Genomic DNA, 279,688 nt, shown 5'->3' with positions numbered 1-279,688 from the left:
GCAGATTCACAGCATTTCATTAGTGTTTTCTCCCAAAAATGCAAGCACAAGTACATATTTGTTACATATGACCGTGTTTGTAACTGAAGGTTATCATCATTGCTATCCATCAACAGCAGCATTTTACGTTTCAATATTCAAAGACATGCGTGTTCAGGGTTTTGAGGTGTGGCGGCACCATTTGATGAAAAAGCCCAGAAGCCAGAATGTTAAGACCAAGTCTGTCGAATCTAGATATGTAAACATATGAGACTTCACGCAGGGACAAGGGCATGAGGGCAGAGATCTATCACATAGATGACACCACGGGTTTGTCTCTAAGCTTTCCTGTTGTTGCATACATAAATTAACCCAAACCAATCATGGATCAGTCAATTATGCTGTGGGCGGTGATTAGTGTTTCAACACAAGCCTTTTGGAGGAGGGATTATCAGCCTGTCAGCCAGACTCTAACCTTCACCTCTACAAGGTGAATGTATTCACTTGAGCAAAAGGTGGAAACTCTCTGAAGACCAACACATTTAGACTAGAACTCTTATTCATTTACTTTCCCATTGTTAATGTAATCCCATAACATTAGGATCACATTTTGAGGTGACATCTCGTGTCAGAGGCGACTGTGTGATTATATTATTATCAAACCATTTGCCTTATTTTACTATCTGTTTCCTTACATATACGTTATATCTGCCACAAAGGTCATGAGATTAGTCACGTCCGTGTGTGTGTGTGCTGCTTGTCTTTGAGTTTGGATGAAGCGTGTTCTATAACTCCTTGTCTAGACGAGGGTTAGCCAATTGTGTGTTGTACTTTAGTGGGCGTTGTACACGCACCTGGAAGAGATCCGCACCCTACTGAGGGCAACTTTCCACTTAGTCGGGATCTTCATGTGTTTAAGTTCTTATGCGTTCATCTGTCTGTTTTCCTCCTATTTCCTATTGAAAATATGAAAAGCGGAAATATGGCTTCTATAATTTCAGAGTAGATATATCTGTTTAAAAACCAAGTCGGGCCTTTAATAAGACCTGCTTTTGCGGAAATTGTGTCATTTCTGCCATTTGGTGACAGTGTAGATTTGACGCCCTTCCTTGTTTCTTAGCTTTGCTTTATTGAAGTGGCCTTAAAGTGGAGGTTATGCACACACAGTACAGTAATGATTGCCTTTGTATCATTGGTGTCGTAGCTTCCTATTGATTATAATATGGGTTAGTTCTGTGGCAGATGGTGCAACAAAACCAATTCATGCACCAATACAACAAACTATCATATCACGCATTGCCCTCTTTTTATCCCCCATCTGACCCTATTTCTCCTTTCTTACAGTTGTCTAATGCCGTTTATCTTTCTTAATTTACTGTATCTGTTCTTTGATCGTCTTGCTCATTCAACCTCATCCACTAACTGATGCAAGGCGAGGTAACTCATGAGGGAATTAACAGGTGGAATGTATGCTCTTTATCTCAAGCACCTCTGTGATGCATCATGTCCTTCGCTCTCCGCTAACAATAAGTTCATATAATTAACTTTCAAAGACATTGTTGAACCAATGCTGCACTGTAGAGGAGAAGGGGAGCTAAGCGCCTTTCCCCCATAACTCTAGGGGATTAAGGTAATGACACAGAAAGACAGGAGTAGACAGGTGGCCTGCGAGAAGTCTCCTCCTATTTCATAGAGTAATGAAATTGAATTATAAACCTCTACTAATCTCTTTCACAAATGTTCAGGAGATATTTCTTCCACCTGCGGCTGTGCCAGAGCCTACCAATCCTCACAAGTTATAAAGTCTGATTTACATTTCATCTTACAGACCTTTTACTGACACCAGTACTGCGTGCCCTGCAGCACATAAGGTGGTCTCTGCTACAGTATGTCATACATGGTAATCCCACAATTTTCAAGCTTTTACAAATACAAATACTCTCCCTTTGTGGTTTATCGGTCCTTACAGTACATTGCAGTGACAGCATGATTGAATCCTTGAGCGACAGGCTATTGTAATGGTAAATTCATATAGAGCTATAGAGCTTTTCTAGTCTTATGACTCATTCATTCGCCCATTCACACCCATCAGAACTAACTGACATTCCATAAGACACACAGGAGGCATAGACTCTCTGGGTTGTTGTTAAGTGTCCGGACCAAGGACAAAGACAAGAACTATCGCAGTGGGAATCAAACCCGCCTTCCACTGGGCTCACACCTCACACAGAAGAGCTCAACTGTAAAGAGATCTGGAAGTGGGAATCACACTTTTATTCTGAGTCGTCATTTCCCCAGTAACTCTAACCATCCCCGGTAGATTTGTAATAAGCAATGAGATTGTGAAACGATGGTTAACCTTCCTGCAGCGGCACCTGGTCTGTGATGTCCTGGAAAGGTAATTCACCAACCGCCTAACCTGATCTGATAGTTTCAAAAAACTTCTTAGTGGTGATTTATGATAATCGGAGAATACCTGGCAGCTAGTAAGCTGGAATATCATTGTAATATTCATTTCTGTTAGCCATGTAAACTGTAGAGTGGAAATATTGTTTTCTTTGGAACCTGCGTGTAAAAGTCGTTGCGCAAAACCGTTGAACACAAAGCTGCACGTTGTGCAGCGCACAGTGTGTACTTTTGCCTCTACATGTATCTACAGGCAAGTGACTGTCAAGCTGCATGATTCTCCAAATTTAGATCAAAGCAATGCCAGTCAAGGAGGAGCGCTGATAACTGTTGACGTGGAGAGAGACAGGAGAGCACACAAGCCTGTGGATGCTAGCTGCATTATTTCGTATGGAGGAGCCCCTCAGCATGTTTAAACTCATTCAGCGAGACAGCTGTGGGCATCTCCAGCCTGCCGGTGCCCGTGTCTCTCCTAGGCTCTCCGAGCCGGCCCAATTCATCATCCTTCAACAACTCTGCTCTAATTGGGCCGCATCCCCACCTGCTGTCACTCACCACCTCCTCCACATTGAGCCGGATAAGATACAGATGTACCTGGTCCGGCAGCGCTGTCGCAGCACACCAGCCTCTGCATTTGAATTGCATATGTGGGCAGCTGATCCCCAGCAGCCGCACTGAGCCGATCCCAGGCGCTGCCCTTTTTCTCCCTGCCTGTCTCTCTCCACGGTGGTAATGATGTGGCCTATCAGTTTGACTGGGGACGTAGTAACAATGTTGTGGAGCGGCTGCAGGTATATGGCAAAGACGTTAAACATTCCTCCTCCTCCTCCTCCTTTTCGGGAAGCACGTCTCTAAAAGTTATGCACGGCCTAATTTCATAAACTCTCCTGTCTCATCTGAATGGAGCTTGCCACTTCAGATAAGAATTGCAGATACCCTTTGGCTGCCAAGCAGAGCCCGGAAGACGTCTAATGAGCCTTTGAGATTTCCTCGGTAAACCTGCCATAAAATGCCCAGCGTGCATGGAGACGCCGCTTCAATTTGTCTGAGAGGATTGCATGGCTTCAAGTTTCAACATAATAGACAAGACAGCAAGCGAAAGTCTCATTTGCTCAATTGAATTTATTAATAAATAAAGGATTACGGTTGTTCAAACGGAAGATTGGGTTAAGATTTGCAGGGGCTGGGCTTTGTCTAGTTGGGCTAACCAAAAAGAAAGATTTGCATGTGTTCACTGTGCTCCCTTTCTTGCTTCTGCATTCTTTATACTTTAAGTCCTTAGTCAAACATTGCAAATATACTTGTCCAACCCCATTAGCGGCTGACAGAAGCAAGGGGGGTACATTTAGTAAAGGCCATGTGACACTGGCTGGTTATGGTATCCTGCTCAAGGTTAACAAGAAAACTGATAAGGAAACAAACATTTTCTCTCAGAAATTATGTTTGTGTGTTCCTAATGTGTTTTCCCAATTCCGTTTTTTCTTGTGCAGTGTATGATAAAACGGAATTGGCCTAAGTTTAAGCTAAAATAAACAGCATTTCCATCAACTTAACATTGAAAATAAAAAAAATGACTGGAAACGGCAAATGTGAAAACTCAAAAGACAGGCGTATTGATAAGTATCACAGTGCCATGCAAATAGACAAAGCGAAGTAAACTCGGCCTTGATGTGTGCGGCTTAAACATCCAGTAAATGTAAATGTCAATATGAAAAATGTAAGTATCTGTGTGCAGGGATGCGACAGGCCTTCCTCAAACTAAATCATGGAACAAATTTTCCACAGCTTGAGGTTTGATTGCCGCTTTTCTCCAGAGACTTGCCACAAAGTACCAGGAACCAGCTTTTAACATTCATACCACTGCAGTGGATAGAAAGACACCTCAATTAGCACTTCATGTAAATGATTCATTCGGTTGTCTGTCAAAATTTGTGGGACATTTGAATGTGAACCTCAACAAAATAACGTTGGCTAATATTAGGGAAAGATCATTGGCCTGTTAAATAAAGCTCCTCTGGAAGAACTGCAGTGAAAAGGCTCAAACATCCCTCCAGTATTGAGTCGGCCGTATGCCGCTGCCATATCCTGTCTTGTAACTTTTGAGACAGGGAGGTTTGAAATGTCAATTTTATTGTTTCAGGCTTCATAAACATGAATACTTCCTGGAACAAAATGATGGTGTAAGTGATCTAACCATAATGGGGCGTCAGCTGAACAGACAAAACAAAGGATGTTGACTTTGCTTGTAGAAAAGGGAGCAATCATTGGAGTTTCTTTGTATTGATGCAGAGCGCTCTGCAAGCACTGGGTGAATGATGGATCAAACAGAGAACTAAGAGCCTTTGGGTCCGTCCCAATAATCACGCATTGTGGTTCCAACAAGTCAAGTCTGCTTACTAGCACCATGTATTTATGTTAATTATAATTTTACATTAAAAACAAATACATAAATTCAATTAGGAGCAACTTATTAACTTAACAAAGCAAAAGAGATATTCTGTTAAGGTGTAAAAAAAAAGAATATATATCTATATATATATATATATAGATATATATTAGGGGTGTAACGTCCACTGAATAGATTAATCGATTTATATTCCTGCGATCCAACTGAATCGATCTGTGCTCCGCAAATCGGTTGAAATGGTACATAATCGATTGTATCGATACTTGGAAACTGCACATTAGATTTAAGCACAAAAACGGTGTGGATGTGTGTTTGTTTGTTTTGTAGCACTTTAGACACGTTAAACGTTACTCGATTCAGTCTGCCTGTCTGTGACGTCATCAGTACGCAGCGGCAGCCGCGCGAAACTCGGAACAACAACAAAACACAGCGTGGAGAAGACGACTGCGAGCGAGACCTTTACAAACCAACTTATCAATCCACCGTGTGGAAACATTTTGGCTTTTGCAAACGCCGAGGTGTTCTAAATAAGTCGGTTGCTGTTTGTAGAATATGTAGAAGCCAAATAAAAAACCACGGAAACACGACGAATCTTTCCGGCCATCTACTAAGGCGCCGTGGGATTAAACAACGCCGACAGTCAGGACCTCTAGCAGCGTCACCGCTGCAGCAGCAGCAGGTAACTCCAGCTCTGCAGACACCTCAGGCCTCGCCAGCACCAAACTCAACATCACAGTAACAATTGCCAAGTTTAGCTGTAAAGACATGCGACACTACAATGTGGTTGAAAATCCGGGGTTCTGTGAATTGTGTAATTATTGTGTAATGTTTACATTGAAAATGTTTGCACTTAAATAAAATAATAATAATAATAAATAATAAAAGGTTAATACATTTGCCATTAATTGTTGTTTGCTTGTTTATAATATCCATAATTAATTTCAACCTGATTTCCTTACAAGAAACAACACGGATCTTGGAAACTTTGCCTGCACTGTCCAGTAAAGTTACTGAATCGATTTCAAGTCACTGAATCGAATCGTTCTAAATTAACCCAGATCGTCCATGAATCGAATCAGCAACCATGAATCGTGATTCGAATCGTTGTTAAAATGAATCGTTACACCCCTGATATATATATATATATATATATATATATATATATATATATATATATATATATTATACTGCTTTTGCGTGACAAACATTTTCAGAAAATATTTCTGTTCTGTGACATTCGCTGTGCATTTAACCACAGTGTTTACTATGTTTACAACCTAATTTAATTCAATGTGAATCTTAAAAAAAGAACAAACAAAGAAGGATTTTCAAACATTCAGTAATTGACAACCATCTGCTGAGGTCTTGCCTGAACTGCTGGGTGTTTGGATGTGACTAAAGCAGATGTTTAAACGTTAACATATTTCCAAGCAAGAAAATGACCTCAGAATTAAATCGGTACCACAATGAAAATAGTTTTTAGATTTTGAATGATATTTCTTCTGCATTGGTCTAGTTTAAATCTTATGATTAAACTTCCCAATGCTTCATTATTTATTGTTGCCCTTTCCACATCACCAAATATGTTTCAGGATTTGATGACCTTAGAAATGCAGTTATTACTGCACTTTTCATTAACATGATCAATGGAATCTGTTAATTGCAGTGTTGGTTCTTTGGTGCTTAAGTCCTCGTCTATGAACATCAAACGGGCCATAATTGTACATTACCATACCTGTAACGTGTACATCAGGAACAATGGCAGACTGAGTCTAAACACATCATTATCTTAATTATTGTTTTTAATTTAAAGTCTGCTTCTAATTGTTAGTTGGCAAACCAGCGTGAAGTGCATTACTGTGAGCACCAGCTCGACATATAGGCAATCTTCTCAAAATATGCTTTCAGGAGTGACGCTGTGGGATGAGTGTACGTGGTGATACATTCGGTTTTATAATGGTCCGACAGTCTATGGATACTTCTTTAGCGTTGATGTCAATGTCATTGCAGGTTCAATCTATGCAACTTATGTGGAAAAAGTATTTCCTCATCTCATTTTGCAATGCCACCCCATATAAAAAATGTTCATGTTATTAGGGAACCCAATACAGTAATCATCCTATATTAGAATTTCTCACAACAAATGTAACTGTGCTTTTAATTGATGGCGTCTAGAGATAGTAGCAGTAAACTCATTTGGCCGGTGGGGTAAACACATTCAGTAAACACAACGGACGCACTATAGGAAAAACAATGAGTCATCTAGAGATGATCTGTTACTATTCCTCCCCTACACACGCTAACATAGGGGGGGAAACGGCTCTGAAAGGTTTGAGTTATTATGCGTAGCAAAAATGGGTAGAGGTCACTCATCACTCAAAAATTAGACCCTGGAAGAAACTCTTCTATTTGAAGTGCTGGTCACTTTGAGGGCCAGTGTTGCATGTGCGGAGATATGCTAATGAAGACATGCTTTGATTGGGCCACCCACGCCTGTGACTCTAGCTGACAAAGGTGCACAAGGCTGCATCCGCCAGCCTCATTAAAGCCCTGTCCAATTACAGAATAGTAATTGATAGTCTGCTTTGTGCGTTTCTGCCCTCTCTCCTTGTCTCAAAAGTATGCCGGAGGTCAATTTAAAATGCATCAAAGCTGTAACATGGCTAAGTCCCCACTGACAGTTGCTGGCCTTCCTTGGCTTTTTTGTTAAGCTCATGCAAGCACCTGTGTACTAAGTGTTGTCCCTGTTTTCCAGTTTATCACTTCCGCTCACAAATCACGATGCTCTGGATGTTGCAAGTAGGAAATATGGAGGTCTTGTTCTTCACTGAAAGCAGGTAAGCCATTACAGTTATGCTCCTACACAGTTGCAGAACAAATGCATTTTTTCTGTTTTCCTAGGAAAGAATGCAATGAATCAATCTTTAAATTCTCTCACAATAAACAAGATAAGCCCTTAGTATGAGATAGTTGCGTGACCATAGTTTTTTATGTCTTGTTCTCTGTACGCATGGGACCTGTAGGAGCGGCTCTGTGTCAGTCAACCATGCTGAGATCATACTTTTAAGCAAATATTTCCAACCCCAGCCACCCCTCTGCCGATCTTGTTGTTTCAAACTGGGAGAAATGATTTGTTGTTTTCTCTTAGATGAGACAGCGTGGCATGGGATTCTGAACTCTCCGGCGCATATAGAGGGAAATAAACATCAAGGCGTGCCTGTCATAGCCACCGAAAACCAGGATGTCGAAACCACACCGGAACAAACAAAACAAACGCTTGAGATCTCCATATTTAGTTGTGTTTGAGCACGAGAGGCGGCAACTTCCAACCAACTCACATACCGACAGGGACTGAGTTCAACCGATTCTATCCCAGTAAAAGGTCTAATTTGTCTCTCAATCAGATCCTCCTTGCTGCACTGGCCGGACCCGATCTGTATTGCCCACCAGGTTGGCTCCGCTACTGCCCCATTATGAATACAGACACTGGCTTGTGTGGTCTCATTATTAAATAAGTAAGGGGATGGAGGAGACAGACAAACATTTTTAAGCCTCGTTGGAGAAGACGCCATGGCCATTAGAGGCTAAGCATTAACAACGGAAAGAGACAACATAAACCAGAGGAGGGGGCTGGGCGAGGGGGTAAGGGGGGGAATAAGCTGGCCGAGAAAAAAGAGCTGTAATTACGGGTCATATTGCCACCTTGTTATTAGATTATGTGTTGTTAGTGTTGCATGTTATTGCATGCAATATCTGGCTGTGAAATTAGCTCAATCGAAGGAACAAAGCCATCCATACACCCACAGGTAATTTTGCGAAGGCCTTATGTAGCTTTCTATCATGGTTCTTCAGCATTTTCTGCTATATGTATTGTATTGTAATCCATGTATCAAACCAAAGTAATGATATGTGAGTTGAAAATGATGCCAGGTCTTCATGTTAGCCTCGGTGGTAGGACTGAATGCATTAAATGCAAAATGAATTGTCCCTTTATTGATGCCATTCATTACAATGATGAAAGCTCTGGGTAATTATCAATTTTGTTTAAGCACATCTGAGAGCTTTGTGTGGCACACTAATGGACGCCACCGGTGAAGCCAGTCATTCAGATTTGTGTCAACGAGTCATTAAGTCGCCTTTGAGGGAAGTCAGCAATCTGATCCATCATGACAATAATGAGACAAAGATGAACTCATCAATTCACTCTCCCAAGCACTGCACATGGCTCATGCATAGCAGTCACTGTCTGCTCTGCACTCTACTTGCTACCGTCTTTGACCCTCTTTGTAACATCTTCACGTTGGGCTTTTTCTGTCACCTTCTTTTCAAGGTAAACTTCATCATCCAAACCACTTTGCTGGGATGGCCCTCTCCATTTCATGATTCTTTTTCGCCCCGCCCTTGCAGAGCAAACAAATGGATGCATCTCCAGCCAACGTGGCACCAAAGCTGATCGCCTTTTAGAGCAGCATACTACTTGTGTCGGACCTTATTTACAACCATTTGCATTTTAATTTATTTATTTTGCTTCACAAAGTTCTAACAAATAATTAATAATCAATACATGTCAATAAATTAGCTTTTTATGTTCTTGGTGGTTCATTTTGCACTTATTTTGGTGCCGTACTTCTCAATCTGATAAGTGTAGGGCACTAGAGGAAAGAGAGTAGTTTCATAAAGTAAATTTGTTTTTCTGTGTTCATCTTCAACTCAAGGGATTTCCTGTATCTAATGTGAAATAAGCTGCCTTAAATTGCTTTGTTTTGACACAAAATGTATTTGTACTATCAGACAGTTCTTGATTCTGTGTATCCCACCAACCTCAAACGCAATCTTTATTGTTAATTTACCCTCTAAGAGCAGCGTTTCTTTTCACCTCAGGCAGTTCCTACAGTTTCACTCAATCAGCAGTTCATCATGAAGCTGGCTGATCATAACCAGGACTTAATGATTCATGAATAGAAAAACTAATGGAGTACTTTACATGTTGTAATCAAATGAAGTTGTTATGGTGGAACTAGCTGCTTACTGGTGATTTTGATCAAAGAGGGATATGATCTGATGCATAAGATGCAGAGATGGCATCAAGCTTTTTTGCATTAGCGTGTCTTTCAAAAAGGTGCATGCTGATACACATTCACTTTCAGGACCCAAAGTCAGAAAACCGATACGGTCTTTCAAAAAGAGAGGCAGTTTGCAAACAGATTTTTTTGAAAGCACCAAAGGTTGTGACATTGTAATGCTTTAGTAACCCTCTTTGACACTCAAGGTGCATTATGGCATTAAATGGACTGCACTTGCTAAAAAAAAAAGCAATGTTAGCACGCAGTGAATTAATCTTATTCCAGAGTAAAAAAAGCACCATTTGCACAACCAAAATAATTTTAACTCCATATATCAACACTCATTGGCTTGCCTACTTATTTAGATTGAAAAGGTTGCTACAACAACCTCTGCTGTCTTGTTATATACTGCCCGCCTCTGAAAACAGTTTTTTTTGCAAATTTGTTCTAACATTATTTCACTCTCTCTTTCTCACTGCTACATGCTTCTCTGCTACATCTCTTAGCCTTGGACACACAGAGGTGGGTGTGAGGTCATTTTCATTTTTTGGAAGGTCAAGACTGGGGCTGCAACTAACGATTATTTTCATAATCAATTAATCAATCTATTATTTTTTCCGATTAATCGGATAAAAAACAGCATTGATTGTCATTTTAACTTTCCACCCTTTATTGTAAAACAGACCTGCAAATTCACATTGAAAAAAGACTTCAGAAAGTCCACAAACAGGATACTCAGAACTTGTTCTTCTACACTGATGAACAGACGCACATACTCAAACACTGACACTCAGATACACTCCCAACACACCTCATGTTCATTTGAAGCTTATTTATTAAATTATTACCGTATACACCACATCTAAATACAGCAAAAAAAATAGCCACGTGCTACCTGCTGTTATTAGGCTGCTGCTGGAGGCTCCTCTTTCTTTTCATTTTTTTTTTGCACTGCACACATCTCCGGAACTCATTGAGTGACGTAATAATCGTGCAACACGAAGAATCGATAATGAAATTCGTTGCCAACACTTTTAATAATCGATTTCATTGATTCATTGTTGCAGCCCTAGTCAAGACACATTTCTTCCTCTGCGTTGTCATCAAATAACTTCACACTTTCAAAATTAAGCTGTCAAGAAATAACATTTACATTTCACGTTTTGTGCTATTCTTTCTTTGATGATCACAATCCTGTTGCAATGGCTGTCTGGCTGTTTTGTTATTGCTGAAACTGCCGGGGTCAGTCAGTCAGTCAGTCAGTCAGTCATGAGTCTTTAACTCAAATGAACACTACTAGTATGTATTATGTCAAAGGTACGTAATTTAAAAACATCCAATGTCACCTAAACCATTCATGAATACACTGCATCCACCCATGTATAATCCCCCCTTTCATGCTGCATCCTTTTCTATGTGATTTAAAAAAAAGAAAATAAAAGCTTTTAAGGCATCGAGCAAAATGGTGAAAAGATTATGGACTGGGAGGGCCAATAGGTGAATGTTTTCTTACTAAGAAATGTGAGCTTTTCAAAAAATCTAAAAAGCTGTCCAAGTCTTTGTAAACGCCAGCGTGCCCTCAGTCAAACTCTGTTCTGCTCTCACAGCACAATCAATGTAAACGGCAAATTTAATGAAAAGAATATCTATGTCCATACTTTTTGGGGGGAAGACTTTAGACATTTGAGATCCACTGCTCTGTAAAGACAAAGTTGTTGTGAATAATGTAAAAACAGTTCGCTTAGTGTTTAAAGAAGAGTGGGATGCATGCTTTCTTGTTTTTTTTTTTGCCCGGTAAATTAAAATGCTGCTCCACTTCTTAGGTCTCATAAGATTAGAGAGACTGCATGTTCTAGTCTGACGTTTTATCCTTCCCATTGCATGTACGATGAGAGCTTAACTTCCTGAGGGTTTCCACTTTAGCCAAGATCAATAGCCAAGTGCTCCTTGGCCAAAAGTGACTTGGTTGTCAGGGCTTTGACAGTGCGGCCCACCCGAGCAGAAAATAAAAGAACTGTGCTCCTCTTCCTCGACTCCATTTTCAAGTGTAAGGTCGTTTATACAGGTCCGTTTTGTGGTTCAAGTAGATGACTGGAGAGAACCAATTGAAATTGTTGAAACAGCTCCTGGTTTATTATCAAGAGGCCCAGAATTTGAGATTATAGGTGATTACACTCATCCATCCCCTTTTCCAAAAAAAAAAAAAAGAGAAATCTGTTTAATCCCCCTCTCTGGTGGAGCTTCGTGAGGCCGCTGTGGGATGGTTGGCATCCATCACGGGCCTAAAAAAAGCCCAGAACATACGGAACCAGGAGGAGCCCTGGCCCCGGCTTGCAGGGAAGAAGGCCAGTTGGCCGGCGAACAAGAGGTGCTGGGTCTGATCGGGCAGAGGGAGACGCCACTTGGCCGCAGATCACAGCGGTCAGTGGGGACATGGTTGGCCCGCCGGCCAGCGTGGGGAGCTCTCATGGAAAATGGGAGGGGGGGGGAGTTCAGTGCTGACCTTAGACTATAAGCTGCAGTCAGAGCACAGCAGTCTGAGGGCTTTGACCAGCGGCTCCCAGGGCTGCATGTTGGCTGCTCTCTGATTTATTGGGAGGGTCATTCACAGATTATTTCAAACCCGTTACGTTTTTAATGTAAAATCATGTTTCCCGCGGATTCAATTAAAAAAATTAAATGTTTTTTCACTTTAGTGGGGAGCCTTTAAAGAAGTTTCAGAAGGACTGAAAGTTTCTGATTTTGTTGTTTGTTCGATTATGAAACCACTTGGATCCAAGTATGGACATTTTTAAGGGAGCCTGCTGAGCATATTCCATTTAGAGTTTGACTTGAAAGATCATATTGATCACCTAGAGAGTTTTGTCCTCATTAAATGCTTCCACTTAGGTCAAGTTCACTTGCTTTGGAGTAATTCAATTTAGTGCTGAGCTATTCACAACTAACAAGGCATTTCATTGAATGATGGAACTATCTTTGTGTTCACAACAGATATGCGCTTGGATAACTGGCAAAGAAAAACATAATACGGCCAATGCTACATGTTTGCGAAACCTTTTCTTGGGTGTCCTGGATGCTGTCTGGATTTCATGAAATCACATAAAAGCGAATCCTTTTAGGCGTATCCTTTTGGTGCAAAACACAGATTTTATGGCCAATCAGTGACCTGTAGCACGAAACAGAGAGGCAGCTGTTGTCCAATTGTGGCTCCTAACGACGTTGGTGTGGATACAGCAAGAGCATCAGTTATGTCAGAATTGAGGAGTATTTCAGAAGAGCAAAGGCAATGAAGGCTATTCTTGGTGTAAATGATGTTTAGCTTGATCTCCTAACTAGCTTCTTGAGAGCCTGCCCAACAGATGGTTCAGCTAATCACCTGCAGGCATTTGTTAAGTTTAACCATTTTTTGAGTGCCTGACTTGCCATTTTCTAAACGGTTTCTCAGACTTTTCTGTTTAGGAAACCACCAAGTTGCTCTCTTGCTCACACACCAAACGAAATAAAATCTTGGTGCGGCAACAAAATATCCCGAGCAGCATTTGTGTATGACATCCTTCTCATTCTTTTGTTAAAGGCCTAAAGATGAACAACTGTTCAGTAATTCACATTTTTTTTTTCTTTTTTATTGCATTAATAATCCAGCAAGCATTCAGAATAATAGTGTTAGATTTAAACCTCAAGCAGCAAAAGAGCATAATTGATACAACTGCATAAAAACACTATTTTGGGTTTTAAACCTTGATTGTGATTTAACTGGTGAGGTCACAACTACAGTCCTGTGTAATCCTCACCCAAAGAATTTCTAACAAACACTGGAATAACAAAGAAATAGGTTATAGGTTATATTGCCATGTGGCAGACAGCAAATTCGACAGCAAATGTTCTCAATAAGACAGCAACAGTGAATCCATTTGGGTTGGCTAATATTGCACCAGATCTAGAAGAACGTGCAGTCTCCCGACCGACCTCTACCACGTCCATCCTCGTTTTAATGCTTTTGTTATTCAGGACGACGGCAGGTGATCAAGAAACAAAGGTGACCGACAACAGTCCCTTTGTACCTCACCGTCTCAACAGACACATTTCGGCGTAATGCCTTTCTCACCGGTCAATGTGAAAGCCAGGTAAGAACTACTGCTGCACAATGAGGGTCAGACCACACTGCCGGTAGGAGGACCAAAAACCCGAGCTCATGATTCATTCATTACGTCGTTAAGAGTTTCCAGAGTGTCAACAGCTTGTCTTTGAAGTGATAATCTTAACATTGAGGGTGTCCTTGAATTTCTTCTCTCCATTAAAATGGTTAATGGAAAATGATTTATATAATCCAGCAAGGAGGAGTTCCCTGCCTACTGTTAGTTAAACCATGTCTAATAAATCTTTGGGGAAAAGACAGAAAATATGGGAAGCTCTAAGAAAGCTTTGGGCATTTCTCTCCCAGTTTGCATATTATATGGGTGTATGTGCAATTAATAGTTTTACACTGTTGTAGAATTGTCATTGAGGGCTATTCAGTACGAAGCTGCATTATACAGTAAAGTTTTGTGTTTTCTGTGTATACATGACAGCCCACAGATTGTGGATGTAGGATAACAGAAAATAAAAGAACTGTGACTGTATACAGCAGTTCTGTACAATGACATTGACTTCTTTTTTCTTTTTTTTAGTTTGATAGCATTTTCTTTTCAATTTGGTTGAAAGAATGAAACCCTTAAAAAACACTGTTGAGACCACCACATCCAAAAAGAATCCAGAACTGCTCAAATTCAGCTGGCATATTAAAAAAGCAAAAATGAAACAAGTCATGTTAACAAAATATTATCGTTAATTTCAGAACAAAATGTTAACAGTCAAAATAAGATGAATGTAACGCCAACATCCAGCTTAAAATCTGCCACATCAAGGAAATCCTTTAATAGCAGTACGATTCATTTCAACTATTCACCTTAAAACACTGATATAATTCGCTGTTATTCATTTTATGATTAAAGGCAGCCGGGAGCTGTGGTGACGATCCCCCACAGAAAGCGTAATCCAAGCTCATTTTAAGCTTATGTTCTAAGAGGGGACTTTAAACACAAGCATATGGTGACGGCTTTATATCATACTTAGTGATCCCAGTGGGGGTCTAATCAATAAAGAACATGATCTTTAGATGTATTATGTTTTTGAGGGAAATACAGTTAAAAAATCAAATAAAATCCTTTTTACAAAAGGAAGAGTGATCCCTGCCATCCCAGCTTTGAAATGTTGGAAACGTAGCAAATCAACCAACTGTCATGCTGTAGCTTTTATTCATTTTGTTGCACAATGATGAAGCAATTCATAGGCTGGTTTGTGCTCAGATCTAAAGTGTGCCCGAAATGAAATATATGTATTTTTAAGGAAAAAATAGGGATCGTTTGTTGTCCCACAGGAGGAGGGGTATGTTTAGTTTTGCTGGAGGTAGGAGTTGATTCAGAGAGGGAGATAAGCTCAGCTCTTCATAACTGGGCCATTTAGTCCCCAGCCACCCAGCCTCTCTGCCTTTGGCAAACACATCATTTTATTGTGACCCCAGCCGGCAGCAAAACAGTCAGCCTATAAGCCATCAGTAATGAAAAGCGCTAATTCCAGACTGGTGAGCACAAACGGAGACACCCGCTTCATGTTCATGCGCTGTGCTTCTCCGTTGCACTCCATATCAACCGGTTCATCCATTCACAGCAGTCAGACCCCCCCTCCTTGCTGTTAGCAAAGAGCATCCTTAATTTACTTGACAAGCACCGCGGACCCTCAAGGTTCGCCTCAACTAAAACAATTAAATAGCTCCCACTGTCTTCACAAAATGGGTTAGAAATGCAACAAAATAATTCGCTTGATAAAGTTTTGAATGTCTTCAGCGGTTGTTACATAAGAAACATGTCATCGTCATATCGCATGTGACAGTTTGATAAATTGCTCTGCAGCTCATTCTAGTGAGACATTCTGTCTTTTGTCTCTAGCCCAAAACTAGAGATTAAACAAACTGAATCCATAATTCCCGAATTCAGTGATCTCACTTGTTTTAAAAGGTATGGTGCACCCCCTGGAGACGTTGCATGAAATAAACAAAGTGTGTATTCTCAGCTGGGTGCATTTGCCAGCGGGGCCTCACGACCCACGTCTGGGTTATTTCAACAGCTGTTTCTATGGGCCTAGGGAAGGAAGCGTGTCAAGTAGGATGCCTTCTGCTGTCACAAGCTCTTTTTAAAATATGGTAATGCAATCAACATAACACACACATCGGCCCTTGTGACAAGGATCTGGCAGTACCCAACTGTTTCCACTTGTGCGGTGGTCTGAAAGTGTGTACCTGTTTCTCACTACCGCACAGCAGGAGGTGTCAGAGGGCCGGATACTTTACTGAGGTCCCTGAGGCCACAAGGGGTTAACTTGTGATGTCTTGGTAGCTCTAGCGTTAGGAAATATTGATCAGGCATTCTGAATTAAAGGGAGAGCAAATCGAATATTCACTTTGACATAAGTGGACACACAGATGGTGTCAACAAACACACACTCCTGATCTTCTATCGCAATGCATTCCTTTGAATTATAGTGTATAATGTTTTAGATATTTCATGATTATGGTGTTTAATTTATGTTGACCATGAGAGTAAAAAAACTGATATTGGTCGCAGCCGGCTGAGAAAATAGACATACATTGATTTGGCAAATTCAAGAGGACAGCCACGTTGAAGAAGATTTTAGTAGTAGTACTATGATCAATATGTATATACATATACATGCATATACACGTACATATATACATGCATATACATACATATATACATGCATATACACATACATATATACATGCATATACACATACATATATACATGCATATACACATACATACATACATACATGCATATACACATACATACATACATGCATATACACATACATATACACATACACATATAACAAATGGAATACACCTACTCCCATTCTAACCTCTTTGTACAATATTTAAGTTGGATTCAGAATTAAATGTTATGCTGATGAACTTGAGGCGTAGCCACAAGCAAAGTCATGTCATCTAAATTTAAAGGTTGAGTGACAAGGTACTTGACACAATCTCGTCCCCGTGGGCTGTGAAACAGATTACCTGAGGGCAAGACAAGTGGCTATAACAGTTGCCGGCAGACTAAATGAAACCATTTCGGTCTAACTTGAAGAGTATAGCAGTGCAGGAATACTGCTTTCAGTTGTATGATCAGTTGAGATTTTGTTTTTGAGCTGCTGACAGAGAGACATCAGCTACAATGTCCTCAGTAGTTACATTGTGACCAGGGCTGTAGTGGAGGGTAAACGCCGTTTACGCACCTCTAGAATTTGGAAATAGCGTTTACGCACCTATAAATAGCGTTTACGCACCTATAAGTGGCGTTTACGCACCTATACGTGGCGTTTACGCACCTCAAAGTTCCCTGCGCCTTGTATTCTTCCGTTGGAATAATCCGAAATAAACTTGGTGTAATTTTAAAACAGCTAAGACTACGTTTCCTATTGTTGAACATATAAACGGCGTAGTCTGAATCATGTTCATCTGCGCTGTATTACGGTCTGTGAACATCCAATCAGTGCCTTGCGGCTGCAGCAGCGATACCAATCAGGATCCAGGAGGCACATACACGCTGTGGATCAGCCCAGCGGTCCCCAAGCTTTTTTACCTCACGGACCGGTTTCATGTCAGACAATATTTCGCGGACCGGTCGAGAAGGTCCGACGGGGGGGGGGGGGGGGGGTGTAGTAGTCGCGCGCTGGTCGTGCACGGCAAAAGAAAAACGCCTGCTGACGCGTAGATTAGAAAACAAGTCAGTTCTCAATGTGAAAACAAAACATGCTGTATAGGCTATTTATGATGACATAGGTAGTACATGAGTGTTCCTTTAACTTATGTTGTCAGTGTAATTGACAGGCTGCTTAACTGGTTAACTCTTAAATTCAACATATTTTTTCAGGCAGTGAGAGGACAGGCAATGATGCAGAGAGCACAGGGAGAGGAGAAACACCAGGTCCAATAGAGAGAGGAGAAGCACAGAGGAGCCATGAACCCCAGAACACGCGTGTTCTGGGGTTCATGGCTCCTCTGTGCAAGGCAGGACCTGACGTGGAGGACAAGGAGGCCCTCTGGGCACTACTGTAAAAAGGAGACTCCATATGTAGATAGTTCTTAATCTGCAATTGTGTTGTTATGTTGTGTTGACATACTTTTCTTTACTGTTTTCTTAAATTTAATGAACTCCAAACTACTAACACATGTATTCATTGTCATTGATTGTATATGACTTTTACTGATAACATAATGCAATATAGCCAGGACAGCCTTACAGAGTCGCAACGCTTTGTGTTGCGTTGCTTTGCATTGCGTCGAGGTCTGTATGATCACAAAATTCAGAGTTTACCCACCTCTAATTTTACCACTACAGCACTGATTGTGACTGACGTGTATACACTATGTATGAACGTTGTACTGCTACGAACACAAATTCGTTCGCTGAATCACTATAAGTAAGAAGAATAGATTACCCTCCCTCATGGCAAGGTGTTCTTTATGTTAATAGCATAAACACTCAATACACATTAGCCACAGACAGATCCAGCGCTGCAACCCACGGCCGTCACTTGTTTTAATGGCGTCGTTACTGTGACATGTGTAAATACGCAACATTACCTCTAATGAGAACAGAGAGTGGGCGTCCGTGTTGTCAGTCTCACCATGGCCGTCCTGATCAGCTCCAGACTGCATGGCATGTTCACAAAGAAGCAGACACCATGTCACCAGTAACATCAAGGCTTCATTGAACACTGTCTGACTATCAGCGCTGGGATGAGAGCTATATTCATCAGCCTGCCGGTAATTAATGTCTGCATGAATGAATGCGAGAAGGAGACACACCCGGGAGTCATAATGCACACCTAGACGTGCAAATGCTGCCACCGCTCAAAGATAAGATGATTAGTTCATCCTTTTCTGCCGCTGTTGAAATTACAACCAGTCGAACGTTTGGCAAAACAAAAAAAAGATAGTCATTAGTCATTCTGATAGTGGTTGCAAGGAGGTTTTTAGAAAGGCATTACGTCATTTAAAAAAGCTCCAGAATGTTGCCTTCACGCAGGGTTGATGGAAACAAAAATGTACCATGGTTTGTCCCTGACTTGTGGCTCTTTGATTGTAACAGATTGGCAAGGAAGGGGGCTATTTGAAACTGGGTCTCTGGAACACCGGCTTTGAGGTTAGGGTTAAATGGGATTGCTCCCTTTGAAACATTTTGATGACCTACCACAGCTGAGTCTGCAGGTTGTCCTGCTTGCTTTGAAGCGTATTATGTGGCTGAGATTGAGCAGAACTTGGGGCTTATCGCAGGCACACGCACACTTTCTCACACACACATGCTGCAGTTTAGGCAACTGTAGAGGGTGGAGAAACTACTTTAACCAAATGAAGTCCTTATGGGGTGGAGGTTTCTGGGAAAGACGTTTGACATTGTTATTTAAATAATAGACAAAACATAGTTAAGAGTCATTAAATAGGACTTCCTCAATCTATTCCATTCACAGCCCTGCCGCAGCATACAAATAGTGGCTTTCCATCTCCCTTTGCATCTGTCCATCCATTTATCTAAATTACAGAGACATATTGAAAATCATGTCTATTTTGTGAATTTCAGCATTCACATAGGAATTGCACATTATTTATTTGTTTGAACTGTAATCAAACATGTGTGCATTATTCAAAGAATAATAGCATCCAAATTTACAGGGATATTTGCAATTTTTTCACCAAATTAATGTAATTTGCCAAAGATGTCTGACCACTTCTCCTATCCTTATATGATTCAATCGAGACACAGAAACCAAACGCAAGTTGTTTTTGGAGTTTCACCAGTGATTTTCCAAGATGTCCATCAGGGTCAAACGCCTGTAAATCTCTTAACAAGGACAAGTAAGCATTAAGTGCCTGGTAGACATTCTGCAGGTTTTTTTTCCCATTTCATTCATTTATCACTAGATTTGTTGTCTTTTGTGAGTAAAGCTTGACCCATGGCACCCTGGCACTTGTCTGAGCCAGCCTCCTGAGGAAACCCATTTTGGCCGCTTATACCCGTGACCTAGTATTTCAGTCGTAACCCATCCTTCATGACCATCGGTGAGGGTAGGAATGGAGATTGACCGGTAGATCAAGAGCTTTGCCTTCCGGCTCAACTCTCTTTTCGTCACAACTGTGCGGTAAAGCGAGTGCAATACCACCCCCGTTGCTCCGATTCTCCAGCCAAACTCTTCCTCCATCTTCCCCTCTCCCGTGAACAAGACCCCGAGGTACGTGAACTCCTTTGCTTGGGTGTAAGGACACATTCCCTACCGGGAGTAGGCAATCGATCGGTTTCCTGCTGAGAACCATGGGCTCAGATTTAGAGGTGCTGATCCTCACCCCAACCGCTTCACACTGCCAGCGCTGCGAACTGCTCCAGTGAGAGCTGAAGGTCAGACAGAAGATGGCATCAGGACCACATCATCTGCAAAAAACAACAACAACGAGATCGCAGCACCCCAAACCCCAAACCTTGCCCCCCAGACCACGCCTCCATATCCTGTCCATTAATACCACAAACAGTATTGGTGACAGGACGCAGCCCTGGCGAAGGCCGACCCCCACTGGAAACGACTCTGACTTACTGCCGAGGACCCGAACACAGCTCTTGCTTTGGGCGTACAGGCATTGGATGTGTGTACTCCCGGAGCACCTCCCACAATGAATTATAATCTTGCTACTTTATTAAAATGAACACAAAAAACTAGGTTCTCCCTCTATTTCTCGATCTTCCGAGCTCTTTGTCTCTATCTATCCATCACAGCCTTAATAAATCGAATGATTGACCAATTGTCCAAGTCATGTGCTTTTATGAACTAATGTGGTGATAAACACAAGCACAGCAAACAAAACTATACCAACCAAGAACACATCACCTCTACCCCCGTTTTTTAGCTGTTTAGTGCCACATGAGCTCCATCTATGATCAAAGTCTTTATCGGTCAAATGTGTCCTGGCCATTATAAAGCTGTGTGCATGTCAATGGGTCCCATGCTGTTCCACAGCACATATACATATTGTATTCTGGCAGAGCAATAAACAACATCAACCACAGTGACTTCTTTTAATATCAGTCTCCCTTTGATTCTTGGCAGTTGCATTTGGGGTATGATTGAGATTAGATCTTACACAGTGTAAGTGTTAGATGATGCTGTATAAAGAGGGCGATGCCCCTGACATTTGAAAGCGCTTCCTTTGACTGTGTTCGTGCAATCATTTTTGAGAAGGCTCGTTAAGTTTGCACTTACCGCACTTACTGTCTTTATTCTTTTTTGCTTGTGTCTGGATATCAACAACTCGCCCAACTACCTTTTTAAACATTTAGTTTCAGCTTTCTTTTTCCTTCACTCTACCCTGACCTTTGTGTTTATGCTCAAAATCTCATCTGCCTACCGGTATTCACGATTGGCCTAAAGAACATAGACAGCCCGATGCATTCTGATACACTCTTCTACGCGGTCACATAGGCGAACAGACATGCAGCACCTTTATTTTCCCTCTCTGTCTCGCAGAGGTCGTCCGTCTATTTCTGCCCCGGCTTGTTGCTACCTTAGCGGTGGCAAGGTGGTAATGGAGGGCTGACTGAGGCCTGTCACTTCATGCTCTTTCACCCCGGAGACTGTGAGTGGGAAAGTAATGGCCAAGCCTGCCAGATGTAGCAGTCACTTTTAATCAAGTGCAAGGCTGTCACTCTGCCTGTATTGATCCCTGTGAAATCCCCAGGCAGCCTGCAATCGGTCCGGTTTTTACACCAAAACAACTTTCCTCTCGCCTCTCAAACAAGTCCCAATGTGGTGGCATCTTGGCCAAGTTAATCATAATCCAGTTCCGACGTAAAAAAAAAAAAAAAAAGCAACCACAGAAAACAAGATCGGACAGGGTCATTGCCCCCCCCCCCCCCCATTTACTGCGTGTTACTCACACACCATCTCCTCGAGCAAGTCGTTATTTCATGTGAAACATATCACGTAACTCGCGCGTCCGTGCCTTTGTGTCTGTGGCTCTCACTACATCGGTGCGTTCACGCACGGCTTTGTGTTTTTCAAGACAACATGCCTATTAGCGTTACAGGCTCAAAGCATCGGGGTGCTTGAGTAAATCCTCCATCGTCACACTGTTCAGATGCAAGGTTTGCTTAAAACGTTGCCACGGTTAAGTAGCTGCTGTGAAGTCGCGCTTGTCTCGTTGTCACCTCATTCAACGGAAGTGCGTGCTATCGCGAGAACGGGTGAAAGTCAGATTTTGGAACCTGACTCTCCTTTTTTTTCTCCCAAAGATCTGTTGCAAGGCTCTGGTTTTATTGTTCATTTGCTGAGGCCACCGGGTCTGACTATTACTGGGTCATAACTCGGCAGGATGATGAGACTGCATTCTAATGTGGATCCATCACCAATGGGGATGGGAGGGAGGTGGCAGGAAGGAGAGTGGGAGGACTCATGGGGAGATGGGAATAAAGTGTCATGAGCACACACACATTAACACACACACACACACACACAAAGCACTTGTATGCCAACACACACAAGCTCCTTTGTACTGCTAATGTAATTTTGGTTTGTGTAAAATAAGACATCAGATCTGTATTATGGTCACATCTTTTATACCATGACACAAGGGAAGTCCAGAGTACAGCGGAGGCCCTTTTGCAGGATGTCACTTGCTCTTCCTGTTCATCACCAAAACTCTGTGAGAGGATCATGGCAGTGTGGAAGAGAGAGGAGGGAGAGGAGCTGAAGAATAATCTGCTCCCCCAACCAGACGCAGGGTTGACTCCGTTTGGTAAAGCTCACTGACAGATGCTTAGAGTAAGAGTAAAAGGAAAGGTGTTCGGCAGTGACATGTGAAATAGAGGGCATACTGCCGAGCCCCCTGCATTGCAGATGTACTCCACTGCGCCACATGAGGAACAAGGCAGCGATGTGGAGGAACATCTTTTGAGAGAACTTGGTGAAGCAGGATATTGTTTGTTTTTCTTGTGATTTTTCTTAGAATACTAATTAACAATAGTGACTGAATGAATATGCAGATTATAATGCAGTAAAACTCTGCAGTGACAGGAATAAATGGTTTAAGTCAAATGTCATAATATGATATGAGAAGAAATCAACGGATATACAAAGTATCTGTGGGAGTACAAGTATGCATATTCTTCTTGCTGTCATTTCTATTGAAATGGAGTTGCAAAGGGTAAAAGACAGATAAGACATTTTGTTATTCCAAGTGTGTACCTGATGCATCTACAAGAGTTATTTTTTTCTTCTTTTTTCCCCTTTTTCTTTACTTTATCAGAAAATCTGGTATGTATAGAGCATCACAGGAAATTACCATCATCTGCACAGCTCCCGTATAATGCCAGCCATCACGGGTGACTTTTGGGAGAATGAAGGGGGAGGGTCCTTGGGAACCTCAGTAACAACCCCTGCTTTCGTACAACACAGTGGGGCAGAATCCTTCAGAGGCACTGTTAAAGCAGCAGCACCACACACCCTGGGTAACATAGCTGTCAGATTTGTCACTTTCAAATGACATACCTATTAGAAGCTAATAAAACCCCCCGAGCTAAGTTGAGCCAGCCGGCACATATCTTGGCTACAATTCAGCAGAGGGATGAGATGTTCGGGTAGAAGAGAGAAGGATGTTTCTGTGCTTTTGTGTAAGCTTTTGTTTGTCCGTTCGGCCCCTGTCAAGTTAGACAATGCAGTTCCCCGAGAGTCTAATCGATGCTGCAAATGTCAAAGAGCGGCTGTGGTTGCACGGGGCCGAAACCTGGCTCTCAGCGTGGCGTTGTTATCTGCTGGACAAAGACTCAGACAGCTGACGCCCGGTTCCTGGGGTAAGAGCCAACATCTACAGAGCCTTTATCTTAGTCGTCTCATCCACTCGATGGCAATGATCCACCCTAATCTGCGAGGCTTTGTTTATCAGAAAATCACTGTGCTAGCTGCTCCTCGGTGTGAGGCCTATGTATGATAACAGGCGAGGGTTTGTCAACAAGTGGGAGGTATGTTAGCATGTTGTTTGGCAAGTATCAGATTCACAGTTTTAGAACTTGTAATTACAGCTCTGAATCAATTACTTCCATTTTAGTGGTTATTATGTTTGCTATGTGAGCCCTTTATTGTATTGATTTGTTTACATGTGTGCTGGAATGCTCTCACACAAACACACGGAAAGGGATTCATTGCAATGCAGGGAGCATCTACAGTGGAGATTGTAGTGTTAAGAGAGAGCCGCCCCATCTCCACCTCCCAGGTACCATTATTCCACAGATGCACAGTAAAATCCTCAGCAACAAACCCACATGCGCACAAACAACCAGGCTACCTTAATTGGCCTTACTCTCACTAGAGAGTTGTATTTTTTTTTTTAAACGCATTGTATATTGAAGACCAAATCTGCTTCTCCTTCACTGGCCTGACGTAGCTTTAAATATATCAAAGCAGATTTTATCTCTGCAATAAAAGCGGATCACAGTATCCCAGTACTCGGTCTTTCCCAAAGCAAATGAAATTTCAGTGGTCTTCAAATCATAACGGACAACATAAATTCAATCGATCAATACATTGATTAGCAATTACACAATGGCGGCAGACTAGGGCATAAAATGTTTCATATACTAGACAACGAGGATACCACGTGAGCTGACCATCCATGACTCAAACATACAGTTCTTTAATTATAACAGTCTTTGTCTCTGACACTTTCGACCTGAGGAGGCTGCAGGGGGGGGGGGGGGGGGGGGTGTATGTGATTACCTCTTTACATCTCTGTCGATACCTCAGTCGTGCAGTAATGTCAAGAACCCACTAACGACTGGGGCGACTGCGTGTCAGTGGTAGAACGGGTCGTCTTTTAACCACGGGATCGGTAGTCAGCTCCGCCAGTCTACGCCCCTGTGTCCTTGTGCAGGACAGCCAAAAGTCACAAGTTACTCCCAATAGCTAAATGATTACATTTAGTCGGACAACTAGAGAAGCGCCGTACAAGTAGTTAATTCACTATTTTATCATTCACTAACCCGCCAGTTGAGTTAGTCCGGAAGCTAGAACAAGTAAAGCGAAGTTATTTGTAAAATACGATATCACAACTTCGCAGTAAAGGCCATATGACACCTTCTGTCCTTAGACTATCTGACTTTGAATTGAAAAGAGTTAGTTGCTATGCGTCAACTCACGCTGAAATACATAGTGAACACAGTCAAGCAATATATAGAGATAACTCCATTAAAAGATAACATGATGTGTTGAAAAAAACACACTACGTGTGTAATCAAACTGAATCGGGACGGACTATTTCTAATGGTAACATTAGACACAAGGTAAAAATACAGATTGGGTTAATTGGGCTTTTTTTATTAAATACAAAAATGAATTAGTGAATGACAAAATATTTTAGAATATTTAAGATTAAGCTGTAGTTCTTAAAATCTATGAACTGAACCACAAAAATAGGATTTCACACAACATGAAACTCGTAGGTGTTTCACTGTCAAATCGACCTTGTAGAGTTCAGCAACCTCACCTCAGGATTATCAAATAAATAAAGTCCATTCTCCTCTATGGCAGACTTTTTTGCAGCAAGGAGGAAAACAACCGTTCCATTGCTATCCATCTCTTTCTGTACTGGAGGGGCACTAGGTGATAAATTCAACTCTTAGCGAAGCCCATTGGCCAAACACCAAGTACATGTTGTCCCAGAGCTTTTATAGTGTTTATTGTTCCGTTTTCAGTGACGTGTACAGTTTCTGATACCTGCCCTTAATCACTCGAGAGTTACATTATCATCCGTCACCTCTACACTTCAGGCTGGCTGATTGCCTGAGCGTCCTTTAAGTCTATTCACACAAAGCATCCAAGACCCTAAATCATCCGTAGGCCTACGTTTCCCGCTCTTCTGGCACATGGACAGGACTCCCAAACAGTTAACATCCAGGACGATTGACAATGACGCGACAAGTGACACAAGAGACACACAACTTAAATAAACTAGGGAGGTGCAGGTGATTGGACACAGGTGGAAACTATCAGACGATCACAGGGGATGACAGGACAAGGCAGGAAGTGAAGTTACCCGGTTACTCTAGAAGCAACCAACATCTGCCTCAAGTCTTCGAGAATAAACAATCGTCCACGTCCACACTGCATTAACTTCCCAGGAGACCCCTGCCAACCTGTCAGTGTGTTTACATGATGGTATAATTCGAATCTTCGAGTCGGCCTATGCCATCTTTCGGGGGAAGGTGCTATTATCCCAATACGTGAATAAATCAAATCATTGGCCGAAAGCATGTCATATCCAATACGATAGGTGGCGCTGTTTTCATTACAACTAGTTGTGATACAGCCATTTCCGCTTGACCTCTGCACCACTACCAACAACAACAACATCAACATTACACGAAAGATGGCGAACGGAGAGCAAGGTGAAGCTACATCCCTCTACTATTTTTGCATGATGTTAATAGGAGTACAGCGAATGCGAATGGCGCTATTGGCTGATTTGATAACGGAGAGAAGACGCCGTCGCCGAAGGTACATGGAGAATTTAATTCTGACCAACAATATATTGTTGAACTCTTCCATTGTACCGCAAAGGTCTCGAAGAGCACTCTGGATGAAGAGCAGAAACAAAGGCTTCTGGGAGAGAGATGTTTCGACCGTATTTGATGACAAAGACTGGAAAGCGAAGTTTCGCATGACTTGAGGATCTTTCCACAAGTTGTGTGGAATTATGGAAGGAGTCATGAAGCACGCGGAGGTGACTGTTCGAGCACCAATACCGCTGTCCTCCAAGGCGTAGTGGACGACATGTGTCGGTAAGTTTGGGCAAAATACATTACGTTTGTCTGCACTGTGCAACGTGTAAGCTTACTAACTGATATGTTCAATTCACCGCAACCTCAGGCCTGCGTGTGCGTGTTTGTGTGTGTATCCTGTGTCGCATACATATATTCACGTGTGTGTTACAGTGTGTCGTGTGTGCCATTAAAACCTGACAAATTGTTCTCTTTAAGCTTCTGGAGCATCAACTGTAAGATGCCTGGGTGTGCTCATGACGCTAACGTGCTGAGGCAATCGACGTTCAGCCAGGCACACCGGTTACCAAAAGTAAGTCGTACTCTGAAGACATATTAATGTATGGATAAAATCAATAAGATCAATAAATGAGTTAAGCTACTGAAAGTTATTCATGCAAAAACTAGTGGAGCTACCACCAAGCTATTGAGATTTCTAGGTATGTTACAAGCTTAAAGCAGTATGATGTTTTATAGAGGCTTTATTATGTTTTTAAGTATATTATGTTTTATTTATGCTGGGCCATTTAGTAAGCAAGTCCAACACTGGTAACCATTTCTGTTTCTCCTCCCAGGAACCAAGATAAATCGATGACGTCTCAATCGGTAACTTCCTGTTGGGAGATCCAGCGTATCCTCTCATGGACTGGATCGTGAAAGGCTACCCCCATTCCCCAGAGCAAGAGTCCTTCAAGGTCTACTTAAGCTCTACAAGGACCACGGTGGAGATTGCGTTTGGGAGACTGAAGTCACGCTGGAGAGTTTTGATGAAGCGTAGTGACTTCTACTTTACATTCACCCCTAAAGTGATTGCTACCAGTTGTGCATTGCACAATTTCTGTGAGAATGAGAAGGAAGTTGTGAATCCCAACTGGTCAGTGGAAGCGGCTACACAGCCAGGTGGTCGTGCCAACAGTCACGCAGACGTGAGTGCAAACTTCCCCCCGCGCAGACCATACCTTTAGACGTCTTCATTACATAATTGCCAGTTTGTCATAGGTTTGTAAATACAATTCTTGTACAGTTCATGTGTGTTTCATTCCACAAATAAAGAAACTCACAGAAGTTTTAGTTAAGTGTTTTATTTATAAGAAATATTAAGAAAAGTAAAACAAGGTATAAAAGCACACAAGTATAAAAGGTAAAACTTTGAATGTCACAAAAAAACAAATATTTATATATATAAATTCTGATATATATATATATATATATACACACACACACACACACACACACACACACACTGAGGTAGAGTGTAGAAATTGTGCTATATGAACGGTAAGGTGCTTTTCAGGCGGTAGTGCAAATAAGTAAGGCATCCATAACCATAATACGCATATTGCGGTGGTTGATGTTGTGGTGGTGGTGGTGTGGTGGTGAGAATGTGTTTGGTTGAGATTGAATGTTATCCATTTTCTGCATCAGCTTCTCAATCATACTGTCAGTGCGGAGGATGCTGGCGATCAACCGTTCCTCCCGGGCCTCACTTCTTGCCATGTCCTCCTTCCATTGTTGAGTCATGACTTGCATCTGGTTTACCAACACATCGACGTCTCTCATTCGCCTTGTTTGCTGGGTCCTTGTTCCTTTAAGAAATGGCAGGTATAAAGTCAGTTGTATCCCTACCGATGTGGTAGTAACCATCTTGACATCAGCTGTTTGTTAGACTACACAGGATGAGTGAAAGCATGGCATGAAGATTCTTTGTGATGCCCATATGTTGATGCAGTTATAATATTGCAGAACTTACCAGGTAGATCATCTGTAATTGTAGCACGCAGTGGAGTAGTGGAAGGTGGTGGAGTGCAAGCTAGAGTCGACCTAACTGAGGAGGTAGCACGCAGTGGAGTAGAAGGTAGTGGAGTTGACTTAGGTGAGGAGGTTCCAGATCAGCCTCCGAGCAGCGTCTCTTCCGGGTCCATTGTAGTATCTATAAGATGGTACAGCACAAATAATAATAAAACCTTATTTATATAGCACCTTTCATGCAAAACAATGCAGCTCAAAGTGCTTTACAGCAAATACGTGCGTATCTACGTGCGCAATAACGTGCACAAAGAAATTACATGCACATAAAAATAGACAAAGAAACATAAAAACTCAACTATAGTGCAAAAACAAATGTAGTAAGTACAGTTTATGTAATGTACACTTTATTACGTTTGTAACTAGCTTTCATTCTAAATTGAATTCCTTGCAAGTTAGTGGGAAGGTCTACACGTTTCTCAAAGACTAAGGGCTGAGGGCTAGCTAGCAAGTGGCACCCATGTTAGCTTCGAAAGTTACGGTTATCAAGTGGGACCCAGGTTAGCCTTACGTGTGATTGTACATTGTTTTCATCGTCGATTTAATTCCTCGCAAGTTATGGGAAGGTACACATGTTTCAACACATATTAGCACTGCTAACACATCTCACAAACAGCATCAGCTAGCATCTAGCACTTGTTTTAGTGTGATGCAACTGAAATTAACTTACCCATGGTAGTTGGCAACTGAGCACCCAAATCTACGCCGTTGTGCTCTACTAGGGACTCTTGTGTTGTCCATAGCGTTGTTTGTTTGTTTTCTGCCGGCCAGGCTCCCAGGAGTCTCTTTCGACTTCCGGGTCACGACCTGGGAGGGAGGAGGGCGGCGGGATCTCAAGCATGCGCAAAGACGCAAAGTCCAGTTCCTTATCCGATTCACTGTTACATGCCGCAATAGTCGAACTATCAACTGGATCGGATCGAGTTATCCAGGGGTGTTAATCAGATCGTAGTCGGACCGCACATAGTCGGACAAAGGTGTTTACATGAAACGGATAATTCAATTTCAGTCCGACTAAGCCAGTTATTCGAATCCATGTAACCACGCTGTGTGACACACACTCTGACTGCCCCACCCGTCCACCACATGAATAATGCATCATCAGAGTCGGCAGTGAGCTAATGAGTCAATTGCATAGAGACTAGAGAGACACCCGTGCGCTGTGATGGTTAAACCGGGCGGTCCCTTCGCTCGGGTTGTACGCAGCACCAGATGTCCAAGGTGCAGGTTGAAGAATTACGGGTCATCCCTCTAGCCCCGTCTCTGCAGTGTCTCCACTTAAAGAGGCAAGACCATGCGGTTTGGCTCATGTGGTTATGCGTTTGTGTGTGTGTGTGTGTGTGTGTGTGTGTGTGTGTGTGTGTGTGTGTGTGTGTGTGTGTGTGTGTGTGTGTGTGTGTGTGTGTGTACCTGATCAAGGATGGAGAACCATTGACATGCACATTCTGCCAAAAGGTTGGGATCATTTAACATTGACACTTTCTCTCTGCATAGGGGAGTATGGGGGCGGGGGAGGGACTAAAATACAATCCCTAAGCATGCAAAGCAGGGGGGGATACATGTATACAACATGCTTATGCAAGCAGATTTAAATTATTGTTCATGCATGTATGTGCAAACAATTGCTGTACTGTGAATTTAGGATCATCTTAACGTTACGCTTTAGTGAAGAGCTTTTTTTTCTTCATATTTGATGAATGTATCCCTTCACTTTGCATAAAACATCAGCTGCTTTTCACATCCCAAACATGTCCAAAGGAAGCACATCGGCTACTCCAGTTCTTGGGCTTGGGACATAAAGCTCAACTATTTTTCCCTTCCACTACAATTTGAAGAGCAATATCAACAATCTGTGATCACGTGATGAGCAGGCCAACGGAATAAAGTGAAGTGCAGTGTAAAGTAAGGGGATTTAAAGTGTGACCAAAGCTTCCCGAGGCGATGCTACGGAAGTCACAAAGCTCCAGTAACAATTACAGCCAATTCCCTCTCCATGTCCACTCAGCCACTTCAACAGTCTCTTAGAGTAGAGAGAACTTCTTCCAATGTCATAGTGAAACAGTTTAAAGAGCTAGATTTCATTAATAATCCTTTCAAAGAGAAGTGTCTGCCTTCGCAGTTTAACTGTGATCCTACTGACAGTCGGGGCGGACTCTGAGGCCAAGTTATAATTAGAGTTTCTTAAGCTAGCAAATAATGTTGCAAGACACTGTTTAACATGTTTGAACTTAGTAAAGTATTGTTGGCTTTCTGTGGAGAGATTTCATTACAATATAATACATGCTTCATTGGTTATTCAGTTCTTTCTCCCTCAGTGTTTAATAATTTTTATTAACAAAGAGACAACGTTGGAACACAAACAGGAAACGAACCTGAGAAGACTGTCTAAGAATCTATGTCCAGTGCGTGTGCAGGTTTACATGTTTCCCCATATTTTTCCACTCTTAATAAATCCAATTACACTGTAAAACCATCAGATGATGGCACGGACGTGGCTTTGGGACGAAGCACAATGACCACTCTGTCGGACGGGGAAATCCACACCAGCAATTATTGAAGAATCTTGCCTGTAAATATGCTCTGCGCCAAGCTGTCTGGCTCCTCCTGACAGATCTTCATTAGCATTAGGTGACAGGAAGATCTGCATGTTGATTTACCAACTGCTTCATCTATCTCACTCTTAGCATTTGCATTGTCTGATTCACAATTCCATTCACATTTAGATGAGCCCTGACGGATCGTAAATATCCCATGATAGATAACGCTAGCAAAATTAGTATAATCAAGCACAGGCCTTGGTTATCCATGGGGAAAAAACAAGTGTGCGCCAACCAAGATCTTCTTTTGTACCCTTTAAAATGCCAAAGTGGCACAAATGAATTTAGGACGTTGTAGAGGTTTAAAACATCCCACATAAGGGCTCACTTTTTGAGGAGATAGGTCTTTGAGATTTACTACCGGTCATGATTTCATTATCCAGCAGTCATTCAAGACTTCTTAACGTGGCCTTAATCCGTCCGTTTACTTTGATTTTTGTAAATGGAGTTCTTGACATTCCGCCACCCTTCCCTCTGAACGAAATCAATTGTAGTTAACATCATGTGATTCATGGACCCACAGTAGAACTTCATCACAGAGGTACTTAATTACCTGGAGCTTTCCATTTGTACTCAAAAGACAAAGCAGCACAGAGGATTTGTCAAAGTATTGCTAATTAATTATCACCGATTTCCAATGCTGCTCTTGACATAAGCAATCTCCTAATGCAGGTTTCCAAAGGACTTTTTCCAAACATGCACCGCGTTTGCCATCCGATATTCAGAATGGTTATACCGGCAAATGCATGCTGGAAAAAAGTTAAATTGTATATAATGAAGGGATAACTCACGGCAGCATTTCTTCTCCTCGACTACGATGTGAACATAACATTTCTACCCGACTGTAAGCTGGCAAAGGACAAAAATTGTTGTTTTTTATTCTTGTTTGATTTCAACTCCCACACTTGTATGGGTATATTTGTATGTGTATGTTGGCCTGTAGAAACGGGAAAAGACTTCCATCAAAGTTTGAAAAGCCAACGCAATAGAAAATACTGTGTTTGCACACTGATTGTGATTCAGTTCAGGTCAAATTACGATTTTGGTATGCACAGTAGAGCTTTGTGACATTCTCACTGTATAAGCTTCAATGAAGGCACAGCATTGAACAAGAATCCTTGAATAAGAAATCACCTTTATGGCCCAAATACGAGACTGTAGATACCTTCATATCAAATATAGTCCTTATTGATACATTACTTGTGTTGGTGTTTTTGTGGGATTATTTTGAAAACGAAAAATTGTATCACCAGACATATCAATTTTGAAGGTCAGTGGAGCAAGGATCATCTGGTATGTTTTTAGGAACACAAATCCGATAGAGGCTGTACCTCTGCTCTGCTGGACCTCGTCACTCGTACGAATATTACTTTTGCTCCAGTGCTGACAAGTGCCGAGCTTCGATTCAACAGTCATCCAACCTTTTCTGGTTACAAGTGCCACTGGAGAACGAATCGTTGCTTTATTTAGCTTCACCTCATTCACATTACCAGCTGGGTTGGTCTCCATCACGCCACGGCTCTCTCTCACCCACAGCTGATGGTTCAAAGCTGATATCTGATGTTCCAACACATTTTTGGGGCTGTCATAAAAGCCAGCGTAGACAACGCATTTTCAAAGTATGGAAGGAATGTCGATTAATGTCCAGATGTTTGTGATGAAACACCGCAAATAATTATCATTAACTATATTTATAATAGAAAATATATATACACACACACACACACACAGTATAAGATATTGCGGAGAACAAAAAACTTCTTCTATTCTAATTGGTATAGACCTCATCATTTCATTTTCATCATTCGCCCGGGTACTTCACAATGGTTTTGTTGCACTCTCGCCACTGAGGCAAGATGCTTATGTTGGGAAGCGAAGGACAAATTACTGAAGAGGGACATTATCTCTACAGATCATGAAACCAACTGCAGAAATGTTTATTAAACATGTTTAAAACAATGTTGGAAATACTGCTCACAGCAATTATCTTTTAATCACAGTCCAAACCAAATACTTAAAACTTAAAACTTAGCCGGTTATGTTCTGCATTAATTCAGTTTAACATATGAAATATTAACAAATGCTGCTTCAGTTTCTGTTGTAATACTTACCGCCAACACAGGTTTGTAAATTGAATCATTTTTGCTTATTATATTTCATTCATGCATTTTAAAATCAAAGTCTGGGTTGTGTATCTAACAAAACAAGTGTAATTCCTGTCCAAACAATCAGAGACAAAGCAGCTTTTGTAGTGATGCGTCACCACATTATCCATAAAAATAAAGTAATATGTTGATCAAAAGAGTAATCTTTTAGATATGTTTTGAAATATGTAAAACACACTACCTGTTTTTTTTTTTTAAAGAGTTTTTTTTTTTTAAAGGCTCAGAATCGCACTAAAATACACAAATAGAATATTTATTCCCTGAGTGAAATGATGTTCACTATTCCAACGGATAAAAAGGATTTGCTTTCGGTTTTCAGTCCCTGTCTGATTGAAACACGTTCACACTTAATACAGCCGACATGTTTATAATGTTCGAGATGTTGGAGCTCGAGTCTCAACTCGCTGACAGAGAGTTAGGGAAGGTTTTATTTTAAGGGTACTGTTAAAGCTGAACAATGGATTAGTGAATCATGCTGAACAAAGCAATTCAATTTCATTGAACCTTTTCATGACCTTATAAAATGTAATTGATTATTGAATATATTGCATTCTAAACATTTAGTGAATTGTGCATTTGCCAGTTGAACAACATTGCACTTAATCCTGCATAAAAGACTCTTGTAATAAACAGATTGCATTGTCATTTCAAGGACCCCTTCTAGGGAATTAATGTCAAATATCAGTTCCTCTGCAAGAAGTAATTACATCTTACTTTACAGTCTCAATATTTATACATAAAAGCATTGTAGTCCAATATAAATAACATTATGTGTTTCCATCCATTGACCTCGGAAAAGGAAGAACAGTCTTCACATTTGTCAGCACAAAGACTCCAAAACTGGGTGCAAAAGCATTGGTCACATTGGAACAACAATAACAGCAGCATGTGGAACTAAGGTTTTTAGTTAGCACGGCCAATGGACAAACAAAACGTTGGTATTAACAGAAAGTCACATTTATCAACATTTTTTTTTTTTAAATGAGTCAGTGTTTAATTAAGACTCTGGAAAGCAAAAAAATATAACAAACAGAAAATCTCCGAAGGATTTATTTGCTAATGCAATACACATGTTTGAAAGACAAAGTGCATGAGCTTTTTCTTTCTTTATCAGTTTTATTTGCATAATTTTGTTTCCCGTTTATTCAACTCCAATTATACTAAACCATGGAAATCATTTGTGGAAAGAAAGTAATGTTTTAGTTGTGGACCTTATTTATATGTAATTACTAAACAAACAATATGCCTTGCTCATAACTTGTAAAAACATAACATACATTGATGAAATTTTGCATTACAATTGAATGCCTCCAGTAAAAAACAGCAATGTCGAAATCTGTATTTGCCCCCGAGAGGTGATTTGACTGGCCAAAAAAAAAAAATAGACCTTCCTCACCCAGAACTCGTAGGGGAATCCGATGCATCCAACATACTCACTTCACCGCAAGATGAGCACCACATACTTTTCACTTGGATACTCAAGATACCTCACAGACCAGTTTATAAACATCTAGAATTACGTCAACCTACCTGACGTCACAAATGATTTATTATCAGCAAAGTTAGAAATAAATAAAACAACCCACGGGCTTGAATTAGGCTTTGCCTAATGGAATGGATTTAGGCGTTGCAGATGTAACCATGCAAAAGAATGAAAGGCCGCATACATATACATCACCTAGCAGGGTTCTTCCTGGTCGTGCATTAATGTGAGGTGGGAGCAGAAAACCCACGTGGGATGGCCCTAATCAAGGTCCGACCTGCACTTGTGATCCAGTCTGCGCCTCATCTGTACAGTCAATTTGCAGAGCCTGTGTTTGGATAGGGCACAATCCGCGAACCAAGCAAACAGGACTGGTCTTTCCCTCCATATACGCAGCCAGGCCACACCGGGTGAAGCCGTTTTGATATCTCATCCTCCTCACATTGTTGGTGAGCGAGGCCATATGCTGCCAACTCATTGGCCTGATTGGCATGGAAGGCAGACAAAGTCTTTTGGGGAGGAATGAGGAGTTCCTGCACATGCACACTTGGCTCGTGAACAAGGTGTGGAGCCTACCCACATTCTTTGCTGAGGCTTTAGCGAGAAGAAAGGCCGTTTTGGCAGACGGACTCTTTGACTAAGGCTTCCCCTATAGGGTTCAAAAGGGAGCGCACAAAGCCCTGCTAGCACTCAAAACTTGGCTTCAGTACAAACCCCCACAAAGGAGCTCAAAAGGCTTCTAATACCAAGTCCCCTTTAGAAAACAGATAAGTATACGAGAACAGTTTGGTATCACGCTCTACAATGTGGGCCACGACGGTGCCCACATGTACCTCGGAGGTAGAGGCTGATCTATTACCATCCAGCAGAGAGTGCAGTCAGCAGCAAAATGATTATCAAACCCGTAGGAGGAGGTCCAGCTATTTACGGGCCAAAGACATAAAGTCTGTGTCTTGGTGAAAGGTGGCTACCGGTGTGCGAGAGCAGCTTTTGGCTTGTGGGCAAATACAACAGTTCTGAGACAACAAGCACTTGTAATACTGTATAGGAAATCATCCCTGGCCAGCAACAGCGTCACTTTGTCAGTCTCTAATGCAATCAGAAAGCACTACGGCCTCTTACAGCCCATTACAAGCATAGATCCATTTGTCTGGTTAGCAAGAAATACAACTCCACCTTCACAACGTGTCACTCTTAATCAGATTTTTTTTTAAATCGGACCGAGAAGCTGAGTAGTTATTCATTATTTTGAGGCGCAATCGAAATCTCATTCACCACTCACGTTCTCATCGAGCATTCAGAAATATATCTGGTATTTTTATTCCAGTCAAATACAGTTTGCATACACAAATCTAACTAACTTTAAACATAACACGTTCGAAGCATCCATGATGGAAGACGGAAAGTCCACCATGAAGCAAGCTTACGAGCCCCGGAGGGGTTTTATTGCATGTCGTCATCTCTGGTCACAAAAGATCATTATAAACTCCTGACCACAGTGACGGCAGAAGATTCAAAGTGTAAAGCGTTTCGTGCTAAAGTAACATGTAGTCTGGGACAGCGTGCACATGAATAACTCAAATTCTAAGATTAAAATTGTTTCTTGTGTAACCACATTATCTCCACGATGACATCACAGACTTTTGTGCAAAGGTTCACACCTGCAGAGCCCCAGATGCATTTTGCAGAGAGTTATGTTTGTGTGTTGGAATATTGGGCCTCTCCAAAGCCACGATTCAATTCAATTTATTTACATTAATTTTTTTTTCATCTCAGACTGGTATGCAATTGTTAGACTATAAAGTGTTGATCTTTTGAAACTGAACACAATCTATGGTTAGATGCCCTGGAAACTTTATTTAGCCAATTCAATGTCCTCCTAAAAAGGGAAAGCTGAATGGAGTAATGTGTCATGTAACCACAATATATAGAAAATGCCAAAACTAATTTCACCAGTCGGAAAAAAAACTTAACAAAAAAAATAATTAACAACAACTTCAGTTTGGTGAGAAGTTTCACCTCGTGGCACTGGTGACCAGACACTTTACTGCCGGCAGTTACAATGACGAGGGCGAGGTATTGCCACATTGCCACAGGCTGTGGTGTCCACCAGTAAAACCCGCTGTGTTGATTGTTTGGTGTGCACAATTGGGATGCAATGAAATAATGTATTATTAAATAGTAATGTCAAGTACTGCATTGGTGCCATGGTATAAGGATGTGGGAAAACACTGAAGTAGGTTAGGAATGTGTGACAACCCTGAGAAATAATAAATCATGAATAAAAGTAGAATACACAGAAGTGCATTTCTCTGTACTATTGATCTTTTTGAAGAATCATTCACACCTTTTCACCGTGACAATTGTTTTCATTTCACTCTACAGCAGCATTCAGCTGCTCCCCGAAGCACGCACACAGGGTCGATGTAAACCCTCAACAGATGAACCCAAAAGCTATTATAACGAACCCCTTAAACACCATCAGATTCAAGGATGATTTAACGTCAGTATACGAAAGACGTCAGTGAGGCTGCTCCAGCATCTTCAACACAGGCGGAGACTCACCTGTCAAACCCAGTCTGCTGTACATGCCTTTTCATATACAACATGCATACGTGAGAAAAACGATATTCATAATCTTAGACTTTTTTACATCCACTTTATCACAGCTGTATGGATATGTTGTCATTTGTTGTTGTTGTTACCATTTAACTCTGTTTGTTAATGTTTTGTACAATAACGACAAATTACTTTTGTGCTTGTTAAATAAACATGATTGTTTCATGAATACTTGTGAAATGTATCATCAAACAGTGAACTAAGAGCATGCAAGTGTGGTTTTGTTTTCTATTCACAATTAGAAAAGATCAGAACGTATAACTCCAATAGACCTACTCCAAAACCTTCAAGGGTTACCTGTTGCTTTCAGAATGCATTTCTAAATCTGCTTTCTGGTTCACAAAGTACTTTCTGGTCCGGCTCCTGAATACATCTGAGACGGGCTGTCAGTTTAGAAGCCAAGCAGATCGGTGCGATTAAGGGGAAGAATCTCCTCCACACGTCTCCTGTGCATAGAACACAGTCTGTATATGTCTGTCGCGTAGCTATTCCTCAGATTATTAGCATGTTTTTGCGGTTTTATTAATGTTTTTAGTGTTTTAGGAGGGAACAGTTCAGTGTTGGTTGTGGTGGACGATTGTAACTCGGTGGACGAGGGAATAATTGATGTAAAAAAAATAATAAAATTGACGAACCACAAGCTCACGACAAACTCAAAGACCTAAAAGTTCACCGTTAACCACAAGTCAAACCATGACAAGTTAATGTGTTATATTGCAGATGTATGCAAGCCCCCCATGTCACAAACAATGACATTTTTCATGCATATCATTACAAACTAGTGACAACATGCAAATTAAAAACTTACTGCATTCATTTTTTTAATCAGACCAGTGAACCTGAAGAGCAAAGTGACATGGGTTTGAATGGCAGTTTGTTATTGCACATATCTAACAAGGGATAACTTGCTCTGACTCACGTACCATGAAGCTGCATGACTTTAAATACTACAGCAACTACTTGGGTCACAATCTTTTACCATGTCTCTCCAAGGTCTAAATGCTTTCAGCTTATTTTCCGCACCAACTCTTCACCGAGATGAGGGTTTTATTATTCATTTTCTCTGCATTTTAAAAAGAAGAAACCGCGATACACGCGTGGCGTAACCTTTTACGAAACCGGCAGAGGTGACAAGTCTGTCCTGGAGCAGCAAGGGAGATTTCTCAAGTTGGCTGCAAGCATTCGCCACATTACAACGCTATAATGTATGCTAAGCTACGTCTTTATGAAGGCGGTATTAATGGGTGGGGTCGGTGTAACTGCCTTAAACAAGGGATTAGCCTGTCGCTGATGAGCCGGGGCCCTGTGATGGGATTATTTACATTGCTCTGGTGGCAGGGCGCAGGTGTCATTAGAAATACAAATCCCCTAATAAATTTCTGAAACGGGGGGAGTTTCTGAAGCACAGGGTGGATTGCAGAGAGCGTCTGGGACAATGCTTTCGTCAGCTGCAGTCTCAAATATTTTGCAACGCTAATCTGGTTGTATAATAAAGTTTAGCGTGAAAAAGTTTGTCTTCACTCCGTCACCAGAGTGTTCCTTGGCTGAATGGAAAAGTGAAATTAACAGTGTTCTAATCAGGGGAGATAATAGGCGAGGTACCTGAGTTACAAACACTCGCTGGGTAAATACGGTAATCCGATCAAAGGACCCCAAGTTCATTTCCTGTCCTTATAATTCCCTGCTTTTAGCCAGGGGCTGGTTTAGTGTCACCTCCCTTGGTGAAATGCATATATTAACATTCCTTTAATCCTTAACAGAGGGCTGATTATAACACTCTACAGAATACATTTGTCCTTTACTCAAGATGGAACATTATTGCATTAACTAATTATTTTCTGTCCATCCCGTAATTAGTTATAATTGGGCAACCTTTCACGAGAGGAGCATATTGGTTGCATTATTAGCTCATACTACAACAAGGTATTAACCTGTTGCCCCTGCTCTCCCCTGATGCTTTCATTACTCTGATTAACATCAACATCACTCTTGTTTTTCATTTGAACATTATGAACAAAAATACAGAGAAATTACTGTACGGCTTCACTTCAAGTCAAGTTAGGTGCGATATATAGTCTTAGCATATTTTCCTGCAAATGTGTTTTTTTCTTCGTACAAATGTTTGACCAGCTTTAACGTGAGTTGCAGCCAGAACAGGATTGGGTAGAAGACTTGGTGACAAGCAAGTCCCTCATGTGTAAGATACACGGCTTCTTGTTGACATTAAGTGCTCTTAAGGAAATCATGGCTTAGTCATGTGAGTAACTAAACGGTTATGCAATGCAGAATAGTGTCGAGAGGATAACATTTATTTTATTTTATCTTTTCAAAGCAGATTTAGTCCGCCAAAAAAAATCCAGCAACAAATCAGGGCTCTTGTTGTTCTTTTTGTGCTGCATTTCTTCACTATTCTCAGGACGAATGAGGCTCATAACTCAGAAAAGCACAGTGTGAAAATAAATACACTTCACAGGGGTGAATGGTACCTCATGTACGGTAGAAAATAGAAGGTGGGAAATCGGGGCTTTCGGCAGGTAATTTAGCACCTTGTATACAATTTCAAACTTCACTGTGAGAATAGCTCAGATGTCATGAGGGGTTTTCTCTGTGCAGCTCATGTTTTATTAACTTCAACATCGCAGCTTTGGGACCTTTTTTTGTTATTTGCGCCAGTTGATTTAGATCAAGAGCAAATAGAATGAACCTGTTAAGAGTCTTGATTATCAGACTGTGCTGCATATTCAGAGTATATAAATGTATTTTTTCCTTTTCGTGCTACATATCAACTGAATTATCCACAGAAGCTTGGATTAATCAAAGGTCCACTGAGCTCTACTGCAAATGGGGTGTTTAATTAAGCTCTACTGTGATAAGTGGGACAAAGTGCTAATTAATCAAAACTGGCAGAGGGTCTTGTACAGCCCATGGAAATAATGTGTGGTACAAGTTGGTTTGTATTGTTGAATTGTCAATGACTGTGTTCCGTTTTTTAGTTAACAGTGATTTGATTTACCTGGTAAACATTTTGCGAGCTGTTAATGGCTATTAAAAAGTTAAGTAAAAGATCATTTTGTATAACTTGGAAGACACTTTTATGGATCATATGATTACTGAGATATTAGCAATATGATGGATGGACGATTCATAACTATCATTATGTAGCTGACTAATTAGGATAGAATCTAAATTAAAATGGCAGATCCACAGTGCCGCCCTGCTATGCGCGCAGTCAAAGGAATGCCCACTTTGTGACAAACACAGACTTCAGACTCATTTTCAAATATCTTTGGTCATTCATGTGTCAATCACAGTAAAAGTAGCAAAGCAAAGTGTGCAGTGCGTTGTTAAAGGGATGTTCCTGCAGGAGAAACCCAGCACTCTTAGATGCAGCACTCTTGAAGTTGACAAAGTTTATCAGCAGTCGCGTTACGTCTTCACAGCTTTTTTCAGTTTAACAAAAAGATGTTTGTTCTAATTGTGTTTTATATAATCAGGCCCTTTAGTTCTCTGGCGATGTTAAGTTATGCTAATTATCCCAAGATATTGATTTTTGTTTAGCCTCCATTTTCTGTGTGCAGAAAAGCATTGTTCTATGAATGCATTATGTTGTGTGAAACACTGTTGTCTCGACTAAATGCACTCTACTATTTTTTTAACAAACAATTGTGTACAGCTGGATCAAAGGTCCACCCGGTGGCGGAAAGGCTCTTAGATCCTTCACTGACTAAATTAGGCAATGTCAAAAAGGAGAAAATCTTCTCTCTGGCTTTAGGTAATCTCTCTCTCTCTCTCTCAATTACAATATATGTCTTGAAATATGTTTTCTGGTGATTTAAAGAATGAATGAATTGAGTAATTACTTCAGAAAGTGTGTATTTTAGACACGGTTGTTAATTGTAGATGTTTAGATGGAAGCAGCATAGCAGCTAGCTTAGCCTAGCAGCTAGCTTAACATGCTTGTTCGTGCTTTAAATGGTCCGTTTGCTACTCACCCCCCTTCTGTTTGACACGTGGAGTAATTCCACTGCATAGTTCTCCGCTGTATGTCGCACCACTGTTTGTTTCATTTCCAATGCAAAAAGCTCTCTCCATCTTGATGTAATTGACTGCAGCTAGCGGCCGTTTTGTTTCCGCGGTGAACTTCCGGTTCACCTCCGGGACCGGAAGTAAACAAACAAACGTTAACTACGTTAAAATATTTGGTTGCATTAATCTAAGCCACATTAATCGCATAGATTAATGCATTAATGTTGACAGCCCTTATTTCTAGTTATACATTCATTATGTTTACATGCATGCGCACAAAAAAACTGATAATATGAATGTCCATTGTCTTTGTTTAAATACTGCCGGTTGAGGAAAAATATCCGGTATTCAAATATTAATAAAAAAAAATATGTATTTATTGTTATTCTCCAATTGAAATTTTATGTTTTTGAAATAGCCTGACAAGCAAAATCAAGCAGTTTGTTTTTTTCCCATCGTCTGTGGCTCTAGCGGTGGTTGTGGTGTGTTTTGAGTATAGTTATACCAATATGGTACTCCAGGCCGCCTTCAAAGTGTTGAGATTGTTCTTTGGAAGGGTGCAGATGGGCCTAGTGCAGAGAAATACACACCGGTGGGAATTGCTTTTAATTTTGAAGGTTGATGTTGAGATTTTTTTTTTTAATCCAAATCGTGACACGCCTACACAGTACACAGTAATTATGGCAGTCAGATATATTTAGTGCAATACAAAGTATTTGAATGCAATATAAAAAGGCATTAGATAGAAAACCTCTAAACTGTATTTAAAGCAGAGTAGGAATTTACTTAATTATGTTCCATCAAAGCAAATCTTGGATGGTGGATATGCTGTCTATAATAACAAATATTTTGACAAATAGTTAGCCGTCGGCTTACTAGTCAAGGACATAAGATCATAGTCAGGATGTATAAATATTCCTGTGTGGTGCCTTCCATGTATAAAGCAATTAGGTTTTAAAATCTTAAATTTTACGATAATACAGCAGATGGTGTTAATGACATCAGCAGACAGGTGTTTGGAAGTGAGCTTTACTTTTGACCACACTTTTTTGTGGAGGCAATTCTCCACTAAGATTACAGAGTACCGGCCTTGAGCTCATGGGGTGTATATGTTTTTTTACTTTTTAAAGAAACACTGCTCTGTATTTAAGATAAGTATGACTAATAACATGAACGTTCTGTGTCCGTTGTCTGTAGATTAATTACAGAGGACAGACAGTGCTCTCTACCTTGTAGACTAGTGGTAATGTGAGAGTTCTGGTTTTTAATACCTGCACCCGAATGGCTCGTTAGGATCCACACCTCCAAATCCACAAAAATGAGTGATTTAAATGCTTTGAGCCATCGTGCAACCATAATGCATCATATGAAGACAGTTGTCTGGACTAAGGCGAGGACAGCGATGGGGGAGACTTCTAATTTTGCAATGAGGTTTGCAGGGTGAGCTGCAAGTGTTGATGCATGGGTCCTTTGCTGAAGAAACGGTGTTACCTGTGACATATAAATTATACATTAGACACAATGCCCCACTGGAAATAAAACTTAAAGGAAATATATATGTTGTAATGAATACTGATTTGCTCATGACGGAGATTAACATTTAAAAAAAAAAAAAAGATGTACAACACAAGAATGGACAGCTAATGCAGCTTTTACCCACTTCATATTTAATCTAAGTGCCTTTAAATTTGCAGCTCTGAGCTAATGCCTTTCATCATCTCCTCTCGGCACACATCACTTGGTGGCCTTTTTTGCTCCTCTCCCGTGGGAGGAATGGTAAAGGCCCGAGGAACGAGCAGCGCTGTGCTTACCGAGCGATACGTTCAATGGAATCCCCCTCAAGGAATATTCCACCAAAGCGTTGCATGTTTTTTTTAACATAGAAAAATCCTTACTATTGGCTCTAATGATGACTTTAAAATAGTTTAGCTTATTAGCCTATAAAAGGACTTTCTTTGCAATTCAGAGACAACAGCTTGTACAGTTGGATACCTGCACCGTGTGGCTGTAGCAACTAAAAATAAATTCACCAAAGGAAATGTCTGGTGCACAACACACAGTTTCAGAAGGAGACCCAGTATTATCAAGCAAACTGTAAGCTATGATTCATCTCAGCATATCCTAACGATATTTATAAACAGATTCCTCAATATTCAAATCAGCAGATTTGGTAATGTTACACTTCATTAAGGTCAAAAGGAAGAATTTGATGAAATCAAATGAATGATAATACGATTTCTGTAAAATCTAAAAGGAGTCACAGAGAGACAGCATGTGTTTTCAGTAGTCCTTTAAGTTTTACGTTACTCAGTATGCAACTGTACAAGAGGCCCATTTTCAAAGAGAGGAGACAGGGACAGTCGAAGTCTCATAAATGTGTCCAATCCCTCCTCTGCTATTCCCTCTTCCTTGATACTGTATTTGAGCAGGCAGTTTCCATAGAAACGTAACTTTATTATCCAACTACCCTTTACTACCTTGTGGGAAATATCTTTGTCCACTTACATTCTAATTATGTTTGAATGAATACTAAGCTGGCTCTTGAATAACTACAAGGTATACAAGGACAGCAATATCAGAACTTCTCATGAAACTACAAATGAAAACAGGTGTACAATGTATTTGCGTGTGCATATTTAGTCTTTATCTTCTACTCCCTCGTGAGTTTGTCATTTCGATGTACCCTATCCCACTCACCTTATTAGATCAACATCATTTTTTTTCACCACTTAGTAGAGAATGAAATTGCAGTCGTGGTGCAACTATTTGTCACCTGTAGCGAGATATGTGAAAATTGTGAGAAAACAACATTAAGATACTACCATGAACCGCAACGGCTTAGTTTGTCATTTCCGTAGCATGATCAAATTGTCAAAATCAACGGCTATACAGGGAATTGCTATCCGTCTCTAATAGGATGTCCCCCAAAGGACAAAACACATTGTTGGAAAGCAAACCCGCAACACAAATGCGCTCAAATCAGGAAATGCTGCAATAATCACAACACAAACAAGTGTGGAGAAAGATTAAGCAACAGGGGGGGGTTGGAGAGATTAATACAATTTGACCGAGCAGCAGCAGAATAATTTACCAGATGTATGTGAACGTCCCAAGAGGGCAGTAGAAAGCTTACTTCGGAAATTTGACTTCTGCTGCAATGTTCTCCCTTGGCCACACCGTTAAACTATTTACCCATCTACTTGCTGCAGCGATGTGAATGTGATAACATTTCATTCCTTCAGACCAAGAATGTATCCGTGCAAGGAAATGTGCGGAGTATCTCTGTAATGCATTCACGGCAGATGTGTGTTAAAGTCGAAATACCTCCATTGGAAACTGATGGCTCAGCGAGAGACAGGCTAGGTTTTGATCAAAGAGCAGCAGCTGACATCTCAACATATGCTGGATGAATTATTAAAAATACAAGTGACCTCTTGTGAAAAAATAAATTGCTGCTCCTCCTGCATCCGCATATGCAATATGTCAGCTCTGGAGGCAAAGTGGAGGTTATTTTTTATTAGCTTAAATCAGAAAGGCAGCCTGTCACTCTGAGCAGATGTGCCATGGAAGGCTGAAGCTTGGCTCTACATCTGTAAAGAGGCGCTACCCTTCACTTACCGAGGGGAGGGGAGCTCTTCAATGTCGAATAGAGGATCAAACACATCTACATTCACTAAGTTCAAATGATTAAAACAGAATTGGTAGAATGATGGCTCAATTAATGAGTGGTAACTTTAATAAAAGCAGTCCTGATGAAATTAATTGAAAAGATATACGTGTTCTTAAATTTGTCTGGCTTGAATAAACACAACAAAGTGAACTGATCGAGTTTGCACTGGGATTGTTTATTGTTTTCAGACATGCAGTGGGAAATAAATCAATCATAAGCCACACCGACTGACTAATTACACTTTTCAGATTTCAGATTTGATGTGAACTTGGTAGAATGTTATCAGTGTTTCAGATTGAGTGACCACACTGCAGCAACATTAATCAATAAAACTGAATCGCTCCATTTGTTTGCTCAATCACTTATATTGTGCTCCAGGTCATATCACCAAAAAAAACCCAACCATGCAGGCTAGCGGAGTTACACAAGGGAATGGTTCAATACCTTGGGAAGTGATGACCACAAATGGGAGAATAACAAATCACTGAGGGCTTACAGGCATGGTCTTTATTTTACACATTGATCAGTGGTGAAAAATAAGTAAGAATAATAAAATGAATATTTCTCAAATGTAGCTTGTCTTTTGTCAACTCATTCCTGAATTTCTTAAAGCATGTCAACACCACGAGCTAATATTATTGCACTCTAAATCACTTTAAGAGCTCATTCATCAATGTGATTATGAATTGATCAAATTCCATTTAAAATCATTGAAATTACGAGTTACACTTAGAATACAGCGGCATCAATTGTCTCAGCTGAGCTTATGTGTAAAAGCCACAAGTGATACACGTTTAATAGGCGTCCAAAACATGTATGTCGCATCTGTTGAAATATCGGTGTGCTCTTTGTTAGGTTTATTGTTGTCGTTAAAGTCATTTTCATTCCTAAAACCATTTTTTGGACTCCACGAATGGTTTAAAATTTTAAATGCAAGTGAGCTGTGGTTTAGAAAATACTCACGCCGTGTTCTGCATACCTGCTGGGGTGCTTGCTCCTCACAGTGACGTGCACAATGAAAGCACAAATCAGCAAACATTTTCCCATTCTAATTATTTCGGAGCAGTGGGTAGTCACAGCCCTGCGCCATGGGACCAACCCCTGTTATCAAGCCAGTTTCTTGGCAGGAGCATTCTCAGCACATGTCTTTAAAGGTAGGAAGATACAGTTTGAATGGAACACGCATACTCACGATTCTCTTGCTGTGAGGCGACAAGAGAGTCCCCATGCTGCCAAAACCAGGTATATTTATTCATGTACTCAACCCAGCGAGTGTGACTTGATGTGGAGTGTCTCGGTAATAAAGTTTAAAAGGGGAAAGGCTGTTTTTCGACCAAAGCCACAGAAAGCAAGAGAGAAGAGTAGGCTGAGGGTTTCCTCATGCATCCACAACAATTAGCCAGTGAGAGGATCCATTGGAACAACTTGGCAAACAGGAAATCAATTAGGGGGTGTGGTTTGCGTAGGTATGGAGATTTGCGGTCGTGGCTCTTAGGCGATCCCTGAGCTGGTGATTTATGGAGTTTCTTGTGACAGCTGAGCTGAACTTTATTTATATTATTTGAAAACACCGGGAGTCTCTATGGTTTGACTGGGCAGCTGAACTGGTACACCAGTCTGTGTGGTTTGTCCATGTTAAGACTTTTGGATTCACACTGTGACTGCACTGGGTTTTGTTGAAGGAATAGCTCTCTATTCGGCTTTATTTTGACGACGGACCCCTAGAGAGGAGCCTGCCTCACGAGGCAGACTGAACACAAATTCTTTAAAGAGACCAGTATCGGCTCGTATTGAGATGTTACACGCTGCATTCTTGGTAACACTTCCCAGTGAATTGAGAGGCCGGGCTCGCAAATTATTGACAGCAAAAGCACTTATCCCGGGAATGCTTTGGTCATATTGCTTGCAAACAATAAAATGCATAGTGTTGGCGGTATTATCGACGTTGGACTAGGATAATATCACGTTGAGGTCCAGGCTCTGCCTTTCAGGGTCGGGCGTTCGGTGCAGCAGTCTTTTTTTGAGGATAAAACAACCAATAGTTTTCTTCATTTTGAATTATCAGGGTGCTTTAAGATTCTGACATCACTCAAGGACAACAAGTCACCGATGGGGGCGTGCTATATTGCGAGTGTGTGAACTATTGCCACATCCCAGCGATGTGGGTGTGACAGTGCTGGTGAAGATGTTCACTGACAAAAAGACCCAGACACATCTGTTTCGAATGGAAAACAACCGCCAATTTTTTGCTGTCCAGATGTTTCAGGATCCTTCGAGATACACCAAAAAAAAAAAAAAGAAACCAAGCCTGAATTCTTTAAAACATTTGCTGCTATAGGTTCTGCATAAAGGAAAAGTGCTTTCTCTTTGACGGGAGTAATTTCATCAGAGCAGCAAGTCAAGTTAGAGCCGTTTAGTCATGTTGATCAAGACACAAGTTTGACATGACACTTTCAATCAATGTCTGCATTGATGCAGTGTGACAACACCAGTAGCAGACCTGCGGCACAGGCTCAGAAGTCTACCAGACTATAATTTATGCTAAGTGGAACTATTACCATATGTCTGCAGTAAGAGCAATCTGAGCCTGCTCACCGAGGGAATTGATTGGCCTTCTGTTAATCAGCGGTTGTTTTTGAGGTTGTGTCAGATGGCACAGATTCTGGCTTCATGCTGGACAAGTCTGAAGAACTTAAAGATGGCTTCATGAGTCGCAGATCAAAAGGAAGCAGCTGGTTCGGGGTGTGCAGGATCACCCACACCCAGTCTCTCTGGATCTTGCGAAACTGCGAAAAAGATTCCCGACAATACTTGGAGAGAACCTGCCAGAAGCGCACCTGTCTTGGTGGACTCCTCTTAGACTCAGGCAGTACAGGCCTACGGAGATGTGAGTTTAAGTGGGTGCAATTTGTGGCCTTGACTGCCATTAGTCTTGAATGCATCCGAAGCCTCCATCACAAATGATCCGACTTAACTCGTCAGATCCCCTTTCACGGGTTGTGAAACCGGTGGGACAATTGTTCACTTCTGCAGCCTCTCGTTGGGGTCCTGTGTGGGGGGAGGGCACTTCAACAACTAGACATGCCATAAATTGCGAGGAGAAAAGGTCTGACAGACGAACAGATGGGTTCAGTATATTACTCTCTCTCTCTCTCTCCCTCTTTCTCTGCCCGTCCACCTTTAGCTGATGAAGTGAGGTGAGAAGCAAGAGGAGAGGTGAAGGGAAATGATCTGTGTCAATGCATTAGACCAAATTGCTCCTTCACCTCAACATACAAATGAGGCCCATTGGCGTGAGCAATGTCAGAGCAATTAGAAATCCTGTGTTTAGAGGTTAGATCTCTTCCTGCATCTGGTCTCTCCTGAGTGCATAACCCCCGCGGCAGAGGCAAAGGCACAAGGCAATCTTAAGCGTAATTGATGTTAGCAACCTTATTAAACCAAAGGACTGAAAACAAACAAATAACTTTGCATGGTCTAGAATACAAATAGTTTGAAACAGAACCGGAGCAGCAGAAGAAGAAAATAGAATTTTTTGTTTCATGGGGGGATGTAGTTGTGCGCTCTCTTCGCTGGTGGGTGAAATTGCGAGGAGTGGACAATTGTAAATGTGGGAAGAATGTCAAGAGGGACGAGCGCACGTTATTAGGAGAGAATCCGGTATATCTTCAAAATAAACATTTTTCTAGAAAAAAAAGTCAAATGCCAAATATATATATTCTTACCAAATGGCCCACGAACCGCTCGTGGTTGGGGACCTCTGTATTAAAGCATGCAAGTAATGTGTGCACTTTCATAGTCATTGCCATTCCATTAAAATCCAGTTGTTTAAGGTGCTGAATGCAAAATGTATACATTTGCCGCCCCCCGCCAAAGAAAACACCATAATTGGTTTCAGGCAATTATACAGCAATAAAAATATGGTATGAATATCATATTTCCTTTATGCCAAGAACTCCTGCGACATGCTTTGCATTGGTCTTTTAAGTCCTTCACTTTTTCCAGTTAAAAGTCTCCCTGAACTTGCACAATGTTTTTTTTGACCCGGACTGCTTCACATCGACGCAAAAACGTACATTCACATCTGGGGGCCAACTCGACCAAAGATAGCCTCCTGAATTCAGCCACTGAGTCTTTTCAGCGGAACAGAGTAGTTAATTGCCTTGCTCAAGGGCATTAACTGGTGAGAAAGGGAGAGCGATACATGTTCATTCTCCCCTCCAAGGTGTTGGTGATGTCAGGGGTTTAAACCAATAACCTTCAAATTACAGACCTACTTCTACATCCTTTAGGCTACAGCTGGTTTCACAAATCTCAGCGCAATCATCGGGTCATGAAGACGCACGCGTCTCGCAGAATTTTGAAAAGGAATCCAGAATGCATACTTTCTCTATTTTGTCAGATAATTCAAGAAGGCTATGAGGCAGTGAATTTAATCTGCCTGTCACAGAGAGCAGTTTTGCTGATAGCTTTTGACAAGGGCAACGTCTTATCTGTAGCTGAGGAAAAGGGTCATCGTCAGTGTTAATGGATTGTAACAAACAGGAGGTGGTAAAATAATGGGTTTTATCTGGCAACAGGTTGAAGATGATCTACCTTTTTTTGAGCTGACTAAACAGCGTCTGGGGAAAAAAAACATTAACATAAGCATGGAATACATTTTCCCTATTTTTGATACTTGAGTGGTAGAACAGGTTTGATTAACCAAAATGGCTCACCTTTCAGGGCACAGGGGCTGCCAAAGTTGAGTTTTTCTTTCATCAGATAGCTAAAAAACAAGGCTATTTAAAATTTCTGGAAAAAGTTTTGCAAAAAATGTAAGTTTTTTTGAAAAGTTGCTGATGTTTCCCCATCTTAAAAAATGATGAACCTTTTAAGTTTGGTCCACATGGGCAGAAAAACCTGGAAAAATATTGTCTCCAGCCAGAACTGCCGCCTCGTGGGGAGGCATAAATGTGAAAAGAAATGGGATTTCTTACAGAATGCCCCACATATTTCCTTACAGACAGAGAATGTGGCAGAGCCTAAACTTCAAGGAAAACATTGCAAGCATCGTGTCAAGAAAAATAAACTCGGTCACTCGCTGTAAAATAGAAGCATGCAGACTATTCTCAAAAGAAAAAGGAAAAATGTGTAATGTAGCCGGTTATGTGAAAATGAAACTAGGTGTAAACGAAAAAGGGTAAATATCTGGAGGTGTCCAGAACAACATGGTGTGTCATTGCTCAGCACTTGCTTATGACGGATTCATAGTCGAGTGATGAGGAGAATCCAGCGGCGCTGCAGAATCTCACATACAGCACGCACTGTGTCTTCACACTATCAGCAAACACGTCAGTTTTCCTCAGCACTTTATCAGAGCACCTTGACAGTGAATCAGAAGTCTCTTTGTAGAATTTTGCCTTCCACAAAGGGGTCTTTCATTGTGATTCATAATTTCTATAGAGAACTGTCATAACCACTAAGTTCAACTACTACAATGACGCTTGGCGTTACGTAAGTAATGAAACATTGAAAAAAATCTGTGGGCTGTCATGTTAGTTGCAGTGTGGCTCAACGTTACAGCGAAAGCCCCTCTACTGGGTATAGAATATTTTATTTGAATAATCCACGCTTTTTGTATAATTATGACATCCTTCCAAATATTAGGTACACGTGATCTTCCCATTGAGCCTCTGCAAGCTCTAAATTTATTTATCTCTCATTAACACGGCAGATTGATATAATCACATTCTCTTCTTGATATTCAGTTTACTGCCGTGTATATATGCATGTCATTGGGTAATGTAATAAGAGTCCTTGGATTCAATTAACTGAGAGAATAACTCAAATTTCGTAACTTAATATTGTCTGTGTGCTCCAGCACGGCGGGATCCCTACTTTTCAACATAAGTGCTTTTCTTTGAGCACAGGCCAAATGAGCATGTTATTAAAGTTGTCGGTTTAATGACTGAACCAGGCAATGACGTAATATGCTCAAATTCACTTGTGGCATGCATAATGATAATTTCTAAATTACATCCCGTATTGCCATCATTTAACACAAGATTCCTGGTGCCAAAGATCATCTATTGGCATTTATTTGTGACTTTGTCAAGTTAAAATGTATTGTTTAATGCAATTGCAGTGTATGTCAGTCAGCACTAATGAATACTGGTTTTAGGAAGTGAAATGAAACTCCAGGATTGTTTATTCTTTTGGGTGACATTTACCTAAATGCCACGTACCTTCCATGAGATATGTGGTATGTAAATGTAATTTCATTATCCCTGCACAATTGTCAGGAAAATATCACTAAACAGGACGCTGTTATTTAAGAGGTTGTTCCCTTGCCATTGTTGAGCTGACCACAAATAGACATTTTGTTTAAGGAAGCTTTTTTTTATTTTTTTATTTGATTTATTGGTTGGTTTAACATAAATTGGTTTATGTGAAATATCTTTAGGGAGCAAAAGAGGCAAATTTAGAGAGAAAAAGGAAACAATAAAAGATGTTTTTAATATTGTTCTTGTGAACCCTCATATGGACCCACTGGACCCATTTGTTTAAATTAGAAACCAACAAAACAACCTTCAAATATAACAAACGTAAGATGTTACAATCGGCGCTCTGGGTTTTATTTATGTTAAGGATTGATCAACTTACACTAACATTATTTTTACAAAATATTCACATTTGACTCTCAGCTGATGAGCTGTGCTTCACCAACCCGACAGCCTAATATTTTTTATTTTGCTCCAACCTCTAGCCAACCGAATAATGCGTGGTTAAATGAAGTAATCATTTTTACTGGAGACATCACTCACAGGAAGATAGCAGGTAGGTATATCACTTCCCACCATATGGTCATGGCTGTCAAGCGCGGGCCAATCAGAAAGCCACAATTTGCTACAGAGTTCCATGTTGTGATTAAATAGTTCCAAGGACGGCTCCGGCACACAGGAAGACCCTTTGACCACGCTGATACTCATCTCCGGCTGCAGATTGGAAGTGGTGGTGGCACAGCTATGTGACTCTCTCTGTCTGGATTTGTTATGTTATTCTTTCCCATTTTCCCCTACAGGCTCACTGTGAAACCGACTTGTTATTTTGGTCTCATGAATATAGAAAAGTTCAACTTGACCCTCAACTCTGTTCAAATCATAAAAAGTACAGAAAGGACTGAGGTATGAATATATTTTTCAAAATGGTAAATCACAGAGAAGTGGGCTGTGAATAATGAAGTCCCAAAAAATGTAGACTAGGATACAAGCACTAGATGTCTATGATGTAACTGAAATGGATTAAATCTGCCACTATTTCTTACAATGAGAATCTATTCTTTTCATTCAAATCGGATTGGTAGAAACTCATTTTTTGAAGGAACAGAAGATAATGGAGATAATGCTTCTAGATGTTGACCTTTATAACCCTGCATGATGCATTTAATAAATAATGCAATGAACAATTCTGCATTTTCTACTTGTCGAGTTGAGATCTTACTAAACTAAAGTATTTTGACAGTTTTAAAAGGAGTGTCACACCCACACCCAGCATTGTCTTAGTTAAATACACTTTTTCATACTGTAAACAGTGCTACAAAGCTGTAAGCTGTACCCGGTTTCAAGAATATCCAAATGGAGGTTTCAGTGACAATGAAGAATACCAAATGCATGACTTTTTAATGCTGTGCAGTCGGCATACACAGCGGTTGCATTATTCATTATACAATATAGTTGAAAGAAAAAAGGATGACAAAAGTGTCACAAGCAACCAGATCAGATGTAGGGTGTATTTTGACTCGCATTATCTGGCAGTAAAGCTCATTCTATCTTACATTATGGAGGTGAAGTGGCTGATATTTATGTCATATAATAATCCTCTACAATGTCTTATTGTGGTTCAGGACCCGTCCCTCACACCCTCACTACAAGGCTCCCACCAGCTTGTCGCCGGGGTCCCCCGACGCCGCTCCAGCCACCATCTAACCCTGACCCACGGCATTTCCCCTAATAAAACTACTTTGAACGTCTCGTTGTGCTCGGTGTTCTGCTCTTGGATCCATTGTTTGCAACATGATTACTTTCAATCAGCCTCACTGGGCTTCCCCGCGGTAGCGGACGGCACTGCGCTGGCATATTTAACCCCACAGGGCTGTTACGACCCAGTGAGGTGCAGTTTCAATCATTTGGCCTCAACAACGAAATGGGAATTGTACACAGTTTGAAAGAACATTATTTTGGATTATTATAACTTGTCTCGCCTTGTTTTGTGAGAGAAAATGTCCTTTAAGGCAAGAGGGTCCAGTCTCGTTGCCATGGAAACACTGGGTACCTTAAGCGGTGAGGGAAGGAACCTATTCAGATTTTTCACAAACAATGCTAGTAGTAATACCACAATGTAGAAATGCTCCACGTTTAAGTTGAATAAAAGTATTTGTTTCTTTAAAAGCACCAAAAGAAAAAGCACTTACTCTTAAATGAAACGTCCCATTGTGCAGCTTACGTGCAAAGACCAAAATGGAAGAAGCATAATATTCTGAAATGAAGTAATAGAAAATGGAAATACTCATGTTCAAACCCCTTCAAATTGTTCTGAAGTGCAATACTTTCCACCACTTGATACCGTGGATCCCCTACCTTCAGATTCGGATGATTGATAATTATTTCATGCAAATGTTCTTATTTGCAACATGCATTGAGTATTATGATAAATAGCTGCACTTGTGTCCTATTATAGGTGACACCAGCATTGTATTGTACCAGTGATGAATACCGGACCCGTCTCCTGTCATCACCACCCACACTTACTGATTCTGTGCATTAGAAAGAGTTGTGTGCGCCACAGGGCTCTACTCAGCAGCCTGGATTGGTTCTTTCATTGACCTTTTCACCTGAGACTATTTGATGCTTGGATTTGTGATTTTACCCTCAAGCTTTGAAAACAAAAGAAACTACTCGGTGACCTCGTGGGTGCTTCATTTGGGTGCAGGTACGTTTAAAATTATAAAAATGCAAATGACATCCATATTTTCTAGCAGCTGGTGTCTTTATGCCAACATATAAATGCTGTGAGGTCAGTCACAGGAGGGATTTATTGCACAGCAAATGATAATCATTGAGCTTGTGGCAGCTTTACATTATCAGAGCGTATAAAATATGACAGACTGAAAAACACAGGGTGGTATTATCATTCAGTGAAATCCAAGGGTAAGATAAGTGATGGATACTAAACTGTACCCACAGCGTCTGCCTGTGTCTCCACCCCCCCCTCAAAACCTATTTACTGGATTTTGCAGATAAATGAGAAACCCGCCTCTGACACTAAAATAACTGATTAAAGCGTTTATTGTAATCGTCGGTGTGATTTTTTTAACCTCTGTAAAGACCTTGCTGAGTGTTTTAATTCAGATAAATAGCATTAGTCCGATACAGCTTAAAAAAAAAAAAATCAGACCCATGCATATTACTGGAAATCAGTTGCAAGATGATAGGTGCCGGGAGGGAATATAGGGTTACAGTATATCCGTGAACCTTGGCTGTTTAATAGGCTGCATATAGGATTATCGCTCGCCTCGACAGCTGTTCATTTCCAAAACATATGTCAAGGCTTAAGCCGGAAGTAAACACTACCAGTTATCAGTTTAGGAACAGGCTCCATATTTACAGCCCCTAGGCAGCGGAATGTCAGTTACACAGGCCTTTTCGACGACGGCCCATCACTCCGCCACAGCACGGCATTGTTTCGTGGGTACGTTTCGTGAACAATCGTTTTTGTATTTTAGGAAACAAACCTGGTTCAAACAAAACATAGTGTGTGTGTGTCTTGAGGTGACATATAGACTCCAACCGGCTATACTCAAACACAAGCTCCTGTTGCACTTCAAGTCTTTCTGAACCCTAAAAGTCAGTTTCAGATTTCTCACCACAGGACTCACTTTGGTTTCATTAAAAAAGATGTGTTGTGTTTGTTCTTTAAAAAAAGATTCGATCCCCTTCAATGTTTTTCGCACCGAGAAGGTAAATGTTTTAGTTGAACTTTGATCAATCAATGTCTGGCTTTTCAAAACCATGCTAGTTCTTTTCATGATACAGAAACACTGTTTGCAAGCACCGGATGTACAGTATCTTAACTCTGGTAAAGCCGGCTCCAACATGACAACATACAGTAAACCATCACGCATGACAGTGGATACCACAAAAAACATACAGTATCTGTGTTCGGGGTAAAGCTCATGAAAGCATTAAAATGGGGTTTAATGAGATGTCACTATGAGCAAAATGAATTGGGTTCTATTATAAATCTCCCAGAGGCAGAGGTTCCTTGACTTTGCGAACAGTACAAGTTCAAGCAACAATATGAGGGGCAAAAAGCAACTACAAGAATGTAACAGGTAATATCCACTCCAAAACTAAGATTAATGGAAGCAATTTACCAACCTATTTTTCAACTTTACCATTTTCTTTTTAAGGTTGATGGAACTTAATATTCCATTTATACCACCATACTACCTTCTCTAGCGTTCAGGGGACGGCAACAGAATTCTCTCATTTGAAATTCTTTAATTCTCTAATCTCTTACATCCATGGTGAGTAGCTATAATGAGTAAAGATCAGTTTAAGGATGTTTTCTTTTTCAGACAATTGCAAGGTCTTAATGTCAGCACTTTGTCATTATAAACACACATTGTGCATCTGATTTTGGCCATTAAAAGGACACTGCGTCTATTATTGGAAATATTAGTATTTACAGTGGCAGAGCTCAATACATCTGAGATCACTTTACAGCACATGTTGTGCTATGGGAAAAGTAACTTGTTTCTTTTCCACCATTTTTTCTGTTGTTTCACTTTCTTTTTTTTTATACCCGTTCTGCATGCGACACTGACAAAGGTAATGACGAACTCAAATGGACTGTCTAAAGTAATAAACAACTCGAATGGATTCGAGGAATTAAAATGCACTGTTCATGTTCATATCATGGCTTTTAAAAAAAGAAACATCTCTCCACAGGTGTCAGAGGAGATTAAAGTATAGGCGCTGATATTCGGTGTCGGTGCAGCCATAGCCCTACGCGGATTATTCCTCTTTGCCCTGGAGCTCCATTGTTGTTCATACGCCATTAATAATGCATCAAAAAGCCACGTTGTTGCATCGGGTCACATGTTCCTTTATTACACTGAACATGGCCAAAGTTTGGAGTCGCGGGTGCCAGAAATACTTGAGGACCAGCTGTTTATTCATCTGCCACCGAAATAACAAACTATTCCAAAGCGAGATTTTAGGAAGCAAAGGGCTGAGACACACTGTGAAGCTGAAGGTTGGAACTCATTGTCGATAGATGAATGCCTTTTTTGAATTTTATCAACATCATCCTTCAACGCAGTTTCTGTTCAGACATAGCAATTTAACAATTTTATAACAATATATAACAATTTTGGTGCATTTTTCCCATTTTAATAAAAAAACAAAAAAACACTAATATGTCAAAAAGCTGTCAGACTGAAAAGTGGTGGAGAAAAAAAATTGTTGGAATGACTCAAGACGCCCATTGGGAGCTATAAGTCAGGTCAATTTCAATTCTGAGAAACAAGTGGAAGAACTTGGAGTCGTAATATGATCCCTGTAGACACTGAGAAGATTAAGAAACTCAATAACAGCAGTATGATCATGCAAAAAAATGCTTTTGTCCAATAAAGCTGACATCGGATCACTGCTCACACAGAAAGCACAGTTTTCAGCTTCTTGTTGGTGGAATCAGTTTGTTGCCATTTTCCTTGTTTCAAACTGTCTGCAACTACATGTTTATGTCAGATTCTGCGAGCCATCGAGGCCACCTAACTTCACTAATGGTATTTCATTTCTGCCATGGGTATCATGAGTTTGAATGGTGTAACTTTGTACTGAATATACTGACTGATAAATACATACAGTATTCTCACTTTTTTATTCTGTGTCTGAGTTATACTGTATGTCTTCTCTTTGGCAACGCCTTAAGACACGCTGGTCTTGTTTTAGAGCAAACAGCCGCCAGATGAAGGAGCTTTGGGGCAACAATTACTAATTTAAGAGAGGGGAACTTCAATGCCATGAAAACAATGCTCAATATTTCAGTCTTAAAATAGTAAAAAAGGTCTTTGACAGCATCAATGTATTTTATGCACGGTGTGGCAGAAGTAAGTCATAACCTGAACTTTGGGGGGCGGCGAAAGGTGTGTGTGTGTGCGGGGGGTGTTTGGTCTAATATATCTGGTCTAATATTTATACATTCTGCAGGTTTTTCTTTGTGCTAGGTCAAGAATCCAACATGTCCATTTGGGGTTTTTTTCTGCTTTATTGAATAGTCATAGCTTGAGGAGGGACATGAGAGACAGGTTAAAGACGTGCAGCGAAGGAATCGAAACCGAGATAGTAGCGGTGAGGACTCACAACGTGCACACTCCACCAGGTGTGCAAACAGGGCCTCCTGCTTCATTCACTGTTAAGCGTCTTTACTTTGGGCATCTCAGCAAAAAGAGTGATACTGATGAGACAGAAGACGGCAATACGCTTAGAATCCTCCTGAAGTAAATTGGTGGTTGGAATTCTACCAAGAGCTTCAGAGCAGTTTTTAAACCTCAGGTTTGTTTCTCCTAATTAGAATAAAAAAAACAGCCTATACAGCAAACAAACATACGCCAGGTGAAGTGTCTCTAGCTTTGAAAGTCAACTATATGTACGTGTGGTACGAATGGTTTCAGTCCATTTAGATGTGCCGCCGGCAATCTTCTCCGTTGAATTGTTGGAAGACCGGAAGATCGCTATAGATCTAAATGGTGAGTGGACTTGTGATCCTCTTACAAGTCTTCCAACAAATCAAAGAGATTTTAACACTATATGTCATTCACCCAATTACTCATTCATACACTGATGGCAGGCACCTATGGAAGGGAAACCATCAATCACAGCTAGATGATTTTGTTGATTTTTGTTAAAACAGGAATTAACCATTGGTCCGTAATCCTTTATCTGCTAAGTAGCCTGATCAGCTACACTGGGATCGATTGCTTTGGTCTTCACCTGCAGAGTCTGGGAATTTGCGGGTTGTCCTCATTCTAGTAAACACGTTTACTGAGGAAACACCATTAAAACCACTCTTGTGATTATTTCACCCCATTGCAGGTATGTTAATGTTGTTCTACAGCTGTGAAATGATTGGAATGATTCCCTGTTGAGTCCAAGGTGAAGTTTTGTTGTGTGCTCATACAGAGCAGGGTTAAGCCGCACATGTGGCGTTAGCTTGTTAGCTAATGGTTCGACCTGTAATGTCACCCAGTGAGCAGCTGTTTAAGGAATTCACCTGTGAATAACGCATTTATGTAAAGATGCGGATTGTTCTATTAAGGTCCAGGTTGTAAATGTATGTAACGTTAATAGATTGTAGTAAATACGTTTACTGAGGAAAACCCCATGAAATTACTCTTGTGATTATAACGCCACTAGCGCCTCTGCGCGGACCCATTTATTATTGCTGTAGCTATTATTATTGTTGAGTAAGGGAATTTTCTGCCTTGTTAAAAATGGAAAGCTAAATTTTTTCCATCCAAAAAATATGGTGCTGCTACTCAATACCAGGTGCCGCTTAGAGCCAATCAGCTATGAAGCTATAGCTGGATGATTACAGAAGTCCATGGAAGTGTGGAATTGGACAAATTGGAGAGCGTATTCACACGGCTCGGTGCTCCTTATAGTGTCGGGCTAAAATTGAACTACTTCGAGGCTAATTGCATAACAACTTTGAGTGCCTGCACCCAAGAGTTATTCAGAGATTCGAATGTTACTTTGAACAAAGACACATAATGACAATCAATTCCAGAACAAAACCCAGGATGCTTTCTGATCCAAGCGAAGTGAGGGGAGCATGGCTGAGAACATTCACTAGCCCTTTTAATATGTTCTGTTCATCAAATGAAATCCCTTCATTAAGAACTATTGTTTGTAAAGTATAACCCTTTCCAACATTTTCAAATCAATTCTATATATTGTTATAGGTTAAGAGGCACAGAATGAATTATAACACATTTATACGACCATTTTACTGGAAATACCCAAGATACTACTCAACAGTAGCTGATTTGTATTAAAAAAATAGAACAGTTCCGTAATTATTTGATTTAAGGTAACTTAATTGGAAAAATATAACTTTCCCTTAGATGCCAAAATAATGAGGAATACAGTGGAAGATTTTTCAGGAAGTTCTTAAGGAAAACGTCACCTTTGTTGAATGTATCTGTGAATTTTTTGTATCTTTAATTTGATATAAGAGCTCAACAGAACAACTGATAAGTGCTTTAGTGTGGTCATTTACCCAAATCAACAAATGGCTGTACCTACAGCTTGAATGATGGTAAACCTGCACATACTCAGAGCTGCCAATAATTGTGGTTACCGGTAGTTAAAAGATGCAAAATGATTGGCCATTTAATGCATGTATGCAAGCTATTATCATCTTAAATCTGACATTTTGTAAATTGCCCTGCAGTGAAAAGTATGTTATCCTGAACTTGGCTCTGAAAGGGTTAAATATGTATTTGATAAATAATTCAAAGGTTAAAGAGTGTGTACGTAGTTAGGTATGCATGCAAAAAACATTCAAAATATGCAAGATATACTGCTTGTTGCCAAGCAATACCAATTTCATGCCTTACAGCGGTTACGGCATTCAGAGAAACAGGGCTGCGTTTTTAGTCACATTAATGAGAATGGGACTTTCATAATATACTGCATTTTAATTTCTATTCTCTGTTCTGCATGTTTGCTTTATGTTAAAGTGAATGTGCAGCAGGTAATATGATTCACTTGGTGTTTTCCCCCCCAAAACCCCAATGGACATTTTAATTTGACCAGCATATGCGCCCTTGTACTTTACACCCCGCCCACCAAAAGGTTTGCAGTCCTACCTCATCACTGAGTGGCATTTATATAATATTTGCCTTCTGTGCTCGTATATTATTAAGGCATAGCTCCCTAAAGACTACTTCAGTCACATGGTTTCTATGGTAACCACCATTGTACCAATACCTTTTATGAGTTCCGTGGACATCAGCCCCTATAATTACTTTCAGAGAACAAATCCTCATTTCAAATACATCAAGCTGTATTTCTATTCATTATAAGGAAGGAAAAGGGTGCACAGATTCAAAGGGGTAAGTATCACGAAACACAGAATGCCCAGTGGTAATGTTCAAAAAAAAAATGGCAAAATAAAAGTGAGATCAGGAGTGATGCAACTAGAAAGAAACTTCTCTGGACAACAAGCGCCGAGCTTTAAACTGCCCTTCAGATGGTCAATATCACATGAAGGACGATCGCAATAATGGAGCAGAGATGATGTCGGTCCTGTGCGACAGCAGTCTGAAGGAGACTGCAAAGTCTGCTCCGGTTCAGTTTATAGACTTTCTCCATCCTATAAGGGTCTGCTGCGCTCGAGGGAACGTATTTCCTCTTCCTAGTCACACAGAGCACTACCCAGAAAACCAAACCGATGCCCGTGATACATTCCATCGGCCCTTGTTCCATATTTAAAACACATTATTTTGACAATATCAATAACATGGATTGTTATTTACTAAGATACTCGCTGGCCTGGTTGGATGAATCTGTTGCAATCTGTCTTATTGAACAAAATACAGAATAAATGAAAGTAAGAAAAAATGTAGATGTATGATTCAGCTCATAAGTATTGCTTGTGTCTGAACCTGAATGCACTATTTACTCTGTTTGAGAAACAGTTGCTGAAATGTGTAGTACCCAACTGCTTTATAAATAAATAAATATTTGCATATTTTAAGAATTAAAGCTGGATTTGTGACTTGTTTTTAAAGTATAATGTCTTCAGTTAGAACAAGCCTGGATGGGATTTATGGACAATTGCGTAATCAAAAGCCTAACTGCTTAATATAGATCATGTATAACCTCATTATTCTCCGTTTTATTATAGTTGCCCACCCCCCCCCCCCACACGCACACTTTCCACCACATCATTCCATAAAGCACAAATGCCAAATTGAAATTGTGTGAGGTGGGCTAGAACATTTTTACAGAAATGTAAATACATAAAGGCTATTGTCGTGAAAGGCAAATCAAACATTACATCTAAAATAAGACAATAACATCTTCAGCCAACTGTGTAAACTTAATTAAAGGCCCAAATGGCAAAGACCTGATCAACTTCAGCCTCGGCTGTGACAGGACTGTGTTGCATGTCTTTGTTGAGAACAGCAGAGGTTACGGCGCTCCGTGTGTTTACCGTATGTTAGCCAGCAAAGATCTGCTGATTTGGGGGGGGGGTGACTCTAATGACTACTTGGTTGTGTGCTTTTGACTGGATCTAAACTCCACACAGAAATCTCCTCATGGACAATCGCAATACTGGCGGCACCGCGCGTATGCAGCGATGCCAATCACACCCTCACAGCACATTTTTAATTAGCATTCACATTACTGTTGCCCTCCGTGGCGACTTCCTGGTGTAACGATATCATGTTTGACTTCCTTCGTAGATTCAGCCACAATGAGAGAAAGTCTACAATAAGCATCCTTTAATTAACAGACTCCAATTTAGTCTAAACTGTTGACATTTGCGTGTGTTCTCATGTTTACTTGCTGTGAACGCTCATGAAGTTGGGTGAAATGAGAATGAGCCTGTCCCTCCTCCGGCAGGTGTCGTGGAAAAACGCCGCAGCTGTACCTGCAGCTGGGCCTCGGTGGTTGTAATGAGCGCAGACAACCCTCTCCCTGCGTCCTCTGATGTTCTCATCACGCAGGAAGTCCATCACTAACCATCATTGCTACTTACGCTGTCTGAACACATCCGCAGCATGTAAAACCCGACACAGGAGGATAAAGCAGGAGGCATAAACTCGTAGCTGCGAGGCGAAGGCAGGATGAATATTCAATACTAGCCGTGGCTGCTTTGTTTTGTAGAAATGTCTTATAGGGGGGCGGGGGGTTCTTTTCTGCTCCTCTTTAGGCATTTAAGGCCCCCGCTCACACATACAGAATCTCCTCAGTCTCTGCAATTCGCTGTTTGTCCAGTTATGTTTTCAAAGCCACAAATGGACTGCATGTGAATGACAAGAGGCAACGACCTTTATGTGCCGACCTTTACGTGCCGTCCGTTAGTGACGACCCGCAGGAGAAAAACCTTTTATTTCCTTCTGGTTTCAACTTTTTAAATCACAAACTAATTTACTAATTTTTTTTTTTTCCTTTGAGTATTCCGGTTTTTCCATTTTTCCCAGCGTGTTGAAGTCTGTGTGTCGGCACTGTTTTGGTCTGTAGTGGCAGGCGATAATAAGCAACAATCACAGTTGAACACAATAATTGGCTTTAGTCCTCCGTCCTGGACTTGTACAGCTACAGAGTCAGGAACTAGGACAGATGCCTGCAGACCCTTCACAACCTGGAGACAACCTTCACCAGCTCCTCCTCTCCTGTAGACGCCACAGAGGCAATCTCCCCAATGAGCAATTAACCAGTTATGCAGCATATATATTAACATATATCTAGTATAGCTATCAAATGTTTACACATTCTTGTTTATTTCCAAAAAGTATGAGGTGAGAAAAAAACTTTAAAATTCCAATAAACAATAAATCAATTTTGATTTCTCATCAATATTTTTTTAGTTTTCTAAATTATTGGCCGTATTATCCTATTGTTTGAGATCAGATGGTAAATGATTTTGTCCGTGGATTTTTTTAAATACATATTTATTGTGAGTTGATTTTCTAATAATTTGACTTGAGCTTTTTATTGCAGGGTTTTACATATGAAAGTACCAGGATTGTGTAATACGGACTCAACAATTGAGGACAAACTAGAAAGTTGTCATTGTTTACCATTTTCTTCTCTGGTACACGCGTAGGGGGGCAGAGAAGACTACAAAAGTAAGATGAAACATCTAAAATCAGTATCACGATGTGAGGGCTCCCCCCTTAGGGGATGATAAATAGTCTGCACATCGGTCCGACCTGTTACCTGGATTTTTAAGGAGCCCGGCCCATCTGCATGCACAAGTGGACACTTAACTGGCATATGATTACGGACCAAGGAGATGGCAACCTTGCCTGGGAGTGCGTATGCTCGGATGATGTGAGACTTGTGAAAGTCAAACAGCTACTTATGAGTTAAAGGTGCATGCCAGCTGACATGATAAATCTGGTTGGTTGGCCCGAGGGCGCCAAAGACTGTTGATGGGGGAAGCTGGAGGTCTGTGATTACTCCCCGAAGCATGCAGCGCTCTGCAGGATGAGCTACCTCCACATGACTCGGACATCCGCGGTGACCTCCAGACAATGGTCGTGCATTAGGACGGGCTCAGAGAGGCCGAGAGACGGAAGGAGGGAGAAGCGCTAAGGCGAGGAGATCAGTCAGAAATGCAGGCAGCTCTGTGCTAAATCCACCTCTGCGCATGTAATCAATTACTGTACTTTTTCCCGTTCTAGCTGTACTTCAAGGGTAGACTTTGAGCCAGGCAGCTAATAACGGTGCTACGGTACTCTTATCGAGTATTAATAACTCAAACGAGGAGGTGGAGGCATACAAGTACTGTGGATTGGGTGTCACTAGATGAGTAAATGGCAAATGTCCCATCACATCCCTTCATCCCAAACAAGGTGAAGAGTAGAAGTGATGTTGCTTGCTGATGGTATAAAACAATGAAGACATCGCAGGCATTCAAAGGGTCTAACAGCTAAATATCGTCTGCCCAATCGGTTTCTGCTACTGTAGGAAATGAACCACGCGCTGGGGCTTATTAAATGTACCATACACAGTTATGCTGGTACATTTCTGGAGCGTTTACGGTTCTGTACATTCAGCAGCTGGCTTCCAGGGAAGTCAAAGATACTACAATGAGGGAGAGTGGAAAGAAAAACATTCCCTTCAGATCTCCACCAACCAACATCCTGGTCAGAGACATTAGTGTTTAGTGCAAGATGCCACAGCCTTCATCTACTTGATCAGCCCTCACAAAGTGAGGAGGAGGAGGAGGGCAGTGCACCTCCAGCCTCAAGGCCAAAAAGAAATCAGCTCGTTGCAGCCAAAGTTTTAATTTCCTTATTATCGAATCCTTTTTTGTAGTGTGTAGGAATATGGGCACTTATGATGTTGATGTATTATTGTTTTTGTCAATGACAACATCTCTTCTTATAGTGAATAAAAGGTTATTGTGCAAAATATATTAAATATTTAAAAGAAAATGTAACTATTCTTTAGGTCTTTACATGTATTAAAGTATTTATTTTTTCAGCACTCTGTCTACATGAACAAATTCCATCCATTAATGATGTGCAAGAGATGTGGCTGAAAGCTCCGGAAGAAATGTAATGATTTGAGATGGATTGGACCTTGAGTTCAGAACTTCTTTGTCAAACTTCTACTTTCGATCTTAATAAAGAATCTCCGAGCTCAACAAATCTTCCTTCCTTTTTAACACCTTTCTAACCTGTCTGTAAATAATTTATGGAAGTGCATGAACTGTTTTTTTCCTTTGTAAAACTGTCATTTGATTCCATTTGATAAACTTTATATATACTCAACTTACATCAACAGGCTTTTAGTCTTGCTTTCACTAAACATGCAGCAGACAACGATCATTTGTAATTTTCTTTGACAATGATGTGTTTATGTCCACATCTAATAATCTTCAGTAAAGTCTCTGATGTTGGGAAAAGGTGAAAATAGATGCAAAAACATTAATTTAAACTGTATTATACAAATACAATATTAAGATTTAAAATGATGAGGTGGATTATTTTCCTGCAGCAAATTCAAATAGAGTTGTGTGTTGATTGTGGCTTCTTCTAATGAAAAGAAGAAAATGGCCGTATTAAAATTATTTTAAAAAGCCCTTCTTTTAATTAAGGTTTTAAGAACATAAAGGTCTAGTTATATAGTCCATAGTAGTCCAGTCTGTGGAGGGAAATCATGATAATTAATACGTGAAGAATGGGTCAATTGTGCCCAACTGCTCATAAGCAGAGAGATAATGAAGGTTTGCGCCCCATTCATCTCATTTATTTATAAAGGTTTTAAAAGAAGCATGGCCTACTTTAAACTAATTTGCTCAACAACTTTACCAATGTCATTTCAAATAAAATATGGTTTTAATCAAAATGTTGGGGGTGTAGATTGCTTCTCAGACCACATAGTGAAGGTGCTACTTGGACAAGATACTACCAATAAATTTCATATGAATAGAAAAAGTGACATTCATAGAGCTCTACCTGCTATAGGAGCTCTTTGTTTCTGCGGATGCTTTTAATCACAGCTCTGGAGAATCTTTTAACAGATGTTACAGGAATGATCCGGTTTCATGCTAAAAGCAGATTCATGAAGCAAAAAATCCATAGAGAAGTGCAAACCTTAAAGAGTTCCGAATTCTTTTTACAATTGTTATAATATTTAGCATTTAAGAAGTTCACTTCACTGACCTTTTAATTATGCATAGCTTCGCCAGATGGCCTATTAATAGCAAATCAAAGCACTGAGAAGAATGTACCACCCGTTATAGTTGTGTGTATATATAGCGCATTGCTCGATTTGTTTACCATCTGAAGGTCAATCAAGTAGCGTGAATGTTGAGATTTCCCAAATCAAAGAGGCAGAAAACAAAAAGGCAAACAACAAAATGGGAGCAGCAGGCTGAGGCAAATCCAAGAACAAAACTGAGAAAGAACAAACCGGCTCGAGAAACGTAACAGAAAAAGCAGCCAGGGACTTCGGTCTGAAACCGAAAGAAGGAAAGCACTCAGACTAACAAGGGACCAATTAACTAATGGAACACAGCTGTGGCAAAAAACGGGCAGGAAGTGAACCAACACATTACGCGTTAGGAGACATGATGCAGGAAAGTAGGACTTTAAACTGTGGGCCACGCACACACAAATCAGATAAGACGGCCCAGACGCTGCACAGGTGTAGTGTCCAACCAGTTACATTCAAAGAAAATTGTTTTTTCTTTACCAGTTGAAATACGTTAAAGTATAAGTGTCGTCACAGAAAACAAAGGCTAGCTACTGCCGCTGTTAAATCTAAATTAATTCAATATTTGTAACTAAGTCAATAAATCTCAGATTTAAAACAACCATTTGCAAGCTTGAGATGTAAATCAGAACGTCTAATATTAAGTTACATACAAAACAGAAATGGTTGAACATCTGTGCCAAGCGCTTTAGACAGAGATAATTTCATCAAGTTAAGTGGACATCTAGTGTTCAAAATACGAGGTGTAATTTATTTGAAAATAACTTTGTGCTAAAGCCAACGGCTTAAAAAGAGCAGAGAGGAGTTTTTTACCCCAGCCACGGGCGCATGCCGGTGGGCCCCAACAAACTAACACTACTAACACTATATTAGGGTGGGACGTACCGGTGTACCTCATAGTTTTTTCAAATTTTGTGGTGTTCAACTGGACCAAATTACTCTGTTGTTTTGAAATTAACGACACATAAGTAGGCATAGATGGATTACATGGTGTAATATACCCATTGGGCCATAAGAGCGACTAAGTAAAGGATCTGAATACTTCTTTGAACACTGTAAATAATGTCAATCTTTGATCTAGTTTAGTAACACAACAGGGACCATTCTAGGTGGTGATAGATCAGGTGAAAGGTCAAACGAGGTATGATCCAACTTCAGTTGTTTGTTCGCCTCGAGCGTTTCCGCTTGGATTCTGCAGAAGGAGAAGACATTGCTTCATCAGCCGACAACATCGTTAATCCATCTCTGCCTTTGTTTGATGCTCTGCCTCGATTGCATCACCGTACCTCAAGAGACTACATTCAAGATTCAACTTTACTTGTTAAAGACAGACCCATTAAAAAAGGGCTTCTCGGCTCCAAAGCAACATCCATCTTATTTCTTTTCTACTTAAATCTTAATCGAAGGCTGTGCTTTTCCCTTCAGTTTTCGCCTTTTCCTTTGGTGTTAATTATTGCAAAAGTCCAGTTTGAATCAGCGTATAGCCAATAGTTAGCCATTAGCACCAGTTCAGTCTTCCGTCGGTGCCCCTTCACAGGAGCCGTGCTGCTGGAGTGTTTAATTCTCCGCTGTGTGCTGCTCGCCTCCTACTGTTCTACCTTTTGTTTCCAGGAAATTATTGGCGTCATTTAGCATACAGTTGTTTACTTTTATCACTGGAGATCCAGATGTGTCCTCCGCAGGGGATTGAGATTGCAGCTAGCGATAGCTGCATGTCATAATCCAACTAATGCTGTAAAATCATTTGTGTACCCGCTCTCCGTGCTGGTATTATCTCACTATGGAGGCTTTTGTTCAAAATGAATGACATGAGATTCGCAGACAGATTGCTCATTCACCACACTGTGTGCGTCGCCATGTTAGATCTCAGATAAACTCCATTGTACTGTTATCACTGCATTGCCTGTATACGAGATGTGGGCTCGCGGTGTTGGGGCCATTGTGCATTCCTATTGTCACAGCCCAACAGGTGTACTGAAGACATCCCAGCAGAAGATGTTTTCACACGTAATTGGACCCGCTGTTCACTTTCACACATTGCGTCAGCCGTGACACATTGCTTCATGTTTCAATAAGATCATCCAGACCAAATCGCAGACATTACGCATGTATTTAAATTGATAACAAATTGTTGCCCCTCCGACAGTTAGTAATCGATGCCGGTTTACATATTTGTAATATATATATATATATATATATATATATATATATATATATATATATTTATTACACTATTTATAGTGATTAGTCTTATTTCCAATAACACATCAGGTCCAAACCATTAACTTCTGATTTATTAATGAACATTTCATCAATATTCCTAAAATAAATAAATTGAGGTTGTATTTCATTACATAGACAGGAATGATTAATTTATTTTGCCAATTTTGTACTACCTGGGTGGTTGTAATTAGGCTGCTGTCTCACACTAGCAGTAAATTAGTGTATTTGTTTTGAAAGGTCAGTTTGAGTAAATGGATGTGAAAAAAACTTTCTTTACTTTTGCCTGACAGGATAATTCAAAATGCATTCCTTTGCTTTTTCCCTTTTTTAGATTTGTTGTCGTTTATTTTGCACTTGCTGAGGAACAGACTTCAGGATAACATTAGTCACTGGTTGTTTATCATGTCGCTGTGTGCATACAAAATATCCTTAATCTTCTCTTCTACGTCACTGCTGTCCAATTCTAAAACTATAATTCTAGAAAATGAAGTGTTATGGAAACAAATTCAGGACTAATCGTAGATATTCAGGTAGATATTCACATCACACATCATTGGGCGATTGGTCAGGATGCTACGACTAACACATAACACACACAACTTGAACGTACAAGAACGTGTGTGTGTGCGTGCGCGCGCACCACCAGCCGACCGGGACAAGCAAAGTTTCCAGTACTGAGCAGAATTGTGCCCATAATAAGTCCACAGAATAATAGCAGCGTAATAAGTGAAGCATATCTTCTGTCCTACATAGAGAATGTTCCAAGCTTCTGAGGCCTGCGGCTAATCACTGCCCTTTACCTGTTGTCATCCATCTACAGCAGTCAATTGGTCTGCTTCTGCAGGGTGCAGAGGTAATTACGATTTGGCTATGACTTGGTTTTTGCCTCCATTGTTTGACTCCACATGTGTGCGGCTGTTGGGACCCTGAAGCTCAAAGCTCGTTCAGAAAGGTTCCACTTTGACTACAGCCCTCAACGTTCCCCCCAGAGAGATCCTTTACCGGCTAAATAAAGCTCAGTCGAGATGACTTCAGATCAGCACAGTGGAAAACTTCCCTTGCTTTATTTGTTGAAATACCATTTTAATATTTTCTTTCACTGCTTCCGTTCCATCTATGGGTGATTGAAAAAGTTGCAAAGCAAGAAGAAACGTTTCACAATATTGCTGTCTAGATAATTTTCACAGATATGCCTCTCTTCAAACTTTGAATTGTATTAATATTTAATCGCATTATAAATTGGATGAGGAATACAATTATGTAAGTAAATACACCTGTCCCATGAAGCAAGAAATTGAGAAAATCCCCCAGCAAGTAGCTTTACACTCATGGTGTGATTTGGGAAATGAGTGAATAAACTCGGTGAAGATTTGTAGGGCTGTAATCCAAATTCCTATTCATCTAGTTTTTCAGTATTTCAAAGGACCTCTCTGGAAACGATGCATCCCTCAAACTCCTGTTTGTATTCACATGTTTCATGTCAGCCATGGACACAATGAATAAAATTGCTTTATTTTATATAATGTTTTCTTATTGGAGATGAACAGCTGGACTTACTGATAAATAATAGTGTAAAATGTGTTCAATTTTACTATAAGAATACTTTCATAGTGAGGTGTGGATCAGTGTGAGCTTTAATGCGAGTCTTCCAAATTGAAAACCCATTTTTCCCTAAAATGGGACTGCATAATCTGTCGTTTTTCAAAGAGAGAAGGAGATTTAGAGAAGGAGGCATTACTCATTTCTAAAATTGGAAACTTCAATCTCAAAATAAAGAAAGCAGGCGAAAATGATGTGATGAAGTTAAATTGGCCAATTAACAATAAATACTGCAAACGAACCTGAACTGAAGATGCATATTTTGACAAGCATCAAAAGGCCGATACCACTGCTGCTTCACCGGGCATCACACAGTATTTCTACACTTTCTGCAGTTGTACATCAGCACGGTGTGTCAGGCCTTCACCGGGGTCGGACGAAGAACCGGGTGACTCCTGGGAAACGGAGCACCGGGTAAACTTCCTGTGCAGACTTCCTTCCCATAATCACTGAAGCCCGATCTCCAAAGAAGACGGATGAGGGCTGTCTGATCTTTCGTAAAGACCACGTCCGGATCCACGACCGCCTCTTCATCATGACCAAATCCTAGACCTTGCTTCCCCCTCCTCTGAAATGACAGACTGAGCCGGGAGGAGGATAATCAAATAACGCGTGATTATAAGTCACATTTGACCCGTACAAGTCCAGCTGCTGTACTCAAAAGTTAGTTTAATCCACACGGGCGCAGAAGAGGTGTGTGAGCAAAAATAAATAAATAAAAAATGTGATGACGAGTAAAAATGAATTCCTGCACAGTTTTTTAAATATTTTTGGGATCTGTATCGGCTGTAAAGACTCGTTCCACTGAGTTTCTGACCGTCTCCCTTCATTTGGCAAGAGACCGTTAATGAATGCGGATGAGCACGTGGGAAACGTGTGGGTTTCCATCACAGCCCCCTTTCCGAGTGACAGAAGCCCGACGAGGCTTCGGAGACTGGCTTATGACTTAAGGAAAGCAAACAAGGAACAGCTTTTTTCCAGATGTCCAATGCAGACTAGAGCGGAATGGACTATGCAAGTTTGTAAAAAGCAGTGTCACTTTGAGCAAACCCACTATTGTTTATTTGAATGAAATAAGGAAAAATAAAACTCACAGGATCCCGCCTGGTTTGTTGGATTTGTAATGGGCGTCGTTGTTGGTCACAGCGCTCAGTCTGTGTTTGCAGATGTGACAAATACAAGGGAGAAAAAAATGCACATCAAAGCTACCAGGGTGGAAGCAAGAAGAGGATAGAGCAAATGTTTATTTTGTGATTTCTCCTGGCTGGCTAAGGCTGCTACCATCAACCTCTGCTCTAATCTGTAAGTATCTGGTATGCACTCCAAACTAAATGGCTGTTTATTCTACTCCGCGGCGGTGGAAGCCCCGGCCGCTGAATGCTTTCGAGGGAACGAGGGTCCCAGGATGCTCAACCATGCTGCTGATACAACACTTTTCCCTGAAAGACCCGCCACTTGATTTACCCAAGCAAAATGTCACGGTAATTGTGAAGATTTATATCAATGGAAAAAAAGAGCTGACTGGGTCCCACAGCTATCAGATCTGACAGACTTAATATGTGTTGCCTGCCACGCTGAAGGGTTGCAGGTTGACCAATTTTACCAGGAATGCTCCACCTCAGAACGTATTGACTTCTATAAATCGGGAGTGAGGTGGAACTTTTAGGGCGGGAAATAGTTTTTTTAATAATCTAGATTCACAACAAAATATCTATTAGCTTTTGCATTGGTAGGAGGGGAAAAAATGGTTTGTATAAAAAAGGGTGAACACAGGTGAGCTTGGATTATCCATCGCTCCCGGTCACATGACGTCCAAAGTACAAATTAAACAGGTGTCGTGTGTCTGAAAATAAATAACGGGTGGCATTCTGCAAAGATACTGTGAGCTACACGACGCAGTGTCCGAAAAGAACAACGTTGGTTAACACTTTACAAGAAAGTAGGAAAAATACAGAGGCGGTTCCATGTCGCTCCTTAAAAAAAAACACATATTACGTTACAGGTCATGTAGCTGACGCTTTTATCCAAAAGCAACTTTTAACCCATGGCCTTTGCATTCCTGCCCAGAGAGCAATTAGGGGTTAGGTGTCTTGCTCAGGGACACTTTGACAGGGGACATGGAGAAGCCGGGAATCAAACCACCTACCTTGTGGTTCCCGGCGGTTAGGGTTAGGCACACCCGCTCTACTCCATACGCTAATAACGTTAGCTAATACTAACTAAACCATCTGATTACATAAAGTCACTATGATTGTTTTTTGTATTGCGTAGCACTCCGATGTCCTTACTAAGAAAACGTTTACTTCCTGTATCTTAAATGCCGTTGTTGAATGTCACAGGAAGTACTGTGGAAGAGTTTGGGTCGACGCAACCATGATTAAGTGATGATCTAAAATCCAGAATTTTTTTAAAGAAAATGTTTAACTGGTTTGAGCAGCAGAGAAAGTAATTTACAAAAAGCAGCGGGGCATCATGATGTAGTGTGCCAGCCCCATATGCTGGGTCTGTGTCCTGCCCTTGAACATAATCAAATGTCATTTTCACAATCGCAGTCTCCCAGTCTTCTCTGTCTAACATTTTCACACTATTCCGATGGCAAAACAGTGCATTTGACTGCACTGTGAACCAACCCTTCAGAACGACGCGTTAACATCACCAAAAAGCGGTTTGATTACAAGTCGTGGTTCGCCAGAAGCTGAAGAACATGAACCTAAACCAACCAAACAACGTATCGCGGTTAACCAAAGGCAAAAATAACTGCAGGTGGGATCACACCTTCCCTCAGTCACGGCGGCATTTTCAAACACGATCAATGGCACAGCCCACGATTGGAGGCTGATCCATAGGAAGCAGAAGGTTGCGCCTCCTCCATTGTTGAGTGACATGAGTTGTTGTAGTTATTTGTTAAAATAAATGTAGCAGCTAGCTTGTAGCAGCAGAGGTCCGTCGCCCACATCAGGATCTTGTCTTCTGGGAGCAGCGGCACCACCAGACTACGACTTCACCTGCAGTGACGCTTTCAAAGACACGTTGTGGCCACTAGTTCGGATACCGATTTACATTTGTGGAAAGTGTTTGCAATTTTCACAAATTATAAGTGAGTACGTTTGATCTTTAAGCTTTTGTGAGTGGGGGGGTAGATGAATACATTTTTATTTAAACCCATTAACATGTGCATAATATTGGTATAATATGTGCAAATATTATTCTCTTGGGCACGTTATAAAACGCTGGAGGGAATCAATTTTTCTTCATCTATGTGGTCAAATCTAGTTATGCTGCTATTCAGTCATCTCAGCTTGTGTTTACTGTTTGTTGAGTGCCGACTGACTAAGAAACAAAAGCAGCATGTGGAGATTTCGCTCTTTTTTACACTAGCAAATGTCCTCCAAGCAGGAATATTTTGAATCTCAATATTTCATGCAAGTGTACTCTGTAATTTATCCAACAGGTTTGTCTCTCAGTCTGAATCCTTCCCACCGTTGAAATGTGAGCAGGCAAGAGGGAGAGACATCTGCCTCCCTTTTAATGGCTATGGCAAATGTTTCTGTAATTCCACTCCACCTGAAAACTTCCCTCCCCTTCAACACACTTCACAGCACTGGAATGAAGTGGGGACTCTTTGCCTTCAGAACGTTAGTATCTTCACCAACAAAGAGGATCTGACAGACTGCCTCCTGCAGACTTCTGCATCATGGAGGCAAGCCGGACATCCAGCAGTCAACAGATTCTGTGTAAAGATGTGAGTAGTTTTTTTTTTCCCCTTCCGTTTAATTTATTGAACTTTTGCAAAAAATATGATTTGAAATTAATTCTAACATTTAGTGTCTATGAATTTTGGGCAGAATTTTAGGTCATTACAGTTTCTCCTGTTTAACTGTTAAGGCTCAGTAAATTAATTGTAAGTGGCAGCAGTGGTGGTTTAAAAGTCGAGAGGAGGATCCTGCGATGTGAGTGATGTGATGGGAGCTTGAAGTCAAATAAAAAAAGAAGCTGCTTCTTGATCTTCTCTTATCCGGTCTCACCTGAACCTTCGCAGGTGCTTTATAGCTAGAATATCCTTCCTTCTCATATATGAAAAGAAAAGGCAAAGAGGCAAATATTCCAACTAATACTTATAACTCTCTGGAGACTGATGATCATACTCAGAATAGTTTTCACAGGCATTTTCAATGCTTATAACAGCATACCCCAGTGTGATGAACCACAGCCTCGGCTTGTTGGTTATGTAGGCTACATGTATTTCTTTTTTCTCTCGAGTGAGGGCTTCCCCCCGGTGTGATAACAGCAGGGGGCTCTCGGCCCTCTTCCTCACAAAGCCAGAGAGGAATTGACTGTCTGATTGTGAACTCTTAAAACACTAGTCGGCAACTGCTGTGCTCTCAGACTGCTCTGTCTCCATCCGTGCCTTTATTTCTGTCTGTGTGCCCGTCTGTTTGTCTCAATTTCACATTCTTGTGCTGAGTATTCAGGATTCAAGCCAGGCACACAGAGGTTTGTCCTCTGGTTAGGTTCCCACTGCTTATGCAACCTGCCACAGGAGAGAAGAGGATTTCAGCCACTTTTTTTTTTTTCAGTCACTAAAAAAAAAAAAAAAAAAAAAGGTACAATAAAAGGAATTTCTGGCGCTCAGCTTGTTGGATCTGATTGGGATTTCACCTTTAGTTTGTCTCTTAAATGTAAAATATTGAATAAAATAAAATACTGAATTGCAAAGGTTTAGTTTCCATTTTCAGGAAGCTATCATAAGATCCTCTGTCCTTCACCAAACACATACATACATACATACATACATGAGTTTAACATGATAAAGGGTAATTAAAGGCAATCTGAAAAAATTTTCACAACTATTTTGGATAATTATTTTAACGGTAAAGAAGAAAGAAAGAAAGACAAACTCCTATTATTTTCAAATATTTCACACATTATTTTGACCCGTTAAAAGTTATGCTCAAATCTACTGAAACGGTCTGGGCCACAATATGAAACCAAAGTTGCTTTAACAACCTTTTAAAACGACACAGAGATAAGCAACACCAATTTTGCTAATTGGTTCAGTTTTTTATTTTATTTTACACCACTCATCTTTTCTGTTGTCCTCTGAGACTTGCAGAAAGGCACCAGTGTGAACGAGGAGCTTTCATTTCTGCCTACTGCAGCTCCGGGGAAACAAAAGCCTGTCTTTATTAATTTGTGGCCTTGAGCCTTGGGAGTTTACTACAGCAGGCAGGGTACTCATTTGAGGAAAAGTTTAATAAACGTAAGCTTTTTGTGGCACCTGTCTTGTCCTTCCCTGCACTTTGCATGAGAACGATTATATTTCTGTCATAAGCCTCATTTGTGGTCAGGAATTTGAAAGACAGAATAAATCGAAGGGAATATCTTCTATCTATCTGTATCACATGCAGCACTGATAATAATGAGAGCATGAAGAGGAAATTCAAACTCAAAAATGATAAATTAAAACACTTTAATCAACGTTCTTATTGTGAGTTTGATTATAGGATTGATGTCACTCTCATATACCTTTGATAAATATTGTTAAGTGGGGGAAAATATTTCTTTTTCTGAATGCATTGTAAAGCCACATTCATTTTTTCACCTTAATGCATGACACATAGTTTGCATTGTTGTTAATCTCTCAGTTAAATCTTCGGTATGAACAATTGTGTTGAAAAATATACTTTTCCTTGATGAAATCTCTCTCGCTCGCTCTCTCTCCGCAGTGCCATGTGATTTAGTGGCCTACCTTTACAACGCCTTTGCATGTGTTATAATTGTATAGTAGTGTAAATGTCCCAAAATGCTTGACTGTCGTTGCAGTATATTGCAGTTTTTTGGGCCATTCAGACAGCATACATATTTAATTTATATATCCACCATTTCATAATATCTGATCAATATCTTTTGCAGGTTGAGATGGAAAAAGAGAAGAAAGCCAAACACCGCACTTACCAGCGAGTGGCTCTGGTTCTGGCTCTGGTCTTTCTGGTTTTGGCTCTCTCTGTTTTCAGCCTGAGATATCTGTGGAGCTCCAGACCTGGGAAGGTAAGACTAAAATCCCACCTCGTCGTTTGCCAGTCATCCGCTGTCTGTGATAAATGTGGCCCTGGCATGGAAGCCGCATCAGCAAATCCTACAGGTTCGTTCAAGGAAAGAAGGAATTACGCAAGTAAGGAAGCGGACAGCCCCACAAAGAGCCGTCTCTGAAGCCTCTATCGTATTGTGTCAGATTAAAAGATGTGTGGGCTACGGGAAAAAACAGCAGTGTTTTGGCCGTCAAATCTTTAATTTCATGAATTCTTGTATCAAACCACGTTTTTACTGCACCATTCATCTACTTTCTGCTTCTTCTCACAATGACGGATGCTGATAACTCAATGCTGACCCTAATTGCTGTCGACCACAGGAACTGAAACCTCCAGGCGATGTAATCGGGATAAACACTTGTCCTGGACATTCATCTTGTGAAATCCAATTCAATCACGCTTGATGGAGAATTTTTTCACTCGACTCCTTTCCCGCCCAATTTTCCCCAAAGGGGCCAAAAACAAGCTAATATAACCAAGCTGTGGGGGGAAAAAGGCATCTATAATTTCACAACTTTAAATCAGAATCTGTATACGTCGCAAATAAGAGTAAATGACTAAAGACACACCTCTTCAGACTCTACCTCGACTAAAAGACTAACAAATTGTAACACTTAAATTGTACTTGTAACGCCACTTATCTATCGGAAATTGTAAATTGGCTTATTTGGAGGAAATTGTACTTTGTTTGTATCCCTAAGGTTGAATGCACTTATTGTAAATTACATCTAATGTAATGTAAATGGCAGAGTAATAGGTTTCAAACCTGTATGCTCAACTCTGCTTTGTGTGTACTGTTAATTCCATGGAGGTGCAAGTCTCTGTAAATACCACAGTATATCAAGCAGTAATAAAAAAAAAACTGTCCCTATTATCTTCTTTGTGCTTCCATTAAGATACACATTCTCAGTATTGCCAGTCTCTTCTACACTCAGGTTCACCAAGGCTCATCTGTACTTCCTATGTAGACGGCATTGTCCGTGTTCGCTCCTTTCAACATGGATATGAATCACCTTTGAGCCGTCCCCTTTGTCCTCGTTAAATATTTCATGCCGGAGGTAGAGCAGTCATTATTTCACCTTTAATAAGCTGTGATCATTCTCACGTGGCGCAAAACGTGTCGATGGAAGAGGTTGCCCAGGTGATGAATATCAAAACTGCAGACCCCGGCTTTTGCTTTAATGGGGTCTTGTGGGGGAGGATCATTCTCTGGCCTCCCCATCACGGAGTGAGATGGAGCCACTTCAAAAAAGGAGAATCACCTTTAAGTCAAATGGGGAAGCGAGCTCCCTAACACGTAGCGGAACAGTAATCCTCAGCAATGTATCCTGAGAAAAGCTATCTGGAGACTGCTCCGAGGGTAGAGAGATGAATTGGTTCATTGATGGACTGATGGGTGGAGGGGCGCTCCTGCATCAACGTGGCAGCTTGATTGCTGAACTAGTATTGGGTGCAGTGCAGCAGGACACTTCACTAAGCAGCCGAAGCTCAGCAGCATCTGAAAAAATGTATCGACTCTGGGCAGCAGAAAAAAAAGGTTTCTTTTAGGAAATGGTTGAATGGGGGGGTACTTCATTATTTGACCACAAAGATGAACATTTGGGGGATAACTCAAATTCAAACGTGAATAATAGTAAAGTGCTTCCATCCTTTATGTTTAAAGTGCTTAAACATATGGAATATATTAGAACTAATAAAGGTCATACCTATGTTACCATGGTTATAAAGATTATAAATATCCTAGCTCGATGCTGCAAAGAAACGTGCTTTAATCACCTGTTCCTTAACTAGCATCATGTATGACAGACACTGCGACTGACTTGAATATTCGCAAAACATCACAAATCAATATTTCTGTATATAAAAAAATGTCATCAGATAAGTACGTGCAATTAAAAGTAATTTGAAGTGACAATCAAGCTGAAAATATCAACCAATTCTACAACAGAGCGATTTTTACGGTCCTTCAGCTCATTGGTTTTTAGGGACAATTTTACCGTTCTGCCTCTCATAAGCATCGTTTCCAGCTGCAGCAGGCAGCTGTTTCCATTAATGGAATACACTCATTGTACACTATCTGCTGTCAATAAGAGGCTGACGGACAAAGTTAGCTGGTCCTTTTATCAGCCAGAGAGCTTGATGCTTCCTTGAGGAGTTGGTCTAGAAGGAGTGCAAATTGGATGCATCCTCAAATTGATGTTGCCATAGAAGCCTAATAAGATGACAATCTTTACGGTTTCTACAGCCTTTTCTCCCCATAAAGTTGTCATTAATGCAAGTTTAATTAGTCGATGATCCCACATTATAGTGAGCACAGGATATAAGTGGTAACCATTGGAAAAATTGTATGAGAATAAAGTTTTTAGAGAAAGTTTCCTATGTGTTGCCTGCTCAGTTTGAAATGTGTTCTTCATCCATCTGTTTTGACAGATTCTGAACATGATGAACCTGAGACCGTCAGAGGTGCAAACATCCTTTTTCACAGTTCATAAATGAAGGAGGCATTGAAGCGCACTATGAAGTACGCAATGTTACTTAAAAAGGTTGATCAGTTTGCTACTTTACTTCCAGGTCAAAACCAATAGCTTTTTGGATAACAAGAAAGGGAAACCAATGCTGACTTGGATTTAATTACCCAAAACATTGATTACAAAATGTATTCTGCTGCTAAAAATCGGTTCTCTCAAAACGTGGATTGCATATTGACAAACGCTTAAATTACTTTTGTTCCCAGTCAACAGTTCAACTCGTGTAGATGCGCTAAACAATTACTACCAGCCATCACTCAAAACACAAATTGCATAGTATGTGTCTCACAGTACACAGATCTCTGAGCTCAGCATTTCTAATTAAAAGTTTAAACCGCGGCACGACTGCAGGCACGAATGAGTCTCATCTTCTCACAGTTTACAGGAGCAACATGACCTCATGAACCCGGCTTTTTATAAATGACCACAATTAGCTCATTTGCTCTAAGCATTGTACTTCAATGTGACACGATAACGGCTTGGGATCCTCTTTTAATTACCTGAAAACATGTGTTTTTACACAGGCCTGGGGAAGATAGTTTGCCATCACTTTCTCCGCCTACACGTGTGTGCCTGTGTGTGTCTGTGTGTGCATGAGAGGGCGTGGTTGTGCTTGTGCGCATGCCTCAGTGTGCATAGTGGGTCTAGGTTAGGTGCGTCTGCATTCTCTTTCGGCTTACGGCAAATGTTCTGTTTACTATGTGCTCGTTATTGTTCTGGGCCACAAGTCTCACTGGGGGATTTTGCCTCCTCGTAAATTAATCCTCCGTTATTACCGGTTCACTTCGGCAACTCCGTGACAATGGAACGTAGCTGCTGAATCCAAGAGAACAGAGAGAATAGTTTGCCTTGAAGAAATTACTTTTTTTTTTAAATCGCAGGGAACAACCTCTGGACGTTGATGCCGGCTGTCTGTCCGTCCGTCCGTCCGTCCGTCTGCATTGCGCTGAATCCGAAATTCAAATGATATTATTTGATTTGACATATTTGGCGCAATTGTTAATTCATGGACCACTTGAAATGGGATTATCTGCAAAGCAGCAGCCGGGCAACAGAACCTATAAACATTTCTAAACCATCTCTTTCCTGTAGAATATTGAAGAGCTCACAGGTGTTGTGTGCCTGTATGGAAAAACTGCCTGTGAAATACATGAATGTCAGACTTGGGGAAAGTGCTCCATTTTTCAAGCTGAAATTGCATTGCTCACCTTGATGCCTTTCCCTCTGCGGGTCCAAGGTAGCCGCCGAGTTGTCGCTCCTGATGGTCTCTTAAATGTCTCCCAGTCAGCAGCGGCCTCTTTTAATGAACACCGCTGCGCCTGCTGGTTTGAGCTGGTCACAGGTGTACGGCTTTTCAAGGCCGACCGCACCTTTGTTTATTTATTGCCCGTGTGCCCAAACGTACCCTTGGTGTCCAGATGTCAACATGCAACAGGGGAGAGAGAGATTTGATCATGATACGATTCTATTGTCCTTTTTTTTTTTTCGTCCCCAAGAACCAGACAAGTCTAACCTCCTTACACCGTTTGTTCAGACTCCTCTGGAGGAGTTGTTATTCTGAACAGCTGCTTTGGTGAGACATTTTGGGGGGTTTGGTGGCCTAATCAGTGCGTTTTCTGCCTTTTCTTACACGTCAAGCTTGTTCAGTTATTCATTAGCTGGCCAAGTATCCGCTTGAGTTTCTCTCCGGCTATTATATCATAGGTGCTCTTCTAAAATGATGCACTATGCCATCAAGTAGGGGAGAGATCAGGAGGAGGGAGAGGAACAAAAGAGAGTTGTTTTAAAATGTTGCCAGTGGAATGAGACGGAAAGGCTTCATGACTGTGGCACATCGCCTTCTTTTGGGATGGTGACTGCTACTGAGATCGTGTCAGTGCTGCAAAGCCCACTGAGAGTTATTTATTGTGCCATACAGCACTTTAGAGCGTGTAATTTTCCTTTTTTAGAAGCTAGAATAATGTGGGTGTAGAGAGGATCAGCATCTTAATTGCCTGTACTTAATTTTGCCAATCCACCAGCAGCTCTTGTGCAGCATGTTGAATGTACAGTGCGGTGGGTACACGTACACACACACACACACCTTTGCGAGTGCCAAGAAGACTGCTTTGTTGTACAATTTAGAATGGGATTGAGCTCCCACTTCTACTCCAACTCGCCCGGTAAGCCACACTGCTCACAGGCTCGGGGTGCTTTCACAGACGCATTGCCGAGGCAGAGAGGGGAGCAGCGGACTGGAAATACTTGTATTTCCTCTCTACGTGCATTTGAAGTTGCACATCAGATAGTTGGCTTTTATGTTGGTGTACAGTATACTCTGATGGAGAAATCTCTGTTCTCCATAAAGAATCGGTTATGTGAGAGCTTGTCACTGTTTCAGGGGTTGCATTGACTTTTTGAGAGTTTCCACCATTAGATAGAAGAGGCGTCTAAATCATCCCTTCAGGTCTGCACTCGGTGCTCAGTCCAACACTTCATGCTAAATAACCATAGCTGATTAGTTGTAACGGCGCTGAAAATTGGAATCTTCGGTAGTAACGACATTCATCCAAACCTGCAGGGCCCTTTAAACCATCTTTTTTTTTGGTGAAATCCACGGAAAACAGCAAAAGAAAAATAAACCACTTTTAAAAAAAGGGTGAAGTGTTTACCCAGGAAATGAGCAAAGTTAGAAAGACCGCTTAGGTTTTAATGAATCACATTAGTTACATGGATTCCTAACATCTGGAATGAATACCTAAGAATAAAAACAGATTAACATACATACTTGATAAACGCAGCATTCGGCTGAATGTGCCCATGGTAACACTTCAATGTCTCGTGACAGTTTAAAAAAAATAAAAGACGTCTTCCTATCAGAAGACATTAAAATAGGACTTTATGTTACATTTGTCATTGGGCAAATAGATACAGACGAAACCGAATGAAACGTTGCTCAACAGCATCACCAGTGGTCAGAAACTCTGCAAGGCATCTTCGCATTTCACATTTGCACGTGAGCAGTGTGGAAAATGTAATATTTTTGTAATTTACACTTGCATTGAGAAGTTATTGTAGAAGGTATCTATTGTATTATTATTATCACTATTATGCGTAATTATTGTCTTATTAAAAAACGTCTGCTGTGAAGATACATTTCTCTCAGTCATTCGGAAACTATAAAAAAAACAGTTTCCATTTAGAAGGACTAGAGATTCAGATCAGCTAGATTTAAGTTGGACAGAGCCAATGACAAAAATGTTTTTTCAAGCAAATATGTCAATCAATATTGTCAAGACCAGCAAGTAGGGCCGTGGCCATTACGGGGAAAAAAGAATTAACTAAATTTGATTTACAAAATAATTTAATTTTGACATAAAAGAGATTGCTGCAGAGCGATAACATTTGGACATTTTCCTTTATACAGGATATCAGGAGAAAATATGTCAAATGTATCAAATATCTATCAATGTTCAGATATTAGAACTTTAAGACGGGTGTAAAAACATATTTATCAGTAAGAATTCATTTTGATATTAATATGTAGTGTATGACAGCATTGTTTTCAATTAAATCTTGCAAAATTTCACCCAGGCTATTATTTTTTTCCTGCCAGACAACTAATGAGCCCCACATTATCTCAGCGAGAGACAAAAGCCCGGAGGACACGGGGTACTCCGAGGGGGGTCTTAGACCCCTTGTATAACGGTTTAGAAGAAAGCTGCGCTTCAGTGCTCACCCGCAGCACAAAAAACCCAAACAACCCTCATCGTCCTCCTGCGTTTAACAAAAATGGAACCTTTCCATTTCTTCCGTTCACGTTGCAGCGACCGACGCCAGTCAACGGGTCAGTCCTGCTGCCACGGGGAATAGCAGGAAAAGGATCTTGACGAGCTTCATCCCCCGTCAGATGACAAGGTGAAGTACTTTTTTGTGGGAAAATGACACAGCAGCAACTGTCATCCATCCTACTTGTGATGAGTGCCGGATAACTACACGTCCACCACACAGAGTGAAAAAGAAAAAATCACTGTAGTTTGTATTTTCAGAGGTTTCAAAAAACGAGGCGTTTTTTAAACATAAACTGGGGATCTAACAAAACCCCCCCAAAAAACCCCCCCCATGTCAAACAGAGACACAATGGAGACGAAGTTGAACTAACAAAATGGACACAGCTCAGGGTTGGTGACAGTATTGCAGTGTTAATTTTGTTGACGAAAACGAAATATTTGTCATATTTAACGACCCTTTTTCCATGACTAAGACGTGACGAAAACTATCTTAAAAAATAAAAACTATGACTAAATCCATTCTAACTTTCGTTAACGAGACGAAAATGTGGGTGGTTGACGAAGTCACAATACTTTTCCCTCCTAAATTTGCACGCAGCTAACAGACAACAGACAGGCAAAGTACGGCGGTTATTAACGCGTCATGATGACGTCATCCACGAACCCAGAACGCGCGCTCGCAGCGGTGGTTCTTGTGCACCGACTACGGACCGCGACGACTATTTTACCCTTCGGCGAGTTTGAATGCGGCTTCCTTAGTTTAGCTCAGCTGTCTCGGTTTAGCTGACTGTTAGCATGCGGAAGCTGCGCTGCTTCACAGAAACATGAAGACCCGTTTAACAGGTCGGGGCTGTTAACACGTCTAACGTAATAAACTCATTGCAGGTTCTGAAGCCTCACGCATTTCAACTATAGTTCACACGCCACATTGTGAGAAGACGGTGTTAAACAGTCTCGGCAACCGTACGTTCGTTACTAAGCAACATAAAGGCGCGCACACACGTGACAGGTGGATCCCTTTGATATAACTGCGCAGTGCAGGTGAAGGAAAACCCGCAGGACACAAGAGAGAAGAACTGGTCATGAAACCAACAAATAAACAAAAAGACAAAGAAAGAAAAGACTGAAAGAATAAAAAGTGGGGGTCCAGTTTAGAATGGCTGGTTTATGATGCAGCCAAGAAAATAATGTATTGCACAGATTGTAGGACGTTAAGGGGTCTCTTTTGTTGGGACAGTGGAAACAATAACGGACCATGAAGTTTCCGATGTCAAAAGCATTGCAAGTAAACAGACAAAGACAACAAAGTGTTGCGTTTAGATCCCTGGTCCTCATGAAGTTGTTACACCTTTGCCAATTTGTTAAATTGCCTTGCAAATAAATGCTTTGCTATTTGTTAAAATCCAAATCCTTTCATGTAATGATTTTTCACATGTCATTTATATCAGCTCACACAAACACCATTTGTTCTTGGCCCGGCTCCTCCGTCAAATTTTACAACCCATTGTGGCCCGCGAGTCAAAAAGTTTGCCGATCCCTGCTATAGACCTGTCCTAGGAAGGACATCTAATGGACAACCAAGTACTGCAAGCTAGACTATTATGCAGTTGTAGACACAACAAAGAGTTTAATATGGCTATTAAATGTGACTAAAACTAATTACATTTTAGTCTAGTTTTCGTCGACGAAAACTAGACTAAAACTAAGAAGGATTAAAATGACTAAATGTGACTAAAACTAATATGCATTTTTCGTCTAAAGACTAAGACTAAATCAAAAATAACTGCCAAAATTAACACTGCAGTACTGCCAACAATGATGGTGCATTAGTATCATTGACAAATCATCTTTCTCATGTATGAACCGCAAACAAAGTAAGAGAACTCAAATCTAAATGCCGATTCGGACTTGCCAATCAAGTCTGTGATTTACTACTTGTCTAGCGCCATTTCTAAATTTTTCAAAAGAAAATCCATTTGTGAATCTGTAGCTGTGCTCCAGATTTACTTGTATATTATGATTTGTGCAGAAGCAAACAGTTGGACATTGTTCAACAAAACGGCGGTCCGACCGGCAAACGGCACAGTCGACGGAGGGGGGTTGCGCCAATTATAGATGTGTATAACATGAATATAGGAGGCCAATAAATGTTTATATTTACAACTAAAGCAGATCCAACACATTGAGAGAAAACCTGATCACATTCCTCATTCTGCGAAAAGAAGAAAAAAATTGTCTGCTCTTTTCATGTTCTACTTCAACCATGTGGCAACTCTACTGAAATACATTCATTTTCTCCTTCAAAGTGCTTAATTAGCATGTATTTCATTAGTGGCTGACCGTGACGGACCATGTAGGTTTGTAATAACAAAAGGAAAAAAAAGGGTGAAGTAGTGATGCTCTGGTTTGTTTTTAATAGGATGAGAAAGTAGACAGACCCAGACCACTGGCAGCATAATGTGTTGTGTTCTCCCATTGGGTTGTTAAAGTATTTTTCAGTGTTATTAGAAAGAGCAGCACTGACATGCAACTCGCACAGGGGCCATGGCAACGGACCAAAGCTCCTCATCAGTACCAATGGTCCCGGTGTAATAGCCTTGTGTCTCTGCATAGCACCATCACTCCGTCTTTTGTGGTGTCTTCCAGGCAGAAGTGCGGCGTAAACAATGTTTGAACAATTACGAGCCTGTGTGTCTCCCTCGAAGCTCTGTTAGAAATTGTTCACGAGTTACCTTGTTACAGGCATGTCGTGCTCGTTATGTGCGTCATGAGACAAAAGGCGTGGCGGCACGTCGTGCTTGTTATGGCAAAAGAGGTGCTGGCGCTCTTGTTGCGGCGGTTTCGACTTTGATAATCACAATTAAACTGTGGGAACTTTGTCATGGCATTTTTTAAATGAGTATCAAGATCGTTTTTTTATCGCCCACACATTATTTTGTATATCTTGGCCCGCAAATAACTACACTACACACACTATTGTTACATCGCATGGCAACTATTGTCTATTGTTATCGGTTGGTAAATTAGCAGTGAATGTAAAATGTGTCACTTTACTGATACTGAGTAAAGCAGAGAAAGTATTTTTAGCCTTTTCAACCAACAGAAGTTCAGCCTTCATTGAATTCACTAAAATCCTACTTGAACTTTTCTTTTAGTGGCTCGAAAACTTTCCGGTTGCGCTTAATGCCTTTCATCTGGCCAAATTATTGCCTTGCGTCTAAATGATCCAAATTGCAGCCTTACAGCTCACACAAGCTGCTTCCTAAATGCCACTTAGCTGCTGGATCCCAGAGTGTGCTCTTGTTGATTTATGAGGAGGTAGAATGGCTGAAAAATCAGCAGAGCGACACGGCGATGTATCCGCTGGAGGTCGTTCACCTCGTGACTGCCTGGCCGTACTTCAGAGGCCTCGCAGTCACTGCTCGCAGTCCTTTGTCTGTTGAAGTCTGCAGAGATAACAATAAGCAACCGGATCTCATTCGGCTCTCCCGACAAGCGAATAGATGGCAGAAAACAGTCAAAGTCCAGGTGTTTGTGTCATTTCACCTCGAGCAATCCTTTGCTGCTTTCCACCGTTTTTTGAGATACTGTGAGAAAGCTGCATCTTGAGGTTATTAAGAGACGTTGCATCATTGTATTGTTACCTAAAAAAGGTGGTTTCACACAATGTTTAAAGGCCTTGTGAAGTCCCAATGTTCCTCCTTAAACTTGGCAGGGGAAAAAAAAAAGATATACCATGGCCATTTTAGAGGCCAATTCTTCTACATGTTTTTGAGGTGAAGTAAAAAGCCACCATTTCCTCCTTCTTGTGTACCTGGGGTTTGGCTAAAACTTGTTAAGTACAAGTTGGACAGATCTCGGCGGTGCACAAAATGTTGGAAGCAGATCAAACAATCGGTTAAATGTCTGTTAGAGCTTTTCATTTTCATCCCGGGGTTGATGCAACATTTGCAAGTTTGTGGACTGCAAAAAAAGAAAAAAAAGAAGAAAGGAAATATTTACTCTTTAAGCAAAAAGTCTGGGGAAACATATTCCCCAAGCTGCTGTTTAAAGGAAATACAGTCCCTTGTTGTTTCACTTTGATTTTTATTGAGACCATAGAAGCACACATCGAACAACAATATGTCCCAGCGAGTGAGTTCGTTTCACAATAGTGTGTTGACCAAAAACACTGAATAGCTCCCGAAGTTCCCCCCCTGCACTCCTCCCTCCTGAACGCGGCTCTATTACAGGCACAGTAGCACGAATCAAGGTGATTTATTGCCAGAGAGAGCTCAAGTTGTTTAAAACGACCGGTGCGATTAGTCATGTATGCTTCAGAGCTGAAAACGGGTGCGCGTTGCTTCTGTAAATTAACAGCAGCTGCAGACTGTACTCGACCAAAGCGAGGTGGTCAAACGTGGTAAGCGGCCGAGCCGCCGAGGGACGGGCAGAGAAAGTAGGTCATTACATCCCTTTCAGCTACGAGTAGGTAGAAGAGAACAGACGGCTACGTTACACATTCAGAGGCTTGCTGAGGAATCGATTACCGCCATGGAAAATGAAACAGTGGAGGTATGATCGTCTGTGAGCTCTGCCAAAATTCCACTCGAGTTACTGCAGAAATCTGCTCCATATATTCCCAAAGCTTCAGATATCTTCATGCTCAATTATTCAGACGGAAAGGTGCTTCTGGAAGAACTTTGTTTTTCTGTAACTCATTATTTTTGCTTGCCTCCACTTTTTTAACCAGGAATCGAGATGCAGAAATCCCTTTTATAGTGAACCTCTAGCTTCACATTGAAGCGTTTTTTTGGGGGGTATTTTTCTTTATCTGAGGCTTTTTAGAATAGGTGGAATAGCCAATGATTTCTATATATAAAGCTACAAGTAAAAAGGGCTGGTAATGTTGTGTGTACACACACACACACACACACACACACACACACACACACACACACACACACACACACACACACACACACACACCTCTTAAGGTTTGGTGGTCTCTATATTATTATTTTTCAGGATGAGAACTTTTCCCACTGCTTCCAGTCCAAGCATAGTAAGATAATTGTCCTTCATATTTAACACAGAGTAGATCTATGACACCTGGATATCCGGTCTGCAAGAAAGCAAAATAGTATTATTTCCCAAAATGTATTTATTCCTTGCTTCTATTCAGTCTTCAGACTACTGACCGTCTGTATAGCTGCTGTATATCTGTAAATAGCTCAAATAGAAGAATTCATACGTCTTAGTCATTCTTAACCAGACTGACTGCAATCTGCGATACCCGACACCCATCAGATACCGATCCGATTAAGGGCAGAAGACTCAAATCCATTACCCTGTGAGGCTCAAGCATTTTCACCTCCACTATGCCTACATAAACAGCCTTTTCTGAGAGTGGGTTGTTGATAGACTTACAGTAATATGGTTTCCTGTCTGCTACATATTTAGGGCAAAATCCACTCTCGGATGCTCTCAGTTTGCAATGTTTAATGCACTTTGGATGGGTTTTTTTGTGATGAAATGTCATAATTCCCTTTTTGGTAAATGTGCTTTCTTTTAAAGTGTGGCTGCTTACCAATTTCGTATTTTACAGTAGATTTGTGTGTTTATTGCAGGCCAGTGCAAAAAAACTAACCCTAACCCTTTAAACTCCACCGTATCTGAATTGCATCGTACAGTCTGTGTGTTTACCAAAATGTCGGCTGAAATTAACGACATAAACCATGAAGCAACAAAATTGGCTAAGATGGAACATACACAGGAGATACATAAGCAGCAGCAGTTTGTTTTAACAGTGTTAATGTGCTTTAGGAAGATGGCTCCAATAAGATCTTGCAACTTGACATGTTCTAGCTTATTCTTGGAAAGGCTTATGACCTTTGCATTTTCCATAGCTGGCCTTTGGAGTTTGGCAGCTGTAAAACATTTTAACTTGAAATTGATGCTAATAGCAATCGCTTGGGTGATTTCCCAAAAGCACTTTAACCCCGATGCCAACATAGTTTTAGCTTTCAATTTAATGCTACATAGGCAACGCCACATACTCTTTGTGATTTTTGTATCGCTTCCAAAAACATTAAGACACCACAAAATGGCACTAGCTCAAGAATTCAACATCATTAGCAGCAAGATAAAAAATAAATTATTTTTGATGCCAGGGTAGTGGATACTAAATGTTCATGGTTTTTGGAGGCTTGATTTAGAACATCCACTGCAGTTTCTTGATGCTGAAAATATCTTTCCTACAGACATTTACCTCCAAAACCACGCAAAAGGCCGGTGCTAATTATGATTCAGTGCTTTGTCGAATGCCGAATATATTTAGATCTAGAGTCTGACTCTGCGTCCTCCCAGTACACAGACTGGACCCATGCATGCAGCTTCTGCAAAGGTTGGGACTATGCTTTGCTTCATATTAAACGGCTTCCACTACATTTGACTTCCAAAAAGCCTGACATGGTGGTTGCAGTTAATAAAAAGAATCACATTTGTGGGAACAACAGGAGGCAAAGTGGTGTAAGATTTCTAATGGATTTCAGTGGAAAATTACAGTCCAGATGGAAAACATTTAGGGTTGTCAATAGGTTAAAAATTAACTAATTATTCGCACATTTTGAAATTCATTCATCTCGATTAATGGCGATTAATGATTGTTGTTGTTGTTACAATGTTGTTAATGGGGAATTTTCATTTTCTTCTAAAGACTAAATCTTAAGAGTAATGAGTAATCACTTTAGAAAGTATTTTAGACACTGTTGTTTGATTGTCAATCTTATTTTAAAACACAAAATTCCACACATTTGATCATTTTGGAGGCAGAATACCACCAGGTGGAAAATGTTGAACTAGCGACTCTACCTGCTGTCCTCGTGCACTTTGCTCTCAACTCTCCATTTATTGGCTGTGTTTGAAGTGCCAACAATCTCCCCACATTAAGCCAGAACGTTTTCAAACCACAGTCTTTTAGGGACACAGTGGTGGTCCTCTGCAGACTGTGTGCCGCGCAGCGCAACGTTGGATGTTGAGCTGAAAGTAGGCTAGCAGCTAGCTTAACATAGTAGTGCTTTAAGTTGTCAGTTTGCTACTCACCCCCCTTCTGTTTGACATGTGGAGTAATTCCACTGCATAGTTCTCCGCTGTATGTCGCACCACTGTTTGTTTTACTTCCAATGCAAAAAGCTCTTTCCATCTTGATGTAACTGACTGCAGCTAGCGGCCATTTTTGTTTCCGCGGTCAACTTCCGGTTTACCTCGGAAGTAAACAAACAAACTTTAATGACGTTAAAATATTTTTTTTGCATTATCTAGACAAATGAATTAGAGATTAATGCATTAATGTTGACACCCCTAAAAATAATAAGATACGATACACAAAACTGAAAAGGTATAGCGCACGCTTTAAAAACTACGGGGGCATTAAACCAGCTTCGGCTGACAACTATTCCTTCTGTAGAAAATCGTTAAAATGTTGTGCTGCTTTCTGCCGTTGTAGCTGTTCCGTTCTGTGAAGAGTAAACAGGCTTTTTTCTTCCTATTTACAGCAAATATATTTCAATAGATCCCCATGTAAATATAGTAATTGACAGGGATCAGATAAACTGGCTGTATGTACAGCCGCACGCTCTATTTCCACAGTTTGCAACATGTTGCATTGTGTTGTACTCTGCTCGCTGTCAGCTGGACTTCAGTGAGATTGATGTTGTGCGATGCCAGTGGGCTCATTTTACCTTGTGCCAACTAAGTTGATAACGCATTACTGACTGACCAGTATTTCCTAAATTAGGTTCTCTGAGCTGGCGCCCGGCCAGAACCAGCTGCCTGTTTTCAGGAGGCATCAACGGACTGCGGTCTGCGTGTGTCTGGCATCCGGAGACCATTCCTACTTCATTTATCCCAATTCTCCAGGCCTTGGGAGTTGACAGGCTTGGTTAATCAGTGTCCACAAGCATAATCCCCATGATCTCAGACGCGACACAGATCAGATCTCTCCCCCCCTCTGTTTTTCTCTCTCCGTCTGATTTGAACAGATTTCAAATTTAAAATCTGTTACAATCACCTTGTGAGAGAGAACACATCCACAAATAGGACCACGCAGCGTTTGACAGGGAATATGGAGAACATGTGTTCATGTGTGTGAAGGCCATCTGCACCACTGCTGGTGGGCGGTACATTTATACCCGCTGCATATTATATCATGTATTCCCCCTAGGAACCTGTTCATGCTCTTCTCTCCGCTCAATGTGCCCTTTGTTTTCATTACCTGACGTTTTCTTGTGTTTCTGATAAAACATAATAATGTGTGTTCCCGCGCATGCGTGTCTCTTCGAATGCCGTTATTCCAAGAGAGGATTAACTACAGTAGCAGTAACGGTTTGCTTTTCTCTTGTTAAAAAAGGTTACACTCCTGCAATTTTCAATGTGCCCAACAGAGATGTTCCATTTTTTACTATGAAACACTCTTAACAACATGGCCAGAGCGAAGGCAGAAAAGTACTCGAGAATAATTAGCTGTTCTCAAGTGACTGCCCGCGTGAAGAGACTTCAGCACTGAAAATAAGTCTGTTGCCGGCTGGTTGACAAAGAGGAGCCACTAGTAGACTCAAAGGAAAACGAGGGGAGAAGGCACAAAGCTGATGATTTATTTTAACCCCACAGATGAGCGTCTTTGCAGGTGTTTTCGTTTCTGTGATTTATTTATAAGTCACTGGACACTGGCTAGATGCCCCTGCAAAATATTGATCGATGAGACTTCACGGGTGTAAATCCTGGATAATAAGCCACAAATAAAAGCTGTATAATAGCCAGTAAAACAAATGTCTGAAACCTTCTCGAGTTTGACATTAAACAAAGAATGCAACTTCTGACACGCTGCATCAGTGTCTAGAGACATCAAACTGTGACTCAGCGCCCAGACAGCACGAGTTTCGGCAGTTTCGTTGATAGTGCAACTCAGGAATCTCCCTATAAACCACGATGAGAAATGTCAGCCTCCTCCGATAAAATATGGCTAAGTGGTCCGTTCTCTGCCAATTTAAAGAAGCCCTCGAGCCAGTTAAAGGCCCGCAGTCTGTGATCAAATGTGATCTAGAGTATAGGCCTGATAATTTGAGTAAAGTGTTCATTCCCATCCAAATGGGTGTAGCAGCATGGTCAAAGTTGCAGAGTAACTAAGAGTGGAGGAAAAAACAGTGGAGGAGCAAAGTTACAAATCACAGAGTATTTGACCTTTGCAATAAAATAGTAATTCGTATTTTGTAGCTGTATACATTTGTTATTTCAAGCAAAGATCTATGTATTTTTAACGTACATTTAATGTAAATTATACATTATGAAAGCAGAGACAGTGTTCTAATTACATTTTCTTTAAAGCATCCATGCAAATAATAAGCCAAGAGTATTTTACTTAAAATGAATGACATTTGAAGAGGGTGCTAACAGAGAGCCTTGTTTCAGAGTGAGGGTTTTTCTTTCTATAATACCTACCAAAATAAACTATACTGTAGATGAACACGGTGGCCCACGATACGAATTCAGTCTGAAGGTGTTTTAAAACCAGCAAGGACTTCAAAGAGAACTAAAACCAAAAGGACACGATGTTCTCCGTTGGGACTGTATAAGCTGCTGCCCGCTTCGATCCATCACAGGGCTTCCTATGGCTCCCGGGAGACCGTTGCACTGTGCAGCCCCCCGCCCCCCACCCACCTCCACCGACCCGCTGTGAGTGACAGGCCTCCAGTTCCGCTTGAGTGGAGCCTCCATCTCCTAACCCCCAAGGACACCTAAGAGGACATATTGTCATCAAGTCATCTCTCTCATTTCCGCGGCCACCTCCTTTATATATGCACATATCCGCACACACAAACACACACACACAGAACAAACTGTGACCCGCTCGCCCGAAACTACGTCTGCGTGACCTTTGCTCAATGTCCTCGGGTGCCACGTCAGAACCCGTTCACACAAACAGCCCTGGCTGTTCCTGCCGCTTCTCATTCACGCCCTTCGCCGCGAGTCTGAGACCGTCGAGGTGGAGGTTGGTAAGAACCACTTCAGACAGGAACCTTGAGCAGTGGAAATAAACAAGGCATTGTCTGGTGAGCCTTCCACGCCGATTGCCGCACAGTCCCGAGCTTGGAGATCTTTTGCTCGTACTACAGAACATTCCCGAGGCGTCTTGTGATGAGAGCGATATCGGCTGCGGTTCCGGAGGGATCACGGAGCGAGGCTGTTTTCAAAATAAATTAAGAGCTTGTTTCACTGCAGTCAACGTGCGATTCAGCACAGCGCCTGATTGTCTGCTATGCAACCTTTAAGTGTTCAAATACATTGCTCAGTTCTGTAAAACAACAGCATCTGAAGACATCATTGTGTTGTTGCTGCACATAAACAGTTATAAACACCACTCTTGTTCTTGGGTTGTTTTTGCGCTTTGACGTGCTCTTAGAAGTGTATATTCTAAGAGCTGTGCAGCCTTTTTTTTTAAATGACTAAATTCATTAAGAGCAGAGATGTTACACATAAGGAGTCTTTTTTTAAGGATTTCATGGGACTTACTATAATCGGTTTGTCCAACTATACACCCCACCCCCCAAAAAAAGTATTTCTAGCTTTCTTGCCCTAATAAAATAAGTTGCACACATACAATTTATTTGATCTCTTAAAAATAACATTTATTTATGAGGAAATGCTCTTGTTAGAGTTATTATTTTTCAAAGTTAGCTAGCAAATAGTGAAAGAATTAGTCTAAGACCACTTTTCTTTGGCACTCAGCGTATCATTGCCTCCCTCGTAAAGGGAGTGAAGTTCTGTTTTCTGGGACATCAGATTGGATTGAGCCTGCATGCAGACTTTGAGTTCAAACTGCATCCTTGTTCTTCTTGCATACTGCAGCTTTAATGTCAAAGCGGTCTCGAGAGTTTGAAAATTATATAAAGTTTTTTTTTTTACACGGCGGCCTTTTAGAGTCTTTGTACAGAGTGTATAACTTAAATTGGAGCCTCCCTGATGTGCTGGCCTTTTTTCTGCCTGTTCACTGTCATGTGGGAAGCTAATTAACTTTCACACAATTCCTTAAAGGTTGTGCAGCCAAGTGACGGTTTGTGAATTTGCTATTTCGAAATGGTACAAGATAAGCAAATTATGTGGAAGCCGTCTTTAAATCTCCCACTGCATATATTTAAACACAAAAACTAAGTAATAGGAAACCGCAGAAAAACAAATTATAACGATTAACGTCATTACAGTGAGGCATTGTAGTTTGGTGCATTCCAAAATGTTCCACTTATTGCAGCATACTGTAAGTGGCACTGCAAGTTTCCCAATGTACTGAAGCAAATAGAAGGATCAAAATACGCTCTACAGAGGCAATTTATTTCTATTTTCAGAATGCCAATTAAGGTGCACAGCAGCAGCTTTGGATATTAAACCGGTTGAAGTCGAACCGTTGTAATACATTATCTATTTCAACCCGGGTGCAGTGGGGAGATTCTCACCGTTGGATTTTCATCAAAAGCGATAGCCTGCTGAAAATGTAATTCACTGTTTTAGTACAAATCAATAAGACCCCAGAATCTATTCCCCCATTCCACCTTTATGTTAATATAAAATAAATGCTCAAATATAACTTTAATTTGCCACAAAGACATTCAGACTGTTACATAGTACCAATTTTTATCTATAACTGCTCAATTGACACTTACATTTCAAGTCTCTCTTAATTTAGCTTCTCCTGACTATTTTAAGTTCTACTTTTTTGGAGCCAAGGCTACAGTGAGCCATGCGAATGGGAATTTATGGGCTAGTGCCATTCTAAAAGTAATCTACTATTAAGAATTATATCCCATTTGATTATTATTACTCTGTTCATCCACCAGAAACCAAAAAAGGCGAATTCATTGCTGTGATCCAGTGTATTCAAACGCCCTGCATAGAAGCAAGCAGACACAAAACACGTGACAGGGTGAAAAGTGAAAGCTGGTAATGTTTCAGAGCGTTAGAGGACATTCAGATGTTTCTACTGAGGGATATAAATCTTGATGGACTCCCATTCAAGTGTATTCATTAATCGCGCGTCTCATTGGCGAGCCGCTGATTTGCCGCTGAGACAGATGAAGATGAACTCGGCAATATATTTCTCATCATAACACAACACTCGCATAAATATTAATGGCATATTTTCAGCTGGTGGGCATGAATCATCGCTCCGACAGGGAATTTTAAGAGCTCGTCCATGCGTTTCCAAGAACAGTACATAAGCAAGCCGTTTTTAAGGCAACAGTGAGGAGGAGGCTTCCACTGCACTAGAGATTTAGAAGGTCTTTATTTTACTTCACGCTCCTTCCATCAATATATCCGATTATTTAACTGCATAGCTCATCAACAAAAACGTTCCATTGCGCAAGTGACAGTTGTGAGTGATGGATATAGCCGTTTAGGAGTTAGATGCTGACGTTTTCAGACGGACCTTTGTGTAATATGGAGGCGTTAAAGAAAATATCCACCCACTGATACTTTAAAGATGACTATTGATGGTTCCCTGGTAATCACAATCGTCACCAGACAAACTTGTTGCCAGTTGCATTGTGTGAAAGTGGCCAAACATGTTTTACTTTCTGTTTGACTGTTTTTATATCAGAAACCAGTAAGTGCTCCATTGCTAATCTAAGGATTTCTTCGGTTTGTCCAGTTTTTAACCATAGACAGCCATTGATACATACATCAGTCATTGTGCGGTTCTTTTTCTGTGATTTCAGGTGTACAACCACCATTACAAAGCCGTGTTGGATGGAGTAGAGCGAGACAGCATCATGGAGATTGACCCAGGTCAGCGTGTTGAGATTTTCAGAACGGGAAGCGGCAGCGAGGAGGTACTTGAAGTGCACGACTTCAAGAACGTAAGTCTTTTGTTGAATACTTCTCGGCGCAGTGAGAATTGTGATTTTCACATTCTGCCCTTTTCAAAGAGACACCTACCAACATTTGTCCTTTGTCAAAATCATATTTTCCCAAACAATATTTTCTTCCCTTTTGTCGCCCATTGAAAACGGGTACGACAAAATGTTTTGAGAAGATAATGGAAGTGATACTCAGAAAGATGTACTCGAGGGTCTGAAAGATCCCTGACTCGACTGTGTTAAAGTGCATTCACACAAACACAAGGAACGGTTTTCTTGCTGCTAATTGTACACAGTAACTTCTTGGCACTACAGACACACACACACCATTAAAAAGCCCATCTCTACTGGTTTATCACACCTTCAACTGCAATTTTGTATCCAGCAGCTTTCATCGACTTACCTTTCATTCCTAGAACCTTTCTCGGGTGTGCAGGAGGTTACACACGCTGCATCTCGGCAGCAGGCGGTTTGACTCGTTAATGAATTCTCACCCCCACTATTTACTGTGAAGCGTTGCAGGACGCTAGTCTTCCCAAACAAAGACCTGCATTGAATTATTGCTTTGGTTACACTGGTCTGTGCATCTGAAATAGCAATACTGCGCCTTTAACCTCTGCAATCAATCTCCATTTGTTTTTGCCTCCCTCACCAAGTACCTGTGTGCGTCTCTCACAATTCCCCCCCTCCCCAGCAATCTCTCACTCACATAAAGCCATGTGCATGTTGCTTGTTCCACTTCCTGTTAGTAAAGTACAGCCTCCAGGGAGATTTGTTGGACTCCACCATGGAAGACTCCGAAGCAAGCGACTGAGCAGAGCAATTCAAACCGTAGTGATTTGTTTTTACAAAAGGGAAGGAAACTTACACAAGAAAACAATTGGTTGTACTAAGAGGCAGCTTGTGTGCGGATGTTGGAATATATTTTTTTTATATGTAGAAAAAAAATAATTTGATACACAGACCAAAGCCACCTCTGAAACAACCCCCATCAAGCCAGAGGGCCGCGTGAGGAAGGGAAAATGTGGACTTTGACTTGGAAATTCCACTCGCTTTTTCCCAGAGCAATATCGCATTCATTTCAACAGGAGAGAAATACAGAGACAATCAGCAGGGACATTTTCACAATACCATTTTTTATAAGACAAATATTCTTGACATGTGAGCAAAAGCACATCAAGGTAAATTGGACTTGCACTGCCTTTGTGTTACAGCTTAAAATTAGAGTAGAAACATTGACATATTGGGTTATTTTTAGTGTTTTGCACAATCACACTTTAAAAATGGCTGTTTTGGACTCCAGCACAAAATTTCACCAGAGGGCTCTCAAGTTAAAAACTTTCCTCTTTACAGTAAACAACGGCCATGAAACCATCGTCTCTGCTGGTGAACCGGACTGCATGTTTTCTGATATTTACATTGAGATTTGATCTCGCCGACTTATTTTAAACTTGTGTGCCCCTCACCGGTGCGATGTCACGAAGCCATATCTTCAGATAGACGTATATTCAATGACGTTTCTCTCATGCCACCAGGTGATGCTAATCACCTGAAACTTGACCAATTGAATGAAATGTAAATCAAACCGCATGATGCTACCCAGCGAATACAAACGTTTCAATCCAATAGGGATGAACAAAAAACAGTTTTATCTCAGTACTGCAAGTGTTGCTGGCTTCCGCTTGCCAACAGAACTACATCAGTTGTCCGCTTCAACACACGTAACACAACCATCATCAGCTCACATATTGCCAGCTACACAGCAGATTGAATTATGGTGAATCCAGGCTACAGCAGTTATCAGTCATCTTGTTTTACTGGCCTACCTTCAGAGGACGTCTTGCCTGAAGCTGGAACCAACATCCGTAAATCCACACAGATGTTGGAAGAAACAGCTGGCGAACGCAGCCAGCAGAAGTAGAATTCATCTCAATGACATGGATTTAGTAGAATGAGTTACATTCAGCTTGCGTACAATTTATATGTCCAAAAAACATGAAGCACCTTGTAACTTAAAATGATATGCGACCTCCAATGACTTAAGCTTACTTAAATGTACTTAAATGTATAGCTCAACATAAACTGCACAGACACGAGTAGTCAGCTAACATGACGTGAACTAACAAGACTGTCAACCAGTCGTAAGGAAGTTGCGGTTTCTCCATTTAAATTACGATCCAAGACATGTAGACAGTTTTGACAGACTTTGTTTGAGTGCAGGCGATCAAATATTAAGCACACTTGATATCACTGTCAGTGATTAACAGCCAACCGTCCTGCTGGCTAAACACTGGTCAGCTGCATCGCAGCTCCCTAAATAGATTAACTGGATAATTGGACAGTTCCATTCTGCAACAGCAAGAGGGGGTTGTCAGGAGCCTTCACGTTGGAACTTCAGAAGAGGAATGTCTTCACCCCCCTGCAATTAGCTATGGACCAGCATAGTATATAACACAGTTTGGGGAGCAGTTGTTCTTGTTCAGTAGAGTCCTTGTGATGTTGGTTTAAACCAGTACCTGGAAATTAGGTTGTTGTTAGACTTCAGGGTAATTATGTTGCATTTATTTCATTATTGATTTTTCTGGTCACCCATCTTATGTTTTGGGTGAATAAAATCTCCATTTTTCCTACTTTACCCACTCCCCCATCTTTATGCGTTTCCTGGTCCTTCACGCATGTGTCAATTAAAACCCGTGGACCTTACTCAAGTATTATAACAAGAACACTTTGCTGGCTAATGGGTGTATACACGCCTCTTGGGATTGTCAGGAAATAGGTTACTAGGCAGTAGAGAGTGGCTTGAAGTGTGACTCAAGTGACCGGGACGAGTCTGAGGACAATTCAAGAGCATGTAGAGGAATGGCAATGCAGCTGTATGTGGGCGTGAATGTCACTCATATCACCCTGTTGTTTCAACATAGTCATTGTAAATAGCTTGTGACATTTATGCATTTTCAAAAGTATGCTGTAACATTTGTGCCAATAAAACAAACATATTGTGTCCATTACTCTCTCCCAAGATAGCTTTGGGCCAATGGAGATTCTAATTTCATTATCATATTATCATAAGTCAGGTTTAGCCTGGTAAGCTAATTTCCACTCTGCTACTGCTCATTTTCTGAAGGCTATTAAGATCATTTATTTGAAACGCGGAATATAAATATCATAAATGTCAAGCTGAAGCCAAATGCAATTTAAAAAAAAAAAAGATCCCTCAATTTTACAAGTGTATAAGTAGCATTAAAATTATGCTTATCAAACAGGTCTAAAGTATTTTGGATGAAAGGTTTTAGAATTCATGTATTTTTAAGGATTAGAAATGGTTGTTGGCTTATGCTTGACGGGGGTTGCAATTAGGAGGGCCCTTAGGGAAATGTTCTCCTGTGCAAGGGTTCTTTTGCCCCCCAAAAGTCCCCAAATTTAAACCACAACCATTAGGATTTTCAGTTAGATTTTTAAAGATGAACAGAGGTCCCCTTAAATACAGAAATATGTTGATAATATCAAGACACAAACTAATCAAATACCTGCTACACACTTTATTCCCAGGAGCTGCATGATGCATGCATGCATGTTCTCCATTCTCATGAATAGATAAGCATCTTGCAGATTTTATCCTTGTGAGTTTAAATTACATTACTTTTGCATTTCTCATCCCTATGTTAATGTGTCTGTCTTCATTTTGTGATTGACCAACCGCAGTAATCGCATCTAATCACAACCCCGCCATCTCCTCTTTTGCTGCAGCTCGCCAAAACAGAAGATGCAAATTAAACAGAGACTCATCACAATAAAGCCTGACATAAACATTATGCTTTTGTGCATGACACCATTATTGCCCCATCCTTTTCCCACCGCACAAACAAATGTACACGTGGTAAATTATGACAGACATCACCATGTACCATGTCGCATGGGTCAGGTATCCGGCTCTCAGATTGACAGCCTCACAGAAACATTAGAAAAAGCCCCCACATGGTCAAGTTAACCGACTCAAAGGGAGATGTCATAGCAATCACTGCGGTACCGTAATAAAATTTAGATTGAATCAATCATTAGCATACAGTTCTTACAATTTACAATTTTCAGTTGATACAATTGAAAAGCAGCCGCAGCAGATGTACATCCTGCCGCCTGTTTTAATGCAGTTTGCTGAAAGGGCAGTTCTAGCCTGCAGAAAATAAATTGGATACAATCTGAGCTACTCAGACTCTTTCAGACTTATTCCATCTGAATATCTTAGATTAACAAAGAATGGCAGCGAGAGAGAAGCGCCAGATCTTTCTTGCCTATTGAGGCTCTATGTGTCAGTATGAATAGAGCTACAGTCCACATGGCGGAGGATCATCAGTGGAGCTGAAGAGAGTTACTCCACTTGACTGCACAGATTAAGAGTGTGACGGGGACCTATGACTGACTAATTTAATGGGGTCACTCTCTGCAGAAAAAACACTTCATTCTCAACAATGTCCCCGTGCTCTCCTGTGCGATATATATATATATACATATATATATATATATATATATATATACCGTCATGTGCTTCATACACGGAGGAACACCCCAGCCTCTTTCCTGCCATTCAGTCCTAAATCCAGCACTGAAAGGAAAAAGACGAAAAAAAGAGCACAAAACACACCTTTCCTCACTCATTAGGTCGCAACTTCTTTCACTTTTTGCAGAGCTTTGATTATCAGCAAAAAAAAGAGCATTTGAAAACGACCGTCGGAGCGCTTGAGGGTTATCCACATCCCAGCGAGCGAATGAATGATACATCTCTGAAATTTGTAAGTATATATCCCTTCATTTCTTTTTTTCTCAAAGGGAATCACTGGGATCCGATTTGCCGAACATCAGAGGTGCTACATCAAGACCCAAACCAGGCAACTACCCGCAGAGGTGGAGGAAGAGGAGGCTGAGGAGGCAGAGCAACTGGTACCCCACCCCCCATCTGTCAGTAGTCCTGCAGAGGCTGTCATGCATATTGTAGAGAGATAACCAGAGTAGAGCTCTGTGAGAAGTACACAAATCCTCTGTGTGTCCATCTCATCCTGTCTCCCCCCCCGCCCCCCCTCTGAAGAATAAACTGTGGTCTGTGGTGCCTGTGAAACCGTCAGAAAGCAACCCGCAAAACCCAAAGCATCTTTGTGGCTCATATCAAATGGTGTTTGCTGTCAATCTTGAGCCAATATAAATGTTTAATTATCTCCTCCAAAGGCACTGCCCAAATAGCCTGGAGGGGTGAGGGGCACAAGAGAGGGCTTGAGTGAGAGGTAACCCATTAAAATGTTTTTTACTTGGTAAAATTCACGAGGCGTCCTCACCAATACTGATTCCTTTTTTTTTCTTGGTTCTTCTAGTTGTATGTGAACTTCACCAAAAGGAATGGAAGGAATTCAATCAATCAAATTTCCCAATTTTCAGTGTTAGTGCAATTCACTGAGTGGGCCCTGTGTTCAAAGAGAAAACCCATCTCTCAAATGTCTCTACTGCTCGCATGCCCTCATTTACATTTCACATTGTAGCTTGGAGGAACTAGTTGGCAAATATCCGACGCTCCTCGCTCACTGCTTCAATTTAAAACAGAATAAGCCAATTGGCGGTCCAAGCATAACCCAGGCTCAGTTTTATCTTTGAGAAACCCCAAAAATCCCTCTCACCTCCATATTGTCTGATCCACGTTAACAGATGCTAATTACCCAAGCGGCGTCCTATGTCCATGCAATGAGTGTCTTCTTGCACTGTGAAGCCTAACTGGCTCAATTCACGGTTTTAACGTGGAACATCTAAGGCCCAAAGTCATTAAGGCTCATATCGCTAGTTACGGCAGCCATTTTGACCGACGTGAGGATAATACGGTTTACCTCAAAAGAAAGAGAGAAACAAACGTATTTCCCAAAAATGTCAAACTAATCCACTCAATACATTGAAATATCGTACATTATCTCTCTGTAGCAATATTTGCAGTAGAATACAGTAATGTTCAACATTACTGAAATACCGCTACAGAGGATGGAACGCTGAGAATCCTCCATTTGGGGCTGACACAGTAGGCAGCTAGCCTGCTGTGCGTGTTAGCTCATCTGAATACTATTTATTGGTAAAAGACGTGATAAGTGTGTCCCATTGAGTGACAGCCGGCTACTAATGTTTGTAGCCTACGTCAAGGGTGAAAGGTGCTCTGCACTGTAACATACATACATACATGAAATTGGACCACTTAAACTGCTGTGAAGCGCTCATGGAGAGCATTGGGGTTTAGAGTCTTGCTCGAGGGCACTCTGACCTTCGGACAGGAGCTGGGGATTGAATCGCGAACCCCACAACCTGCTGCGTCCACTGAGCAACAGTCGGTACTCTAATACGTGTACTGTAACTGAGTGTTTGTAACGCCCCGCTGCCCATTATACGGTGAGCAACTCCTTCGGGAGAACGCACCAACGTGTGACCCTGGAGAAGATCAGCACCAGGTCCTCCTCAGGAGGTGGAACAGGTGAAGCTCAAAGGGGTTAAAGCACAAACAGTTCCTGGCTTAACCCGGCGGCTGGCTTTTAGGAAATGGGGCTCAGAGTGGCTGCGGCAGGCTTTAGAGCCGAGGTGAAAGACAATGGAGAAAAAATTGCGGCAAAACTGCAAGCGGCTGATAAGGAAATGCAGCCCCTGCGAGACAAAACCAGGTGACGAACATGAATTGTTTGCCAGGATTTTTCCCCTCCCTTTTCAATTTGACTCCTCTGTGAAATATCTGAGGGAGTAATCCCCAAGCTTCATCCCGGTTCCCTCCGTCGGACACGGAAATCGCCATCCACCTCCCTCACATCCCTCAGTATTGTCAAGCGATGCTATTTGGTACATTAAAAAGCCACTTAATATGGATGACCAAAGCTCGCCCAGCAACACAAAACCTCCCACTCAGACAACAACCGCACGGAAAAACAGAAAAACACAGATTTCACAGAATAAGTCCTGCCAGCACGCAGTGTGCTCTGTTTTGTCTTAGATTTGTCTGCATGAAGATGTGAGCTCAAGTTGTGGAACATTGGAACAGTCCTGCCTTCAGTTTCCTTCATTTGATGACACAAGTCCTGGTTCCGAAATTCATCCACGTGGCTTTTGACGACTCATAGGACTTATTGGTAAATGGAAAAGCAATTGCTAACATGCTAGCCACGGGAACATGCTAGAACATGCCCAGAAATATAAATAAAACATCTGTACACACATATTCTATATGTTCTAAATAAAAGATTGTGCAAATCAAAGAATATTGAATGACAGTGTACATGTACGGTTTAAGATGTCGGCATACTGTTGAACTTATTGACGGCCGCTGATCATTTGTAAACTATCCGAGGATCCGCTTCTTCTCCCTCAGATACAGTTTAATAAGACTGGACAGTGCCACACATCTAATTAACATACTTTCTTTATTTTATTTTATTTTACTCTCGTTTCTGTTCCTACAAAGGTCGACACTGTCAAGACAGTTTGCTATTTGTCAGCGCCGCAAATTTGCATGTCAAAGCTCACTAAAGTTCAACTGATGAAAATGCAAATTTCTTTTGCAAATCAACTTTTAATTCTATTGAGATGAACAGATTTATTTCTGTGTACTTTTGCTTTCACAAGTTACTGTGGCATTTAGTGACCTTAACCGTCATCCTACTAACATATTTAACAAACAAGGACTACTCACAGGGAGAATAAACTGTTCTGAAAATAAAAATAGAAATAAACACAAGCACATGAGGAGAAGGTTGTGTGCTGCACCTTCAAATCTGCAATTGGCCGCTTTTAAATGAGACCCCCAGGACCCCAACAGATTGTTATATTTAAATGATGTGAAAAGCATAAATCCAACAAGAAAAAGATAATTATTATATGAAGCCATTTAAAACAAATTGATGGACAACGCCATAAAAAAGTGCTGTGATGAAATAAAGCACATATGAGCGAATGGCGGTCCTGTGGGGTCGCTGGTGCAAACTAAAATTCACCACGTGGTAATCTGCTTGTTGTTTTATGTACAATGTGAGAAAGCTTCAGGGTATCATGAGATCTTTTGTTGATCTCTGGCAAACATTGCTTCATTTTAAACACTGTGTCATGCATCGAAAGATCCCCCCACCGCCCCCCTCCCCTCGGGACACAGTGGCAGGAGAGGGTAAATTCATTAACCGCAACACGACTGGAGTATAATTAAGTTGTGCACCTCAGACGGGAAGCATACAACCACCATGGAGCAGGCCGCACAAAACAAATTACCATCATTCCCAAAATCCAATACTCGCTAAAAAGTTGCCTGTGTCCTAATAGTATATAATTCCTCAATAGCAAAGGGGAGAAACCCCTCAAAAGTGTGTTTCAACTAGAGAACTGCAATCAGGTTGTCTTTGTGCTTGTCAACTGGCATTTAGAAATCCCCGCCCCACGCTAAAACGCTGACCTTTGCCACCTCCCCCAGGCCCTCTCCTGCAAGTTATCCGAGTGGTTTCTCAAATGGGAAGTCAAAGTCGTGTTGTGAGCCCCGTGTCGTGACCTCCATTCACTTTCCCGGAGAAGACTCACTTGGCTTCAGTGGTTAAGAGGTCCAATTAGAGAGCGCTGTTTGTCTTTCCTGAGTTGGATGTAAATTTCTGCTACCCCACGTTCTCAAAGCCATCCTTAGTCCGCCGCTTCAGTCTCCCTGCACAAAAAAAAAAACGAAATCGTCGATGTGTCAGAATGTGCTGAGGGTTTTCGGGGGGTGACTGCGGGTCACCAACTGTGTTGCTCGATGACAACCAAGACGAAGCGTGGGGAAAAAATAAACTGTAATTCAAGCGAGAGTGACAGGGGTGAACGTGAGTGAGTGGGCTCTATCCAATATTAATTATTCTTGCTTCAGCTTTAGCCCCGAGATTCTACGTGAAGCTTAACTAATGTGCAATTAAGCTTTAGACTGAGAAAATCACCTTGTAAAAACATTTGTCAAGTGAACTGTTTTTCTGTTCTGGGTTGCTAATTAACAAGGGAATGTGAAGAGGGGTTTGTTTGTGTGTGTGTGTTTGTGTGTCTGTTTGTGTGTATTTACATCAACATGGAGAAAATAAATATCTGCACTGTTAAGGGAGAACCAAACACCCTTCATACGTCTCTATTAGACACCACTGACATGTAGTGCCTATCATTAAGCAATAATAGTTTACTTTACAGCTCATGAACTGCAGTATCAACAAATTAAGTCCACTGATAGCGCTCGGTGCCAAGCGAAGCATTGTGGGGGAGGGGGCAAGGAATGGGGGGGGGGGGCAATGCAAGGTTTTATTGTGTCTGTCACATTAAACGATATTGCAGCCACACTCCGAGTAATGAAGACCACTTCTAAAGTCATTTAAAAGTCAGATCATCACTGTCTGTGAATTCCAATGACGCATAATAGAAAGAGCACGCCGCAGGCTGGAGGAGAGGGTGAGGGAGGAAGAGGAGGGAGTCAGGGCAGTGGGAGTAGGGAGTCAGGGAGCTGCCGCCCCCTCTGCATGTCTGGAGAAAAGTGATGGATAAAAAACGATGAGGATGGAGCTGCTGGGTGGCTCAAGGGAGGAGAGTGTAAATGTAAGGCTGCACATTTTGTGGGGCCTGGACATTTTTTGCAGGCTCTAACATGCTGTATTATAATATATACGTGTGTGTGTGTGTGTGTGTGTGTGTTGTTGTTCTCACAGGTGGATGAGACAGAGGCCACGGATATGAAGGTGGAAGACTCCCAAGTGTGGGTTCCTGCTGAGGAGGCCATCGTTAACCCGGCCTTCCTCTTTGACTCCAAGATCTGGGAGATTTGCCAGGAGCTGCCCATCCACTGGATCCATCGCTCCCCTCTGAGCGGTGAGAGCAGGGGGCATCTCTGCCTCTAAACGCAGACTATTAACACGCTCACCGGAGGGCATCCCCACAGGCCGTGCGCAGCTCCACAGGGGTGGGGGAGCGTGTTTTTTTCCCATCCAATCTACTCTCTGCGTGTTTGGAACGTTGAGAAAGTGGTCAGTTGGAAGCATTCGGATCCGTTTCGCCGTGGATGTCCTCCGCGTTTGAGACACGGCAGAAGTTTAGTGTTGGTCGCAATCTGCAACGTCACCTCTAGATGCCACCAAAAGGGGAAAAGAGTGTGTTTTTCTTTACAGTGAAGAACGCCTTGCAGGCTATTTTAATGTACAACATAAACTACATTTTAACATTGTTTTCTCTTCATATGAGTACAATCTGTCAGTGTAGATGGAGTACAGTACCAAACACAGAAAAAAAACAGGATAAGAGCTGGAAAGTGACTGAAGAGAGAACAAACAACACCTTAAATGTACCTTCAGTACATATTTAGTACCTTATTTTGGTTACCGTGTAGAGGAGCATCAAATATATATATTTGTTATGGATCCAATATTCATACTACCATGGATTCAAGGGAACATGCCAACAGAATGATATATGAAGGCAAGCGTAATACAACTTTTAAGTATCCTCAGAGACCAAATAACTGAACAAATTGAAGTACAACATTTTGTTATTGGTTGTGTATGTGTGTACTTTGACGTGTGCGCTGGGACTTATAAAAGGTTGTTTAAACTATGGTAGACCATTTCTGTTACTTATGCTGAGAAGAGGGAAGATTATACAATATTCTCCTATAATATTTCTTCTCTTTGCTGCGCATAGTTCATTGAATTTTCATTACGCTGTTCTGTACTGTGGCTTATATTTTCTGTGAACAAAATAATGACTGAATCTCAAAAGAAGGTGCAATGAAAGGTTGCCGCTTTGAAAGGATCACCTTGTCCACAAAAGACGGAAATTCAAAACAGTGTCATAGTATATATATATGTTTTTTTTATGCAGCTAGATACATTTAATAAATAAAATCGACGTGTAGAGTCGCAAAAAAAATTGGAATACTCAAATGAAGTACAGGTATCTCAAAGCTGTACTCAAGTACATGTTAAGTTACATTCCATCACTGCTGGTGGTCTTTGCTTTTTAGCGACTGCCTCAAAGGGACGTTGAGGCTCCACTAATTAGTACCTGTAAAAAGTCCTCGGTGTGCGAGTATCGCAACAGCAACGCCGCCGTTGTTTGACGGAAGCATAAAAGGCTTCCAGCGTTCCCCTGGATGTCAGGCTAGAAAGAGAGAAGCATAAAACGTCTCCTCTGTTTGCCTCTCAGATGCTGAAGTGGGAAACGTGGACGCGCCCGACGCAGAGGTCACAGGTCAGCGGTTTGCCCGCGACGTCCTGGACCACCTTGCTGTCAACGACTACGTAAGTCGGCTCGTCGCGCGGGGGGCCACACCGCGAGACAGAGCGGAGCCCCTTCAATCAGCTCCACTCCACTTTCTGCATATGAATCGCTCACTAATTGATGTTAAAACTGACTTTGTGCACCACAGGGCACAGCAATTGCTCTATATATCTGTTTAAGTAAAGCCAGTTCAATGAAGACTCCCTTAATGTCTCTCCATTAATTGAGAGGAACATCCAGCCTTTCAAAGGCAGAAACTTGTGCCTTACAGCTGCCGTTACTTCCTCCTCTCCCTTCCTCTTTTCTGAGGCACTACAAAGCCGCACTCTCAAGGTCACTCGTAGCTTCGCAGATAAGTTGCATTTATTAATAATGCTTTAATTATCAAAGCGTGTAAGATGACTGGGAAAGCCAAGTGGCGTGTTTTGCTGGGCTGCATGAAAACCACTCGGTGGCGTAACCGTTCATCAGCCCTGGCTCAGTAGATTACACCCGAAAAATGGCGCACTCTTTTTCACGAAAAGAAATAGCAGTTGCACGCTGAATATAACAGGTGCAAAGATACCCGACACCTTCGACACTTAATGGTGAATGGCCACTGAGGCTAAATTCAAGGATAATGGATCGGATTCTGTCTCCTCTTCAGAGCTGCGACAAATGGTGAGAGACGCGCAGAGAAATGAGACGTCCTATAATGTTGACATTCATCTTAGAAAACACTTCCCGCTGAACCCCTCACCCCCCCCCCGAGCCTTTCCCGACGCTCTCCCTCGTCGTCCGCGGCGATGAGATGCAGCGCTGTGCAATTACGACATACCGAGGGATGAAAAGCTGGGCTCTGCTTTTGAAAACGCTCTGGCGCTATTAGCTGTTAGCGACGCGTGCCACTGCAGTCCAATCCGGCAGCACATCCAGGCTCCGTTTGTGGGTCCAGGGACAACAAAGGTCTCTGTGGCCAAGCAGAGGGCCGGCCGTACTCTGTAATTGGGAGTCTGAACTCATTCCAGGGTGCCGGTGTGTGCGTTAGCCTAACCTGTCATTTTTTTGTTTTTGTTTTTGCTTTGTCCAGAACTCATGTAAATGTGCACAGTTAGAGAAAAAAAACAAGCACGCACACACACACACACACACACACACACACACACTGCTCACACTCCATGCAGGTCCTTTCAGCTATCAAACTCTTTGTAAAGCGAAATCACAGTTTTGAGTCCCTGCGACGGACGTTGACAGATATATGAAGCTGACCTTTGCTGCGGCCGCCATGTCAGAGTGCAGTGTGTATCAGAGGGGGACCTTGAAATCTCAAACTGAATAACTACCATGTGACAAGGCTGAATGGACGGTACCACTGTCCTTGACCCGTAAAGCAAGGAAGGGATTCCAATACGAATTGACCTCAAACACGTACGTGTGTAAACATACTTGGCGTTTGTTTCTGCCTGCAATGGGGGTGTTTGTGTGTGTGTGTGTGTGTGTGTGTGTGTGTGTGTGTGTGTGTGTGTGTGTGTGTGTGTGTGTGTGTATGTGTGACCATATTCAGAGCGATGCTACATGGCTTTTCATGCGTAAAACAGAGGTGCAAAAAGCTGAAGGAATTTAAAACCACGAAAGCTGTTTGTGCCTCCAGAGAAATCCTTACAGTGAGGCTAAAGCCCATTATCACTGTGGTTCAGTGTTTACTCATTTATACATTTTTATACACGACTATCTCCGTATTCAATTACCTCCAATTCTATCGTCATTCCACCTCACTGCAGAGATAAGAATCTGTGATCAGGGACAAGTGCCGAGGCGTTTCTATATTTTGTCACTGTCCTGTGCCTCGACATAAAAAAACACCTTTTGGAATACAAAGCAGGCTATGAAACAGAAATGTTATCTCTGCTGTTTTGATCCCAGAATGAATGGCGGGGAGCTCGGCTACGAGATTTAATACCACACGTGCTCCAAGCTCATGAAGAGCGGTGATCAGCGTGTGTGAAATAACACCAACAAGTGTGGAGATTAGGGGAGCCGCGCTTTGATTCATTACATCTTATTGACTGACTGACGCAGTTTTCTACTCTGCAAGACTCATTCTATCCAGCCCTCATATTATGCACAGAGGTGCCTCCGCGTGTGTGTGTGTTAGTGTGTGTGTGTGTGTTTGCATGTGTATACCGGAGTGTGTGATGAAATCAGATGCAGCAAGGGGGTAATGGCTTTTACTCTTCATTAATGCCGCTTGTGTTTGAGTGACTGCCTCAGATTTCCCAAGGTGAACCATTCTCTTCACCGCAGCATCCCGCTAGAGATGAAAACTCAAAGCCGCAGTGATTAATATGTACCCTCCGTTTTCAAAGGATAGCTCTGATTAATTGTCTTTAAGGTACAGTGCTGCCTATTGGTTGTTTGTTTTGATAATCAGCGCTTCATTTGATTAAAATATTTTCTTCGCCGAGCTGCAGATTTTTCCCAGAAATCCCAATTTGGGCTCCGCGGAGCAGATGGGATTAGCATTGGTCCAGTGACAGCTTTCGTGTTGTTTCCATCAACAGATTGTTGCCTGGAAGCCGACGACCCAAAAACTTGACTGTAACAATAAATCATTAAAAGCCCACCTGCGCTTGTCAGAGCAATAAATCAGACCTGGCTAGAGACGTCCTCTGCAGCAGCACATCCATGTGTTTCAAGTATGTGTCACGAGCGTATGGTGTCACAGCCCGGCTCCACGGCCGAGACAAAAACAAAAACCAGGAAACAAATGAGCTGGCAGTTAATAGAGCAGTTTTTATTATCCACTTTTATTTGCTCGAACACCAGCGGGGCCGAGGCTGCCAAACAAAGACACCCTTCTGGTAGAGACATCTCCCCCCCTCCTCCCCTTTGCCTCTCCGGCTCAGGTGTGGCTCATCCGGCAGAGGAAGGACGCTCCGATCCGCAACAGATCGCATAGCAGGAACACAAAGGGAGGCTCCTCACAGCCGGCAGGATGCCTTTCTTTCATGAATCATGCTTATTTTCTTATTTCTTGTTACGTGACTTCAATTAGGGAAACAAACGTCTCTGTGTAATACTAAAAACTAATTCCCACACTTAATAGCAGCGGGGCCAAAGGGACGTGTGCTCCTGGGGGTCCTGTCCTTTTAAACAATTTCCCACACATTTTTTATTCCCACCAGTGGATGTTTCTTGTTCTGCACTGCTGCATGTAGCGAGCGGAGTCACTGGAAGCACTTGCAAAAGAATTATGCCAGTTTGTTCTGAATGTGAAGCCATCGACTCCCGGATCGGAGCAGTTTAACAAGACAGCGCCGGATTGTCTCCGAGGATTCATTTAGTAAAAGAGATTGAAATGTGGTCAAATGCGCACTGAGGGCAGTTGCTGCCTCAACTTGCACGGTGAGTTAAGTGGCACTTCTCCGAACCCCATTTGGAGTTGCTCTTGATCAAAGGCATGGCACTCAGCCCCCTACGAGTCTACGGGGGCACGAACCAACCAGCACAATGGAAAAATCCAAGGGCCATTAATTCTACCCAATTTACCTTTCGTTTGGGTTTCATTTGGCCCCTCTATAAATTCAGAGGCAGCCAGCAAGAGCAAATGAAAGAATCCTTGTTAGGCGATCATTACTCTGCTAATTGCTTTAGGAATGTGCCATGCACTTAAAGTCAAGGTCAGGGGGAGGGCGCCAAGACGTGGGGAGCTGTAATTTGAATGCTCTATTGGAGGAGGGGCTGCCATTTTGGTGCATAGAGTGGGCATCAGGTCGAGGGAGTTAGGAGGTCAGAGATGAAGGAAGTAGTGTAATTATGCTACCAACGTTAAAGTCCCTTTGATTGAGGAGCGCGGCGGTACGGAGGCTGTGAATGCTGGATTCAGAGATGGGGCGTGGTTAAGTCGTTATAATAAAAAGGTCAAGGGTGTTATATCAGGTTTGAATCACGCTTGCTCCCTCTCTGCTATATTCGTCTCTTTGTCACAGTAATCAAGCATGACACAACTTTGGATTTTCACAGACAATAACTCTGATCTTTTCACTCTTTGTTTGTTTCACGTGTAAACTACTGACCGGTAGGCTCGTCAATTCACGCCATCTTTTTTTCTCTTCTCTGTTGGGCTTTTCGTTAGGTCGCAGCGCCGCCAAGTCTTCTTCTTCTTCTTCCTCTTTATCCTCGTCCTCTTCCTTCTTGCCCCGGGAGGACTGGCATTTGAGGCCTGTGTGATTGTAACCCTTCCCACTGCGGTGTCTTCTGCAGAGAGAAGTCGGGATCGAGCTGGACAACCGCCTGGATGACAACGGATACTGCTGCCAGCACTGTCGCCGTGGTTACCGCTACTGCCGCCGCTACCACGAGCCCCTGGGTGGCTTCAACCAGTGGCCTTACTACTACCAAGGAGGCCGGGTCATCTGTCAGATTGTCATGCCATGCAACTGGTGGATCGCCCGCATGCTGGGGAGGGTCTGAGGAGGCGGCGTGCCGTCCTTGTTTTGTTAAATGGGGTTTTAACCGTTTACGTGAGACGTGCAAATTCTGCTTTTATATCCCAATCTGTTCGTTGGCTCACTAAGTATTAATCGCTTTAAAGCGTTCTTAAAAGGCATTGCTCGTTTACAGCTGCCTTATTTTCTCTGCTTATCTAACCATTTATTGTCCTTGCCATTTGATTCTGTTGAATGGGCGCAATTAGAGGACGTCACCAGAAACTATGCTGCTCCAAAGGGGGTGGAGGGGTTACTTCAGCAGTGTCTGTCTTGACCGTGTCATGCATTAATGTCTTACCTGACAGGGTAAAAATATTTTTCGTCTTCCTCGCAGTAGCAAATTATCTGCAAAAATCAAAGTGGTGGAAATGTTTTGTTTAGGATTTTTGGTGATATTCTTTAGTGCTTGAGTGGATAAAAACCCTTCTTCACATGCAATTAGAACACTACATGTATTTTATTTGAGGAAATGCCAAATAAGGGAAAGAAAAAAATCATTATATATATATATATTTCTTCCTGGCTTTATGTGTTTTAAGATCATGTTGAACTAAAGAGTTACAGTATAATTGAAGATGCAAGGGCCTCAGTTGTCTTTTGTGATTTAGTTACTGTTGTCTCATGCTCCATTGTTTCCCATCTTGTTGCAATCCACAAAATGCTTTAAATAGTCCTTCTGTTCAAACAGTTTCATCTTTGCTGAGGCAATTTTAATCTGCAACACCACATCTCAATCTGTCGAGCTGCAATAACTCCTCTGCAAGTAGCAGATAAGCAAGCGAGATAGACTTTTGCAATTGATGTTCTGTCATCAGAATAACAAGGTGCATTAATGCCCGAGAGTATTCAAGCAATGTGAGGTATTCAAAAGTCGAACAGGGAGACAGCTATGGAGCGATCATGTTGTCATGGTTTGCTTTGAAGCCTACTGTATGTTATGTCTCTTGCCAATTTTTTTTCCAATTAAAATCGCAATGTATGAATAATCTGAGTTGTCCTATCATCAAACACTGGATTTAAAAACTGATGAAGTGTTGGTTTTACGACTCATGGAATCAATACAAGAGGCAGACCTTCTCCATTCTCCATTAGTCCCATTGCTTGTTTGCGAAAGTATTTAGCTTCCAATTGACAGGAAAAAAACGTGTACGCTTTTATTGTTCCTCTCATAACCTTAGCCTCTCATGTGTATCTGATGCATACTAATGCATTGTTTACATTAATATAAAAGCACCTCGCCTGTTAAATAAAGCTGGATGTTAACTCATGTTTGCTCAGTGAGATAATAATGTCAGTGGCATTAATAATATTTTTCCAAGCGGAATGGATTTAGTGAAAAAGAGGGCAATACATTACATTACTACATGTAAATGGTTTGTGAATATGTTCATAAATGGAGTTCAGAATGCAACCGTGTTGTTATTTTGAAATCAATAATGTCAATAGCCAAGGGCAATGTGGCAAACAAAGCAATTCTGCCGTGAGTTAACAAATGTCATAATTGCAAACATACTTCTAAAAAACAGACAAGTGTACAACAAAGCCCCAAAGGCATTTCCGAAAAGTTCATATAATCAGTGATCATATTATTCATTTCTTACTCAGTCCCCGTTATCTCAGCAAATAGCCCAAGTTAGAACGGATGCACACACCATGCCGGTTGCTGTTGTAGAGCTTTGGTGTGAAATAGTGTGTAAAGTGTTATTATTTCATAAGATGCTGTACCTCCCGAGGGGTCCGGGGACTTTGAGGACTCTTTTGTATAGTCATAAGAGCAAAGTGCCATGGAAGCCCTGAGAGTCAATCTGAAAAGCGACTGCTCACCCTGACTGGAGAGGATGATACAGATATTACAGCCGGCTCCCTGAGAGCCGCTCGCGCCCGACGAGACAAAAGCCCAATAATAACCATGAGGGTCAAACTTCAAAGTACAAACGGCTCACAATTAAAAATCGTGGGTGAGACCCAGAAAGGATGCTAGAATGGTGGTGACCGTGCAGTTGCACGTAGATTGGAGCAAATTTTAGATCATGGTCCAGTTCAACATCCAGACGCGCATTCCGCATCTTGGTATGCATTTGACAAATCTCAAGCGGTCTCTGAAAGCATCTTAAGAAAACTAGTTGAATGTCATACAAAGGAAAAAAAAAAAAAACAGATTTTGAAGCTGTTAACATTATGTTCATGGTTTCCTTTTTAAACGAAATGACGGCAATAAAAGTAAATTTAAAAACAAGACAATATGCAATTGGTTTTGTAGAAAAGGAAAAGAAAACAGAAAAATGCAAACGATTCAACTACTCCAAATCCAATTCTTTGGTTGATAGCAAAGGTCTTTTTAGTAAAAATGAATGTTAACTTGCATTCCGTCTGGGTTCGACGCAGCTCAAAACTGTCCCCTTTAGATACAAAGCAAATCCGTGCCCCTATGACAGTGAACTCATTGCCTGTAGACCAGAATGAAAGAATTTATCATTTCAAATGCACAGTTTTTCTCATGCATTTCATACACTGTCTAGGAATACCCCCCTCCAGCACCTGTTTATCACTGTTTTGATGGGGCGAGGAAACAAGATTGACTATTCTGCAGGAAAATACACAGATAGCAGGTGTCTTCCAGGTTGGCACAGTTCAAAGGATTTTTCCCACCTGGCCTGAGGATTGGCCGCTATCATGGAGACTCACAAGTGAATTAATTCCTTTTGTTACTAATCAAAAATGCAGTGAAACTTTACTCACCGCTGCTTATTTTCACTTAATCCCTCGTTCATTTAGATCAATGAGTTGCTATTCCGGGGCGGAGGAGAGTGAAAACCAATGTATGCGGAGTGTCTGTATTTCGATTAGTTACCCGAAGGAATAGCGCTCACATTGTCCCGCTCTGCTGAGGACGCGTGTGTTACCAGTGCCACCTTGTGTAGAGAGACGTGTACTGCAGCAGCAAACAGGAGCTTCTTTTTCTCGTTTTAACCTTTTATATATAGATATATCTATAGATATATGGATATACTTCTCTGAGAAACCCCTCCCCTCTGAAAATTGGTCTCTTTAACTTAACCATGGCCGTAAATTAGCAGACTGCATATGGCTGCAACGGCCATGAGACTGCGGCCGACTCCTGTTTCTCTGAAATGTTGCAGTCAGTGTGGTGACCCGATGGTTAAATAAGCTCTCCTTGTACTGCTCCTGCTACAGGCTGGAGGCACAATAATGTCAGCCGTCATCCTTCAACTGCTCCCACTGTGAGAGGCAGCATGGCACAGCAGTAAACACTAGCGCTGTGTCAGGGGCTGCAGGCGACACAGAAATAGTCGTCTTCCTCTCCCAGGACCCGGCTCTCGCTCCATCTTCGGGGTCTCTGACTTATTAACCAAAGGAATCGCAGAGACGCCACTGTTGCATTCATTCAATGTGTTAGTAATCCACAAAAGGACCTGCTTACTACGCGACAGCCGATCAATGATGTTTAAATGGAACGCAGGGTCATTGGTTTGCTTTGGTCGGATTCATTTCAGACCACAGTTCCACCTGTAAAGGGCTCTGGGAGATGTTTTCCGCGGAGAAGCAGGTTTTAATGGTGGTTGAGACTGAACTTCTGGCTTTGAGTGAATTGTGTGTGTGTGTGTGTGTCTGTCCATGTTAACCCTATGGCAAGATTGGATTGTGTGGCACACAGCTGTGCATGTGGGTGTAGACAGAGCTAGGCACAGTAGGCAAGCCCTGCTGCCAAACAGCTTCCTCAACACCAGCATCCACCCACCCGCTCGTCCCCGACCCTGAACACACACACACATTCGATTCCAAGCCTCTGCACCCCCTCACACCGAAACACACGCACACACACACACACACACACACACACACGCCACTTCTCACAGTCACATCAACATAACACATGCTCTAACGGAATCAATCCAAGTCAGTGTGACCCCCCTCCACACACACACACACACACACACACACACACACACACACACACACACACACACACACACGGCTGTCTCGGGTTCTGGGCCTGTCACATGCTAATGTATTCATCCACCCACGGCAACTGAAGAGGCAGCGCTCCTAAGTACAGTCTAATCAGTCTGTGGCCTGCAAATGGTTCCAATCCAGTTCCCCACAGTGGCTTTTTCTCTCTTTTCAAATGCCATGTGGTCGAATGTCCCTCAAAGCTGCAGCAGAAAGGAGGCGGGAGTGCTTCATTTTCATTATCCCCGACGGTAAAAACATTATTGACGTAGTAACTCATTGCAAGCTACTTGTTTCCAATTTTTGGATTTTTATTCCCATTTAATTTCTCAAAAATGGAACTACTTGTGGGACATTTTATCTGCGTCTTGCATGATTTCAAGATAACTTTGCTTCCAACAAAAACAAGAAATTAAGAGGATATTCAGTGTTGAAGATTTTAATTAGTACATTGACTTTTTCTTAAAAATCTACTCTATATTCAGCACAGCTGAGGCAACTGACAACCCCGAGACAATAGAAGCAACAAAACATAAGCAGTTGACATATCTCAACATCTCACAGACAACAGCAGTTTTAGAAAAAAAGGAAATGCTGTTACGGAAATATATGCACGAGCAAAAAAAAGAGAAGAAGAAAAGAAGCAGCAAATCCCCACTCAAAGACGGATATCTGTGCAACTGTAACCCAGTGTAATTATTGATTGTCAAGAATTTGCATGTATTTTAACAATGGGTATACATTCAGAGTGTCTATGCAGACCTGGAGCCCTTTGGCTCAGTGCGGATGGAGGTCGGAATGTCTAAATGTCCTCACTCTACAGTCCGGGTGGAAAAACACGACCAATTTAGCCGCGATACTACTCGGGATCAATATGGCTTCATTCCCGGCGGGACCAGGGGGACAATCGCATGGCTGGCCTGAGAGGCCTTTACAAAGTCGGACAGCAAATCAAGAAGGCAGAGACTGGACTGACCTGAGAGCAGGAGAGGAAGAGAAGAACAAACAGGATCGTGCCTTCAAAGACATACTGATTGATACATTTGATACTGTATGCAGTTCACAAAATCATATCTTTTCGAATGCGTTGTCTCTGCTGCTTAACTGTTGACAAAGGTAAAGAGGTATGTCGGCCGAAAAAGAAGAAAGCACATTCCGTACAAGTTTCAATCAGACACACAACAGAGGGTATTTACATGAGAGAATATAATGCTGAACTGAGCACTCGAGTCCAAAACTCAAGAAAAATACCAAAGCTGATTATATTGAATGCTATACAAATGAAAAATGTTGTTCTTAAAAAAATACCAAATAAGCTTCCTGGTATTAACTTGTATATTCTTTGTATTTTCCTCATAAATGTGCCTTTTTTTTTATACAGAATTTAGAAATTCACAAAATAAATAAATTTACTATGGCCTTAAAATGTAATCTCAATTGTATATTATATGTACGTATATATATATATGTGTGTGTATATATATAGATCCATATATATTCCATTTATATAAACAGGATATAAATCTTAGAGCCCCTGAAGTTGAGGCTAGAGGCTAGATAGAATCTCTTTAACCTTGCGTATTCTTTCCCTCCGCTTTGTGCCTCACTACTCTGCAGTCTGCAGCTCTGTACAAACAGTTTCTATGTTGGACTATCCTTGGTGGACAGAAAAATGCCCGTTCCATAGTGACAGTGTTTTAAAGCCAGGAGTAATAGAGGGTAAATGCATACCGTTTGTGTGCATGTGAAAATAAAAGTTATTTTTTAAAAGTCTGAAAAAGCAATTTAGTCCGTTTTTCATCTTCTTCCCCCAGACGTTCCCACGAAAGAGTCTTGAGCTGTTTGAACTTCCTGTAAGGCACTCTTCAATAAAACTCTGAGATGGGTTTTTTTTTCTCTTCTCCGCTGGATCGGACACTGTGGTATCCAAAATTTGAATGTGGTTTATTTAAAAAAAAAGCAGGAAAAAATGTCCTTTGCGTGTTCTCAGAAGTCTGATTTCATTGCACCGTTTGGCATTCAGTCCCCAGTTTTGGTTTGTTGCGTTCTGCTCCTTAAACATAAAAGTCTGATGAGCTGTGAGGTAAGAAAATGGACTAACTGGCACATTTGGTGGGACAGGGATCCCTGGTCTATGCAATGGCTGTTCTCCTGGAGGGGAGGTTGGTGTGTGTGTGTGTGTGTGTGTGTGTGTGTGTGTGTGTGTGTTGCGCGTCTGTTGGGGTCAATGTCTATAGAAATAATCCCAGATCTGAAAACGGATTTCTTAGGAAAAACTAAAACACTACTCCCTTGATTTTTAAAATTAGGCACATGGTCACAACATAGGTGAGTAAACAAAAAATCCTGAGGCTGAACTGAGCAACCTTTAAGAGCAACGTCGTGTGAGATCCCTCGATCCTCGATCGGTGATCAGATCACTGCTGTACGGGAGGAAAAATATTAAGTCTGTTGTCAATTGTTGTTGCTTTTGGTTCTTTCAGCCCTAGGCCTCTGCAGGCTCTGTCTTTATCTGGATAAAGTTGGCAGGCAATTGGACAGACATTGGCAGCTCCTGCAGGCTTTTTATTCCCTGCTCAGGCTGCAGGGACATCTCCCCACGCACTTCCAGCTCCTCCACAGGGGTTAGACCCTCACCGGGGCTGCTGCTCTGTGAGAAATGTCCATTCAATAAAGTTTCACTCACTGCCCCATAGCCCTGGCTTTGACTGGTATCAATGATCACAGTCCTGTACCGCAGCTCGGCCTCCCCTATCTCAATCTCTTCTTTGTCAAACGTGTTTGCCGCCAGTGATGGATCGCCGTTCACCATCGACTGGAAGTAGCTGGGGTCTAGCATCTCCTCCTTAACCTGCAGGTCGCTGGATTTGAGCACTGTGGCAATCACGGTGCCGGGTTGCTGTGCCACCATGGTCTGCCCACTGGTCGTGTTGATGGTGACCAGGCGAGCGAGACTGCCGAGGCCGGAAGCGTTGGAGCTGATGACTCCCGCAGTGGAAGTGCAGCAAGCGGTGGAGGAGCCGAGGCTTGTGACCAGGAGGTGCTGAGGGAGGCCGTCCTGCAGGTTGCTGGCTCCGCCCGCTAGAGTGGTCGTCTGCATGGTGAGCACGTCTTTACCACCCGCTGTGGTGGAGGGCATGGTGTGGAGGATAACCCGAGGTGGGGAGGAGTGGCAGGAGTCCCCGTTGGCCAGAAGAGAGTTGAGGGGGAGAGACTGGAGCGAGCCGGGAGAAGTCAGGACCATCGGAACCGATGCAGGAGCAGTCTGGGCCCTGAAAGACAAAATGAACTCAATATGCAAGCCTGCTTCTTCATCTTCTCTGACAGAGCTGTTCAGTTTGTATCTTGGCAAATATAGACATGGATTATGTTTTAATGGAACGCTATTGAGAAACTCATCCACCGAGCAGTGCTCTGATCCTAAACAGCAGAGCTAATGCCCTTCTTAGTATAACAAACAGCGGTGGCCAGCTCTACTGCAGAAGTGATTATTCTCCTTGATTCCTAACCTGCAGACAATGTTTAACAGCTTCAAAAGCAGAATGACTGATAACATTTTGTTTATACAGGCGTTACATATTTAAAGAAAACATGGAATACCAAATCAACACCTCTCTGACATCAACAACTATTTAACTGTGGATTATTTTATGTATAAAATATTGTTACTGTGTCCAACCCTCTACATAAAGGGTTAACCAAACAGTCTATCGCAATTTTTGAAAAGCTGACGAGGTTTTAAGTTACAAATGAATTCCCTTTCAAGTGTCAACTAATCAAGGGCCCGCACGCGTTGAATCATTCACATGATGAGAATTTTAAGGGCAAGTAGTTGTGTGCACGTGCATGAGCACTGGATTCAAGTAATTCTGTGTGTGTCATGGGTTTTCACTTTGAGACCTTTCCAAAACCTCCAAATGGATGAATTTTACACCTCAAACGCTCTATTAAGCATGTGGACGTGGAATAGATCCAGTCTCCAAACTACCACAATGATCGGGATATTTGACGGATGTGAAAATCTGATATATATATCCACTGATGTGAATATTTCTTTACACATTTCATAGAGCATCCCTTTCAGGAACGGTTTGATGACTTATTTTCTTTCTTGTTGAGAGTTAGATTTGTGTTTGTGTCTTGTCGCCTCGTTTACAGTCAGTTTATCTTAGCACAAAGAAACAGGACGAACCTGTACACGGGTTAATTGAAACCCACCCTAGTAGCCCCTGCAAAGCTGTTGTGTGTTTAACATGTATCAGATTACAGATAGCAGGTATGTGCCGGTTATGTGCTGGAACGATTTCTTTATTGGGAACAGTGACTTCCTTGAGTGTTTTTGTCACTATAAAGGTCGCGGATCTCCTACCTCGCCGCTTGGTCTTGAATTGTCGACCCCTGGTTGCCCTGCAGCATGTGGACAGAGTGAAAGAACTGCTCGCCCTGTCCGTTAGCTTCTTGGTACAGAATTTCATCGCAAGGCTCCTTCTTCATGTTCTTCACCGAGCCTTGGTGCTGACCCGGAGCCCTCCCGTGGCCTTTGGACCCTCCACGGCCCATGGGCCGCCCGTTGCTGGATCTGTGATTCCCGTAGCCGACGTTGGTGTCGGAACCTCCGTCTTCGTCCTCGATCACCACCAGATCTGTTGGCATCTCCTTGAATTGATAGACCAGCCGCTGCCCCTCCACTTTGGCCAGGATGCCTCTCTGATAGTAATACCTGGATGTTAAAGTACAAAAGGAGTTTTTCAGTGTGCTGTAACCGATCAACATTATTTGTGTCAGAGCTGCATGTGGACAATACCATGCTTTGCTTAGTTCCGCTTACCTTAGAGCTCTTCCCATGGTCTCATAGTTCATGTCGGGCTTGTTCTTGTGTTTTCCCCACAGCTTCGAAACAGCCTTGGAGTCAACGAGCTTAAAGATGCCTTTCTCCCGCTGTGTCCACTTTATGTATTTGGGACAAGTGTTCTTATCCTGCAGTAGAGCCAGAAGGAATTCCCACAGGTAGATTGTGTTGCCTGCAAATTGGAGGGGAGGAGGTACTAAATTAAGTCATGTTTTCAACATTAATGCACATCAGACATTCATGGTGGGGGCCTTTGAGCTCCGCTACAGACATCCATAATGCATTTGGTCATTTAGATTCATGCATAAAACGTCATAGGGCAGCCAGAAGGTTGCACGAGGAACCACCCTATTGTCATAACCATCGTTGTGTTGGATGCATGTGTGCCTCGGAAGTGAATTAATTATTCCATGCCTGGAAGTAGATTGATCAAATTTGCGAGATGCTTTGGCCAGAAGCGGTTCGAGTAGCCGCTTAAACTGTAGACACCGCGACAGAGCGATGGACACGTGTGCAGCTGTACCGGCGGCTCCCCGGCTCCCCTCCTCTTTCTGTCACACCGTATGCCACAATGACGGGTTTCACATCGAGCACTAGTCTGCTTCTGTTGCCCCCCCCCCTCCCCTCGCCCCCCAGCCTGCAATCACTTCTGTTTCCCTGCGAAACACAGCACTCCTGGATCCCCTCGTCCATTAACTCGCCCAGATTCCACCCAGCTGGACTGCAGGGGTCGAGGAATGTGGTATGCGCACTCCACAGGAGGCAACGCAGCGCACACCAAGGAGGGGGAGACCTTGATTTTTATTGGCTCATTACAGAGAAGCGGACAAGTTAGCGAGGCTTACCTTTGCCCTCTTTGCTCTTCTTCCTGAGTGGTAGGTTAGGGGTGGTGATGGGAGAACAGGGTCTCACCACCCGCGGCTTCCGCACTATAATTCAAATTGAGGGGTTTTGTGTTACGGGGCGAGAGTTTGCAGTGAAATCATCCAATTACCTACAACACTGAATTTTTAGACCAAGAGATAATTCCTCTCGGTGTTACCTTTGTTTTGTTTCTGAGGTTTTAAGGGACCCTTTTGGGGTATCTCATCCATTGATGAAGTGTCCTCGTCTAGGGACATGTCAAGGGCTCCATTATCCATCTGGTCAGGCCTCAGGGGAGCATATGTCAAGTCTGACTCCAGCAGAGTGCCGTAGGTTAGGACTATACATCAACAAGAGATACAAAAACACAGACAAAGCACACAGAGAAACTTTAGAATGTAGCTCATGCCCCAAATATAATCAATGTTGGATCAAAGCCGAAACGTAAAATATGAAACAGGACTTACTCATACGCTTTTCGTCCAAAATGTTGTTTGGAGACTCCATGTTAAGAAGAGCTGCTGCAGCTTCGTTCGTCTCCATGCTGTCTTCTGGGTCAGAGACTGTCGTTTCTGTAAAGCGGACAACCACAGATCCATCATTAGGAAATGAACGTGGGTAACTGTGTATATTGCCCAATACCAAGCACCTTTTTTATGTATTGTGTGAAAGAGTTTAAAAAGGTAACATCAAGACCTGCTTTTGTGCCAGGGGAAGTAAAACATCTTGTAAATAGGTGATGGTTATTCCTCCTTCAACATGCCCATAATGATGATAATACGTTTTAAAGGGCATTTAACATTAGCATGTTAGGGATTATTTAAAAAATATTCTCTTTTCTTTAAAACAAATCAGAATTTTCAGTTGAAACTTTATGTGAATGATTAAACAAGAATACTTCATTGAAATTGTCCCAATTGCATAATGTTTATATTTTCCTGTTGATTAGGATTAAATCACATATTGCTTGGAAACTCGATGATGAGACTCACATTCAGTTTATGAACAGTAAACATTTTTGTAAATCCGAGACCAAATGTGGTCGATTTACTGCTTTGCGTGACGTTAAACACACTAGTGTGTGTGTGTGTGTGTGTGTGTGTGTGTGTGTGTGTGTGTGTGTGTGTGTGTGTGTGTGTGTGTGTGTGTGTGTGTGTGTGTGTGTGTACCTAACGGAACACACTTCCCTTTAAAATGACAGTAAAGTGAAATGTCTTTACCTGAGAGGTCGACCCCGCCCCCCAAGATGGAAGGCTCCTCCACGGCGTGGAGCGTCCTGTCCACCATGATGCCATTGGTCACCTCGTCGGACTCCAGGCCCGAGTAGACCTGCAGCAGATCGGCAGCAGGCACTTGCTCAACAATTACAGCTGGGAACACCGACGGGTCGTCGAGCTGCACGGAGAGAGGACACACACATGCAGTGAAATGAATGAGAGTCCGTCACACAGGGAGGCAGAGGGCTGAAGGGTTCTGTGCATCTAAAATGCAATAAAAACACCATCAATTCCTTCGCTACACTTCATAAATTCAATATTAACCCTCCCAGATGACATTGCATTCATGTTATAACCAGATTTGGTCCCTTATCTTTATTGCCTTGTAAAATATTGAATATTCGTACTCAATGTTTTCAGCTAATAGCGTGGCGGAGAGCTCATTTCTGTGGAGTTGCAGCGGCCCATTGGGACCCGCTGAATAAGACAGGAACCAGCTGTTTGATTTGGCCTACTTCTCCTGAGAAGTTAATCTTATGCTCAGAAATTACATAAACCCAATTGAATGTTAATGGATCAATCGTGAGTCGCAGGCAAGCACCCCCTTCATCATGTCCTAAACCTGCTTTTGGGAATTCTAACCTCGCCGTCTCATTTCAGGCTTGGCTCAGCCTCATACAGGAAGGAGCCGGGGGACCATGCGAATTACTGGAGCTCGGGCACAAACCTTTGAAACAAGTGAGGGGCCCCAACATACTGGAGAGCCACTCAAACACAGTCTGGGTCGAGGGTGCTCGCTGGGCACTCGGTTTGTGTCAATGGGTCATGTGGTCCTCTAAAACTTTTTTTAAGTTGCTTTTTAAGTGACAGCTTGTTTAATTTGTTTATTTCAAAGAGCATACAAAACACAAGCTGCACACAAACAACACGAGAGGCCCATCTGATTTGGAAAGCATCAAACTAAATTATACTTTTTTATGGTCAAATCAGGACTAGTTTTAAAAGAAAAGGTCCCCTGGGGTTTTTTGAAGCAAAGAAACTCAGTGTCATCCCCAGCAGATGGCAGCAGACTACATTTTAAAAGTGTACTGAAAGAACATCAGTGCCATCGAATTACTCCAACCTATTTGTGCATTCTATTCTGTAAGTGTGCACTCTTGCTTCAAACCACATTAAAACAGAAATAATATTGATTAAATGTTTATCTTAACGGATATCTTTCGGCTCACCTGGGATTAGAGAGGTGCATCTTTTTCTGAAGATAAAAGATTAGTCAAATGTGTGTCCAAACAAAAGATGAATATCCGTATCAGCAGACGAGCACCTGCTCTCAACAACTCACAAGCTGAATCAACTAGAATATTTTTATGGTTGTCCCAGCTCATGGAGACATATGACAAAACTCCTACACTTAAAACCACTCAACAGAAAATCAGTTATTAATAGATATGTATACACATGTTTAAATTATGGAGCCATTTAACCCGGATCAATTAAGAAGCTGTTTTTACAGCCGTGACCTAATTAAAGAGGTAAGCGAATAGAGAAAAGGTGCAGAAAGAGCAACATGAATAAAGGCGTATCTGTCTCTTTGCACAAGTGTCCATTGTTGGTTCGGACCTCTGGGGCACACCAGGTGTCTGGGCTTTGAGCCGTTGGGGGGGGTCGGGAAGAGGAGTCCGAGGATGCGTTCGGGCCTCCCGAGTAAGACAGAGAGCAGCTACCAGAGGATTGTTTATTAGTAATACGATACTCTGTACATAATGTAGGTGACTGGCCGTCTAGAGCGAGTCGGCTCCAAAAGGCGTCCGTGATCAGTTTGAAGAGCGTCAACAAATACCTAAAAGCAGCAACACCTCAAGGTGCTAATAAAAACTGCAGAGTTTTGCTTTGACTACAGGCAGCCTTACTGACATACACTGCATGTCTCCCATTAATCTGAGTTGGTGGTAGACATATTATCAGATAGCTAGACAGTGAGGCTACCACGTCTCCTTGTCTGGGCTTCAACGATGCTTGCTGTCCTTGAATGAGAGTCAAGCATGTGTGCCAGTGTAGACACAAGGCATTTCGGTCTGTTGAGCTCCTGAAACAGCAGCAGCAGCAGCCCCCCCCCTTCCCCCTCAGTGCAGAAAGTCTCACACAGTTTGCTGACAGGACAGGACATCCTGGATCAGTTTTTGCTTGGAACGTCACGACTATTAAAGAGGGGGAACGTCTTTTAAAGCATTCAAACGGTGATGAGGTGAGGCGCCCAACATGTTACACCGCCGGAAAGATGTAATATATATATATACACATGTGTGTGTGTGTATATATACAACACATCATAAAGGTCATAACTGCTTCTTCCTCTTTGCTCACTCGGATAGTGTTTCTGGTAGGGAAACAGGAGAGATAAGAATCGGGTCGATTTGCATTTTGAGTTCCCCATTTTGCCTTTGAGAGCAACAGCATCTGTGCAAGCTGTTCCCTTCACACCCAATTCTCTTCTGCTTTACCTGACCAGCCACAATTAGTCCAACTGTCTGTACACTTTCAATATCCTCATTATTCTGATATTTGAGAGCGCGGCAGCCCGTCACACGAGAGACACCACCACGTTGTTGTAGCTTGAAAATGGAGATGTCGTTGCATTCTATTTTTAGTGCAAATTTGGGGGGGGGGGGGATAATTATTTTGGGCAGCTACTTATTGACGTAAAACCCAACTTTGCACGGGTAATCATTACAGAATGCACTCTATTCTTTCACCGAGCTTCGACAGTTTGGCCACTGCGGTTCCATGTTGTGTGTTGGTCCTTTTTAGGGGACTTAATAAATAGGGGCATAATTACTACATAACAGGCCAAGTGGGTGCAGCACAGAACAAAACTCTAGCATCGAAACAATGAAAGACCTTTGACTAGAATCACCCCATCCCTTCTAAACAGCCTCGCAACTGGTCCGTCAGGTCGGGCCTGAACTGCCGCTATTCAGGGATCCAGTGACGACTCGTCACTCCAGATGCACACATACAGATACCACTACGGAGTAACGCACACACACATCCGCACTTACAATCAATCCTGCTCCACAGGATTCAGACACGGTTGTGGGGATGAGATAACTGCAAACCTGACCGGGGCAACGAAAAGACACATAGGCACAGGTTTTCACACACAGTATGCACACACACAGCAACCTTTGTGCCACAAACGCATTCATGGCCAAGCCCCACCCTTTCCCTCCCACGCACCCTAACCTCGCAGCAGGTTTTTTTTTTGTCTTTACAGTTCTGCGCGCCCAGCAGCCCACACTACTCTCCCCAGACCTCCCTCCATCCTCTCCTCGGCTTACCTCTGGTTCCCCGGCATGCTGTTACAGTTAAAGATCACAGGCTCTGAGCCCGAGCTAATCCCACCCCGGTGGCCATGCCGTTTAGTTTTGTCCTCCTATGAAAAACCGCTCGCTGAAGAAGATCTGGAGGAAAGGATGGATGGTACTAAAGGATCAAACAGTGGTCCAACTGCCTTTTGATTGAACCGCAACTATAGTCAAGCCCAGTTATGCGCTAGAGCAACAAACGGTTCCACCTAAATGAGTTTTATCCAGCTCAATGCGTACCTGGTGGATTTCGTCCATCCCGTTGCTGGCAAATTCAAACACCAGTTCATTGGGCTGCACCGCAGTCGCCATGTTTAGTTCAGAGGGGAAGGGAGCAGGCCAAATGATCCCGGCTACGACCACTCCTGGCTCCCGAGACTCGGCTTCACCTCACAAAACGGCTTTGCTCGTGTCCTCCTGTTCTGTGATCTGGGCGGGTAGCGCTCCGACACAGAGGCCACCAGTTTCAGAAGAGTGTTGCAGCCCAGGTGGGAGCAGCCACGTCCCTCTCTGACTCGGAGGCTGGGTCCCGCTGCGCCAGGAGCATCTACACCTGGCAGAGAGAAGGGGAAAGAGACACGGGTCAGGGGACATATTAGATCACTGATTTCTCTGAGAGGCAAGAGAGGGTGGGATAGCGATGCAAGAGGGTCTGTTCGAGAGGACATGAAAAACGGAGTGCTTTGAGGCCTAAAAGTCACTATTCAACTTGTACAGACTTACATAGTTTCAGGCAGGAGGAAATGCGGTAACTCACTTAAACCTGCCTGAAAAACCCTCCTATGGATTCACAAAGCAAGTTAAGACCAATGTGCAAGCATTCAACACCAAGAAAAGCAGAAAACTCTCCCATTTTACAGCCTGAAAGTATTGTGCACTTTTGCTGAGAAATAAAGGAGCAACACGACACGTGAGGAGAATCTCACTGCACAACTGACTCATTTCATCACCAACGCCTCTCGTTTCATCGCTGTGTCTGTCCATGAAGTGGAAAGACCCCTCGGCACACCCCCAAAGACCATAAAACCCGGGGGGGGGGGTATGATATTCTCATCACATGAGAGGGTTTAAAACAAACCCGCCCTACATGGGGGATGACTCGCCTGATGATGCACTGGAAGCCCCCTCTGTGTGCAGACCCTCAGGGAGTTACTGTGATCACAGGCAGCGGGGGAGGGAAACTCCTGGCCATGTTCCCTGTCAGGGTGCATGTATGTTTGTGTGTGTGAGTGTGTGCGTTGAGGTGTGTCCAAACAACCAGTGCCTAATGCCAGGTTTCAGTGCTGAAGGACGGGGGGGTAGAATAGAATAGACGGACACCCCGCCTCAACACAGCCCCCTTCCTCAAAGAGCTGGCCTCAGTAGAGACGGAAGAGACGGCAGTGTTCAGTACAGCCCCTTCACACACACACACACACACACACACACACACACAAACATCATTCCTGTGTTTTCCACTGCTGCAGGGTGGAGCTTGTTTGCTTTGAAATGCCTGCGTAACTGACAAAGTTGCATTCCAGGCCCGGGGGAGGTGGGTGGGGGGGGAGGGGGGCAGTAACAGGAGAAAAGGTGATAAAATGAAACCGAACGTTAGTGCAGCTTGTTGAGCAAAAACACCAAACACATAACACAATTTGGTTTATCTTCCTGTTAAGCATCCGGACTGAATAGTAATACGTGGGGGGGGGGGGTCTCGAAAGCATTGCTTTGGAAGCTAGAAGAGGGAGGGACGTCCTAGTCCTAGAAGGTTCGTGTTTCATTCCTGTCAGTCCCTCTTGCAGTCTCTGCCGGGTAGCGTCCATGCCCCCCCCCCCTTCATGCCAAAGCTGGACGCTACTGCTCCCCATCAGGTGCTCCTCAGCGCCCCGGACTTCTTGGCATGTTCACGCCAGGAAAGTGTGACAAGGCATTACCAGACCCAAGCAGAAAAAAGGGGGTTGTAATCGCATGCAGCCGGCAAAAAAAAAAAGGGAAATAAATGTTAGTGGACACCTGGTGACTGCAATTATAACTGCACATGGACCACACCTGCATTTACAGCAACAGATACCCTCATCTCCCCTCGGGGAAGACCAAGACACCCAATGTGGGAAGAGGTAGAGGAGTCCGTATCATATTGCTGTGAAAGCGGTTAGTGTGAAAATGTCATCTTATGAGCATGCGGGCTGAACTGGGAGGAGCTTATTAGCGGGTTATCAGGTGAAAATTGATGGACGGCCGACGTTGACGAGAATCAAGACAGACGTTCATTTTTCACCCTCCCTCCCCATGTTATGTATGCGTGTTAATTAGATTTTGCCAATCTATGTACGTGCGTTGTCTTCGGTATTTAAGCTATGATTTATATCAGTTGTGTGTATTTTCTATATCCCCCTTGTGTCGGTTTCCTCATTGATCTCGATGGCCCAGTTGGCACATGCGAACAGCAGACAGGGATACAAGAGAGCCAGCCATTAGTCAAACGCAGCCTGCACATTATCCCTGAGCACATGACAACCGCTGCCTTGTCCCAGCACAGAGGCCGGGTTGTAAGTGAACTCACTACGTCATGATGGGGGAGAGGAGGAAGAGAAGGGCGCAGGGAGGGACGTTAAGCATAATCGTTTGCAGAGCAAATAGACTGCATGTGAGTCATTATGGGTGGGGCCTCCTTTTGACGGACTAGTAATTCAGTGTGGTTTCCAGGAGGGGCATCCTGGCGACCCAGAGATCCAAGGGCACCAAGTGTGTGGTGTCGTGATAATTCTTTCTGGCTTGGTCACTTACTCATTTGGTCGATCGTTAATAAAAAAACAAAATACTTAAAAAAATGTATCAAACCCGCTTAAAACTGCTTGAGCAATAAACTTATATTTCTCTAGAATTAAAACAGTAAATGTTCGTAGCCGTGAAGATACTAAGATAGATAATTGAAGTGAGGCTCCATCATGGTTCTTGTCTGTGACCATGGTGAAAGTGATTTTTTTCTTATCAAACTCCTCTCCTGTTGCAATTACAACTGTCTGTATTATATGGCAGCCTGGTGAGCAGCAGGCTGAGGAATATGCTGCAAACACTGGCCTACACCAGCCTATAGCATGGTGACTGCCAGTCGCAATAACAACCAATTAGAGTCAGGATTCATGAACAAATGGAGCATTCCCAGAAGCCCCCCCCCCCCCCCCCCCAGCTTTAGGCTGAGCTCATTGTTGACCATGAAAGGAGGTAATTTAAGCCAATTGAATGACTACGCAATGCCTCACTCTGCATGTGGGCAGTGCAAACATTGTGAGATACGGGAAAAGAAAAAATTATTTATATACTCATTTATCAGCTATTTTAACCTCAGGTTAAAGATATGCAGAGATTTGTTCAGGTGCACCGCGTTGTACTGGGGGTAGCTGTGGTACAACTTAAGCTGTCAGAGAGCAGCTGGCGTCCCTGGCACTTGAAATATTTTGCCACACAGGTGTTTGACAGAGCAATGATTTGCACTTCATCATACAGGGCTTTGAGACAGGCAGACAGAGTCCTGCAAAGGTTCAGTTTTCCAAAATTCAGCTGAGCAGAGAAACAACTGTGTGCAAGACGGCAGAAAAACAGGGGGCTTACCACTACCATGTTATTGAATGCTTGTCAGCACAGTCATGCTGTTTTTGCAGTGCTTTCCTGTCTAGGAAATGACTAAAGCCATATTGGGCCGTGGCTCATCCCCGGAGCCCTGCGACAGCCCGTGTGGGCATCAAGGGAGATTGCTGGACAGCCAGTTCCTTTTGGGAAAGTTATTGTTACAGATGACCCGAGCACCAGTAAGTAACAATAGTACTATTAGGGCCAAGGCAAATGGTTCAAACGCAAGTCTGGGTGAAGGAACAACCGTGTTGGGAAAGGGTTTTCCACTCAAGTCAGTAATTGAAGAGTTGCACCGAGGGCTGACAATGCCGCTACAGTGCTGTGTCAGCACCATAAAAACTGTGTTGTGTACAGTATTTACAGTGCTTTCTATATTTTACTTCCCCCCCCCAGCGTTGCACAATGCAGCATGTCTTGCCATGTCTCAAACGTCCCCACATTGGGATGAATAAAAGAGTGCTTTCACTGCAATCCAAGGGCCACACCATGCGAGTGGCGATAGAATGGCAGAGACGGGCACAGAGGCAGAGACGGGCACTGGCTAAAAGCATGCAGCTGCAGAACACGAGGCATTAACAAGGGGGGGCACTGCGCTCAAGCTAGCTAGTCACCAAGTCAGTATTGAAGAAGCAAGACTGAGGGAGCAACGTAAGCTCCAGCACGGGCTTTTGGATGTAGAATGGAATTTAATCTCATCTCCTGCGAACCTTGTACTTTTCCACTCAGGTTATAGGAGAAGGACCCATGACAGCGGTTTGTGCCATGGAATACACAACTAGTTTACCATTTGGTCATTTTAATGATTGGACATTAGCTTCAGTAGCATAATATGGTTTAGGGGAAAGGATTAAGAGCTCAGTATTGTCCTCCGTTAACTTCTGCTCTAAAACGTCTCCAAAGAGCAGATTCCTCTTAGTTTTTGTTTGTTACATATGTAAAAGAAAATGTTTCCTGCATTACCATATACATATATATTTATAGTGCATATGTTTTAAAACCAGAGAGATAAAACTCCCACAAACTGACCTGTGAAACTTGCACAGGAACAGCATCACTGAGCAGTGGCTTTCTGCTGCTTCCTGTCTGTTAAACCACAGTTAGAAGAAAATGTCTTCCTCTGTGTAAGAGCGGAAAGTTCTGAACTCCCCCTCCTTCCTTCTCTAACAACACGATGTTACTCCAGTTGATACGAGGGTTGTGACACAGGTAGCATTTCCAAGACCAATTATACACGTTCTCAGAAATAAATCCACGAGTGTCGGGAAAGATGTAATGATTGTGACGGCCAAATCAGCGAAGGTGAAGCCGTCACATGTTCCTCAAACCCGTTTCTTCTGGCCTCCAAACACAGGCTTTTTAATGACAACAGTGCTCTCAAAGCCAAGGCTACAATTTAAAGACATCTCTCCCCCCAGTAAGCACGCAAACACATTACTAACACCCACCTATTCACACGCGCACACAACCCTTAGTGGGCCCCATGAGTCAGTTTTACTGAAACTACAATGTTCCTGTCACACGGTTTTCACTTGTAGGTCAGAAGATGAGTATATAAGTGTGAGTATAAGATCTCTACACAAACTGCATTGTGTGCAACTAGAGCATCCTGTATACTTCGTACAGGCCATTCATTAACAAGATATACAAATATTCCATCTGCTGGAATAACTTACGCGCCTGGTTGATAGGAACAAACAATGAGCCTGGAAATCCATCAAAGGTCCACGTGTCATTCATCTCCATTTTGACTGCGGCCCTATCAGCTGAAACCAAAACTAGCTTTCAACACAGTGATGTTTTAACTCAACAGATGCAGAACATTGGTCAAAAACTACCACCAGCGGCCTATTTCTATTATGTGGCAACCGGCTACATGTCAGAGGTGGTGAGAGACATTGTTGTGACAACAGGACAGGAAATTGCAGCAAAGTTTTAGAAGCGACATCTGCACCCTTAAACATCACAGTGTAGAATTGTCCACAAGGCTGTGAGATGTTGTTAGAGCATCTGGACATTATTTGTATGATGCAGGTGAAGGTTCATCATTTCAAAATAACTAACCTGTTAAAAGTCATCAAGTCTGATCTTCCACCCAATATAATCTACTATCTATAATCTACCACCCGAGAGGCTATACATTTTTGAAAAAGTACACAGCAGAGGAAGGTTAAAAATGAGAATTACCTCGAGCAACCCAACCCTATTTCACCCTAACACCTCTTCTAAAAATATCCAAATAAGCAATACAGTCGAATTGCAACCAGCTTTTGTCGTGCAAGTCGACAAACAACAACTGCATCTTGACACCGTCATGGTGTCTCTTTAATAAAGTGAAACAGCGTGCACTGATTCTGGGATATCTAGTAAATTCTGGAATTATTAATAATTATATCATAAAAAAAACAATATAATCCTAGAAGCAGCTGGTTTTACAGCCACTCTTCCGTCTTTGCTCAATCCAGTTCATTTCAAAACCCCAGCGATTCAATGTTTAAAACCCAAAGGGTACTTAGGAAAGGATAAAGGTCATGCAAGTCTGTGCTTGTTTCAGTTGCCTCACACTGCCCTGCTGAATCCTTTATTGCCAACAGTCCTGTATTTAAAATGCTTCTTCCAAACTATGTGGCCGTTTTTGCTGCTGCGTGGGAACAATTTGATGCACGACTAGACTGTAAGAGCTAAATTCTCCCTTTTTATACAGTAAGCAAGCTCACTTGCTTCTACTGCGTAGAGTGGGACAACATAGGACAACTTCAAACATATACTCAAACATATTAACCAAAGCTAAATTTGAATCCTGAAGTATTTCTAAAAACAGTGCTAATGTGTGGAATAATGTCGCTGCTCCTGCCCATCCCTGATGTGTTCATACCAACACCAACATGTCACAGCACAGGTATACCGGCAGCGGAAAAACACAAGAAAGGACATCAAATACCAGCAGGAGGGTACTCTCAACCAAGCCTGAATAAAAACAAAGACAACATTCCTGTTTCTTACTTGAACTACAAACCACAATGCCAAGTTTACCCCTGATAGCAGTCATCTGATTATATAACTTCCCACAAAAGCTAATCTTCCCAAAGGGAGACATTTAAAGTTGGAGCTTTTGTTCTTTTACAACGCTGCCAAAACTCTAGCCTTGCAGCATACGTGTTCCGATGGATCACCAAAATCTCAGGGCTCCAAGTGTGAGTCAAGGCTGAGAACAGGGGACTCAGCTGTTGCAAAGTAGGTTGCATACCAAACAGGTCTGGACACAAGCAGGCTGACGTGTCCACCCATAGTCAGGCATGCAGCACTACGCCTTTCGAGGGAGTTAAATCAACCACAGATGAAATAATAGAATTTTTCTCTGTCGCCTCATGCACTTTGGGGTATAAAATTATATTTCAACAATTATGCTTTTTTTTTTTACTTTTTGAGTGCTAGAACATCTTTGCAACTCTCACATCAGGGGAGAATTTATGTAGATCACCAGCATCTGGTTAGCCTAGCTTAGCATGTAGACTGGAAGCAGGGTCAAAAGCTAGCCTAGCTCTGTCAAAAGGCAACCTAATCCAACTCCCAGCAGAAAGTGAGACCCCCCCCAGGTAAAACTGGGGCTTGAGGATTTTGCATTCTGTTTTTTTGTAGAAAGTGAGAACACAACATTTACTACGCTTCAAAAGAGGCAGATTTTATTATCATTAGACGGAGGCAGTCTGGGTGTTTCCCCATGCTTCAAGTCTTTATGCTAATCGGAGCTAACCACCTGAGGCATCATTCTTCTCAACTAGCACCGCAAGAAAGCATATGAGGGTTATTCTAAAAAAAAAAACCAAATTATTCCTTTAAATCCACTCTCAGCCTACAATATGTGCCACTAGATTCATATCCAGTATGTATGATAATGAGTCCTTTGTGGGAAAGGTTAAAACACCGTGAAAGATGCTAATTTGCAGCTTTTGGCAAGGCCTTTTTCAAGATCCGTGCAGATCAAGCGTCAAATTAGCCGCTAATAAGGACTAAATCAACGCTTCTCATTTGATCCGTTGTAAAGCCTCACAGATAGCACCACTCACACTGAGAGAGCTTAGCCCCCTTGAAGAGCGCTTATCTGATTTCACACAATTGGATACCAGGTCAGGGTGGTATTAGGTATCGCTGGCCAATGCATCCAGCCGGTAAAAGTCTGCCCCATTCCTGCAGCTCAGGACAGAAGTGCTGAGTCACGGTGTCAGGTGGATCATTTAAATAGGGAGGGAAACTGTTAAGTGGAGTGACCGACGTGACATGCCTAAACTACAACTCATGACGCCATGAAGAATGTTTTGATTGCATTTTCAGGTATTACATCATTACTTGCATCTCAGTCAGTTGATTTTGACATCCTTGACATGTTCTCTGCAAATATGTCTGTTCTACTCTAATAATAATAATAATAATGTAAAACTTAACAATACTTTATCATTTTATTTTAGTTGCAAACTATCTATCGAAGCTTAATTTCCCCTCTTGGGAGGAGTATTTGAGTCTGTGCAGGAAGCAGAAGGACAGTAGGGTCAATATTTGCGAAGGCTTGATGAAATACACTTGTTTATGATAGTCAGGAGGTGGGGTGGGTGTTGCATGGGTGCAGGAGATGAGGACAATAAACTACCTGGCTACAGCAACAGACGTGCTCATTCTGCTCATATAAGAAAATATTTACATGGTCCTATCGCTGAATCATGTTCAAGATCTGGATTAATTAAATGTTAAACCTAACTGAATAAAAATACGTCAAAATTATTACTTTTGGAGGCAGATACATACACAAATGACCTTGGTACATGGAAACGTTCGCTTCAACACTACTTTGAATAAAGAGGCCTGACAATCGGTCTCCAGAGAGGCCGGGGATACGTTGTTCTGACGAGAATCACGATGCAAAAACTCAAAAGGTAAACAAGGAGTGGCTGTTGCCTAGGAACAAGCATGGGGAGACGGCTAGTTAAGATCTATCTGTGGTACAAGAAGGAGATACAAGCTGGGCCTCATTCAGCTCGCTAAAAGACAAAGCTCGACCAGCACCAACACAAAGCTTCTTCCAATTGATTTCTCTGATTCACCTACAAAGAGCAGCTGAAATCATTCATCATTCATCTCATCACCAATAGCACCATCACAAATGTACAGCTATAGTGGTTGTCCAACAACAGGCACGTCAGATGTGTTTAACCATACTGATTTCATATGAATGGAGCTGCACTTGATGTCCAGCTCGCCGGAGGGTTGTAAAAATAACATTTTGGGAAATGCCCCTTTTCATTTCCAGGCCGAGAAGTTTCAGTTTCGAATACGAAAGAATGGGAAAAGTGTCACAATGCAGTTACTTTCCTCAAAATGGGCTCTTTCTGCCACCAGCTCTTTTTTGTGTTTGCACTGAGATGTTTTGCCGTATTTATCTGTCAAACCTGTGGTTCGGCCCGATTTTCTCACATCGTGCCCACCAACCCAATTGCATGAAATGACACATTTTCACAGAAAGGGCATCTTTGTGCCTGTAAATGAGGCTCTTTGAGGCTCAATTTAAGCCAAACGAAATGCCTGAGCTTCTGCCACAAACCTTTTCATTTCATGGAGCGTTTCATGACCACATAGGACACGATGATGAAAGAGAAAATAAAAAAGAGATTTGAATTGTACGAAAGCAAAGCATCTTGGAAAAGGACCAGCATTTTTTTAAACTAACGTAAATAAATTAAGCAATAAATGAACTCCAGCTCTGGCTTTCATAACTGAAACCGTTCGACTGAGAAAGGAGCTCAGCGGATCATTGGGAGTGCTGGAGTCATTATGGGCGTGGCCAGTTTTCCATGTAACATGCCTGCTGCTCGGGCTTCCAGACCCAGACGCCACTGCAGCTGGGTGTCTGGGTCCAAAGCCTCTGCAAACCATGTGGGCAATCACTTTCCCTCAGTGCCTGGGTCACAACGCCTCTTTGTACCAAGTGATACTGCCATGAAGGAAACATGATCTTTAAATTAGCATTGGGGAGGGTGAGACAGTTGGCTAAGACATTTTTAACCCGTCTCATCAGTTTTATGTTCAAATCCCTCTTTTTTTTTTTAAACCATGTTACCGTAGTAAGTGTGGAAAGAAAAACATTACAGTGGGAATGTATTTTCAGGCCACTGCATCATGGCAGTGGGGACTTATCGCAGTCAGCTAGCAGAACCATATTCCCGTATCTATAAATGATTGCGCAGTAACAAATAATTGTCCTTCAAACAAAGGAGCCGACAGAAAGCTGTAATGGAAATGTTTATGAGGTTCTGCATGCTGCTTTTATCTGGCACAAAATGAACGTGCATCTCAAACCTGTCTCTCTCAACACACACACACACACACTCACTATGACAGATAAACTTTCATTAAGACATGCATCATCTCCATCTTCACCGAACACAAAACCAACAAACTTCAGACAGTCAGTCGTCAGTTACATGAACTGAAGGCTTTCAAAAGGGCAGCAGAACAACGCCATTATTTGTTTTGTATGTAGACTAGTAAATATAGAAGAACAAAGGACAAGAGATCCCTTTGAGTGGCAGTAGAAGCATAAAGTTGCATCATTTGGATTTATAAGTAAAGTTATTTGAGTTCACATGCAGTATATGTTTAGACAAAGGGACCAATCTGAGCTATGAAAAGAGGAGGCTCTTTTACCAGCACAGAATCTGTGACCCGACCAGAACGGCACGTTGCATGAGCACGAGTGTTATCAAAAGGTGTGACCTGATATTCATCCCCCCCCCCCCGCGCACACACACACACACACACACACACACACACACACTCTCTTTCTTTCTCTATGTGTCGGAAAACATGACACCGTCTTTCACCAATTCCTTGGGTCTCATACAATCTGTTTCCAGTGGGACTATGTTTTGGAAAGAATGAAGCAATGCCATACATATCATGACACAAGGTTTAAAGTTCAAAATACTGAAATATGTTGAATTAGTGTAAGCGTTGCAATTCTTTCAATTTAAATTAAGGAAAAGTAGTAGTATAAAGAATACACCATGTAGCTTAAACTTAACTTAAGCAAATAGAACAGTGATCCACGTTTGCATTTGTAAAAAAAAAAAAAAGAATTAACCAAAGAATTACAAAACATAACGCGATGCTGAAGTGTATCCATATTCTCTAACACCTGTAGTTTTTTTGTGGATTTAAAGCAGTTTATATGTGATAAATAAAAGTAAAAACTTGCAATTGACTAATAAAAGTGCCTTCAAAATCAACCAGAAATACAAAATGAAAATTCTCAAAGGCTCAGGCCAACCAGTGAATATTCTGGTCATCATCACTAAAAAGTCCTGTATTGTATCACATCCTTTTAAGGTCTCAATGAATTAGTGCGGAGAAACACAAGAGGAAAAAAAGTCATCATCATTCTTGCTACTTTAATAAAAATCCCGATTTTCGGGGCTGAAATGAACTAATGCTTGCGTCTCTGGTTTGTTATGTTCTGCCAGTCCCGGCATGCTCTTAGAATGAGACAGTTGCAACACAGGCAGACTTGCTCAATCGATTTGACTTTATTTATCGAGGGAGGGTTTTTCTGAGTGTAGACCTGCAGTATATTTTCACAGACACACACCAGTGGCTTTGAACATGCTCATGTAGCTGTGCCTGGAGGACCTTGAGACACAGTATGTGCCTTGCTCAGTGGCACCTTGACAGTAGCCATAAGGGCAGAAGAGAGTGTTACACATTAACTTTCCCCACCCTGTTTTTTCCGGTTGGTCACAGGAGTATAAACTTACCGTCACAAGCCCACTTCTTCGACCCGAGAAGTGGAGAAACTGACATGGACACATAATGCAAATCCACTTTAGCGATACAAAAACAGGCCACCCAAACAGGTTAGTGGTCCTGACGCTTTCTCACTTCAACCTTTCTCGTGAAGTTTTCTTTAAAAAAATAACGACCTGTGTTAAAAATGACTCATGTGTATCTACGAGATTCCTACTGGTTTTCAGCTTAGTCTTCAATAAATGGGAGTTATAATAAAGATATAACTATCTCAAATTCTGGTCTCTTTTTGTGTTCAAATATAGTTTAGACTTCTAATACATTTAAGGACGTCTCCATTTATTTTCATCTATAACACCTAAAGCTTGTACATGCCACATTTAAGGAGTATAATATTTAGCCTGTGCAAATGCATTAAAATTGCATTATTGCTGCCAACAGATATATTATGCATACAAAAACAGAAATGCTGTGTTTGTGAGAAACAATAGTTTGAACCAGAAAAGCCTGTTGGTAGCCGACCATACAAACTCTGATCTGTTTTTGTTCTCTCTGAACCATGTGCCTGAAACCAAAAACTGAATAAATCGTCCACCTTTACATATATCTGCATGCTGGGACCGTAGCAACAAACTCCTCCCCACCTCCTTCTCTCGTCATGTGCTTCCTTTGCAACGCCTCCGTCATCCTGCCCCGGCCTAATGATCTAATTACAGGCCAAGACTTGTTGACTTTGTATTGAAAGAGGAGCCTGTCCAGCCCCCTCCGTCTCCTCACCGGCCTCCTATGTCCTCTGAATGAGGCACATACAAAGCCTCACCAAACACCGGCTTCAGAATGAGTTCATCCTCGGAGGCACGACGGCCTCATTTACAATCCAAATCAGGGGTGGGCACGGACCACGTGTTTGATCAAATGCAAAGTCACCTGCTCAACACAACAGCCACCATTCACGCACTGAGTCATGTGGTTCAGGTGTTAAATACAAATAAAGTCCAAGGCCAATTGATCCAAACACAATAATAGTTTGGTAGCTAAAGCCTAAAGTGTAGAAATATGTATTTGGCGTCTCTGCGATCTGTTCTCAGTTGCCTGCATTTGGCCTCAACTGCCCTTTATGTCAACAAAATCGATAATGAACGCCAAGCCATCTCAAGCTTTGGACTTTTGCATCTGGCTTTATAAAGAAAATAAAGCTCCACCAAAATTGGATAAAAATCAGTACTGATTCAGGGCTAACTGCGTACTGCAGGCGATTTTGAAAGTAGAATTTAAAAAAATAAAGTGGGTGTGAAACTTCTCAAACTGTATTCTTTTCTATTTAGCGATGTTGTACAGGCACAATGTCTTGTGTGAACCAAAAAAGTGCAGAGTGGATTTCTGGTAAAACAGGAAGTGTGATTTTATCGCTGCTGCAATGGGGAACCTGTAGAAACAGATTCTCACAAGCATCAAGACGAATAGTTGATGTGACTGACGGGGGGGAACAAAAAAAAGACTTTTAGGAGGGGTAACTAATATGGAAATAAAAAGAGGAAGCAACATATTGTAGCGGGAAAACTTCTCTGCGAATTAAACTGAAGCCTCTACTTTACAAGACGAGCAACCTCTTCTGTTGTAAGGAGATGAAGCACTGCGTGACTGACTCAACGCAGCACACAGCGGAGAGCGACAACAGCAAAACCGCAGGCGGCTTTTCCGCCAACCGGTTCAACGTGTCAAAAAAAAAAAAAAGACTGCATAAAAACTTTGAAAGCATTCGCAGATCAAGAACAACATCATCATGGTTTTTGATAAACACGATGTGTAATTAAAGATTACTACGCCATGAAAGATACGTGTGGGCTTGGTCAACGGGGGGGGGGGGCTTGCAAAACACCGTTCCCGCCCTTGCTTCAGCACACCATATAAGGCAACAATTCATAAAAGAAAAAGCAACAAGCATATCATTCTTGTTAGTTGTTCGAACGACCGCAGGAATTCCTAATAATTGATTGATCTCCTGCGCTGTCGAGGCCTCGAACGTGTCAACTTCAAACCCGTTTTGGGGGAATTGGTTTGACCTGCGCAACACACCCCAAAAGCTTTCGTACACTAATATACAGTTTTTGCCGTCTCTTTGAACACAATTAGATGAAAAAGTAGGTTTCAAAAACCTTATATTGGGGGGGAAAAACATGTCAATTCAAGTTTTACTTGTATGACTTGTTAAAGTTGCCCCTTACGAAGCCGTAATATGTCAAGTGTGCTAGTAACACATGATGGCTGCCAATGACGCCGCCTGTCCACTTACAAACAGCAACTCCAAAATAATTTAATAAATAATTATCAAAAGGGTCGGGGAGAAAAAAAACAGAAAAACTAATTTTTTTAATAATTTCTTTATACCAACAAGAAAATATGTCAATTGTGAAAAGGCAGAGGAGAACTATTCATCACTAACCTCAAAGACACAGGATTTGGGCGACCATGTCCATGATAGCAACCGAACAAGTGTCGCTCACAGTACCCAATGAAAAAAAAAAAGGACAACAAAAGGCAAAGAGGGGGGTAATCCAAAGTGCGTGTTGAAGGGGACAAAGCTGTCTCAATGTGGACCACCGGACAGCCTCACACCTCTTCGTACGCGGCAACTGAAAAAAAAACTGGAGATTAAAAAAAAAAAAAAAATGCAATAGCTGCTGTTTGAACCAGAAAAAGGAGAAGTGTAGTGAAGCAACTCGTCCTCTCCCTGTGAGTCACGCAGCACTGTCGCCATTGGTAGGAGAGCCCCGAGGCAGGGTGCTTTTACCTGGCCAATCAGCGGCAAGTATCGGCCCAGCATGCAAATGCGTTCAGGTGAGTTTGACGTGTGGCAGGGATTGGACGAGGCTGCGGTGGGGGGGAGGGGAGAGCAGAGAGCTCCAACCACAGGGCCACACCTCAAACAGCACGAAAGACAACAGACAGGTTCCTCCAGCAGAGGAGTGCTCGTGGTGCAGGTAAACAGTTGGGACAGGTATGCACTTCGTTTAGACTTTGACCCCCACAATACGGGCCAGGCATGGCTATTAAAGTCGGAATGGCAGCTCACAAGAAAAGTTCACATCCCTGTGAGTGTATTAGCCGTGTCGGGGGAGTTTGGGCCGCTGACTTGTGGGGGAGTTGTTCTCCCGGTGGTAGAAACCCCCTGAAAAACAACTTCTTCTAGTGGGAGTTACAAAGAAAATTGAAAACCGTGAACTCGACTACGTTTAGGAATGAGCAAGTGCTTTACCACAGAGCGCCAAAAAAATGATTCTCCTCCCCCTCTCTAACATAATGTGATCATGATAAAAGTAAAGCCCCAGCTGTGAACAAACTAGATGTACTAGATGTTCGCAGACTGGGATCGTGCACATGAGTGAACATACAGAAAGTTTAACGGATCGGTTGCAGATCATTTCACTGTCACATGTCTTGTTATTTTAGAGTGAACTGATAGAAGACGGGATAAGAATGTCTCTGAAATGACACTGACAGGAAGTGGTGGTCTGTAGCGAGCGTTGAGCACTCGGTGTCACACTCTCGGCTCTGCGATGAATTCACACATGTTTTCCACTGAAAGGCCCCATGTAGCGCATTCAACAGTCACACACGTAAACAAAACCCGACTCAAATGGGATTGTTGGGAAAGAACATAAACATAAACAGACACAGACACAGGACTTGATTTAAGAGTGATTGATTAAAAAAAAATGAAATCATTAAACTCAAATGCAACTGCGACGAGGTCTGTTTGTCACGGACGCCCAAATCGCCCTCTCGGTCTCCACCAAGTGCTCTCAACATCACATTTAATCTCCCTGGCTTCCATTCAACGCAGCTCAGCTCCAAGCAGAAAGCCCGTGTTTGCCTCACAGCAAATTGATTGCGTCGCCGTGAGGGAAAGTTACACCACACAAGCTCCATCCGTCACCGCCTTTTAGAAATACTATCCACAACTCCGAAGCAGTGGAGGAAACGCCGTTGTGATATTTACTTCTAAGACCAATGCACTGCAGCACTGCCGACATCCAGGACAACTATGTAAATATACAAAAACACACATGAGAAAAAGTATTTTTTTTTTGTTCCAAAAGCAAGATAACCTCCATTAACACTAATTAAATACCAGATTTTACTGCAGTAAAGAAAACGTTTACAACCTGATACACCATTGGTTTCAGTCTGTATGCCTAGCATCCCCATTCATGACAACTGAAATGTTATTCAAGTCAGCCATTTGATGAAAGTAAGTCACCCACTTTGATGTCCACAACCTTTCTTATGAAACTTATGGGTTATCTTATTAGCTGTCCCTGTAGTTTCTGGTTCGGAAAACGGCAATAATGTGAAGACTAAATGTCCGTGAATCACACTACGGCAACAGCTATAAATCTCTTTATTATTATTTGATTCAGCAAATATCCAATTGATTAATTGTGGATTTAATCTACTATTTTTGTGTTGTTTAAGGTGGGCAAAACGTTATAGAGGCACAATACTGCATAAAATAAAAGTAGTTTATTTTATAAATGCCAATTATGTTTTTCAGTCTCTACAAGATACTATTCTGTCATTCTTGCATCAGACAAAGTAAACCTACAAGGAGGGCCCATTCACAGCCCCAAATCTAGATTAAACTGTAGAGCCTCATGAATGTGAACAACATGACATTGTACTTGTTTATCAAAAGCAGCAAAAAGATAAATTAAAAACAAGCTACCATTTGCACTAATCTTCTCCAAAAAGAATTTACAATCCTTCCAATTATCTCCGGCAATACTGCAACCTCACCGAGATCAACAAATCACGTCTACACTGGGGGAAAAGCAATAAAAGTGAAGATGCTTAAATTGCTGGTGCTTCGTGTCATGTCAGTGGGACGCAATTAAAATCCGCCTGCAGAGTGAGGACACAAAACGCCCGTCTAACACATTGTGATCTTGCTTTCTTTATACAATGGCGGTGTATTAACGCAAGCAAGCAATAGTGTTGTTTGTTGCGGGATCGGCTCGGAGCCACTTTAGGTGTAGACTCACTCAAAGGGACAGCCTTTCTGCTGCATCGCCTCTTTGAAGCCATACTTTGCACCACAAAGCAGTCAGTGAATTCCCTTCAAGGGACCCAAGATTGTCATCTAGATAATTGCGTTTTGTTAATCTTTCTGCTTGTTTATCCAAATGTCATTTCGAGTAGCTTGTTTTGCATTATAATATTATTAATATGTTAATGGCAGTATGTTGATTAGTTTTCTTCTATGAATATGATATAAGCCGCAATGTTTTTTATGCATCGAAGTTAAGCAACTGGAGCGCTCAAATACAGCTCAACTAGTCCTCAGTGCAGTTTCTGATTTTGCTCCCAAACTTGATTCATGTGACACAATTTATCTCGTCGTGCGCTACAAAGTCGAACCTGACAAACTACTCCACCAAGCACTGCACTCATGAAACCCAGATCACTCAGTAAAGAGTTATTCTGGAGCACTGCGAGACAAACATTTTGGAACAATCCTTGACAGGATGAGATATGGGAGCCTTTTTTTGGAGGCCAGGGAGAATTATTTGTGTAGAGTGGAGGTCAGCATTGATCCAGAATTCTGCAGCACACCACACAAACAAAAACTAAGAAAATATATCGTAGAAGTCCTTCGGCACATGGCCTCCCTGTGAAATCCCACACTTAATTAAAAATCCTTCTCCTCCCCGACAAAGCACCATCATGTCTTCAGCAGCTGATAGTACCACATCAGCAGCTTACTTTTTCAGCCTGGGGACAGACACACTCACCACATGTAAGCAAAGTCATGTACAGTTAGGGCTGGCTCAGGTGTGCCTTGAACCAGCCCGTTGACACGATGCTGTAGGCCTAGAGTGTAGACTTCCTGTACCCATATGTTGGTCCTGGGACGGACGACCGTGTATATTGTAGCGATTGCGAAGCATTATGAAGCCAATCTTCTATTTTTTTCCGGCAGCACAAAATAAATGGATTTAAACGGAATCTGATGGCTGCCGTAGTGGCGCAAATAGCGAGCAGCGAAGCGGAGGAATGAGAGGAGAATGAGAGGGCAGTGAGGCTGTGAAATTAGATGAACAAAGTATTGCTGTGGGACAAAAACACTCTAAATATCCGTCATATTTGGATTACAGGGAAAGATGGATGGAAGTCAAGGACTGTTCAAATATCCCGGTTAGTATGATTTAAGAGCATGCCGGCTGGTTGTGGTTTAAACTTTCCTGTTGCAGCAAGTTTGCTGAACTAGCTGACACCTCATAGTGCTTTGAAAACGTCATGGTTCTTGGACAGGCACCATCCCGACTGCAACAGGGTTCATTGTGCTGACTGAGTGGGACTGTGGTACATACGGAGCTGACAAAGAGCTGTGGAGGTGTACAGCAATAAGGCCGACGCACTCAATGTGCAACAGCCAACTGTCTCCGAGTTTGATACCATTTCCTCAAACTGATTTCTCAAAAGGATTCAACCAGAGGCTTTTTAAAGCTGAGTGAATGTTTCCCTCCAGTTTAATAGGATTTTCCTTCAGAATGAGAGCCAGTCCCATTGATTCAAGAAAGAAGGAAAGAAAGAAAGATAGCAAATCAAATGTCCATGTCAGTATCTTCGTTGGTGCCGCCTGCAGTGTCTGCAAACAGTGCTGATGAGACATACAGCGTCCGGCCTTACTTGTCTACTTGTGCCAAATGGAGAGACGCACACAGACTGCAGCTCATTAATGATTAAATACAGAGAGCAGGCCAACAATCCAAGTTGTCCACATCATACCTCTGTGGGCTGTAACAGACACCTGCAAGTCAGATACTGGCATAAAGGATCCGCTGTTACGCAACGTCACTGAAGCACATAGCTGCTGCTTCTCATGCAGACTTCTGATCATAAACAATTGCTGAGGTTTGGAAAAGTCCATCTGTGTCACACCAACTAATTCAGGGCTGGGAGCATGACTGCTCCAGTGTGCGCCGACAGCCAGCAGCTTTTCACCCGAGAGCTCTAGTTTATCTCAAGCTCATTATTAATAAAATGCCACGAGGTCCAAAGAGCATACTGCTCCGTCACTCAGGGCCCAGATCACAATACCCATTGGCCGCCTGCAGTTAAATAATTTAACCAGGACTCCTTGTCACTTTGAAATTAACCCAAAACGAAAGGGGGAAAGAAATTACTGTTGGTGAAGACAGACACGCCTCTCAGTAGATAAGACAAGCTGCCTGAGCTCGCTGCAAATTCTGTCAACCCTGTCCTCGCTTGCGTTAGTCCCCATTTTTTTTCAAAAGAGTTTGTTGAAAGTTGAATGAGGAAAGATCCTTGTGGCTTCTACGAGCAAAGCTCACTCTTTGAATCCGAGCAACCGCTGGCTGAGCTGATTCACGGAAAGGCCTTCGTGAGCCACTCACCGCTACCTCGTCAGCTCCAGGAGACATGAAAAATGACAGGGTGAAATATCATTGCACGCCAAAGTTGCTGGCTTTCTATATTCGTCCAGGACTACTTTTGTGAGGTCAGACTAGAGAGAGGTAGAACACTGCAGCCAGAGTCATCCCTCCTTAATGTAATTACACATTCAGCTGCACTGTGTGCTCACATGGGCCTCAGCGTTCGCCGTAAAAATATCTAAGTAATGTGGTTAACTAATCTCATAATGTCAACAGGCAGCCGGATTGGACACGTTATACTTGGATTCATCCTACAGGAACTATTCCTGCAGACAAAAGAATACAATAGCTAAACCTATGCAACAAAAGGTAACAGGCACGTTCACCCAAAGTTGTTCCTATATGTAGAATTGCTAACGCTTTTAATCAAATACAGTCTATTCTCACCTGATCATCACCACAAAGTCATATTATTGCCATCAATTTGTATTTTTTTGACAACTGAATGAATAAATACTCATCAAATACATCACTGAAGCCAGTGTTTTGTGCAGCTCGTATCTGTTAGTCTGATTGGCATAGAAAGAATAAAGTAAACTTTCATGTACTGCATTAACAAAACAACATACGTGAAAAGACAAGTTGCTTGGCCCTCCCTGGCATGCTAAAAATAGCTGGACTGTAACTACGCATTACATCATGCCACTGCCCAGATTCGTGGAGAAACTCAGGCGTGGTGACTCATCCAAGTCACATGCTCCAGACAGGAAGCGCGAGAGCAGAGTGAGGTTACAGGTGGAATTTCCCTCCACTCACCTTTCCCCTCTGACGTCAGGTCCAATGGCAGCGATCTCTCTGCTGCAATAAACGCCCGACAAGGTGATAGTCAGGTGTCAAAAGTCTGAGGTCGTGAAACAGCGGCGCTCAATTAGGGAACTTTGCGAATGGCAGTTCCCCTCCGAGCCTTCCACAGAACCCAGACCAACATGAGGTATGTTTTGCTGCACTCAATAAAGGGGAAGTTGAACAGTTTTATTTCTCTTTTCACAGGTCGTTTCCTGCATTTCTGCAAGTCATTTGAGGTCTCAGCCATCTCGTATGATTGTTTGTTTAGAATAAGAACATTGCCATCTTGTGGTTATTCCTGGCCAAACAAATCACACCAAGACATACTTGAGAATGTCACTGGATACTGATGCCGGCTTCAGAAAATTCTTTTCACTTGTTTAAAGTAGCAGGAGTTAGCATCAAGTGTAATTTGTTTGTAGCTGCATGTGTGGACACTCGTTAAACGTTAAATCTATGGGTTAAACAATATCACAATAGTTCCTAAATACTCAGAAATCTTTAATCACGGTTACAGGGGGGGTGAACCGGAGTTTTAAAGATAACCATGTATGCCGACTCGCAAAAGGATTGCCGGCCCCCTGCAAGGCCGCTCCTAAAAGCCTTTTGTGAAACTGCAGTGCTGCCTTCTTAATAGGCTAAAAGCTCAGATCTTCTTTTTGTGAAGCCGAATCGATATCCAGCAGCCCATTAAGGCAGGCGGGTACGCCTCGGGCAATATGAAGTGTCTAATGTCTGAGGAGCTCCTCGTAACTGGAGGGGAGAGCTGCACGGGGAAGGCTCTCCGTTGTTGCCCTTTGGTCAGACTACTGACGGTGACATCACGGTCACGGGATGGGAAGGCTACCGGGAAGTGCTTTAACCTCGACCACGCAGTCTTCAGTCTGCTCTGTGCACAAACACACACGCCATATCTCTCGCCGTCTGTGCAGAATTTGAGCATGCCAAAGCAAGAAAGCACAAGGGGGGAGGAAGGGCTAAATGTGTGTGTAGGAGCATGGCAGAATGTTTCTAAAACAAGACTACATGCTCGAGACAAACAAAGACGACTCCCCACTGGAGTATTTTTGGAAGGTCTTGCTCTGGATAATTGATTTCGGTGCATTGAAGTTTCCAGTTATCCATAAAAGCCCGTGTTCCCACCATAGAAAGATGATAAGGGGAGAGGGGGGTGAAAGGGTTGGCGGGTCCAGCTGGTCCCGTCTCCAGCGGGACAGACAGGCTAAGAGCTCGTAACTCTTCCCCTCCCTCTGCGTCACTCCTCTCGAGAGAGAGAGCGAGCAACAGCAGCCGACCAATTGGCTGGCGTTTGAGCGTCCCATGATACGGGCATCTTAACTGAAAAATGTAAACATCTGGCAAACATTTAGACACAAAATAGTTGATCGACTACACTACGGACAAAAACCCTTTTGCCGGGAATTGCAGGCCTATATTTGCAGAAATTAGGAGAAATTGGCCTTTGTGTTTGTCCTCTGAGGAAAAGCGATGAGTATTTTAGATTCACTATCACAGCAATCCCCTTTTTGTTTAGCGAATATATTTAGTCTGAGGCCTCTTAAATTTAAAGAGTGACACACGTTGGATTATAGGAAAATATCAGGACATAGCAAGAAAGTGGATAATAAATGGCAGTTTAATATGATTGGGGAAAAAAAAACATCTTAGAATCTGGAACAAGTGAAATCTTTAGAAAACAGACAAACTAAATAATTAGTCTACATGCTATCAATCCACCAATGGTTTATTTGATTAAACACTCCAGCTCTATTAACTCTAATAAAAAAAAGACTTAATTAACTCTAATAAGAGGCCAAACATCTAACCGTGTTTAAGAGGGTATAATTACTGTAGATGAACAACAATCAATGCTTTCCATGAAATCGGTCAAGACTTACAACATATGTGACTACGTGTTCATTTGAACTATTAGTATAATGGCTTTGAACACTGAGGCGCACATCAAACCGTACTGACATTCCTTTCGCTGTCTGCCGTAAGCGTCCAATGGTTTGTTATGACTTGTCGAGGAAGCATCTCTCAAGCACTAATCGCTTTCAGCACACACACACACACACACACACACACACACACACACACACGCACACACACACGCAACCACACATCTGTGCTTGTCACATGATGGCCAACACAAAGGGGAGACACATACATGTAGTGGGCTGATTGGCCTTGTATCCCAGAGGAACGTATACTGTTCATCATATGAGTTCAGTCGTGCTTCTGTAGCTTTTCACGTGCAATGAAATACCCAAACTGCTACAAAATTCTGCAAACACCAGGAAACGTGTAGGTATCAAGAGAACCGCAAAGGGCCCAGTACACATGGCGGCAGCCAGGCCTGGATTGTTGGTTAAGTGAGCGATGAGAATGAAACATCCTTAATTGAGGACGTACCCTGGTAGAAGACGTCATCAGCATAGTGTTCGTCCCGGGAACATGGTGACAGTCGGTGGCCGTCCTCTCTGTCCTCTGTCCTCTGTCCACAGACCCTCTCGTCGCAAATGGAGTCGGGCCGTCAGCAGCGCCCCATCACCGCACGCCCGTCACCCGTCGGCTTCGCCATCCCGATGCGTTCGTGTGCTCTCTGACACAAGGCTGCTGTTTTTCTCCTCGACAGGGGCTGATGCGTGGGGAATTCCTAACAGTCACATTTTCCTGGGAAATGATCCCCCTCCTCCCCCCCGGTACTAGGGTTTGGCTGACTCTGGTAGTCTTAAAAAAGAGATCAGGAGTTTCAAGTTGAGCAATATTGAATCGAGGGGACGAGGGAGGATTCAAAGACGTTTTTAAAAAATGAAAAAAAGCCGTCGCCTCATGTCCTGTTGCTTAAAATGTAAATTATGATCAATAGATATTGTGTCCTTAATAGTGACTTAGTAGTAGTTGTTTACTTAGAATTGTGTTGACCATTAAACGAAGTGGTATGTAAGCGACGGCTCGGTCAACGTCAATGCTAATGAAGCGCTACGCGTTCACAGGTGTCACTTTAAGGGCAATTTTGACAACAGCTCAACGCGATTTAGTCAAATTAAGTTGCGGACGAAAAAAAAGAAGCGGTTGTAGCTTGCAAGCTTGCCTTGTTTAAGACGCGTGTGTTGTCCTCTTTTCCAGACTACGGTAAATGCTCGCACTAGGAGATGAACGTGGAAACGGTCATCTTCCGGGAAGGTCCAAGCCCTTGTGAGATGAGAGCAATCGAGGATAACTCCTTAACGGGCGGGGTCTAAAGAGTCGCTTGAAACGACGAGCGTGAATTGTGATAGATGTATGAAATAGACTGTAAGACTCAAAATGTTTCAATGATTATGTGATGTTGTACATTTGGTGTCGAAAGAAAACAAAGTGAGATTAATCATTTTTTATGTCTAGATAAAAGTACGTTCCCATACCGGGAGTCGAACCCGGGCCGCCTGGGTGAAAACCAGGAATCCTAACCGCTAGACCATATGGGAAGGGTGTCAAGTAAGAGTCTATGTTCGGCTAAGTAATATAACTGCCATGCAAACACAGTGTATATGGAAGATAAGGTACATTTATCAGGAAAGCGACGTTTTTTGTTCATGTTACATTGAATACAATCGTGTTTTTAACATGTTTTTCTAGATTGTTTTGTCTTGTAATTTAGAACGATTGTGGGCTAGATACCATCTAGTGGTCTCTAACTGTTAATGTTGATTAAAGACAGGATGTCATACACACCTTGCGTTGGTAATAGTTATTGGTTATACCCAAAGTGAATAATTTAATATATATTTAATTAATTGACACATTTGAAAAGAAACGAAGGAAGGATAACACCTTGCAATCACACGAATTAATACAGCGATCCAAACAGTGATAAACATATGACGTAATTTTCTGTGGACTTGAACAAGTGTAGAGACGGGGTCCCTCCAATGTATAAAAATACTTTAGCTATGTATACTGCGAACTGAAAGTGGATTACAGAAATACATATGATCATAACTGATAGTACTACTTTCAATGATACGGTTAGTTTGTGTTCATGTGGCTATTACAGCTTACCAATTTACAGACAGTTAATGGAAATATCCTCCTCTATCTAGTTTAAGTGGTAGCGCCCTTAGACGAGCACAGGCAGCTAAATATTTGACAAACTATCAATGGTTGGCTAGTCAGTTAGGAGTTAAAATAATACGGAAACAAACACATTTTCTTACGCATAACACATTTACGTTTATGCCAAGGATTTAGGTTTCTGTGTCAACGGGATGTCAACTCCAGCGAGACGACGTTTAATGAGAGATTTTAAACGGTAAGCGAAGGGAAAACATCAGCAAAGTAGCTACAGCGTAAGCTAACGTTAGCAGCATAAGACTAGCTTGTTAGCGTCAGTCCATAGCGGCATTCTTAACTAAGTTAAGAACTTTGATGATACGAAAAGACATATAAATAGACAATCGAGTTTTTAGTCACTGTACAAATGCTAGGGTGCGGTAGTGTTAACCTTTTAATGACTGCTAAATGATTAGCAGCTATCGATAATAGCGTTACCGGTGAGCAGCAACGATGGTGTTGTGCAATTCATGGTCACTGCTCGCTCTCATACGTGCAGATGCCATGTGTCGATGTTTTATACAATGTGACACGTTATCAGCGCCTTAGCCGGAAGCTAATAATGATTGTGTTCATACGTGATCTCTGTAGGCCAACTGGTTTGTATCTGTAACTGGTTATTGGCAATGCCATTCAAATCATTGGACAGATGGCCCTTCACAAACCGATGAGAGGTTGGTGTAGACAAACACTGTCTTGGGTACACAGTGATCCAGGGATCTCCCGATTCCTGGGCCTTGATAGATCACGATCTAAGCCTGAGGATAAGCGACCATCTGCCAGGCAGTCACAAAAAAATCGGCAGATATTAAAGCACCGTCTGCAACTTCACTGTAGTTCTTATCTGCAGTGTTTTCCTACTAAATAGAACTGATGGTAACAGGCAGAGGTCACGGGTTAGTCCTGGTTTGTCCACTGTCTAGAAACACAACAGTATGATTTGTTGAGTTGTATTTCCAAAACAGACATTGCAGAACAGTCATTAGAATCATAGTACTGTTTACTGCGTTGATGTAACAGTACCTGTAAATCAAGGTGCGTTTTTGCTATTGGGACTTTTACAAACTCGTAGCCCTCCTTCAGCACACAACAGTAAAACATCCCGTTTTCATATTGAATGGAGCCTTGCCGTCTGCTGATTCGACCCCCTAACGTGCCCTGTGTTTTGTGCCACCGTTGTGTCTGTTAGACTGCAGGAGGATCCTCCAGCTGGAGTTAGTGGGGCGCCATCAGAAAACAATATCATGGTATGGAATGCTGTCATTTTTGGGTGAGTCAAGTCTGTTTATTCAAACTTATTAAACACATTTTTTGTAGAAAAAGTTGTTGCTTGTTTTTGAATATAAGATTTTTGATAATATTTTAGTTTGTCAGCATGTTTTGTAAGTATTTGAAGTTGGATTTTGATATTTGTATTTAAGTGATGCTCGACGGCCTGTTTTTGTTCACTTCTCTTTTAGTCCTGAGGGAACACCTTTTGAGGATGGTGAGTTCTCTTACAGTTCTTTATCTGTATTTTCCACCCTGTTGCGTCACAGAAAGCACTGTAACACTGTTACTACTTGTAACTCATTTTAGTGAACGTATCTCAATTCATACAACTCAATTTATTTTTACTTTCAGGAACCTTCAAACTTACCATTGAATTCACAGAGGAATATCCAAATAAACCTCCAACAGTGCGATTTGCCTCAAAAATGTTTCATCCAAATGGTATGTTCCAAATACAACACTGACAGTTTTTGTCTGCAGAAATGAAATTATGTCACGTGTCTCCATATTGATGCCAGAAAAGCTTCCTAATGTGTGTGTCTGTGTGTGTGTGTGTTCCTTTGCAGTGTATGCAGATGGAAGCATATGCTTAGATATTCTTCAGAATCGTTGGAGTCCGACATATGATGTCTCTTCGATCCTAACTTCAATACAGGTGATCTAACATTGCTTCATGCAAAGAAACGCAGTGCGCCAATGCAACTGAGCCCCTATTTGTTGACGAAGTAATAGCCAGTACTTGTAATCCACGTCATGTCATAATGCTTCATTTAAAACATTCTTTTGTTGTACATTTCAAGTCTTTGCTGGACGAGCCAAACCCAAATAGTCCAGCCAACAGCCAGGCAGCTCAGCTGTACCAGGAAAACAAGCGGGAGTACGAGAAGAGGGTTTCTGCTATTGTTGAACAGAGCTGGCGTGACTGTTGACCCCTGTTGTCGTTGGGAGTACAAACGGCATCCGGGACAGAATCCCCCCATCAAGAAGACGGCTGATCTCAGAAATAAAGTGACACTTTTTAAAATCCTTCTCGGTATATATTTGTCCCGTAGCTGTTGCTAAGTTTGTATGCCGTTGTGTTGTGGCATTCATTCGTGCCAAATTGCTATTATTGGACTATAGCGTATGTTTGTCAAAAGTAAATGTACCTTGTTATATTTAGGTTACTTGCTACATGCACCAAGAAAAAACAAAACGAAAAGGCAATAGCCCGTGTCAGTCATTTTTTTACCTGTTTATTTTTACATTAAGTAAATTGGTTGGATGATACGGTGACAGTTAATTCGATGTGCTTGCTGAGTGGTCTGCTGTGTACGTACCAACATTACGCATTTGTGTCTGTCTGTCTGTCCTTTGAATGCCTTTTAGAGGGATAGAGAATTAACCTGGCATGGAGATCCATCCCTCACAAGTTGTCAGCTCAACAAATGCCTTTGTGGGGGGATTTCTCTCAGCTGTTCTTGTGCCCACGCCTTTTGGGTTTAAAAAACCTTCTAGAAATTGGTGAATATATACGTCCCTCTTCAACACAGAAACAAGATATTTAGTTCCCTTTTTGGGCACTTTGTTTCAAGCAAAGCTTTTCATAATGCTTACATTTAAAGGCAGTTTCAGAACATTTCTATGCTATTTTACAATCTTACAAATCAACTGATATAAGAGGCTGATGAAAGTGTTAAACAGGAGAATGTGTTTTCAGATTATACAACGTTGCACTGGTAATCCATGTAACAAACTGTACATTTCCTTGTAAATAAAATAAATATACACCAGTCTTTGTTGCTTTTTTAACTCTCAATGCAAAATACCTGTGTGTTATCAGTTCAAATTTATTCAGTCATTACAGCCTTGAAAACAAGCAGACAAGTTAACTGTACTGACATGAACCAACACATCCGACATTTAACAAAGATCACAGCTTACAGTTTTTATGTAAAGATTTTATGATTATGGATGCGGTTTGTTTTTGTAGAAGGAGCTCCGCGTTTAGAAAGCAGACAGCATTGCTGGTAGAAAGATGGGAGACGTATCACTACATTTAGACTAATGTGAGCAACTCGCTACGCTGTGATGTCCCTCATGAGTCCACGGTCAACAATGTTCAATCACGAAAAGCGAAAAGCTGCATTTTCGCCAAAGTTTCAAAAATAGCAAACAAAAAGATAAATGGTGTCTCTTGGTAACACAATTTTGAATCCTTAAGTGGAAAAATCATCAGGACATGATAATTCAAAAGTATTTAAGCTTGTGCGAAAGTCAAACAGATAAAAGACGTGGAATGGCAGGAGACAAAAAGAAGAAAAAAAAAGACAAATCACTTATTCTACCGCCCCTGTTAAAGCTAAATTTCATGGCAAAGGAATGCAGACACCACAGGTGATCCCTGAAGGATTATCTTTTGTTAATGTGTGTGTTTCTTTGTCACATACAAGTGTAAACACACAACATACACTTGAGTGTCATTTGTACTGAAGTCTGAACAAACGATCAATGTTTTTTTTTTTTATATTCTTATTTCACTCATTTTGCCCCTGCATGCTCATCAGTGAATAGCCTGAGGCTTCACAAGCTCGTATCGTCCCACCTGTCCCTCCTGTAAAAGCTGACCAATCAGCTGGTCTTTGTGGACTTTGCGACTGACAATGAGGAAGCGCAGCCGCCCCTGTCCGTACGACTTGCTCCGCAGGCCGTATTTCTGAGATATCTGGTGGATCTGCTTGCGTTCGTCGTTGTTGAGGTCGGTGGAGAATCGGAGATCGTCCTGGCGGTCCGAGCTGGCGTAGGTGCGGATGGTGTCCTCGATGTCACGCTTGCTGAGCTGGTTCCCGCTTTTGTCTGTGTCCAGGCCAAAACCTTCTCTGGAGAACTGCTCCTTCACTCGGATGGGTTCTGCGATGCCTTCCCCGTCTCGGCCCAGACCGCCTCCTTTCCAGCCCATCTTGCGTAGCAGCTGGTTTCCAATATTGTCTTCCTTAATCTCCTGCTTTACGGCTTCGTCACCGGAGCGGGCCAGGATCTGGGACCGGGATATGGCGTCACAGTGACCCTCCTTCCTAAGGTTGGATTTGACCACAGCCTGTGTCTGTCTCAAGGTGGTCAGGGCCTCCTTTGCTGCAATGTGCTTCACTATTTTCTTGGGCCCGATTCCTGCTGCTACATACTGCCCTTCCAAGTAAACCTCACACCTCCATCGATGATCGGGCAGAACCGTGAACTTGTAATCGGCAGACACTTTGTTAAACTGAGCTGTATCATTAATGATACAGATCGCATTATCAGAGTTTTCCAGGATAACCAACTCACTCAGATGCTTCTTTTTGACAACCTGTTGTCCGAAGCGCCCACTGGAATCGGACTGATTATTTCCCCTGGAGTATTGGGATAGATGTTGCTGCTGTTGTTGTGGTTGTTGCTGTTGTCTCTGTTGTCGCTGAGCCTGGTTCATCCGAAGTTTCCTCACAGCATCTTCGGCCGCCGAATGCTTTGAGCTCCTTTTGGTACCCGTCGACTGCGCCACCATCTCACCTTGGACAAAAACGCTGCACAGCCAAGCCGTGTTGTTGGGGAGCAGCTCGAACTTATAGTCTATCTTCATGCGATTGAAAGCCGCAGAGTTGTTGAGGATGCAGATGGCGTCGTGAGCATTGTCCATGACCACGAACTCCGTCCAGTGCTTCCGCTTGTCAGGCTCGTATTGGCCCTTCGAGCTGGGTGTCGGCTTGTCCTCCGGGTTTCGGAGTGCGGGTAAGAAGCCGGGGGTTGGGCTGTGCATCTGGCACACAACTATGTCGTTGACTACAGAGTGTCTGTATTTGCGCTGCACCACACGCACCTCCACTGTTTTCAGGAAGAGTTTAACAGCCTGCTCGGAAGCCCGGTCCCTAGCTCCATTTTTACTGCCCGAGTATCCGGTTGCGAGAAACACCCCCTGACATCTCAATTCACAGGCGTAACCATCGGTTGGTACTTTCCTGTTCTTCGGTAGGTCAGACTGAGGAATGTCCTTCAGGTTGACATAAATATACTCGGGATTAGTCTTGCAGGCCTGAATGCTGCGGCTCAACATGAAATTATAGTTTGGCGATTCACTTCCGGTCATGTACATCGGGTCCCTAAAGGCAACGGCCAATGCTGACGCTACATTGGATATCAGCCTCTGCTTCTCATCCAACGTCGACTGAGATATAGGAACGGGCTGTGACGAGGAGGCCGACTGAGAAGTGGTGGGACTGCTTCTGCCCGGGCTGTTGTAGACTCTGCTGAATGGCCTGCTGGATGACTGTCGGTCCTGTTGACTGAATCCTAAACCCTGACGTCCTGAATCCCAGCCTCCCGATCCTCTCCCTCCCCCGTATCCATTGTACCTGTGGGACTGAGCATAGCCATCGGGACCTCGAGAGGAGTGGGCGTCATACTTGGCTGAGTAGTCCTGCTCTGTTTTTACCATAAAGTTTGAAGAGGACCAACGTCCGCCATATCCCAACCCACTCGTGGTACCTGGAAAAACCTCTCGGTCTCTGTCTCTATGGGAACCCCAAGAGTCAGAACTGTACGGCGGCTGTCTGTCGAAAGCAGGCCTCAGGGAGGAGGAGCCCTGCGCTCTGCTGGTGCTGCTGTAGGAGGAGTGTTCAGAGTCCCACTGTCTTGCACCAAACGACTCACTCCTCCGGCGCTCCTTATCGTTTTCCTTCTCATCAGCGCCAGTTCCTCCGCTGCTTCCCCCACTGACAAAGTGTACAGGCTCGAATCGAGGTCTGGAACCAAATTTTGACATTTTCCTCATTGGCTCGTCTCCTGCAACGACATAATATAGGTTAAAACTGATTATATATTTTTATGTGAGCACATTTGCAGATGAACATGTAAGATTAAACATGGCATTGCCATAACAACAGAAACATTTATAAATAAACAGGCAACCCAGATCAACACTCACTGCCATCAGAAGAAGAAGTAGGTCTCTTTTTTGCATCAGAACTAGGACTTGGGTCAAAGGAGGGCATTTCGCCAGTGTCAAACCCTTCTGCCATCACCAGCACGGTCCAAATCAAATCCAGGCCATACCTGTTATTGAGGCAAAACAAGGTAGACTTAATATGAATGAAATACTCACACGTAATATCTGGACGTAGTGAATACCCCGTGCTGCCGATGAAGGCTGAAAACATCCGGTGGGAAACAACACGTAACGATACGTTTGCTGGAAACAATTATATATTTATATATATCAAAACTAGAAATCAGGTGTAAGTTATGATATTAAATGATGGAAATGCCGTTGCATTTCTTGCCAAAACAAGGCCCAGACAGAATGACGCAGTAGGCCGACTGAGTTCATTTCTCGCAAGCTGCAATGTTTAAAATAACTTAAACACTTAAGTTAACATTTCAATTTTCGACTGGTTAGCTGCGTCATATTCTCCTACCTTAGGGTGTAGGCTTTGGTTCCATTTATATCTCTGTACTTTGGCTGAACAAGAGACAGTGCATGTAACGTTATACCTCCGACCAACCGGCTATTATTTCCGTGCTAGCTTATTTTAGCTAGCTAGCCAACATGGGCTCTCCCGGTCGTGAGCTAAACGTGAGCTAAAAGTTAGCTGCTAGCTGCTAGCCTTTTGCTAACCCAGCAGCCCATAAGCAGCAAGACGCTGCTCATATAGTTTTATCATCAGATTCAGAAACCATCATTTACGATTTTTATCCCCTGGGTGTAATATCCGAGGTAGGAATGAAGAGATGCGCAACCCCGCTAAGGAGCTCCAGACAGCCGTTAAACTAGCTAGCTAAGTGGCGGAGAGCCTCCATTTTCTGGTCCAACTACAGTAAAAATCATGGCGTCTGTTACCGCAATGACCCACAATGCTTTGCCGCCGGACAGTTCAAGCACGAGGAGCTGCAGTCACTTCACTCCGCCGAAAACACATAAAGTGAAATAAGGTAATTCTCCCATGACAAATTAATTGTAATAGCAATACAATTAAAACATTATACTATTTACCTAAACTTCTTTTTTTTTTTAGGAAAATCCAATATTCACAAATCCCAACCTTGAAACTTGTATTTATTATGTGATGGCATGAAATCCATCAGATAAACAGTTTTACTCCTCCATAAATAAGAAGACTAAGACAATTAATTTGGCCAGGTACTTTAATGTTCTGTATTTGTGTGAATGAATGTCCTGGTTGTGTTTATTGTCCTCCAGACAATTCCAATTCCAGACAGTTCTGTCAATACCCTTTGTATCCTTGTTTAATTATGACTGGTTGATGTCACATTTTGACATCTGTAATCTATTTTCTATGAACAAGTATTGTCTTGGTCCAGAGAGACCAGTTGTCTTCATCTTGGCATCTTAAAAATGAATAGACCTGATCTGGTGTAGCTGTTATTGTCCAACACTGTAAATAAAAGGCAAAAGCTTAATACGTTCAGGTCATTTTTTTTTTTTATTGAAAATGTACATCAAAGGAATCAAACTGAAGTAAGATATTTATTCATTTGTAGTGTGGGAGAGTCTTTGACTACAAGAGGTGATGACTGATACTAGAAAAATGTATGGCATTTTCTGACACCAAAATGTTACTTTACACTCAGATTCACGTCCAAACGTCATAGGCAATAAACCACAAGTCTCCACTTCAATACACAAAATATATCCTTATAAATTATACAAATGCATGAGTATTTTTTTAATACTCCTATCCTGGATTCAGTTCAACTCACACTCTCACTAATATTTGGCAAAAAAGGGGGCTGAGATGAGAGGACAGAGCAAACATACATGAATAATATGCACAATTTGAAGAAAACAGCAATAAAAGTTAAAAGAAATTTCAAAACGGAATTATTAGGGAATAAAAACAAGCAGGTCAAACATTAGAAATAAACAAATAAAAAGATGCATGCAAAAAAATATAGAATAGGCTGGTGAATAATAAAGCACAATGTGTAATAAAAGGCCATTAAATGTGACCTCGATGGTATTCAGGAGTGACTTGTAAACATGGGCACCATCACATGAACTAGTAAAAAGCAATATTGCTAACTTTTGCATTAATTCAATTTCAGAATACCTGGACGCAGGTTTCATATGGGACAGGACTTGAGAAAACAAAATTATTACTTGTTATCTTAATAACAAGTAATACATGGTGCATTAAGTTCTTCTTGAATTATTAAGAATCAGCAAGCCTCAATGTTTCAGCAGAATGTAATAACTTCTACTGAAAAGATGAGTGCATAGTCCAGATGATTGTAATTAAAACAACGATGAACCCTGGAAATGTGTGAACCCTAACTGATGATTTCTATTAATTACAAGCGTTTCTTTATATACATTAAGACATAACAGCAGATTTAAACTGTGCCCGGGTTCGCGACCTGCATGTGTTCAGAGCTTCACCAGTGGGTTTAGAAATACCATGCGAGTCCACATAAGGCCGTAATCAAATAAAGGAGATGCAACAGGGAGATTAGAAAAGGGTTGATACAGCGGGAAAAACAGGGAGAGGTACAGGGTGCTTAGTTCTTGCTGAAGCTGCAATCCCCTCTTCAGTTGGTCAAGACGGATTAAAAGAAGCTAAAGAGATAAAGAAAGAAAAAAAGCCTGCAGTTAGAAAGGTGGCAAAGCAGAAATTCTTACAAAAAAACAACAACACCACCACACAGGTCAAGCTTGAGATATTGAATTGTATCTTGATTTCAGGTAGAAAATGTATCTAGGTTTGAATATCAGAAATACAGAGTTAGTAAAAAACGCCCCTGGGATCAGAGTTGTTCAAGCAACACAGTAAGGATTAAATCATCCCATATATTGGGCTCACTGAATGAATCACATCGCGCCTGTGGTCCAATTTACAAAAGAAAAAAAAAGTGAATAACTATCCAAACATGACAATAAACAAGTGTGCATATAATCTCGCTCAAGTGGAAAAAAGTGTTAGTAACAGCCCAAAAAAAAAAAAGTGCACCTGTGAACAAAAGCAGAGGCAAAAAAAAGAAGAGAATGAGCAGCACAGATGGGATCGCTGAGGGAGCAGTTAGAGCAGCAGTGGAACACAGATACACACTAATGAAAATGATAGCAGAGCAGGTAGTGATTGAGGAACCCTGAAGAACGGGGTCCGCAAAGCCTCTGGTCATTTGATGTACTCAGTACCCACAAACTCTGGTCCCTTAGCAAAGCTTGAGGGCTGTTCGGCCTACTCAGTGCAGAGCCAGGGATTACTGCAAAGGAAAGCGAAACCACACAGACCAGTGAGTGCAAGATTCGGAGGAGGGAATGGCTCATTGTCTTGAGGTATTTTTTCCCTGGTCTTGAACCAAAGACTTTGAAGCGGTGGAAAAAAAACATTAAGTGAATCAGGCCATAAAAGGGACGCTTGTTGGCATCAACGTTCCTTCACTGTCTCAAGACTTAAGAACAAATCAACCGAACCGATACAACCTGCAAACTAAGCATACACCCACCGTCCCGACCTGGATTCATTAAAATGTCCTCTAATCTCCTAATTTACGGCAATATTTGTAATACACAATGATTATGGCCACAATTGTAACATTTGGTGAAAAACTGGCCTTTATTTTCTTTTGAGTTAATATATTTTTTTTTTTATATAACACTGATACAAACACTGGTCCATTTAGGACAAGGGAAATAGTAATGGATTACTTTTAAATGTGCCTTCATAGTAAGTAAATAATGTTACAGTTGCACTGAAAACATTTCTATATACTTCAAAAATATCACATTTGTGTATAAAAAAGTGCAAATATAAAAGCTAATACAAGTATGCAAATAACACATGGCAATGAATGAGGTATGGGAGAAGTGGCAGGAGATTAGGCTCAAAACTACTCATGCATCTGGATAAAGTGAAACATCAGCAAAAGGACACGAATACCAAAACATTCACATCTTAAATGAAATTTATATTGTAGGTCTAACGTCTATAAACTGGAGAAAAATACATTTTGTAAGATATCATGAAATTAGGTCCTGATATTATTTCTGCATTTCTGGTAATTAGTCTACGTTGTCCGTGGAGGGGTCCGCCATTAATACAGTTGCCCTCACTTAAAAGGGGGATTAACGCAATGTATTCTTTACCACTATTAGTCCGCAAAAAATTAAACTTTTTTTTTTAGCCAATGTAGATAGTCGTTGCATTTCTGACAAAGGAGCAGCTCAACGTGGGTCGTTACAAAGGTTACGAGGCCTATTAATTGCAATGACTAAATCACTGTTATTTGTTGTTAGTGAAATTTAGGATCACTATTGTGATTGCTGTGCTTCATTCTGAGATTGGCTCAATGACGACTTAATCCATCCTCCCGTCAATCATCGATTTACTTAATTCTTTCTTTACTGTAATCTTCTGCAGATTTTTACCACATACTGTCGATTCTGAGGTTGTACTGTCTGATGTGTGTTTCACTTCACCCTCGATACATGTCTGACCATCACTACAGTGGCCATGTATGTTAATATTCAAAAAAGCTCACTTTGTCATGCAATTGATCAATAATATAAAACCAACATGGAATGCATTACTAAGTATAAACCACATAACATACAAGCATCATTCAGCAAAAACTGTCAAACTGTTAGGAATGCTCAGCGTCCTCCAGAGAGCACTTTGCATGTGGAGGGTGGTATTATGCGGGATGGGTGGGGGTGAGGGTGGGGAAGGGGTACTGTAAGAAGATGACGGGGTGGAAACTCATTCACAGCAGGATGGCCACAAGGGAGCACTTTTCTACAGGAATCCTAAGCTGGAAATGAGAGAGAAGGGCTGTTATTGCTTTCTTTTGAGTTGAAACATCATCACGACACACACGGTCTCACGGGGGTGACATCAACATTAGGTTTGATTTAGAGGGAAGTCGTGCTCATAAAGGTTTGAGTGCACAGAGGTCAGGATGCAAGTACAGTCGCCTATTTTTTCAAAATCATCCAAAACAAGGGTTTTAATTTTATAGGTCTTGTCCCACCACCGAGCTTTGATTGTACAGAGTTTTTGATTGTCTTCCTGATCAAACAGCAGCTTCTTTTTGTCTATTTTAGCAGTCCTGAGCTGCTTGAGGAGTCTACATATTGCGAGACAGATGTCTTTGTTCACTTGTACCCTCCCCAGCGGTTCAGGTCCAAAAACATCTCTGTGGATTTAGCTGTTTTCACTCAAGAGAGAGTAGAAGCAGAGGGAGTCGTCATATGGTTGAGGGATCAACAGAACATTGCTGCGAACAGAGACGGGCCCTGAGGCAGGTCGCTGCTCTGGTGTGGCCGGTTGGTCTCAGTTCAGCTTTGAATGGCTCTTTGTGTGCGATTGCAGGGTTGGGTGGAGAAGGACTTTGGAGAGCCGCAAAAAAAGCCGTTGTGGATTTAGGGCGGCAGATGGGCCAGTTTATCAAATGGGTGGGTGGGAAGCTAATAAACCGGTTGATTTAGAAACTGGCACGAGGACGCTAACACTGGCCAGCAGCTCATGGATAAGATGGACACAGATGTTAGCGATGATACACTGTGAGCCTGCACTTTTATGTCACAATGACAATGCTCATTCACCGCTTTGTACTGCATATTACAAGTGCAAATGAAATGCATGGTAATTCATCTTAATTAAATAGATTTAATATCTTTCAAAGGTTAATCTGATAGTGGTGGAATTCTAATGTGGATATGCAGAAGGGCCGTTGTGCGTTACACCCTGTTCTATATTTAGGCCAACAGCAGGATGTCAATTAATGGAGCAAAAAAATGTAAGTGTTTATTCGTAAATGATATGTTAAAGTTTTGTCTGTGTTCATTTATGGGTCATGAGTTAAAAGTTGATACCTCACTTGTAGTTATTTATATGAAATATATATTATATTTTGAGCTTTTACCTTACCAGAAAAGATGCCCCATGCAGCATGCAGCAAGTGTGGGAGGAGTTAACTGGAAAACATTAAGGATGCAACATAGGTGACACATGCACTCACGGGATGGATTCACATCGACAAACAAGCCGTGATTAATAATCGTGTTGTCCGGAAACTGAAGAAAATACTGAAAGATAAAGTGTTAACACAGATTATATAGTTTTAGTGCAAGACCTTTTTAGTCTTTTGTTTAAATCAGTGAACCACAGACAAAGCTAAAGCTGCACGGAGGCCCCATTTTTTGGAAGAATAACTTTCGAGGCAAAGCTGGTAAAGGTGAAAAGGTGTCTGTGAAGAAAATAAATTAACAGGGAAGCAAAAAAAAGCAACAAGAACCTTGTCAGTGCAAGTGTCTTCTTCCGTTTCTAACAGGCACGGCGTGACATCAGCTTCAAAACAAAACCAGGAGTTGATTACCAACATGAAGGCACCAACAGCACGTCAACAACAGCACTGCAGTTACACTCAAGCCCATGTGGCTTCAAACACTGGGTGTAAGCATGAAACACAAAGTGGAAAACCCACACGCTCATGATTAGTGAAAGAGCAACAGAATACATGTCAGATATACCCGAAGAAACAAATAATGACAATGAAGTTCATATTAGACGAGGTTGATTCAAACCAAAAAGAGTGTGAGGAACACCGTCAAATAGCTTCCACTGAAACAATTAGGAACTGTGACAAAAACTACTTACTGCTGATGAACTGCCTTTCTGTTGCAAGAGTTGCAATTAAGTTATTTACAGAAATCGGTTCGGAGGAATTTATTTATTTATTATGACAGCGAGGCCTTGTCAGAAGTCACTCCCTTTTTCTGCTCCTCTTAATTTTCCACACTGGAGAATTTACAGCTGAAAATATTCTCCTATTATATGGAGGGTAAAATGGAGCAGCGGCCTCTCTCAGAAGATCAGAGAGTCTGCAAGAAGTCTTTGGGTTAGCCAAAGCCTCCTTAACGCATTAAATTAAACAGGTATCTGGCAGATAATGAACGAGTGGTGACAGAGAAACCACTACGCCTTTGATGACCTTTGCGGGACGGACCAAAATTAATTTCTGCCTGCAGCACGTAGGCACAGAGTGGTATCGATGCAAAAGGAGTTTGATTTCATCAGGACACAGCTGAATATTTTAGTTAAATTGTCTAATGCTTTATGGTTTCGAACACAAGAAACCACGTAGTCTACAACTTTTGGCAATTGATTAACATCCTGAAATGTCAATGTAATAATACATGGCCTTGTCCCTCTCAGTTTCATAGTACCCAGCCTTTTCCATTCTTTAAAGCAACTGGAGGTGGTGTCCTGTGCCTCCGGTTGTAAGGATAGATGAAAGGAAAGCAAAGGAAAGGAACAAAGGAGGAGAAGAACAATACTTACTTTTTCCTCTCTTTGTCCCTCTTGAGTGTGGTGGAGCCCCCTGCCTGCTGGGCTTGGTTGTGCAAGAGCTCTGCAGCAGTCTTTTTCTGTTTGAACATGTTGAGTTCGTCGTCCAGGGATTTCTTCTTGTCCTCCACTTTCTTTTTCTCGTCCTGGTGGAGCTTCTTCAGACGGTCAAACTTCTCATGCAGCTGTTGGTGACACGATACTTGTGTGAACGAGAGCAGAAACTTCCTTAAACAAGTGATGCACATGATGTTTCAAGATGGTGTGTGATCAGATTAATGACCTCTTTCTCTGCCTCTTTGAGCTCGGCCTCCTTCTCTTTGACTCTTTGGACGAACATTTGCCTCATTTCCTCTTCTTTCTTCTGCAGCTCCCCCATGAACTCGTTCCTCTTAGCCTCGTACGTCTCCTGAAGACTGACACAGGAGGAAGGACAGGGTGGATGAAGAAACAAACTGGTACATTCTAGCAAACTCAATTTTAAATTTCCAGGATAAATGGATGCAGAAAAATGCAAAATAAAATTTGAGGTAGAAACCAGTAGGTGGAGAACAAGATAAAGTCCAGCTGCATGTGAGTGTGACCTGAGCAAGACACCTAACCCCTAATTGCTCCCCAGGCAAAAATGTGAAAAGGCCATGGGTTTAAAGTGTAATGTAAGTCGCTTTGGATAAAAGCGTCTGCTAAATGACCTGTAATGTAATGTAATGTAATTTAATGTAATGTACCTGAAGGGCTTGCTGTCAGGGTCTGTGTCTTTAAAGCCCATCTCCTCCAGTTTGCAGCGGCGGTAGAGCTCATAATGACGCGTGTGAGTCTGCTCTCGCAGGTCCTCCATGTTCACTCTAATCAGCATTTCTCGAAGCTTGACGAAGTCACAGTGATTCTCATTTTCCACTGTGAGAGACACACATCAGAGTGACACGTCACGACACATCAGACGGCTTCCTGCTCGTTACGGATCATCGAAGTCATTAGCAATAAGTGTACAATAGCAGAAACAGGCAACGCCAGCATCACTTAATGTTTAAATTAATCAATCTAATGTATTAAAACATGAGAGAGCGATTCACAGTTCCAGTCAGAACAGAAAAGTGTTTTTACGTCCTGTGGCTTGTTTATGGATTTTGTTACAGGACTGAGGGGAACATTCCCACAGACCGTGTGAGTGTGTGTGTGTGTGTGAGAGACTTGTATGATATCAGTGTGAGAAAAGAATCAATACGAGATAAAGAATGGAGAGATTAAACAGTGCATTTGGTAATTACTAGGAGAACAGGTTTTTTTGTATTCTTATTATTCCTGTGGATGCAATTGTAATGTTGAGCACATTATATTTAAAAAGAAATGGCTGAAGTTAAAGTGCAGTCTCTCAGCTTGGGGATATAAATATATATTGATACATGTCTAAAAAAACTAAACTTTCGACACAGATGATGTGTATGTATGACACACTGAAAATAAATTAAAGTAAATAAGCCTCATAGTCAACAATACACTTGAGCTCTAAAGTAGAGAGGCAACAGTTAATCAATTGTCGGAAAATTAGTCAACTATATTTATAATCACAACATCACTCTGGTTATTGATGAGGCTAAAATTCCTCATCGGCTGATCTAGATTCTCACACGTGAGGATTTATTCTTTATTCTGTTTTTATTATTACAAACTAGCTTTGGCTGTTGGACCAAACAAGACATTTCAAGATGTCCTCGTGTTTAACATTTCTTTACTGTGTGATCTTTGAAAAACCAAGATGTTAATTTATTAGATCTACTAGCTTCCCAATACATTACCCACTCCATTATGTACAGATCAAGCAGGTCAATAATAATGAATCATTAAAAAAGGCATGTCATGCGCTAACGTACAGCTTAATGGGAGAGAGGGTGCTGCAGCTAAAGGAGGTTATGTAACAGCAGCTGTTGGAGCCGAGGAGGGACATGAACGGGGGGAGCGTGCTCTCATTTCCTGTGCAGGGTGTGACCTAGGCTTACCCTGCACTGTTCCCCAGGGGTACTGCCGGGCCTTCACCATCTTGTTCCCGATCTTCACCTCCTCAGTGCTTCCCACCACGGCAAACGGCAAATGGCTCTGTGAAGCAGATAAAAGAGCGAGGGGGGTGTGAAACATTCTTCTGAGCTTTCTTCAAATCCTCCCCACAAACAGCTTCCGTTGGTATTCCCATAGGATTTAAAGGGAGGCTTGTCTGGACAATATTAACAGTTCTGCGTAAAAGCCTGCAATGTAGACAGAGAGCGAGTAGGGAGACCTACGTTCATGGTGGAGTTGATCTCTGCCACAGACTCATCATCAGTGGGGAACTGGTAGATTTGCACTCCGTTGCTGACCAGCTCACTGGTGATTTTGATTTTAAACTTCGCCAGCTCGCTCTTGGAGATGGCGTCCGACTTGGCAACGATTGGGATGATGTTGACCTGCAGTTAAGAATTTCAGAGATTTTGAATAGAGGCCGACACAATGACGTGGTGCACACAATGCTTTCAGAGAAGCAGTAAAACACCAGATGTCTGTCAGTGGACTTCTTCATCACCAGTTTTTTTTATTTTAAGTGCCACAAGGTTAGAAAACACTTCTTTTCACCTAACGCTGGTCTTTTAGGATACAATCTCAACCACCATTCAGGTTAGGTAACAGAATAAAATACACCCATGGCGCTTTTTTTCATGCCCCTGTCAATCACGGCCTACCCAGGGTAACTTGTGCTCTCTCCATCATTTCAATACACAGTAGCTCCAGGCCTTATTGTATCACACACAATTCCACGTTCTTGAGCGCAGAGATAAAAATAGCAGAGCCAGCACAAAGAGCTGCAGGCTTCCGTCTCCTTCCTCAGATCACTTGAAAGCTCTCCAAACATGGTGTTACCAGTATGATTTGAGTGTTTTCTACCACATCTGTGCTATCCATGCTACTCAAAAAGAAGAGTAAACTACAAGAGAAGACAGGAGAAGAGAAAATACAATCCGGGTCATGCTTGTATATGCACCTACTTACAAGACTTTCCTAACCACACAACTATTTCCTACGAGCTCAGTCGCCCACACAATCCCAAGTCATTTTTCTCTCCAACCAGGGGGTGGGGGGAGTTGGAGGGGGGCTTTAACGGCAAAGGACATTCAGGTTGACGTGAACAAGTAATTATTTACTTCACTATTGTGTCGGGTGGGGAATAAACATCTTACTTGTGGACACTTTTGAGATTTGCTTGTACCCCCCCCCCACGAGGTGAACGTGTAAACTAAGGCTGCTCCGCTCTGGATCACGCTGTTGTGCGTACGAGCCAGAGGGGACAGCTGCTCTGGCAAACACTGAGCTGACTCTTTGTACAAAAGGCAGGAGGTCCATGCAAATAAGCTACCGTGGAAAGGCCCTTTCTAAAAAAGGAAAAAAAAAGAAAAAAGAAAAAGAAAGAAACAGGACTGAAGTCAACGAGCGGACAGAGTTCCACAGCTGACCTCCACCGACGCAATAACGAGACCACAGCCAATCGGCATGCAGGCAGATGGCCTAGAAAAGGTTTACGACCGATGACTAGAGTAGATGGATCAAATGCTGCAAATAACAATGCAGTGCCAAAGGATTTGCTGACGGCATGTCACTCAGTCTGTTCACGTTTCTCAGCATTACATATTAGGTATTCTTTAACAACATTCTTCTGCAGTACAGGGGGCCTTGTCATTCAACACCCGAGTAACTGAGGAAATTATCCCAAAGCGTCAAAGAACCAACACAAACTAGATCAACAGTATGGAGAGATAAGATGGCGTCTGGCTGACGACAACAGTTTGTGAAGCAAAGCTCACCTTGCTATCAAGTTTCTTCATGGTCACCAAGTCCAGCGATTTGAGTGAGTGTCCTGTGGGAGCGATGAAATACAGGCATGCGTGGATGCGGGTGTCGTGGTAGCTGTGTAGCGTGCGTTTTATTTTCAGCTCCTCTTGTAGATATGCCTCAAACTGGGCATCAATGAACTCCACAATAGACTTGTAGCTGCCAGAAAAGGGAGAAATAGAAGTAAGATGAGCATATCTATTCATACATTTCTTTATTTCCTTTCAACGGCTCCTTCAAATGTTGCCAAATTTGGAGGACAAAGACTGTTTATGGGGTCCTTACCCATGCAATTCATTGTCCGTAAACAACTGAAGCATTCCCAACAATACGACATTTCAATATTGACTTGTTTTTCCTATGACATTTTTCAAAACATATTTTGAATTTCTTTCCATGATATTTTTTGATTTTATTTCCCCATGTAATTTTTCTACAAAATATGTTTATGATAGTCACGTGATCACATGCACGGAGTAAAAATAAATTCAGAGGCAGGGGGTCACGACGCTTGGTTGTGCACCTGTGACATAATCACAGCTGGCGCGTGGTGTGTCATTTGCTTCACTATGAAGAGTATAATGAGTTTTAGTAATTACACCGCGGATAGGAAGCCTGCTGACAATGCTTTTTGGATTTTGAAAAAGACATCATCAAACATAACAGAAATTCTGTTAAACACCAGAAAAGGATAGTTTGGAAAAGTTGATACAAGGAAACTGCGGCAAAAAAATTCGGTGAGATGGATACCTGATTCCCGATTGTACGCATTTCACTCAGGATTGGGAACCGAAGGAACATGAGCCCCCAAAGAGCTCAGAGCTCTCACAAAGTCATTGTATGTCAGGAATGTAGTGTGCATGATCAAGAGGGAATTTCTGCCAGATGTGTGAAAAAACCCGGTTTTCTGAGATACAGACCTCTCTCTCCCAGAAAGAAGTGACATTTGTCCGGATTGAGTTACCTGTCTTCTTTGTTGATCTGATCTCCGAAGCCTACAGTGTTGACGACAGTGAGTTTGAGGCGCACGTTACTCTCCTGGAGCTCATAGGTATTAGATTTGAGCGTGACTCCTGGCTGGTTGTGCTGGGTGGGCTCGCCCTCGAACTTGGTGTTGAACAATGTGTCCATGAGAGTGGACTTCCCCAGACCCGTCTCGCCTGGACATCACAAGAGAAATAGTCTCATGTTACTGGGATCCAATAAACATTTATCTTGAATTCCTTGAGACAGAACTGTTACCTCCATTCAGTCTCTACCTCCTGTTTTTGATTTTTGTACGCTTCTGATAAATCGATGCTCTAACTGATCACAAAAGCAGCAGCAGTAGTTATTATTCGCTGATGCATTCTTAAATCCATTCACTGTTAAAAGGCTGTCATATGACTCAGATGAAGCGCTCCCTCTGTCAGAAATTCTATTTTTATTCCTCACAGCCTGACCTACAGCCTAAGCATGTTAGCCCATTTTTTGCTCCACATTTCTAAACCTCCTCTAGAAACCAAAGGAAAAGATGCATCACATTTCCTATTTCTGGGCTTATAATAGTTGTTTTTCTATTATGAAAAATACATTATTGTTGACCGTATCCATTTTTCACTCTTTCACAAATGTAAATGGACTCAGTGAACAAAAAAGTCTAAAGAATTCCACTAAAAAGGTCCAACTATCATCAAAATATTCAAGCCATACATATTGTCGGAACATAACTAGACATTAAAACCCAAACATAACCCAAACAAATATCATACATCAAGGTCTTGAGAGCAAGGGCAAATAATGACCATTTCTATGTCGGTGTGCCTGTGTCATGTCTAATAAAATTAGCATTATGCAAAATGATAATTGTCATACTAAAATAATACACTAAAATACTACAATTATGAATTTCTAATCACCAATGCTCATTGGCCAGAAAAGATTTCAAGCAGGTCAAATGCAAAGCAATGTGCTGTGCATCTTGTGGAGAAGCTTGGCTTTCATTGCAGCAAATAAGTCATCTTTTAGCCTAGGGAGAGCGTGAGAGAGAGAGCGAGAGACAACGTATTTTAATGCATACTTACCAACACAGAGGATGTTGAAGCAGAACCCGTGGTTGACAGACTTGTTAACCAGCTGATCCGGCATGCTGTCAAAGCCGACATGGCCTGCCAGAGGGACGGCACGAGCACCTTCCCCCTAAAATCAACAGTAAACATCAGATTGACTGTATGCCATATTAGAAGCCTGTGGCTTCTCTTTAACACTACAAAAACATATACACGTCGAGAACTGTGTTTCCCCATGCAGAAATACCAATGTATATCAATATCACACTCAAGTGAAAGCACTTGCCACAACATTTGATCATGTCATACTTTGATGCTGGCTTCGGATACAACGTTGCTCACTTCCTGTTTCCTGAGCTTGAACCGTCTTCCCACAAACGAGACGGTTACGACCCACAATGTACATAAATGGAACTTGTGTGTCTGGCGTCTCACTTTGACTCGAACCCTTTAACTCTCTATTTTTCGCCGGTTGCACTTAGTTTTATACTGTTTGTACACAGTCTTTCTCTGGACCGGGGCCCACACAAAACACCCAAGTGTAAAAGCACTGTTGGTCCATGTGTGTGGGGGCGTGTGGCTGCTGTTGAGTATCTCCATCTCCGAGAATCTCATTTTGGCAGCCCACGTCTATATTATGAGGTGCAGGAAAGCAAAGAATTTAGATTATACACCAAAGTGAGGGCTCGCAACCAGCTAGACCTCAGCCAACCAGCCATTATGTGGCTTAACATAACGCAGCATTGCTCGACTTGCTCTCCAATGTGGCTTCGGTAGAAAAAACATTTCGTTTGAGGGTCAATTTTAAATAACCGGTCAAGCTGATGGCACTGGACAGTTGTGGATTATTTGGATAGTTAAAATTGGGTTTAAACAGCTGAGGGGAGTATTGGGGGAAACAGGGGGGGTGATATGACTGTACAAACAGCCTTTGCTCTTCGGCTGCAAGTGCAACATTCCTGAAACCATTCTTGCTTTACTAGCCACTTATAGCCAATCACTGGGCCGCAAACGCAATATCAAAAATGCAAAACCATGCAATTCAGAGCAGTCTTTCTGCGGGGGAAGTGGCTTCCCTTCCACCCCCCCTCCAAACAAAAAGCCAGGTAAACTTTGCATAATCATTTCCAAATGACACGGTCGAAACGACTTTAAACGAGCAGAATTTATTTGGTACGTCAGGCAACGCCCGAACCAAAGTTAACGGGACTCAACGTTACACGAAACAACATAACGGAAATAAGCGCCGCGGCTGTGCTCTACCGGGGACGCTCGGAATGAATGGCCCGCCGATGGGCACCGCGTTAGGTCGTCCGTTTCCCGCGAGCCAACGTTAATAACGGAATACACTACACGGTAGTGCACGTTATTTCAGTCCGCGCAGCGCCATTTCGATCGAAACCGTCATTCTTTAGCCATCGATATCGGCACAGGATGTCTGCAGGCGTTAGCTGACGGAAATGGAAATTAAGAGAATGCTACCACTGAGCAAAGCTTCGGTCTTAACTTAATTTGAACCGCGTATTTAATAAGATCTGAGGAAGGCGCAGTGAGTTGGTAAGAGCAAACCGCCCGCAAATGTCGGTTCTTGTTTGGCGACGCTCCATTGAATTTTGAATGGAGAATTAACGTTAACCGTAACCGCGCGTGCTAGCAAACCTAACGTTAAACATCTCCACGCGCGTAAGGCGGAAATTAAATATATTTGACGTAGGTAAAAGGACAGCAAACGTATTTCAAGAGCTACGCGTTGATGGTGGCTATGGCATCCTGAGTAAAATAGGTTACTCACCGCTTGCCTTGCTATCTCAGTTGACGCCATGGTGGTAGTGGAAACCTCTGCCGCTGTTTCTGGTGAGCAAAGGAAGCTGCGCTGCCGACGTTACGCCGAAAGGTGGCCTAGTGGGAATGTACCATTATTCAACGGACTGTTTTGGCGGCTGTGCCCCACTGTAATAACTCGGACGTTGTTCACTCGGGACCGTTATAAACGCCGGGTACAACTCGGCTCGTTTTTTGAAGAAATGTCTTCCAAAAGAAAATTGGGGATGAAAAAATGAGTGATATCCACCGAGCACCCCCCACACGATGCATCGTTGGTGTCGCCCATTACGAATTAGAGAGACCATTCAATGGAAACTACAATGGAAGCTTGCTAAACAGGAATGAACATTGTCTTGATATAACTTGATATTAATACATAAGCTATGTTTGAGTTGTTGGGAACGTAGGACTAATTTGTCAAATGTGTATCTGAGAATAGGTATTTCACCGTAACTTAAATAAACTACACAGGACTATTTACTAAATAGCTCGGTCGTCACGTTATTTATGTACGGTGGTTCATTTATCAAAGGCTATCGTAGATTAGAGCCGTATTGTCGCGTCACAAGTTATCGTCGTACCTCAGACGAACATTAAATGATTTATACTATGAATGTGGAAGAATCACATATTTATTATTTTAGATATATTAGACGTTTAAAAAAATGTATTGATATTTGAGGAATTGTAACACCTAGAGTTACTAGTTGTACCTTTGTTGACGTATTTTAGGCTAAACGATGGGTGAATATTGCGCATCCATAACACCTTAATTAAGTGTAGCATACACATCAAACATGTAAACACAGATCTGCAAATGAGTTCAGAATTACTATTTTCGATAGATCTGTGAACCCCCACTGGTGTAAATATGCTGCACGGGGGTTGAACGTATATGACGCGACTCTCATTTTACGGCTCTGCTGTCGAACGTCTTTTATGGAAACGCCCATTGAAGGCGTCTTCGGTTCAGCGACCAATAGGATGCAGCCGTGGATTTTAAAAAACAGCCGCGGGTGCTCGTAGGCGGAAGTTCTTGACCATAACAACCGAGAAGCCCCGGAGTGAAGGAGCAACAAACGTCGTCTAGCGCACCTGACGTGAGGTAACTTTAACACGGGTGTATCAGAGGCACAGCTGCAGTTAGCACGTTGTGTTAATAACGTTACACGTAACGTGGTTTTAACCTACTAACGGAGACTAAACAAACGTAGGTGAGGTAGTTTTACGTTCTATTTGGCTCGTTGAAAAGTGATCAACTCGGTGAAATTATCTCAACGTTAGAACATTCGACGTTCATTTTAAATGGGCAGCTAACTGCTCAATTACAGGAGATTTGGCGTTTGCAATCTTTCTAACGTTGGTGAATTTGCCCTTTAAGGCAACTGCTAACCATTTTGAGAACTTTTTTTGTTTTAAACGTTCCACTTACTGGCTTAAAAGCCATCGATATTGTGATAAATGTGTTGAAGCTGCAACTCCCTTGAATACTAAATTCAAGCATCAACTTTCACAAAGCAATTTTAATGAATGTATCTTTCTGATCAATGCATATCTATAAAATGAGCATCCCCGATCGTATCGTATCCCAAAATGAATCCCAAATTTCAAATTTGTTGAACATTAAATTGGGACCTAAAAGCCTTTTTTTTTTTTTTTTCCAGCACTCATCACTAATGGTAACTGGTTTAGTCAGTTGTCCGACGACCCGGCATGGACAATGCCAAAGCCCTATTGGCCCTTTTTGTGCTGGATTGTGTCTAAATAATTAACCTCACAGAACGGTCTCCTCCTTAATGAGTGCGAATGTGTTCACTGAGCTAATGTCATCTTGTGTCTTCAGATACAATGTCCAACATAATCTTTGCTGAGCGAGAGAACGCATGTCTTCAGCCACCTAATCTGAAGATACGTCAGCGCCTTCAGTCTGCTCCAGGTAAGTTCAAACCATGTGCTATATTCTTTTTTGGTAATATTGGTCAGTTAACCGTGGGCCCTTTTCTTCTACCAGAGAAACTTCTATCTCCCATGAGTGCCAAAACCTTACACACACCCCTGCAATTGGGCCGTAAGGCTTTTGGTGCCGTCAACAAACGAATGGCCACCCCTGTCGTCGGCACACAAGAGAAGTTAAAGCCACAGGTCGGAATAAACCAAAGAGTTGCAATCTGAATGTCAGGATGTGTACTGTGTACCTCAAACTATTTGTGTACTAATGCAATGATTTCCCCACAGGAAACTAAAGTCAAACCTGCCTCTATGAACAAAGTGGAGGAATACCCAGAAATTGAGAAGTTCATCCCTTACGACCCACTTGGTAACTGACTCATTCAGTCGTGACACTTCTTTTTTTTTTTTTTCTAACATTTTATTCTGGTGATACAAAAGTTAACAATTTAAGGCACACTCCGACTGCTGCATATTCGTAAGATAACTATCGGCTATAAGCTCACATTTCAGCGATGGACATTGGATGGGAGTTGCAGCTCAATTAGAAAGTCCATTAATGGTTTATTCCCTCGGGACTCAACCCGTAGTGCACTACAGGGATTTGTTTTGTAGGCCAACCACTGAAGTTTGCGTCACTGGTGCATGGCTATTGCAGAAAGCGCTCAGTGGCAAACTAGTTTATGATTCTTGCATGTTTTTGTTTCCTCACAAATTAACGCCACTTTCATGATTTTAGAAGTGTAGCTGCAGTTTACAAACGCCATGCGTGCATGACTGCTTCTCACACAAAGGGTGTCACGTTGGATTTTTTTTTAATCTCGTTCTGTAGGTTAACTCGGTTAAAATGGATAAAACCCTTGAGTCCAGGAAAAACGTGTATTAAAGCAAATCCTGATGTCTATCTTTCCAGCGTTCGAGAAGTACGGCGTGCCTGAGGATTTGATTCCCCTCGGTGACTTTGCGCTGCCCGGACTGGCCCGTTTCCCTCGAGCTCCTCGTCTGTGCGACTGCCTGGAAACTATTGCTGCACTCCCAAATCCATCGCCTGTAAAGATGCCACAACGTTCAGGTATCTACTGCAATTCATTTGGTGCTGAGAAAAATATTTTTAATATAGCATCAGTGTTTGAATAAACACACCGTCAATAATTAAGAAAGCTCAACTTGGGGTGGATTTTTTTTTCTTTTTTCGACAATGATTAAACTGCTCCCTGTGTTTATAATGATGGTGAAATATGTGCAATTCAATGTTTATATCCTGGCCAAACACAATTACCTATTGTGAGGTTTGTTAGTTTACCGAAATTGCAATAATTAGTTCTATTGACTAGTTTGTATTTTTTAAGAAATGTATAATAAAAAATTAAAACTATACACCAGCATATGGTTTACCCTAAGTTCAATAAAACCGATGCAGCTTTACACTGGTCAAATAACCTGCACTTTTTCATGAAGGAATAGTTCTGAAAAAGTAATTGTTTTATCTTATGCAAATGACCATTTTCTAAATGACCCTTTATAACTGAATGAGAAGCTATAATTGTCAGGCAGCTGGAGCCACAAGTATGGGCTGCATGCTCCAAATAAGTGGTTTCATTAACTCACTATATCATTAACTCTCCACAGATCACTGCTCGGAGCTGGACGCCTTCTTGCAAACACTGGATGAGCTCACTGTTGAACTTCCTCCAGAATCTTTCACCCACTGAATGTTGATGCATGTTTTTGTTTTTTTGTTTTTTTTACTGAAATAAAGTTTATTTTATCTGTTCTTGCCATCTCATTTGGCTTTGCCGTGTTGTTTTTCTAATGGGTGACGAGGTATCAGGGGAGGGAGCGCTGTACTTCCTGCTCTGAAGTCCATCGTTGGTCACATGGGAGGAATTCTCGCGATTGCTTTCGTCTGAGATAAGAATGAAATTTGTTTCAGTTCCTATTTTAAAGGGAGATACTATGGGATGTGTCGCTTTGTTTCGGAGAGACTCTTAAACAATTATCCATATTCCTGTCAACTTTGTTACTAGTGTAGTGCGCTTAATGATTGATACCATGTGGAGTTAAATGGGAGTGCGTGTGTTTGGCCGAACGGGTGAGTGGCACGAACGTATTGGCGGTGTTTGATATGATGTCTCTCGACTTTACTCTGCAAAATGCGGAACTTCCTCTATTGGTAGAATCGTTATTTTTAAGCTGCAATCTGGAACATCTCCCACATTTTAATGTGGACGTATTAAAATAGACGTTCCTCCAATGCCTCAGCCAATGAGTCCAGTTCATCTGGTGGAACCAGCTGCCAGACAATCACTCGATACGGTATTCGGGGTGTTGTCCAAATAAAGGAAGTCGCCTTTGAGCTCACCGCGCAGGGAACCGAGCAGCATGCATGAGAGCCGGCCAGATGACGCCGGACGCGACCCGCCTGGATCCGAACCAGCCGCCGGTCACACCGACGGAACGCCCCGACAGGCCACCGTGGTGGAGCGACTCTCGCGGTACGGCATGCAGGTCATGCCCAGTGCCTTCCAACGCATGTCGAGGCTGCAGAGGCGGCTGGAGGTCGCTGACGGCCCCGCGCCGGGGGGGCTTCAGAGGGAGGCTTCGGAGCGAGGGTCGCTCACACCCGCCATGCGTAAAAAACACCTGAAGGAGTTGCTCCTCCTGAGCATCCCGACCCCAAGCAGGCTCAGCGTCGCGTCCTCCGAGCAGATCGCCGGCTGGGCTCTGTCTCCGATGGAGCACGCGTGGATGCTGTCCTCCGTGGACGGGAGCTACGAGGACCTCCTGGAGTTCATCTCCGAGGACCCGAACCTGTTGACCAGGAGGGACTTCATCAGCGGGTACTCGGCGCTGCACTGGCTGGCCAAGAGCGGACGCGGCGAGACTCTGCTCCAGCTCGTGCGCCACGCAGAGGGCGCGGGGATCCCCGTCAACGTGAACGCGAGGGGCAGCGGCGGGCTCACGCCGCTGCACGTCGCCAGCATGCACGCGCAGTACATGGTCATCAAGCTGCTGGTCGGTGCGTTGGGCGCCGACGTGGATGCCATGGACCACAGCGGGAGGAGAGCGTGGCAGTACCTGCGGGGAGACGCCCCGCGGGAGATGAGGGAGCTGCTGGGCACCTGGGACGACGAGCACCGCGACGACGGCGGGTGTGCGCGACACGGCAAACGGAACTTCAACAACAACAGCGCCGGTGCGATGAACTTGACCGCGCACGGCGAGGTCGATCGCGGAGGGGCAGCGGCGGTAGGCTCCTTGGTGCGGACTCAGAGGGGGGGCAGCGGGAGGTTTGGGTTCTTAAATAAGCTGCTGCCCTCGTTTTTTGGGAAAAGCTGAAGGGTTGTAACACTTGGTTGTTATCTGACATGGGGTTGATAGTGTCAGTGATGTCCACGTTCTGAAGAGAAAAGGTACTAACGTTGAGTCCTGGTGTTCCTGTACATTTATTTAAAGCCCAATTTCTGGAAAATGCTCAAAAACAAGACAGACAGAAATGACAACTGTGGGTGCAGTGTTTCCTACATGCTTTAAAAGGAACGTTTTAATGTGTAACTAAATAAAGTGAATTGTCAAAGATTACAGACTGATACTCAGTTGATCTTTTGAATGGTTTTGGTGGTGGAGTGATGTGTCGTTCGTGAACAATTGAACAAAGTTCATTTTGAACGAATCCCTACAAGGACTCGAGAGTTAACGAGTCCTCTCAAAAAAAGATTAGTTCATTTTCTCGTGGCCACGCATCGGGACTTGCATAGGCTCAGCCACGGAAACAAATGATTCGTTGCAGGGTCACGTGGAAAATGATCCTTCTGCCAACCAAGTGGTACCAGTGCTGAGCCTATGCAGGTCACCGATGAACGAATCCTTGACCCGAAGACACGGTCGGGAGGTGAACGATTCATTTATCTGCCGGATACAGATCTGTAGATCATCTATCACGTGTCCTGCATACCACCCCCCCGAAATGAACGAATGACTCAAAAAAAGATCCGAACTTCCCATCACTACTGGTGTAATAGCGGTGCTTTCTTTGGCACGAACATTAAAGCTCAAGCAGATTCTGGCCAAACTAGAAACAATGTTACAGAAGTATTTGCTGTGTGGTCAGGTGTGTAAAACCTTCTGCCGAAGCAGCATAAGCCCGAGGATGTTTAGTGTACCTCAGGAAGAAAAGTGAATTGTTTGCAAAAAATAAAGCCAGGGAATCCTCATATCAAGTTTGACCACAGATCTTTAATTATCAAACATGAGCATAACCAGAGTATCTGTACAAAAATGCTGCTCCAGATAACATGGCTCCCTCCTCCGGGTCAGGCCCAGCAGCTGGACGTCCTGGCAGATGTTGGAATGGAGGGACGCAGGGATCCACAGATCCCCATGTTTACAGGCCAAGCTTGGTCCTTCTCCAGTGTCTCCTCTTAGAGTTGTACCTGAAATCAAACCATATTTAGGGAAATGATTCAGGATAGTTGAAACTTTTATGGTTCAACCATGATGGTTTTGATGATAAGCAATTACAAAACCGCAAGCTGTAGTTTATGTGCATTAAATCCTGAAGCAGGATATGCCACTAGGCACTCACTGCGCAGCTCTTTGAATTTATTTGAGCCCCAAACTACAAAATGTTTCCAGTAGCAGCGTTCAAAATAAGAGCAGGTTCAAGGGTTTAGTTTAAATGATGCATATTCTGGGCTTATTTCAGCAGCCTTGGTAGTGACATTAAGTCCATACTTAAACCTGATAAGTCAAAATCTCGTTTTTACTCCCTCAATAGTTTGCTACAATCCTTGCAGCCATAATGAGAATCATTTGAGTAAACAACTATGACAGTCTTACAGCAGAGCTATTCAGTAGATAAATTGGCTCCTTTGGATAAAACAGTGAAATATTCTGCTACAAAGCGTCATCAGCTCCACTGTGAGGAGGAATAGGAGCTGCGTAGCAGAAAAATGCTCTCAGCAGGATTAATGACAACACGCCACGGCAATGAAGTGCTGCATTTGCAGACCTGCTTTACATAACATTAAACTCCAGTTTCCTCTCTGCATTAGTGAGTCTTCCATCTCTGCACTTACTGATAGAGATGACAGAGAGCTAACTCAGCAAAGAAGCGGTATTGGAGAGCAAATTCACAGCCATTAAATAACTCCAAACTCTTGCTGAGGGGGGGATATAATGTAATTTACATGCCATTCTTTGCATTTTATGGTTATTATGGAGCCTCAAAAATACCTATTAAGTAGATTCACTGCACCTGAATGAGACCCAACAAGACAACCTATGGTAGGACTTATTCCAGAAATCTTGAATCAGACTACTGGTTTTAATAGGATGTGTCTGAACAGCTGGTAAGTCAAATTGCACATGTTAACAAGAGCACCAATACGATAACATAACAAGTAATAGCTCAGTGATATAACTGGTAAATCCGTGTCCACGTGAACCGGTTGCAGCGGTTAACACTGAAAAATACGAAACTACTACTAACAATAAACTCACCTGATCTTGTTTCCGGTCTTCATTCTGATCCACTGAGGAATGGGCCTGTTCTGTTTCTGCTTCTTGGCGAGGAAGCGCTTGATTTTGAAAGTCTTGTGGGACGACTAGAAAACAACAAAGAGCGCAAACCCATTAAATATTTTACATCTGCAAATCAAACAGACTGTATTTAAGTCACGTTAGAATACATGTTTAGGTCAATGAAGGCTGTTACATGCTATCATGCGCAGTGGTTACTGGCTAGCATTTATTAGCAACATTACTATGAGACTACATATTTCATATTTCTGGACAACATATACATTTGTGAGGTACCATTGAGATAATTATCAATCACACAACATAAAAGTGCATGTTTAGAGGGAGTGCAGACGTGGATGTTTAAAGATTTTATATTTACCATATTGTCCACAGTCCTTTCCCGACTATGTCGCCGGACGAAGAGAAAGAAGGAAGTGACGTCGGTGGTTTTATCCAATAAGCGTCCACCAGGCAGGGTAGGCGTCATACACACAGCGACACCAGGCGGTGGATGTGTTTAAATGCATCGTGGTACTTTCAGGCACAATCCGTGGACTTCCATAGCGGCCTGGACTATTCTTTGGGTATTTTTTTATTGTTGATGCTACTTAATACTTAATATTAAGTAGCCCGTACTTAGTACTCTTATTAATTAGTATGGATATGAAGTGATATGGGATGATGTTTTCTCTCTTAGCTGTCATGTTCAGCTAGTTTACGTGTAGGCCTACACATTTTACATACAAGACAAATTTAGAAATGTGAATAACCAACAATTCTTAAAGTAGTTATAATTAGTTCCACCTCCATCTGCTGAAATATGAACTTTCTGCTTAATAACTAATGATGACAAAAATTTGAATTTAATATAGCTGTCTTGTAAGAAATTCTAATTTTTAAACTTTAGGGAACGAATACTTATTTGTTTTTACATCTGAGTATTGCGACTTGTACTAAAGGATCTGACCATCGCGGCCACCACAGCCCAAGAATAATCCCCGTTATTACTGGAACCCTAAAAAATCTGTCTGGTAATTGTTTATCTGAAACAGTTCAAATGTTTGGGATTAAAAATGATAAAAAAAAGTTAGGGTTTGGTAGTTTAGGGTCTGCATTATAAAGTCAACTTGTAGGTATGAGAGCAGTACCCTATGTTAGATTTCGTCTAATCAAAGGAGTATATCAGGATGTTGTTGGCAGAACAGAAACCTTTCGGTCCCAGTCCAACCCGTCATCTTGGACAAATATCCATGTCTAGTTTCCCGCATTTATTATCCCTACTAAGTCTAATTAAATGGATTCAATAAAACTTGTTATGTGTTATGAAATCAATCAAAAGCTTAAACATTTTATTTTTTAATTGTAATAATGAACATCATTTCAAAGAGGGAAAAAAAGGACATGTACACATACTCGAAGAGCTCTTTTATTTCTAGTCAAACATGGCTAATGTGTATAAGCTTCAGCAGCAGCGATGTTTTCTCTGTATTCCGAGAGTGCTGTATTCAGTTTAGTGCCACACGTTCATGTTTAAGAGCAGATTCAGTTTAGAAAAGCAAGGAAGGCCACTGGTTGATCCCTCTGATTGAAGCTTGCATGGCTTTCACATGGCAGTCTAGTCTGAAATGGCAGCTTCCTCTCGGTCACTGTAGGACTGTGAGAACAAAATACATGATCTCAAAATCAGGTTACGTACAGACTTTGTACCTCAGGATACAACACAATTTTACAACGACGGACCATGAAGAAATGCAAAGTGCTGCACATAAATTGGAATAGTCTCACTTCCCGTGCAGAGAAAGATTCCCATGTCTAGACTTCAAACTGAACACGTCAACGCAACAACAGAAATCTCATTAACGAAGAACCAATATTGATGAGCTCTGCGATGTTTGAATTGAGTAATTGGGAAGTTGTGATATGGACAAACATGTTTAAAGCCATTGCTTGCGCTGCACATCAGGGAAACATTACTGAAGCAAGGTCACTTTGAGTTTACGTGGTCCAAGAAAGCTTTGGTTTAGACTAATGTGCCCTACAGCCAAACTGTGAGCCAACGTTTACGGTTACCTTTCCTAAAAAATAAAAACGTAAAGAGGCTCCGCAATCCCCTCTCTGCCTCGGATTGGGAGAGCCGGGGTGCAGCCCTGCTTGAACTACTGTGCATGTCGCCCTGAGGTGCCACGTTGCTGCCCTGAGCCTCGCAGGCCTGTCTCCCCTCTCCTCACCACACTTCAAATGGCATGAGTGTAGATGTGCTCAATCCTCTCCTTTGTCAGCCACTTTCCCGCTCTCTGTATCTGGCTTTCTGTCAGCAGAGTTGGATTCCCCTCCTGCTCCTCCTCCGCCTCCTCGAGTGCGACTTCTGGTTCCGGGCTGGTACAGCTGAATCGCGGGCCGGTCCTGATGTAAAGAAACAATGCTCTTAAAGGTACTGAACATTTGCAAAAATGACTTTGTTTGAGAGGCTTTAAGTCGTCACCTTATTTCGTAGACGTTCTCGTTTACTACTTTCGTCCTTCCTGTAGTCTTTCGACGGCCTCTCAGAGTGAGTAGGGTCTCCGAGGTTTTCGCCCCTTTTCTTCTCCTTGGCACGCTCTTTGTCTTTTTTGACATCCTCCTCCCTCCTCCTGCACAACGTCTCTCCGTCCTGACGCTCTCTCCTTCTACGACGATTTTCCGTCTGCCGCCGGATGCGCTCCTTCTCTCTCTGCAGCCGCTCCTTCTCCCGCTCCCTGTCGCGCTCTCGGTCTCGATCCAGGTCACGCTCCCTGAACTCCTTCCTCCCTTCTTCGTCCACTCTGAGCGTAAAGCACGATTTAGGTTCAGGTAATCTGTTCAAAGTGGCATTTTTTATATTTGTATTACTTGAGCAACTAACTTCCTTCCTCGATCCTCCTTATTCTCGATGTGTTGACGCTTCTTATGATCGGCGCCTCCCACGGCTCTGTCGTCTTTGTTTGGCCAGTCGGGTTTCTTGATCTTTTCCTTGGGGTTCTCAGAATCGCCGTCATCACATCTCTCTGGCTTCTTCAAAAGCTACACATTTGAAATGAAAGAGAAATAAATCATAATGAGCTGCTGGAGATTTCACACCATATTAAACTACTTCAATGCGATGCATCTCAGACCTTAATCTTTGGTTCTTCTTTAACTTGGTCCCGGTCCTTCTCCAGGGGTTTCTCATGTCTCTTGGTTTTCTCTGCCTCTTTGCGCTTCCTCCGGTCGTCCTCCCTCCATTTGCGACGCTCCTCCTCACGTTGGCGCTTGCGTTCAAGCTCCCTCCTCCTTCTCTCTTCTTTCTTTTCCTCTCTGATTCTCTAAACAGCAGTCAAATAAAACACGAGGTCTGCATTAACAATGCAACTTAACAAATGTAACTCGTACACCAAACTGTTGGGCCACAGTTATTTATTTACCTGTTTATTCTTCAAGAAGTCGAGCAGAGGAGTTGTTTTTTTAGCTTGAAGGGAGAAAGAAAGCATATTTAAAATCATTTAACTAGCAGTGTGTGAGTGTGTGTGTCTTATTAAATGTACCATGCATATTTAGGGAGCGTTCACCTACCGACAAGTTCCTTTGATTTTGCCTCAATCTCTTCCAACAGTGTCTCTGGTGTTGATGCCAACTTGTCGTCATCGCCGTTGTAAAATTCCAGAAACTTCTTGTAATCAGGATCTGAAAGAAAATAAACACCACACAAATTAATGGATGTTGCTGCTTCCAGTAGGATTGCTTCTACAAGGCTTACACTGCAAAGTATTTTCAAAACTATTCTTAATTGAAGTACTGTACTTTAATACAATATGAAGTTAAACAACTAGCAGCTATTTAAGGTGATTCTTTTGAGAAACAAAATACTTAGAGAAAATATCAAAAGGTTCCTTAACAACTACAACAAACTAACACATCTCAAAATCTGTATTTTTAACAATAAAATAAACAATAGCAGAAATATCTTTACCTTCATCGATTGTTCCACATTTTGTGTCCCTTTTCTTACTTCTTTTCTTGGAAGTCTTTTGAAAAGGTGCAAACTCCACAACAGCAGGATACTCCTGTCCTGTTAACAACAACATGTGGAGCAGCATGAAGAACTGTAGCTGTGAATGCATGCATGCATGTATGAACGTATCCTCCTCGTACCTCTGCTGTCAATGAACACATATCCATCAAATCGATCTCTGAACAGAACTATGTCCTCTTGGTTTTTAAAATTGATGTACGCCCTCGCGAAGAGGTGCGGATAAAGGCTGAAAGAACAGAACACTCGTGTTAGACTGAGAGTCGCTGGTTGTGTGTTTGTTTATTTTTTAAATAATGAAACCTCTTTAAATCAATCCACCTGGCGTCGTTGGAGAAAAACTCCAGGTAGTCCACCTCCGGGAGAGGTTGTAACTGCTCCTCAAGCTCCTCCTTGGTCAGACTTGGTGGTAACCGTCGGATCACAATCTTAATAAAAAAATAAAATAAAAAAATACTTAAATCATTTTAAGATATTATCACATAACGAACAACAATCTGACCATGTTAAAAGCACCCTGTTATTTAATAAAACCATGTGTCCAGAGCTGACGACTAATGCTAGGTTAGGTGGCTAACCTAGCAAGCTAAGCTGTACCTTCGTCATGGCCTCTTTCTTTTCCTTCGACTTCTCCGTTTTTTCTCCATCGTCACAATTTATTTCCACCCTTCGCTCCTTGGGCCGAGCGTTCTCCTTGTCTTCCTTCATTGTCGAAAAAAAGTTAGCTACCGCCGTTGTATATCATCTCATTCCACAGACTTGTTTACTTTTTTTTTTGTTAGCAAGTCAGCCCGCTCGTAGCAACCGTAACTTCTGAGAGAGAGAGAGAGAGAGAGAGAGAGAGAGAGAGAGAGAGCAAATTGTGGCAGCCGAGGCACTTCCGGCTGCCACGATTTTGCGACGCAGTTACCAATGTTTGGAAGAGGTGTTGTGACCATTTGGAGAGTTGCCGGTTTTCTAGCCTTTATGGTTAGGGGTTTGGGGCTTTAGGGTTAAGGTTAAGGTTCCATATTCATAGCTTGAGACTTCTTTACAAAACGGATCAGAATGGGTGCTGTCGAAGTGTTTATTGATCAAACGAACGTATTGTGTTGTTCAATCCGTTCTCACAGGGACAAATAAGTTATAATTTTCTTGTTTAGTGTTTTTACCGTGGTGGTGACATTTGGTAAACCTGGTAGGCCTGATTTGTTTTATTAGTTCACAGACAACAATGTTGCCTGCTGGCTTCCCCTGTAGCGGATGGGCCTGCGGTTCTGTGTTATAGCCAGATGAGGGCGCGACGAGTGAATATATACTCTGAATGCGTCTACTCTGAATTACACATTTTAAATAAATGTATTTTGTTTCGTTGTCTGTTTTTTCAGTCAATTTGAACGCAGGGTTATTTTGTTTGTCGTTTTAATCTACTGAAAATAATAATATCCCAAAGAAAGCATGCTTCCTTCTTTGGATTGCTTTCAGAATAAAAGCTTGCAAGTTCAGTTTTTATTTTGTTTCTGTTATTATCGTCCTATCGCCGTGATGTTGACATTAAAAGTTATATTTGTTCCTGCCTAAACTCCTCTCTTACCATTCGGCTAGTAATCTAAAATGTAATACCTGATGTAAAATAAATCGTATTAGAAATATTTTACAAAACAATCGTTTGAGGGCAGAACAGTCACTTATTGGTACAACGATGACGTTCGTAGAGCAGACGCTTTTCTTTTGAAAACCATCCAACAGGAAGTGTTACCTTGTTTCCGCTAGCGGAACACAGGTCATCAACACAGTAGACATTTTGTTTAGCCCCTTAGCTAAACAACCCGTTGAAGGTTGTCTCCGGGCGTTGTTATCCACGTTTCCCCCTCTGTCCCCCGACGGATAACCGGCTGTCATCATGTGGTATGAAATCCTGCCGGGCTTCGCCGTCATGACCGTGTGTCTGATCATTCCCGGCATCGCCACCGCGCAGATCCACAAGTTCACCAACGGAGGAAAGGTGAGGATGACGCTAACGTGACCGGGTCCTCAAATAGAAGTCCGTCCGAAGCGCATATTAGCGTTTTTTTTTGTTTCCAAGTGCTGGATTGATGAGCATTTTATTTTTCTCCGTGTAGGAGAAGAGAATCGCTCGGTATCCATGGCAATGGTATCTGATGGAGAGAGACAAGCGAGTGTCAGGGTCGGGAAAGTATTATGAGTCCAAGGTGAGTGATTTTCAGTAACGTTAGATTAACATTTAGGAAGTAGAGCCTAGACAAATGTCATCAGTTGATGTATGAAAATAAAATGTAGAATTAAGATATCTTTTTTTTCTTCTTCTCAACAGGGACTTGAGAACATCCACTGATGACCAGAAGTTTGACAACCAGAAGATTATACTCAACATTCAGCTATATTTCAGCCGGTTATAGATTACATTTTTCACAACTGAAACGAGTCTTCTTCTTGGCTCTTCTGTTGAATTTCAAAAGATATGAGATCTGTGCTCTAATCAAATAAATGTTTTACATCTGTTCACGCGTTGAGTTTATTCTGTAGATGTTTTGTCCCCCATACAGGTGAAAAACAGTGCTGTTTTCAGGGCCTAAATCGATTTGTAGACTCAACATTGAGCATCCTATGCTGTATTGGGGATGGTTTTTAAATGTCTGATAACTGAGACTCTCCAAAGTAAATTCATAGTCTGACCCTTTGCCTCATTGCTTTTTTTCAGTAAGGAAGAAACCGCTTTATTTAAATTAAAACCATAGTTGGGTTGGCTATTGCTCAGAAAATTTAAAGACATCCCCTTGAGTTCTGAGGTGTGCATTTTTCAGAAATTTAACAGAATAATTAATTTGAAGAAAAAATGGTCCGAGAGGCTGAGACATGTTTCCCCAGCACGAAACATGTCTCAGCCTCTCGGACCATCAGCACCGGTTCCCCCCAAGGCTGCGTTCTCTCCCCTCTGCTCTTCTCCCTGTACACCAACAGCTGCACCTCCAGTCACCAGTCCGTCAAGCTCCTGAAGTTTGAGGATGACACCACCCTCATTGGACTGATCTCTGGTGGGGACGAGTCCGCCTACAGGTGGGAGTCTGACCATCTGGTGTCGTGGTGCAACCAGAACAACCTGGAGCTCAACGCTCTAAAGACAGTGGAGATGGTTGTGGATTTCCGGCGGAACAGAGCCCCACCCTCCCCCATCACCCTGTGCGACTCCCCCGTCACTATTGTGGACTCCTTCCGTTTCCTGGGCTCCATCATCACCCAGGACCTCAAGTGGGAGCTGAACATCAGCTCCATTGCAAAGAAGGCTCAGCAGAGGTTGTTCTTCTGAGGCAGCTGAAGAAATTCAACCTGCCAAAGACGATGATGGTCCACTTCTACACGGCCATCATCGAGTCCATCCTCTGCTCCTCCATCACCGTCTGGTACGCTGCAGCCACAGCCAAGGATAAGGGCAGGCTGCAGCGTGTCATCCGCTCTGCAGAGAGGGTGATTGGCTGCAATCTGCCGTCCCTGCAGGACTTGTTCGTTTCCAGGTCTCTGAAGCGAGCTAAAAAGATCGTGGCCGACCCCTCTCACCCCGGACAAAACCTGTTTGTGCCCCTTCCCTCTGGCAGGAGGCTGAGGTCCATCAGGACTAAGACCTCCCGCCACACCAACAGTTTCTTCCCGTCGGCAGTCGGGCTCATCAACAGAGCCCGGTCCCCTCCTGACTGACTATAACACTCCACCGGTCACTCCCCTTCATACTGCATATGCCACTTTAACTGTAATTTAGCACTTTGTCGTCACTCGTCACTTGTGCACTTTATGCTTAATATTTTTTAACTTTAACTTTATTCTCTTGTTTTATACTAACCAATAGCCTTATTCCACTAACCCATTGCATTAGCATTTCTTTTTACTTTATTTTATTACTTGTGCAATGTTGTCTTGTTGTCTATTGTTACACTGTCTACTGTCACGCACCAACCGGCAAAAGAAATTCCTTGTATGTTTGACATATTTTGGCAATAAATGATTCCTGATTCCTGAAAAAGAAAGAGTTAATCGATCATTTAAAATCGTTGCCTTTGTGTCCAAATTAATGGGATATTATTTGGAAGTGTTTGAACAAGTAATATTTATTCTGACAATAGCAGCCAGCTCCAGTGAACTGGTTAAAAGACAATAGAGAACATGTTACACTACATAATTTACTGACCACTAACCAGCTAAAATATTTACAGTAGAGCCAAACAAGTGCCATCATATCACTTTTTTTCCTGCTGTGAACTGAAATGATTTTTGAAGTCTTAAATGTTGTATAATGAGCTGCTGCTTCTGGTGAAGAAACTCTTCAAAAGATTGAGGCCTTTAATATTTCAAAATAAAACAAAAAAGGTGCAGACAAAACTTGATAATGAAAATTTATTTACTGCTCTGATCAGGATAAACATTTACAAGAACAAGTAAAGGTGGAACAATTGAAAGGGAAGACTCTTGTGAGTAAAGAATGGAGGTATACTACAACAGAATACCCCGCAAAAGTTTTACACATTTCTTTCCAGATAAAAATCCTCCTGCAATGCTGTGAATTCAACTAAAACTGAATGTGTTTATCATCCAAAGAAATAAAACCTGAATACCCCTCCTAATAAAAGGTAATCTATAATGATGGTCACTTCTCCTCCTTGCCTTTGGTTTTCCTGTACACCATCTCCCTGAAGCTCGACAGGATCTTGCTCTCTCTCTTCCTCCGCTCCTCCTGGTTGAAGGAGGCCAGAGCTCTCTTCTCATCGGCACTGTAGATCTGGTTCTCCTTCCTCAGACGCACAGCCTCCATGCGACGATGTCTGCGTGGTTACATTGGAAACTCGTCAGCATCACACAAAAGATAATAAAAGATTGTATATATACACCTCATGATCTTAAACTCAATTATTTCATTGCTACGATACAAAATGTTATTTCTACACGTAAATATCACACACACCTGCTGCCACTCATCACATAGCCTGACTTCTCAAAGTTCGCGATCTCGTCGCTGGTGAGACCGATCTCCCCTCTTCTGGGGATACGTTTGCCCGCTTTCACGTACTCTGCCATCGCAGCACCTTCACCTGGCAACAGTGCATGACCGAAACTGGAAGAAACAGAAAACTCATTAGTTTGGAAAAAAATTGTATATAAAAAAAAAGTATGAATCCCTTTGTTAGTAACAACGTTTTTAATATATAGATTTATATGGGCAGTGATAAACTGTCAGCATTGTAAATCTACACACATCCTTTTGTTTTATTTTGGAAATTCCAATCCTAGCGATGTTGAGTGCATTAGGGACCCATCACGTGAAATGAAATGTGACTTACTCCAAAGGTCTGTCGTCCTGCGACAGGTGTGTGAGTGGAGCTTCTGGGCCGACCACATTCTCATCCATGCAGGTTTTCTCCACCCACATCACTCCGTTGGGATCATCTTCCTCCTCTCCCTCCTCTCCCTCCTCCTCCTCCTCCTCCTCTGACTCCTCACTGTTGCTGGATTCCTTATGACTCTTCTTGGCCGCCTTCTTCTTCTTGGACTTCTTTGACCTAAAAGGAAACAAGATGTTTAGTAAATCAAAATATTGCTCCTGTGTGAATGAAGCTGGAGTTCTGCTGCATAGCGTCACATACTTCTTGCTTTTCTTTTTCTTCTTCTTCTTCTTTATGTCTTCTTCTGTAAGATCAAATTTAATAAAAGATTAGAAAAAAACAGGTATTTCAGACAATAAAGAAATGAATGCATCTTGAATTCATTCATTCTAATGCAGACATTGATTTACCATTTGAATCGGATTCCAGCTCGCTGTCCTCTGAGTGCTTTTTGTGCTTTTTTTTCTTGGATTTCTTCTTCTTCTTCTTTTTTTTCTTCTTCTTTTCTTCTGTAAATGACAGAAGTGTTATTAAATTCAAACTGTCTCCGACAAGAATCCCATTTGTATTCATCCTCGAACAACACGTGTTGTACCTTCTGAGCTCGATCCTGAACTGCTGTTTTTTTCGTCCTCTTCGACTGGTGTGAATTCATCAGAGCTGGTGGAAAACAAAAGACAGAAATTTGAGCTCACATATTACTATAAGGTACAGGTGGCTTCTCAATAATAACAACTTGTTGCTTTGGAAGGGGAGATTCTTGACTTACTCTGGCTCTTTGACTCTTGGTGAATATCCCCAAACTTCGGGACAACCCAACTCACCAATCCTCTCCCTCTCTTGCAGGCGCCTGTATCAGAAAGACAGATGCAGAAATCATTAGAAACGACATATCACACACCGTAAGTTAGAGCCAAATTGAGAAAACCTTTGAGACAGCTTTCATATCAGTGCAAATATATCTTTGAAACTGTACCTACAAATATTTTGTAGGACACAGTGTAGAACTTGGCAACAATTCAATATTGACGATGTTGGAAAACAGCTGAATTATTGTTGTGATAAGGATTTCAACCATTTGGTACGATCTTTAAAAAACATTTCCAGGATCATTTAGCAAGCACAACATCTTGGGTTTACTGAATAGAACACTTTTCAAAAAAAGAAATACTCTTTCCGAGGAAAGTTCTTCTTAAAAACATGTATGTATTTCTGTGGTTGCATTTGAAGGTCGTAAAATGTTTCTCCTCTTGATGCTATTACTAATATCAAGGTATTTCATGTAGATTATCTTAACAAAAAACTCAAAACCATTGGAAAGACTACAACTCTTGAGCCTCAACTAAATCAAGGAAATATCCTTGTTTGTGATTTAAGGAACATCCAAACGTTGGCGTGATTATGGTCTGAGTGGTGCGTGTTTTCGTTCGTTACTTCGCAATAAAAGCCTCTTGTCTCTGTCTCTGGGCGTCGTCTCTGTGCTGCTCGTAGTAACCGTCATCTTTGAAGCTCCCGTGTTTTCCAGGAGCGTCCCGCTGCTCGGACCAGTGGTTGTAGCTGTTGTTGTGGCTGTTGTTGTTGTAGCTGCTGTTGTTGTAGCTGCTGTTGTAGCTGGTGGTGGTGGTGGTGCTGGTGTTGTTGGTGTGCCGCTCTCTGGATCTGGACCGGCTGCGGCGGGGGCTTCCTATGCGGATTCGCCTGATGTTTCTCGCCTCCCGAAACCGGCGGTCGCGGTCCTCGTGCTCCTTTTCCCGGTTCCGTGGCTGCGGGAGTTTGGGCCCGAAGCTGTACGGAGACAGGCTCCGCTCGCGGCTGCTACTGCGGGGTCGACCCCGGGACCTACGGGCCCGAGGGCTCCGAGGCTCCCCGCCGCCGCCGTCGGAACTTGAGCGGTCGGACTGTGGCATTCCCACACCGGGACACGCGGGATGCTTTTCTGTTTGTTTTAAAGTTGATAATTGGAGAGATAAAGGAGGTAAATTTAACACGCGTCCATGTTTTTTGTGATACGCAGGAAAAGCGTCCAACAAACAGGAAGTCCTTTTCTTCTTCGGTGTTGCAACTGATGGGAGCGTTATCGCCCCCTACTGTTATATTCAGGATATTCCCATCATCGCAGTATGAGGGAGAAAAGTCCCGTGTTAAAGAACAGAATTCACAGTGCTTCTTCTGAAGATTTCAAATACATGTGTATAATGTATTTATTTATTTTCTCCGTGAACGAAGAGGAATTCATTTCTACAACTGGCCTGACCTTGACTTACCCAATAAATATGTAACAGATGTTACACATATCCTTCATGCTAAAGCCTGGATCTCCCACATAGTGACTACACAATGTCTCAGCATTTTTAAAACGTTTATCTTCTGCTTTATCAATGGTATTTGTGACACTCTTGTCGAAAATACAGTGTCTGACTTTCTACTGATAACTGTCAGAGACCAGTTTGAAACTTCTATAATTGACTCCTGAATGTATCCTACAATATACCTATCCTTATCCCGAATTGCTCCAATATCTGCAAACCATGATGTACCAATATCTGAACCCTTTCTCTGTATATATTTCTATCATAATTAGAAACAAAAGAAGGGGTTTCTTTCTCGATCGATCTTTCTCTATCTCAGATAGAAACAGGTGTATATTTATGCTTTTGTGTGGCTATTATAGAAACAATATTTTGGCATTCAGCATTTTTTTAAAGCAATTACATTGTAATGAAACATAAGACCATTTTGTCTCGGGGAATCACGTGACAATCCCGTTTTTTTTCCCCAACTTTAGTTGACGTGACTTCTTTTTTTACAGCTTTGGATACCCGTTTGGGAGATCCCGGGACATTCTGCACCGGAAGTTCAAGTCAGTATGCTCCGTGAACCGCAACAGAGCCACACAGCCAAACGGAGTGGGATACCACACAACAACATCGGTACACGGTGTCGTTTTTACAGCATAGATGCGCCCCTGGACAGCTAAACATGTACTCCTAAATGTGAAATCATTATTAAGCTGGTGGGAGTTTTCACGGAGTTGAAAGCAGACGCTACTTTCTTCATTTGCAAGCAAAACGTGTTGTTCAAGGGGACATACATGAAGCGGCATTACATCGCAAAACACGCGGGGGATCATGATCAATACAAGGGACAGGAAGACCGTGCCCGATGAACTTCATGCGGACTTCAACCGCACCGAAAGGACGTCAGGAAGAGAATCAGAAGCCGTACTGAAAAAAATCCCCTCCCAGGTAATTTACCTGCCTATTTATTTGGTGAGATAGAATTAGTCGCTCCACTTTTATTTTGAAGGCGCTGAACCGGTAGTAAATTCGACGCCAAACCCGGCGCGGAAACAGTTACACGTTAACGAAACCATTCCCTGAAATAACGGCACGGTTTCGTTGTAGCTCCGGGCCAACATGAATTCCACGTCGCGCTGTTATTGTACGTCTTGTTACGATACCATGGTTTAATTGTGCGCGTGCCAATCCCACACGACGGCGACTCCTCGCGGCTGCCGAGCCGATGAAGCGCTAGTGCGACCGGCGGGGTGAAGCCGTGTGTTGTTAGCCATTGTCTCTGGCGAGCTTAAGATACCACACAGTCGCCGTCCGCGATCCTGCTCTGCGAAACAAAGATCCCGGGAGGGGGGGAGGGTTTGCAGGTAAACGAGCCGTACCGCGCGCCGCTGTTGAAAAATAAACGCCGTTCTGCGCATCCGGCGCGGTGCTGCGCTCGATGCTAGCATGCTAACGAGGCGCTAACCAGCAGGCCGCGCCCGCCCGCTTCTCGGGAAAGCGGAAGTGAGGAGGAACCGCGGCTAGCGGTGCCTTTTGTGTTAGCCCGCTCCGACGGTTCACCGGCCTCTCTGTGAAAATTGATCGATTGCGTGAACGTGTGTTTAATCGAATTGGCGACGGTCTCACTTGAAGCGCAATAAACGCTGATGTGCACACGTGCAGTGTCACGCGACACCCAACATTACAGCTAGTTTCTACAGCTTCGTTCAACTTGACGTGTGGCTTCACGTTGTTTTTGTTGTCTGACATTTGCAAGACTGAAAACCCTGATGGTCCAGGGCAGACTGCGGCAGTATATTTTCTGCTTATAAACACCGTATTTAATGTTATTGGGCTAATACATGTTTGACCAGTATGGCCTCCTCAGCACCTCAAGAAACAAGACAAATACTTGTTGCATTATCAACCTCTCTACGTAGGCTGCTCAAAGCTACAGACAAGTTGTCCACAGAGCAACCCCTCTTTTAAGATGATTTTCTCCCCGAAAAAGTGGGACAACTGGAAACTGGGTGTAACAAGCAGTGACGATGATTGATGATGTCCTTAAGTTGACGTCTTTTTAAGTCGAATCCCCTAATTGAATACGCCACGCTTCCATAATGTCCGCCTTCTTGTTGATTTGATTAATGTGATCCATCGTTTCTTCCTTTTGTCTTCGCAGTCATGCCAAGTCTAAAGCTGATTTCTGCGACTGACACGCAGTACCCAGTGGCCGTGCTCAACTCAATGAACGTGCAGCGAAATCATGGATTATTTTGTGATGTCACCATCATCATCCAGGACAGGAAATTCAGAGCTCACAAAACAATCCTGTCCGCTTCAAGTACATATTTCCACCAGCTCTTCAGTGTGGCCGGACAAGTGATCGAGTTGAACTTCATCAAAGCGGAGATTTTTGAGGAGATTCTGAATTACATTTACAGCTCCAAGATTTACCGCGTCCGCTCCGACATGCTTGAGGAGCTGATCAATGCGGGACAGATACTGGGAGTCAAGTTCATTGCAAATTTAGGGTCACCATTATCACATGTGAAGGGTCTGCCCGGGTTGTCAAAGGAGACGGAGACGGAGAGCAAAAGTGACGCTCCCGCAGAGGCAATGCCCATCATCGCGGAGTCATTCTCGATATCTGCAGAGGAATTCAATCAGACGAGCAAGGCCACCAGCGACTCTGACTCGGAGAGCGAAGTTCTGTTCGTCTCACAGACGGACGCGAAAACCAGTGCAGCCAAGCAGGCGGCCAAATCCGGCGAGGTCATTGATTTGGAGGCAGCCGATTTGGGAAAGGCGGCACCAAAGCAAAATGAAGACTCGAATCATACGGTTGCAAAACAGAAGGAGACCACCTTGAAAATGAGTCCAGCAAAGCCTCCCAGCGTAAGCTGTCCGGTCCCCAGTGTCCCCGACGGCGGCCCCCTGCTCAGTCCAGACAGCGGCTCCGATAAGCCGGCGTCCCCCGCCAGAGTTCCCTCAAGAAGTGCTCCGACGACGCCAGCCAGGTCCGTCAATGTCACCCCCGAGCCCCCAAGTGCCTCTCAGTCCTCGGAAAACAGCGGCACGACGGGAGTCCACCAGAAGCAAGTCGTCGCCTCGTCTCAGCACGGGGATTCCAAAATAAAGCTCCTCGATAAAGCGAATCTAACCAACAGTCCCAAGTTGACCGTCGCCGCGAAAAAGACCGTGACGCTCAACACGACCACCGAGATCGATTCGATTTCGTCGGGCTGCAAGGTGTACGCAAACATCGGCGAAAACACGTACGACATCGTCCCGTTGAAGGAGGATCCGGGCGAAGGGGGCTCCAAGGCCAACAAAGGGAAGAGGCACTTAATGGCCACGCCCTTGAAACCCCTGGATAAAGCCCTCACCCTGCCGACGGGCGGCTCAAACAAGAAGAAGCCCAAAACGGAGCTCGAGGACCACTACGAGCTCGTCATGGACGGGAAGACCTTCTACGTCTGCGTCGTGTGCAAGCGCCCCTACGTGTGTCTGACGAGTCTCCGCCGGCACTTCAACACCCACTCGTGGGAAAAGCAGTACCCGTGCCACTACTGCGACAAGGTCTTTGCGCTGGCCGAGTACAGAACTAAACACGAAATCCACCACACGGGGGAGCGGCGGTACCAGTGCTTGGTGTGCAACGAGACGTTCCTCAACTACCAGATTCTGGCGACCCACTGCAAGCAAGCCCACAACCAGGACCCCAGCGGGAGGAAGGAGAAGGACGAGAAGGACAACAACCTGTACCGGCTGCTGCCGTGTAAGACGGTGGAGATGAAGCCGTACTCGTGGAGCGCCGACGGGCCGGGGGTCCCCGTCATATCGGAGGACGGCAGCGTCCACCACATCGCCGCCGGCGCCACGGGCGGGGACGTCCGCGCCTCCACCCAGAGCCGGATGCTGAACTGGGACGACATCTTCGTCGAGCCGGACGCTCACATGCCGCCCGATTCCCGCGGGCGCCCGGCCGTCAACAATCCTCGACCGGGAGCCACGGAGTTTGACTTTATTATACCGGAGACCTACTGAGCAGCGCTGGATGCTCCAGTACCTGTGCCTTCTGTGGTGCCCTCCCTGCCTCACCTCTCTGTTCCACGTCAACAATCCTTCCTAGTTCCTTCTAAAATCCCTTTTTCAGGTGCAGCATTTTACTAAACTTGGTGATGGTAAACGCTTGAATAACGTCTGAGTCTAGCGAAGAAGGTTAGAGATTGCTTGTAATCTCTTAGTGTTTTCTTGGTAGAAATCGGAGAAGGGGGGTGCGAGTAGCGTAAAGTGACCAGTCCACTTGTGTCACTCCGCTTGTGCTCTTTTGTATCATTGGAAGAAATGATAAGTCACCTTTTGGAAGAAGTTGTGGCCTCGCAGTAAAATGGCAAAGGTAACCAGTAGTTTATGTGGATGATAAAAGTTTAATTCAAGAATACTCCCAAGCTGTAATAAAACAACAAACGTGTTCATTATCTTTCACTGCGTCAGGCAAGTTATATCTATTTAAACGTTACTTTTATCAAACACATGAAATTAGGCTTCTCTATGAAGCGGAGGATTGAACCATTTTCATTCAGGATACATCATAATACACTTTCTGGTTTCAACAGATTTTTATCAAATACAGGCTATAAATGATATTATGAAACCAGGGTTGCTTTTATTTTGAATCTACTCTTACTGGATGCACCAACCATCAGATGGGAGTTAAATTTAACAGTGTTTATGAACTGACAATGACCTGTTCTAATTTCAGACTCCTAAACCTGATTTTGTGGGGGAGAAGATTAATTATGATGGAAAGTAAAACATTTCCATTGTGTGATTGCACATCTGGCCATTGTGGAAGGGAAGATATACGATAACTATTTCATTTCTGAGTGTTTAAAAAAAGTTTATTTTCATTTGCTTGTACATTCTTTTATTTCTGTTACTTTTGATATGTTTTTAATATATATTTTAAACCTACGTGGAGCAGGCTAGAGACAAGTGCATCCATGTGACCATAGGATTGACATCGATGGAGCATTGTTTGTCTGTACGTAAAGCACTTGATGTTGAATTAGGAAGAAGATTTTCTGTATTTTTACATTTTTTACTCTTGTTTTTATATTGTATCAAACTAGTAATTGGTTGGTATGAGTAAAAAAAAAAGCAGTGCTAATATGGGAATCAATAAAAAAAATGTGAGATTTGTTTGTTATTTTAACAGATTACCATGTTTGCTATTTGTTTTAACCCACTTCTTTTCCTGTCTCAGATGTATTTATTAGGGTGATAGTCATATACAATATGAAATAGTTTTATGAAATACTGTTTTGTTGATGTTTAAGTAAATGTTCCCTTTAATTAGCAACAAGATTCCTTGATGGTAAATAAATTATTCTTTTACTATTTCTACTTAATTGTCTGGCCCCAACAGCATTTAAATATTGTCATTTCATTCATAACTTATTTTTAAGGATTATCTCTCAAACAAATTTGGACATTCAGATGATTGATGAGATGATTCATTCCAAAAATGTCAACGTCACCTCATGGTGGCGCTACCTGGAATAAGAAGAAGCTCTTTCAATTACACAAAACATGTTTTAATGGCAAGACAAAAAGGAGCTGATAAACAGCCCCCGGCAATGGCCTCAAAATATAAAAAGCAGTGACTGAAGCTGACACCCTTCTCGCGGACTAAGTTCACTATTTCGATTCTTTCACGATCTCACTCCTCGTGTCAGCGGATCCAGCACCGACCTGTCAGGAGACGACTCACTTTAACACAAAGACGTGATGTTATGACCACTGACAACGAGGGAGGCGGTTAGTGTTTACCTGCTTAATTTAACCGTCCTCCCTTAACATCTACTGCATAAATAACTTATGTCTTTATAACCGTTGCTCTGTGAAGTGCACCAACACACACTGAAGTAGACACCATGATCTGTTCATATACCTTATTCTTAGCCGCTAACGGAGCATCTGTATACCTTACTGCTGTACATACAAAACAAGCATGTAACATCTGCATGACTGCCTACATGGCCTACAACACCGCTAAAGAAACATCTGCCTTAGCCTTACAACTACAGTTTTTACATTTCTCATCCAGCGTTCACACCAAAGCCGTCTTATGTCACCGGGTTCGATCTCACACGACGGTGGCGCCGGATCGTCGCCTCGGCAACAGCGAGGACGCCGTCCTCTCTGTCGCCCGAGGCGTGACGAGGCGTGATTGAGTGTGAACTAACGAGAGGGAAACCTAGAGCGGGAGCTGGAGGAGGAAACACCGTGGACACAAAAGAGGCCGAGAGCTGCTGCACCGGAAGCCCGTTAGCGGTAAGGCAGATGGATGTGTAAACAGTCCTGGCTTCCATCCGGTCGTCTCTCTCCTCTTGTCGGGAGGGGGGGGGGCGCCTTTTTTCCTTCCTTCTCAAAGTTCAGAGGAATTGAACGTTCAAACCGCTCAATCGGCACGTGAAAAGCACCTGGAGGGGGTTTCGGTGCCCTCTTGGCCCGACAGTTACGGGCTGTAGGGTGGGGGCTTCTCGTCGGGGTGGCTGTGGGGGGGAGAGTAGCGTGGGGGGACCATGGTGGGCCACAGGTGGCTGGCTCCGGACTGGGAGTCATCCGAGAGGCCCGAGGAGTCGGGAAACAGGCAGGAGCCCTGCAGGCGAGACCAGAGCTTTACTAGAGCTGTTTATGGATTAAGAAATGGTCAAACAATCGCTTATTTTATCCCCCTGAGACTTTAAACATGCCGTAGCTCACGTCTTAATAAGCAATACATGTTTTAATTAAATTAAGAATTGGTGCCTAAATAGGTCCTCTTAGTTGATGTGGTTGTGGAGATTTTTTCTCAGTTTTGGCCTGAAACAAATTTCAGGCCAAATCAGCGTCATGATTGTGCCGCGGACGTCGACCACTCAATTCAAACGATTGTTTTCATGCCGACAGAAAGGAAAGTGTAAGAACTAAAGACGCACGTGAAGGCCTTTAAACATTAAGCCCCTTTGAGATAACCCGGACATGAAACGCCATTTTCAAATCACAACTTTCTCTTCTGCGTGGCCGGTTACCTGCAGGTCGTAGGCCGTGTAGGGCGGCAGGCAAGGGGCCGTGTCGTAATACGAGCCGATGGCGGTGGCGGCCGCGGGCGGCTGTGGGGGGACGGGCGCGGTGATGGCCTCTGGTTCAGACGTAGTCTCTGAGGCAGCGGAGGGAATCTGACCAGGGGACCAAGAACATTGATCGGTTTCTTTTAAATGATCAACTCAAACAGCATTACCTCGCCTCAGATCATCGGCCCACCACCGACGAGGCCCCGATTATATCAAAACGTTCAGCGGCAGATGAGCCCAGCTGGTGGCTTCTCCTCTTTGTCGGCCCTCATATGTACCCACCATGTCTTTGAAGCCTCCCAGCACCGCTGCAGTAATGATGCCCAGAAAGAGGGCGATGATGTTGAGGATGGTAGCGGACCACAGCAGGTGATAGAGGTGCACCACGTCCTGGCAGCTCTTCACGTCCGTATACTCGTGGTAGCCCCCGATCATCTCCACGCGGCTGGACCAGTGGGTGGGAAAGAGAGGGAGACGGCGTACGGTCAAGCTACCAAAGTCATGCTCATCATGTTCATCCTTCTTGTACTTAGTAAAAGAAAAGCACAAATGAGAGACGGTGACACGAAGGATAAGGACGAGCGTTTGGACCCGACAGGGACATGCAGAGAGGAAATGGCAAAAGTAAAAGCACATTCATACAGTGAGTTACACCACAGAAATGGCTTTAGCCATCACTTATTAACACGACTTGATGATTAAATCACCGATACGGTTCTAGAAATAAAAGGGACCTACTTCCAAAGCATGGATGATTTTCTAAACTTTTTCAATACATCTTTATTCTGAAGTCCCATAAGAGGATGTTCTCTGAAACAAAGGTTAAAAGGAAAAATAAACAGTCTAATACAATTAACGTTGCAGTACAGAAAGAATCTCAAGCACAACGGTACGCATCGATCCAGTCCAAACAAGCAAAGCAGCGCAGCAAAGTGAGCAGCCGTTGATTCGCGCGGTTCTCAGCGTTACTCACTTCCCACAGTTGTAGAGGTCGCAGCAGTAACAGGTGTTGCCCTTCACGTGCAGGTTACAGGATGACCGCGATGACGCCTGACACGCCACCTGAAGGCCAAGAGGGGTTTTAAACAACCAGTCTTCTCACTCCGGAGGAAAGTATTTGTAATTGTGTAAAGCAATGCGTTCCTTACGTCGCGTTCAGGTGAAGTGTCACTGGAGTGATACTCACAGCGGCCAGCGTACAGAGGCCTGAGGTCCTGCAGCACAACAAACACGTATTAGAGGTTCCGCAGCTCGGTTCAGCGCGGCTCTACAAGTGCAGCTGAACCAGAAGACGCAAAAGCAAAGAGACAAGAGCTTGCGCAGTGACAGCAAAGTTTAGCGTTGATCATAACTTCATCAATCGAAGAAGAGAATAGAGGAACAGAGGAAGCAAGACTGAATTATCAACTGGGAAAAGAAAAGCCAGGCTCATTATGTCAATTAGTTTGTGGTAATTTGATTTGTTATTGATTTATCGCAAACAGCTGTGAAGGGTCAGACACTTTTCCCATGAATAGGACACATCATACTGGATGCGAGCACTTTAGGAATAGCCGTTTTAGCACATCCGAAAAGCAATGACTGTGGACTGTAATATGGATTTGGAAGCCCCGATGTAGAACCAGGGTAAAGCGTCAAGTCAACTTCAGAACATAAATGTGGATAAATAAAAAAAAACATCCGAGTCCGAGTGTGTAACCGTCTGACGGCATCACATCATCTCTTCTGACTGCCGCGGATCCATATTTCTGATTTTCTTTTAGAAACAGCGTGCCACAAACCCCCCTGAGATGTTTTATCCCACTGCCGCTAAAAGCAACCGACAACCTGCTATCGGTGCCGATCTCCCTTCTCACCCAGTCATAACTCATCTCCGCATGGTTGTTTTTTTAGATTACATTAGTGGCTATTTATTGATTCAAGTACTTGGAGAATTTCCCCCCCCTGCCACGTAATATATTTGGGATGGGAGCAGTAGCTGCTACAGACGGCCACATGTCATCAAAGGCCTTTGCAGGGGGGCATGTGTTTTACTGTGTGTTTATCAAGCTATAGAGGCCGTTGATCAATCAGTTCGTTGTAGAAGTCAGGGCGCGAGAGTTGTCGATCGGCTCTGTTAGACAAACACAGGCCATCGTGGTACTCACGATGTGCCTCGCGGCAAACACTCCGTCAACGATGGCGCAGCAGAAGGCGGCCACCACTCCGAAACTGATGAAGACAATCGATGCCACCAACTGTGGAGGAAAACGTCATCGTCGTCACTCTTCGTCACGCGGCAAGGCCTTTGAAACTATAGACAACCATCAACTTTAAGAGCTTCCTCTCACCACTTTCGTACCGGGCTACATTTCCAACTCTAAAGTGTATCGTCAGGCGGGAGTATGCATACTTCTGAATGGGATGGGGTGCGGGTGGAGGAGGCTCATGGAGCCCAGTTCGTTATATACACTGCAACCTTTGACCTCCCCACCCTCATCTACATTGCTCAAGGAGAGATAGCATGTATTCAATTACCCCCCCCCCCGCCCATAATAAACAGGCCCTTAAGATATTAACTAAACCAAGTGTTTAAAAACATTTTAGTCAAACGTTCGTGTTGGTCAACTTGTGCCTCTAATGCGTCATCAAGATGTGATTCTGTGTATTAACATTTTATGGAAAGCAGCTTTCACACGAGGGACCATGCGGTGTTAGACGTCACGGCTCGATCAAGCTCTGCTGAGTATTGTGAAATGAACACCACGTTACAAACCCATTCTTCATTGCAGCCCTGACAGCCTTCGCCCGGCACGTCCCACCTGCTCCCGTTACATGCAGTTTCCTTCCCCACATCCCAGCGTGGACATCAGTCCTCCTCAACTTACACCCCGTTTCTATTTCTGGATGCACGTCCCTTAAAGCCTCAGGAAACTTGTGCTCCGACACACAAACCTCCTCGGGACGAGTGGGAGTCTGGGTCAGGTCAGCGCTTTCTGTTGTTACTTTAATTACACGATCAGACCAACAGGCTGTGGTGAGGTCATTGGGACGGATACAAGGTTTAATGACAGTTCTGTGCGAGGGCAGACATAAGTGATATAAGTGACATTACAAGTGATCTCAGTGCACAGATGTTACACAAATCCTCTTACCATCTGCCTCTTGTTCTCTATCAAATGAGACCCAATGATTCCCAGGAAGGAGCCAAAGCCCAGCTAAAAAAAAAAAAAGACAAAAAAAGATGTTAGGGCGTTTCTCTGATTTGATTATAAAGCAGTTGGATAAAACATGCGTCTCAGTGCCCCCGAGGGAACAATTTCAGCATGTTATCAATTCCATGAATCATAAATAAAGAGGAATTAACTAAATATCTAATAAATTGGTTTGGAGGCGCATCCGAGGAAATTCAGCTGACATCCAGCGGTTGCTTTTCCTAGTTGCTCTTTACTTGAGACCGCACGCTAAAAGCTGAGTATTGTGACGAAAACCCATTTATGGACTGAGACACTTCTCCTCACTCAGCCCCTAATGACAGCGATGCTGAATAATGAATGTGGGGAAAGTTCAACCCTCAGAGACCTTCAGTAATTAGTTTCGTCAGGAGCTGGGAGAGCTGCCTGAAAACAGCGTCTCTTCACTCGCACCCGTACTCATTATGAGGTCTGACAGGCCCCCGAGACTGTGGCGTGCAGGTGCGAGCGTGCTCTCACAATGACTCCCGGGTAGTACCCGCCCACGGTGATGTTCTGCGTCCTGGTGGTCGCTGCCAGGCCGAAGATGAGGATCAGCACGGAGACGATGAGCAGCAACACCGTCACTATAATGGATTTCCTCTTCCTCCTCTTAAAGGAACCTGCGAGGCGAGAAACGGGAGAGCGCTGCTGCTGTGATGCGAGCGTTGATGGACGAGGCTGCAGCTAAAAGACAAGCATTGGTGCGATGGGAAGTATTTAAAGAGACTCGGAGGTGGGCTCCGGTTTCTCTTTTACAGTCGTGGTGGGTAGTCAATTATGTTGAAGGTATTTAGCTCTAAAAATGCCGATGGCTTTCTATGTTGATCATAATTAACAGGATAACCAAACCTGGCTTTGTGCACCAACAGTAAAATACACCATTTTTACTTGACATATTCATAAGCGGAACTGTTTTGAAAAGCTCAACTGAGGTTGAATACTTACAAAACATACTGTATGATGTATTCATGCCAGGTTAGAATGTATTCAGTTTTCATCCTGGTAACAATTGAATTAAATTGGCAGTACAGCAAATATTGCTTCAAAAATGGCCTGGTGATGCCATCGGTGCCGACATGTCAAAATTGAACACAGCATGTGAGGAAACAATCAAATTTACACAAGGAGATGTTAGAATACGCAACAAAATGTGAGCGGTTTGCCATTCTGAAGTCAAATAACTAAAAGATATTAATAATTTTCCCAAATTAAACATGATGAACAATTGACAACCACAACTGTGATTTAAAACCAGCTCGTCTGAACCTCCTGAACAGAGATGCTGGCTGAAAAGGATCTTTGACCACATCTCCAGTCCAGTGACGCTCTATAGGTGACTTTACAACAAACATTGGTCTACAATGAACATGAGGTGTCAAGAAAATGCACAAGGATGCTTCGTCTCGGACTGAAATGCACATACACACAAAGGGCCGTTTTATCCCTCATACGATGAGCAGCAGGACGGCCATGCTGCATAGACGTGTGTGTGTGTGTGTGTGAGTGTATGTGTGTGTCGGCCAGTTAACCATCAGAGCGCTTCTACTCAACGCCGCCGCGCCTGCAGTGACGCGCTGCGGCCCGGACCCCAAGAGGACAGAGGGACGGTCCGGAGAACAACCAGGGTCTTTTGTTTGCTTTCGTGACAGAAAAAAAATATATATACATACATGCTATTGTTATTTATAACCGACACGAAGGAAAGGGAGTGTGATGTTCACCGTTGTGGACGGGAACCGATTAAAATAATAAACAGTATGTATTTTTTTGAATTGATTAAAAAGCTGCTGCAGACACACTGATGACCTTGCACAAACACACACACGCACGCACGCACGCACACGCGCACCTACCGATGCTTGTTTCGGACAGGGTCAGTCTGCTGGATTGGAGGCTCTGAGCAGGAGGCATACCGGGATGTTTACCGCAGTCCGCTGGACCCCCCCCCCCCCCAAAAAAAAAAAAGAATCACGACTCGACGTTATCGGTTGCTCGACCTATATTTCAAAGCTGGCATCGAACAGTCGGGAGCAAACTGTTGTCTCGGCTGGCGGTGGCATTCTCTGACAACAGTCCTCCGCGCTCGCCCATCACGTGCTCGTCCCACATCCCCGCGGCTGCGGCGCGTCAGTCGGTCTCGGTCCACGCAGCGTGTCGGTGTGGGACGGTGGGTCGCTGCTGCTGACTGCGTGTGTGTGTGTGGGTGTGCGTGTGGGTGTGGTGGGTGTGCGTGCGTGCGCGTGCGTACCCCGGTATATTACATTAACGTTGCATAAAAGGAAGGGACGGAATATTTAACCGACAGCATATTAATGATCTTCTCTAATATATTATCTGTCGACAGAAGCGCCGAAAGCGCAAAGTGGCATGTGGCAGGTGGCAGGTTCCGTTCTCAGAACGGCACAACCCGAAGTCACGTGGGCACGTAGCGACACAGACGCCTCCTCCTCCTCCTCCTCCTCATGCAAATGTAACAGATGTTTTTGGGGCACGCAATTGACCCGATTCCAAGGATGGTATTTTTCCAGTTTATTGGAAAACGGAACCTGCCACTTTTCAGTCTCGGCGTCACTCAACATTTTTTTTCAAATTCAGGTACTCCGGTATTTGTAATGATAATACACCCTAATAAATGTTACCACAGTAACGCTAGAAACGTCAAATGCCAGTAATGTAAATACATTACAACAAATGTCCCTGAGAGACTGCTTACTAGTATCTATGGCTGCCTGAGTGTCTGTCACTGAAAAGTAATTGTGAGAATGTTCTACACCTCACATGTAAGTCATATAAATAATGTGTAGTACGTTTACTATGAGGCTTACATTGATTTGTCGGGGTTTGGGAGAAGTTAGGAGCCGACACGGGCCGCGACCACATTCAGGTCGAGCTTCGAGCGCCATCGTGTGTTAGAAAACGTTGCGTTCATGAGCTGTGAGACGTTCAATGAACAGCAGGTGAATTATCCAACAACCTGACACGTGCCGCCTTCACCAATCATGAATCGTTTTCTCTTTTTCTAATTTCTTTGTGACCTTTAAAAAAAACATTCATGACGTCACACAATAAAATGTTATGTGTGTTATAAGTACAGCATTCAGTTACCTGAATAAATATAATAAAAATACAAAAGATATTTGTATACATTTTGGGCTTGCAACAAAACCTCAATATTTCTAAAGTCCTGGCTGCAGCTGCATATAAGCACACACAGCAACCTTATTTGCAATCCTCATTCGATATGATTGCGTAAAAGCCCCAAAGATTACAACATGAGGGAGATGATACATGCTTATGAAATTTGCAAACGTGTGTTCAGAGGAAACTTTATGGGTGTGCAGGAGAATGACTATTAGAGCGGAGCTAAAGGCCCGCTGATTTTTGAGGTAACTGTGCAGTTACACTGCTCTTGAGCAAGCGATTGGAACGGTTCGGTTGGATGTTTTCAGAGAACATGAACACAGTGATTGATCTGGAAAATCTCGGGTGCCAGCTATATTCCAGTAAAGAAAAGATTGTGGGGTTAAAAGGCGGCAGCAGCTCATTTGTACCCTGGGGCCCTCTGGTTGGTCATAGAGCTTTCCCTGCAAAATTGCATTTAGTTCATTATAATCAATTGAAGGGACAGTGTATCACATGTATTGCCTGCAGTTACAGGTAATAAGCAATCGAGGCATTTTAATGGTATGCATAAGTACAATAAAGTGAGCTCTTCTGAATGGAATTGATGCATTATATGGGGAGACGTTTAGCGATAACGCCTTCACTGTGAAATGCACGTGAATAAAGCACACGCGCACGCACGCACTCACAGGAAGTTGTGCACGTTTTCGCCGCGCAAATCTCGGAGGACAGTTTTTTTCCATGACGCATTTTGTCCTTTTATGTCAAAGAAGAGGAAGAAGAAAAAGTCCCCCCCCCCCCCAATGCCCACTTTTTACATGGGGTAACAGAGCGTTACGTGACCGGCATGCAGATAGCATCCGGGGTGAGGACAACTTCAACTTCTCCAGAGGGAAGCTTATGGAAAGCAGTTGCTGCAGGGGTCCATGGAGCTGCTGAAGTTGGGAACTGGATCAATGTGCATGAATACAGGCCTCCCCAATGACAATCATACGAAATGCATGATAATTTTGTTCCATACCCATACATGCCCGAACAATAATAATTATAATAATATATATATATAAAATTTGATTGAAAAAAAAAGTTAATTGTGCGACTGTCTTTGCACGTGCAGTGCGCAGCAAGACATTAATCGAACCCCGCGTCGTGTGTTGGATCACGCTATAAGTATTGTATTCATGCTTTGCTTTAGTCTTGGCCCAGCTCAGCAGACAATGGCTGATGGTGTACGTGTTCTGAATGCAGTGCTGGTGTCCACGCCGCTGCCAAAACGTCCCCAGGTCCAAAAAAGGAGAAAAAAAAGAAAAGAAAAAAAGCACTTTGTATCCCACCCCCAGTTCTTCTCTGTCCAGCGTTCATTCACTACGATGCGCGCTTAGTTGCAGGAGGTTCTCCGCGCCCGGTCCCCTCTGCATGCCTACAACTTTCTAATGAAATCCCCAAACACCTTTTGACAAGCAATATTCTTTTTCTCTCCGGGGCTCAAGAGGGCTTTCAAAACATTAAGACGCGTTTCTGTTGCAAAGAAAACTTCAGGTATGTCAGATCTTTTAATAAGTATACACATATATATTTATTTGTTTAGCAGCTGCAGTAATTATTCCTTGTGTCTGCTTGCAGAGTGAGTTGTTTGGGTATCTCGGCGTTGTTGTGGAAAGTTGTGCGGATTGAATTTTGGACAAGATTGCAGATGTAAAGAACGTGAGGCTGTAAGTCAATGGAAGGTCGATGTGATTGGTTTAACAAGTACCTTCTCCTTCTGTGAAGAATATGGAGCCCAGTTCCACAGAGGGAGGAGCTGACGACGAGCTCCTTAAAAATCATCCGCCAAGTCTTGTAAGTGCTGATATTAAATAGAAAACACATACCTTTACCATGACTTTATTCACCGGAGCAAATGCTGCAATTATGAAACCCTTCCCACTAACAACGGAGTTTGATTTTTTTGATAAACGGCTATTATGAACTAACTAATCAAGTACAAGAAACATTTACCAGCAGATTCTTTTAAAAAAGCCAAACTCTCCCAAACTCAGTGACTTTTTTGGTGACACTCTCAAGCGCCCTGTGGCTCCTCTGGGATCTGTGTGTCCTGAGAGCCACTGAGTAACATCTGGCTGTCAGAGTGACCCTCCGGCTCTGCTGTCTGCAGCTGCTGCTCCACGCGGGAGGGTCCACTCGGAGGAGGTCAGCTCTCCCAACGAGTGCCAGAGAGGTCACCAAGCGGCTTTATAATTTGCGGGAAACAGGGGACGGGACCATCAGTGCGATGTCCATTAATATGCAGAGCACTCGCAGGCACTTTGTGTCGTCTGTCATACTCGGATCAGAAGGCGTGCCAATTATTTCCTGCGGCGATTTGACGAGAAAATAGTTCGACCGTCGGAACTTAACAGTTGAGAAAATGTGTGGTGAGGGCTTTTTCTCTCCTTCTTCTTTCCACCAGCCTCACAAAGTGATACTCAAACACGGCCAGGAGCTGCAGGAAGAGCAGGAGGAGTTGGCCGAGCACCATCCCCTAGAGCAGGAAGACCTGAACTTTGAGAGATGGAAGCGCAGGCCGTTACCTGAGAGGTCGCTCCACCAGAAAATAGACGACATTAAGACATACTTGTGGAATGCAGAGACCAAGGAATTCATGGGTCGCTCTGGGAAGAGCTGGAGTGAGTTGACGATAAAGACACAGTTCTATGTTGTTGGGATGTGAGGGCGGGGAACGTTTGGATTAATGCAACAAAAAAAAAAAGTACTTTAATTTGACTGCCTGTGTCCAATCATTACAGATCTCATGTCTAATGCTTTGCAGTTTGAATTGTCCCCCACCAGTTGTTTGAATGTCTTCAAAAGATGTACACGGGGACAATTTTAGGGGGTTATGTCTCTCCAGTCCAGTGACTCTGCTCACTGTGCTGCGAGAGAGAGAGTGTGTGTGTGTGTGTGTGTGTCCTCATGCTCAATGTTTACATAGGTGCATGGACAATTCAGAGTGGCCCGACAAAAACAGACTGCCTGGGGACGCATCCCCAGCGGGAGCAGCCTGTCCCGGGCCTCGCATTGGCCAGGAGTCACATTCCTCCACATCTTACCATGATCTCCACGGCCTCTTTCCCAAAGCCTCGGCGACCTCATTGCTGAACTTAACGTGCTCAAAGTTCCCGCTAATCACGTAGAGATACGCTTTTTCTTTTACAGAGCTCACTTTATTCGGCGGAAGCGACAGATCAGACGAGTTTGTCGAGTCAGTGACGCTGGCGCAGCCTCTCTTTAAATCCGGGGTCCCCGCCATGCGGCGCTGTCGGGGGTGGGCCTCCCTCCCTCCCTCCCTCGACTTCACTGTACGCCGCGGCAAACGCGCTCCCGCTGAGTGCGGAGAGAATATCCTAGGAACGTGTGTTTTACTTCATTTCATCTACCAAACCCAGTGTTCACCCTCGTGGAGGAGTGGGGCCCATGTGTCCGACCATGAAAGGGCCTCTGGTTTGAAGTCTGTGCTGCGTGTCCTGTGAGACGGGTGTGTAACAGGGGACACAATACCAGAGTGGGGTGATCGGGGCTCCTTGGAGCTGGCCGGGCCTCTATGGCTGCTAAAGACCTTCACTACGATGGCAACCGGAGGTTCACTGTGTTCCTGAGTGAAAGGACAGCTGGGAGAATTCTCACTGAGCTCAAACAGAAAGGCCTTTGTGGCTCGAGGGATGCGAGGTTGGCTGCAGCCGGTCCCCTGTGAAATTGCCCGAGCAGCAAAAGCCATTTAATTTAGGGCACGTTTGGCTTGATTAGTCGCCAGTGGACATTTAAAATTGTTTCTTTATTTCAGAGTTCTCACATTAGATCGTTATGGTAAATTCTATATATATCTAAAGAGATATTTGCAACGGCTGGACAGGTTCTTTTTTTTGAGGAGCAAACAAATTAGTGACTGTCCTGATTGAGGACAGTAGCTGGACACCAGACAGTCTGAGCAAAAGAGGGAACTCACAATGGGTCATTGTCCTTCTCCGCTCACATCAGAGCTTGGTTGAGAAAACGCGGCGCCTGTTATGCAAGCCACTTTGCAAATACTGTATCAGAAATATTCACCCTAATAGCTCCCTTTCCGCTCCGTTTACAGGCCTCATCCTTCTCTTCTACGCCGCACTTTATTTGTTTCTCGCAGCCATGTTTGGTGGCTGCATGTTTTGCCTCATGTGGTCCATTAGTCCCTACCATCCGACCTACAACGACAGAGTGATGCCACCAGGTAAATAAAACACTGCACCCGCTTCCCTCCCGTCCCTCCGCTCCGCTTGTCCTTCGCGGTCTCTTGCTCCTGCTTGAGTCTCGGCACAGTTGACTGTCTCTGGGTCTCCACTGGCAGGTATGACGATGGCCCCGCACCTAGAAGGCCACGAGATTGCCTTCAACGCTTCTGATCGCAAGTCCTGGAAGAAGTACACAAAGTCCATGGATGAGTATCTGAAACGTGAGTCCAGGTGGGGGGGGGCGTTTACCAGGGATGGTGTAAAAGGCGCGGAGGCCAGATGAGGATGTTGAACTTGTTTGAAATTAAGGGGGCATGCAACGAGTTAATCCTCGTCTTCGTTACCTTTGTCCCCCTTTTTTTCCCCCATTTGGTTCCTGCAGGGCATGCTGGGAAGGGAAGCCCCTTTGTGGGCAGAGTGCAGCCATTCAATTCGTTCCTCTTTCTCTCACCCCCTGCTTTTGTTAAGCTTCCTTAATCAGAGGCCTGAGTCTGGCAGGGTATTGCTGTAGCGAGGTTTTATTTATGCCCCCCCCCCCTCCCCTCCTGTACCTCCCTTTGCCTTCTTTCCTCCCTGCTCTCCATTTTCAGCGTACAACGACGGCCCCCAGCAGAAGAAGAACATTCGCTGCACACACGACGGTTACTTCATGCAGGATGACTTGGAGGAGAGCGCAGAGCGGAAGGCGTGCGAGTTCAGGAGGTCCTGGTTGGGGGACTGTTCGGGGCTGCAGGACCCCAACTACGGCTTTTCTCAGGGGAAGCCATGCATCCTCCTTCGAATGAATCGGGTGAGACGAGCATCAATCACCGAAAGAACACGTAAAGCGGAGCACTTGTGAATGCACAAACTAAAGGGGCGGGGGGGACAGCGGGGACGCAGGGTTGGTCTCACCGCCGAGGGACATCTCATGGTCATTTGGGGGGAAGGATGAACACACGTGAAGCCTCTTGTGCACTACTTCTGGTATTATGGAGAATCGCATTCTAAGGGTCATTTAAATAGTTAGAACTAAAACCTTTGCTTGTGATTTGAATTATTTATGTGAAAATGGGGGATGCAACAAAAAAAAGCTTACAGAGGAAAATGAGAGGCTGAACACAGACTGGCATTTGCAAACTCACAACATTTTTACATTTGGACCTGCAAAGTCAGGGAAGCAGAGGCGAAGATAATATAGAACCAAAAGAGGCATTGAGGAGAACTTTATTGTTTCTTATACTGTTCTTGCTCTCCCAATAGATTCTTGGTTATTTACCTGGCCAGGGCAAACCAATAAATGTGACCTGTGCAGTTAAGGTACAGTAGTCATCAACACACTATTGCCTGTGAAACTCTCAAAGCGATGAGCAACGTGTCGGAAAATGTTAATAAAAAAGAAATAAACACAACTTCCTCTTTCAGAGAGGAGCTCCTGAAGCCTTGGGAGAAATCCAATTTTTCCCCAAAAGCTTTTTTGACCTGAAGTACTACCCGTACTATGGGAAGCTCAGACACGTGAGTGAGGGGTTGGTCTATTTGGGCAGAAAATCCACCGTTGCAAATGAAACGTGACAACAAACATGCCCGGTGTCACTCTTGTGCCTCAGGGGAACTACTCCGCACCGCTGGTGGCAGTGCGCTTCACGTCAGCGCAGTACGACACTCACATCCAAGTCAAGTGCAAACTGAACGGAAAGGGCATCATCAACGACTCGCCCACCGACCGCTACCTGGGCAGCGTGACCTTCTCCCTGGATATCGGAGCGTGAGGCGAAGATGTCGCTGCCAGCAGGGTGCTCCCGTGACAACGTGGCAGGAAAAAATAAAAATACCCCCCCCCCCCCACGTTGAGCCATTATTTTCTCATGAAATACGTAATTTCCCTCTCCTCATCTTTACCCCAATATCCATACATTTCCTGTGAAACAAGTTCCTCGAGAAGTAGATATTTCCTCTCGTGTTTGTGTTGTGTCTCTGTGCCCCGAGCGTGCTACTGGCTCCTGCACATCATAGAGTGAGTTACATTTGTTTAACTCCTGATATGTTGTAATGATTAGCAAGATTAATCAAATTAAATCACACTCTGCCCAATAGTTAGACTTTCTGGCTATGCAAATTGAATTATGACTTAAAACGTAACTAGACTAGAAATATTGTTCTATGAGGTTAGATCATGGTTTTGTGAGCAGTGTTGTGGGACAATGTGTACTAATTTGTTTTGAATTATATTTTTCAACATGTATATTGTAAGAATTATCTATCATGCAAACACTGAAAGCAGGACTTGTACTGTACTTACACAGTAAAAAAAGACATAGCAAATGACTGCAAATACACTATTACTATATTTTTGTTGAATAGAGCAGTATTATACATTTACGATAAAGCATCACAAACCACTTATTTCCTTCTCTTGTAAAAACAATTGTTTCTGGGAATGAAATACTACAAAAGACTGATCAATAAAGAGACATACTGTACTGTGAAATAGTTTGTGAAAGATCTGTACCATTTAAAATAATAACGTTTTGTGATAGTATTAATCTCTGTCTGAACTTTGCTACTAAACATGGTATCAATGTTGTATTTATTCCTATTATAGCTCTTATAATAAATACAATATTCTGTTATGTACTGTACGTTTTCTTGTACATCACCTTTTACGATGCTTGTAACACGCCCAAACTCATTTTCAATTGCAGTTAAACTTTACCTTCCTTTGGTGGCTAAATAAGTTTAAAAATCCAGTTCCATATCAATTTTATAAGCATGGTGAGACTTCAGTCTGCTACAGAGAATTACTCATTTCTAACTGTAAAATATTTTTTAATACTCTGTATTTTAACACCCTCTATGTTCACAATTAGTGTTGATGTTTAGCTGAAAAAAGTAAGACTACTTTAGGCCTCACAAAGGGAACATACAGCTCATTTCTCTCCATAAATATAAAATACAAAAAAAAGCAGGAGATTTGAGCTAAAAGCAAACACATATACTGTATTTAAAGGATGTTAAACATGAGTTGGAGGTTGTACTTCTATTCCACGGGTAAGAGATCATTAAGAGGCGTCTCAGTTCAAAACCTCCCTCACAGTTGATCAGCGATATTTCAGTCCGGATCAAAGTGGAACAACTACCGAACCACGTTGACGTTGTCATTCTCAGAGGTACCGGCCCCCTTTGCACCTTTCCAACAGGAGCTCTCTGATGAGCAGAAGAAATGTTAAAAATATTGTGAAGAAAACTCTGCAATCAAACTGGTTTCAGGCCTTCGTGGACCAGCAGCAGTTCTCTCAGCCACGCGCGCGTTTGGTTCACTGCGGTTGACCTTTGCCCCGCCACTAAAAGCCGGGGGCCGTTAAAAGAACGACAGTGATGCAAAACAAGAACGATACTTTATTGAATTTGTTCCCCGCTTGTGTTAAACAAGCTCATCATATCACATTCTTCCTCAGATGGAGACAAGCTTCAAGCGAGCAACTCAAGAGGGGCACAAAAGAAAAAAGGCACGAGTCTGTCGGAGGGGAGCGGTCGAATGAACAGAACCGAGGGTTCGTGCAAATGAGATGCTGCGACTTAAATATTACTGTTCCTCCACCGGAGCGTCGGGTTATAATAAATATACATGCAACCAAATGGGATCCTGGGGACAGATGTGTTAACCTGTTTGAGATCACAAGGATACAACACTATTATTGATTCACCAAATACTCAAATGTAAATCTTTTAAGGGACATTTAAATAAAAAAGAAAGAAGAACTCGTACCAATGAGTGACAGAAACATCACACGTTCTCCAATGCTGGTAAAGTGTCGTAGTTAGTGTCCCTTTCATCAAACTACAAATGACAGACTAGATTAGATCTCAAAAGGGAAGGTTTCCTTTAGTTTACATTACATGAAGGTTAATACAACAACAGTCCGGGATGTGAATGACAGCAGTGGAGCTTGCTCGTTACATTCACGTCATTAAAAGAAATCAAAAAAAAAAAAAAAAAAATCAATGTCATTCATTCTATACAAGAGAGCAATTTACACATCTACTATTATACAGCACAGAAAGCGAGAGAGGGGAAAAGGCCTCTCCGGGGTGGGAGGAGGTGATGCGGCTATTCACAGCCATAAATTTAATTTCCTTAACATGCAACCTACAATCAAACAATGCAATATTGATTATGACTGATTTGGTACTGGATTTAGTCATTGGCATTGAAGCAAAAACTAAAGAAAACCGTCGGAGTTCATTTTAAATTGTGTACGAGAAATAAGCTGAAGGTTATTTTTAGGCAAACAGAAAGGAGCAGGAATGCTTTCGATGCACTGAGGGGCAAGGAAGGTGTTTTTTTATTTATTTATTTTTTTTAAACGCTTTGAGGGTGGAAACGGAGAGGCATAAGCAGCTGGGCCGGTTTATACAGACTGGTAGCCAGTACGACTCTTCCTCCGACCAATCAGGTAAGAGATAAGCACAAGGATGATTAGGAAGCTGAGGGCCACGCCCACCGCAATGGGCACCAAAAAGCTCAAATCAGAGTCCAGGAAGCATTCCTCAGCTGACAGACCGACAGAGAGAGAGACAGAGAGAGAGGAGACAGAAAGACAGAGAGACAGACAGACAGCAGGTTAGTGGTTTTAGTCGGGCAGAAAACATCACTCGGAGAAGGTTCGGGATCTTTACAGCCCACACAAGGGTTACAGAAAAGAAGAAGAAAAAAAACAAAAAACCTACAGGAAGTTTGAGACCAGAGGAAATGCCGATCAAATATTCCAAAGGCATGAAAAAGGACATCACTCAAAGTAGTTATTTCTTATATCATGGAAGATAAGCAAAGGAAATCCATAAAAAAATTGTCAGACTTTGGGAAATGTGAAAATGGCTTTCTGGTTTAAAAGTAAGTTTAATAGTTCAAATACCCCAAATGATCCATTCAAAGAAAAAACAAAACAACATTTGGGCTAGTTGTTTGCCCCCAGCTTAGCTCAGCTCAGCTCTACGGCTACAGATTCCTACTCAAGAGGTTTCAATTTCCTCGTCCAACTCTTGCACATTTCCCAAAATATCAAATTATTGCTTCACGAAAAAGAAAAAAAAAAAAGTCAGCCCTGAACACGACATGGGAAGGTCACCACAACACGTTAAAGAGGGTTAAGTTAAATTATAAAGACTCGTAGGTTGAGGCCATGTTTCTCTTTCTCCCGATGAAGTAGGCCAGCAGAACGATAAGAATGAGAACAAGCAGGGCAACTCCGACAGCTATGGGAACAATGAAGCTCTCCGCATCGGCCTGGCAATCCTCAGCTAGACGGGGGTGAAGAGAGCACAGAGGTGAATGTCTTAGAAGAGTTCAAGTCAACGGTATTAATGGTTAGGGCAGGAGCGGCTGGAGGGGAAGGCGAGGCAACAAGTTTTGGAAAAGAATAAACATTTACTCGGGTGTTCGGGGCAGAAACACATTTTTTATTTCCTTGAATCTTAAAAGACTAAAAAGATGAAAAGTCAGTCACACAATCTGGCTAACAGCTGGAGCGGATGCAGACGGAATCCTCTGTATCCACGTAACACACACAAATTCATCTTCATCACGATGGTCTTGCTGCACAAATTCCCTTTTGCCGAACAGTTGTTTGCAATGTTCTTGAAAACGTTTCTTAGCCACATAAAGCGAGTTATTGAGTGAACAAATGACAGAGCGTATCATGGGGCGAGGCACAGCCGTCGTAAAAGGATATAGAAAAACAAACAAACAAACATCTATACATGCTTCAAAACCCATCTTTAGAATTAAGGCAACCGCACAAAGCTGAAATACAACAGACAGCAACATAAGCAAAAAGCAGCTCTCATATTTCATTCTGGAGATGTCGGATGCCAATTCTTTGCCTAAGCGAGCACGCCGCCATCACCTACGGTATTGAGCCTAGTCGGGCGCCTGCTTTGCTGCAGTCCTGAATACTTGGAACGGGGAGAACGGTACACAGCAAGCACGTGGAACAAAAGCTCCTCCAAAAACCTGCTTTCAGCGGCTTGCTACAAGGAAACTAATTTAGTTCATTTCATGTGATTGATTCGTTTTGTAATCTTTATAATGAAGATCTGACGACGGGTTTGGGGGTTGTTTGTTCTTTGCCAGCATCAAAACACACCCTCGAAATGATCTTTAAAAAAACATTTTTTTTTTTTAAAAGGAGTGCATTTTCTGCTTTCTTACCTGAGAGTGAGAAGATAAATACCAATTAAAAACATGTTTCGTTTGGACGGAGCTTCTCCACCCGTTTCCACGTCTTTGTGTGAAGCCACACGCAGAATATTCACATCAAACCCTCAGCAAGAAAGCAAACCGCTGTAAACAAAATGTCTAACTTTTGTCTTCTCAAATAAATGATTTAGTTTCCTTGTTTATTCATGTCGTCGGGGGCTTTAAAGTCTCGCCGCCGGGCCCCCGCACAGCTGAGACAATGTGACAACAGTCCCGACATAATGGGGCCATTTAAGGAGCGCCATAGTGCATTCACACACAAACATCCCCATAAAAGTGAATATCTACACAACATAACTCTCCCTTTTCTAAAATTAATGCCAAAATCGGTAGTGTGGGGAAAAACATTTTTTAAAAAGCTGTTCATGCTTCTTATTTGATTTATTCTCTACATGTGCAAATTTAAGAGACAGCTGAAGCTATTCAGGTTCAAACAACAAACACGTCACGCGGTTTGAGTCCCATAATCAGGCAATGATTCCAATGCTTCTCCTGCTCTACAGGGGCCGACATCGGCTATAAACCTGCATCCCTGTTAATGATTCTCTGGGAGGAAAGAAAAGCTGAAAATGATTGTTCTTTCATAATGCAAATAATTATGTGATGTCAAACAATAATGTAACGGGAAAAAAATTAACACAAAGATTGAACGATGACAGGTGGAAAAAAAAAAGAAGGTCTGTAGAGCGAGTGCAGGATCCGACAGCAACGGAGTTTAACTGTTACACATCTGTTGATGAGCCGTAGCTCATGTAAAGAAACTCCAGAGACTTTCATGGGATTATGATGACTTGAATGATAAAACCGTTGCGTGGATTTTGCACTTGCTCATTGACCAAAAACACAATGAAGTAGGGAAGCCAAAACCAAAAACACATTGGAGTCTAACAAGTTTGGTCCTTGACAAAGAGACCAAACCCTCCATCTTTACATAGATGTGTACGCCTTATAGAATCAATATAAAACTGTGAGGCAACTGCAATTTGAAAATGATCTTTGTGCATTTCACATCTCAAAATGAGCAGTAACGTCAATATTCAGTCTCATGTTTATATATATTTTTTCTTTCCAGAGACTTTAGTTTAGATTTGGGCTCTTGATGATGTTTTTGCCAAGTTATTTGCCAATTAAACAATTGCACGTGAAACCCAAGGACCAGGCTTGTAAACCCCACTGATAATGATTGCAAAACTGGATTTAAAGGGTCTGATATCCAACATAAGTCTTCCTTCGGCCAATCACGTAAGCGATCACTACAATGAGAATCAAGCCAGCCAGAGCAGCGCCAACAATGATTGGGATTAAGACGCTGGTGTCATCCAGAGAACATTCATGGGCTGCAGATAAAAAGAGAGTTATGTCAACAAGTGGAACAGGGATTTGTCTGATTAACAACAGCAGGACAGCAGATTTTTTACCATCGGCCGTGCAAAAAAAAGAAACACACATAACGATGTGCTCATTTGACACCTTTGGCATGATAGACGACGGTGGACGTACTTCTTACCAATGAAGAAAAGCTGCAGGAGGTTATTTTGAACATGAATTTGCGAGTGATCATGAGGATGCACATTGTTCGGGTGTGGAATTGATTCAAATGTGTTTGTCTGTTACTAGGGTTTAAACCTGTGGGTGAAACACTGCGGGTGATGACTGAAGGGCGTCATCAATAACGTCAATACGGCTTTCTTCTTCAAGTGCAAGACACTACATATCGCAAATCTCCATATCGATGATTTTATTTAACTTTCAATTCTACCGTCAATTTGATTTATTTTTTAATTTTAAAAACAGGCAATATTTTTGATATTGTAGACGATACATTTTCAAAATATTACATTGTTTGACTGTCTTGGTTCATAGAGGTCATCAGCTATTTTTGTCTTATGTTTTTCAGGTCCAAAACAAATCATGTCAGTGCCATCGATTGCTGTAGAATTTGACATTTTAAGGGTTGTGTAAAGTTGAATATTATAGGATTAATTCAAAATTCTTCAATCTTTGATTGAAAAATTACACTAAATCCCTCGCAACATTAAATAAACCGAAAAGCTGATGGTCAATTGTGATACTTTACAATCTTATCAAATAAACACTAGTTCAACTGCCATTTTGTATATTGTTAAATGGAGAAAGAAATGTAAGACATATTTTAAACTTGTGACCTCGAAACGATTTGTTGTTTCCTTTGGGAAAATGAATTGCATTAAAAACATGGATGGAGCCGCTCTGTAGAGCCTTTTCCCATAGACATTAAAAGAGACCTACCTGTACTGAAAACACCCTTGTTGACTCCAAAAGGCTGTACCCGCAGGTCGAATGTGTAGAGGGTGAGCAGGCCGGTGATGGTGTAGTTCTGCTCCTTGTTACACATGTAAGAGCTGCCGACGGCCGCCTCCCACAGACTCAGGTTGGTGTTCGCCTCAGAAAATGCCACACCTGGAAAGCAGCGCGCAGGCAAAAAGAGACGGTCAACTCGACATTAGCTCGCTTCTCTGAGTGGTTCCCGATCTTTGTGGTGGAAGGGATTCGTTTAAATTACCAGAGCTCGTCTTTCCGGTGACGTTCAGAGCATGAAGGTGGAATTTCTTTGTGTCCTGAAGGAAAAGAGAGAAGCGTTTGTTTTTTTTTCCCTTTTCTTTCCTCCTGCTAAGACATTCAATTCACTGTGATATGAATATAAAGACAGCTAATTCTACAATTACTAAAGATGGAAATGAATAAAAAAAAAAATCACTTGTAAGAAATATGTATAAACATTACATATACTCCTATTTGAGTAAACAAAGAAGACCCCCCCCTCAACACTGAGCTGAGGCAGCCAGGCAATACCAAGAGTTGAATTGGTAGGAAATGTACAGCTGCTGAAACTTTAAATTTAGTGGTATGACAAATGTACTTTAAACAGAAAAGGGGAAGAACATGCTTGAACATGAAATGAATAAACATTTGTCATAGATCCACCACCACCACAGTAACAAATCTATTACTTCAAAATGTCCTTTGATGGTCCCAGAAACGTTTTCATTAAACAAATAAAGAATTCCAGAAAACAATCTTAAGGTGTGGACGGCATCCTTTCAACACTGAGAAAAAGTGTATCAAACTTACATTGAGGAAAGTGAGCGTGATGGTCACTGCGTTGGACACCAACACCAGCTGACTGCTGTCGACTCCGCATGAGCCGGAGGACGTAGTCCCATTGGGCTCAAAGTTCATCTTGGGACATTGAAGGAAGAGAGAGTAAGCAAAATCACCAACTTTCACGGATTATCCGTTTGTAATCTGTAAAACGGGTTTGCGACATTATTAATTCTGCGCTGCTGAAACTACCTCTACGTTCTTCACACCGATCCGAAGGCCAAACTCGGCTATCAGGCAGGCCGTGCTGTTTTGATCCGGCTTGACGTCGTACCTGCCGGTGGCAGGTGTGGGGAGGGTGGGGGTTGGGGTGGTGGTGGGTGTCGGGGCGGTGGTGGAAGAGTTTGTGACGGGGGCTGCGGTGGTGGGACGAGTGGTCGGGGCAACGGTGGTCACGGGTACGTCAGCGGCGCAGGAAGTGACTGCGGGAGAGGACAGACAAAAAGGGACTTAGAGCGAACGCGGGAGAAAGGCAGGACGGGCCGCCATGCTGCATCTGCACTCACTGTTTTCACTTGTGCTGTTGTTGCTGACGAAAGCCTGAATGAGCACGTTCCACAGCGTCTGGTTGACGGACTTGCCCGCGATGGTGTCTACGCTCCTGCACGAGTAGCAGGTGTCAATGCCCACATTGGTGATCTGAGTCTCGGCAGTGACAACTTTGGTGTCTGAAAGAAATCCCAAAACTACGTAAACACCAGTAAAAGGTCTCTCGCCCATGTGGGTTTGCACTTTTGAGGTGTGGGAGTTACCATTCGATGCAGAATTAGGGAAGATGGTGGCGTCACTGAGGTTGTAGGAAAGGGTGATGGTGTCAGCGTGGTACATTTTTCCGTTGGCGGTGAAGTTCACGCTCCAGGAGTGTCCTGGGCCAAAATTCAGCTTCAACGTTGAGCTTGTGTTCTTGCACGTACTTCCATTTGTTGAGACATCAACAGGAAGTTCAAACATCCCTGTTGCACTCTAAAAAGGAAGCAGAGTCTAACCGTTATCAATGCAAGTATGATTTATAATAGCTAATTTCACACATCAACCCCCCCCCCCCCCCCCCCAAAAAAACGTGTTTCCTTCCTGGAGCCGACACACCGACCCTGAATAGAATTGTTTTAAGTCCTGCAAAAGCATCTACCACCGAGCAAGAAAGAGGTTACTTCAGCACTTTATTGGTGGTGACAAAAAACAATAATGAATGTCCAAATATTAAAAAGTAGTAAACATATAAAAAATGTTGTGTCAAGGCATCCGCGAAAATTACAAACAGTCATAGGATATATATTAAAATATATATGACAAATCCAATGCTTTGAAACACAGGCTAGAAAACATCTGAAAATGTATGTCAATACATTTCTTTGAGCTGCTTTCCATAGCACAGCTCACATGACATGACAATTGCAGGACATGGATCGGCAAAACTCACTAACTGGAATACTGAATAGGAAGAATATATTTGCTTTGTTCTGACTCCCCCCGTTTCCCCTTTCCATGATGACATCTGCTTCCCCAAGAGTTGTCACAGTCACACTAATGAGGCTGCCTGATAAGAACGGAGCTGCTTTGCCATGTTGGTACAACTAATATCAGGATAGGATACTGTGAATCCTGATGGAATGGAAATACCAAACACAGTCGCTCATAGTGGAGCTTATAGTTAGTGGGAGCCTCACCGTATTGCCAGCCACTTCATAGGAGACTGTAAAGTTGACCATTAGTTTGGCATAGAGACATATGTTGTCGTTGTCGTCTTTGACAGTCACCTCCGTGCCGTTTGACCGCTGAACCGCTGGAAAGAAGAAGGAGAATTACTCGAATATCCCTACTGTAATTCATTATTAGTCCAGTTGCAATTGAATAAGTTTCCGTCCTCACAAAAAAACACACATTTGCAAAACGTGGCGACTCATTATATGCAGTCATGTGTTTCCAAATGTGAGATTAAAGCTGCAGCCACACAGACAGCGGACATTCGTGGCCTCCACAATGTCAAATTGTAAAAAAAGAAAAGAAAACGTGAATCAGGAAATCATGTGAACAAAATGGTAAACATTTGGACGCCAGCTCTTAACTCAATGCAAAATAGTTCGAGGTTAGGCTCCAGCAATGATAACACACAACTACAGGGAATATAATTGTTTACCCGACACATAAAGTACATTTACGCGGAAATCACGTGACCACGGGTTCACTGAATTGGATATCATAAAAAACACTATCATAGATATCACAAGAAAACTCCCAAATAACTGTAAATCAACTATATAAAAGCTGATGAACCAAAATACAGAAGAATACATCCATCACATTTTGTCATCCCGTCTTTTGTTAACACCAAATCAATTACATTAACGTTTGTGGTAACTAACGTGCAGTGGAAACGTAACGTTAGCCAAAAGACTCCATACAGTTAACTTACATGAACTAATCGGACAAGAATGTATTTGTCTATAAAAAGGTATCAGTGTTAATGCCCCGTTGCTGAAGTTGTAATAACAATAATAGCTAATACTTATATAATAGTTGTAATATGAAGGTTGTTAAAACCAGCGTCGGTTAGGTTAGCTTGTTGTCAACTTAGCTTAGTAGCTTGTTTTTAACCAGCTACGTCACATACGTTCACCAAACGTTAGCTTAACAGCAAACCGGCGCTAACGCTAATGCTTACATTTCTACCAGTAAACACAAATCATTAAATTAGTATTTTGGTATCATTGTGACTACTAGGTTTATCGTTTTGATTTACCCCCCGGGGTGTCTGCGTGTGGCTAACGTGATTTAGCCACAGACGTGACTCAGGTGTTTTTTTTTTTAATCATCGACTCAAAGTTGAGTTTCAAAACAAGTGTTATCTAACGCAGAAAAGGAAGCTAGCAGCTAACCTGGCTAACCTTAACTGGAACAACACGGTGTGGGAAGATGTAAGAGTAGAATTATCGATGAACAGTTGGCTTCGTTTACGTTGTCATGCAACTGTGGCAGAAAAACAATGTAGCTTCTAGTGTTGCATAAGGCGACTTAACGCCGTCGACGCAGGCAACACTTGACAATCAAGCTAGCTCCATTAGCGCGACATCACGATCACGGGTGTTTTGTTTCGAGGTCTGTACTGTAAATACACCCGAAGTCCGAATTTACTTCCGTACAGTAAAGACGCAAACAAGACATATTTTTCATCTCTTTCAGCGGCATTTAGCCGGAGACCAGAAGCACCAGGCCCGGGGCGTCCACACAAGTTCTATCGCTAGTCGCGTATACGAACAGATGGCGTCTCACTCTCAGTACATTTGATGTCAATATATAATCAGGGCGATGATACATACCGATTCCAAAGGCGAGGAATAAAACAAACGAAGCGTATCGGTACATGATCGCTCACTGTTTCGAGTGTCAGCCACGGGAGAGAAGACGAAATAACCCGGCAGCGGCGCAAAGTCAGCGGTGTTTGGTGCGGAGCTCAGCCGACAACTGTAGCAGGAAATGGAAGTCATATGACCGGGACGCGCGCACTCACGCACGCACACACGGGGTAGTCGCTCTCTCTCGCACTTTTACAAGGTTCATTGCTGGACTGTATGCATTTTTTCTCTCTCCATGGATCACGAGAATGTTAAAGTTTAACAGCTTCCCGGTGGCTTCAGACTCAAATGCATGGTAATCGTTTGCTTTTATACAAGACAGTGATGGAGATCAATAATTAATAGAAGAAGAAGAAAAAACCCTGTTTGAAACAGTTGTTTTAATCTGAAGCAATAGATCTAACAGACTCATACAAACAAGGGCATATGTAATCGTTCGTAATTTCCCCTCATGTGTCATCACTCCCACTTTTCATCAAGGCCTGAAAGCCCCACAGGGAGACATACAAAAAAAAAGAAATAGTGTGTATGTGGTGACACCAGGAACGATGAGGCCTCGGATCTCATTGTGCTTTCAGAATACTTTCTAAGAGTTGACAAAAACAACTACAAAGCAGTTGAGTGTCAGATGAGATCCTTAAAAATGGGTCACTTTAGTGAAATATGTACAAAAAAATGAAAAAACTGCAAATGCATATTCTTGTACAACTGAAGTGTTTTAGCAGCTTGAATACACCCTATAACAAAAGAAGTGCTCCTTTTAGCACAAACTCTGCTTTGAACGCTTTGTATGTTCATCATCACAGCTTCATCAAGCCTTAAAAATTGTAAAAACGCTGCACACTTTGACACAGATATTCCCCAAATCGTTAATTCCCTACTTTGAATATTAGTCCAACAGTCCACAGTCCACTTGACACTTACTGAAGAAACATCGGTTTCATTTTTTGATCCTTTTTCTCTCCAACGTTTGGTACATTTAGAGCATTGTTAAGTGTGTGTCAGCAACTAGATGACAAATAGTGACGTGATAACAAAGAGCATGTTGCTTAAACTGTGGACCAAGAAGAACCGAAGTTTAAAAATAAATATTTTTCTCCTCCATTAAAAAAAAAGAAAAAGAAAAAAAAAAAGAGCAAATGGAACAACCTCTTAGCGAGTCCACGTTAGCCCGACTCTCTCAGAGGTACTGAGAAACATGGACAATATTTTCTTTTCAAAGGGCATGCAGTCCACAGGATCACAACAACCCTGACAACAATCCTGTGGAGCAGTATCCATTCACTTGTCGGTCGCTGGGTTGAAGATGATAATGGTTAACATCCATTGGAGCAAAATATTTAGAGACCGATCCGCTCAGCCTGAATGGACCATCTGCATCTCTTTTCCTCAGTCACTTTTTTTCCCTCTCTCTAAGCTACGTAGTTGTACTGGTTGGGGTTCTCCTTGTCACGCTCCATATAGTCCCTGTCAATAAGAGACTCTATCCTCTTCTTCAAGTCAGCAGGCTGCAAGGGAAGACGACAGGGAGGAGACGGACGTAAACACATGAGGCACATGCCAACATTTCTGGTTATTTATACCTTGAAAAGCAGATTCATGCCATGTGACATTTTCAGGGCAACTTACTAAGTCCACGTTCCGTGTATTTACTTACTTAGGAGGTCATTTATTAAGTTTTTCTTATACAAACCAGTTTTGGTCTTGTCTAAATCAACTATGGGGATGCAGCAGCAAGAAATTCAAAATATATTTCTGAGAAAATTGAGAAACAGTATCTCGGCTTCATAGTTTGTCCACAACACATAATGGAAACAAATGAACGCAGAAAATAGATGATGACACAACAACATATTTTGGGGGTTGACACAGTAACACAGACACGTCAATGAAATGAAGGGATTCAGTGTTGTGTTAATCACCTTGACAGGGAATTTGAGCTGGTTGTACACTTCAGACATCAAGAGATTATGGCTCAGAGTCTTCCTCATCTTCATGATCCGCACGATGGCGGCGTCGATCTGATACTGACGGTCCTGAAACACCCGCTCTGTGGTGCTGGCTTGCTCCTCCACCTGTGGGAAAACAATTAGTTAAAAACAAACCCATTGAAACCGTGTGGTGAGGAAACCGCTGCGAGATGATACGCGCACCGTTTCTTTCATCTGGATCTGGTTGATTTTGATCCTGAAGAGCTTGTGTTTGAAGTCATCGTTGCACGAGAACTTGTCCCCGTCCTCCACGTCTTTGCTTTTGGGGACCTTGTGGAGGACGCGCGCTTTCCCGCAAGCCAGCGACTGCAGAGTCCGGCGCAGTTCGCTGTCCTCTGCGGAGCCAAGCGGACACACAAAGCGGGTTTTGGGGTCAACGACGACCCGTGTTTCTCCACCGAAGCGCCGCCAACCGAAACTCCGATGTGATGACACGTACCTATTCCCGTGGCCAGTTTGATCTCCTCCAGGGTGAACTCCTCCCCTTCGTTAAACATCAGCAGCACGAGTGTTTGGAAGAGGGACACCTGCAGCTCCTTCTTGCCCTTTTTCACGCAGACAAATTCAAAGAACACAATTAACACGGCGCCGTGTTTTCGGTGGAAAAACACGCCGCCGCATTCCGGGAGTGGTCGTCTACCTCTTTAAATTCAGCTTTTAAGACACAGTGGCCGAGTGTCGATTGCCACTGCAGCTTCCTGCCGCTGTGTTTGCCCAGGTAGAAGGTCTTGAAGATCTCCTGCAGTCGCACCATCTGGACGACGATAACGGAGGCGTTACAGAGCGACACACTCTGTGCATTTATTGCGCGGCGGGTTATAAAAACAGCCCGTTACGCGAGAAAATTCTACATTTGCAGGGCACTAACCTCCGGAGGCAAGTGTACTTCCATCGGGACGTAGGTCGGCCAGTAGCCCATCGTCAGGATGTTCACCGTCAGCTCGATGTTTCCAGGAATGTTTTGGCACTGCATATACTACAGAAACACACACACACACGTGAAATGATCTTTAGCTGCAGTCCCAATAAGTATTGAATTGCCGAAAGCCACCTGTTGCCAGATGGTGTAGCATTGTGTCATCACACAGGCCCCATTACAACTAAAAAGGGAGCTGAGAACTAAACATTGCATTATAGATACATTTCACACGCATACGGTTGTAGCTTTGACCTGTGGCCGTTGTTCTGACCTGTTTGAACTGCACCATGATGTCTTTAGAAAGTTCCATGTCCTTGAACATCCCCTCCAGTTTGCTGGTGAACGCTGCTCCACATTCTGTGGAAGCACCAAAAATAAGTCAACGTGTGTTTGGGGTTGGCGGCGTCCCAATATACTGCTATTGGCAATAACCTTGATATTTAGGAGATAAAATATGGATTACATTTTAGTAACACGCATATGATAATAGCGTCAACAAACCAGCGCCTCATTAAAAATGTTTTTTGGATGGTTGCAGATTCTCTCTCTCCTCTTTCTGAGATAATTTGACTAATTGCGTTCTTATTGTTTATTTCCCCCAAAATGTTCTATAGATATCGCAGTAATATTGTCGGGACTGCAACGGTTCAGGGCTGAGATTCCCCTCCTGTGATTTATTCCGGTGTTTTGTGAGAGTAGAGAAACGACACTCTAGGATTATATATTGAGAAAATTACCGTGTTTCAGCTTTGACAACATCGATTTTTCAGCGTCCACAGAGGCGCTTTTTCCAACCAGCAACCTCTTGGCCAGATCCTTTTTGTAAAAGGCCTCAAAAACATCTTTTCCTTAAATGAAAACACATTATTACATGAAAAAGAGAGGGGTGGAGTTCTAAACCGAAAGCAATGTGAGAGTAAATATTACCATAGATGAATCTAAAGATTATCATGATCTTATCCAGCATCTTCTCCAGTTCTTCGTCTGTTGCCTCTTTGTTTCCTGCCCTTAGCTTTGAATCCACGTGTTTTGCTGTAAATAAAAAATATATTTATGGCAGCTGTATGCTTCGATGCGGGTTCACATTTGTAGTGTGCGTGGGGGGGGGTGATGCTCACTGACCTATCAGCTCTGCGGGTTTATTTGGCCGCTTGTTGATGAACGTTTCGAAAGCCTCCTTCATGGCGTTGACAAACTTCTCGTTCTTCATGAAGCAGACGTTGATGACGTGATCCACCTTGTCCTTGAAGTCCAGCAGCTCTTGCACCATCGTTTTGTCCTTTTCCGGGTTGATTACGATCGTGCTGCCGAAAGCCTCGTTTATCATGACATCGGGAGACAACAAGTTAGCCAAAAAAAAAACCCCAACAACAGTGCCCGAGAGCTCCGCCCCCTTGGACCACGCTTCGCCTTCGGACTCGTACCCCACCTTAACGGCGTCATACCTTTATGTACTCTATCCAGTGCTGCAGGAGGACCTGGACGCCGCCGCGCACTCGGCTGAAGAGCTGATAGAGAAGAGACAGATCCTGAATTCTGTTCTCATCCAGCAGGTGAGTCAGTCCTGGAGGTGCCCAACGACAAGAGAGTCAGCAGGTGAGAATTCAAGCTGCACCCTCCCCCCCCTCCCCCTAAAGGCTTGAGTGCGTGGTCAGAAAGGCTAGACGTGCACTTACTGGTGCAGGCTCTTAAGTGTTTACTGGTGTGTACCTTTTTGCAGGGTGGCTGTGAGATGTTCCCCCAGAAGCTGCTTCTCCACTGTTGCAATGAGCGGTTTTCTGAACAATAAATAGAAGGAAAAAAAAAAGGAAGCTCAGGTTGAAGTGCTAAAGAGCCAAATGAACCACAGTGCGTCACTCACTGTGTGCTCTGGTCTAGATACGTGATGACTCGGTCTGCCTCCTCCTCTAAGCGCTTGTTGACATGATGGAGATATTCTGGTACCTACAAAAATAAATGTACTTTGTGATCTTTGAACATCAATTACGTTAAATATACATTGTCCAGCTTCCAACAACTCAAACAACATTTCATATGTGCCCACTATGTTATATAACCCATGTTAACAGCACTTCACACAGCGCATTTCATTCAAATAGACAATCATAAGATCAATGAGGAACTTATAGATAGGTTCACAGTAAGATACAGTGTACATCTTATTCTAACCAATGTGTGTATGTAAGGAGGATTCAACGGTTTGATCATTTCAGAGCACCTAGCTCTTTGTACTTAGTGGTACAGTTAAACTGTGGTTCATTGTACGGAGAGGTTTCCCCCTCATGTAGCTAATCTGAATTGATAACCAGGAATGAATTAACTCATAAATCATTTTTAACAGAATCTGAGCATTATAGTGTTCAGGGAGGTCAGACTGGCAGTTCTGTACAGGTGTACCTTATAAACTGACAACCACGGGTGTAAACCTGTACAGGAATCAGAGCAGCCTCCAAAATCACAATCCCTTAGGAGATGTTTTACATCGCTCCATCTACAATAAAGTAGATGTTGTCCAACAAGAGTTAACTTTCTTTAATAAGATCGCATTCATAAAATTTATTTTTTTAAACTGAATGTGAAAAGGAGATTCAAAAGATGAAATCAACTCAGCTGGCCTTATTTCCTTGATTAGACCTCTGCATAAAAATGATCAGATACATGAATGAATGTGTTGTGTTTTTTAAACTGTTAGCATCCAGATTCAACAAGGCATCTCTTTGATCGGCTGAATCTCATTTGTTCGTGTAGTGCATTCTAATTATGTCGAGTTCCGCCTGAATAGTTCATGTTACCCTTTTTAAAAGTCCCTCGCTCCAGAGTATCTCAGAAATAAATATATGTTTTACTTACTCATATTCCCACACTAAACGTTTTGAGCTCTGTGCTGAGACAATAAAGAGTGCAGACGTGAACAAAGCAAAAAAGGCAGAAGCCTTTTCAGCTGAGATAAAACAGCACCTTCACCAAGAAGGCACCACTTACTGCTGAATTCTGATGGAAGCGCTGTTGACTTTGTTCTTTTGTGATGGATTTCATGCTGTGTTTGAACTGCTTTCGCAGTACACAGTTGCTAAACTGTTTTGCGCGTGAATAGAAAAATCTTTGGCCCGGAGTCTAAATCACCTCTCTCTCCTGCATCAGCCTCTGTCCCTCTGCAGCATACAGCCGATTGGTTTCCTCCAAGAAGCGTTGCTCAAAGGAGTCCTGATAAATCTGCCGGGGGAGAACGCAAGGTTTCATTAAAGCCATTTGTCAAGAAGAAGCCGACATCCTATCAAGCAGCGCAGCGGTTACCTGCAGGTCAGAGAGCATGCTCAGCAGGCTCCTCAGCAGGCTGCGGTCGATCGCCTCGCCGCTTCGCTCCCGCTCGATGAGCAGCAGGATGCCGTCGATGGTTTTGCTCTGGACCTTCAGGTCACTGATGATGTAGAACCTGAACAGTTCCAAGCCCATGTCCCTGCAGACCGGAGCGGCTCGTTTCAACAACAGCGCTTAACAAACAGAAAGCCGCCTCACAACTACTACAGGGCAGGGGGGGGGGGGGGGTCACTCACCAGATCGACGGCAGCATTGAATTTTGTAAAACATATGTGCGGTCCAAAAACAGAAATATGCTCCTAACCATGATCTGTGAGAGAGTTAGAGAGCAGCATTAATGGCGGTGTGGTTATCGTTATCGTCGGTTTCACCATTGAAACATTAAAATGTATTAGGAAACAAATCGCCACTTGAATAATAAAAAGTTGTTAAACGCACCATTTGTCTGCAGTGATCTTGCCAGCACTTGTTAATTTTCTTTAAGAAAAGCACACTGTCCAGGGCATCCGTACAAACAGCGTTAAGGAAAAAGAGCTTCGATGCGAATGCACAAGCAGTAAAGATGGAGGAGTAGAAACTGTGAAGGATATTCTCTGAATTGATCAATTTGTGCCTTGATGTGGTCCTCGCACACGGCCCTCAGCTGTTTGTAAAGCTTGGCAGATATCTTATGGGAGCAAAGGTTCTCCACAGCCTTGGGGGGGGAGGGGGACACAAAAGAAAAGTGTCAAAAAAGGACATTTTCTATCTATCGATGAAGTTCCTGTGGGAGGTCGACGGGGCCGCAGCGATACCTGATAGAGCTCTTCTAGATTGTACTTGATTGAGGTGCTGTTCTGTATCGCCTCCACGGCCTCCTTCAGCTTCTGCCAGGTCTCCTGCGTGTAGTTCTCAGGCAATTTGGGCTTTTCTGTGTGCAGAAAGAAAAAGAAACACAAACAGCTGCGATAAGACTGTAAACTCGAGCTCTTCATGCCCGTAACGCTGCTGTGTAACCAGTGCTGTGTTTACGACTTTATAAAGTATAGCCGGTTAATAGCGAAACCGAATATCCTGTTATGTGGTATTCGACACAACATTAACGGTGAGTTGGGATTCTATTATAATAAAAAAGAAGAAGATATGAACAGGACTCTGCGACTGTTTATTACCAATAAGAATGAGATCTATTGTTAGAGGTCACACTTTTCCTCTCTTCATCAGGTAAACAACCCAATAACTACTTGATATTAGATATTCTAAACATGCACTGTAGCAGGTGCAACTTTTAAACGGAACGCAGATTCGTATTGCCCCCCTAATAGATTCAATGGACTGTGTATGTTTGCGGATCGTTGGTCATTTTATTTTTAATTCTTGTTGTCAGACTATCGAAGATTCCTGTTTGCAGGTCCCTCCTGATAAAGAAAAACGTATTATATCAAACTGATGAATCAACAAATGCCACATATTAAAATAGCTAGTGGCTGGAATCATCAATACACATTAAAGAAGTGTGCAGCTTTCCAATATTGCTGAATTAGATTTAAGATACAATTATCCTTTATTAGCCAAACAGCTGGGACATTTGCAAAGGTAATCTAACTGGCCTGAGCTCTGTTGCCATGAACAACACAAGTCCCCAATTCTTTGTGTGAAACAACTGGATTAGATTTTCTCATGCGACATGTGTGGAACTATGATATCACGAGATTAAAAACTACCACAATAACCAACAGTCAATCTCAGCAACTCATACAAGGATTCAAATAACTTTTGTTTCACCGTTGTCTCTACTTCATGAAATCAAAACTTCTCCCGCCCCACATGTGACACGTGCATCTGCTCTGAATGAACGGCAGCTGACTGACTATTATTTAAGAATTTTAAGAAGGGATTAAAACGCAGCCCGCAGGCAGCGCGCAGACGCGTGTTCGCGCCCCGCGTGTGACGGGTCGACTTGCCGCTCACTTTTTCTATTGTTGTTGTTGTTGTTGTTGTTGTTTTTTTTTTTTTTTAAAGTCGCACCGCCGTGAACGCCAGACCGTCCTGCTAACCTTTGAAGTTCTTGATGACCAGTTTCTTCGCGGCGCCGGGCTTGCTGCTGGAGAAGATGCCGCAGGGCTTCGTCAGTCCGTTGGCGTGGTGTCCCGCGGCTTTGCTCCGGTTGTTGGAGCACGAAGCGGCGGCGGCGGCGGCCTCCTCGGACATCTTCACATCCGGCCCGATGAGATCCGCCGAATCCTCGAACCTCAACTTCTTGTGGACGTGCAGCGGGGTGGGAGAATAAGAGGAGGAGGAGGATGAGGAGGAGGAATTCAGGGTCTTGGGGGGCGAAGAGGAGATCGGCTCGGCGGCGTCGTCCCTCTCTGAGCCGTTTATTTTCCTCTTCCTCGGAGACGTGATGCTAACGCCGTCGTTTTTGACATCGGCATTCAAGGGTCTGGCCTCCTGGGTTGGCGGTGGTGGGGGATTAGGGGAAGATAAACCTGTTGGAAACATGAAAAAACGGGAATACTAAATTCTTAAGAGCCAGTCTTCTGTTCCGAAACTTCCAGTCTCGCCGGGGAGATGAGCTCAAGAGTCTGCGAGCTTTTAGCGGGATCTATCGTAACGCGGATACGGCGTCGTGCCCCCCTTCCCCCTCTACTCGTGTATCCAGTATAAAACTGGTAATTAAAGTGTAAACTACACAGATCCACTTGAACCCAGCCTCGTCTCTTGTTATTGCTGGCAGGAGAAGAAAGATGGTTGGCTATTGCTTCCTCTTTTCGCCTCTCGCGTCCCCCCGGCTGCAGGAGTCCTTTTCGGTGAGAGCAGTCAGACGAAGCGGCCGACAACGATGATTATTTAAAGGATTAATTTAGCCGCAAGCAACAAATCGGCTCACGTGATACTCCAAACAGCGGGTTGGTAAACACGGGAGAGAGGATCCCTTATAAAAGCTAGTCGGTGACCCCACCGGAAGTACTTTGTGCAAAAAATACTTTTTGCCCAAGCGTGTTTTTTTAAAAGGTACCAGACACGGTTGTTGTACCCCCGTCTGACCACCTGGTGGCGCCACGGCAACGCCGCGGAATGAATGTCAGGTGTTGTTTTTTTGCTCATCAATGTGTCCTCATTTGTTCGTTCTTTTATTTTGGTTAAGTAGCAAAAAAATAATTAATAATTTTACTGAACAAAAACAACAACTAATACATACTTCAAGCAATTCTGTTTTTATGCCTCGAGTCACGTCATCGATCAGTTGACCCAAACTGCCGTGTAACGCACACAACTGTCGTAAAACGACGCAAACGTCAAACCGCTGGCCCTGGACTGCTAAACAGGCGTGGGATTGCTGTAGCATTACTTGTATTCCATTAGATACTTGAGTTTACCGTAACCGATCTAGCGCGGTGAGTCGGCAAAGGGGTTGTGCCAATTGAGGAACGTGGTACCGTGACAGCCGACAAACAAGGATGTTTAAAAAGTACGTTGCTGAATATTTCCATGTTGCAACGTTAGCTAACCACAGCTAGGTGGCTAACGCTCAGTGATTAGCAATCGCGTACTTCAAGTTTGTTATCGTCTCAAGTTCATTTAATGAGACACGAGTTATGATATTTTCTGATGTCCTTTGTTAAGATATATTCAACCAGATCGTAACACATATATGTATTGTGTCAGAGCTGTCTGTTCTGGTTTATAAACATACAATGCCTTAAAACCCAACTCGTGTCATCAATTGGGTATGTTGAGGCACATCTCAGAATTACTTGCTAAGCTTTATTTCATTTTGGATATTATGATATTTTTTTTCGCCCATAATACGATCGATATGTACATTTCCTGTTAATAACCTTCTCAAAACTATCAGATTGTATTGAAATGAATGTGAGCATCATACTTCCCCAAAATTGAATGTATTTGTACGCACGACAGTTAGAAGAATTCGCCTATGAAATGTGATACACGGATGTGTGATATGACATGCATAATTGTTGATGAATGTATTTTATGTGCGTTATGTTCTCTACGACTGTAAACTAACCTTTTTCCTAAACTATCTGTGCATATCTTTCGTTATTGGTTGATATTGGCTTGAAAACGAGGTATTTGACCTAAACCAAGATTGTTTACTGCCAGTATTTACCTTATCGTAGAATGAGTGAACTCCATTGTGCATGTTAGTGACGCACGTTTGTAGTCTTTGGTGAAATAGATTTTTGCCACATGAAGGCCATGTCACAAAAGCCTGCTCTGTTTACGGTTTCAGATTTGACGAGAAGGAGAACGTCTCAAACTGCATCCAGCTGAAAACATCAGTGATCAAAGGCATCAAAAATCAGCTCTTGGAACAATTTCCTGACATTGAGTCATGGCTTAATCACATAATGCCAAAAAAGGATCCTGTCAAAATAGTGAGATGGTATGACTCATCATTTAAATAATTTTATTGTGGAGTTGTTCACGTGATATCTGCTTTTGGTGTAGTAGTGTATTTTCTTCTCCAGTTTTAATATAATTATTTTTTCCCACAGCCATGAACACATTGAAATCCTGACAGTGAATGGGGAACTGCTTTTCTTCAGACAGAGAGAAGGACCATTCTACCCAACCCTCAGACTGTTGCATAAATGTAAGATCCTCTGATGCCAACTGCTCGATGGTTTTGCTTCCGTTCCCTCACACTGCTGGTTAATTATCTTTTCCCAGATCCTTTCATTCTGCCACACCAGCAAGTAGACAAAGGCGCCATTAAATTTGTTTTGAGTGGAGCCAACATAATGTGCCCTGGGTTGACGTCGCCGGGCGCTAAACTCTACCCAGCTGCCACTGACACCGTTGTTGTATCCTTTTTATGCAGGGAAGCTTTATCACTATAAAATATTATAACAAATATCATATCTCACCCTCCTTTGACATTGTAAATCAACTTGAGCACGAGTTTGTCTTTAACAAGTGGACGCAGGCCATCATGGCGGAGGGAAAACAACAAGCACTTTGTGTTGGCGTTATGAAGATGTCTGCAGACAGCATGTGAGATAATTTTTTTTCTACATTTTACACGAGCGACAATAAAATACTTTGTCGCTGTTCTCGTGATGCCTGATTTTCAATCTGTCTTTTTAAAACAGAGAAAAAGTCAACAAGGGAATCGGAATTGAGAACGTTCATTATTTGAATGATGGATTGTGGCACATGAAGACTTATAAATGATGACATCATCTGCAACGCCCGTCCCCCCTCTCTCTGGCAAGTGTGGAGCTCCTGAGAGCAACGCGTGAGCTACCCATCAACCGGTCACACCTAAGAACTTAAGCTGCGTAACCTGCTGAAGGCTGTGAATCAACCACCATGTGCACAAATAAAAGATCTGGCTTTAAATCATCTCAGTTGGTATTTCCGAACACCTAGTCTCCAAGCTTACTAATGTTCTGGGCGATTTAAATGTATGTTGGGAAATAATAAAATGGGGGATGGACTTGGAAACTCGGTAATATTTCATCATGACTCGTCTGGTTCAGTCAGCGGTTATGACGTAGCCGGACCACTTGTTGATCTAGGATGTGTGCGTACTTCCAGGATCTGGAAGTGGCAGGGTGTCACAAGTCGACCACGGCTGAACCTCCTTTATTGTGCAGTAGTTTTTATAATCTGTGTCATACTCAGACTACATATTACAATCATACAAGGAATCAAGCAGTAGGAACGGCAATAACTTTATTTGTTTACCTGAAAGTGGTAAAAAACAAAAAAACAAACATATACAACGCAGCTGCCGGCAATTCAATACATTCAGTTCCAATAAGAAATTAGTTCATTTTCCCTTTACCAAATATTCACATTATGCTTGACAGGGTACAAACCTGGAAACTATTGTATGATTTTCACTCATCCTCATTGCCACCTTTTAAAAGTCCTTGTTAGATCATTCAACACCACAGAGCTACATTACAAATAAACCAGAACTGTATTTTATTTAATTATGAAAAAGTAATTTAAGAATCAACATCTTGTCAGGCTGACAACCAGACTGCGTGTGTCTTGCGAATTAAGAAAATACAGTATGGAGTCAACATTGAGGATTATTATTTCCTATGCAGCTGTTTAATTCTTAAGTGGAAGTCAGTGCAGCTTGGTTGTGCCCCCAGATTTTTACTCAATATTGATCACGTGTGCCTCCATACAGTCTTTAAATATATAGCTGTTCTCAGTGATAACGTCACTCATAAGTAGCACTGAACAGTGTTATTTTCAAAACCGCCACTTAATAACTAAAGCAGCATTAAGTTATTAACTTTTAAGATACAACACTAAAACTTCAGATAATTGAGTCATGTCACAAGTTATATGTCCACGCTTTGTCTTCATCCTAAGGGACGGCACACCCGTCGCCTATTTTTGTACCTTTATCCCAAAGGAACGGGGTGCTGATTGTGCCAAGTGCAAACGGGTACAAATGTACATAAACGTGTTATCACCAGCTGGGAATCAGTTTTAAAAACAGAATTAGAAAAACCAATCGCCCCACAGTTAGGTTTGCCATCACAGAAGCAAAACATTTTAAAAAAGCCGCATCCAGCTTGACGGATTTAGTCATTATCTGAGCCTTCGGGAGCTTTGAACTCTAACAAGTCGTGGAAATCGTGGCCGTACGGACGGAGTCTGTAGACTCCGAACATCATAACCTGCATTTGATTGGGCGACATCCCGTTGAATGTGACTGCCACGTCGGAGCAGCAGCCCGCCACCACGTCGTTGGGGTTGGCCTGCATGCTGTCTGCCATCAGGCGCTCCACGCTCTTGCTGTTGAACAGGCCCTTTCCGTGGGAGTCCTCTCCGTTCTCCGCAAACACGCCGGTGTACTTGAGACACGTGGCCAGCTGCTTGTCCTCGCTCAGCTTCCACAGGGCGTGTCCCCTTTCTGGACATTTGTCCTCGTCCTGGAACACGCGTACGAGCCTTTTGAGCGCTTCGTAACTTAGAACGATGCCGCTGTCGTACGACACAAACTCAAGCTCCCCTGACTTCATCGCGTTCCCGAGGTAAAAGGGCTCGTTGGGATCCTTCGCAAGCACCAGGTATTTAAGATTCTCGATGATGGCGAACGTCGTGGGTTGGGCCACAAAGAACCAGCGCAGCTCTCCCGCGTTGTCGTAAGCGTGCTTTAGGGCTTTGCGCAACCTCGTCCAGTCGTCTTTTTCATTCAGGTCGTGCGCCTCGAGTGCTTTGGTGGACTCAGAGGTGTAGAACACAGCTTTGTCACAGTGTTTGCTCCAGGTGTCCAGCGCAGTAGCCCAGTAGGCGAGGATCTTGGGCTGGACCATGATGATGCAAGAGACCTGGACTTGATTTCTCAACTTCTGCATCTCAGTGTCAGAAAAGCGCCTCAGCTCATCTCTGCCCGAGGCCTGGACGTGATGGTGATGATGGTGGCTGTCCGTGTCGGACTCCACGCCGGGCCTGAAACTGCCCAGCAGCGACAGCAGCAAGCAGAAGATGCCTCCCATGGCCATCCCCTTCATGAAGTAACCTCCTTCGGACAACATCTTGGCAGCGGACTAAAGAGAAAATACATTGAATCAGCTGTCGCCTCCAAAGCACAATTCGTAACCACTTGTGATTGACGTCGCTTTGTGTGTGGGGCATGGATACTTACAACTTGTGCGAGATGAGAATCCTGCACTTGAATGCTTAAATAAGATCGTAAAAGGTTTAAATTACGGATTAATCATGCTTTTTGTTGATTGCGTAATTTACGTTATGAAATGTTGACTTTTTTTCTAAACCTGTGGTTGCCTAAAGCCCATCAGTTGTAGGACTCCAGCGTGGCTTAGGAAATCAGTGTGTCTGTTAAAGTCGTACTATGATTGATGATCAGGAAGAAGGAAGGGACTGAATAATAAGTAGAATAATTTTTTAGGTCTTATTCGGCCATATGATTGACTCAATACTTTTCTAGTATTTTATGAAAAAGTGCATTTAACCATTTAACCTTCTTAACCACATTCCCTGTTTTTGCTTCCAGCTGTATTTACTTTGGGACGTCATCAGTTAGACCTCGGCCGAGGACAACATATGAAAAACAGCCTGTATTTACTTATTTGCACCGTCTTCATAAACCTTTATCGAGAAGCGTTGCTTGCAGATTCGATATCGTTAAAATGACGTTACGCTTGTTCTTCTTGTTTTAACGAGTTTGCCAGCTGAAGTGCTCCGACGAAACGTTAAACACGTCGGTGAGCATTTCTGGGCAGCTAGTTGGCATTCACGTCATCGAGCCACGATTAAGTGACATCAAGGAGCTGTGCCAAACTGCTCGCTAACTGTTAGCCTGCTAGCATCGCACGGTTCACGTCACACTCGGGGTGTTTCGTTAGCATCATACATACAAAAAAAGAAGGAAAAAAAAGGACAAAGAGCATTGTTACCTTGCTCTGGTTAAGGCTGACGCGCCAGGTGGAGCCCCTGCTTTCGCTCGTCTACCGGCTTCAACTGTTTGGTGGGACTGCCGAAGTCCTGACGGGTAGTCAGTCAACAACTGCCGTCAGTCCGTCGCATGATTACCGGAGAGTTGCTCACTGTGAGCTACTTCCGCATACGGCGGTCACGTGACGAGGTCTCTATCCAATAGCCCCGTCGGGTTACATTGTTAGCGCGTGCTAAACGTAGTAATACGCAAGCAGTAAAAATAACACTTATTTTAAATGGAATATTCAATAACTGGATTGAATTTGAATATTGAATACATGAAGTAAAACACGTTATAAAAGACGTATTATTCTAAAGGTTCCACCAGAGAAATAAATATCATCTCTAAACTTCTCAGATTTCATTTAAAAAAACAGACAAAGATCAAATATTTGACAAAAAAAGAGTTTGAAAGAATGAATGCGAATCTGTCTAGCGGAATCCTCTCCTACAACAAAGAATCATCTGCTCAGATTTATCTTGTGAACAGAGATCCACCCGCATGTTCAAAACCACTGGACTATACTGAACTTCATATTCGGCCCCAGGTGCATCATTTAATGATGATAATATGACAGCTACACCAAAACAAGGACTTTTATTTTGCTGATTATTCTTCTCCTTAAATACATGCACCACTTACGACCTAAAAAAGTACTCTTTCTGTGATCACGATTCCCACATGAAAGAAATCCTGCATGTCATGTTAACATTGATAATACGTTACTGCTTCCTTCCTTTTCCAGATGGGCCATTTCTCTGTCTGGTTTGAAGTCACTGCTTTGATGTGCTTTTACCTCTTCCCACTGACACCTCAGTCGCCAAATGCATCAAATGTTGTTGTTTTCAACATTGTGGAGACAACCGTATAAATCACCTGATGTCACAAACTCATCTGAGGAGCATTAATGACTTTTCAGTTTGACAAAAAGCTCCATAGACCATCTAGCACCAACAACATCTTAACGTTTTGTGATGGTAACTGCTAATGATATATGATGAACAATTTAATATCGTACTATTTAACTATTTCAAACAAATTAGGAAATGCACTATATATCGTTTCAAATCCAACTTGAAAAAAAAAAATGTATGTGTGATGTGCAGCTCATATGTTGCTTTAGCTCATTGGCTGTCACTTGTTCGCTAGTGCACTTTATGTTTAATATTTTTTAACTTATTGTTATAAAATATTTTAAATTTTTAACTTTAACTTTATTCTCTTGTTTTATACTAACCCATAGCCTTATTCTACTGACCCATAGCATTAGCATTTCATTTTATTGTATTTTATTACTTGTGCACTGCTGTCTTATTGTCTGTTGTTACACTGTCTACTGTCACGCACCAACCGCCAAGACAAATTCCTTGTATGTTTGACATATTTTGGCAATAAATGTTTCCTGATTCCTGATTCCTGAAGGTGGCAAGTAGAAATGATAACTGTGCGGGAGTAAAAAATTCCAAATGATACTCCAGATGAACAAAAAGCACGACACAAGAACAAATTGTTACTATTAATTGTGCCTTTAACTTCAATGTGTCTGCTTCCTCAAACAGGCATAATTTAAGGCTTTAGAATTGTTAGCGATTCAACACAAAGTGACATACAAACCTGCAGGGACATATTTTCACCTGCTGTGTATTTCGGACATGAGCAATGACACTTTGGAGCAGCCCATCACACACAAACGGTGTAGGACATAAACCATCAGAGCTCTGCCGGACAGCCGCTGATTACTGCAGCAGAGTAAACATTTGTTTGGCCTCTCTGCACAAGCAAAGATAGGCTCTGCCTCAATTGACAGGGTGCCCTAAATTGTGTCAATGACGCCCGATCCATGGCGTCAAAACCATTAAGAAGAGACTGGGTGTGATGATAATGTATTGATCCGATCGTGATGGATGGCCACTGAGGATATATAAGCAAAGTTCTTTGCCGGGCAGAGTTACGGACCAGAATCCGGCCATCAAGAGACAGCGGCACCATGATTTCTGTAGCTCTGTTCTACCTCGTAGCTGTGATTTGTTCTGGAAGACGGACACATGCGCTTCCTTTGTACCCCGATACCAGCTTGGAGCCGCAGGCAGGTAAGGCCCTGTCTGTACTCTTTGCACTACTCACCTCTGCACGTCTTCAACTCGGTTGGTAGAGTGTGCAGCTGAAAGATTAAAATTATAGACAACATCTAGAAAACATGGAGAAACTGTTCCTATTCTTCAGAAATGTCTTCACCAGGTTCTTAACTTTCATAAAATGTTTGAATAATCTTTTTTGGTCTTTAGTTAATTTAAGATATGACAAAAAAAGTTATTCTGCTGCAAGAATCTTTGTGTCACAATGACAGGATGATGAGAGGGATGTTCATATCAACAGATTTCCTTCAGAAATTAGTGTCAGAGGTGCAGGATGGACCGAACACTGCCGCGGCGGAGCAGAGAGAGGTGAATAATCTGTATCCTCTGCTGATGAAGCACAACAGAGGAATGGAGTCCTGGAATACAGGTAATAGTAACACACATATTATCCTGATAAACGTGTCACATATAGTCAAAGTAATGGTTTTGTTAATTCTGATATTATTGTTTTTTTTAAGGAGCTAAAGATTCTGAGCAGCAAGATAAGTTTGCAAACATGGTAAGACCGACCATCTTTGACTTTTAAGAAAGGAAATAAATACACCCAGTATGCTGCATTGACATGCAATGGGAAAGAATTAATTGTGAAATGGCTCATTGTGCTGTATGCAGATGATAATGAAAGTAAATGAGGCAACAAGTGAATGTTTAAGGGCTGTTCCAGAGTTTGGGGACTCTGAAATCAAATGCATATCCTTTGAATATAAGTCTTTATTGTAAAAGAATATATATCAGCATCTTGTTTTTTTTTCTTGATTTTAGGTGGAGGACCTGAGAGAAGCCGTGTTGAAGATGGAAGCAGCTGACAGGCTTCGCTCTCAAGGTTTTCTTAGATCAGAACAGAACTTGCCAAAGGCAAACAAAAGAGGTGTGTTTCTCACCCACTGTCAAGCATGCTTCACAATATTTACACACACACACACACACACACACACACACACACACACACACACACACACACACACACACACACACAAAAGTCATATATTATATCGTAAAAAGTGTTTTTTTTTGTTGTCATCTGTTTATTTATGAGCTTCCCTTTAAGGAGTTATAGTTGTTGATAAACAGTCTAATAATAATTTATATCTCACTTACAATGAAATCATTATGTGTTGTACATCTTTACTGATTATGAAATAAGGTGGTATGGAGTAAATTATTACCATACAAGTAAAGTATAAGTACACTCAAATATGTTGACGAAGGATGTACAAAGCCACAAATTACCTTTAAAGGACGTTACAATCTGTACAACTTGTAACACTCTCTGTCCATGTGGAGAAACAGATTGACGTTAGGTGACTCGTATAATAAATATTAAATGTCATAAGCTCAAGGAGTTTAGGCAAAGTGTAAAAAGTGTTATATGTGTAAAAATATGTTATACATTAGAACATGCATTGTTGATTCCTGAAATGTTTCTTGCATTTCTGCCCTCTCTGATGCCTGATAGCGTGTTTCTGGAAGTACTGCGTCACCAACTAGAGCCCGGCAGCTGCACGACGTTTGGTGTGCTCTTGGCATGTTGGGAAACCCTCCATCATCGTTTTACCATCAAACGGTATATTTACCGTTGTACCAGATCAACAGATATATTTTTGAGGCTGAGAATAAACTTGCGTATCAGAAAAAAAATGTATGCCTGCTTTTGGTTTTGATATTTTGAAGGTATTTACTATTTATTTATTTGACCTAAGGAATGGAGTATTAAAAAAACGAGTCAGCATACAAATACATTTGATGTTCTTTATTAGTGTGATAGTGAGACAATTGAATCATACCAGGTACAGCGGTGTATTTAATGATTTGTATAGAAATGAAATGTGTTTGAGCTCACACCAACACAATCATATATGGATTTTAATTAGGGTGTTTTGATCTTAAAAAGCCTGGAAAAATATTTATTTACAATATAAATATAAACATGGATTGCACATTTGGCCAACTGTCTGTGAGTGACTAAGGATAAACAGTCATTACACATAAACAATAAAACATTTGTCTTCAGCTCGTCCCAAAGTCGTACTGCAGCAACAGGTAAATTGTTTTTTTCAGGTGAAAGTGTGTCTGATCCATTGCCACAGTTTATTCTTGTTTCTGCAGATCGCCATCTTTACATGCACAGTTACAATGACCGAAAACAGCCCATTGATTACAGACAATTCAAAAGGTTTTACTTCCTCTTGTTGGCCACGGTGAAGTAAGTTTTCTCGATCTCGATGTCGGCGGGACACGTCTGTTTGAACTCCTCTCTCTGGTAGGCGTTCTGAAGGTATCGCCACACGCCTGTGAACTCTGCGGGAATGTCAAAGTCGCAGTACTTCTTGGAAGCGATCTGAAGAACAAATGAAGAAGAAAGATGATTATACCTAAAGGCTTTTTACTCAAGAAAAAGTACCAATACAATAATATCAAAGTATTCCATATTATTATAGGTTATAAAAAGGTCTTATACACATATGTGTATTCATTTTTTGACTTTTTATTTAACAAAACGATTTTCACCTCTACAGTGAAACAGTTAAATGTGGTAAACAGTTAAATGTGTAAAACTGTTAATATGTATCGTTAAAAATGCATTTTGTGTTTTCTATGTAAAATCCTAATAGGAAAAAATTATGTGGAGTAAAAAGTGCAATATTTCCCCTAAGTTTAAAGTTCAAAATACAATACAATGGAACTGCTGAGTAAGTCAAATTCCAAGTACCTCAAAAAAACTAAACAATACCAGAAATGACCTCAAATGAAGTGTGAAGGCCTGTCTTACCCTGATCACGTGCAGTTTGGGCAGCAGGTTGCAGTCGGCTAAGGTGAGCCGGTCGCCGTCCAGAAACTTCCTCTTGGAGACGGTGATGGTTTCTCTGGAGTTGAGGTCAATCTCTTCGGGGAGGGGCGAGTTCAGGTAGATGTCCAGACGCTTGAACTCCCGCAGCAGGTTTTTCTCATGGACTGGAGGGTCAGAAACACAGAGAGGTGCCGAGAGGCGAAATGTGACTAACAAATATTTTATAAGAGTTAATCCACTACGTTTATTTAAAAGTGGAAGAATAAGTATCATTCCCACAATTCTCTCTGTTAGAGGTACAGAAATAAGAGTACTCATGATGCAGAATAACCCGTACAGTTTCTTTTATTGGGTTGTTATCACTGATTATTTTATATTTGTAAGTTAACATGTATTTATTTGTCTTTTTCTATTATTAATAACATAAACTGGAAATAAAAGTACCTCCATATTGAATTTAAGTACAGTCCTTAGTACTAAGTTCAACATCTAATCCAACATGAAGTCCGGTGAAAACACATTGAAAGTGTATGAATCACTTTTCTTTGCATCTTTACATCACGCCCCTCAGTTAAGATCGACATGCTTGATGAAGCGCAACGGTATTCAACTCACAGGTGTTGTTGGGACTGTTCTTGATGAAAGCAGAGAACTTTGCAAAAATGTCGGCACCCACGTCAAAGGACTCTTTGCTTAGTGGGCTGAGGTGAGGATACCTGCGGGAGGCGAAGGGAGAAACCTGGGAGTAAACCTCTCGGATGTGAATCAGCCATCGTCCATTGACCTGATATTTGGGCAATGATTATGGGAAACAATACCTGGGAGGGGCCAGTGTTTGTTCAAGGAACTCCTCGATTTTGATGAAGTCTGTTTTGAGGGTGCCGTTGTAGAGGAGGAAAGGAGGGTTGGTGCCGGGGGCCAGGTCTTTGAGCTCGGCTGGCTTCCTGGAGCGGGAGGACGGGAAAAGATGGAGAGGGAGGATGGGGGGGGGGGGCATCAGACTCTGTTAGACGTATTCATACAGTTTGTTCAATCAAGATCGTTGTCGCGCACGTCGAAGCGGAGAGCGCGTTGGTTATCGAGGTTGTCAGAACAAAACGCGGCTGTGTGGATTGATGGTTTAAGCATTTAGGCGCTGGGAGGAGTTTGCCGTTTCAAAGGCTTTCTGTGTGCGTGTGTTCTGACTCATTCAGTCATCATCGCCCTTTGCAAAGTTTTCCCGATCGTATTTGTTCACCGGTAACGGCTCTAAGAAACTCACACAATAAAGCAGCAATTAAAGACGCTGTTTGTTTGACGCCGACACAGAGGTCTTTGTACACTCCAACCTCAGAGGAACAATGTGCGCAACACACCTTTGACAAGTAAGGAATGGTGTGCGTTACTCTCAGTTTCTCACTGGTTTGCTTCTTTAAGCGAGTTCTGTGTCACAGTCCCTGGGACCAGATGCTCAGGAAGAGGAGGGGAGCTTACTTCCTCATGTCAACAGTGGTGACTGTAAACTTGACTCCTTTCAGCCATAAGACCATGAAGAGCCTCTGACAGAAGGGGCAGTTCCCCACGTTCTCGCCATCATGTCCGGCCTGAAAAACACAGAAACTAATGTTTAGTTGAACGGCAACATGAGCCACAATGGTCCCGTTTCACAGCATTTCTCTTCCCCTCGCATTTGCTGATAAACAAGTGAAAAGTGCATCCGGGCGGGTTCCTCAATGGAGGGAAAAGCCGACATTGTGTTGTAGTGGAAAAAGGAGACTCCTCTCTTAATATCAAAGGAAAATTTGACATTTTAGGATGTGATTTGTTTTCTTGTAGGAAGTTAGCTGAGAAGATTGATACTGTTTTCACTGTTGTGTGCTAAATAAGGGCCTGCAGCTAAGGTTAGCTTAGCATAAACACAGGAAACAACTTGGCTCTGTCCAAAGATAAACCTACATAACTATTTGCATGTTGTTTGCTCTATGCAAAGAATGACAATCCAATTCAACCACGACATTGGTATTAATTTTCTCATCCAATTTTTAGCGTTGAAGCAAAAAAACCCATTTTTTTCTTTTAAGGGACTGAATCTTATCTACAAAGATAGATAATACATGTTTACGACTTGCAATTACTTGGCCTTGTTTTATATATCAGAAGAGACAAAAATCAAGAACATAATGTTCCCATGTGTAGCATGAATATAATGAAGAGATCCTGATGTATGTAAACGCGTGGCGATTGGGCCAGAGGTTGTTTATGCCTCCATATGGGGAACCACATGGGAACGTGTGCGTCAGTAAAGTGGGTGTGGTCGGCTCCGGCTGGAGGCCAGTCACCCTGCACGCTCTCAGCTCCGTCTGTGAGGGCCATGATAAGGTGACCAGCGTGAGTTCAGGGGTAGAAAATGTCCCGCGACCCTCGGATACAAACACTTCTGTAGAACAGGTCTCCTGTTCCTGCCCTCTGATTGGTCATGAAGCAAAATACTGTAGATTTCTACTATTTTACAATAGTGGTGAGGAGCAAATTCTTTGTTCATTTTCTTCTCTCAGAGAGGATATAAAAAATTTAAGAGAGAGAGAGAGAGAAAGAGGGATTTCCAGTTCCAGTTCTTCTTTAGAGTGTAAACAGTTGTAATTCATTTTCCCTCACATCCTTTCAAGTATTTAACAAAACTGAAAGAGAAATGACTGACCTTAATGAACAACTCAACGCTGGGCTCCTTCTCAGAGTCCTGCCGGAGTGCCATGTCGTCCCCCAAAAAGTTAAATTCACTTCTCTTCATTAAAAAGCTTCCCCCTTGGGTTCTTTGCAACCCAGAAATCCACCCGCGGAGCTGAAGAAAGAGAAAAAACTCTGAAATCTGACAGCAGAGCCCTCGAACAAACGCCGCTGTGGTTTCGGGTGTCTCTGTGGTCGTGGATGTCAGGAGAAAGTGAAACACCCAGCTGGTTGTGTTTGGTCTGTGGGCTCCTTGAAGGCTATCGCCCTGAACATACTTCACTAGTCAGGAGGAGAGGGAGGACCCAGAGAAATGGGCGGGGTGCGTGCTCCCTCTTATAAAGACGATGCCAGAATCTATGAGCTTAAAATAGGTTTCTACTGCATATTGCGATACACAGGAACTGATAACAGTGACTCAAAACACTAATTTACACAATTCATTTTGGTAGAAAGTAGCCTTAACTTGGCACGGTTGATTGAAATCTGGTTGATTTACACAGAATGTTTGTTTTGGTGTCAGTGATGCAAGAAATGAAACCAAAAGTTGAAAAGTCACAGGGATTCTTCCTCAAATCAGTTTGTAATTTTATTAGTTAACATAAATGTGTTAGTGTAACTTGCTGTTGGTTTTTATGGTGAATTATTTTTCTATTATTATGATTTCCCTTAATCCCACAGAAAGGTCGAGTTGGGTCTATCCCAAACAAAGAAGGGATATTTCAGTTGTTTTTTGAGTAATGCGTCTTGGTGAAGGGAATCCCCTCAGTGTTGTGGGTATAAAACAAAAATTGGTGAAGCGTTTCTTTGAATTAGTGCTTGTTTTGCATGAGTAGAGGAGGCAAAGTAATAAATCCTTTGACTTTATACTTAAACATTTTTTTAAATCTGCTTTTAACTTGCATACAATTCTTTGTAAAGTGTTCATTAGAATTGAATAATGCGGCAGTTGCGTTTCATGACCCACATATTATAAAGAGTTTGGGGAGAGGGTTTGGCTCACTGCAAAATACTATCACTTACAGTAAAAAGGGGAAAAGCGATGTTATGACAAAATCCCCCTACTGTGGTTCAGACTTCCCTAAAGAAATGAGACACGCATCATGTGCAGAATTATGCAATGTGTTACTAGGAATTCATACAAAAGTAAGATACACCGCTACGTGAGGTTTGTTTTAAGTGGGTTTGTGCCATAAAAAAAGAAACCCATCACATTGAAATTTCAATGAAATCCTGGAATCCTGATGAATCACACTAGACCATCATAGAAATTCAGTGGCAGAGAAGGTTGTTGAAAAACCTACAAAGTGAGGGAGGTTATGTCCTGAGAGTTTTCAAATACCTGAGAGCTAATCTCCCTTCCCACACAGTGGTACCAACCCTCCTCCAAATAGAGGGTGTTGAGGGATCAGCCGTCTCCTTATGGACACATCCTATGGGAGGTGAATGGAATTTTACTGGAGTGTAAGGTGGGAGTGTCACTCTTACTTGTGCACCTGATTAAAATGCGGCCTCCTTGGCCTCCGTAAATTCCGTCCTCCCGCGGCCACGGAGGGAGTGTTTATTGGAGCCTGCGTGATAAATTACTGACGTGCCATTCAGATATGCATTTCAATTCACCATCACCAAGTTGCTGCAATCGCTGATAAGGTCAGTCAGAATAATTTCACAAGGATTATTTGTCAGTGTTTGTTTGGTATAACAACAGCCGCCACACAACAGGGTTGAGAAAGAGAGGGAACAATCAGAGAGGACACAACTCCAGTTTATTGTAAACTGGAACCAACTGATTCGGGCTACGCAGAGTGGACATTAAACAGAAGAGATTTCCTGAGTGTTTCTGGGAAGAGTAAAAAAAAACTTGACAGTGACCTTCACTTCCTCATCCACCGACAAAAAGATAGGAAAGCTCGTGTTGAGATCCACATATCTCCACTGGACACACACAGCCGCTGGAAGTGACCTCCTGGAAACCAGCGGCTTATCTCCATGAACATGACCCTCACTGTTGAAATCCCAGTTCAAGAGAATGAGTCTTAATTTTGTCACTACACACACGCACGCACGCACGCACGCACGCACACACGCGCACGCACACACACACACACACACACACACACACACACACACACACACACACACACACACACACACACACACACACGTGCAAAGACCAGTAAGCTGGTGTAAAGGATTCAACAGGACTGTGTTTTGTAATTTCTAAACAGAAACGGTTTTTGACAGACGTTCATTGTTTATTTTCTCTCTTTGCCGACTTAGCTTTTGATGAAAAGCCCAAACACCACGTGACGGTGGCGCATGGAGTAAACAGAGTGCGCCGGGAACTGCAAAAGGTCTGCAGTACGAACCCCGGCAGCTCCACGTCCCGTGTTGAGGTGTCCCTGAGCAAGACGCCCAATCCCAAAGCTAGCAGAGCTAGGATGGGAGTAGCCTGGCTCTGCATAGAAGTGGATTATAACCAGCGCAAACTGAACATTAATACAAACCAAACAACTTGAGTGTAAATATAGGCTATATACATAAGGTGTTCATAGCCTAAGCGCCATGAAAATTATATATATATATATTGATACTGTGAGATGCATGTAGTGGTAAAATATGTTAAAACATTGTCTTGTGCTAAAGCCGTGTCTCAAGTGTCCGTATTTGACCCTGACGTGCAAAGAGCAGCATGATACAAAATGTTAGTTTGCAGCTTTGTCCTGAAGAAGAAGAAGGGAGGGCGGTCGACTCGATCTCATAGACGCTTCAAAACAAAAGACTTCTGTTCATGGACTTGGTTCATATCTTATTCGGTACGAAAGTTCTCGGATCCACGTTTGTAATTTATGTCAATTAATTATGATTTGCACCGGCCACTGAGGATGATCTTGTCTGTGTGTGTGCTACCCTCAGCTTCACCTGGGTTCTTATCTCAACCAGCTTTGTAGCTTCTCGTAACTGGCACGGAGAATGTCCTTCACATGTGTATAAAAACTCAGCGTTTTTACTGCTCGGAGACGCCATTACACCCAACGCGTGTGTGTTTGACCTCCTGCTTGCAAGCAATAGTTGGAGCCAGATATCTGCGGAGAATTGATCTTGTAATCTTTTTCTCTTCTAAATAAATGTTAACTTTTTGACTTTAATTGATCAACGTGCTGCGATCCTTCTCATCAACCAACTCGGGGGGATCGGAGATCCCGACAATACATAGCCTATAGCTGAAGCAGCACTGCAGCTGGCTCCAAGGGGGCGGCTGTTTGGTGTAAAAACAATGGCATCATTGACCTACAGACCGCTCTCCCCCGGGCAGTCAATCGCAAAACAAATCAGTGCGACGCACCCTGAGGTCTGTCATGCAGGAAGTACACAATGACATCGCCGTGGAGTTACTGCTTGTTCTTATCTCTTCTTTCGTCTCTGAAGATCCACACCGCACATTCGGCTCTCGATTTGTCTCGTAAGTGTTTTTTGTGTCTATAATTTCTTTTCTTTTTTGAGGGGAAAGAAACAACGCTGACTGGTTACAATTCGGCTGTAAACTGTAACTGCAAAGGAAGCTTCTGATGGACATCAAGCATCCCCTAATCATCATCTTCACATCCTGCTTTCCAAAACAGCTGGTGGAACTCATGCCGAAAGACCACAATCAGGGTAAAGAGGCTCCTGAAGGTCCAGGTCCTGAACTTAGATATTCACAGAATAGACACTCCCGAAGCATTACATAAACTACAGTCGTTTTGACTCTTGACCACAACGCGTGACGGATCACATTATGCTAACAATGATTATGTTCACACAAAGTCAGAGGTAGGTTTTATCTATTATGAGCAGTGTATCTCTCTATCTGACCTCAGATAGAGGTTTCCATTTTTTATGCGGCTGCAGACTCTGAGGAGCCTAATAATAGTTCATTGTGAGTGAGCGCCTGGTACTGCCTCTCATCTGCTCCTTGAACACACACACACACACACACACACACACACACACACACACACACACACACACACACACACACACAGACCAGTGGGGGGACTTGACTCGCTATGCTCTGTTGTCATGCATTTGTGTATGTGTGTGGAGTTATTGTGCAAACATTGTGTTGGAGAGCTGCACCCAGTGACTGGGACGCCACCCAGTCGAGAGCCAGGGCCCAACCACAAGGATTGAAAGAAAACTTCTCATAAGATTGATGAAGGGTATTATTTATAAAGATGGGAGTCATCCAGTAGTTTCTAGAAGGGAAAACAATTGTCTTACTAGCAATTAATCCAATCTGACACCCTGGTTTTACTGCTCTTACTTATAAATTTAAGGTCAAAGTGACATATCCAACCACTCTTCTGTCTTAATAAGCACCCTACATCCAGCACCACCCCCCCACCACCACATTTGTACTGTAAATAACTTAAAAAGTGTCTCCCACTTGAAGTGAAATTATCATCATGTTGTGTTCTTTCTCAGTTTATCTGCACAACATCCTGAAGAACCACACCGCTCACGCTTGTGAAGGAGACACGCTCGTCATCGAGTGCCCCTCGAGGACGTCCGTGGCCGTCGTCTCAGCTTTCTACGGACGACGTGTTCCCAATCAGCACTTATGTCCCTCCGCAAACACAACTGCGGAGGAGGATAAAGAATGCACCTCCCCAGTTGCTATCCAGGTAAAGAAATCCACAGTGAGACAAATGTGAAATCAAGTCCAAAATGGCATCCTGACCCACACAGAAGATGACACACACACGCACACACATGTTTTGCTCGCAGAAAGTGGAGTCAGAGTGCCGGGATCGGCGGTTCTGTCACATCCCTGTTTTAAGTCCGGTATTTGGGCAGGACCCCTGTCCCCTCACCAGCAAGTACCTTCTAGTCTCCTACAAGTGCAGACCAGGTATGTCCCTATAGTCTTCTACTCAAGTCCTCTACTTCACATTCATTTCTACCAAGCACGAAAGTTTAGTTTGAAAATGACTGTAGGACTATCTGACTTTTGTCAGCAAATTTGACAAAACAAATAAAACCGTTGGTTTTAAGGCAGCACGGCTGTAAGATAAAATGTGTTATTCAACAGCTACAATGAAAAAGTTATCGAAATGCCTCTCTGTAATCGTGTGTTTGTGCCATCTGCTTTTTTCAGAACACCACCGCACGAGGCTGGTGTGTGAAAATGAGCGACTGAGGCTGATGTGTAAAAACGAAACCGTCCTGGCGATCTACTCGGCCACGTTTGGACACCTGCTGCACGGCAGCCCTTACTGCCCTCAGGAACACGGATCGCACACGGACATGGGTCGGACACCAGGCGCTTTAGAGTCATCTAGTGGCCCGAATTTGGAACAAATATCAGTTCTATAGACGAAATGGAGAATACTTTGTGTGCCCAATGTATTTCATTTGAAACCTGAGCCTAAAGTTGCATTAATTGACTGATTTATTACAACGAACATATTACACTAACTCATTCATGCTTTAATGAATATATTCCAGAGTGTTTGTCCTCTTCGGCTCTGAGGAAAGTGTCACGCAGGTGTCACGGCAGAGCGAACTGCTCATTGGTGGCCGATACCCAAACCTTCGGGGACCCCTGCTTCCCCGGCACCAGGAAGCACCTGCGAGTCTCCTTCACTTGTGGTAAGACACAAACTAGGCGTAAACTGGATGTGACACGATTTGCTGCATTAGGTTAACAAAAATAAAAATAAAAAAACGTTCCTTTCAGTGCCCCGGTATCTTCTGGAGGATGTGGGTCGAGGGTCAACGGATCCCTTCATGATCTCAGACTACACACATGGTGAGCGTAAGCAGAAACGATGCACAGGTATTGTAGCACGCAGCAGACTGAGCCCAGACCCCTCTCACCTGCAGGTGGATGGTACACTGGCCCCACCTACAGGCCTCAAAACGTGCTCCTTACCAACTATCTGGAGATCATTGAAAAAATATTGGGTATGTGCACTGACGCCTGTAAACGTCAGGCAAGGGTTGACTTCTCATTGTTGTTCCAACACACGAGTAAAGGGTTATACCGGTGTGTTAGGGTGTGTCAGCTCAAAGTATTTTTGTCCCCTTAGCCCCTTTAGATATAAAAACATAGGGCACATTTCGGTAAATTGTATCGGTACACTTTTTACTTGTTTTGATGAGCATCGCATGCATCGATCTCTTCCAGATTTCCCAGAGCGAGTTGCTCTGTACTTTGTCTCCGGCATCTGTGCTGGTCTGGTGTTCCTGCTCTGCCTGTTCGGCATACGGTCCACGCTGGTGAGGGACGTTAAAAACCTGGCCGCTGACCTGAAGGAGGAGTTGAAGGCGTCTCGCAGGAAGCGCAAGGAGCTCATGGAGGACCTCTTCGACGATGACGTCTCAGACACGTCGTCATTCCGTCGCCTCACACAGTCCTACCGCACGACAGAAGTCCTCAGTGCTTCCACGTTGGCGGTGGAGATGGTTGACCGAGAGGCGGAACAGACGAGGGATCTGCCCAACGGAGACATCTGGCCACATCGAGACTCGAGCCCTTACGCCATTCATAAGATTAAAACCTACAACCACTGAGAGTAACCTAAGAGTAAAATGTATGCGTGAAACTACTTTGAAAGCATACTTGTGGAAAGATTTAAGTTGTGGACTGAAATGACGTACTTTAATTTAATTATCCATGTATTGTCAGTCATGGCAAAGTGACTAACAGTAAAGAGTGAGAAATACAAAATCCTAATGCGTTGGATTAATTACAATCTTTCTTCAGATTTACATCACACAATATGCTATTTAAATTCACTGTTAACCAAATTGTGATTCAGACCCTGCCTCAAATAATATTATTCCTACAGTTGTTTCGGTCCATTTTAGAGAGTGATTGTACTATTTGACAGTTTACAAATTAATTTATGATATTTTCACACAAGTGCAAGTACACACAAGTAGACACAAATCTATTGATTGCTTGGTTTGTAAAAAGTCTAAAAAATTGTGAGAAATGAAATCACAATGACAAAGTCTCACATATCTTCACTACAACTGTTTTAAAAATTGAAGCAGCAAATAGACACATTCGTAGAAGCTGCAAAAATGCAACGATTTCTGTCTTTTTATGGTTGTCAATTCAAATGCATTCAGCTGCATGAACTGTTAGATGACATCAAAATAAACATCGTGTCACCTCTCTTTGGGGTTGGCACGCATCTTTGTACCCACCCGGTCCACACTCCGAGGCGGAAGGTGGCGTTATTTACATTGTGACGTTAGTTCTTAACTCGAGCTGTGGGACAGACGAGGGAGGCAGTGCGCTTCTTAAACTCTCTAGTCTGTCGTATCGTCAAACAGCCAACGTTAGCTTAAATCAGACATGTAGCAGCGTCAGTCAGCCAACCTGTTCAGACCAGAAACCCCCCAAAGGCGTTTTGAAGAATGGAGCTCACGTATCGGGATATCGTGACTACCCGACTCTAATTGGACATTCCGGCCCGCATCCACCAACAACAACAACAACAACAACAACACCACCACCACCACCCACCATCACCGCCGGCTAACAAGCGGTTAGCATTAGCAACACTCAGCTGTCACTCCGGAAGGCCGCCGCACCGGGTGAAGATTTAACTTTCTCTCTCCCGGACCGAATCAACACCAAGTCGCTATTTAATGATAACTTGCTGTTTGTCATAACTCGGTAAGAATGGAGTCCTCGTTGGGGATAAGCGACGAAGTGTGCTTGGCAATATCCTTTTGAATTACGTTATAATCTCATCTGTACGAGTGTGTTTTCTTTTTAGCTCCAGTTTGCGTTAGCTCGTTGGCTAACGTTAGCCGTGACGTCAGGTAATATGAGTTAACGTCAGTTAATTCGGCTAATTTGACAGTTTAACAACAAGTTGACAGCGTTAAGCAATTTAAGCGAGGCGTTGCTGGTTCACTCATAAGAGTTAATTTTCCCTGTTTGTTTTAGAACCGACGTTACAGCCGACTTTTGAGTTCAGTTCACTAGTAAGCTGCACACCGATATGACCAGGCTCATTTTAGCTCACGAATGTTAAATTAAACCACATTGTTCTTTGGCTGACAAACGTTCTGCGTGATTTATGTCACGTTAATGTCACATTGGCTGCCACTAACCAACTCGGCCCCTTTTTCTTATCCATCAGTGCTGTCCGGCCTGTTCTTTCCTCACGCTAATTTGCCTCTGGATCAACAAGCATGGCTCCTTCTAACAAAGACCATCACCCCTGAGTGTCTGTCTGTCTGTCTGTCCGTCTGTCCGTCTGCAGCTGTGGTAAAATAACATCTCAGTGCTTGTGATGTCCACGAAACATTCTCATCCTCAGTCCAAAAATAATTCCTTGATTGTGATGCTCCTCACACTGTGAAAGTCCAGGAGCTGCGGGCTGGCCAGAAGGAGCCCAGACTGCTGTCACTAATTGAGCGCAGGGGAGAGTTTGTGTAAGTATCGGACTACCTGATGACCCAATACGTCGACGTGTTTCTGTCAGGCAGGAGGTCAACGTAGGGGGACGCCGCGGGCACCTCGGGAGGTTTACACGTTCATCGGCCACGTCCACTTTCTGAAGCTTTTGCTTTGCTCGGATGAATTCCAAGTTGTCCAGCTTTTCTTGTGGTGGGGTGTTTTTTCTGCGTTGCCTTTCAAGGGCAATGTGATTTTTAATGTGCGATTCAAGGGGTGTACCCTCGGAGCAGCAGGGTGATTTTTATTGTGCAGTTTAAAGTACAATAGGATTGGTTGGCATTTATAGAATGAATACATTTTCCCAGCAAATTACATTACTCAAATTATACTGCCAGAAGCAGTTTGATTGGTTTAATCAAACGGGTCAAGGCTTCTGTAAGAATCAAAAGGCTAATATTTAGCTTATTTAGAGCCTGACGACCTGCAACGGATGTTACAGGTTATAGTAAAAATAAATGTTCAGTGTTTCCAGCTGAAATGAATGTGTGGATCAGTGAATTCCACTGACCTCCTCTACAAATGTCAGAACAGTTCAGTCCATCAAGCTATATTTGGGTCGGAGTTATACTTTAGCAAATTTAGCCCCGGTGATGTCATCTTTTAGCAGTTGTTTTGGTAAATGGAATGCTGTGGGTGTTTTTTTTTTTTTTTTTTTTTAAATGACAAGTGTTGTTTGTGCTTGTAGCAATTTGTGGCAAAGAACAGTTAGAGTGAGGGAGAAACAATTACTCCTACCAGCAGTCAGCTCACCAGCCATTATCCAGAATTCCTCCACATAGTCATCGACTGTAATCCGACTCACATGGGCACCCGGACTACGTCCTCCGCTAACTGCGTTAAACACACTCAACGGAGGAGTCACAGAGACCAGGTGATGTCAGGGTTTCTCTTGCTTCTTTACGGGCATCTTCATCACAACCCGTGAAAGGGACATTCGTTGACCCTTTTGGAGTCGGAATGAAACGTGACGTTATCACAAGGTGAAGAAAATAATAGAAAAAGCACATTCCAATGAATCCAGTAAATATAGCATCAATTTGCCGGTTTGGTGAGACTATACAAGTGTTGTTCATTAAACCTATTCTTAATAGTGATATTGTTTTGCATTTAGTTGGGATTTTAGAGACACTGCAAGTGATGCATGCACACTAATTTGCAGCTATAAAACAGGTATAAATAATCCATTTCAAAGATATTCGGCGTCCAAAGTTTAGATAAAATAAATATTTAGTTGACGCCAAATAGTTCGAGGAGTTCAATGACAACATTTCAAATTCAGAGTCACTGTTTTTTGGGTGTTTCTATTATTTTGTCCGTGCTCTTGAGGAGGTCTGTGTATTTGACTGCTACATCACAGGGATCTTTTTGCAGACTCGGGGAAACTGTGAGTTCCTCTGGCACAGCAGAGCTGACTCATTTTCCTTTCTGCAACAGTAATCTGACTTGGTGGGAGGTGGAGGAGGAGGAAGTGTGGGCAGTGCACAGCAAGCTTGCGTTGACCCTCTTTGTTAGTCAACCATTGTGAGAGAGTGAAATGTGACGCCGCCCACACTGACCCACGTCACAGATTAGAATCTGCTTGTGTTGATTATTTAATGACTCAAAGCTTCGCTCCGCCAGGGTGCCACACTGGACTCTTTTCGTCAAGACTTGTTAAGCAGTACGCTTGTTAGTTACATGTTTATTAATTCAACTAAAATCGAATGGCCTGCAAAAATGGACTCAATGAGATTTTGCATGCGTGCATGTCCCTTTCAGATTAATGTACATCTTGAATTCACTTTAATCCCCTAATTATTTCAATCTAACCCTAATTGTACATAAACCCCATGTTGAATCACAAATATGTGCGTTTATGAGAATAACAACCAAGTAGATGCAGTCTGTCCGCATATGCTTTGTGTTTTAGCGCCTTTTTAATGATCTTAAATTCTATTAAACATGATGTTAAGTGGGACTTTGTGCTGCTCTCGTCCAGATTGGCTGTTCTGGCCACCCCTGATGCTGTCGCGTCTCGTCCAGTGGCCCAGCTGTCTATTCCCATCAATGGTCATTTTGAGATTGTGCGAGGTATGTGTCGCCTTTGTCCTCCAAATGTGCCGTTCTGACTTTGCTACGTAGAATCAAATTGTCCACGACTGTTAAATTGCCAGCTGCTGTTGAAAATGTTGGTACGTCAAACAGTGTTTGTGATTCCTGCCCGATAGTGGCGGCATGTTTGTAAAGTTCTCTTTGCATTTGTTAACCATAGCCATACACGAAAGTGTTACTGTTTACTCAGTGTTACGTCACTGTCCAGGCGACCAAAAATCAACCGACCGTTGAAACATTTTATTACACCTTTTGTTTGGCTACACCTTTGAACTGCACGAGCACGGTTCAAGCTCTCTTTCCTCTTTCATTTCAGAGGCTGAAGAGGCTCTTCTTATTAACTTATCAGTAGCTTGTAAGTATGTTTCACCTATCTTTAAATTACTATTTGTCCTTCTCTCTGTGTTGGTTCTCAAATGAAGATTATGCAGAAAATGTCATTTTGACGCTTCTTGCAAGCCGGACAGAATACAACAAGCCCGTATTATGGGAACGGCATTTACTGCATCACAGCCCCATTTTTCAAGCATGTCTTCAGCTTAATGTCCTTTACTTAGTAGCAGACGCTGGTCAAGGGTTACCAGGGCTCTCTTCAAGAATGCTGCGTTGGTTTACTGTTCAGTCACTTTGCTTTGTTTTCTCGACAGTCTACATTTCAACTCGTAAGTCGTAAAGCTGCCAACATGTTTGCAACTGTTTGTGCTTTCTGTCCCCTCCTCAAGCCGGCGTTAGGATACGAATCAGCGGAGAAAGGGCTCCGCAGCTGCTGTTGGAACTGCAGGACGATGATCGGACTCAGACTTTCTTAGCCCAGGTGATGAGTGCACAGCAACAAGGTAAGATGGTACATTATTTATCACTCATCTAACATTTATTCACTGTGGTACTTTATACCGCTCGCTGATTTCCTGTGTATACCCCCACCCACTGGTGGAGAGAGTCACTGGGCTGAATTCCAATGAATCATAGCGAGACAGTTATTTGAGTAATTCTCGAAATGAATTTATCGTCCAGCCTTGATTGAGCTGTTGTTATTTCTGTATGTAGCATTCGACAGTAATCCGTAACCCAGTACACCAGTGGAACTGTCCTCTTTGTGTAATGCCCGCGTTGCTCTTCCTGTTTATTTTTTAATTCTGTGATGTCAGTTGAAACTGGATGCAAATTTCCTTAACCAAAGTTAAATATTATAAATATGACGTTCAATCTTAGGCAAGCTGTTGAACATTTGAATGATTATTTTGTCTCTTAATGTGATCTCTGGAGGAGTAAGGTTGTATTTGAGCATTGATCATTGTTTGCTTCCTTCTGACAATGCTGTTTATTTTTTCAGAGTTTGAAAAACTCCCGAAACCCAAAGCGATGGAGCCCTTTGCATCAGCAGCCCCCATCCCGCCGCAAAGAGCCAACAAGACGGCCAACTCTGAGGGCTCCGGGGTCAACCCCCCCAAATCTACCAACGCACTGCCTCCCAACCTCAACAACAGCCGGTCAACAAATCAGACCAAGACAGGTAATGTACAAGAACACCGTGCGTCCACCCAGAAAGCATCAACAATAACTACTTTGGTAACAAATCGGTTTCTGTTGCTGTTGATTGAATCCTCGAAGATCTGGTTCAATCACTCGCCTCCGACTTCGGCTTTGAGGACAACTTCAATCACGCTCTCAAAGTGGAGGAAAAGAAGAACCACCAGAATCGCATCGTTGCTGTGAGGGAGCCTCCTCCGGTTCCCCCTCTACCTCCGCGCAAAGCCTCCTACGCGCCATCCAATCCTCTGCCTGCTGCACCCATCCCCAAAGACCGAGCGGTCTCCCTGCAGACCAGAGACCACTCCAAACCTGAGTAAGTTGACACGTCCTCATCGGGTTTACAAGGAACACCGGATACTGGCCGAAAATAGTTTATCGCTTATTTTCTAACTGGCTTATCATGGCAAAGAGGAATCTATCCAAAACGTTTCCAGTGCTAAATGTAGATTTACTTTTTACCCCTTCCAGTAGTTTTAGGTCCGAGTATGACGGCATGGCCAGGCCGACGTCTTGGTCCGACAGCCCCATGTCCTCCAGCCAGGCAGGACAAAGAGAATACCTCGTCAAACACCTCCTGGGTAAGAAGGAGAAAGAGTATGTGGACATCAAGACCTTCAAGTGAGCGAGCCTTCTTCATTCTGTATATTGTTATAGTAATACAATCATAATGCAATACTGTGCGTGAATACTATTTATTTTGAAAAATAGGTTTTTCACCGGTACGTGGAACGTGAACGGCCAGGCTCCAGACAGCAGCCTCGTGCCGTGGCTCTGCTGTGATACAGAACCTCCGGATATTTACGCTCTGGGGTCAGTGACAATTTCTCATGACGTTTTTCTGACCGTGTAGCAAAGCATCACGTCCTCGTTGCTCGCTTCAAAACATCCAATGATATGGTGACTTGGTTTCTGTCTCTAGTTTTCAAGAGTTGGACTTGAGCACCGAAGCTTTCTTCTACATGGACTCGTCCAAGGAGCAGCTGTGGGTGGAAGCGATGGAGAGGAGCTTGCACCCAAAAGCTAAATATAAGAAGGTGAGTAGATACAAAGTCGACATGATCCCGAGTGCCTCCTGTCAACACTTTACCTTGGAAAAGAAAGTAAAGAATAAATATGATAATTCTGTATGAATGTAAAAATAGCTAATTAAATGAATCAATACTGTCCAGATTCTACCTGGTAGACTAAATTCATTATAAACAAATGTAAAAAAAGGTGGTATTTGTTTTATCAACGTGTTGATACAAAAATGATAAAGGCAGACTCTTGGGTCGACCAGCACACACTGGACTGCATTCATATGGTACTCCAAATTAAAACAATCTGTCGAAGTAGTCATATTGCCTGCAGTTATGTTATAAACAAAACGATTGGGCTCTTTAGGCATGGCAATTTTATTTGTATAGCACATTTCAACAACAAGGCAATTCAAAGTGCTTCACATAAAACCATTAAAAACATCCAAACATAATGCAAGTAGGTTTATCAACAGTTAAGAACATTGAAACATAAAAGGAAAAACAGTCATTAAAAGGATAAAAAAGACGATAAAAGATTTCAAATGGAATAAAATTGTGTGTAATGTAATTTAAGAATGTCTTGCAGAAACGGTCAATTAAAGGCCGCAGCAAACAGAAAAGTCTTTTATCTGGATTTAAAGGATCTGAGGGACTCTGCAGACCTGCAGCTTTCTGGGACTTTGTTCCAGATACAGTGCATCCGGAAAGTATTCACAGCGCTTCACTTTTTCCACATTTTGTGATGTTACAGCCTTATTCCAAAATTGATTAAATTCATTATTTTCCTCAACATTCTACACACAACCACCCATAATGACAAAGTGAAAACTGTTTTTCGCAAAATTTTGGAAATCTGTTAAAAATAAAGAACGAAAACATAACATGTACATAAGTATGCATTCACTGTACATAAGTGAATACTTTCCGGATGCACTGTATGTGGAGCATAGACTTAACACATCGGAGCATGCCAGTGTCATCAGATCCAATCCCCACAGCCCGATTCACAAAAATGCATTAATCCACCAATCCTCACATACGAACTACCGGCTTTATAGATTTAGTCGCACTGCGGTCAGGATGATGGTCAAAGAGAGGCGGATACAGACAATTAGTCCAGTCCACCAACTCTAACCCGGCCAGGAAGACGGGCGAAGAAACGATCGGATGATTGTCCGACCATTGAGAATTCGCTTGGACAAACGCCAACCAACCACAAGATTGCAGATGTTCCAACTCGCATGCTGTTCTTCATGTCTACAGGTCCGAATCATACGTCTGGTTGGGATGATGCTCGTCGTGTTCGTTAAAAAGATTTACAAGAACCTCATAAAAGATGTGGCCGCGGAGCACGTGGGGACCGGAATCATGGGAAAAATGGTTTGTTCACACCGCACTCACTACGCCGCTTCGAAAATGCACCTGTTTGCTCTTCCTCATGTTTCATGTTTTTCAGGGGAACAAAGGAGGCGTGGCGGTGAGGTTTGTTTTCCACAACACCAGCTTCTGCATCGTCAACTCCCATCTAGCTGCACACGTGGAAGACTTTGAGCGCCGCAACCAGGACTACAAAGACATCTGTGCCCGCATGACCTTCCACTTACTGGACCAACCCCCTCTCAATATCGTCAAGCACGAGTAAGTTCCTCGTCCGTTCGTTCATTCGTCAGAACGTTGAACCAATTTGCACATTGCACAAGTTCGATTTTACACTCCTTGTTTGTGCTGAGGGTTTGTTAAAAATGTTTCCATGCAACAGATTACTTTTTGCTATTAATACAGCATTTCTTTGTTTCTAACTACGTCTGTCTCGTTTGTGTTTCAGTGTAGTAATCTGGCTCGGGGATTTAAACTATCGTCTGTGCTTGTACGACGCTGCGGACGTCAAATTTCACATTTCTCAGAATGAGCTAAAAAGGCTTCAGGAGGTTGATCAGGTAAGAGACTGTTGAAAGGCCTTTTTTAAAATTTTAAACGACTATTAGCACTACTACTTAAGTCTTTAAAAAAGCTGCAGTTTCCCTCATTGGCTTTGAATCATTTATGTATCAAGTCATTTTGACACGAAAGAACCCTTTTTGCAAAGGCCTTTAAAAGGACAAATTCCCTTGACCTATGATTTAATCCCAATACGATTCTATAAATGACAATAAATGACCACATTGGTTATAACCCACCCATAACCAAATAATAGATTTTAAAGTTGCCACTTTTTTGTTGTGTAGTTAAACATTCAGAGGCAGACAAAGAAAGCCTTCACGGACTTCATGGAGGGAGAAATCAACTTCATGCCCACATACAAGTACGACCCCAAAACGGATCGATGGGACTCGAGGTACCTTTTTTCTTTCTTTTTTTTTTTGTTTGTCATAATTTCCTTTTTATTTGGCATCCTGATAACATGACACCTGCTAATACCGAGTCAGCAGTACCGTACGTGTCTGACGATTTAACTTTGCCTCTGAAACTGTGGCCGTCTGCTGCAGCGGGAAGTGCCGTGTCCCGGCTTGGTGTGACAGGATCCTGTGGAGAGGAAACAATGTCAAGCAGCTCAAATATCGGAGTCACATGGAGCTGAAAACCAGTGACCACAAACCCGTCAGCGCTCTCTTCAGCGTAGGGGTGAGAAAGATGTTGTCAAGTGAAAAAAACAAACAACAACAACTGACTGACTGACTGTTTTTTGTTCAAACACGCATGGTTCCGCTATTCAGTCTGATTAATATGAGCTGTGTGTTTGTGTGCAGGTTAAGGTGGTAAATGACCCGCGCTACAAGAAGGTGTTTGAGGAGATTGTTCGGGCGATGGACAGAATGGAGAATGATTTCCTTCCATCTGTAACCCTGGACAAGAGAGAGGTATAAACACTCCCCCTCACCCCTTCTCAATGACATCATCTCACACACTAATCCCCGGTAACCTTATAGACCGAGCAGCAGGTTGTCATTTCTCCTCCATGGTGGAATAAAGCTTCTGTTGAATCTGTTGTTGATGTTCTTTCTCCTTTCCCAGTTCGCGTTTGCTAATGTGAAATTCCGGCAGCTTCAGAGGGAGCGCTTCGTAATAACCAATGATGGTCAGGTCCCCTGTCACTTTGCCTTCATCCCCAAACTCAATGACTCGCAGTATTGCAAGCCTTGGCTCCGGGCCGAGCCGAGCGACGGATTCCTAGAGCCGAGTGAGTATTTTGATTGCTTTTAGGCTTGTTAACTTTTTGGATTTGTAATCTTTTAGTATTTGACATGTTTTTGTTGGTTCAGGAAACATTTTGCTGTTATGTGTGCCGCTGTAATAGTCATTTGAAACTCCCGAACAGATGAGACCTTGGAGATCTATCTGGACGTGTACGTCAGTAAGGACTCGGTCACTCTGCTGAACTCTGGAGAAGACGCCATCGAGGACATCCTGGTGCTCCATTTGGACCGTGGCAAGGACTACTTCATTACCATCTCTGGCAACTACCTGCCCAGCTGCTTCGGCACCTCACTGGAGACCCTGTGCCGCATGAAGAAGCCCATCAGAGAGATCCCCATCACCAGACTCATTGACCTGGTGAGGAAAAGGGAAATCAAATTATACATGTTAAGAGTGACAGGATTAGTGAACCGTATTAGTATTCTTTTCCTACGGTTAGTTGCAGCTCCAATTGAGAAAGACGGACCCTGTTCTACACCGAGCAGTTTAGCTGGTATTTGGTGGCTGCGCCTCGCTCTGTAACTATTCACCACCTGAAAGCTGAGCAGTGACACGTGAGAGCTTGTCCCCTCCCTCGGGCTAAACCCGGCTAGAGAGGGAACTATATTTGGGGGGGGCAAAAGGGCGTCTCAACCTGTATATTTCTGGCCAAAAGGGGCCACGGGGAAGTGGCAGAAAGATGGGAAGAAAGCTCTTAGAGACCAGGGACAACTGACTCAGGATCGGCCGATGTTGGTGCTTTTATAAATAGACTCCTCCGGTCTTCACACATTCTCCTCTGTCTACCCAGATTGCTATTTTTTACCTAATCTGATTTTCCTTTGGAATATACTATCATTTTGTCATCTTATTTCTATTGAATCTATTCAATTCCCCCCACTGGCTTGGTGCATTTGATTACTTATGCAAAATCAATCCATAATCTTGTGATTCTGTGTTCATGCAAACTTCTTCTATCTACTTCTTTTGTTTCCTTTCATCGCCTCTAATTCCCTTGATCATTCCTTTCCAACTCTTCACTGTGGTTTTGGGCTGACTTCTTGCTCAGGAAGAAGACAGCTACATGGAAAAGGTAAAATATTAGCTCCGTACAGATCTGCCATCGAGGAAATTAGGGTCAATATTCCCTTTGTTAAAAGACTGAGCGTGTGCTTTATGAGACTTTATCGACCTTCCTCAGTCACTCATGTCATAAAGATAAAGTGGTTATGGTATTATTTAAATCATTAATGTGAGTAAAGAAGGTCAACAAGTGGCTCCAGAATGGACTGAATCATGTTAATGTCTAACTCTAACCATAAAGATTCACATACTGCGAGCAGAAAGTGAAGGAATAGTTCCAGCTTTTAGAAAATATAATTCATTACTTTGTTTGGGACGTGAGGTTAAAACAACGCAAGAGGTCTTTGCTAGTGGCAGCTTGTTGCTTTGTTAACCAGTGAGATGCATGATTTTGAAGACTTATCAGACAAAAACAACTTTTGAGCTTTAGAGATCTTGCTGGACGTTGGAGAGAGCCACGTTAGCTGTTTCACTCCGATTCCAGGATATTCTTTTCCTAGCTCCATTTCCATCCTTAATTCACAGTCACAAGCGTGGAATCAAACATCAGATTTTTGGAAAGTAAGTAGCAAAGCGTGCTTACTAAAATGTTCCTTTAATGTGCAGTCCATATGGGCTACAACAATCTGTCCCCTTTATTTAGAAAGGCCGTTTGGTCCACAATCGTTAACCCAAGAGCAATGCTAGAGCAGACCAGGCCAGCTCAGTTATAATCTGTGTGTGCGGACCAGTCACCCCTTAAATCCCCCCCGGCCTATTGAGGACAAGGTGCACCAGTGCAATGAAACCTAAAACACATGCAAACGCACTAAATCCCATTTCACAGGCGGTCGCCTGGACTGCACAGCCCCAGCGTACACATGATTAAAGATAACGAGGAGAAGTTTTAGCTTCTGGCTTCGTTAAAGGCCCACTCCAGTTGTCCTCGCTCTTTGCAGCAGCTCCAGCTGTGGTTATTTTTGGACGTCTCTCGTTATTCGACAAAATCCATTTACAGTTACTAAAATAATGTGATATCCAGCCCTCCTTTTAAAAATGGATCCCCTTCATTCGCAGTTCGAGACCCTGCAAATAACCCCGACCTCAATTTAGCTCTTACTCCATCATCAATTGATGAGATGTCTCATGTGCAGTCACTCCAGGAGCCTCTATGAATCACACGGCATGGACTTCAATGATTCACTGGGAATAAGTGGTTATTATTACAGATATACATTAATATTCTCTCACTGCCTCTATTTGAGTGTACTGTGTTGTCTCTGATCAGGAAAAGTCAAAGATGAGTTTCCTGATGGTGGAGGGTTCAGGCACCGAGGACAAACCTCTAAAGATCCCCAAAGAAGTCTGGATTCTTGTCAACCATCTCTTCACCAAGTCCTGTGATCAGGTGAGAGGCTGCAGCTGAAAAATACTAACTTATGTCAACTGGTTAAACATCGGGCCGACCGAAAAGACACCGACAAGAGTCTGCAGTACCGTACGTGTCTGATGGCGCGTAAGACCCATAAGTTTGAGGGATAACTAACATATAGTTAAATGTCCCGTATTTGTCCCTGCGCGTCTACCAGGAGGACTTGTTCCAGACACCAGGACTACAAGACGAGCTGCAGAGCATCATCGACTGTCTGGACACCAGCATCCCGGACTCCATCTGTATCCTTGTTTCCGCTCCCCTGAGACCCGGCCCCGCCATCACTGAAAGGCCAAACTAAAGGAACCAAGAGACACAACAATTCCGTACTAACTCACGAGTTCTGTTGTGCTCTTTGTCATGAGGATATGTCGGTGTTATTAGAATTCCCGTGAATCTATAGCAATAATGGTAGTAATCACGTAGCCTTGTGCCGTTAGCCGGTCAGATTTTTTTATTTTTTTTGTCCATATATTCACAGCGATCCATATTTGCTTCTTGGTTCTTTAACTATTCGTGTAGCTGGTTGTAACCACTCTGTCGCCGAGGCGCTGCTGATCTTCTTGGAGGCCTTGCCGGAGCCCGTGTTGTGTTATGAACTCTACCATCGGTGCCTGGAATGCGCTCACGACAGCCGCCTCTGCAAACAGGTGCAGTGACGATGCTTTAAAGGGGCAATACAGATTTTTTTGTTTTTCAAATGGGGCTCTACGGGATTCCTTTTCATAGTCAATTTATTACACAGCTGTGGGTCCGCTGCCAGTTTGGAGAAGCTGACTAAATCTGTCTACTGAATTTGTTTTATTCAACTGCACAGAAAAGAGTGTAGAACGGTTGTGTTTGACTTATCTTTCTCCTCTTCTGACAGTTGATCTCCCAGTTGCCCCGAGCTCACCGCAACGTGTTTCGCTACTTAATGGCCTTTTTGAAGGAGCTTCTCAAGCACTCTCACAACAACAACCTAACGGCCAGCCTCATAGGTATGCAAGCGACACCTGCCTCAATGTGCACCGCAGCCAGTTCAACGTTCATAATGCGAAACCGTCAGTCAGCCATTGCACTAAATATCCCAACCACACGGTTTGCTTCTCTCTTACTTGACCTCATTGTCCTGGTCTTTTTATTTTATTTTAGCTACACTCTTTGCCAGCCTCCTCATCCGACCCCCTCCCAACCTGATGGGGAAGCACACGCCACACGAGCGCCAGAAAGCCATCGACTTCATCCTGGGTTTCCTGATGGCAGGAGACGAGGAATAGAAGAGAGCGACGGAGTCCCGACCTGCCTTCCTGTTGGACCTGAACTAAACTGTGGTTTATCATCCATTGGAGACCAGCGCAGTGCACCCAACCGTTTCACAAGCTTTCATCCTCGACACTGCTTTACGTGTGTTGGATTGCTGGATTTGGAAGCACTTGGAATAGGCTTGAACTGATGCCTATTATTCACTTTCAGCGCCTTCTGGCCCTGCGGCTCCCGACCGGCTCGTCCTCGCCCTCTGCTGAAACTTCCTCTTGGGTTATAATGCCAAAACAACCGCTAAGCCGCGTGTGATAAGAATGTGAAAACACTATATACTATGTAGATTCTAAGCAAAAGGCTCGATTACACTAAAGAAGAAAATATTTCCTGAAGTTTTAAGACATAGACTGAATAAAAGTGTAATGCATAAAGCAAATGGTTTCAAATGGGATCATTTTGGATATTAATCACAAAAAATGTTTAAGCTTTAGATAAATTACGACAATCATCTGTTTTAAATGAGGGGACAATATTATAAATATCTTCAATAACTTAGTTAAATTTGTTACAATATTCATTGTATTTTAATTATTATTTATATATTTGTTTTTCTTCAAAGTTTGACACATCTGAATATTTTCTACTAAAATACAGTTTATTTTCAGCTCTCTGTTGCTTTTAAGATATTCATCGCTTATTTTTATGATCCTACTGTGGTAAAACCTCCTGAATGTTTACCGTTTTGTTTAACTCCCGCCGAGCGCCTCACACCTCGTTTTGCCAGTTCTACTTTGAGTTACAAAACAAGTCCGTTAACACACTAACTTCCTGGTTAACCGGAATCAAGTCGCCCTGACGCTGCTGACGTCTTACGGGATGTAAATAGTGATCGTTTCCCCGCTTCGTCTGTATTTGGCTGTCGTCATAGTGACGCAAATCTGTGTCTACAGTGAGTTTGTCACAAAGGTGTTCCCGTCGATGTCCGTGTTGGTTTACATGTCTTTTCCCTCACTTCTGCCACGTGTTGAGACTCACGTCTCGTTGTTTTGTGTTCCTAAATGGTGAATCCAGATTTTAAGGATCATTACTTCTCTGTGCAACCGTTCTCGTTTTGTGGTACTGAGTCACGGTTGTGAAACATGCCGTCGTTATTGAAATGAGGAAACTACCATGCTGTGTATAGTGGAGGCTCGTTTCCTCTTTTACAGTTTTAGAGATGTCAGCGTTATTTTTCCAAGTCGACCAAAATATTCCTTGGATGATATAAGTGTCCCTTTTGAGCCCGGAGGTTTTCTCCTCCGATGCTTCACGAGATTATCAGGATTTAATGTTGGGAGATTATGTAATGTTACAACACTTGTAGAAATTGGGATGAAGGTGCTCTATATTTGCATATTCTTTTCTGTCTGCTTGCCATCAATACACTAAGTTGTGATTGTTTTTATCAACCTCAGCTTTGACCAAATGTGGCTCGACCCTGAATGAATAGTTCTTGGTGATTCAGATCTGAGAGATCCGTTTTACAATAGCCCTTAATTACTTTTTTTTGTCATCTGGTCTTTGTACTATTGTCGTTGAGTTAAACACCAAATCAATAACCTCTAATTTCAAGTGTTGTCCAACTGTATCCTTGAATGTATTCGTGTTGATCCATTTAGCTTCTTTGCCTTCAGTTTTGTCACATTTTGTTCATGAATCTAAGGTACACGAGGAAACACTTGCACCATGTTTTCCATTTTCATACATTTGGTGCTTTTAATTTATTTAATAGAAATAAAACTGTCAAAAGCCGTTTTGTTTTCCCATTGAACCCTGTGTTTTCATTGACTGCTGTTTCTGCGGCTCACTCTTCGGGCACACGTGAATTCGCATCAGCGCGACGTTCACGGTATATTTAGTCTGCTCAGTGGCCGGTGAGAGATCCTTCACCTCAGTGCTGCATTCTCATCCTTTGTGAGTATAAAACCGCCACCTCGGCGGCCCCGCCGCGATTTGCCTGATACGTTGTGGCCCCGTTCGGACCCGTCCAGAGACATGGCCGTGCTCAGAGTGTCGTCCTACCGCAAGCTGTTTGAGGATGAGGGCCAGAGTGGAAAGGGAGGGTTGAGTACGCAGTGTGCAGGGCAGCACCGCGCCGCCGGCAGGTCTGTCACTTTAAAAAATATATATATATGTAGAAGTTTTTCGTTGTAGACAAACATTTAGTTGTTTCCTTCCTAATATATGAAATGAACGTTTTACTGTATTTAGCTTAAACTATCCCACAAGATGGATCAAGAGATCTCCCCTGGGATCCTTCATAATCCTGTGTTTGGTACATTGTGTCGTCCTCTCAGGGGTGCGGCTCTTGACGAGTGCCACTGCGAGCAGTTTGACTTTGTAGCTGCCAAGGCCCTCAACAAGGAGGGCCTGCAGCGGTTCGTCCAGGACCGCCACATCATAGCGACCCTCAATGACCGACTGGTCCGGCTTATGGACCTGGTGAGGGAGAGCTGCTCCGACTGACACACCAGCACTCAATAATCTTCCCTCATCACACCCTTTTGGTTTGTTGTTGTTTAATGAATGCTCTGCATCCTCCAGGCCCGTTGTTTTGAGGAGGAGAATGAGTCTCTAAAATGCCAGATTGTCGACGCGGAGAAGAAGCTGAAAGGCCGACGGGCGTCCGCCCGCGTCTCCTCCGCCGTGGCCGAGGCCGACTACGGTCTGGATGCAGTGGTGGAGCGACTGCGCAGGGAGAGGGTAGGTAGTTGCTGCTGCTGCTGCTGCTGCTGGGTGCGTCAGCTCTGCCGCATGTTTGTCCGCGTGACACCCCTGAAAGGTTTTCTTTCCCTTCGTAGACGGTCCATTGCATTTTTCACTCCGTCCCATCAATTCGACTTCAGTTTGTACTGCGACAAAGACATGGCCCATAGTCTGTATCCATCACTGTCGTCACTGCACCCCCTCCAACCCCCCGTCCTGCAGGATGAGACTCTGTGCGACACCGAGGACCTGCGAAAGGAGCTGGAACGTCTGATGGAAGAATACGAGAAGGCCGCACAGCAGAAGATCCTCCTGCAGCAGGGACGACAAGATGTCGCTGAGGTACCAGTTGTGAATACTTTTAGCGTCCGTACCTGGAAGAAAGCTGACTGATGTAACCAGGTTTTAGAAATATACAATACTGAAATGAACTCCATGATGTCCATGAAGGGTTTCTAAACATAATATATGAACAATTCAATGCAATAATTTATTCTTTGACCAATTTAGTTTACTTTTATACCTTGTTGTAAGAAATCAGCTCTAGAACTGAAACTAGCTGATGAGATGCAAAGCCCAAATGAAATATCACCCGCTTACTAATATCTATAATTGCAGATGTAGTGGTTTATGTTAAGTATCTTTTCACTGTACAATTATATCAACCCTGTAGTTATAAACCGCAGTTTTGTTTGCCTAGATATTCTTTCCGAGTTGTCATATTGTTTAACATTAAATTATGGTTCCTACCGGCAATACCACATCGGCTTAGCCCTTATCTGGTCAAGTTTAGAATGAGTATATTTGCTTAAAAGAGGCAACTGATATTTAGGGCCTCAGTTCCACACACTCGTGGATCAACCTGCAGAAACACTGGATCCCTAATTCCCCGAAATGCAGCCAGTTGTACCCACAGAAATCCAATGAGAGTATAACTTGTATTCTTGTACTGTGCAATACACGATGAGCCCTTTTTGTTGTGAGAATGTACCTTGAGCACTAGGTGGCAGCGTTGTCAAGCTTCTCCCCTCGCTCCCTCTCTCCTCGCTCCCTCGCCCCCCCTCCCTGGTGAATCAGCTGAGACTGCACAGCTGCTCCTCCATAGTGCTGCCCAATGGGTGGCGATCACCAGCAGTCACACAGTCTGGGCTTGTGGCCCATTGCAACCTGAGCCACCAACTTTTCCATCCCCCCCCCCCCACCCTCCACACACCCCTCCGCGCCCTCTTTCCCTCGTGCATGCCAGAGCCCATCTCCTCCCGGCCGGGCCAGATGCGAGGGAGGCTTTAATTTCTCGCTTACAGATGTAACGCAGGCTTGAAATACGTCGCCGTAATGTTCCCGCTGGCTCGGTTCTCTGGTTCTGAATTGGAAGCAGCTGCAGGGTGACAAGACTTGGTGGGAAACCGACAGAGAGGCGAAGAAGGAGCAGAGCAGATGAGCGAACGCAACCCGGCTCAACTCGCAGCTAGTTTCAGCTCTCGCCACATATTGGTGATGAAACAGAATATGTTCGCTTCGTTTTTTAGTATAATACAACAAATGGATTTTTTTTTCTTTCCTCTCTTGGAACTCCCCCTACACTTTTTCTTTTAAGGCCCACACATTTCCCCTGGTTTTTACTTTTTGTTTTAAGTCATGTCCTGGGCCTTGTTGGCTCCAGCAAAGTGCAGCTGCAAATGAAATGAGTTTTACAACATTCACCAGATGTAAAATATGATTACTATCAATTATAATCAGTCTGTTTCAAAAGTGGTGCTGGTAACAAAAAATGGACCCCCCACCAAAAAAAGAGCATGCACACACACACACACGCGCTTTTAGTCAATATAAGTAGAGCTTGAATTGAAAGCCTTCATTTAGTTTGTTGGCACGTCGGTTAAAATGCTGCTGAAGTGGTAACGAATGTGATTCTCAACAACTTGTGCTCAATTCTGACTACTTTCTGCTTACTGCCGTCCATCATGCACTCTGCAAAGCTGCACAACTTCACCACCAAACCCCCTCTGCATGTGAATGCCAGCACCCACAGTAATTGCGGCCAGCACAAATTGATCTGGTTCTTCTTTAAAAAGAGCAGATGAGCTGAGAAGCCTTGCTGGCTTTTGTGTCTAGTTATCCTCCTTCTGATCTTCTTCCTCCTCCCCCTTCCTCTGCATTGCGGTGTCTTACTTTCTTTTCAGGGAAACAGGTGGATGTGCTGATGGTTCTTAAAATGGTAGTTCAGTGCAGAAACAAAGCTTTTCCCGAAGCATCCTGTGTTTTTTTTTTTTAGTTCACAAATTGCACTGTTTCTTCTCCAGAAAATGAAGTTGAACTTCTTAACTGCAGCCCTGTCCTGTTTTAATTAGATTTTCCTTGCAGGATGTCGATGCTGTGACAGCAGAGTGTTTGGCTCTGAGGGAGCAAGTGGCTATCTACGAGGAGCAGCTGGCCAACATGGAGGACCAACACACCACGGTGAGGGGAGGGAGGGAGGGAGGGAGGGGGGGAGAAAGGATATTTAGTTGCACTCGGAAGAAACGGGAATTGTTTACAGCTATGAAAATGAGGCATTTAGGTTGGGAAGGAATGATGGAGAAATGCCAAGGGCCTGTTGTGACAAACACAGCTGTGATGACCCGACTCACCTTGAAGTTGAGCCAGAAGGAGTGCTGTCAACATTAACACATGGTGACAGGATTAAAACAACAAGTTAAGTAATTGAGTCAAAGTTGGGCCCTTGCTTCCAAAATGTCCACGTAATCCTAAACGGACGACGAGAGAAGAGGGAGAAAGATCCTTCAGGCTGAGGAGCAGGCGTGCTGGTGTGCAGCTAATGTGGCCTTCATCTGAAGGACACAATTAATACGTTCTTCTCACTGTCTGAACATCTTGACATTAAGCACAGGGACATCCTGTCTTGTAAATCTTGACATGAAGTGAAAAATGTCAAACTACTGCTTTAAAATAGGGACACTGCTGGGACAATATCCAATTCACCTTCATCACACGCACCCGTTTCTTTCCACCCTCTACAATATTCTCCACCTCTCCAGGAGATGACAGACACACCCCAGTATCACATCTCAGAGAGAGAGAGTGAAGCAGGACCAACTCCATCACTCTGTGTTTTTCCCTGCAAAGCCTGGCCGCCCGGCATTTAGCGCTCTCCCTGCGGGACACGCTCGATAACTCCCAGTCCGGGAAATGCAGCTGAATACCAAATGTAAAAACTGAAGTTCCCTCTGTTTTATTAACTGTCGCTATCATCAGCACTCGTATTCCCTTGACAAATCGGCGGCCTTGTCGTTATTTAGGTGGAGGGAGAAATGTTAAGCCTGCCTGTGCAGCAGTTCATTTATCGCTGTAATGGATGTGGGTTTCTTTTTACTGAACACATCGGAAGTGGAGGTCAAGCATGTTGAGGAGCACATATTTCAAGGACTACAGACTTTTCATTTCATATGTATTCCATTAGAAAGGATATTTCCCACTTAAACATAAGAGGACAAACATAAATTGCCAGTACTTGAATACTTTTACACCACCGAGTAAAGGATGTTACTGCACTTCCCCGCTGTGCGTTTGCAGGCAGTGGAGCGTCTGATGGGACCAGCTGAAGGGACCGCAGGAGCAACGGCTGCCTTTCCGTTGGGCGGCCCTGACATCACGCCGGCCCTGGACGTAAAGGAGTACTACTGCCAGCTGGCTGAGAGCCTCCAGGTACGACACGCTGCAACGTAAGACACGCAAACACGCCGTGAAGCTCAAACCTCGTTGTGCCAAATGCTTTATGGTGCCGTGTCTGTATACAACCATCAAATCCCATCAAATCCCATCAAGGCTTTGGTTCTCATTGAGAAACACGGACAAGTACTTTTCCTCAATTTACTGTAGGGACAATTTGAAGGTTCTAATCCATTACCTCACAGGTATATGCTGTCTGACAGCTTCATACATTTATACAAATATCCACGAGTAAGTTATAAAATACACTCTGAACAGTTAAACCAGTGTTTCGAAACCTTTTGTTACCACTTACAAAGAAGCAATAGCTGGTTTGGGTCCTTTCCCACGTTTCAGATATCTGATATGTCAGAGCTCCATCCACACGCAGCGCTACGATTTAGTATTAGTACAAAGTATTTTCAGGAGATCAGCTCAAGAAAATGTGTTTTCTTCCAGCACTCTAATGCCAATATAAGGAATCTCCCAATAATTGCTTCGATGTCTTACAAATACGTTTGGAAAGGAATCTCCAAAAGTAAACAAATATATTCTACAAATAAACACAGAGCTTTTACCCAGAAGACTGCTGTTCATAGCCCGTGTGAAGGAAGTAAGTAAATATGACGTTTTTCCTTCTTTCCTTTCCCATTTATAATCTCACAACCCCTCAGATTCATCTTGTGACCTTTTGGAGGGGGTCGACCCCTAAGTGTGTCGACCACAGGACTAAACTAACCGGACACAAAGAAACGGCAGCTAAACCTTGACTGTCTTAACAGTGAAATGGTACTTTCACATTCAAGCATCAGTTGTAATAACCTCTTTTATTACAGCATATACAGCAGAGTCGGGGGACACTTTTCTGTAGAATTAGCACTTCTTTAGAATTTTTAATTTGTTACATTACTACTTATATTTAAGTGAAAGGATGCGAGTGCTTCTTCCCCCACCGGCTGCCATCCTCCTACCGACTACTGGTCACCTTCTCTCCCTCTGAAACGTCTCGCTCAAGTCCAGCGTGTAAAGCTCAACTTTCACAAATCACACAACCGTACTCCCATTTGTTTTCTTTGCCTCTTAACGCAACACGGGGGAACAACTTGAGAATCAGAGATGCTGGACTTGACCCGAACAGAATGCCTTTGTCTACCTGTGTGTGTGTGTGTGCGTGCAGTGCATGCTAAGTCGTGCTGCATTGAGGTCAGACTATAGCTCCGGTGGGCCTGACCTCCTCTGGGCCGAGGATGTCTGCCCGGTTCACAGGTCAGGGCTGTAATCAGACTGTTGGCCGCCTTCCCAGGCTCCTCAGCCTTACTGGAGTGGACGCTGGTGTGTGTGTGTGTGTGTGTCCTTAAACTAAGCATGGCTGAAGGGTATCCAGCGTATTTATACTTTTGTATGTCTGCCTGGATACATAGGTGTGTTTCTTGTTCCTCAAATCCCGTCTTTTCCCTCTCTCCGCCTCCCACGTAGTTCCTCCTCTGGCCAGCTGGCCTCCGTCCTGTCTGGGCCTGCCTTCAATTTACGGGACGCAATTGTCTCAATGCTAAAAATGATTGCCACTGGGTTTCGAACAGTAATGGTGATTGCTGGCTGACTCCCGCACACCTGTGCACACTCATCTCGCTCGTTTCTGCTGCATTTGTTCCATCTAATCAGAAGTGTGGTGGACAGGAGGAGAGGTTCACCCATCAGCCGGCATGAGAGGCTCTGATTGCTCTTTGCCGCCCTGTCGGAGCGCACTTAACGCCCCCAAAAAAAAGCACTTTCCTCTGTGCGTCTGCCGGCTCAAACCAAAAGGTCACACCTTTCTCGGCTGCCTTTCTCCCTCTTTTTTCCCCGCTCGTCTTTGCAGCACGAGTGCGGCGCCGCCTCCTCTGCTGTGGGTCGCCGTGGCGACGGAGAGCAACGAGAAGAGGGCGTAGCTGCAGGGTCGACCGTCAAAGGCGCGTCAGCGACAAAGGACGTCTGTGAGATAAAGACGCTGGTGAGTGCTCATGATTTCTTTTAGGTTGTTTGGGCAAATCACAGAAGAAAGCGCTCTTCATTAAGGCAGATAAGGGATGTGGGTTTATTTGCAAAATTTTAAGATGAGCTTTTCTCAGACAACATCTTGTGCAGTGTTATTGACTTCCTTGCACAGTGTCTGATAAGAAGATTGATACCAGTCAATGTCTGTACACTAGATGACAATCTACAGCAAGCAGCCGATTAGCTTAGCATGAAGAGGTGACACGGGTATACTGGCTGCACGCAAAGGTAACGAAATCTGCCGACCAGCCCCTCTAAAGATCATTAGATAACAAATATGTCCTCTGGTTAATCTGTATTAAAATAAAAAAAAGGTTACTGCCACACTGTGCATTTGCAGTCTTTATGCGAAGCTCAGTAAACTGGCTGAAATGACTCCAGATTGACATGAAAAGTGTTATCGAGTGAAAAAGCATATTGTCCAAAGCGTTGCGTTATTGCTTTAAAAGAGGACTTTTCTCAAGATTATCCAGTTGGACTATATACATTTTGGAAACAGATACTTATAAACCTCTGCTAACACTGCTGGTTAACCCTACTGTCATCAAAGGCATCCTTTTTTTTGTTTTAGGGGACGAACTGACCCTTTCAGTCTCACATTTACGCACAATTTAAACCCTTCAGTTACTTCCTTCCGATTCAAATTTTCCCACAACACATTTCCCTCCACTTCACTGACAAAAAGCGAAGTCTCAGAACCCTCGACTGGCTTCGCTTCGGGCCTCAGCTCCTAAATCAGGCATAATGGTGAGAATGGATGGTTTCCCACAGCAGGCGAAGGGAGGAGAGCGCAGCGGAGTGACAGCAGGGCAGAACAGTGTGGGAGATCCTGCTGACCAGAGTGTTTACTCTGCGGACACTTTCAGCAGGAGATGTGAAGGGCTCGGCTTCAGCTCAGACGGGATTTATTGCCCTCCATGTCCTCGTTATTAAGTACAGTCTTTCAGAGCGCCTGCAGCGTCATAAACGTCTTAAAATTTGACACGCGCTCACTCACACACATGCACACCAACTCTGTGAACAGAAGAGAGCAAATAAACCCTCGGAGAAATGGGCGCATTGGCGCTTTGAATTAAACGGACAAATCAGGAATCAGTTGAGAGGCTAAATGGGGAATTGTGGGTAAAATCACCCAGGAACTGCAGAAAACTACCTACTGTTACTTCACGTTAGCCCACTTTGACGCCTAAACCACATCTGTAACAAACACGGCGCTTTGGTCCCCATGACTGCGGGCCGCGGCTCCAACTCCATGGAGCTCTTTGACGAAACAGCGAGCACAAGACTCCGAACATCAGCCACCTTTTGTCCTAAATAGCGCGGCCAACACAATCCCCCCGGTTCTGCTCGATCCGGCCTGACGGGTGAACAGCACGGCCTGATCTGCTCTGTTTCCTCTCGCTCTCGCTCGCCTGTGATCGATGCCTCGGGTCCGGTTCCTCGCCGAGACACAACAGATTGCAGCGAAATCAGCCCTGACTCAGAAATGTATATAATAGAGAGCAGCCACTGACGGGGTCGTACGCCACCACTTGCACGCGGCCCGGACCTCACTTATCATGCCAGGGCGAACGGAGGAGTGTGGGAGTAAGTGAGTGGAGCAGGTTGGGGGGGGGGGGAGGGGGGGGGTGGGGGGGGTGAAGAGTCATCAGCTCGTGAGTGGTTACCCGGGGTCTTCTTCTTCTGCTCGCATGGGCTCGCTGAAAGACGGGCGGGACCGCATGGATCCCCATCTGGCTGTGACAGCTAATTGTTGAACTTCTGTGATTGCTGTAATTACTCACGGCAGGACGCCACTGCTTCGGACGCGGGGGGGGGGTGCGGGGGGGGACCACGGTCCCGCTTTAGTTCGCTATAGAAGTAAAGAAACCTGTTTTTTTTTTTATATCTTCAAAGGTCGGTTTGATTGGCACACTTAGAGGAGCAGATTTTAGGACTTGAGGGGTTCCTGTTGTAATATGTTTTCATTAGTATAATCACCTGAAACTAAGAATCATTTACATTAGCTAAGAATAAGCCCTTCATAACTATAAGCCGAGCAGGTCTTCTTCCTCGGGGTTCCATTAGTTTCGCACGTATTTGGTCATAAACCAAAAGCTTATGTTAATTTGAACTTTCACAGTGCTAGAGTAAGTATACATTGAAATACCAGTCGTGTATCCCGGAGGAGGACGTCACTGTACCAGATGTCACGGCCATGATGGATATCGCCTTTTTGAAACCGCAAGCCGCAATGGATCAAAGACCTTAGGATTCATCATCTGGAAAAAATAAATGTCTGCACAAAGGATCCCGGCAATTGATTCAATAGTTTTGAGATGTTACTCTCCGAAAAAACAAAGTGATGGACTGAATGGCCGACATGGTATCAATAAAGTCACACCGCTCGCTCGTTTGGAAAAGCTCTCATAAAACGACTACCTCAGCATAGAACAGCCCACAGTTAACGACTTCTTGGTGATAAAAGTCAAACATGGAGCAGCTAAAAGTGTATTTTCTCAAACAGAACACACATGAAATGTGCTCGTTTTGAGCTGACCAGTAACACCAGTAACACAACAGTGGCCGAGAAAGGAAAGACATGTTTGGGGTAAATGTGTACAAACAACCTCTGCTGTATGTTGTCTGTATTTCTGCAGATTTCAGAGCTCCAAAAGGCGCTCGCTGAGCTGGAGCGGCGTAACGAGGAGCTGGAGGACGAGGTCGAGATGAAGGCGGCTGCATACGCGGACGAGCTTGCGGAGTTGGAGGTCTGAGAGTGGACTGATTAGGGAATAATCATAGGCTGCAAAGGGCCAGCAGTTTCAACTAATTCTGCCATTCATTCCCCGCTGTGATCCCGCTGTGTGTGTTCAGTGGACCGTAGATGAAGTGCAGCGCCAAGAGGCCGACTTCCAAGTGCAGATGAAGCAGCAGTGTGAAGACTACAAGGAGCTGTTCAGTGAGAAGATGGCCAGAGACATGGAAATTACTGCCTACAGGTCAGAGAATAATATATCTTATTAATTATTTAGTTCTTTATGAATGCAAAACTCTCGATAACAATAATACTCATCTGGGCTTTGCAACGCTAGACAAAACTCTGCATCAGATTAGCTTGAATAAATTGTCTGAATAAGTGCATAACCCAGAAACTACTGACAAATATACATCTATTCATGCGGTATATACTGTGGGCAGACTGTTTACCCAATAACTGAATTACATTAATATTCCAATAATTATCCCAGCAGCCTTTGCTGCACTCACCTTTGGTAAACAATAGCCGCGTGTGCATATATGCATCAGGTAACCTGGCTGCTCTTATTGTTATGATAATATTAGCATTTTTCTAACATTAAATCTATTATTGAAGGCTAGCGTACTTCTTCTTCCTTTTGGGGGTGTATATTTTCAGTCAGAATAAACTAGATACAGTTGATCTTTCGTCCTGGGGTTGACTTACCACATTAAAAGTTAAATTATTTATTGCTGTATCGCTCATAATATTAGTGCTGACGGATCGGCCATATACATTCAGCAACAAAATACAAGTTTCTAATCCTTATTTTTAAATGACAACCCTGCACCGTTAAATTATACCAGAGAAGTTCATGAGGCTTTCATCCAGTGAGGCCCAACAGTCAGCGGGGTTGTCAGTCAACAGGACAACTGTGAACCAGCACTGTGGGTCAGAGATGGACCGCCATGTCTGCTGGAGAACAAGGAGGTGTTCGTTCCAACAAAAACACCGCGCCGGGTGGTTTTCGTTGATTAGCTCTCCTGTTAAATGCGTCATAAAGTCAACTGCCGAAGTTTCTGATTGCAATTAAAATGTGAATTGCTGTGACTTCGCTGACACGTAGTGTAGATCCCCGTCTCTGCGGTAGGGGGTCAAATGAAAACAGACGTCCCCTGCGGTGCCGCACATTATTTAAACCTGTCGAGGAGAATGAACCGTCAGGGGCTAAGCACACAGAGGCCCTGGGATGATTTCATTAGATTTAAATTGACTTGATGATCTGTTCGACATTCTCCACATAGCGTATGAGCAAATCCGGATATCACACAAAGGAAAACACTTGGAAAGTTTGTGTCCGGCGTTGTTTTGCCGCGAGGAGTTTCTGCAGAAGTGTTACCCAGTCCGACATTGTCAAAGCATATTATGTGATACGTGCAATATAAGATATACTACAAACAAAAGGGCTGACATCATGGGGCCAACTGGGGTCGCAGGAAACGGCCGCCGAGCGAGACGCAGTTTCCTGTGTGTGACCTTGAAGACGTTTGCAGACATTCCTTCATTCCGCTGACGCTGTTTAACCATCTGCCAATCCGGTCGTGCGGGCTGACGCACTTGAGCCACAACCTCATCTTGCTGCTACTGACTTCCTTCCCGGTTCCGCCGGTATCATCGGCATCCGACGCCCCCCTCAAGGGGAGGGGGGGGGGGCACCCTGACGGTGCCTCGGACCCTCGCGGTGCCTCATTAGAATGGACGAAGAGGACCTCGCATGTCAGCGCTGTGTGCTGGGTCACCGCCAGCTCTCCCCCACGCCGGCCTGTTAATGTCAGCCGTCTCCATGCGCACATTTTAATTCCCTCCCAACAGACCGTCCCAATGACATTCAAGGCACAGTCAAGTGGCAACTTTTTTCTTTTCCTACTGGATGTTTTGTCATCCGTGATTAAAACCATGAATAAGAAATGAAAACGGTGGTTGTTTATTCTCTCCGAGCCGTGGCAAACTGTCTGCAACGACAGACCCTAATGACCCCGGGCTGCCATTAGCGGCGAGCTTATCGCCCGTGAAAGCACCTCCGAGCGGTTGAGGCAGATGCTCGCTGCTTTTGCTCTCTGCTAATGTGAACCATATTACACTGTTAATCATTCCGCTGTTCATTGCGGTTCGCTCGCGCTGCTGCATGACTCAGCAACAAGTAGCTCGACCGGGGACAAGATCCTTTTTAGTTCAGTGGCGTGGGTGACGGCGCTGCAGGTTTTACTGTATTTTAAAGCTGCTTCATTTCATCATTTTATATTAACAGTGAATTAAGTGACTCCCCTCAGCATTACTGAACCGTTTTTCAGGTCCTTGTGGCGGTTTTCTGGCTCACAAATTTGCTTTGGTTTCTCATCTCTCTCGTCGACCAACGTTTCCAGATGCGACACACAGCTGTGTTCACTGAAAAACCCACTATATGTTACATTCCCACCATCAAACAGCAGGCCGACACAGTTGGAGACCAGCTTGTTAACACAATGAATCGTTTAGCATTGGTAGAAACCAAAAACAGAGTTTTAAGAGATCAAATATAGGATTGTCATTAATCAGATGGACACAAATATGATGTCATGTCGGGGAATTAGATTTGCCCTGAGAACCTTTAAGGGGGGGGGGATAATAACAACGGGGTCTTGAATGGGATGGGGGGTTTCTACCTGCGAGGACTCCAATGTGCTCACATGGTGCTTTGTTTCTCTGGTTCATTCATATCAGGAGTCTGGTGGCCGAAGAGGAGGAGAGGCTGTGCAACCTGTGACGTGAGGGCCGAAGCGTCCGACTGGCAGGCTGGATGCCCCCCCCCCCCCCCCCCCCCCCCCTCCCGCCCCCCCTCGCACGGATTAGAAAACAGAGCATAGAGAAACGAGGCAAAGCACACTGACACCGGCACTGGGATGAAGCTTAAGGTACCACCGCAGCAATTTAAGAAGAACTTATCATGACCGATTAATGCCGTCTGGAGGCCTAAGCCGGGCCATTGATAACAGGTCGCTGGCAGATGACCCCGAGACTCCAAGAAGGATGGAGCTGTCTAAAAGAGGTGGGAGGAGGGGCTGTGCGATGAATGTGTATCCCTTCAGTGTCTGGCAGGGATATTTCCTTAAGTGGGTTTATCTTTACCAACTAAATGCTATGTTTCATAAAGGGCTTGTCCGCTCTCTGTTGAACGAGTCCGACTCAAACAGAAACACAGACGCGCACAAGTTAAACGCCGCTGTTCCGTGATGTCACCCCCCCCGCCCCCCACCCCCCCGATACCACCTCATCCATCACTCAATCCATGTCTGATTACCTGCTCTTAACCCATGACCCCATCACTGTTAGCAAACGTATTGACAGCGCTACTTTAGGTTACTAAAAACATCCCACCTTCCATTTGCTTTTGCAGTCGTTCATTCTTGTTTTTTACATATAACCGACTGTCAGATGTGCAGCGCACTGTTTGCTTTTCAAATGGTTCATGAAGTTGCTGTTTTCTCTGCGGCTCTTTCAAAATGAGCACCTGGATGTTTCTACAAGAGCCGCTTGCGTGATTCATTACTGCTCCATTTTGAAAAGCGATGTCTCAATTTACTGTTACTGAAATAAGCCTTTGGTAATGCATTCCTTTGTAATCTTTTCCTCATTTTCAACATAACTTTGCAGCTGTCTGGAATAAGGCATCTGTGATTCTCTCTTCTGCACAAGCAGCATCATTGTGTGTTTTTAGATTTCAAAGAAATAAAACCAGCTGCATGAGAGATCGCCTCATAGTGTGTTATTTTGTTTGCAAAAATCTGTTTCCTGATAACCGTTTTATTTATTTTTTATTTTTAAGATGTTCTCCCACAAAATATAAGTACGCAGAGCGCCCCGGTCAGATGAATGTTTTGCGCTCCATCTTCATGTTCAACGAGAGATTTGAACATTCCCAACTATTAACGATCTACCTCTGCCATGAAGATGAAAAATGCCGCTAATAACGGATCGGGTAAGATTAGCCACACTCCGTGAACCTCTGTGCTGAGGAGTTGGTCTCTGTAATAATTGAGTTCAGTGTGTGTGGAGCGAGGGCTGGGAACGGGTGGACACGGTGACTTGTTTAATTGTCCCAACGTGAAACCTGGCCGGATCGGGAGGAAGCCCCTGTGTCGGCTTTCTCGGGGCTGCAGAGCTTAATCAAGACCTCGTAGGAGGTGGAGAACGTCGTATTCCCTCAGCGCTCTCCTATATATGTCTCAAATTAAAAAGCCGACAAAGCAGTCGAGATTCCTGATCTCATGGGCCCGGTTCGTCTTTGCCTCGTGTTATATATGAGAATATCTCAGAGACAACTCAGAGTTGTATGTTCCCTTCTTTTGCTTCGCAGCCTCTTGGGAAAAGGTGATTGCCTGTACGAAAATTCAGGAAATTATAACATTTTGGCTTCATATCCTGCTGCCATAAATGTTCTTCAATACAGAGAAAAAGGGTAGCAGAAATCGACCCCTGCGCAGGTCGCAAATTAGTCCAAGTGACCGAGCAGTCAAATTTAAATGCTAGAAATCCAGTGAAATTGGGGAAAGGATATAGCCAGAAAAATACAAAGCATCTACATTGCGCAGGGAACCCCACATAGTTAATAGTTTAATAATCTGGACCCTTAATAAAATACAAAATAAAATGTATGTAACCACAATCTTATGAGGCAAATCAGCAAACTAATGTTCTTCCACAAAACGCTAAAACTCAACAAAGGACTCGTGGTTGTGTTTGAAAATCTTTTAATTCCGTCATCTTCTTTCCGAACACAATTAAAGCATTTCAAAGACAGTGATATTTGTGAGTTTGGTGACCTCTGCCCTCCTCTGTATTCCTTTGCCCCCCATCACACGTCCTTGACAACTGAGTAAAATGCGCATTAACCCCTGAAAGCTGGTCGGTGACACCGAGCGGCCCGGGGCAGGACCGTGGCACCTCTGCTCCTTGAAGCTGGACAATTTGATTCGAAGGCGGAGATTTTCAAAGCTGAGTCATGGATCAGTGGTCCGCCAGTCAGTTGGCCTTTTCATCCCCATCCGCCCCCTTTTCTTTTTTGCCTTGATGGTGTCTCTGGATGGATCGCGGGGGGGTTTGAGAAAACAGCCAAACCTGCCCAACACCAACAAACAAAGAAATCTCTGCTGGGAATGAGCCAGAGTTTAGTTCCTCTGGGTAACGTTTGCTGTGAGATTGAATGTTTCACGACGGTTTGCTGGTGTTGAAAGAACTGAATTTCACACAACACGTGCCCTGGTGTATAACATCCCATTAACTCCCAGTGGTGCAGGAATGTCTTTACATTAAGACTGGCAGGCCCGGGCTCGTACATTCTGACATCTGAGCTGCTTTCATCTGTCCACAAATTTTAAATCCGCAGCAGAGGAATCTGATTAAGGCCTAATGGAGGTCAGCTTGTGTGACTCCGCTCAGCTGTCACCTACACATAGGTATACCCAAAACACCCTTTACCCCCGCCTTCAGGTTCACCCGGACAAATAAACACTGTCCTCACTGAGGACAAAAGTAATTCTTTAAAGTCTCTTCGTGGCAGCTCGGACGTAATGAGCCAAGCTGATGTTTGGAAAGCAAATAAATAAGAGAGGACAAGGTTGAATCAAGGAAGAAAATAAGAACAGTGAAAATATACAAAGGGGAGAGAGCCATTGAGAAAGTATTTCCTTAACAAGAGGGGAACAAATAATAAATTATGGGGGCCCCTCTCCCTTGAGACAGGACGGGCACGCCTAAGGGTAGAAGGAAGTGGGCATCGCTCTTTTTTTAAATTTTTTATAGGGGTCGAGGACATTTTTCCACGGTGGGAGCGTCACACGAGTCCCGAGAGAGAACGTTTACACACACAAACAACACCCACCGATCCGCACACACACAACGCTGAGTGGAGATGGTGGTAGTGTGACGGCGTAAACGCCCCGCGTTCCCCCATCATGTCATCGCTTCGGTTTCTGCCCTCCTCGTATCAGCGGTCCCACTCGGCCTGTTCGGCTAAGCGACTGCTGACAGCTGTGACCCCCCGTTTACCCCGCCCCCCCCCTCGTGTCCGTCCCAGAGCAGGTGGCAAACACCCACCATCATGAGACTCTCCACGGTGAGCCTGCATCTGACATGATTTGATACCTTCGATTTCTTGGCAAACCCTCCGGTACTTTGTCTTGTGATGTTGAGATAAAGCAAAGCCGCTTTTAAACCCCCCCCGCCCCCCCCCCCAGACTCCTCACACGGTGGGTCAGCCACTGCCAGAGTTGATAAAAGTTTCCCTTTTGTACCAAAGTGTTCAATGAATCAACTTCACAGGGCGCGCTGGATGGGAGCGTATGAATGTCTGGGCCACAGACGCATGAGAGAAAACAGGCCGCATTTGTATTCTGCCGCAGTGGCTTTCCTGCCCATTAAAGGTTGTTCGCGTCTTTTTAAGCATAGTGACTCCGCCGCGGGTCTCAGGGCGATCCGACCATTTGCTGTATTGGATTGTTGGCAGATGGCCTGCGTGGATCTTGGCCACCCTTGAATGTAGTTCTCATGCTAAGCTTTGCTTGTCAGTAAATGGGCTGCGCCCTGCACTTACCCTACACATAGGAACTCATGTCCTGGTTGTAATGGTGTCTTATCAGTTAGAAAAAGAAAAAAAAAAGAATCATACCCAATAGCAGCAAGATGTCCTCCCCCCTACTGTAGCACTTCACCGGATTATCTTTCTGGAATCTTTGTGTTGATAAATGGCGTAAATGGGAT

At 42.9% G+C, this 279,688-nt stretch overlaps 23 protein-coding genes, 2 long non-coding RNA genes and 1 other non-coding gene across 68 annotated transcripts; 14 read left to right on the top strand and 12 right to left on the bottom strand.

Moving 5' to 3' along the window:
- The first annotated feature begins 7,544 nt into the window (after nt 1–7,544).
- On the top strand, nt 7,545–11,146 carry LOC144406125 (uncharacterized). The gene is made up of 2 exons (XR_013467313.1): nt 7,545–7,629; nt 9,123–11,146. It is a non-coding gene; the product is annotated as an uncharacterized LOC144406125 (long non-coding RNA).
- A 15,256-nt stretch (nt 11,147–26,402) lies between these two features.
- On the top strand, nt 26,403–27,842 carry LOC144406124 (uncharacterized). The gene is made up of 2 exons (XR_013467312.1): nt 26,403–27,079; nt 27,342–27,842. It is a non-coding gene; the product is annotated as an uncharacterized LOC144406124 (long non-coding RNA).
- Nucleotides 27,843–73,043: 45,201 nt separating this feature from the next.
- Nucleotides 73,044–111,458, top strand: tnmd (tenomodulin). 2 transcript variants are annotated; one of them, XM_040173333.2, is made up of 7 exons: nt 73,044–73,203; nt 75,375–75,509; nt 94,595–94,735; nt 99,560–99,670; nt 104,440–104,599; nt 105,929–106,023; nt 110,246–111,458. In XM_040173333.2, exons 1-7 carry the CDS (start codon nt 73,156–73,158, stop codon nt 110,453–110,455), a joined length of 900 nt encoding a protein of 299 aa, XP_040029267.1. In that variant the 5' UTR covers nt 73,044–73,155; the 3' UTR covers nt 110,456–111,458. The 2 variants fall into 2 exon arrangements, with proteins under 2 accessions (XP_040029267.1, XP_040029266.1); XM_040173332.2 differs by having other exon boundaries at nt 99,560–99,688.
- A 3,409-nt stretch (nt 111,459–114,867) lies between these two features.
- elf1 (E74-like ETS transcription factor 1) lies at nt 114,868–147,587 on the bottom strand. 4 transcript variants are annotated; one of them, XM_040173320.2, is made up of 10 exons: nt 146,798–147,462; nt 124,980–125,292; nt 124,434–124,490; nt 121,378–121,552; nt 120,625–120,729; nt 120,336–120,497; nt 120,139–120,222; nt 119,273–119,465; nt 118,814–119,164; nt 114,868–117,716 (listed from the first exon to the last, which is right to left on the bottom strand). In XM_040173320.2, exons 2-10 carry the CDS (start codon nt 125,049–125,051, stop codon nt 116,930–116,932), a joined length of 1,986 nt encoding a protein of 661 aa, XP_040029254.2. In that variant the 5' UTR covers nt 125,052–125,292; nt 146,798–147,462; the 3' UTR covers nt 114,868–116,929. The 4 variants fall into 4 exon arrangements, with proteins under 4 accessions (XP_040029254.2, XP_040029253.2, XP_077956801.1 ...); XM_040173319.2 differs by lacking the exon at nt 146,798–147,462 and adding an exon at nt 138,583–138,912; XM_078100675.1 differs by lacking the exon at nt 124,434–124,490 and having other exon boundaries at nt 146,798–147,587.
- Nucleotides 147,588–147,783: 196 nt separating this feature from the next.
- trnae-uuc (transfer RNA glutamic acid (anticodon UUC)) lies at nt 147,784–147,855 on the bottom strand. Its single transcript has one exon. It is a non-coding gene; the product is annotated as a tRNA-Glu (tRNA).
- Nucleotides 147,856–148,248: 393 nt separating this feature from the next.
- Nucleotides 148,249–151,524, top strand: ube2a (ubiquitin-conjugating enzyme E2A (RAD6 homolog)). 2 transcript variants are annotated; one of them, XM_040173341.2, is made up of 6 exons: nt 148,249–148,679; nt 149,670–149,750; nt 149,941–149,966; nt 150,104–150,193; nt 150,319–150,407; nt 150,553–151,524. In XM_040173341.2, exons 1-6 carry the CDS (start codon nt 148,636–148,638, stop codon nt 150,679–150,681), a joined length of 459 nt encoding a protein of 152 aa, XP_040029275.1. In that variant the 5' UTR covers nt 148,249–148,635; the 3' UTR covers nt 150,682–151,524. The 2 variants fall into 2 exon arrangements, with proteins under 2 accessions (XP_040029275.1, XP_077956808.1); XM_078100682.1 differs by having other exon boundaries at nt 148,469–148,679; nt 149,902–149,966.
- Nucleotides 151,525–151,564: 40 nt separating this feature from the next.
- On the bottom strand, nt 151,565–155,637 carry nkrf (NFKB repressing factor). Of its 2 annotated transcripts, XM_040173317.2 has the most exons (3): nt 155,179–155,637; nt 154,689–154,816; nt 151,565–154,546 (listed from the first exon to the last, which is right to left on the bottom strand). In XM_040173317.2, the coding sequence occupies exons 2-3, from the start codon at nt 154,780–154,782 to the stop codon at nt 152,295–152,297; spliced, it is 2,346 nt and encodes a 781-aa protein (XP_040029251.1). In that variant the 5' UTR covers nt 154,783–154,816; nt 155,179–155,637; the 3' UTR covers nt 151,565–152,294. The 2 variants fall into 2 exon arrangements, with proteins under 2 accessions (XP_040029251.1, XP_040029252.1); XM_040173318.2 differs by lacking the exon at nt 154,689–154,816 and having other exon boundaries at nt 154,866–155,595.
- Nucleotides 155,638–156,185: 548 nt separating this feature from the next.
- septin6 (septin 6) lies at nt 156,186–170,090 on the bottom strand. Of its 9 annotated transcripts, XR_005711957.2 has the most exons (12): nt 169,765–170,090; nt 167,988–168,102; nt 166,889–167,084; nt 165,897–166,083; nt 164,346–164,507; nt 164,067–164,163; nt 162,798–162,966; nt 162,353–162,485; nt 162,064–162,254; nt 161,018–161,070; nt 160,651–160,697; nt 156,186–159,532 (listed from the first exon to the last, which is right to left on the bottom strand). XR_005711957.2 is itself a non-coding variant. In XM_040173330.2 (11 exons), exons 1-10 carry the CDS (start codon nt 169,792–169,794, stop codon nt 161,067–161,069), a joined length of 1,284 nt encoding a protein of 427 aa, XP_040029264.1. In that variant the 5' UTR covers nt 169,795–170,090; the 3' UTR covers nt 156,186–159,532; nt 161,018–161,066. The 9 variants fall into 9 exon arrangements, 8 of the variants coding, with proteins under 8 accessions (XP_040029264.1, XP_077956802.1, XP_077956804.1 ...); XM_040173330.2 differs by lacking the exon at nt 160,651–160,697; XM_078100676.1 differs by lacking the exon at nt 160,651–160,697 and having other exon boundaries at nt 156,186–157,984.
- Nucleotides 169,309–173,529, top strand: pttg1 (PTTG1 regulator of sister chromatid separation, securin). Of its 4 annotated transcripts, XM_078100680.1 has the most exons (7): nt 169,309–169,529; nt 170,755–170,901; nt 171,640–171,732; nt 171,808–171,938; nt 172,032–172,113; nt 172,657–172,815; nt 173,373–173,529. In XM_078100680.1, the coding sequence occupies exons 3-7, from the start codon at nt 171,645–171,647 to the stop codon at nt 173,453–173,455; spliced, it is 543 nt and encodes a 180-aa protein (XP_077956806.1). In that variant the 5' UTR covers nt 169,309–169,529; nt 170,755–170,901; nt 171,640–171,644; the 3' UTR covers nt 173,456–173,529. The 4 variants fall into 4 exon arrangements, with proteins under 4 accessions (XP_077956806.1, XP_040029272.2, XP_040029271.2 ...); XM_040173338.2 differs by lacking the exon at nt 169,309–169,529 and having other exon boundaries at nt 170,825–171,006; XM_040173337.2 differs by lacking the exon at nt 169,309–169,529 and having other exon boundaries at nt 170,825–171,010.
- A 72-nt stretch (nt 173,530–173,601) lies between these two features.
- Nucleotides 173,602–175,322, top strand: sowahd (sosondowah ankyrin repeat domain family d). The gene has a single exon (XM_040173331.2). It carries the CDS (start codon nt 174,126–174,128, stop codon nt 175,080–175,082), a length of 957 nt encoding a protein of 318 aa, XP_040029265.1. The 5' UTR covers nt 173,602–174,125; the 3' UTR covers nt 175,083–175,322.
- A 637-nt stretch (nt 175,323–175,959) lies between these two features.
- On the bottom strand, nt 175,960–177,772 carry rpl39 (ribosomal protein L39). Its single transcript, XM_040173342.2, has 3 exons — nt 177,646–177,772; nt 177,246–177,349; nt 175,960–176,176 (listed from the first exon to the last, which is right to left on the bottom strand). Exons 1-3 carry the CDS (start codon nt 177,751–177,753, stop codon nt 176,128–176,130), a joined length of 261 nt encoding a protein of 86 aa, XP_040029276.1. The 5' UTR covers nt 177,754–177,772; the 3' UTR covers nt 175,960–176,127.
- Nucleotides 177,773–178,679: 907 nt separating this feature from the next.
- Nucleotides 178,680–182,161, bottom strand: upf3b (UPF3B regulator of nonsense mediated mRNA decay). The gene is made up of 10 exons (XM_040173323.2): nt 181,888–182,161; nt 181,612–181,718; nt 181,413–181,519; nt 181,231–181,329; nt 180,834–180,944; nt 180,686–180,729; nt 180,398–180,586; nt 180,148–180,305; nt 179,749–180,067; nt 178,680–179,669 (listed from the first exon to the last, which is right to left on the bottom strand). Exons 1-10 carry the CDS (start codon nt 181,996–181,998, stop codon nt 179,526–179,528), a joined length of 1,389 nt encoding a protein of 462 aa, XP_040029257.2. The 5' UTR covers nt 181,999–182,161; the 3' UTR covers nt 178,680–179,525.
- On the top strand, nt 182,153–183,793 carry ndufa1 (NADH:ubiquinone oxidoreductase subunit A1). Its single transcript, XM_040173343.2, has 3 exons — nt 182,153–183,274; nt 183,393–183,482; nt 183,605–183,793. Exons 1-3 carry the CDS (start codon nt 183,173–183,175, stop codon nt 183,623–183,625), a joined length of 213 nt encoding a protein of 70 aa, XP_040029277.1. The 5' UTR covers nt 182,153–183,172; the 3' UTR covers nt 183,626–183,793.
- A 1,869-nt stretch (nt 183,794–185,662) lies between these two features.
- On the bottom strand, nt 185,663–189,285 carry nkap (NFKB activating protein). Its single transcript, XM_078100679.1, has 8 exons — nt 188,094–189,285; nt 187,429–187,509; nt 187,255–187,319; nt 187,070–187,165; nt 186,921–186,963; nt 186,618–186,836; nt 186,242–186,391; nt 185,663–186,101 (listed from the first exon to the last, which is right to left on the bottom strand). The coding sequence occupies exons 1-8, from the start codon at nt 188,564–188,566 to the stop codon at nt 185,927–185,929; spliced, it is 1,302 nt and encodes a 433-aa protein (XP_077956805.1). The 5' UTR covers nt 188,567–189,285; the 3' UTR covers nt 185,663–185,926.
- Nucleotides 189,286–189,534: 249 nt separating this feature from the next.
- zbtb33 (zinc finger and BTB domain containing 33) lies at nt 189,535–194,352 on the top strand. Of its 3 annotated transcripts, none has more exons than XM_040173296.2 (2): nt 189,535–189,904; nt 191,118–194,352. In XM_040173296.2, the coding sequence occupies exon 2, from the start codon at nt 191,120–191,122 to the stop codon at nt 192,983–192,985; it is 1,866 nt and encodes a 621-aa protein (XP_040029230.2). In that variant the 5' UTR covers nt 189,535–189,904; nt 191,118–191,119; the 3' UTR covers nt 192,986–194,352. The 3 variants fall into 3 exon arrangements, with proteins under 3 accessions (XP_040029230.2, XP_040029228.2, XP_040029229.2); XM_040173294.2 differs by lacking the exon at nt 189,535–189,904 and adding an exon at nt 189,967–190,100; XM_040173295.2 differs by lacking the exon at nt 189,535–189,904 and adding an exon at nt 189,979–190,320.
- Nucleotides 194,353–194,516: 164 nt separating this feature from the next.
- Nucleotides 194,517–201,708, bottom strand: tmem255a (transmembrane protein 255A). Of its 4 annotated transcripts, none has more exons than XM_040173302.2 (10): nt 201,128–201,708; nt 199,752–199,894; nt 199,194–199,256; nt 198,207–198,296; nt 197,208–197,273; nt 197,033–197,121; nt 196,798–196,869; nt 196,342–196,510; nt 196,018–196,164; nt 194,517–195,605 (listed from the first exon to the last, which is right to left on the bottom strand). In XM_040173302.2, the coding sequence occupies exons 1-10, from the start codon at nt 201,183–201,185 to the stop codon at nt 195,462–195,464; spliced, it is 1,041 nt and encodes a 346-aa protein (XP_040029236.1). In that variant the 5' UTR covers nt 201,186–201,708; the 3' UTR covers nt 194,517–195,461. The 4 variants fall into 4 exon arrangements, with proteins under 4 accessions (XP_040029236.1, XP_040029237.1, XP_040029238.1 ...); XM_040173303.2 differs by having other exon boundaries at nt 196,342–196,504; XM_040173304.2 differs by lacking the exon at nt 196,798–196,869.
- A 1,959-nt stretch (nt 201,709–203,667) lies between these two features.
- Nucleotides 203,668–209,253, top strand: atp1b4 (ATPase Na+/K+ transporting subunit beta 4). Its single transcript, XM_040173306.2, has 9 exons — nt 203,668–203,936; nt 204,168–204,236; nt 204,847–205,063; nt 206,512–206,640; nt 206,758–206,862; nt 207,232–207,431; nt 207,884–207,940; nt 208,046–208,138; nt 208,231–209,253. Exons 2-9 carry the CDS (start codon nt 204,171–204,173, stop codon nt 208,390–208,392), a joined length of 1,029 nt encoding a protein of 342 aa, XP_040029240.1. The 5' UTR covers nt 203,668–203,936; nt 204,168–204,170; the 3' UTR covers nt 208,393–209,253.
- A 753-nt stretch (nt 209,254–210,006) lies between these two features.
- On the bottom strand, nt 210,007–219,687 carry lamp2 (lysosomal-associated membrane protein 2). Of its 3 annotated transcripts, none has more exons than XM_040173301.2 (9): nt 219,338–219,687; nt 217,688–217,803; nt 216,773–216,983; nt 216,527–216,688; nt 216,213–216,442; nt 215,991–216,098; nt 215,422–215,476; nt 215,148–215,318; nt 210,007–214,216 (listed from the first exon to the last, which is right to left on the bottom strand). In XM_040173301.2, exons 1-9 carry the CDS (start codon nt 219,381–219,383, stop codon nt 214,077–214,079), a joined length of 1,239 nt encoding a protein of 412 aa, XP_040029235.1. In that variant the 5' UTR covers nt 219,384–219,687; the 3' UTR covers nt 210,007–214,076. The 3 variants fall into 3 exon arrangements, with proteins under 3 accessions (XP_040029235.1, XP_040029232.1, XP_040029234.1); XM_040173298.2 differs by having other exon boundaries at nt 210,007–211,921; nt 219,338–219,513; XM_040173300.2 differs by having other exon boundaries at nt 210,007–211,175; nt 219,338–219,513.
- A 46-nt stretch (nt 219,688–219,733) lies between these two features.
- Nucleotides 219,734–228,716, bottom strand: cul4b (cullin 4B). The gene is made up of 20 exons (XM_078100674.1): nt 227,638–228,716; nt 226,396–226,511; nt 226,192–226,295; nt 226,040–226,109; nt 225,838–225,911; nt 225,578–225,740; nt 225,407–225,496; nt 224,145–224,227; nt 223,994–224,061; nt 223,729–223,847; nt 223,406–223,598; nt 223,211–223,315; nt 223,021–223,131; nt 222,555–222,640; nt 222,233–222,340; nt 222,005–222,118; nt 221,804–221,909; nt 221,527–221,699; nt 221,296–221,448; nt 219,734–220,881 (listed from the first exon to the last, which is right to left on the bottom strand). Exons 1-20 carry the CDS (start codon nt 228,080–228,082, stop codon nt 220,786–220,788), a joined length of 2,577 nt encoding a protein of 858 aa, XP_077956800.1. The 5' UTR covers nt 228,083–228,716; the 3' UTR covers nt 219,734–220,785.
- A 5-nt stretch (nt 228,717–228,721) lies between these two features.
- On the top strand, nt 228,722–230,950 carry mcts1 (MCTS1 re-initiation and release factor). Its single transcript, XM_040173311.2, has 6 exons — nt 228,722–229,052; nt 229,839–229,991; nt 230,104–230,201; nt 230,279–230,412; nt 230,535–230,602; nt 230,701–230,950. The coding sequence occupies exons 1-6, from the start codon at nt 229,042–229,044 to the stop codon at nt 230,780–230,782; spliced, it is 546 nt and encodes a 181-aa protein (XP_040029245.1). The 5' UTR covers nt 228,722–229,041; the 3' UTR covers nt 230,783–230,950.
- Nucleotides 230,951–231,269: 319 nt separating this feature from the next.
- c1galt1c1 (C1GALT1-specific chaperone 1) lies at nt 231,270–234,203 on the bottom strand. The gene is made up of 2 exons (XM_040173307.2): nt 233,998–234,203; nt 231,270–233,127 (listed from the first exon to the last, which is right to left on the bottom strand). The coding sequence occupies exon 2, from the start codon at nt 233,113–233,115 to the stop codon at nt 232,159–232,161; it is 957 nt and encodes a 318-aa protein (XP_040029241.1). The 5' UTR covers nt 233,116–233,127; nt 233,998–234,203; the 3' UTR covers nt 231,270–232,158.
- A 1,783-nt stretch (nt 234,204–235,986) lies between these two features.
- urp1 (urotensin-related peptide 1) lies at nt 235,987–237,814 on the top strand. The gene is made up of 5 exons (XM_040173313.2): nt 235,987–236,128; nt 236,415–236,543; nt 236,635–236,675; nt 236,939–237,044; nt 237,633–237,814. Exons 1-5 carry the CDS (start codon nt 236,026–236,028, stop codon nt 237,662–237,664), a joined length of 411 nt encoding a protein of 136 aa, XP_040029247.1. The 5' UTR covers nt 235,987–236,025; the 3' UTR covers nt 237,665–237,814.
- A 97-nt stretch (nt 237,815–237,911) lies between these two features.
- Nucleotides 237,912–241,966, bottom strand: clic2 (chloride intracellular channel 2). The gene is made up of 6 exons (XM_040173309.2): nt 241,642–241,966; nt 240,438–240,547; nt 239,783–239,908; nt 239,580–239,680; nt 238,947–239,128; nt 237,912–238,514 (listed from the first exon to the last, which is right to left on the bottom strand). Exons 1-6 carry the CDS (start codon nt 241,729–241,731, stop codon nt 238,353–238,355), a joined length of 771 nt encoding a protein of 256 aa, XP_040029243.1. The 5' UTR covers nt 241,732–241,966; the 3' UTR covers nt 237,912–238,352.
- Nucleotides 241,967–244,969: 3,003 nt separating this feature from the next.
- On the top strand, nt 244,970–248,503 carry LOC120817351 (protein eva-1 homolog C). Of its 6 annotated transcripts, none has more exons than XM_040173491.2 (9): nt 244,989–245,130; nt 245,291–245,324; nt 246,135–246,334; nt 246,438–246,561; nt 246,808–246,960; nt 247,158–247,301; nt 247,390–247,461; nt 247,536–247,616; nt 247,840–248,503. In XM_040173491.2, exons 2-9 carry the CDS (start codon nt 245,303–245,305, stop codon nt 248,223–248,225), a joined length of 1,182 nt encoding a protein of 393 aa, XP_040029425.2. In that variant the 5' UTR covers nt 244,989–245,130; nt 245,291–245,302; the 3' UTR covers nt 248,226–248,503. The 6 variants fall into 6 exon arrangements, with proteins under 6 accessions (XP_040029423.2, XP_040029426.2, XP_040029425.2 ...); XM_040173490.2 differs by having other exon boundaries at nt 245,291–245,348; XM_040173489.2 differs by lacking the exon at nt 245,291–245,324 and having other exon boundaries at nt 244,970–245,130.
- A 351-nt stretch (nt 248,504–248,854) lies between these two features.
- ocrl (OCRL inositol polyphosphate-5-phosphatase) lies at nt 248,855–263,478 on the top strand. 14 transcript variants are annotated; one of them, XM_078100661.1, is made up of 24 exons: nt 248,855–249,391; nt 250,031–250,109; nt 252,113–252,204; nt 252,542–252,580; nt 252,948–253,061; nt 253,559–253,738; nt 253,837–254,071; nt 254,230–254,376; nt 254,467–254,568; nt 254,678–254,792; nt 256,041–256,157; nt 256,234–256,415; nt 256,603–256,714; nt 257,003–257,112; nt 257,264–257,399; nt 257,525–257,635; nt 257,790–257,955; nt 258,094–258,329; nt 259,021–259,044; nt 260,302–260,421; nt 260,603–260,687; nt 260,968–261,095; nt 261,314–261,425; nt 261,580–263,478. In XM_078100661.1, exons 1-24 carry the CDS (start codon nt 249,349–249,351, stop codon nt 261,702–261,704), a joined length of 2,910 nt encoding a protein of 969 aa, XP_077956787.1. In that variant the 5' UTR covers nt 248,855–249,348; the 3' UTR covers nt 261,705–263,478. The 14 variants fall into 14 exon arrangements, with proteins under 14 accessions (XP_077956787.1, XP_040029422.2, XP_077956789.1 ...); XM_040173488.2 differs by having other exon boundaries at nt 254,227–254,376; XM_078100666.1 differs by having other exon boundaries at nt 248,870–249,342; nt 249,938–250,109.
- A 138-nt stretch (nt 263,479–263,616) lies between these two features.
- On the top strand, nt 263,617–276,678 carry vimr2 (vimentin-related 2). Its single transcript, XM_040173494.2, has 10 exons — nt 263,617–263,831; nt 264,024–264,168; nt 264,271–264,429; nt 264,655–264,774; nt 266,797–266,892; nt 268,006–268,137; nt 269,999–270,130; nt 272,814–272,924; nt 273,031–273,155; nt 275,654–276,678. The coding sequence occupies exons 1-10, from the start codon at nt 263,722–263,724 to the stop codon at nt 275,694–275,696; spliced, it is 1,173 nt and encodes a 390-aa protein (XP_040029428.2). The 5' UTR covers nt 263,617–263,721; the 3' UTR covers nt 275,697–276,678.
- Nucleotides 276,679–279,688: the final 3,010 nt, after the last annotated feature.

The sequence above is a fragment of the Gasterosteus aculeatus genome, chromosome 4 (genome assembly GCF_964276395.1).
Source record: "Gasterosteus aculeatus chromosome 4, fGasAcu3.hap1.1, whole genome shotgun sequence".
In the NCBI taxonomy this organism is placed as follows: Eukaryota; Metazoa; Chordata; class Actinopteri; order Perciformes; family Gasterosteidae; genus Gasterosteus; species Gasterosteus aculeatus.
Note: the sequence above shows the minus strand (reverse complement) of the source record. Positions and strands in the feature narration are given on the sequence as shown.

Bases quoted from the DNA above. Each gene is read 5' to 3' on its own strand.
- ube2a (XM_078100682.1), top strand. From the start codon at position 148,636: ATGTCAACTCCAGCGAGACGACGTTTAATGAGAGATTTTAAACG. The intron at 149,751-149,901 runs GTGAGTCAAGTC...TTTGTATTTAAG, and splicing joins TGGAATGCTGTCATTTTTGG to TGATGCTCGACGGCCTGTTT. The intron at 150,408-150,552 runs GTGATCTAACAT...GTACATTTCAAG, and splicing joins CGATCCTAACTTCAATACAG to TCTTTGCTGGACGAGCCAAA.
- LOC120817351 (XM_040173489.2), top strand. From the start codon at position 245,043: ATGACATCGCCGTGGAGTTACTGCTTGTTCTTATCTCTTCTTTCGTCT. The intron at 245,131-246,134 runs GTAAGTGTTTTT...GTTCTTTCTCAG, and splicing joins TTCGGCTCTCGATTTGTCTC to TTTATCTGCACAACATCCTG. The intron at 247,617-247,839 runs GTATGTGCACTG...GATCTCTTCCAG, and splicing joins GATCATTGAAAAAATATTGG to ATTTCCCAGAGCGAGTTGCT.
- septin6 (XM_040173326.2), bottom strand. From the start codon at position 169,794: ATGGCGTCAACTGAGATAGCAAGGCAAGCG. The intron at 167,085-167,987 runs GTAAGTATGCAT...TGTGATGTCCAG, and splicing joins CTTCAACATCCTCTGTGTTG to GCGAGACGGGTCTGGGGAAG. The intron at 157,985-162,063 runs GTAAGTATTGTT...TTTCCTTTGCAG, and splicing joins AGGGACAAAGAGAGGAAAAA to TAATCCCTGGCTCTGCACTG.
- vimr2 (XM_040173494.2), top strand. From the start codon at position 263,722: ATGGCCGTGCTCAGAGTGTCGTCCTACCGCAAGCTGTTTGAGGATGAG. The intron at 264,169-264,270 runs GTGAGGGAGAGC...TGCATCCTCCAG, and splicing joins TGGTCCGGCTTATGGACCTG to GCCCGTTGTTTTGAGGAGGA. The intron at 272,925-273,030 runs GTCTGAGAGTGG...GTGTGTGTTCAG, and splicing joins ACGAGCTTGCGGAGTTGGAG to TGGACCGTAGATGAAGTGCA.
- cul4b (XM_078100674.1), bottom strand. From the start codon at position 228,082: ATGTTTCCAACAGGTTTATCTTCCCCTAATCCCCCACCACCGCCAACC. The intron at 222,341-222,554 runs GTCAGAACAACG...GTGTTTCTGTAG, and splicing joins TCATGGTGCAGTTCAAACAG to TATATGCAGTGCCAAAACAT. The intron at 221,449-221,526 runs GTGCGCGTATCA...GTTTTCCCACAG, and splicing joins AGATCCAGATGAAAGAAACG to GTGGAGGAGCAAGCCAGCAC.
- mcts1 (XM_040173311.2), top strand. The intron at 230,202-230,278 runs GTAAGATCCTCT...ATCTTTTCCCAG, and splicing joins CCTCAGACTGTTGCATAAAT to ATCCTTTCATTCTGCCACAC. The intron at 230,603-230,700 runs GTGAGATAATTT...TTTTTAAAACAG, and splicing joins AAGATGTCTGCAGACAGCAT to AGAAAAAGTCAACAAGGGAA.
- ocrl (XM_040173488.2), top strand. From the start codon at position 249,349: ATGGAGTCCTCGTTGGGGATAAGCGACGAAGTGTGCTTGGCAA. The intron at 257,636-257,789 runs GTATAAACACTC...CTCCTTTCCCAG, and splicing joins TAACCCTGGACAAGAGAGAG to TTCGCGTTTGCTAATGTGAA. The intron at 260,688-260,967 runs GTATCCTTGTTT...CTATTCGTGTAG, and splicing joins CAGCATCCCGGACTCCATCT to CTGGTTGTAACCACTCTGTC.
- nkrf (XM_040173317.2), bottom strand. From the start codon at position 154,782: ATGGCAGAAGGGTTTGACACTGGCGAAATGCCCTCCTTTGACCCAAGT. The intron at 154,547-154,688 runs GTGAGTGTTGAT...ATGTCGTTGCAG, and splicing joins TACTTCTTCTTCTGATGGCA to GAGACGAGCCAATGAGGAAA.
- nkap (XM_078100679.1), bottom strand. From the start codon at position 188,566: ATGCCACAGTCCGACCGCTCAAGTTCCGACGGCGGCGGCGGGGAGCCT. The intron at 187,166-187,254 runs GTACAACACGTG...CATTTACAGAAG, and splicing joins TTCAGGATCGAGCTCAGAAG to AAAAGAAGAAGAAAAAAAAG. The intron at 186,964-187,069 runs GTAAATCAATGT...TTGATCTTACAG, and splicing joins GCTGGAATCCGATTCAAATG to AAGAAGACATAAAGAAGAAG.
- c1galt1c1 (XM_040173307.2), bottom strand. From the start codon at position 233,115: ATGTTGTCCGAAGGAGGTTACTTCATGAAGGGGATGGCCATGGGAGGC.
- ndufa1 (XM_040173343.2), top strand. From the start codon at position 183,173: ATGTGGTATGAAATCCTGCCGGGCTTCGCCGTCATGACCGTGTGTCTG. The intron at 183,275-183,392 runs GTGAGGATGACG...TTCTCCGTGTAG, and splicing joins AGTTCACCAACGGAGGAAAG to GAGAAGAGAATCGCTCGGTA. The intron at 183,483-183,604 runs GTGAGTGATTTT...TCTTCTCAACAG, and splicing joins GAAAGTATTATGAGTCCAAG to GGACTTGAGAACATCCACTG.
- rpl39 (XM_040173342.2), bottom strand. From the start codon at position 177,753: ATGACGCCTACCCTGCCTGGTGGACGCTTATTGGATAAAACCACCGAC. The intron at 177,350-177,645 runs GTAAATATAAAA...GTTGTTTTCTAG, and splicing joins AAAGGACTGTGGACAATATG to TCGTCCCACAAGACTTTCAA. The intron at 176,177-177,245 runs GTGAGTTTATTG...GTTTGATTTCAG, and splicing joins AAGACCGGAAACAAGATCAG to GTACAACTCTAAGAGGAGAC.
- atp1b4 (XM_040173306.2), top strand. From the start codon at position 204,171: ATGGAGCCCAGTTCCACAGAGGGAGGAGCTGACGACGAGCTCCTTAAA. The intron at 204,237-204,846 runs GTAAGTGCTGAT...TCTTTCCACCAG, and splicing joins AAAATCATCCGCCAAGTCTT to CCTCACAAAGTGATACTCAA. The intron at 206,641-206,757 runs GTAAATAAAACA...CTCCACTGGCAG, and splicing joins CGACAGAGTGATGCCACCAG to GTATGACGATGGCCCCGCAC.
- pttg1 (XM_078100680.1), top strand. From the start codon at position 171,645: ATGTCCAACATAATCTTTGCTGAGCGAGAGAACGCATGTCTTCAGCCA. The intron at 171,939-172,031 runs GTCGGAATAAAC...ATTTCCCCACAG, and splicing joins AAGAGAAGTTAAAGCCACAG to GAAACTAAAGTCAAACCTGC. The intron at 172,114-172,656 runs GTAACTGACTCA...CTATCTTTCCAG, and splicing joins CATCCCTTACGACCCACTTG to CGTTCGAGAAGTACGGCGTG.
- urp1 (XM_040173313.2), top strand. From the start codon at position 236,026: ATGATTTCTGTAGCTCTGTTCTACCTCGTAGCTGTGATTTGTTCTGGA. The intron at 236,129-236,414 runs GTAAGGCCCTGT...TCATATCAACAG, and splicing joins CAGCTTGGAGCCGCAGGCAG to ATTTCCTTCAGAAATTAGTG. The intron at 236,544-236,634 runs GTAATAGTAACA...GTTTTTTTTAAG, and splicing joins AATGGAGTCCTGGAATACAG to GAGCTAAAGATTCTGAGCAG.
- elf1 (XM_040173320.2), bottom strand. From the start codon at position 125,051: ATGGCGACTGCGGTGCAGCCCAATGAACTGGTGTTTGAATTTGCCAGC. The intron at 119,165-119,272 runs GTAAGCGGAACT...TTTAACATCCAG, and splicing joins ACCATGGGAAGAGCTCTAAG to GTATTACTATCAGAGAGGCA. The intron at 117,717-118,813 runs GTAGGAGATCCG...TTTGTCTTTCAG, and splicing joins ATTCAAGACCAAGCGGCGAG to GGCCCAGACTGCTCCTGCAT.
- clic2 (XM_040173309.2), bottom strand. From the start codon at position 241,731: ATGAAGAGAAGTGAATTTAACTTTTTGGGGGACGACATGGCACTCCGG. The intron at 239,129-239,579 runs GTGAGTTGAATA...CTGACCCTCCAG, and splicing joins GAACAGTCCCAACAACACCT to TCCATGAGAAAAACCTGCTG. The intron at 238,515-238,946 runs GTAAGACAGGCC...TTTGTTCTTCAG, and splicing joins CCAAACTGCACGTGATCAGG to ATCGCTTCCAAGAAGTACTG.
- lamp2 (XM_040173298.2), bottom strand. From the start codon at position 219,383: ATGTACCGATACGCTTCGTTTGTTTTATTCCTCGCCTTTGGAATCG. The intron at 217,804-219,337 runs GTATGTATCATC...TCTTCTTTCCAG, and splicing joins ATTCCTCGCCTTTGGAATCG to CGGTTCAGCGGTCAAACGGC. The intron at 211,922-215,147 runs GTAGGTCTCTTT...ACCCCCGTCTAG, and splicing joins CAAGGGTGTTTTCAGTACAG to CTGAGGATTGCCAGGCCGAT.
- tnmd (XM_040173332.2), top strand. From the start codon at position 73,156: ATGGAGGCAAGCCGGACATCCAGCAGTCAACAGATTCTGTGTAAAGAT. The intron at 75,510-94,594 runs GTAAGACTAAAA...CTGTGATTTCAG, and splicing joins GGAGCTCCAGACCTGGGAAG to GTGTACAACCACCATTACAA. The intron at 94,736-99,559 runs GTAAGTCTTTTG...TTTTTCTCAAAG, and splicing joins AAGTGCACGACTTCAAGAAC to GGAATCACTGGGATCCGATT.
- zbtb33 (XM_040173294.2), top strand. From the start codon at position 190,076: ATGAATTCCACGTCGCGCTGTTATT. The intron at 190,101-191,117 runs GTACGTCTTGTT...TTGTCTTCGCAG, and splicing joins TTCCACGTCGCGCTGTTATT to TCATGCCAAGTCTAAAGCTG.
- sowahd (XM_040173331.2), top strand. From the start codon at position 174,126: ATGCATGAGAGCCGGCCAGATGACGCCGGACGCGACCCGCCTGGATCC.
- tmem255a (XM_040173302.2), bottom strand. From the start codon at position 201,185: ATGCCTCCTGCTCAGAGCCTCCAATCCAGCAGACTGACCCTGTCCGAA. The intron at 199,257-199,751 runs GTGAGAGCACGC...TTTTTTTTTTAG, and splicing joins GGTACTACCCGGGAGTCATT to CTGGGCTTTGGCTCCTTCCT. The intron at 197,274-198,206 runs GTGAGTACCACG...GTTGTGCTGCAG, and splicing joins TGTTTGCCGCGAGGCACATC to GACCTCAGGCCTCTGTACGC.
- upf3b (XM_040173323.2), bottom strand. From the start codon at position 181,998: ATGAAGGAAGACAAGGAGAACGCTCGGCCCAAGGAGCGAAGGGTGGAA. The intron at 181,330-181,412 runs GTACGAGGAGGA...TGTTGTTAACAG, and splicing joins TGTGTTCATTGACAGCAGAG to GACAGGAGTATCCTGCTGTT. The intron at 180,306-180,397 runs GTCTGAGATGCA...TCAAATGTGTAG, and splicing joins AAGAAGAACCAAAGATTAAG to CTTTTGAAGAAGCCAGAGAG.